Below are 288358 nucleotides of genomic sequence, written 5' to 3'. Positions count from 1 at the left end.
CCTAAAGATAGTAGGTCAATTTTTGTAGCCGCCCTACGCATCGGTTATCATAATTTGGACGGAAATCCGCCGACGAAACGACATCGGGCCGGTGGACCTCAGCTCGCGTAGAGAGAGTCGAGGCTAGGCCTAGCCTGTTTCGGCGGCCTACACTATAAATTATTTATTCCTACCTTGTTGGGTTAGCGAATTATAAAAACAACGACACCTAGGCCTAGACTAGGACACCCAACAAAATATATGCAAAATAAATATATATTCCATATTAAGATTTAACATACATAAATAGGCCTTTTAAAATGATTACGACATGTATAAAGAAAAAGGCCCGACCAGAATTTGGAGGGGAAAAAAGCTGAGCAGTTTAGAGAGAGAGTATTACGTTTCATGTCATGTGACACAAAATCCAGGTACCACGATCTTAATTACTATTTTATCGTCGTCAGACGGTAGCCACCCTCTCGTCGAGCTCGTACTGAGTAAAAAAAACATGCGAGAGATTGCGGTAAGCAGAGAGTATCGCGTTTCATGCCATGTGACCAAAAAAAAACTAGGTCTGTATTAATTACGGTCTTCTGTCGGCAGTCTTTTTGAGCGACCGATTGTTGAACGTCCTGATGCTATATTTAGAATGAATTGTTTACGATCTTTTTTTCTCGGCATCGTTTCTGGATGGGACGTTCGCTATATTATGTTTATTAGTTGGCCTGTTCATTGCGGTTCACCTGTGTTGGATCGTGTCTCTCTCTACGTTATACATCGTGGGAAATTTATATTTATATTCGCTGTTGAGTAGGTAAACACGCACGAAGGAAAATATTACGATTAAAAAATATTATTTATTTTTTATTAATTTACAACATTGTCCTCCGCCAATTAAATTTAACACATTAATTTCATACCTTACTTCAATAAGAACATCGTAGGGTTGTTTATTTAGGTTACGAACTCCCTACGAAGTTCAGAACGTAGCTCATTGAAAGTTGTTTATTGAGGTTACGAAGCCAAACAATGGAACCTACGAAGCCAACAACGTAGCCTACGTTCTATCTACGAAGCTACTTCGTAGGTAAAGTTGCAGTATTTTCTTTCTGTACTGTACATTTCTTATTCCTACATTATATAGTATGTCTTCCAATCTTACATTCCTAATTCTATAGATTCTACTATCCCATCTACGGTAAATATTAGTTAACCAAAGTTCTCAGTAAATGATACTTAGCCTTAGGCCATATAAAAAAAAACAACAGTTGATCGTCCCCGCCCGCATGCTTTTTTCAGGCCGCATCAATTTTTATTTTATTTCGATATTTTGTATATAAAACATTGATTTATGTTGTACCTTTGTCGAAAGCTAGGCCTAGCTCTTTCTTTTTTCGTGATCCACAGCCGTCGGGAGCCATCGATACACATCGTCGACTGCGATAAATTTGAGGTCATATTCTTTGATTATAGGTCAGCGATGATAGAGGTATCACTGCCGTTGAATGTATGAATATTTTGAATTACACTCATCATGGGTATAATATTTTACATAAACGTCTGGATCTAATTAGAATTTTCACAGCCGCTATATGCTCGCTACTCCTTAAAAATGTTGCCGTGAAGCAAAAAACGACTGGATTTGGAGAACACATGTTTTTGGTTCTACCTTCCTTGTTTCTATCGCTATATTCTATACATTTGAGTTACAGTATACACTATTAATATTTATAATTATTGGTTCCTTGGTAGGCCTACTTTTTAGTCCTTTTATCAACTGTTACATAATAATTTGATCTAGGATAGTAGGATACTGCTAGACTAGATAGTAGATAAACAACATGGTTTTTATTTGTGTTTCAATTCGGACTGCAACAAAAATCGCGAAGCCGGCCCTTGGTATGCGAGAACGGTGTAGTGGACGGCCGACGTACTCTCGCAGACATTTTCTCTGATTTTGCAGGCGGCGAATTCGATCAAGGTGGACCGATAGGAGACCAATACCAAACTACGGAGGTGAGTAATTGTTCGGTAAAAATGTTCATATAGAAGTAACAAAACTGTAGGCTAGCATATTGTCGCGAGAGAGTGTAGAGTTTGCCTATCCATATAGAGGGGCGAATCGACCCGGCTGGGTTGAAACTGTCCCATATATATAGGCTAGATGTTTACGGACGTGTTCGGGTACATGACCCACGTCCTGTTTAAAATATGTGTGTATGCATTGATATTCCCTCCCTCTTTGGATGTCATATTATCATATTATTGTCATGTTCAGAATTCTTTCAACACAACTGAATTTACCATATATTTACCCCTACTCTTTTTCATTCTTTATTCTAGTGTGAAGAATGCCTCAAGTGGCGAGTATGTTATGCAGCTCATGTTCTGAAGCGTGACCAAGGGCAGCTCTTGGAACGAGAACTGGACACACTGTCGTAAACGTATTCATGTGGAACTTGTTTTCAAGACATCCTGGGAGAGGACGATTCTATTGTTTTTGTCAATGACAAAATGACATGTGCCCTGCCTATCGAAGCAGCTTATTACATAACATTCACAGACCCCCTGTGCTTTTATTGTGCAACTGAGCACAATTTATCAATTGAGAACATGAATTATCCACTTTGTAGTGAATGCAAGGAATCAGGCAAAACACCCAAAAGGAAAACCACTAGAGCATTTGTGCCACAGTAGGCTAATAATATCCAGAAGTTTGATATAAAGTCAAAGTGTACAAAAAGGACTTTTATTGTGACCCCCTGATAAAATAAAAAAAGGTGTATTTTAATATTTGCTGTTCTGTATACTTATGTTTGTTTAGACATCTTACAGTACTTACCATATTTATTTGAATTGTCAGGAGGGGTGGGAGTGATTTTTATTCATAGCGGCATGTTTATTCAAGAAAATACGGTAGTGAGTCGCCATCTTGGAAAAATAAAAAATAAAAAGAGCCTCTTCCTTCCTTTTTTTAGAAAACCAGGACGATCAACTGTTGTTTTTTTTTACATGGCCTTAGAGTATTATATTATAAACAAAACATCTTTTCATGCATAAAGTTTGTACAGGAAATACATTGTATCCATACAATTCCATATTTTCCATTTTATTCATGACCGTAAATTAACTATATAACAACAATGCATTTTGTTGTTCTTTTATTATCACAACAAAGAAATTTCTTTCTTATTGTGTTATAGTCCAAGTACCATATTCCAGAAATGAAGCCATATGATTCCATAATCTTCATATGTTAGTTCATAAAATCGATACACTCCTTTATTCCATACAAATTTATTTCATTCTCTGGTAGTCTAGTAGATGCTTAAATTCGATACCTTTGATAATGAACATTTCCTTATTCCATGCAAGCTTATTCAATTTGTTGGTAGTTAATTCCTAAACTTTATATACCAATGAATAAATTTTGCTCTAAGCATATTTCATTCAAGCCTATCCCATACCTTAAATGTTCCTATATTCTATGTGCATTTCATATCCTATTCCTAAATGTAATACATTAAATAGTTGCAATAGTACAGTATCTACTGTATAATTCCGTGAATTGATGTCTGTACATTCCATCATATCACACATATTTCCTATACATTCCGGTATTTCAATAGTTTGTATTAATAATAATAGTACAGTAGCTTGTATCCTATTATATGCACTGTGACCTGGTTTTAGATGACTTCTGTATGCATTCCTCTATTCCATACCATACATATTCTATAAATTTCTCATTTTATACATATATTGACCCTTATACACAGTAATACATTCTTTCAATCTATTAGTAATTGATGTTTATGTTGTTCGTCACCGCATACAATGAACTTTTCCTTAGTTTTCATACCTATATTCACAAGTACAGTATAGTAGTACTACTCTAGTAGCTGGTTGTTTACAGTGATGTGTTTACAAGTTAATCTTAAATTTCAATCCCAAACTGATGTTAATGGTATTTATACCTTTATGACGCTGTTTTTGTTTATGTAAAATTTGATATACAATAACATTTTTTTATTGGTTGTCTTTATTAAAATGTTTTGCTTTTTAATTTTCCTTTAGAACTTGGAACACTGCATTTATGCTATCTTTTAATTTGAATAAATACTTAAATAATTAAAAAAAAGTTGTATACAAAATTGCCTTTTAGGGTCTGTTTCTGCTGCATAACGCAATTTAACCGGTTATTTTAAAATAGATTAAAAATAGATAACAATAACAAGACCGCGTTTCTGCTCAATTTGTGCTCCGAAATAACCGGTTAAATCTATGGGTGGTCGTCGAGCAAAACGTCATCATTACCCAAAATGCAATACACTCAGACGGAAGTAGTAAGTTGGCTGTTTGTTTACATCGACGTCGTCAGTACACACGTGTGTATATCGCCGAACATCTCAAACATGTTAAAATAATAAAATGTTGTCTACAGGTCTACAAGTTTTGTTTTTTGTAAAGCCTACTTACTGATCGCTAATAAAATTAATTCTCATGGCGCCTTCAATAACATGGGGAGGGTCGTGCAGCGCCCGATCGCCTAGGATAATTTTTATCTAGCCTAAAATTCATCAACAAAGGCGATGATGATACGGCCCTTACCACGTGAACGACTGTTGTCTTTCGCGAGCGCGGTCCTACAATAAACCAAACGGAAACAAAAACGAGACTTAGAATGTTGCAATACCTACCAAACGAGAGTAGATAATTGTTAATTAATTATGATTCATGAAACCCTAACTTTTATAGCAAAAATCGTCCGAATTTGTGTTAAAAACGACGAGTTTAGCCACAAAAACTTAAATCAAACGAGAGTATCCAAGTCATAGAATATCGCACGCACATAGTGCCTTTAATAGAATAATGAGTATTAAACATTGTTTCGCATAATATTATGTACTAACATAAATAATAACACATTTCTATGCTTAATAAAATCATATTTAATATATTATCAAAGGCTCTCATAACCTTTGTTTTCGGTCGATGTGATGTTTTTCTAAAAAAATTTTATAAAACGATCAAATTAAGATTGTTCATTGTTCTCCTATTAAAGGCACTAAGGGCGTGCCATAAATACGCTCGTTTGGATTAAGTTTTTGTTGCTAAATTCATCGTTTATAACATAAATTCGGATGATTTTTGCTATAAAATTTGGGTTTTCATAATTAATTAACCATTATCTACTATCGTTTGGTAGGTATTTGCAACATAGCGTGCCATAAATACGCTTGTTTGGATTAAGTTTTTGTTGCTAAATTCATCGTTTATAACATAAATTCGGATGATTTTTGCTATAAAATTTGGGTTTTCATAATTAATTAACCATTATCTACTATCGTTTGGTAGGTATTTGCAACATTTTGAGTCCCTTTTGTTTCCGTTTTGGTGTTAATATAGGACCATCCATACCCTTCGCGAGCGTGTACTACTAACGCCTCAAATTGCTTAGCTTGGGTAGTCCCCGGAACTCCACCCCAAATTCCTCTTTTACTTTCGCAAAAATGCTCTTATTTATTATCTGTGATTCTTTTCTATTGCCTGCCATTCTTCCCCGTACTTTCTCTCCCTCCACAACTGAATAACATATCTTGTGATTTCATTCATCCACATACATGTTCACTTCTTCGTTCGACTGTCAAAACCACGAGGAAAACACACACCGTATGCGACGGTATCTGACCCGGGGTCACAACTGTCAATCAAATAACCGTTATTTCGTGTTGCAGCTAAGAATTGCTCAGCGATAACCGGTTAAACGGCGTTCTAACACCGATTTAAATTGGTGTTTTTAACCGGTTATTTTGCGCTGCCTTTTAACCGGTTACCACAAATTTGTCCTGTTTCTGCTGCCAAGAAAATGGAGTTAATTTATTCACACCAATTTTAATTTATTCACACCGATTTTAACCGGTTATTTTTATGCAGCAGAAACAGGCCCTTACAGAAATTTCAGTTTCCAAAATTCCAAAAAGGAATTTGTAACTATCGTATTTCACTCCTTTTTTTATGGATTAAAAAAAATGTTTGAGAATTACTGCAAAACTGGACAAAATGTAGTGCATTTAGTATCCGATTCATTGACCTCCCGTTTCGATGTAAATTTTATTGCCAAAATGATAATAATACTTCCATTTTTGTTTACAATAACGTTTTATTACTCGTACATACATATATCATCACTACTTAATCACATCATCATGAAAGATGCTATATAATAGGTTGGTGAAAGTTTAATTTAAAAGATTTCACATTTTGTTTGAATGTACATTGCATATCCGTACAAGTTTCTGTTTTATTTAAGCTTATTTATTTTTTAAGATGTATTTTTTCTCCAAAAACTTGAAACGCGAGATTTATAAACCAGACTTTGAATGGACCATGTAAAAAATAATAAAGTTATTTGCTTCCATCCATAGAAATCTTAAATAATGATTACTAAAAAGAATTAATAATTGTGATTAAATAAAATTAAGTAGGATTCCTATCAACAAATATATAAATTGTATTCAATTTCTGATGAATTTAAACTGATTTAATTGATGTTTTTGTGATTTCAATTCAGTGATTTATTAACTGTCCATTATTTAAATCTGAGCCCATTTGTATTTTGCAAGAAAGCTTTGGTATTGTTTACACTTTAGCTTATGGATAATAAAGCTATTGTCTTTGGGGAAAACATTTGGGATACATTGTTCATGCTTTGTTCGTGAATGATGAATAGACGCATTAAATATTAGTTTACAGAACATTTTTAACATAATGTGAAGAACACATTTGCAGAGAACGATTTAGTGCAAGTCCGGTCGCTGTACTAAAACCACTCTAGGCTAGCAAACTCCCAGTGCAATTTAACTTCAATTGACTTTACGTACAGTACATGCTTTGATTTGTTACGGAAAAATTACGATATAGAAACTATTAAATAACGCATAATGTATTTAACAAATGTTGCACATTAGCAGAATAAAAAAGAACTGGAAAAAAATCTTAATGTTTCGCTCAAATTATATTGACCGTCTTGTGCTGAAAGAATATTATGGTTATAAATTGCCGTTTTACTTGGTTCAATCTGAGAGATTTACTGCTCTGATAAGTTTCAAATAAATAATTAATTCTCTCGGTATGATGGTTTTATAGTTGCTGAAGACCAGTTGTTTTTAAAGTTTTCATTAATTTGTTTATTATTGTTTCCCTATTAATTATCAATTGCATTCAGGTGTGCTAATGTTTTCTATGGGCCCGTTTCTGCTGCCAACCCAAAATATACCGTATAAATATACCGTATAAATATACCGTATATGAAATTCGTGCACCGTTTCCGCTGCACATACTTCGTGGGTGGGTTGTAAAAAAGTTGGCTTTCATTACCCAAAATGCATTTCGTGAGACGGAAGTATGGATTGACCTAGAGTCTCGTGTAGTGAGGTTACATGACAGCATTGCTTTCTATTTTAAATCTAATGAGCAGAAGTGGCAACGAATTTACACCGCACATACAAGCACAATCTAGAAATGTCACTATAAATAAACTCTGTTATTCAAATTGAGTTTATATTATGCTATATTATCCTATATTGCCGTTTTAATTTCCATTTTCTATTACAGTATTTTACCATGATTTTACATCACGTTGTTGTCGTGTAAGAACATTCGATTTATTGTAATTAAAATCTCGGTATCTCTTCTGTTGCCATGCAGTCTCCCCCCCAACCTTCGCTTCCCCCCACAATTGAATTGCAAAAATAGTGATTTGTTCGGTCCACAGTGACATTTTGATCTGTTGCTTGCTTTTACACGTGTGTTTCAACTTTCAATGCAGCAGAAAAACCAAAACAAACGCGTCGCGCTCTGTTAGTTTTTGACCTCGTGTCACGAGTCGGGTCACATTTACGGTATATTTTGAGTGCAGCAGAAATGGGGTACGAAATATACGGTATATTTTGGAATATACCGTATAATATCCACAAACGATGGGGATATTTATACGGTATATATACCGCATATATATACGGTATATTTTTTATGAGACCCATTTCTGCTGCCAAAAAATATACCGTATATAAAATATACCGTATATATACGGTATATTTTTGGCAGCAGAAACGGGGCCTATGAGTGCTCTCTAAGCCCAGGGCCCCTGAGCAGGGCCTGAAGGTATAAAAAGGCCTTTAAATATGAGACCCGGCATGGCAAAATCAGAGATAAGTTGACATTTATAAAAACTGAGTTATTAGTGTATTCATAATGTACATATATTAAGCTTTAAAATGATGTATAACATGATATATAACTATGCTCTAAACATTTTCTATAAGAGGAGTTCAAGACATGGATACCCAATCAACAGGAAGTGACTTTTCAAGAAATACGCTCTCAAGGTTAATCATACAAAAAATCACTCCTCCTACACATACCACTGTCAAATCTCCATAGCAACAGCTAGGTTCCTAAGGTCAAACAACCACCAAACTTGGCACACTTATAAAATACACATAGACAAGTATTCTGACAAAATTTCAAAACTTTATTTACACAGATTCAATAGATATAACCAATAACAACGCACCTGTTTTTTTAGAATTTATGCATGTTCATTACACTAATGTTTTATCTTATTTTATTAGTCTATAAGAACTCCTGGTTTATTTATTTATTATTTATTTCAATGCAACTAGTATATTGTTAAATTATATGCATTGTACAGTATTTAATGAATACAATTTTTTTTTGATTAATTATTTAACGGACTCTCTGACGGCGTCTAGGTGGCTCTTCGTCTTCACGGACTGGTCTTGGGCACACAATGTCTTGTGTTTCCTCTGTACAAAACTCACGGACTGAATTGTGCAGATACAGCTGTCGTTCGTACGTCAAGCCAGGAGGCACTATAGGCGTAGGCAGCTCAACTGGCGGGAGAACGTCCAGATTCCGAAGGAGCTGGAAAGATTGTTCAGGACTGTCTGAATATTTCTTGTAGAATACCATTCCTGGATTATCACAGCAAAATCTGTATAAAAAAGAGACGATTTTTTTGTAAATAAACAGAGAAAATAGTAATAATGCAACAAGCTGTGAATTAAATGAATCCAAATAATTTTTAAAAGATCACATAAATATAGAGCTGTGGGTTACAGAATGTTAAGTAATAGAATAAAAAACGAACCTCATGTGATGAAGAGACTTGATTTGCGGTAGTGGCTTGAAAAATGGTTCCAGGAACGTCTGCCAATTGTATGCAGGGACATGCATCGTACCATCTTCTGCTCCAACTATCTTGGCTTTGTTGTACCCAGAGTGAGATGATGTTTCCACGACCTTCTTCATGTCATCTAAGCAACTAACCATGCACTTCTTGAAACGTTGCTTCAGTAAACCAAACCCCTGGTCTGGAGCAAACTTAGTATGCCCTGCGATGAGGAAATTTAATCCGATTGACTTGTGCAAGCCATGCATTGTTCGCCATGCCAAGTACCATAAAACATACTTGTTCTTGTTTTGTCCGCTACAATTGTCGCAGTGTAGCAGACAATGTTCCTCTCCCAATCCACCATCCAAGAAAAAATCATGAACATAGGAAATTACAACATTAGATCCTTTGGAAATGGCTACACCTTCATCAATTAAAAAGTTTTGCTGTTGAGGAACTGCCTCGCAGGCTATTCCAAAAATGCCCAATTTGCGGGTGCAAATAAAGTAAGTTGGGCCTGGTTGCAAGGGGTCCGAGGGGTAGCTTACTTGTTGCGCAAAGTCAAACGAATAGTGCATCGTAATCTTTCGCGAACATGGTGCGTTTGGTCCTAGTCTTTCATCTGTAATGACTGCCTTTGCATCCGCAATCATCGATCTCAACAAATCCCTTTCAAGGTGAACCACACGTAGGTGTTCCAATTGCGCTTCTAACTGTGCATTTTTCTGTGCTTCTGTTTGATTTGCTGAGCGGTAGACAGCACTGTTGTTCTTCTGACATACCCAGCATAGATCACTCCGTGGCTTTGTTGTCAGGATGAATGGGCAGAATTGCCTCCAAACCTTGGAGAACGTTGTCCGTTTGATGATTCTGATCTCACTGTGACCTTTAAGAAAAAATGCACCAATTTGTATTATTAATACTATTAATTATTAATCAAGCTGAAATGCAACACAATTTTAGAATAGAAACATTTAAGGCAAACTACAGTAGCTTATTTCTGTTCATTACCTGCTGTAATTCGCCTTTCATTAACATCCATCAGCTGAGCCTTGTGTTTCCGCCACACACCTGACTTGGTTTCACACGACGGCAGGAGCCGCACTCTCGGATCCTGGCACTTAACACCTCTCACTCTGCCTGGTATAACCATTCCGTTGAATACTGCATAGTTACTTATGTACCCCACAACATGGCGGACATCAGTTTCAGAAAGCGCTGTTTTGCTAAATCGTCGACCCCCAGACTTTTTTAGCGGTGGTGTGACGCCTGTAGTCTTGTAATGGGAGATAATTCCCTGAAGTTGACAATTGGATATGCTAAAAAATATAAATGTACAGAGAAATTAAATATCAAAATCATAATTATTTTTATGCTAAGTTCGGTTAATGAATGTTTGATTGTTTAGTTTGCTTTGACAAAAAATTAATTTAAAAAAATACTTACGAATGCATGTATTCAAAAGATTGTCGGCAAACTTTCTGGCCTTCAACCAAATAGGTTATGCGGGATTTTTGTCTTTCGCTTTGTACCGACCTTCTTGACTTCTGTGTCTGTGCCGTATTTTTTATTGTGGCACTTATTTTCCCCATTAGAAACATTTTTCTTTCTACGGCTGAAAGTTCTTGCATTTGTGCCCTGAGGTTTAAGACATACTCTTCTTCGAATTGATTGAGGCATGGGTTCGGGTTAGCTTGGTCTCGATTTCTGGGGCAACGACAGCGTCTAAATGTTTGTATAGCAGTACGTTCGTCTTCATTAGCTGGGCCTGCCCAATCTTCCATCCCTCCCTGGTTCAACAAACCGTTTACGATGTCTAGGCCAGGGTCGACAACAACAGCAGGCATGGGCCCATCTTCCTCCCCCTCACTCATGTCCACATCTTCAATTTCAGATTTTTCTTCCGCTTCAGGAATACCAAAATCAAGCTCCTCCTCAGACTCACTACTGTCCTCCTCACTATCTTCCTCTAGCCTGTTGCTAAAAAATTCGGTAGCCATGTCACCAATTGTCGCTCTGTCGGTAGCATCAAGTCCTAGAAAACGGGCATCATTTAGCGCTTCAACCACTTCTTCAGTAGAAAATGGCATGATAAAACTTTAAACTATACCAGGCCTAGCCTGTTAATAAGCAATTTGTAAAAAAACAGTAGATAAAACAGTGAAAATGTAGTCAAATAACGTATACTATTAAAATTGTTTAAGCGTGCGATAGAGACATCGAGGGAAATGATTGCCATCATGCACATGCGCAGTTGGCATTCTATGACCACATGATTGAATCTGACCAATGACAAACCGTATTAGACCGATCGCGTCCCTTGTATAGTAACAAGAAATCTTTAACAGGACTGTTTAACAGTTCCTCTGATTGGTTGGATGATATTGAAAATAATTATTTTTTGTTCGCAATGAAAAGGTCACATTTTAACCTTTCGATAGATACCGAACACGACGATGTGGGTACTCGGGTTCGTTGACAATGTTATCGTAAAATATGGCGTGTTTGTTGATTTTTTTTCAATGAAAATAACAATTTTGTGTTTGATGAATGATTTTATTTCTACTAAATAATGACTTTACACATGTTTTTAACAATTAAAACTTTGTGAGATATTAGATAGATATTAAAAGATGTGATTTTTAGCAAAACATTTTTTTTGACCATGTGACCTATTTTGTACTGTTAACGTAATTTGCTTGATATTAGGTATCGCGACTTGTCGCCGATTATGCCATGCCGGGTCTCATATGTCAAAAATGGCTGTGGCCTCCACCATTAGAGGGCCATGTAACGTTCCAATACCACGCCTCTGCGTTATGCCACTGGTACGCCTACTGCATACACCTACAACCACCAAAGCCTTAATTGTTTTACAAGCTATAACATTTAAAAATGTAATATGCAATGTTTTGAAAGTTGCCTTCAAAGAATTCATTAGAAAATGTTTGTTATATTGTAGTTTTACAATACAGTGACAGAACATGTCAAATAGATTATAGAGTTCACAAAAAGTATCTACTGATTTTCTTAACCAGGATTTAAATTCATTTATAATATACCTCTACTTTCTATTTGAAAATGAAATCACAAATGGTCGATTAAGAAGACGGATCAGCGTACTATTGGGAGTTTATACACATTTTGCGACTTTATTGAATTTGACTTTGCCAACACTGGACGTTCTCATTAGAAATATGTATCAAAATCGCTTCAACGAAAAATCCCCCTATACAGGAAGTCGTCCAATTTGCCAGTGACCTACAACTGTGTGCCGGTTCATCGCAATTGTTTATGTCATAGATTTACCTTTTCCCCCCTCCCACAAAGAATGTTATCAGAGTGTGGCCGATGAAAAACATGTTCAGAATTTCGTCGGTGTCAATTTAATTTTACAAATGACATTTAGATTTAACAAAATACGATCCTCCGGGACAGAACGGGATGTGCCCCCAACGTCCCTGTCAATTTACTGACCCAAGCCGAATCACAAAATGCTTCTCAACTTACAGGCAGGGGAAGAGATCGTCCCCTTGTTAATAAGACGCATTTCTGACCCCTCCCTGGTGAAATTAGCACTGTTTTTTATATATCAATTTTCTGACATTTTTTTTTTTTTTTTGTAACTTGATGTTATCCGTTTGAAACTTGTGTGATACATTTTGAAACATTACATTATTCAGAATGACAAGTCAGTTTTGTTAAATTTGTACCAAAATGCATTATCATAAAACATAAAGCGACAGTCTGTCCCTTAAAATTTAAAGCAAAACTTTGTTTGTTTTTAATTATAAGTAATTTTGATATAACATAATAAAATTGGAAGGATTTCAAATACAACAAAAATTTATTTCAAAATTTTGCTTATTTTTATCTATAGTGGTATTGTACCTTGTTTTTTTTGCCTAATATTCTAGGTACAAATCCTAATTAAAGCCATGATTATTGAAATCAACAAAACACTACCTAAAGCTCGGTCTACACTTTCAAACTAGATTGACAACAAAATTGTAATGTGTCCAAATATGGTAGTGATATGACATCATGTCTATATATGGGCACATCACATGTTTTTGTCACATAAAGTTTGAGAGTGTAGACAGAGCTTTAGCTTTGTGACAGTAAAAATGTATTTTATCTGAGAAACACATTTTCTTTTCACTCTGTACTTGCCATTAACTTCATACACAAATAATAAAAGATCCTTTATTGGTTTATTTTTCATTGGTAACAACAGAGTTTTCATTTTTCAGGTAAACTCAATTAAAACCAGATAAGACGGTCTGAATAGCAGAATTTTGCACCTTTTAATGCTATTGGTTGGCAAGGTAGTGTAGTGTGCTCCGATACATGCTCTTCATGTAAACAAAACCTCATATTTTTAGTAATTTATCGCAATAGTTCAAAGATGACAGTGAACTGAAAGTGAGAATGTATATTAAATTGAACAAGAAGCTAATTAGAAATAATCTTCTTATAATTAAAAATTTTAAAAATGTAGTTATTTTTTCTTTTTTACCAATTGGTATTTCATCAAATTCATAAAAATTTACCCTGCAATAATTTATAAAGGTTTTCACTGACCTCTTTGCTGACCAATATAAAATAATGATATTGACCATTTAACCTAGTAAACTTTTGAGCTCAATTTAGACCATATTGGAGTATCATAATAAAATATGTATTGGTTATTCTAAAAAGGTATGAACTCAAACAATAAGAGCTCCCTCCAAGATCACTTTTCTATGGTCTTCGATACCAAGCAAGTACTAAGATTGATTCTAATTAAAACTTAATTAAGATTAGCTAAATAGTTTTCTTGTACTGAATGTGGGCTTAAGAAGTTTCTGTAGGTTTGTATTACAGGATTAATTGATCATTAATTATATAATAATATTCAAAGAAGTCAAACAAAATATTATTTTTTATTGAATCTTCTGAATAAATATTCCATGCATGAGTGAATTCAGGCAAGCCACAATGGGCATGTGTTTTTACCTTATAGTTGTGCCCCTTTGTTTCTATAAACTGAATCTGCCCCTCTGGTTGCCCTTAAATAATCTAATTTAGTAAATGCTACACTTCACATTGATTTCCTTAATATTTAACCATTGTTTCCGTATTTAATGATAAATGACAATATTTGTATAATATATTGCTTCCTATACAAACTTGTTGAGTTGTCAAACTGACCATCTACATTACACAGTACTGCACAAAGCAGCACATACTGTACATTGTAAGGATGCCACACTATAAAGCTAGTATGACTCATTGTATATACAAAAGGATTTACAAAATGGGTCACTTGTTATGTCAGAAGGTATTGTTATACAGTAAACAAAGATTATTCTGTTTATTTTAATTTACCATCATGCCAAGCTTCGTGTATAAGGCGTGATATTCTTATATTCGCGGGTTGCAAGCCCACCTTGCACCCCTCATGCTTTTCTAAAATATTTTTAAAACTATATGTAGGATACGATTACTGTATGTGGTTTAAATGTAAAATTACTTTATTAATGTTGTTGGCTCCTCAGACATAGCAAGGGAAAATCCAGGATTTTTAAAACAGAGGAGTGCTAACATAGTAATAGGCTGTAAAAAATAGGTCAAAAAGTATCAGTGCATTTAAAAGTTAAGGATTGAACTTGGATTAGGAACATTTGCCACTCCCCCCCCCCCCCCCCAAAAAAAAATCAAAAAAATTGTCAAACTAGCATAACACTTAAAGTTGACACACATGTTCTTTATTGCTAAATTTTCTTTTCATTTTTGGGGTGATTTTTACATTTATTAATGTGTGCGGAAGTAATTAATTTGTACAATTGAAACATAAATTATTATTACTACTCCATTTGAAGTGTGATTAGCTTAATTAAGTGTTGAGTTATTAATTAGCTTTTCCGGCAATTATTCTACAAAAATTTATTTGTAATCGAAAAGTACATATTTTAAAATAATGGATGTTAAAGATTGACTTTGGTTAATGATTACTCTGTAAAATATAGGGTATTTAAATGAATACAGCAGAACCCCTATTACGGGGATAGCTTTAGTGGTGCTGCTGTTGTGTCATTGCTTAAGCTGATATTGAACTACAATAATCAAGTACCTATGGCGTAATAATAAGAATAAGAAGTCAAAAAGCATACTTATTCTATCATTATTTATTATAAACAAATTCATAAGTGAATATAACAATGGGACAAACAATGTAAAACAGAAGCAAGATAATAACTTTAAACATTAAAGAAATAAATAAAAGTCCACATTAAAAAACTACAATTTAATATAAAAAAAAATAAATATAAAAAAAACTACAATTAGATTTGAAAAAAAATAAAACAACCCAGAATGGAATAAAACAGTAGTTGTTTTTCTATATTTTCGTGAATAAATTTTAAAATTTTAATTTTCCAATAAAGTTTTTTCAAATATTGCTTAGTCATTTGGCGTACCACACATATAAAAGTTAATGAACTTTTATTTTATGACTATTTAATATTAAACAACTATTTTTGTTGTTCTATTAATTATTGATGGTAGACATAATGTTGAAAGAAAGTGAAAAACCATCTTGGCACCGCTTTTAAATTACTTGGCAAGGTATATGAGTAGTAAAACTTTACTCCGTACTGTATACCTAATAATACTGTATAAAACCAGATTATCTTATCACCAATACCGTCAAATCTAAAATTGAGATTCTGCAATAAGTTTTTAGTATCAAATTGGAAAAGAGTGATTTACACGCATACTGAATAGTAAATGTATTCAAGTTAAGACTGTGTTCGCACCAATGGCAATAGAGTGGAAATGGTGTTCAGACACACAGCAAGTTTTGTTATTGGATGTATCATCTTCGTGTCATCAAAAACATTGTGATTGGATACTTGGTGAATTACATCAACATCTTACAACAAATTTGTATATTAAACAGTTTCCACTCATATAGTTCAGCATTGCAAGGCACATTGTATACTTACAATGAATGTACAGATTTCTCAGTTTCTTCAGTGTGAACAGAACCTTAGATTATAAATTCCATTTATCTTTAAAATAGACCAATTACTGTTTATCAGTAAAATGAATTAAATCAGTTTGCAATGCAGTGAATATGTATCCACCCTACATTCTTTATAATTTATTTAAAGTAATTATTCAAGAGACAGCTGTGTAAAATGGAAATGACATCATCTAATGAGACAATTTTGATTGTCCTAAATAATTATGGAAATATCCATTATACCGAAAATAATTTTTAATGCATGTATACTTGCTTGTCTTCGTCGATCTAGTTTGTCTTTACTTCGATTATAAGTTTCTGTTATAAGTTTTCCACACTGATAACAATGTGAAAGTTTGTTAATTATTTTGAGACTTCTTTATACGATAAAACATTTATTCCTTAACAATTGTTAATGTCCATTTCCAGGAAAATTAAAATTGTTATTTAGAATGGCTAGATTAGAAGAAGTTATTTAGTCAAGTACAGTAGGGCACAGTGCTTTAAAAAGGAAGGAAGGGTAATCTTACCAAACCTTTTCAAACCACAGAAAATCCTAAATGCATTTGACAAAAACTGCTACTATGTTTAATACCTTTATTCTGTTTTACATTTTATATCATACACAGCATTCATAGCTCTGAACAATGAAAAGATGGATAAAAACTATACAACACTGGACTAGAGTACCAGATTAAACCAAAATGGAGAAGCCTTTCCCCATTTTATCCTTTAACAACAATATTTTAAAATAAAGACTAAATTACAATAATTAAAAAGTTTCACAATTCTTGGAGTTTATGGTATTCCAATTATTCTAAGTATGTTCAGATGATATATTAATAACAGTTTCATATTCTTTTTATCGATTTTTTATTATTAAAAAGATGGTATTTTTCATTTATGCTTTTAGGCTGATGAATTCTGATGGGATAGATAGAGGTTATCTTCTGTATTGTTGGTCAAGGCTAGATATAACCTATTATTAATAAGTAAATACCAAACAATCATTCATTCCAAGTATATCATATATTTTAGTAGAGCAAACTACCAATTTTGATTATTTCTTTCTTTTCCCAAGCAAAGTACATTAATTACAGTACATATACATTTTACTACTATGTTAGGAAATATGCAGATCAAGTGTCAATATCTAAGTGACATAAACATGTTTGGTATCATAGCATGTTTAGTATCGTCAACATGTTTAGTGGCATCAACATGTTTAGTATCGTTAACATGTTTACTATCGTCAACTTGTTTAGTAGCATCAACATGTTTAGTATCGTCAACATGTTTAGTATTGTCAACATGTTTAATATCGTCAACATGTTTAGTATCGTCAACATGTTTAGTATCGTCAACATGTTTAGTATCGTCAACATGTTAAGTAGCGTCAACATGTTAAGTAGCGTCAACATGTTTAGTAGCGTCAACATGTTTAGTAGCGTCAACATGTTTAGTAGCGTCAACATGTTTAGTAGCGTCAACATGTTTAGTAGCGTCAACATGTTTAGTAGCGTCAACATGTTTAGTAGCGTCAACATGTTTAGTAGCGTCAACATGTTTAGTAGCGTCAACATGTTTAGTAGCGTCAACATGTTTAGTAGCGTCAACATGTTTAGTAGCGTCAACATGTTTAGTAGCGTCAACATGTTTAGTAGCGTCAACATGTTTATTTTTGTCAACATGTTTATTTTTGTCAACATGTTTATTTTTGTCAACATGTTTATTTTTGTCAACATGTTTATTTTTGTCAACATGTTTATTTTTGTCAACATGTTTATTTTTGTCAACATGTTTATTTTTGTCAACATGTTTATTTTTGTCAACATGTTTATTTTTGTCAACATGTTTATTTTTGTCAACATGTTTATTTTTGTCAACATGTTTATTTTTGTCAACATGTTTATTTTTGTCAACATGTTTATTTTTGTCAACATGTTTATTTTTGTCAACATGTTTATTTTTGTCAACATGTTTATTTTTGTCAACATGTTTATTTTTGTCAACATGTTTATTTTTGTCAACATGTTTATTTTTGTCAACATGTTTATTTTTATCAACATGTTTATTTTTATCAACATGCTTACTGTAGTATCATCAACATGCTTATTTTTATCAACATTTTTAGTGTTAACATGTTTAGTATCATCAACATGTTTAATGTCAACATGTTTATTTTCATCTTGTTTAGTGTCAACAGGCTTAGTGACATCAACATGTTCATTGACATACAGAATAAATGCTGACAACAATGTGTTTGTTTATTGACAATTTTTATTGTATTTTAGTGTAGTTTTTAACATTTGCGTGTACTTTCCACTTCACGGCAATCACATTAAGATGTGTAATATTCTAGTCAATTTTAATTGTATTTGTTATTGTAAAGCAAACAGATGTTAAAAACAGCCCCTTCGTGTATTCCCGTGTTACGAAAGACTCCAGTCTTATATTGTCTCATGAATTGACTATTCACAACTACATGCATAACCTCTCCTATGGGAATCCATATGTATTATCTTTATCAGTATTTATTATACATAACAGTACTATGAGGTTCTTAATGATCTGTTATAAAGCAGACCTATTTGTTAGTAAATACTCGACTTGTTAGTACATTATGTACAATAGTTTCACATTTATTTTGAAGAGAAGATTATACAATAAAGCTAAATTAACCTTACCCCAATTAGTATATTAAAAAATGCATAGAATTTTAAAGACATCGAATGAGGAGGTGTTGTAATTATAGTGATACAACGATAAGGTGTGAAAAGTAATATTAAAGTTAAGAAATAAAGTAAAGATTCTGAATGAAAAGGTTGTTCTTGACTGAAAACTTTGACTGAAATAAATATGAATCACATTTGTCTGGCGTTAAAAAAAACTCTTACACTATACACGTCTCCCTCCAATTGTCCAAGACCACTTGGACCACAAGGGGAATTGCTTAACTTCGCCAAACCATCGTTTTTGGTCTCTCCTGATTATATACCACCAGATTTGTTAAAGCTTAGAATTGTATGACGTAATTCAATTAGTAATTTAGGAAAAAAATGACTTTTTGTCTGTAGATTGGTTACATATTTAACTTGATATTTTTAGCAGGATTGATTAGATCAGCTGTCAGCTGTTATGAACCTTTATATAACCTTTGAACTCCACAGGGATCACAGAGAATGGTGCATACAACTCTGCAGTGTTTTAGCTATAACAATGCTGTACAGTTATCATAAGATCACATAGAATTAAAACCGTAAGCCCCAGTACAGTAAAAAGCGGATTTGATCATTTTGCTGTGGTTTTAATCTTTGTGTTTCAATAAAGATTTAACTCCCATTAACACAGAAAAAAAAACTGTAGTTGTCCAAAAGGTCCGAAATCCATTGACAGAGTAGCAGAAATTCGGATGCAATTAAACTTTTTTTTTAAATCGATTTTTATAGAAAGTTTGTTTTTTTCAAAATGTATTAAGAAATAAAAAACACATTTTGGGAATATAGGTTGGGAGACTTTCTATTTTACATAGTTTCTTATAGTTGTAGAATTGTATAATACTGAAACTTATTGACAATAATTTCTTAGTGAATGCCGTAATTATCATGGAAAATGTTGAATTATTGTATCTAAATATTATGGATATTTGATACTTATAATTGACTACAAAAATTATTTACTAATACTATTATTTCCCAATCACAGCAAAAATTCACAGATAGATCACAAAAAGTCCAGTATGAAAAGCCCAGATAGATATTTAATACTTATCAATGAATACAAAAATTAAACTGTAGTCTCAATCACAGAAGAAATTAACTGGTACTAGCTGATCACAAAATGTCCAATATGAAAAGCCCAGAAAACTTAAGTTACCTCTCATGTAACTTATTATTCTGGACAAAGGTCGGTGAAACTGGCTAAGCGAGTTTTACATAGCTGTAAATCTAATGGAAAAATACAATATCTTATTTTTTAAATTTTTTTTTCCATAGACTGAGAGGAGTATGAGTTAGCAAGATGACAGACAGTTGGAACCCAAGCAGTCAGAGTGGGAACCTCTCCGACGAGGACCCCGGCAACGATGCGGAAGGAGTATGGAGTCCGGAGATTGAACAAAGCTTCCAGGAAGCATTAGCAATTTATCCGCCGTGTGGAAGGCGGAAAATTATCCTGTCTGATGAAGGCAAGATGTATGGTACGATATCTTTCACTTTTTACGCAAGTTTTATCTGAATTCCCAGAGTTCAACTCTCCCAATTCCGGACTCTCTGAAAACCAGAAAACTCTCCCAAAACCAGACTTTCTGAAAGATCCCAATTTCCTCTTTACCATTAAAACATTCTAAATACAGTAACAGACTTTCTGGAAAACCAGACATATTTGGCCAGCCCAAAGGTGTCTGGTATTGTAGTTGTACTTGTATAATGCACACATCAACTAATGATTAAATTTTCTCATCGCAACTTATGTACAAAGTAATTTAAAAACTACAAAAAATGTTCAATACATCATACATTGTACATTTCTATCCTAACAAATTTTTCAAAAATTTCTATTATTTCATCACCAAAAATAATTTGCTTTGTTTACACACTCTTTTTTTCGATTGGAGTTAAAGTCAACTTTGCGGTTTAACTTGTTTTGCATTCAAACATACTTGGTCTGATATTATATCAATGTTAACAGAGAGAGATATATGAGAAAGAGAGTTAGAACTCACATTTACATTGGTTGTTTACTCTGATATTGTTTATCACCATCATGGTTAAGATTTGGTAAAACCTGTAAAACTGTGAAATTATTCAAGTGCGAACAATGGTCAAATTTACCTTTGGTAAAGTTTCTTTACTTAATTTTAAACACGTGCTAATGAATGAACTTTGTGTAATATAGATCAGAGTTAATTAGAGGTGATAATGGGATGGTCTTCGGATTAAACCATTATCTACAGTATATTAACTCCTTTTCACGGATTGATCATGTCAATTACTTTAGAGATCAGTCATGTTGTCATTTGTAAGCATTTCAATACTATTATTTTATTGCGCAAAACAATTGGGTGTTTTACCCATTTTATACTATCACTCACACCAGGGAAGTTTAATTAGGTTTAGTGGTGTGGTACACATACACCAGGCTTGATAGAAGCTTAATTCATCGTCTGTGTTAACTCTGATTGAAATAGGCACGTAAAGCAACAACCATTGTGATTTGCTAAATAATGGTGATATTGGATTAAAAAAAACATTGATTCATGCAAAAGTTATGCGATATTTATAGTTGGTTGATTACAATACAGCTCTAAAATAAAAAATGATCTATCAGATCACTATGGCATAAATGGGTTCAACCCGAGTTCATTTCACAGTTTTTGGATCTTTTATATTTTCGGTAGTGTGATGAGGATGGCCTCGGATTTAAACTTGTGTTTCTCTCAAAGTTGATTGTAAAAGGGAAATATATAGTTTTATCTCTGGTTTTGTGTAGGTGGCCAAGGTCAGAGGTCAGTTTACTTCTACTGTAGTAGCAAGGAACAAATGTTGATAAACCTGTTTTTCAACCACAAAAGTTGTGTATACAATAAATGCAGTGTGTAACACCTTAGTGCTGACCTTTCGGTTGGAGTTTACTTATTACTGACTGCCTAGTAGGATATAAGTGTTGTTTTAAGAACAAGGTTACCCAGATACGAAAATATGAAATAGCTGGAAACAATTTAACAGGCAATACAAAAAACAACAAATTATAAATATTGGTGTAACACAAAAGGCCGCTCCCAAGGGGGTTGTATGGTTCACCCCAGGGAGGGTGGTTTTATACGCCCTTTGAGTACGAACGAATCACTCTGAATCATTAAAGAACAGTTACTGTTTTGTATCTTTAAAAAAATCTATAAAAAAATATGGACTTAATTAGTTTTGTAAATATACCAAGAAATCCATGTAAAAGGAAGTTTGCCATAAATGAAGTTTAAACACGAGCAATAAAAATTACTCGAACATCTTATTTCAATTAAACCCGATCTGGTGTCTTTGATCGGCTTAGCTCTAGCAGAGAGCCAATTACAATTCAGTTTCATTTAGTACATATTTTTTCAATCAGATATTTTTGTGTAGTCCTGATTAAAAATGTTCTTAACTGGAAAATATTTAAAAAATCGTTTTAACAATAGATTATGTATCCTGAACTGAATTTATTAAAATATTTTATCACAAAAAAAGTATGCAATTTGAAAATTTCATGTTTAAATTACTGCAAGATATAATAAATATTGTAGTGCTACAGTATTATCAATTTTAGATAATCAAAAATTGCATCCTGTAGTGTTTAATTGGACAGGCAACAGTTTAAATTTTGAATATTAAAAAATGTAAGTTTATTAAACCAAAACTTATATTAAGCTTAATATAATGTTTTTAAAAAATGTTTTTTGTTAAATCTGTTTTATTTTTCTGTTAAATAGTTAATTTCTTCAATGTGGTATACAGTGACTTATTTCTTCTTTGTAAAGTAGACTGTATGAGTCACTTTGTCAACTAGCCAAGATTGATAAATATTGAAATATTTTTTCTACACTGTTATAAATTGTTTTGCGAAAAAATAAATATCGGACCAGTAAATCAAATACTTCAAAATCGTGAATGTTAAATCTGTTATATAAATTACCGTTAGTTGGTCAAACAAAAATCCAACTGCTTTTAAGTCATCCAACAAATAAAAATGTATTATAGCATCTGTAGTATTACATTACTCCTATAATTATTTTTATATATTAATTTTTCGAAATGTCAACCATGTGGCAACCCATATATAATGTTGTTTTATGTGTATTTTTTTTGTGCAACACCTGTTTGCGATCGAACCGTTTTTCTTAGAGGTATTCTTCGGGTAATGTATGTGAAAAGCGGGAATTTTCAATTGATCACGTCAGAGCTGAACCAGCTGCTAAACTTGTTGTGTGCAATTCATAGGTAAGAAAAGTGAATGGTGCTGTATATTGGGTGTTACCTGCTTTTTAGAAAACCAATCTCCTGTATAGTTCTTATAGAGTTGTGTTCAATCAAGCATGATAGGAGATCCATTTGTTTCTTTTGAGTGTTAACACAATGATTGGTTTTAACAACTTCGCCTATTCTTTTGACAAGCTAAACCGGCTTTTGTCAAATCCATTTCGTCAACTCAAACAAAAGTTTTTGAAAAGTGTGGATAACAGAGAGTGGTGGTTATACAGTTTTTATAGTGATTGAGGAAATAAAAATTGAAAGGTTTAGGGGTCAAATTTAAGTATAAATACTATTCTACATCATAAGTGCGATTATTTTTTTGGTAGCTTGCAATGAATTTGTTTCCTTGTTTTAACTATAACAGACTGCTCCTGGTTACAAATTTGTTATTTTATAAATATATATAATTTTTTCTGATTTTCAATGGTTTACAATCGTCAATCGGGTAACTATTTGTAATAAAATAATATTTTCTTATGTAAATTTTATCGTTCTTTCGATTTTTCCTAAAGAAAAATTCTTCAAATTTACATAGATGACAGTAACTTTTTGTGAATTCCTTATCTTATAACATGAAAAAGTCAGGTAGCATCACTTTTTTTTTAAAGGGGCTTATTTCTTAACACCTTTTTGAAAAACAAGTGGGATCAATGTTGTTGCAAAGGTTGAAATTTTATAAGCACTAGAAATATTGAACCCGGAGTTACCCTTTAAGTGTTTAGATAATTTTAGAATTGGAAAAAAGTATAGTACATCATTAAATTATAAGATTTCATTCTGTGAACTTATGTGATATGTACTGTGATGTCTCTTTTGATTGACTATGCAATTGTGCCCAAGGAACTGCTATATTGATTGCTTATTATTGTAGGCCAGAGTTTAGATAGTCTATATAATTATTTTGGATCTCGATCAAGTATAATCCCACCTTATGGTTGTCAGTAAGTTTTATTGTCGCCAATCGCAGGGTTATTTTGTTCAAGGCAATAATTATATTTTTTATGGCTATTAATATAAACTTGTTTCATGATTTGTACAAATATCAAATTGTTTAATTGCGTTAAAAATTGACAAATATGTGCCGCAAACAAGTGATGCTGTTAGCACAGTGTTCAATAAACATCGCAGTCAAGCAAGTTGCAGTAAAATAAATGTCCTAGTCAAGTATAGCAAAAAAAAAGCAGTAAAAAAAAGCATCGTAGTGAAGTAAGCATCTATTCAATTCGCACTTCGATGCCAAATTGCTACAACCAAAACTACACAGCCATCATTAAAAGTAGGCATCGTTGTAACCGACATGATCAAATAAGCTGCACAGCGCTACAACTAAAGAAGTGCCACCATCAGTAAAACATTTCTAAATTCACTGAAACCTAAAAAAGGTTGAAAACACTTATAGTAGGCCTAATCAGTATTGTGTCTGATAGGTTTAACCATTTTCCTCCATGGTTTAACCTAATTTATCAAGTCGCAACTGTTTGTTCAGATTTGTTTACTCAGACAGAGACTGACTGCTGAGTGACTTAACAGTATACCAGTCATGTAAAAGCTTTATGTAAACGCTGATTATGATTGGTCAATGTTAGCTGTATCTAACACCAGGACCTGTCAGGTCAAAGCAGAGAAAACATTTTCTATAAATATGAGCGAAAGGATGAAAAAGATTGACCAATAAATTGCCTCACAACTTATATTATAATATTCGATTAAGCAGTTTTCCAATGACCATTTTTGTTTTTAAAAATTGTATCTATCATTTTATCTCCTACAAAAGAAGTGAAACCATTTATTTCTAATTAAGCATCACCTTTCTCCCCTTATTTTTGAGCTGCCTCTGTTAAAAAAAATAAGTTTAATTTCATTAATAAAATCACAACATTCCCTGAAATTTATCTTATCTATTTAAGGTTAACGCTTAACAAGATTTTTTTTTGCTGGTGGTTCTCCAGAAAAAGTGCCATATAGTTTAAATTTAGAATTTGTTTTTACCATAAAAATTCTTGTCTTGGGAGAGTCAACTGTATTTTCATGTTTATCATGCTATTAGTTATTAAAGTTTCATTTAAAAGGGAAAACAATTAAATTAAAACATAAAAAAATACATAATTTTATTATTGTTATTCTACTTCTGTAATTCACAAATTGATAACTGATATAATGTAGCCGTATTTCCATGTATGCATGCATTCTTTTATAATTTAATCTGAATGGTATTTAATTAGTGTGATCTCTGTTACGATTATCATCATGTTTTCTTTTTTAATGAATTTCCAAATTTTAATCTTAAGGAATTAAATTAATCCGACATTGTAATGTCAAATTTAATCACACAGAATTCTAACCAATGTGGTGTAAATCAGGATTAATTTAAAGTTATTATATAAATATAAGATGACTTTATCTGGTAGTAGGCCTACAGTAGAATCCTTATTAAAGGATACCTTTTGGATCTATAATAGTTGTGTCCTGAATATCGGTAAGCTGTAGTGTTTTATCCCTACTAAAGAGATTGTATCAATTTTATCAAGAATTATGTTTATTCAGATACCATGCTTATGGCAACTAGAAGGAATATTTTTGGTATACCAGAAATAGGTCCACCAAAAAAAAAAAAACATTAAAAAAAACAGAACCAATCTTATAAACCATTTCAAAATAATATCCAAATGATTCTAATCTTGTCGGCAAAAGCCGTTCTGTATACAGATTTTTTTGGAGCAATTTTTAGCTGACATGCAATTGGCGGTCTCCAATTTTACCTCACCCCAGAAGTTTTTTTAATAGCATGATAATTATCTTTTTTGATTTTTTTACTCGGTAGATTTTTACTTTTTACAAGCATTGTAAATTTGATCAAAATAAACACTGCCAAAGATTTTCCCATAAATGAAATGTTATGCTTATATCTGTGATGTTGATATTCATATTTGTAATAATAATAATAAAACCTGTAACTTAATTAAGCAAGTATAGAAGTCAACTACTAAATGGTGTTATTAACTATGTAAATGACCCATCACCTCAATGGGCATGTAACCTAAGCCTCTAACTAGCATCACTGTGGCATCCCCGCTAATGGCTCAGAATCAACTGTTATTGGACCCTCTTTGTCTTTACATAGAGGGCACACTACAGTATTAGTCATGTGTTTTTGGTTTCGGAAGTGAAAACCATTTGGAATTAATATACAATACTATTAATAATAACATTAATTATCAGTCATCTATCAACTGTCAAGCACCTGAAAATATCTGGCGTAGCCAAAATATGGGTGGAGTTGGACTTAACTTTTAATACAAACATGGAAACATTGGTGAAATACTTCAGAGAGTGAATAAATGACTACTTCTTGAAAAGTTTATCATACCATATGGAATGCGCCTTTTATACCAAATGTTTACTAGAAAATTGTTTTACTATAAATGTGCTTTATATAGCTGCCTCTATCATTTATTTAAATTGTTTTAGCTCCATATAATGTTTGACCATGCTTTACACCAAGTCTGCCAAAAATAAATCTTTTTAACTTGGAAATCCCTTGTTTTACCATCTTTTCCCTCAAAACAATTTGTGACAATGTGATTTTTTTTAGAATTTCTAACTTTTAAATACTACTGTATTTTCTAACCAAAAGTGTTATTGTATATATTTGAGTCATTTTTAGAGCCGTGCATAATGATGTTAGCTCTGTGTATATTTGTTCAAGTGTCTTTACAATGAAAACATGTTTTTATTTTAAAAGAATATTAACAATACTCAATTTTGGCTCACTGGTTCTATTGTTGTTTTTTTTTATTCTATTGTATCACAGCAGTGTATATTGAACGATGAATTTGTGGATAGGAGATTCCACAACAATAGTTGAATAACCCTGAAAAGCCCAACTATAGTTTAAAGGTTTATATAAGATTTTTACTTCACAAACAGCACTGTTCTAATGACTTTTGACCTTTAAACAAATCGCTTTTCTACATTATAAGAAGTATAACAATGATCATGTCTGGGTTTGATGGCTATAAATAATGTTTTCATCTTGGCCGGTTCACAGTTGTATTTCTTCGGGCGTCTTTGTAGACCTAAAATAGATACTTAATCTTAAATCTTAATGTGCTCACTTCATCCAAAGTACTCCATGTTTTTTAATGATCTCTTGCACTTTGGTAGGGTTACATAGTTCGAAAAACAATTTTCCTAATAAAATATATTGTTAACGTTTAATGAAATACCAACAAAGTTTAGTTATGTTTTTATTTTCTAAAATTTTCCATGGTTTTTTTTTTATTTAAAATTGTATGATTTTTTTACATAAATTTTACAAAAAAGGAAATTTTGTATAAAAAATCAAATTGAATGGAATATGATAGAATTGATGCATAATAATGTACTAATAATAATTAGTTGTTAAAATAATGTTTGTGGTAAACAATAAACAGAATTTATTTTAGAAATTAAACATTCTGAATTATCAGTCCATATTTGGAATAGAAAAATATCAAAATATAATTATTCACAGAAAAATAACACAAAACGGAAGAAGGTTATTGCTATTGTACAAACAGTTTGTATTTAATAATAGTGATGATGTATGGCTGGAAATATAAACGATATTTTGAAAAATAATAGTGTTTATAAGGAAAGAAAGTTTCCGGTGATATTTGTTAGAAAATTGTAGAAATAGTTTTTCATATTGTCGTATATCACTTATTAATGAATAAAACATTTGTGTATTCACAATATTTATGTCATTACTCTGTTTTATTCTTTTATATTACTTGCGACAATAATAAAATTATATTGTGTCAATTTCATCACATACTGTTAAAGAAATATTTAAAGTATTTGACGAAATGAGCACATTGTTGGTATAGTAGCAACATGTGACTTAAATATGATTCAAGTTATTATCTGCTGCATAGCGCCGAATAAACCGATTATTTTAAAAATGTAATTTTTATATTGACTGCATTTTCTGCTCAATTTTTGCTCCAGAATAACCATTTAAATCAGTGGGTGGTTGTTGACAAAAATTATTTACCCAAAATGCAATTTTGAATGGGTGTTTGTAACTGGTTGTTTTGCACTGCCTTTTAACTGTTTACCACAAAATTGTCCTGTTTCTGCTCCCAAGAAATTTGGAGTTAATTTAATAACACCGTTTTTCACCGATTATTTTTATGCAGCAGAAACAGGACCTATATCATTATATGATCCAAAAACTACTGTACCAAACTATCTAAAAAAATATAAATAAATATATTTATTTGACAGAATTAAGTTGACAGAATTAAGTTGACAGAATTAAGTTGACAGTATGATGACATGATTGTTTCTGCAATTAATTTAATTTTCCTTTTAAATTTCATTTCTGATATATTTTTTTGTGGATTGAAAAAATGCAATTCAATACAATTTATTGGCCTTTCCCCCTTTCCACTTATTCATTCAATAATGATAATTAAACCATAAATAATAGTTTTCTTGCGAGTATTTGACTGATAAAATTTACATAAATCGGGTAACAGAAGAACATATGAAAGCAAGTGCAACAAGTAATTGTCTCGATTCTTATGACCCTAGGACAATAATGTAACGTTAAAATCAGGTCGCAAATGTGACGACGCAAGCAATACACAAATAATTATGTCGATCTTGATGTGTTAGGCCTAAAGGGTTTATTGTATAAAAGAATTTCACATTCGGTCGTTATAGAAGTACTCGTAATCAAACCAAAATAAGATTAAATTATATTTATGAATGATTACTTTGTTTTGTCAACCCTAAAGGTATGGTATTTCTTAAGTTCAGAGTGTTGAAGAATTATTATTAAGCAAGGAGTGTACAGTACAAACACCATCAAAATCTAACATGTTTTCTAACTGGTTAAATGTTGTTTCTCCTTTTGAATTAAATTTTTTTTCTGAAAATTGACATAAACATACAGAGCTTGAACCCAAAGCCTCTGGATTGAGAGTCAAATACTCTACCTACGGTAACCACTGCGACATCGACAGTTGTATGTGATAATATTGAAAATAACATTTTATAAAAATATTTGTGGTATGTTATGGAAGTAAACTGAATGTATTGCGTATCCAAAATATAATATGTGGGGAAAGAAAATCAATTTTAGTATTTAATTAAATAAATAAAAATGATAATTACTGTACATTTTTTTTAATGTTTGCCAGGTTCTATCTAGGTTAGGTTATACATTACTTATTATTGTCATCTTAAGATAATTTATTCATATATTCATTTAATCATTGAATTAAGTAATAAAAGTAATTAATATTGTTTGTAATAGATATTCACAACAATGTAATAAAACTATATGAATAAAATTGATCACTTCTAATTAATTTAACATGTTATTATGATATGAACTTTAAACTAAAATATGTCAAATATGTAAATCAATCTTTTTTTAAGAAATAAAAATACCATATTTATTTGAATAAACACCACGTTTATTTGAGGGAAGCATTTATTTGGGGAAGCCTTTATTTTTTTTGGTTGTAATAATGGTAACATAATAAAAACTGTAAATATGAATAAATATAAAACAATTAATATAAAAAAAGTGATAAGTAGATCATGGCAGTCAATGAATTCTACTACAAATATAAATGTCTTATAATACAAAATTGTGTATATAATGTTTTTGAGGAAATAAAGAAATGCCTCAGCCTTGGCGATAATGTCTTATGTTTAATGGGTGGGGGTGGGAGGAGAAGAATTTATTCAAAGTGTGGTGGTAATTCAAATAAATATGGTATTCTCCCTATTCAAAGATGGTAACATACAACTGCTTGTAAAGTAAACTTTTGTTCAATAAATCTGCCGTTTCCATCCTGAATAAAATGACGAATAGATGTTCTAAAATGTATATACTTTTTTGTCTTAATCTTTACAGGTCGTAATGAACTTATAGCTAGGTATATTAAACTCCGGACAGGGAAATCAAGATCACGAAAACAGGTGAGGATAATAATTGATAGATATTTATAAATACTGATTAATATGTAATAGTACAGTAATAATAATATTGATAATTTTTATTAGCCAAAATGTTATAAATATGGTATTATGTCATCTGCAAGTTTCAATTTTAAAAATGTCTCTCATAATGGGTGTTTAACCCTATATTAATTCCTGCCATTCTGAGGTTAAAACATTAATTTTAAATCAAAATTCATCAATATATCAATTATGAAATATGGTATGCCGTGCCAAGTTTCAATATCCTTAATGGGATGAATGTACTTTTTTAATTAGTAATTGCTAATACTTCAAAATTTGATCGAACACCGCTTTTTTTTTTTTCAAAGTTATTAACGCTTTACATATCTAAATTTAACACACAAAAAAAATTGATTTTAGTATAAGAAAGAAAAATATAAATCAAATGAAACAAAAATCAGGTTTTGATTTGGATTTGTCTTTATTTGAAAAATGAATCTTAAAATTATTTTAAAAAGTTGTAATACATAATATATTTGTTTAATGGAGAAGTTTATGGTTTATCCAAAAAATAAATTAAAAAAAATGTCATAATAATGTAAACAAAATGTTGTACTATAGTAACTGCGTTATAAAAATGTTGACATTGTCCTTAACATATACCCCTTTCACACCAAAAGGGGTAATATATACTAAAGTCCTGTATATTGTATGTACTGTATAATGAAATTGTCACTTCCACTATTGTAAATTATAAATTCAAATTGTACTCTAATCTATATGAATAATACCCTGACCTGAATATATCGCCAAAGTACAACGTAATCTTAAAACCGACGACAAAATTCTAAAACACAGCTTTGTTACCGATATATCCTTTGACCAATATTGTCTATGTATAATGTTCTGCTGCCATTGGACAGCCTCTATCAGATTTCTGAGCCAGTAATGAAACGATTCAATCTCAAACATTGTATCATTAATCAAATATAATTAATAAGATAACAAGAGATGGAATTTTGAAGTCACAATATCTAGGTCTCAAAGAAATTGCGGATGTCGTATAATCTCTAAATAACAATTGTGATCTACATTCTTCTCGACGCGCCTCATGTCATTGTATCGGAAATTGAACCTGCTGTTGATTGTATCCATGTTTATTAAATGACCTTTGACATTTTAAATATTACAATGAATATTATTAAGTCGCCAAGATATATTAATCTGCAGTAATTAGCTTTTTAGTCATAGTGAGATTCCAACATAGTTTTGCAATTTTTAATGAACAAACAATTAACTTAATCTTTGAACTTCGACATTGAAAATATTCAAATGAATTATAAATTTAAATTCTACGCAAATCATTATAAATGCCTTTTACCAGGCTTCCAAAATCTAGAATCGAATACACTAACCAGGTTTTCTTCATATGTAGACACATTTCAACATATTAAATTATAGTGTTTTTATTAACAAAATAATGTACTCGCAACATAATTATTTAGGATATTAAAATTTATATAATTATTCTATAAAAACAACAAATAAATTATTTAAACTGAAATTTTAACAGAATTTATTTTATTACAGAATGCTTTACACAAAAAACAATCACTATCTTTAAACACTTTAACAAAAAGAATTTAATCGTTTTTATTATTTTTTCATCCAACAAATATTGAAGTTGACAATACTATATTTTAGCCAGCTATAAATAGTAAATAGTGTTTGATAAACATATCTACAGAATGAATGACATTCATTTACTTAGGCTATTTGGATATTTAGAAAAAAACAAAACTGTACCATTTTTCTTCCCCTTAAAATCCGGAAGCGTGATGGAGTCGTGATGGAGCTGAACGGTTTTTACCAACAGCTGTCTAGAAAAAAAATGTTTTGCTATTCTATAAGGAAGTGTCTGGAATAATAAATTTTTTTCCTTTAAAAGTACCAACAAAAACAAGTGTATTTTCACTTTTTCATGTTTCTCAGAATTTTAGAATTCAATTGTTTTATTAAAATTTAAAACTTTGTTAACTTTTATTGTATAATAACTAATTTCATACAGTATTAGTAAACTATGATATGAATAACAATTATATTTGTTGTAATGTGTCAAAAGCTTTAAAATGTTTAAGATCACACTTTAAAAATCAATTTTTATTTGTGTTTTTAATCTTAGTTGCATTAAATTGGCTCCAGAACTATGAAAATGGCATTTATTAAAAACTTTAATGCATATTTTACTATAATTTTGACAAGTAACATTAATTAAAAACGATTCAATTGAGCCTATTCATGCGTATGATTGATTGCAGTACAGGTCTCGTTTCAAATTTGCTTTCATAAAACGCGACGGAACGAAGGTTCTCTTATTTCAGCGCCACAATTAGAAATGTTCCTAGGCTGTGATGGAAACGAGATTTCCGTTGATTACGTGCCATTATTTGAAGTCTTAAAATTGATGCATATTTTATTGGAATTTAAGCTTTGATGTATTACAGAAAAGAAGTAATTGCTAAACATCAATTTTAAAGGTTTTGTATTGATTTTAAAGTCCTTTCTGTAAATTGTATATATGAGACGCTCTTTAATTTCCAAAGAGTTGGTCATAAACTTTTATCCAATGAAATCACTTGAATTGTAATGTTGTTGCTCATATTTAAAAATGGAAATAAATTTTACTTAAATTGAAGTGAAATTTTAAAACAAAGAAACCCTTACACAATGTACCAATTTATTAACAATTGTTGTGTACCCCATTATTTTTATTATGATATATAAAAAAATAGATAGGGTTGAGGGCATTCTTAATTGAAACATGTGGTGTATATAATATAAAATATTATGTATGATGACATAAAACATACTTATAAAATATGATTTAACTTATATTTTCTTGAAAGATTTATCTTTCACTTTGATATTAAATTTTATGATCATCTTTTACTATGTTTTATTAGTCTTCTTTTTTCTAAAGTTCTTTGGGATTCTTTGTATTGAGTGGTCTATGGCTAGCTCTGAGAAAACATTGTAAAGTGTTCATTTAAAAGTGGGAGTGTCGTTGTTGGATACGCTATCACACTAGAAACATGTCAATATACAGTAAAAGCCCCTAATTAGAGGACACGTTCGTACCACTTCGCATCGCCTAGCAACAACGAGGAATCAACATCAACTTTTTGTATTGTACTGTATGCGCTCAGTGTACAGCCCAGTACAAGGCGATGTGAACATTATATTATTCTTGATTTATAAGTTAATAGTTACAATACTTTCAACATTTTGTGGAAGAACAGTGAATTTTATTATTTGTTTTCTATAAGAATCGTGTATCAAAACGAGTTAGCAAAAACTCTTGAATCTCCATTTGATACAGTTTACAAATGTGTGCCTGGAGCTAGCCTTTCACTCAACAGCTATCAGTGTTGTATCGTTTTATGTTTTATTATTATTTATTGTTTTATTTATGGTGTCATTACTTTTGATTTTATTTGGTATTAAAGTCTTTGTAATCCACGCAATATTCTGATCCTTGCATCGTTATGCCATCTGTTTATTCTTCTATGTTTTTGCGTGCAAGCGTCACAGCCGATGCGTATATAAGATCGCTTTACACCCACTATGATCCACATTGTCGCAAGAGGCACTTTTGGTGAATTGCCAACTTTCTGCTGTTTGCACTTGCGTGTGAAGTTTGCGTATCTCTAAAATCTCGTTCTTCAAAATCTATTAACTTTTGTTTGTATTAGACGTACGCACAAACTCGGAGCTTACGTTTGTATACGTAAACAGCGGCTACTTAACTTTCGCATATTTTCTTCAGTGTAACCACTTTGCTTTGATTTCGTGTTGAAGGCACTTTGTATTTGTGGCACTGGTTTTTCTCTCACGGCTTCTTCTTGCCTTTTTGCCTATCTCTCCTAGGTTTCTAGCCATATACAAGTGTTAGCCAGGCGCAAGGCCAGGGAGCTACAGGCAATGTGTAAGGTAGGCTATTAGCACGGCTTGCATTTTATTACATTCAACCTACCTGCATGTCTTAGAATGTGTTTTTGATTTTCTGCTTTTTGATCAGGTTTCGAGTCATATGCAAGTACTTGCGAAGCGCAAGTCCAGAGACGTCAAGCGAACGATAAAGGTAACATCATGTTTACATTCATTTATCAAAAAACCAAAGGTTGCGTTAAAATTTTAAAAAATTTTCCAACAAATCTTTTAACTTTTCTAATTTCTCCCGGAAGGTCATGTTATACAAATTTAACTGAAAGTATAAATTGTTCTTTTGTGTCTGTTCTCCTTTGACCTGACTAAAACCTTTGAATCCGCATTTAAAACCACAAATAATTTAAGTCCTATGTGAAGCATTATATTGTTAATCCTAAAATTAACAGCTTTCCATTATTCATGATTTACTTTAAAAAGTAACAAACGTCTAATTGTTCTTATTTTTGTAATGAAAAAATATTAAATTGTACTTTTTAAATTATCACACTATTAATTAACCTTTTTCTCATTTATTATCTATTATTTTTAGAAAATGTTAACTTTTTTTTTGTTTTTATTTGAGAAATAAAAATTATTGATTGATTGATTGATTTAAAATTGTGTAAATTTATAATATTTTTTTCATCTACTGTATATGGAAACTATTTAAATTAGAGAAAACAAATTCAATTTCAATTTGATTTGATTCCCAATATATAATATATGCAAGATAGATATTAGATATTATTTTTTTTATTATTAATTATATGTATTTATGTAGATTGTTTCTAATTAAATTCATATGATACAATAATTACATATAACATTATATTGTATAGAGAGCCTGCATGTAACTAATTTGCACTCAATTGTCTTAGTATTCACAATATTTTTGTTAGTAATCAGATTTCATTACATAACATTACATTATTTCATGTCAATATTTATGTAAGATCATTTTTGTTTGAAAGAAATAAACAGAAATTTTAAAGATTTTAACAATATAATGTTTAGCAACTGATCCAATATTCATGATCTAAGAATTATTTCTTAAAATGTTCAGCCAATGCCAATTTTTTTTATTGCAATTTTTTTTATCAATTTATTTTTTGTGTGTTACATTTACAGTAAAATTTTACTTACAATAGTTGTGTTCACACGTGCTATTGAGTCAAGCGTGCATAGAACAGAGATAATCTGATCAGAGTAACAACCAGCGCAAGGGATGGTCTATGTCCTTCTCCATAAGCTGATATATAACTTTAATTTATCTCCGATATAACTCGGATTGGTTTTTTTTAATGAATTATTGGATGTTTAACCCCTCTGTTTTTTATCGTTTGAACAAACAAGCTAAACCGTGAGATTGACTATTTAACTCCAATAGAGAATGTAGAGTGTAGAACAACTTATATCAAGCCTAATCTTCAATCATATTTATTACTAATTATCAGTTATAAATTCTAATATATCGTATTTTACATTATTTTATACACATAATAATTGATTTATGTAAATTTCTAATCAAATTTTCTTATTTCAGTGATTTATTTGTTTAATTTTCATGAAAATTTTTCAACTGTGGTCATTAACTTGATTATTCATTTATTTATTTAATAGACTAGTTTAGGGTTGACGCAATAAAAAAGATACAAATGAGAACACAAGTTACTATTATTAACTCAAACCTGTATTATTCTTATAACATAACAACCGTGGTTCCCGTAGGGGTCTGGTTAAAAAATAAAAGTTCTTTATACATCATTTAATACTATGTTGTTCATTCTACATAGTGTAGTTCAAATAGGGCTAATATAATTTAATGTTATTAGTAAATTCTTTCTAAAACTCCGTCTACACTATCAAACCAAATATGATATTGATATGACATCATCATGTCCATATATAGGCACATCACATTTTTTTGTCACATAAAGTTTGATAGTGTAGACAGAGCTAAGAGATCAAGCATATAATATGCTTGCAAAAAAAAGATAAGGAAAAGAAGATATGAAATGAGCAATTTAATTTTGTTCTTGGGGTCATATGGTAACCTGTATCTTTAGTTTTTGCCTACCACTTGAAGCAGAAATTGAAAGAAATGGTTTACATATCTAGAGTTGTTGTTTTATATCAAATTGGAAAGTACAAAAAAGGCGTTTTCTTTTTTAAAATGATAGATCCAGTCTGGATATCTGACTGATTTATATCAACTTAGAATCTTGATTACAATTGCCTAGTAACATGGCCAGCATAATGCTATTTTCTGCTTATTCATTTGTTCTATAGTTTTATATTGGATACTGTATAAAGAAGGGCATTTTTCTTTTCCTGGTGTGGATTTTATATCTACCTATTATGAGAACCTTGAATACAATAAAGTATTTGTCATTCTGTTCTTATTAAGTTTTCCTATTTGTACAGTTTTGATGGATAATGGTTAATACCTCTTTCACATTAAACCACTGTGAATGTAGGAATAAATTTGATTGGTTGATAATTCTATAATAAATATTGTAGCTTGACATGTAGGTTGTTTACAGAAATTATATTTATAGACTTAGATTTACCTAACATTCTTGGCAACAAAATCATCTTAAGTTTGTTTTAAATAAACAATTTTACCTAAGTATTTTCACTTAAGCACTTCTAAAATGTCTTGACTCAAGTAAAAAGATTGATAGCCCAGTTGTAAAGGTTAGGAATAATATTCTTAGATTGTAATACAGTGTTTTCTTTTCTGTAGGATCAAGCTGCCAAAGATAAAGCACTTCAAAGTATGGCCGCCATGTCTTCAGCTCAAATTGTCTCCGCAACCGCCATCCATAATAAAGCAGTACCACATGGTTTACCTGGTGTTATTGGACCATCACCTTTACGATCACCATATACAACTGGTCCACCGGTAAGAATATTAAGCTTTTGTTTTGGAAAAGTAGACAAAAAAAAACGGTAATTTAAGAGACCATGACAAGTACAGTAGAACGTGTATTCTGACCATGTTACCGCATCCATCACGCTCTGTTTAATTACCGTCTTGATCGTCTATCTTTCCGAAACAAATTTTCGCAACTATTGGACACAGAAAGTATACATGTTGTACTATCATATTTTCCTAAATTTAAATAAATAATTTTGTTTCCGAGTAGAAATATACATATTCATGTTATTACTTGCGGAATCAGGTGTTTCGTCATAGTGGTTCAAAACATTTTTTTGGTTTTTGGTGAATAACTTCTTCATCATTCATCATCCATTTGACCTAATTCATTCCATTGGTTCAACATTTTTTTTTTATTTTAGTCCTAGCTTTGTTTTTATAATAAAAATCACTTTTTAAATCAAAACAATAATTTTACGAAAAACACTTGTTTGGACAATTGTTGCAAACTTCTACTATTTACATTTTATATATTTAGTTTTTACTGAAATCTTTGGATACCAAGTTCATTCCGATAATAACAAATTTGGTAAAAGGTAAAACAGGTTATCTGTATCAGCTGCATAATACCGAATACTCGTTTACAGTAGAACTTTGGGAGGCCACTTTTCAGGAGACGCCACTTTCCAGGAGAAACCCCTATTGAGGAACTGTCCAACCAAATAAACAAGGGCCAGGGGGACACTTTTGGGTCCTAAAGTTTTCTCCTTAATAGTGGTTTTATTGAGGCCGTGTGGTGCAGTGTGTTGGACTACTGAACGTGGGGTCGAATCCATCACATTCCTTATATCTTTAGAAAAGACACTTTACTTACGTTTGCCTCTCTACACCCAGGTATACAAATTGGTAGCTGGTATATGTTTGACCCAAAAATGGGGTAATAATATGTACAGAGCTTTTCACATGATTAGGTGCTTTATAAATCCAGGATATTATTATTTTTACTGAAATAAACAATAAAAGAATATTCTCCAGCTAAAAGCACTCTCACTCGGTTAGAAGTTCCTATCAATCAAGTCGTAAAAGTACCAGATTTTTACCCTTTTTGACAATTTTCCAAACTATACCCTCGATTAGTAGTTAACCTAATAATACTAAATTATATTTTACTATAATAATTAAAAAGCCATATGGTATATTCAGTTCAATAAATTATTATTGTGTATCAATTTAGTTTATTCTTTATGCTCCTAAAGATCCCAGATGTTTCCCAAATTGACAATTATATGAAAATATTAAATGGTCATTCGCCTATATCTTGTAAAAAAAGATTTAAATATATTTTATCCATAATAATACCAGAATAGCCAAATAATTTGTTTCACAATATTACCCACTTATTTTTTTAGATCAAATACGTATAGAAACATAATCCCACAAAACAAAAACCTTTAATTTCGTATTATTATTATTATTATTAAATATATCAACATCAACTGAACAATTTTCTAATAGTTGTATACAGCTGTGGCAATAATCAAACCTGTCTGGCATTTTTTGTTAAAATTCAAAACTTGGCACAGAGTGTATCAATAATATGATGCAACATTTTTGTTTATTTTTGGATATGTCTTATTTTAAAGGTTGTTTATTATATTGTTTCCCACAGCTTTGGAACCCTGCATTGCCACAGGCAGGACCGTCGCAGGAGTAAGTATTCTGCAAATATTCCAAATAAGATTTTCAAAATTATGGAGATTTTGATTTTCAATTTGGAAACCAGACCAGACCAAGAAAACCATACATAGTAGGCCAGCTTGAGAAAACAGACATATTAGGCCAGCCCAGGGAATCCAGACATAGTATGCCATCCCTGGGATAACATACATACTAGGCCAGCCCGGGGAAAACCAGACATAGTAGGCCAGCCCAAAGAAAACAGAAATAGTAGGCCAGCCCGAGAAAACAGAAATAGTAGGCCAGCCCGAGAAAAAAGACATAGTAGGCCAGCCTGGCGAAACCAGACATATTAAGCTAACCCAGGGAAACCAAACATATTAGACCAGCCCTATGATGTCCAGTATTGAAAAACTATATATTTACATCTAATTATACATTTTTATACATATTGATTTTTTAGTCAAAAGCCTTTCCAGTTATCACAGCCTTACCCCCACACCACAGATTACCCAGCTCCACCACAGACAAATAACGCTCCTCCTGCGTGGGAAGGACGTTCCATAGGTACCAGGAAGTTAAGACTTGTAGAGTTCCAAGCTTTCTTGGACTACCAACGAGATCCTGATAATGTAAGTTGGTTTTTACATACAAGTACTCCTTTGCTACGCCCCTATTAAGGGGACACCTTGTTGGGTCTCATGGTGTTTGTTCTTTATCACACAGTAACATATATCCCTGTATGTCCATGAATTATGGTGTTCCAATAGAGGGTTGTACTGTAATCCATTTCTTTATGTTTCATGTGTATAGCTTAACATGCCATCCATATCTTCATCAATTTTATAATCATCATTATCTGTGTTACCATCATATTCATCATCTTTATCTTCACCACTGTGATCCTCATTCTTTTTGTTACCATTATCATCATCTGCATCTTCACCAATGTCATCCTCATTCTTTTTGTTACCATTATCATCATCTTCACCAATGTGATCCTCATTCTTTTTGTTACCATTATCATCATCATCCTCACCAATGCCATCCTCATTCTTTTTGTTGACATTATCATCATCATCCTCACTGCATTGTCATCCTCATTCTTTTTGTTGCCATTATCATCATCATCCTCACCAATGCCATCCTCATTCTTTTTGTTGACATTATCATCATCATCCTCATCAATGTCATCCTCATTCTTTTTGTTGCCATTATCATCCTCACCAATGCCATCCTCATTCTTTTTGTTGACATTATCATCATCATCCTCATCAATGTCATCCTCATTCTTTTTGTTGCCATTATCATCATCATCCTTACCAATGCCATCCTCATTCTTTTTGTTGACATTATCATCATCATCTTCACCAACGTCATCCTCATTCTTTTTGTTGCCATTATCATCATCATCTTCACCAACATCATCCTCATTCTTTTTGTTGCCATTATCATCAGCGTCATCAATTTTATTATCTTTATCTTCACTACAAAATGTAACAACACTATATGATCAGTTATAATCCCATGCTCAAGTATAATCCCACCCTCTAATTGGATAAAATCTATATATATATATATATTATACCAATAATATTACATAGTAGTTAAATTGATGATCTGTTACACAATTTGTTTTGTTTTAAAAAATTGCTATATATACTACTTTTACATTTTCCCTTTTATTTTTGTTTATAGTATGCAAAACACCTTTTTGTACACCTTGGCTCAAATGTCAGCTATTCCGACCCTATGCTAGAAGTAAGTCAACCTGCTTTTATTTTTTATGTATTTAATAAAAATTGCTTATTTTATGTCCATTTTGGTATCCACTCTTCATTTGTAAGCCCATCATTTATGTTCATTCTGGTATATAAGCCCATTTGGTACAAGTATTAATCCCATCTTATCACATTTTTGTTATCGAGTGCAGATACAGAGAAAGGATTGTAGCTTTATTTAATTTATGCTTATTTCCATTTTAATACCAGGCCCTCCCTATGCGGAATTTCTTTATCTGGACCTGTATATCCCAATTATGAATTTATATTTATCCCAGCATCTACAACATATCCGTTTTTTTTTTATTGCATGGCATGGTGTCAAAGATAACGACATCAGCGATAATCTCATCTATGATTAAAAGATTCTGAATTTTACCAATTTCCTCTTTATGTTCTCAACACTAAATTATTTTTGATAGAGTTACACTTTCTATGACCTATTTTAAACATGTCAAAAATCTGGTAAATATGTCGCAACATTTCCATTTATGTATGTCATATGGCATTAATTGCTGGCCGGGCACTATATGTCTCAACAATAATACGTATCTTCCAAAAATTTGTTTGCGTGAGATCAATTCTTTTACATTTACTTTCAACAACATTTTGTTGAACATTTTTTAAATAAGATAATTAAAACAAACAAAATTGTAATAAGGTCTACCTCCAATTACTAATTTATTAAGTGATTCTAATTTAAGACCAAACATCTAAAATTCTACAAAAATCATAATTAAATGACCAGATCTATACTATAAGTTATTATGACCAATCAAATTTGAGCTACCTAGTTACAGATAAAATGATTCCAAATATTAAATAAGAGACCATAACTAGTGCTACTAAACGCCTAGTTCCCATTTTATATAATTTCAATAGTTGCAAACCTTGTACGCATATCCAGGTGGTTTAGAGTTGCACACCTGGTAATTCATTACCAGGTGAGCTGATGATATAATATGGGTTGGTATAAAACAGGTGTCAGCATAGTCAGCTAAATTTTTTCCCTTCTCATTTCGTTTTTGTCTGCCTTTTTTAACTAAAAGACAATGGGGTAAAATGTCCAACTTCCTGCCTTCATCAGTAAAGATTCTGCTATGTCATTTAATAACATGTGACTCGTGAATACTGGAATCTAATTTGACGTTGGCGGGAAGCAAACAATTCTGGTCCGTAATTATAATAGCCACCATATGAACGAACACAAACATACGATATTGATTTGTTTAAACTGTCAATAAAATGAATGATATTTTTACGCTTTGTTTAGCCCTCTGCTATTTCCCCTCACCTTTCTGTGACTGTTGTAGTCATGGTTGAAATTTTTTCGGTTTTGGCCCGGAGGTATTTAACATTAACATGTCTGACAAATGCAATATTGATAACTTCCATATTTTCTGCTCCGTTTTTAGTCTGTTGATATCCGTCAAATATACGATAAATTTCCCGAGAAAAAAGGAGGGTTAAAGGAACTGTATGATAAAGGCCCACAAGAGGGCTTTTATTTAGTCAAATTTTGGGTAAGTTCAAAATAAGTATTTCATTAAAAAAATGTTCTGCATTTTCTGAATGTTTGGGTGATGTGATTTTATTGGAATTAGTATTAAATTTTAGTTTTATGTAAGCAATAAATAAATTAATAAATGCATTTTAAAGAATTATATTACATAAAAGATTATGACCAAAATATTTTGTAGCGAGTTTAGCTCTGTATCTATGACGATAATAAACAAATCAAAATTTGACCGTGCGTTATGTCCTTCAACGGTCATGTTCTCGTTAATTAAATTTCCAATGTTGTCACTTCCCGTATGAACTGAATTGTATCGCATCGACACAGGAAGTAGTTAAACCTAACCAATCAAAACACCTGGCCATCGTGTCTAGGCTAGAGATTGGAATTCACAGGTGGTGACTAGATGTGTAGTCAAAATATGTGTGAAGCGGTAGGCCTAGCCCCCTATTGAATGTCGATGAAAATTAGTATCATTGACAACAAGGGTTTAGGATTACTTTTGACAAGTTGATCGTGATTGGTTGGATTTACTATTAGCATAAGTGAATACAATGTTACTACTTAAAAATCTCAATGAAGGATTTATTTTGATTAAAACATGTTAAATGACAATAAATAGAATTTAAATTGTGAGATAGATCAGTTTGCAATAAGACAATATAATTATTAGATAGTTAATGTTCTTTTTTCATGATTTTAGAAAATCGAAAAAAATTGTTTAACATACCATCTCTCTGGAGTGTACAGTATTATTGGTGATTCGTGTTTTAATACATTTATAATGCAAAATTATATAACAAATATAACTTTGCAGACTATATATTTGTGAAAATCTTTCTGTTCTCATTTTATTTATGTGTATTGCTTATTTAATTGCTACTATAAAACAAATTTATTAACTTAATTTAGATATATAATAAATATTCAATTGAATTATGTTATTTTGTTTATTGTCGTCCTTAATTAATTTTTGTCTTAATTAGGCGGATCTTAATTCAAATATGACAGAAGATGCCAACGCATTTTATGGAGTTACAAGCCAGTGAGTATAATAAAAGCAATGTTTTGAAAATATTCTTACAAAATTTAAATCATAACTTACATAATATGAATTATTTGAACACAAGAGTTAAAATGATAACACAAGATTCAGATTTTAACACAACAGTCAGAATTAGAAAGCGACTGTCAGAATTTAAATGTCAGTCAGAATTTGAACGCAAGAATCAGAATTTTGAACACAAGAATCAGAATTTGAATGCAAGAATCAGAATTTAAACACAAGATTTATCAACTGATATTTTAGAATTACAAACGCAATAAATAGATGAAAAGATAATTAATTTTAAGGATAGGTTTTAGGTAAAAATGAAATTAAACTCAAGCTAGAATCTGTCTGTTATTGACCCACATCACAAGTTGCATTAAACATAAATATGTTCAACCCATAAAGTGAATGATGATGTGATATGGCTGGCTTTTTAGAAAATGTCCTGGTATCGATAACAAATCATGTTCATGTTTGGTCTTATTCATGTCTAGTCTGGTGTTTTTTATAACCAAAGATAATGCTTTATTTTTCATTTAATTTTTATGTCTTCGTTTTAGATATGAGAGCCTTGAAAACATGACTATACAATGTTCTACTAAGGTGTGCTCATTTGGAAAACAAGTTGTAGAGAAAGTTGAGGTAAGTGTGTTTAAATGGCTATAGTTTTTAGTCAAAAGTGAAACCATTTACAATGCTTAATCGTCGATCAACATTGTAATTGTCATCTGGTGCGCTCAAATGGTGTAATCTTGTTTGCTCATTTTGAAATGTAAAATTGTGGAAATGTTGGGCTTTATAGTCTGAATAGATTATACACATATTTGTTTATTAAACTATTGGTTATATCCTCCTATTGTGTTACGCTATATTCAAGCTTAGATGTAATGGTTACAGTGTTGCAATTCCTAGAAATAAATTGTTTTCAAAAAGTAGTGGAGCTTGTGGCCTTCAAATCCTAAGATCCAGGGTTCAATCCTGACCAAGTGTCAGGGTTGTAACTCATAACACTTTAAACTACACTCCCTAAGTCTCAAATGAGACTTGGCTTATAAGCATGATAAATAATAAAATAGTTGAACCATCCTGATGCGTGCGTATGAAATAAAAACTAAATCAATATCATTAATCTAAATGTTCTTAAATCTTTACTTTTGCAGATTTTAAATTGATTGTTTCTGTCTTAAGTAATATTTTATATTCTAATTTGACTTTTACCTTTTAACACCATAAAAAACCCTGTAGCACCATAAAAAAAACCTGTAGCACCCACCACATTAGATAAAATGTGACGATATCATGAATTTATTTAGTCAATTTAGAATTATCTAGTCAAAGATATGAAAGGACAGTTGTTGGTTGGAATAGAAGACAAGATAATTTGTATGGGCATTAACTTATCCCTCAACACAGGATATAAATAGAACAAATACAACATATGAACTGTCCCATGTGTCCGACTCTATCTTTATTTAACACCATCACATACCCTCTCTACCACACGTTTTACCTCTAGAATATGTCGAATGAATATACCTTGAATACAATGACGTTAAACATACAACATCGTAACGTTGTTCAATCTATTAATACTAACATGTATAAGGGAAATAAAATTTAAAAAGTATAGGGTCTGTTTTATGTCGAGGAACAAGTAAATACTCGTTGACAGACCGGATCGAGCAGGCCTTTAGTGAAATCTGTCGTCCTGTAACCCCCAGTAATTCGTTTAATTCAATCAGATGTATGAATTACCCGAGCAGTCAAATATAATAAAAGTGATGGCTAGTTTAGAATTAGCTTTGAATTTTAGACGGTCATACAGTGTGTAGTATGTTGATTATTAAACAACCTAAAATTTTATTGTTAAATTAGTTGAATAGTGCGGTAGATATTCCTTTATTATTTCTGCCTGAATAGAAGCAGTTTAATTTACTGGCTCGGTGGGGCTGGAGATTCTAATTGGAGTCACTTAAATAATTGAATTGAATATATTTTGTTACCAGGTCAAAGACTTAGAAATAAGGAAAGACTAACTCAATAACTGTTATCATTTGACAGCATTGTACAAAGTTGTAACATTTTTTTTTTTTTTGTGAATTGTCTCTATATATAAACTAAAAAACTAAATAATATTTTTTTGTCATTGAAATTGCAGACTGAATATGCAAGGTTTGAAAACAACCGTTTTGTGTTTAGAATACACCGGTCCCCGATGTGTGAATATATGATAAATTTCATCCACAAATTAAAACACTTGCCAGAAAAATATATGATGAACAGTGTCTTAGAGAATTTCACTATTTTACAGGTGAGTATTTGTTTTTTTAGATTAAAACAAATTTATAGTTTCTATACTACTTTCACTTTTCCCGATATTTAAATGAGGAGTAACAAAGATGTACTTGTGGTGGGCAGACACAACCATCTACAAAGGCTTCCACACAGCGCAGAGGCCTCTGGTTTAGCACTCCTAAGGGCGCTCTAACGATGGGTAGTTGCATTGGACTGCTCATTCTCTGGTGCCCCTGGGTTTTAACCAGTGAGCGCTCATAGCTGTTATTCCACTGCTTCCAAAGCAGTTTAATGGGGGCCATCGAACACTTCGTCGTGACTTCAAATCCTCCTAACAAAATGAGAGTTAGTACACAAGGTCCACGAATCATAAGCAGCCTGTATGTGTGGCAAACCATTATTGGAGACAAAACTCAAGTCCCAAGAAGAATAATTTGCATAATGGGAAGAGAATTTCCCTTGACAGGGGTTTCCAAAAGAAGGTGTTCTACTCTAATAATAATGGAACAAGAGTTATCAAGATTTGTCTCATCGTTTGTATGTACACACGTCTGGTAGTGATAACAAGTTTACAGTACAAATTGTCCCCGATGCATTCAAGCGTAGAATATCTTGCTATGAGAGGAAATACTTAATTTACTATTGAATTGGAATCGATGATAGACAGAGAAAAAAACCTCAAAGCATTTTCACACTAATAACACATTATTCCATTTCCTTTTATTCAGATTTTTTAGACAATTTATTAAATAGTAGTTTATTATTAAATGGTAAAAATAATTTGTAACTTCCATACATTCTGAATGACCAGTGCTATATGCTATAAAATATAACAGGTTTTTTTTGGATTAGCTTCAGCATAATAACAAAAATTCTAAATGTTATACAGTACAAAATCCTGTTTGTTTAAAAAGAAATCTCTAAAATCACTATTAGCTCTAATCGGTCAGAATAGACTGTTACTAAGTGAAGATGATGGAAACACAGTCACACTAACTGATACAGTACTACTACACATGTATTCTGCTATACATACAGTTGATTGTATATGGAATCAGAAATTCATCAGCCTATCCCAATAGGCTTTGGTTAGCTAGATTGTGATTTTTAGTTTAAAATGTCTTGATTCTATGCCAATGCATTCTAGAAACTCCTGTTCGAAGTTGTGTACATACTTCTATTATAAGTACCCATATACATGTAGTAAATGTCGCCGTTGATTCTAAACAATCACTCTGACACAGACCAATGGCTGTTAAGTTCAATTTACGTGATGGGACAAAATAGAATGAATACTTCAACCTAAAAAATACAGGCTTCCATTGTGATTTTTTTTCAAAAATGACCCCAGCCGGCAGAATGCAGGGCGTATGTGCGCCTCTCTTGGGAATGCTGGTAGGGAACTTGCAGACAAGCGGAAACGAACGGTTGATCAGGTGTTGGTTGATGACATTAGTGTCTGTCTCTCATGGGTATTGCCAAGCGCACAGAGTCAATGTTGTCACTAATTAGAGCCTATTGGTTACATATGCTGTGAGTTGGTATTGCCTTGTAGCACCAAGTGTATTCTGTTGTTTGTTGTCGCCCAGACCAGTTGGTCTATTCAGGTGCATTCTGTTGCTCTTAGTCACCAATTAGTCTTGCAAAGACAGAGCTTAAAAGATTTATCTAGGTGTACTGGTCAATGCAATATCTATCTAGATACAGACAGTCAACTATCCCAATACCAGACTCCTGAAAACCAGAAACTCCCCTAGTAGTATAGTAAATTTGTTCTGGTGGTTGAAGAAGTCTTCTCAGATAAGGACTTCTTGGGAGGTTCAGTGTACACATATGCCTTGTGTGCCCTTCAAAGTAAACAGTGCATCATTTGGAGTTTACCTCTGTTCACTATCACACCTCAGCCACTGTCGCTGTGGACAGAAGAATAAGCACTCATAAACAATCATATTAGTAAAATATATACATATTTTTTTTGTAGGTCGTATCAAACGTTGAGACTCAGGAAACCTTACTGTGTATAGCTTACGTATTTGAAGTATCCACTAGTGAACATGGAGCACAACATCACATTTATCGCTTGGTCAAAGATTAAAGAGTTTCCAAGCTTTTGGCTAAGCAACACAAATTTTAGATCCTTTCTACAACTTGTTCTGTGGTGGAATTTTATGAAATATATTTTAACATTTTGAAACAAAAACCGTTTGTTTCAAACATCATGTGGTGCTTCTTTTATATATTGCTGTAATGATGTATATCCTAAACTTGCAACACCAGACTCAAGTTGTAATCGTCATATATCCGTGCAGGTTTTTCACGGAACAGTTTCTGTTAAGACGTCTGGATGATTTTATGAGAAGCCTACAGAAATCAGGAAGACTACTTAACAAAATAAAATTAGCAGCATTTTTTGATTGACCGTTTCAACGTACGATAATGTCCTCATCTGAAATCATGATAAATGACGGAACATAAATGTAATATAGATAGTGTGGTTTTAATTTCTATCTGTGTAGTTTCGTTTGGAAAAAAAAGAATGAAATTTCAGAATCTAACAACCCAAAAGGAAAAGGTCCTGTCATGGAATAATCAAATCTGTACCTTGCTAATTCAGGAAGTTGATGTACAATCCCATACCCTAGAAACGGCTGCGTCATCCCTTTTCAGAGGAGATGGGTATCGTTGGATTGCTTCCCCTGGGTCAGATGACGAGGTCAACCCAATACCAAGGGAATTCACTAAGAATGAGCCCAGATGTTCAAATGCTGGACACATCTGTCCAATCTAACAGATGTCCTGACTGCATCCTAATCTTAATTGAAACATGTTTCTTAATTGTCGTATATCTGTAACAGGTTGGGAATCATGTAATAGAAATTAAATCGTTAGTGATAGACACTGACCCTAAGTGACCAATTAAACAATGTGCTAGTTGTCATGTGATTGTTTTATATCAATATTATTGGTTAGTTTATCTCACAAGCTTGCTTAATGATTTGTGCCTTTGAACCTCTGTTAGATACATTACAAGTGTCTTTTTACAGTAGAAAGTTTTGTTTGTTTTTTTTCTGGTGCCTATATAAAATCCTGATATACAATAGTGCCTTGATAAAGTGATAGACTTTTTAGTGATAATCAAATCTTTTTATTTACTGTTTGGAAAATGTGCATGAATGATATTTCAATGCATTATTTTTCCGTCCTTAAGTTGACGCAAAATACCTTGATTGCAAGTCGGTTATTTCTTAAATGAAATAAAATTGCGGAAGTATAAAAAGTTTGTGGAAAAACCTTGGTTAGTAAAAACCTCAAAAAGCACTATTTAAATTTTGTTCATAATTTACAATTTACAAATTTATAACTTCACCTTTAAATTCAAATTCTGAGTAAGATTGCCTATCCTTTCTACATTTGCCTTGTACTCAATAATTTAAAAACATCAATTTAAACAAAAATTAATTTAAACATGAATTTTTATTCATTTTGAAAAATACAATTTTATTTATTATTATTTATTAGAAATCTTTAATAATTTTGTATTGAATAAAATGTAGATTAAATAATTCTGCTTAAATTTTACATCATTCATCAAACTTGTAGCTTCCGTCTGATTTGTGTGTTTTAGTAACAGTGGTTAAACCGGGAGTTTGTCCCCTATCAGTAAAATAAGCTTTTTGGGGTATTTTATTCCAAAAATATATGAAACCCTATCGTATACGATGATGGGGATATAACGTAATGAATATAGGGTGTGTTTTTGTAATTGTAAAAAGTGTAACATATCACTAACTATGTATTTAGGCTCATACAGAGATAAAGACTTTTTAGATTTTTGTATTGATAATCAATAATAGCGACTTTTCGTTTTCATACCGTGACACATGCTTAATAAGTAAAAAGTTAATTCTGCGTAGAACAATATTTTTACTTAACATGCGTGTGTAGTCATGTGGCGCGTCATGAAAATGAAAAGTAGCTAATAACAATGATAAATAAAATGAGTAGAAATACCTTATTTTTACAACAAAAAGAAACAGATAATAATAAATGTACTAAAGGATGTTAATTAAAAACAAATAGTAACTTATGTTCATGAACAACATGTTCTAATTAGATTTATATTCTTAGTGAAGTTGCAATATGATGGATTTCATAAGTAAGAATGTAGGTAACCAAGGGATAAAATTGTAATATTGGGTTTGTGAAAATGTAGAGGAACAATTGCTAGATTGTGAACGATTCTTTTGGATTTATTACAACGATAAGTTATATAAATTCTGCGAATACAATTTCTTCTACGATATCTATACTTGAAGATCTGCAGGAAAGTGTGGAGTGACTTCCTATAAAGAGTGGCATTACTTCCTTGATGTTCTGAACTTGCTTCCTAGTGTGGAGTTCCTCCCTTGAACTTGAGGAGTTGCTTTTTGAAGATGTGGGGGACTTGCTTTCTCTGCCTCTTGGAAATGTGAACTTTCTTCCTAGAAAATGTGGAATTACTTCCTAGAAAGGATGAAGTTACTGTACTTCCTTAAAAATGAGAATTTGCTTCCTACAAAGTGTGAAGTTATTTCCTACAAAGTGTGAAGATTCTTACAGAAAATGTGAAGTTAACTTCTTAGAAAGTTGGGACTTGCTTCCTAGAAAGTGTGAGGATAATTTCATTGAAAGTTGGGGCTTATTTTCCAGAAAGTACGTAATTGGTTTTTTGAAGGTGAAGAAAGTGCTATGTTCACATCCCTGGAAGTGTGACATAGTTTACTTGGTAGTGTGAACTTCCTTTTTAGAAAGTGTTCTTCATGGTGTGGAGTTACTTGTAGAAAGTGCGATGCTAACTTCCCTAGAAGTGTGGAGTTGTGTGAACTTCCTTTTTAGAAAGTGTTCTTCATTGTGTGGAGTTGCTTCTAGAAAGTATGGCTTTAAGTGTCTGTAAAGTATGGAATTACTTCAAAGAATGTGAGAAGTTCTAACTTCTTTAAACGTTATGTGGAGTTAAGTTTCTTTAAAAGTATGGAAGTTTCTAAGTTGCCAAGAAAGTTTGTAATACTTCTGAGTAAAAGTAAACTTCCAAAAAAAATATATCAAAGTTACTTTGGATATTGTAGTCTAAACTTCCTCAATCTCTTAATCAATGCAGGTATTTGCTCACACAAAATGTGTAGTCTTTTGGTTGTTCCTCTTATTTTACCAAACCCATGTTCATAGTAAGAATTTAAATTGTAAAGGATAGAAGATTTAGACAGTTTTGTACGAACAATAAAGGATAATGGTTGAGTTTCATAGTACCTTCCACTTGTTCATAGGTGCTGTGGTTTTAAACAAAAGATACTTAATATTTATAATACTGAAAAGAAGGGGAAATGAACAAATTACTTGTTGTAATGCAATTTCTTTTTTTAATCTTGAATTAATGTATTCACTATTTATAAATCCTTTTACCATGAGTCATAATGAGTGGGTATATAGCCACCTAAAATGTTTGATACCAGCTCCAGCATGCATCACCTTGCTTGATATAAGCTTGAAGATGTTTGAATTGTTTAGAAATTTACATTATTTCTTGCCTAAATTTCTATATATTGAAAACTGCAGGAACCTAATATTTTGATAAATGATTTTTTTAAACAGAACTCGTTTTGGAATTTCCAATTTTGGTGAGCAAATTCAACAAACTAGTACAATGGCAGTAATAACTAAAAAATAAGATGCTGTTGATTAATTTCATTCAAATTAATTATACAAGCAGTTAAATGAATACATTTACTTTAACATTAAATTTATAATTAATTTGTAAGTTATTTTTTATATTTTGTTTGAAGTACAAGTGATGAGTTGTGAATGATTTTTAAGCCAAATATGGTCTTTCAAGATCTGAACGCAATTCATATCTTTATTTCTTATTAAATTTAAATAAAATACTGGAGAAAAAAAAGATGAATTTAACCATAGGATAAAATTAGTTGCATGTACATAACTCTGCATGCATGCAACATTTTAAATCTTCTTTTGTAAATATGTATCTAGGTTTTTTTTTATATATGCAAGTGCGTTTTATATGGTTAAGCCTACGTTTGATCAATTTTTATGTATTTTTCAAAGCTGTAGAAATATGAAGGGAAAATGAAAGAATGATGCAACAGATGTTGGCTATAAAAAGATGAAATATTTTGGTACTCATTTGTTTTATAAACAATCAAAACACTGCTGCAAAAAATATAATTAAAGCGACTTAAAAGATAAAATATTGTTATTAAAAAAGTACAGTATAATACCTATAACTACGTTTTGCCATATTTGGGTGGCCATGTACAGGGGAGGATTCAGGATTTTTCAAATGAGGAGTTCTGACAAATATAATAATTTTAATCTATTAAAAAGTAGTTTAAAATTTCATATTAGCTGTCAAAATGTGGTAGGGGTAGAACACCACTCTCTGGATCCGCCCCTAAAACAGCATTGGTGACCCCAAAGATGTTCAGTAACTCTAAGGAAATGGTAGAAAGATACTGTAGTATAAGTCTGTTCCTCTATTTTTTTTAAATTTCAAGTCTTCTCCAGTTTTCAGTTTGTCGCTTAAAATGTAACAAATTTGCCAAAGTCTATGTGCATATCATTAATTCAAAAGGAACCATTTTAATAATGAATTTATGAACTGTAAAATGGGTTAAACTAGTAAAAAGTAACCAAAATGTTTACATTTTACTTTATATTGATTTGTTGTGTTTAATATTTATGATTTTTGCATATCATTTTAATTTTTTCAGTGCCATTCATAATAATAGTTAATATTATTTTTACATTACTGCTTTATTGACAATGAAAATGATTACAAACAAAAGATGTTTTCCGTGGCATACCAGGAGATTCCAAGACCATCTCAGATGTTCTGATAGAGTGACATCAAAGTCATTTTGTTAACTTTTTCAAAGAATAATTATTATTTTATATATTTTAGGTATCCAATCCAAAGTTTGTATTCGAACCAGTAAATAATCATATTTTTGTAGTCTTTTGATACAAAATAGTAAAGTCTTCAAAATAACAATTTTTTTTTATTCATAAAATGTTGAAAGATCTGTGTTTTATTTTCATATTTTCTTTTCTTTGAGCTGAAAATTAATGATTTATGATTTATTTTTTAATAGTGTTTGTAAATCGTCTTTAAGTAATTTTATAGTATTTAAGATGATTTCATACCGTTAATTAATTATTCATTGGGAAAGCATGTTATAAATGATAAAACATGGACACAATATGGAAGTTATTTGGCCTCCAGGGGTTTAAAATGTGGGAGTTGTTGGCCCTCAATGGGCGTTACCTTGACCATCATTGCTTGGAATAAATCTGTATAAGAAATGAATTGTTATTATTATTATTTATAAGTATGTTGGGTTCAACAAAATGTACTAAAATTGTTTACAGTTGATTTTATGGGGGTTTTTGAACATTTTTGGCAAAAACATAATGTGGTCTGTGCATCTATACATTTATAAACTTTTTAAAATTGTCGAAAAATTGCAAAATTTCAACCCTTTATTTTTTAACAGAGAAATTGACATGTGCAAATCACATAATCTGTTTTGTGCATGTTACCTCAACATATAAGTCTATATATTTTGGTAATTTTTAAAAAACATCCATACATCTGTAGAGGGAAATTTTCGGAAAAAACGCTGTTGACCCTTCGATTTTTTGACATAACTGCTTACTATGCATTTATAAAATGATGATAACGCAATATATACGTATATATAGCAATATTATTGCATAATTGAATTTTGAAAATTGTATATTTTGGCCATCATTTTTCGAAAAAATCCATGTGCTATAGTACAGTACATATAGAGATACAGTATAGTACATTAACATGCGCAGAACCCATTAGTCGCCTCTGAGCATGTTTATTATGCTATAGTAACCATTTATGTCAAAACTGGTTACTGCAGCACAATTGACATGGGCAGAAGCCATTATTTGTCTCTGAAAGTTTATTATGCAATAATAACCATTTACGTCCAAAAAATAAAAGGGTCGAAAATCAGCAATTTTTTCGAAAATTTCCCTGTACTATATATAGTACAGGGATTTTTCAAAAAATGGCAATTTTCGACCTTTTTATTTTTCGATAAAACTGGTTACTATAGCACAATTGACATGCGCAAAACCCATTAGTCGACTCTGCGCATGTTTATTATGCTATAGTAACCATTTACGTCCAAAAAATAAAAGGGTCGAAAATCGGCAATTTTTCGAAAATTTCCCTGTACTATAGTACAGGCATTTTTCAAAAAATGGCAAATTTTCGACCTTTTTATTTTTCGATAAAACTGGTTACTATAGCACAGTTGACATGCGCTGAACCCATTATTCGACTCTGCGCATGTTTATTATGCTATAGTAACCATTTACGTCCAAAAAATAAAAGGGTCGAAAATGGGCCATTTTTCGAAAATTTCCCTGTACTATAGTACAGGAATTTTTTTTAAAAAAAGGCCAATTTCCGACCTTTTTTTTCTCGATAAAACTGGTTACTATAGCACAATTAACATGCGCAGAACCCATTAGTGGCCTCTGCGCATGTTTATTATGCTATAGTAACCATTGTCAAAAGTAACCATTTATGTCAAAACTGGTTACTATAGCACAATTGACATGCGCAGAACCTATTATTCGTCTCTGCGCATGTTTATTATGCAATAGTAACCATTTATGTCAAAAAATAAAAGGGTCGAAAATCGGCAATTTTTCCAAAATTTTCCTGTACTATAGTACAGGAATTTTGTCAAAAAATTGCCAATTTTCGACCTTTTTATTTTTCGATAAAACTGGTTACTATAGCACAATTAACATGCGCAGAACCCATTAGTCGACTCTGCGCATGCTTATTATGCTATAGTAACCATTGTCAAAAGTAACCATTTATGTCAAATATGGTTATGATAGCACAATTGACATGCGCAGAACCCATTATTCGACACTGCGCATGTTTATTATGCATTAGTAACCATTTATCTCAAAAAATAAAAGGGTCGAAAATAGGCCATTTTTAGAAAATTTCCATATATTATATATATAGTTTCAAAAAATTCCAAAATTTTGACCCTTTTATATTTTGACATAACTGCTTACTATGTGTCTATAAGATTATGCTAACCGATATATACTCGCATATATAGCAATATTATTGCATAATAATTGAATTTTGAAAAATGTATATTTTGGCCATTTTTCGAAAAAAATCCCTGTGCTATAATACAGGGATTTTTTTCCAAAAATTCCCAAATTTTGACCCTTTTATTTTTTTAGATAACTGCAATACTATGCGTCTATAAGATGATGATAATGCAAATAGCAATATTATTGCATAATAATTGAATTTTGAAAAGTGCATATTTTGGCAATTTTTCAAAAAAAAATCCCTGTGCTACAGGTACAGGGATTTTTGTTTTAAATGCCCAAATTTTGACCCTTATATTTTTTGACATAACTGCTTACTATGTGTCTATTGATGATAACGCATATAGCAATATTATTGCATAATAATTAAATTTTGAAAAGTGCATATTTTGGCAATTTTTCGAAAAAAATCCCTGTGCTAATAGTACAGGAATTTTTTTTTTAAATGCCCAAATTTTGACCCTTTTATTTTTTGACATAACTGCTTACTATGTGTCTATTGATGATAACGCAATAATTACGCATATGTGGCAATATTATTGCATAATAATTTAATTTTGAAAAATGTATATTATGGCCATCATTTTTCGAAAAAATCCCTGTGCTATAATACAGGGATTTTTTCAAAAAATGCCAAAATGTTGACCCTTTTATTTTTTGACATAACTGCTTACTATGTGTCTATAAGATGATGATAACGCAATATATACACATATATAGCAATATTATTGCATATTAAATAATAAAATTTAAAAAAATGAATGTTTTAGCCATTTTTCGACAAAATCCTTGTGCTATAGTTCAGGGATTTTTAGAAGTTGATATTTTGGTTACAAATTCCGAGAACAAAATTCTTACTCTACTACTCTACTCTATAGTACAGGCAAACAGCAAACATGTAAAATTAAGCATCTTTATTGCGACATTTAAATGTACTAACATTATTACAGAACTACCTAATACATGAGAAGCAAACAAAGTTTCCCAGTACAGAAAGTGATAAAAAGTGTAGAAAATACATCAGAAAATATTAGGCACTCTCATGTCGTACAGTAGCTGGATGGATTTAAAACTATGCAATTGTATAACTTGTGGAATGCACAATGATGTTGGATATCTTTTAAATATAATTTGATAGAAATTTATAAATTTTATCATGTAAATTTTAGTATAATAACGAAATATTTTCAGTGTATAAACAAATTATTTCTACAACACTATAATAAAATACCAGACATACACGAGCTGTGTTACGTTCAGCGACGTTAAAAATCCCTTAGTATCGCATCCTCTGACAGGTATATTAATGCCATTTAGTACAGTGATACTTAGAGTTTTGGGTTACTGTTAATATTTTGGAGCTAGATGCTATGATATACTGTGTACTGTGTACACAGTTATAACCTGTGTGTACTTTAAAGAAACCCAGTTCATTATTCGAAAAAGAGTAGGGGGTTACCCCGGTGAACTGGTTCACACAATAGCCCCTATATCAGGGGGATTACCACCTATCTGATAGGACAGTGATTAATTCAGTATTGGTAATCCTTGGCCACATTGCCTAAAGACATAAAATAAAATAAAATAAATAAATATGTGGCTGTGGCTGTCAGCAGACATGATACTGCAGGATGTTTAACATCGCCAGACCAGATACAATTATTTCAGAAATTAAGAGATATTTTGCTACAAATCAAACAAATGTTAAAGCTGTTGTTCCCCAAATCAGTCTTCCAGTAAACTAATTGTTTCCTCTTTTTTTTCAGGGAATAACCTTTTTTCATTCAATTTTTTGTCAAACTCTTATATGACATTAAAATGGCATATTCAATCTTTCTTTTTCAGGGGAACAATATATCTTTTAACAATAAAACTTTGATTGGCAGCATGAATCAGAACATCACAATCAAAGTATATAATTATATATGTGGTAAATAATATTCTATAAATAAATTCATACATTTGCATATTCAACTAAGAGGTGGGTGAACATATCACTATTCCATATTGTTTTTTTTAAATATATACTGTAAATGATAAAATTAAATTCAATTTATCTTTACAATTACTTTGGGACCCCTATTAATGGGACACATTCCTATGGGAAAAAAACAAGGCAAAATATATCATTTTTTACACTAGGACCAATTCCTGAGGGGAAACATTGCTGGGTCCTGAAGGTATCCCCTTAATAGAAGTTCTACTGTAAGCCTTACTATGCTCAATAATCAATGCATTTAATTATAGTTCCAAGTTATAAGTAGATGTTATTGCAAAATATATAATTTAAAATATGCATTGTATAGTAAAGTTTTCTAATTTGGAAAATTATGTATAAAAAATAAATAAATAAAGTTTCATATTGCTTCATTTTATAATTTATGTATTTTAGGGTTTATTTCATTTTAATACACACACTATTCTCAATTCAGTCACATTTCAGTAAAAAATGTTGCCTGCATATGATTGGTCCTCAAAGCTGTGAGCTGGGCATTCTTATGTATTTTATTTGAAATAAAGGATGGTTTTAGAGTGTAAAGGTGGCAATTCTCGTTCACAGACAAAACTTATATAAGTGATACTCTATATAATATACTGTATCTATATTCAATTAAAAAGTGTAATAGATATTTTTCTGCTTATTGACCAGACATCATCCTGTTAGTGTTCACTGACCAATCTATGTGCATTCTTGCTAACTAACTGGACCTATGGAATGTAGCTACTCTTTGTTTATATATACTATTTCTTTGGTCAAGCATAAGGTGCATAATGTGTAAATTATATATGTGCTATAACTAATTCCTTAACTAATATTAAACAGCATTGCAAGTACAGTCAAGTCATATCAATACCGGCGAAAATGGGAAACTCTTCCAAATTCTGTTTTACCATTAAAAACATATTTCATTTCATTTCATTATTTCACTTTACAAATATATAAATATAAAGTGGAGGAGCCTAAAAGAAAGCAAAGCTTGTGGTGAATAGACTCCTCAATACCCGAATACCAGATTTTCTAGACATTATTAGGCCAGCCCAAGGTGTCTGGTGTCCAGTATATATTATGGTCCCTTCAGTTATAGAAGAAACTACTATTGTACTATGTAGATTATGAGCAGCAGCATTTTTAGGATGAATCCACTATGTCACAAAGTATAGAAGAAGTTTTTAATTCTGCATGGATTACCTATCTTTTTCACAAATGCAAGAAGTAACAACATAGTGTGAAATTAGCTTTTTTTGTTCCATGTTTTACGGCACTGCTCATGTGTACTTGGACTGCCATTTAACTGGCTATACTAATAACAGTAAATTACGCTAATAATAATTAAGTGTACTGCAAGAATGTAGATCAACGGCAAATTATTCTCTACATCCACAAATATTGTCCTATCAAAAAAATATACTGATTATGAAATCAATTTTTAACTCCATGGTTTGGCTGTGCTGGCCACTTTCTTAAACATCCCTTTAAAACTATGATGCAATGACTCAAAAACATCTTGTCTAAGAAAACCCAGTTATAAAGTTATACATAAGTCGGGATGCTTACATCATGCAAAAGAGGCCATATACGGGTACTCACCGAAATTCCCCACAAATACGGTTTAATCTGTGTCGGTACTTTCTCTTTGCCCGACTGTCAATCAAAGCCGTGAGTGACTGATTGACGGATCTTAACACAAATTACAAAATAAAATCGACATAATAACGTCGGTCAACAAACTCTAAGTCACTAATTAGATTTTTACTTAGCAGTCTGAAGTCATTGTTAAAACGACTAATTCCCATGTTACAATGTCGGCTAGACTTTTTTTCTAAGTAAAATATCCTTCAAAAAATCTTTTTTTTCTGTCAATCTTGGAAAACGATGTAATACCTTTCAATTCAGTGACATACTTATATGTCTATCATTGCTAGAGGGTCTGAGAAAATCAATATAATGGTATAAAGTTTGCGGTACACCATCTATCATTCATATGAGGTAGTTTTTTCGTGATTTATTATGAACATCTCTATAGTTGAAATGTAAGCTTATATGTATTTGTTTTCATAGAAATCTATGAATCTAGAAATCTAATTGTATTACATAATTTCTGTATGTTGGAAGTGTGTCAATTCTTCTGTCCTTCTCAACTACAGGTTGTGGTAAAAATGGCTATGAAAAAATAAAAACAACTTTTTATTAAAATGGTAATTTTCAAATTTGATGGAAGCTGGGTAGAAAAACACTAATTCTGTGCAAAGAGGTACCAGGATTTGGCCGACAGAAAGGCCACATGACCAGATGGGAGGTTCACATATATAAACAACAAAGCAAACAAATAAAAAAAACAGTGTAGCTACAAATGTACCAAGTTGTGAGAGAGTAAGAGTGGGAAGCTTTGCTAATAGTTTGATCTATAGTAAAGTAGAATATAATAAATTGTTGAAGGTGTACTGATGGGTTAAAATATCACAAATAATAAAATGTCAAACTTTTTATATTACCATTATCTACCATCTTCACGGGTCCACAGACTTGCTTTTCTTTCCACCACTGAGAAAAGACGATTTCGCTGCAAAACAAAGTATTTTATTTAATGTATTGTCTTCCAAAACATGAAAATAAAGATGAACAAAATCCAACTTTAAAAGACCATCTTTTAGTTTATTAAGAAGTGATTAACTTTTACCAACAAAAAAAATAGAAATAGATATAAAAATTCAAAATGTAATGGTTCAACCAAAAACCTGTTTTCTTCTAGACATTTTGATTCCGCTTAGATATTAACAAAATTATTCCTTTACAGAGTTACTCTAGAATGGACCCCTTCAAATCTTAAATTACTTTAATCTATAAAGTTATACAGTTACAAAAGGATGGACACCCTGTGTGTAGCGCTCCTTTGAGCTTTACAATTAATTTAATATATTCCCAATGCTGACATTACTATCCATATCTAGAAGTAAACGTTTTATTGAATAAAACCCAACTAATCTAATTTACTTGTTACATTTATTACATCCTCTATTATCAGTGTTCAATTACGATTTTTATGAAGCGTTTAGCAAGATAGTTCCCGCGAGTGAAACAATTACACGGCTATTTGACACAACTGTGATAATCACAGATATATATCACAGGTAATTCATTTTAAAAAACATATCACCATAAAAGAAATTCTATAGAGTGATACATTCTGTCCAAATCAATTAAATTTTTTCACAAAGCAATATTAAATTTTATCAATTGCAGTGACTGATATTAATTGAAAAACTATAAGAGAATTATAAAAGCAATAGCAATAAACCTGAATAGAAAAAACACAGTTATATTACAGTACCTTGAAAATTTAATTAGTTTGATCACGATCGTACTACAGGAATATCATTAATCAATTAATTTAATTTTTTTACTTTTGTGTAGTTTGTAACAAACTTGTATGGAGCATTTTAAAAATCTATTTTTATAATGTACTTACGTCATGATTAAATCAAATCTTATTATTATATTTCATATTTTATATATATAAATCAATAAAAAAAAATCATTTATCATTTTTAAATGTAAGTAACTAAGTTTCGGTCCAGGATAAATTTAGAAGAGGAGTTTTATTCTAAACTAATAATGAGCAATATTTTTATTTATAGGATGGATGGACAAGGTCAAGTTCATGTTGGTATTTGGGAGCCAATGGTTGCTATGGTAACTGTCAATCAAACGAGACACCTTCAAGTACATTAGATATCATTCATTATTTCACAGTACAGTGACTGGTATTCATAGGATAAAGCACTCAAAAAAGATTAGCAGAAAAGATAGAAAGGAAAATAAGAACTGAACTGTTTATTTTTTTTAATTTATGTTTATTTAGTAAAAGGATTTAGAAGGGAAGGATAAAGCTACACCGTAAAGTAACTGTATGTGTTTCAAAGCATGTGTCAATGTATTTAGAAGCATGTGCCAATGTATTTAGAAGTGTAGTGAATTTATTTTAGTTGGTTCCGAGCTTTCTCAGGCGTATATATATAACTCCACGCGACGTACACTGTCACTGAATGATAACTCATACAAAAAGTATATTTAACTCAACTAGAACTTTTATTCCTTGTAATTCGATTAATACATCTTTCTACCACTACCAGTCAAGCCTTAATATTTTCTTTATCATCTTTCCGTTTATCTACTCTGATCTTATTCTCTCTTCTCCTTTATCTACTCTGATCTCTTTCTCTCTTCTCCTCTAATATCTATTACATTCTACTTTTATACTGGATATGCAAATTTTAGGCTTCAGAGGAGGATAACATTTTCCCTCCAAAAATTATACGATTTTGATTGGCTAATAATAAGGCGGACCTGGTCTAAAGCATCCTTCTCTAAACACAGAGAATCACAACATAATAATATGACATTCCCCTTTTTGGGAAAAAGATTGTGTCAATCTTTCCAAAAATTTAACATTTAAAACCATTTTACTTTAAACTATCTACAACACCTCTATAATATTATTTATGCACGGCTTAATCCATCTGCATTTCCATTTAATGATCCTTTCTTGTAAATAACTTTAAATTTATATCCTTGTAAAAACAGAGCCCATCTCATAAGTCTAACATTGGCACCCTTCATTGAGTCCATCCATCTCAATGCCTGGTGGTCAGTATGAACTTGAAATTCACAACCATACAGATAATACTTAAGTTTATTGATAGCCCAAACAATAGAGAGGCACTCTTTTTCTGGCACAGAATATCTCTGCTCATGTACAGATAACTTTCTACTTAAGTACACAATGGGATAATCATTACCCTCACCATCTATTTGGCTCAGCACTGCACCTATGCCATAATTTGAGGCATCGGTTTGCAATATAAACATCTTATCAAAATTTGGGGCTTTTAATACATTATCATCAGTAAGTCGTTTCTTTAAAGCTACAAAGGCATTTTCACATTGTTCATTCCACTTAACTGTATTACTTTTACTCTTTAAAGTTAAATCAATCAATGGCTTAGCAATATCGGCATAGTTCTGTACAAATTTTCTGTAATAGCCCGTTAATCCGAGAAATGATCGGACTTGTTTCTTAGACAAAGGTCTGGGGAACTTTTCCACAGCCTCAACCTTATCAATCATGGGTCTAATTTCTCCATTACCAATCTTATGCCCCAGAAATTCTACCTGTGCATAGGCAATTTTACATTTCAAAGGCTTTGCTGTCAATCCAGCACTACTTAATCTTTCTAATACATCATTCAAATGAAAAATATGATCTTTCCAAGTTTGACTATAAATACATATGTCATCTATATATGCCTTAGCATATCCCTCAGTACCTTGTAATACCTTATCCATTAATCTTTGGAAAGTACTAGAGCTATTTTGCATACCAAATGGAAGTACATTGTAACAATACTGTCCAAATTGTGTAATAAATGCTGATTTGTCTTTGGTCTTAGGATCCAGAGGCACCTGGTAAAATCCTTTAGTTAGATCTAACGTAGTTATGTATATTGCGGATGATACCTCATCCAACATTTCGTCTATGCGAGGCATAACATAAGGGTCAAATTGTGTAGTCTTATTTAGTGATCTAAAATCTGTCACCATTCTAATTTGATTCTGGCCTTTCTTCAGGGCAATAATAGGTGCAGCATAGGCACTAACTGTAGGTTCTATTATACCCATAGCCAACATACTATCTAATTCCTCTTTCAATTTACCCTTTAATGCTTGGGCGTTCTATATGCCCTATGCCTTATAGGCATTTCACCATTAGTCTTAATTTCATGTGTCACTAAGTGAGTTCTACCTGGTACATCCGAGAATACATTCTGTTGGTACTTTAACAATTCTGTTAATTGTTTAGTTTGTGTATCATTTAAATTACTACTAACGTTAACATCTCTCCATGTTTGTGATTGATGATAAGACAATCCTATGTCTATTTCACTATCTAACTCATTGTCATGGACTGTTTCATTTAAGTCTACTTCTTCTATCGACTGAACATTTGTTACTACATAATAACCATCTTTACTTATTTCTACTTTATCATACCATCTCTTTAACATATTAACATGTAGAATTTGTTTTTCTTTTCTTCTACCTCCTATGTATATTTCATAATTTACATCATTGACCTTTTTTGTAACAGTGAAGGGGCCTTGCCATTTACTGTCTAACTTACTATTTCCTACTGGAAGGAATATCAACACTTTGTCCCCTTCTACAAATTCTCTATCAATAGCATTCTTGTTATAATTGTGGGACATAATTTCTTGTTGTTCAAGTTTGTTTACATTAGCATCTTTCATTAATTCCTCCATTTTTTCTCTTATGTCTAACATGTATTTGATAACATCAGTAGATGTTTCTTCATCTTCTACCCAATTACTTTTGAGTAAACTCAAGGGTCCCCTCACCTCTCTACCATAAAGCAATTTAAAAGGTGAATGGCCCGTCGCTTTACTAGGAACTTCTCTGTATGCAAACAGAAAGGGGGGTATGTAGTTATCCCAATTTTTTCTTTGCTTAACTGTAAGTGTCCTTATCATATTTTTCAATGTACCGTGGAATCTTTCAACAAGCCCATTGCTTTGGGGGTGGTACACTGTAGTCTTTAATTGATTAATCCCCAACATACTACATATAGATTGCATAATTGAAGACATGAAATTAGTTCCTTGATCATGTACAATCTCTTCGGGTAATCCTACTCTAGTAAAGACTTCTATTAGAGCCCTGGCTACTGTTTCAGCTCTAACATTGGGTAACGGGATAGCATCCGGATATCTCGTAGCATAGTCAATTATAGTAAGCATATATTTGTTATTACGGCTTGTTCTAGATAAGGGTCCAACAATGTCTATCGCTATACGTTTAAATGGTGTACTTATAATCGGTAATGGTATCAAAGTATGTTTCCTTTTACTTTTACCCTTATCTACCTTTTGGCATTCCTTACAGACTTTACAATAGACTACAACATCTTTAAATATACCTGGCCAATAGAATTGGTTCAGGATCCTACTTTTAGTTTTCTCAACACCCATGTGACCTGCAAATGGCACATTATGACCTAAGTGTAATACACCCTGTCTACACTGAGTGGGTAATACAATCTGTTCCACTTGGTTATTCTTATCTTTAATACTACTCCAATTTCTCATCAATATACCTTGTCTCATAAAGAAACACACCCTATGCTGACCTATTTCTTCTATAGGGACTACCCTGTCAAACACTCCTTTGAGTGAGTCATCCTTAGTTTGCAATTTGATCAGTTCTTGTTTAGTTAGGTTCAGCTTGTGCTGTTGTTCATAAGTTTTATGTTTGACTGTTTTATCTTTAGCTTTATCCTCATTTTCGTCAAACAAATTATTCATTTCTGTTCTATTCATATCATCTAAACACTTAGTTTTATTTACTTTGTTGTCATTTACTACTGTTTTCAACAATTGTAGATTAGTTTCTTTAGGCGGCTCTTCTATCGGCTTAAAGTTACTATCTTTCCCTAACAATTTCATTTCGTCTTGTATTCTAACATCATTTTCTATTCTGGCTTGCTCCCTAGTTAGGACGAACATTTCTTTAGCCATTGTTTCCCCACAATTCTGGTCCAAATCATGACCCAATAACATGTCCCTCTGTAATCCTTCGATTACGGCTACAGTCACTTTTCCTGTCACTATCTTACTTTCTATAGCTACCTCAGCTAAGGGGACGGTAATATCGCCTCCTATACCTCTTAACGTAACCCATTTTCCTGGCAAGTAACATTTGTTAGGCACTAGACTTTCCTTAACAGCTGACTGGGTACATCCCGAGTCTCTCAGCATAGTTATATCCTGTCCTTCTAATTTTCCTAGTATTGTACATTTTTCCATTTTATTTTCTACACTATCCATAACTACTTGGGGTCTATCTGATTTTATTCCTTCACATCTTAAGCCATCTTTCACATTCGGGCCCTTCTTAGTGTCACTAGTCTTTCCTTTTGCTACCATCTTAGGACAATCCCCTATTTTATGTCCCTTCTCCTTACAATTAAAGCATAGGCCATTAATCCATTCATTTGAAGGTTCTCTCTGTTGGAAATTTCTACCATAGTTATGGAATTTGCCTCCCCTTCCGCGATACCTATTGTATCCTTGCTGCCTAGCTCCAGGGTTATTCTGAGTCGTACTATTCTTAGGTTTACTATTTTCTTGGCCCTTATAATACGTAGGCTTATTTTCAGAATTTACGGCATTCCAATAGCCACGGCCACCTCTATTAGCTATATAATCATCGGCTATCATAGCCATATCATTGCTCTTATTTACTTGTTTATCTCTAAGAAAAAGCCTCAGATCTTCAGGCATTTTATCAAGTGCCTGTTCCATTATAATCATTTCAATAATGCCTGCAGCATCATCTTCTTTTACATTAGCACATTTCATCCAACATTTTAAATAATGGGAGAGCTCATTCAGCCATTCCCTGATGGACATATCTTTAACTCTGTTCGAATTTCTAAATTTAAATCTGTAGGTCTCTGCGGACACATCATACTTTTCTAAGATTGCCTTCTTTAAGGTATCATAATCTACACATTCTTTTACGGTTAAGGATGCATATGCATGCTGTCCTAGCTTTACCAGACAGTTCAGGTGCTAACCTAGCGGACCACGTATTCTTATCCCAACCTGTGGCTTCTGCCAAGTGTTCAAATGTTCTAAAATATATATCAATATCATCTGATTCCTTCAAAGTAGGAACCTTTACCTTCATTTCATCTACTATATTCCTAGCATTACTGTAGCTAGACCTATTTTCTAATTCCATCATTTTCACTCTTTCTTGTGATTCAATTTTTCTTTGCTCTATATCTGCTTTTAATTGGGCTTGTTGGTATTGTAATTCTAACTTTTTGTTTTCGGCCTCGAACTTCATTCGAAAATATTCGAGCATCATATCTTTAGGCATACCGCCGGGTATTTCGGGCAAATCAATATCCCTAGCCATGTTATCATATATTTCATTGACTTGGTCAACCATATCTTCCCTAGTATCTTTTTCTGACATAGTCTTATCTATATTTTTACCCGATCTTAAAGTTGTCATGCTATCATGCTAATAACAATTTTACTAATGAAATATGTAAACTTATTTATACAAAATATGTTATAAAAGTATTTGTATTACCTTGATTCCATTCAGATATGTAAAAATATGAAATCCACATAAATTTTTAAATGCAATACAATATAAGACATTAATTTACTTCAAAATCAAAGTCACAAACAACGTTCCAAGTTCGCTCCGTACAAAAATTTACTTTCGAAATAAAAATAGTTTACAAAGTCAGCTTTGCAAATCTTCTCAAAATTTACAGGGCTTCCTTCTGTTACTTCAGTCTTCTTCTTTCAGATCTCGGTGAATATATACAGTATCTCCGATGAATATCCAGCAGTCTTGAGCTCAACAGACGTACTTCTTCTTCGTTGTAATATCCAAACAACGCACGGTATAAAAACTGTCAGGAATCCAGATCTTCGTAACCATTTAACTTTTTGGTTACTGATTTAACAGGCCCGTAGAGTAGGCACTGTCACTTCTTCTTCTTCTTCTTCTTCTTCTAGATACTTAAATCATGTATCTTTAAACAAAAATTTTCACCGCTGCCATCATGTAGTGAATTTATTTTAGTTGGTTCCGAGCTTTCTCAGGCGTATATATATAACTCCACGCGACGTACACTGAATGATAACTCATACAAAAAGTATATTTAACTCAACATGTGCTTTTATTCCTTGTAATTCGATTAATACATCTTTCTACCACTACCAGTCAAGCCTTAATATTTTCTTTATCATCTTTCCGTTTATCTACTCTGATCTTATTCTCTCTTCTCCTCTAATATCTATTACATTCTACTTTTATACTGGATATGCAAATTTTAGGCTTCAGAGGAGGATAACATTTTCCCTCCAAAAATTATACGATTTTGATTGCCTAATAATAAGGCGGACCTGGTCTAAAGCATCCTTCTCTAAACACAGAGAATCACAACATAATAATATGACAAGAAGCATGTGCCAATGTGTTTAGAAGCATGTGCCAATGTATTTAGAAGCATGTGCCAATGTGTTGAGAAGCATGTGCCAATGTGTTTAGAACCATGTTCTAATGTCTTTAAAAGCATGTTCTAATGTGTTTAGAACATTGTACCATTGTGTTTAGAAGCATGTGCCAATATGTTTAGAAACATGTTCTAATGTGTTTGGAAGCATGTGCCAATGTGTTTAGAAGCATGTGCCGATAGAAGCATAGTGCCAATGTGTTTAGAAGCATGTGCCAATGTGTTTAGAAGCATGTGTCAATGTGTTTAGAAGCATGTGTCAATGTGTTGAGAAGCATGTGCCAATGTGTTTAGAAGCATGTGCCAATGTGTTGAGAAGCATGTGCCAATGTAGTTAGAAGCATGTGCCAATGTGTTGAGAAGCATGTGCCAATGTGTTTAGAACCATGTTCTAATGTCTTTAAAAGCATGTTCTAATGTGTTTAGAACATTGTACCATTGTGTTTAGAACCATGTTCTAATGTCTTTAAAAGCATGTTCTAATGTGTTTAGAACATTGTACCATTGTGTTTAGAAGCATGTGCCAATATGTTTAGAAACATGTTCTAATGTGTTTGGAAGCATGTGCCAATGTGTTTAGAAGCATGTGCCGATAGAAGCATAGTGTCAATGTGTTTAGAAGCATGTGTCAATGTGTTGAGAAGCATGTGCCAATGTGTTTAGAAGCATGTGCCAATGTGTTGAGAAGCATGTGCCAATGTAGTTAGAAGCATGTGTCAATGTGTTTAGTCGAACCAGCATCGACAGTATTGATAGAAACATGTGTCCATGTGTTTAGGCACAAATCTTAGAAATAGAAATTAATGACTACAAACTATTAATAATAGCAAATTAATAGTCATGTGCAATCAATCACAATATCCATTACGTCTACTAGTTCTAAATTGTCAATAATCCAGCCCTAATTTTCAAAAAGCATTTTAAAACTGTTTTAATTTATAATTGAATAATGTTAACTATCGCTGTCAGTGTCAATGGTGGAAATGATTTGTGCTAGACAAATTTCATAAAGAAAACAAAAGCCCTTCTTTTCAACTCAAATTTAAACTGATGGATTTTTAAAAGATGGCCCAGATTTAAATTAATTAGTTTCCTTCCTAATAAAAATATTGATTGTTAATTATAATTTCAAATTGAACAGAGAATACTGCATTTCTTAATTTCCCTAAACTAGTTCAACAGCTTAAAATAAATTAAGTTAATTTGTAAGGATTATGATGCCAATGAACCTGCTATAAAAAAAACAACTTAGTTGAATCATTTTTATCGCTTTTCCCTGATGCATAAAATGAGGATGAAAATATGGTATAATAATTATTTCTAAATTATTTTAGACATATTATGTTATTATAAGGAGCTAAAGCTGTTTAACTGTTAGGTAGGGGTTGCTGGGATACCAGTGTATCTTGAAAAAGAGTTCCATTAAATTTTAAACACATCATCAATGATGTCTAATGGTACGGTCAGTGCCTACAATTAACAACAACAGAATATTATATCACTACCATATTTGGGCACATCACATTTTTTGTCAAACTAGTTTGATAGTGTAGACAGAGCTTTAAAATTAACTACAGTAAAACACCCTTTGGGAAACCTCTATAGGGACATCTCTATTACAGGGACACTTCCCTGTGAAACAAACTATAATTAAAGTGTTTTAAGACAGCCAACACATATTCAAGGGAAGGGGTAACATTGTTGACTAAGGGGACACTTTCCGTCAAATGAAATAGACAACATTGTTTCAACACTATGACCAACCTCTATTAAGGGGACGCCGTTGGGTCTTGAAATTTCAACTGTACAGCTTTTCAGTTGCTGTATTTCAAGCCAAATTTTATTAATTTTTATTAATTTTATTTTATTGACATAAAATCAAACACAGAAATAGTTTATTTTGATGTTTATGCACTAAAACATGACTTTATAAAATTGTAAGCACGCCCTAATCAATCATTTTTTATCTATGTTTATTAGGCAATTTGCCACGTTCCTGTGAACATGAAAATGCTTACAATTCAACGTCCTACAACGAGGTAAACACACTCACATCTAGCTTATCTGTGTTCTCAATAATATTATAGCGAGACAACATCCAGGGAATAGCCAGCGGGCGCCCCAAGAGACACGAGGTGAGGTGGTTTTTTTTGGGGGGGGGGGGGAGATTTGGGAATCGAATAAATACAGATTTAATTTGAAATGTGTATACTGTATTACTTTTCTTTTTTACAAAACTTAAGTTCTGTTACAGAGAGAATCAACTATGGCAATTACAACAAGCAATTTTAAACCGTACCCATGAACTACAGTAACTATTAAATAACACCGCAGGATTACAGTTTTCTGGTCCCTTGAAATTCTAGAATCAGTAAAATATTTTTCTACAAAATTGGATACATGGATTGGAGTTTGCAACACGTATCAGCTATAACAATAGATACAGAACAAAAAAATAATACCCTTGATTTGCATCAGGAATAAATTGAATTATTAGTAGAGAACAATGAATTGTTGAAGTAACAAAACTAATACAAAAATTAAAAGATGGAACGGCTAAAAATGAGTGAAAATGAAAAGAACATGCTTTTTTCAAAATTAACACTTCTAATAATTCAAAAAGTAACTAAAAACATTGGTGTTTTTTTTCTGAAAAAGAAACACTACAGTAATTCGGAGATTTGTTCGACGCAGCAGGATTAGAAATAATTGAGGAAACAAGGCGAAAATCATACACGCTACGTCAATACGGAAAGTAGGAACATTAACACGATTGCTTTGTATTAAGCGCCAAACAAGGTTTCCATTCCTCGGGGGGAAAGCATGTATACTATCTATAATGCCACAGCGCACGACAATTCTCAGCATGGCTTAAGTAATGTTTACTTTGTAAAGCATGTTGGGACGTGGTTTGATATGTTGTCGGGACGCAACACGTCAATTCGTATCCTCCTACTTAAAGGGTATTGGATGATTTTGATCATAAAATATAGGTCGCTTTTTTTGCGTTTTGATTTGCGAAAAGAGTTTTGGAAGTTTAATATCGGCAGACTTTACGAGGGATTATGTGGATAGGATATCTTCCTTATCGACTCGTCAAATCTGACATGTGACATGTACAATCAAATTGAAACTAGATTCGCTCCAATGCTAATATTTGAATGTTAATGGACATATCCAGAAACAACTACAGTACTACATAATAATAATTCATGAACAAACATACATGATCATAGATTAAATTGTGCTGGGTGGAGGTAGGCTGGGCAAAAACCCCGACACTAGGTTAGAATTGATCCTTAGACCTTGGGATTGGAAAGCAAGTACATTAACCATAAAGCTACAACTCTACTTTCTTTAAAAATAAAAAAATTGGTATAAAACAGAAATTGTTTAGAGACAGGAAATGAGTCATGTGATAATTGTATCTGAATCACCTGACAGCTATGCTTACCTGGTGGCTGTGTTAACCTAGAGGTAAGGTAAATGATTGGTTCCACTAAACTGTTGCGATCAGTTGCAGATACTTCGAATGAACGCACTAAAGGAGAAAATAACACATAATCTTGGTTAATAGTAAGACATCAATGAAAACTATACAATTTTGAAGTGTTTTGTTTATGAGTTCAGATATTGTCATAGAAGCACATAAACTTTCCTGTACAACGACCTATAACATTAAATTAGATAAAAAAATCAAATGAGATCATTTAAATTAGCAAAAACATATGATATTCATAAGAAATATAATTTGACACATCAAAAAATTATAACTTTTAAAAACATAATTTTGTATATAAATGATAATTAAATTTGATAGTCAATGAGTTGAATTATAATAATTAATATTAAAACATATGATACCAATGATTAATATAATTTAAAACATCAGAAAATGTAAACTTTGAAATAGATTTAAAATGTTTATATTGCTTTAAAAAAATAATATGATTAAATTTGATGGTCGGGTTTGGTTCAATGTCTGTCTGAATGCATCATTCATTTTTACATATGTTTCACACCCATGTGAGTTGGCAGATACGATAATTATGTTCAGAAGAAATTTGACAGCATTTAAAAAGAAAAATGACATTGCAAAAATGAGTAAAAAAATAGCACATTTTAAATAGGAGTTTGGATACTGATGATAATGAGAACAAATATTGATGTTAAAATATTTATAATTATAAGATTTTCATAGCAAAAATGACCACGCCTATTGTACACTTTGTTAGGACCCGCCCGAAGGTGTCTCCCCTTTATTAGGGTTCTACTGTATTTTAAATATATTTATTTATACTTTTATTCTACATTGTCAATTTCAATTTTTTTTTCTCTAGATTTTGGTTGTATTGTTAATGAAATGGAGTGGAGCTTGGTGGTTAATGTGCATACCTTCCAATCCCAAGATCCGGGGTTCAATCCTAACTTAGTATATCATTTAGTGATTGAAATCAATGATAAATTAAATACATGATCCTTATTATATATCACTTTTATCTGAACACCACACCATTTGTAACATTCATAGCCAATGGCTAAAATGCAGTTACATTTACAAATACACAAAAACATTAAATGGACATTAAAATTTCATTTACAATTCACACTAAGATATAACTATAAAAAAAATTGTCATAAAAATCTATAGAAAGTTGCTTTAAAAATATAATAAAATACACAAATAAAAAAAAATCTTTACTTCGTTCTGATTTATGGGCCATGTTAAAAGTTCAATATCTCTAATAATGTTAGGATTATGTTATTAAAAGCTCTTGAAATTGGATAAACATATAATTGAAAAGATGTGTCATCCCAATTCCCACGAGACTGTAAAAAAATTCTAGGCTTAGATAGTTGATGAGTGTACACATTAAGAAGTTCAATCTACCCTTGGCATACCACAGTATTCTGGGTGCAGATGAGTACCACAGACGGAGTATGTATACCTCAGGGCTAGGCTAGGAATCTGGAGTTAATAAAAACGCAAATTCACAACATTTTTAACTAGACAGAAGGGGTTAGAACATGGTGATGGAACGCAGAAACGATGATTTGACATAAATGTTAAGGTGACGCATGAAGCTTTGGACAGAAGGGTACGGCCAAATGGCATAACATTTCTATACCATCTGAAACACCCATGTGAGCACAGATCATGGCTTGTCAAATGCTGTCATGCCTCAAACAAATGTATATATATCAACGTAGAGAAATATTAACACAGTATAAAACATTATCCACAAGCTAAACATTACCCTATGGTAAATTGTAAATTATCACAATTATTTTTATGGAACTTTCATTAAACAAAAGTAAGAAAGTGTTTAGATTTGATTAAAGGGGGACTTTCACACTGTTCCGGTCCGGATCCAGCTCAAGTCTTTGTGGCATATCGACTAAAAAGTTTGGCGCATAGCCGCATGGAGCATCCTGGAGAAAAAACATTGAGATGCGATTGTATTGGTCGGACCCAGACCGAAAGAACTTTAAGTGGTGAAAATGTAGTCTGCAGGAATAAATTTGATTGGTTGGAAGTCAATTTGTTTTAATTTTTGTATCGCTGACGGCCGCTCTGGAACCGCCTTTATATAGTTTGTATTGTTTATTATAAAATATAAACATTTGCAACAACGTAATAACACCATTATGAAAAAGTCCTGTAGCATCACTTTTTTAAAAAAGAGGCTTTATTTACGACGCTTATTCTGCTTTACTGCTGACATATAGTGGCGTTATTATCAATGTTGTTGCAAAGGCTTGTATTTTCTAACAAACAATAGAAATGATAACAACAGGCTGAGAACATTGTTTGTCATGTACAGTAGCAAGAAAAAAACTCTTGAAAATGGAACACATCACTCGATCCCGCAGAATAAGTAATTTAAAGTAACAAAACTACTGTCAATTACGTTTATACCTATATCATGATGTAGCAAATTTTAAAGTTTTGCTAAAAGCAGATCAATTTTTATTTCAAATGACAGACGATTTTAAAAGTACCTAATTCCGTATCCCTAAAATACAGAACATTTTTCAAGATCTCTGTGCAAATTGAATTTTATTTCTTGGCAAAACGACATTTCAAATCGTGTCATGGCTTGTAAGAAATACTTAAGGTGCGGATTAACCATGAGAAAATATGGGCTGACAACTACACACATGGGAAAGGGGTATTTGCAAACAAGGGGGGGTTTTCTAGGCGATTTTATCAATGTGGTACGTATCTGTCACCAATGCATCGGGTGATTGACAACTAAACGACAGTATCAATATACACAACAGTGAGATGTCTGACAGCGGTAATTCTGTTGAAAGAAGCTTAACATTGTCGTGTAGTACATAATTTAGAAGGTTAATGGTTCCTTGTTAATACCACCAAAAAATTGAAGTCAACCTGTCTATCATCCAGCTAACACAATTTGTGGTCAGGCTAATTTAGGTCATGTTTTCGGTCACTGGTGTTGACTTTGTCCCAGTTCATAAACCTCAAGAGGGGGCTTAGCAAAATAATTGTAATATAGAGAACTATATACAGGGGTGGATTCATGATTTAAAAAGGGCTAACATATTATTTTAATCTGTCTGTCAAAAATAGATATTTTAGCTTTGATAAGAGAGAAGCAGAGTAAAAAAAGACAACAAATGGTCTTCTCTGAATAGGAGTTGGCTGTAGTGTGAAATATATTGCTCTTTGTGTAAACTTTATAGGAAGGGTTTTACTGTAGAGTATTCAAAAGTATGTAATGGGTGAAATCGTGATCCAAGGTTTGAAATTTACCTTTTTGTTTCTTTTCCCATGTATTGACAGATTCAGCGCTCACTTGTCGTTCTTCCACTAAATCTGCTTTATTGCCAAGAGCTATCATGCATACCTAAAGAAAAATAATACACTATATAATATAGCAATACTTCCAAGAAAGTGTCCCCTTAATAGAGGTTTCCCTAAAAACTGGTTGGTCGTACTGCTATAACACACATTGCCCATTCCTTGTTTGTTTCACAAGTGTCCCCTTAATAGAGGTTTCCCTAAAAACTGGTTGGTCGTACTGCTATAACACACATTGCCCATTCCTTGTTTGTTTCACAAGTGTCCCCTTAATAGAGGTTTCCCTAAAAACTGGTTGGTCGTACTGCTAAACACACATTGCCCATTCCTTGTTTGTTTCACAAGTGTCCCCTTAATAGAGGTTTCCCTAAAAACTGGTTGGTCGTACTGCTATAACACACATTGCCCATTCCTTGTTTGTTTCACAAGTGTCCCCTTAATAGAGGTTTCCCTAAAAACTGGTTGGTCGTACTGCTAAACACACATTGCCCATTCCTTGTTTGTTTCACAAGTGTCCCCTTAATAGAGGTTTCCCTAAAAACTGGTTGGTCGTACTGCTATAACACACATTGCCCATTCCTTGTTTGTTTCACAAGTGTCCCCTTAATAGAGGTTTCCCTAAAAACTGGTTGGTCGTACTGCTATAACACACATTGCCCATTCCTTGTTTGTTTCACAAGTGTCCCCTTAATAGAGGTTTCCCTAAAAACTGGTTGGTCGTACTGCTATAACACACATTGCCCATTCCTTGTTTGTTTCACAAGTGTCCCCTTAATAGAGGTTTCCCTAAAAACTGGTTGGTCGTACTGCTATAACACACATTGCCCATTCCTTGTTTGTTTCACAAGTGTCCCCTTAATAGAGGTTTCCCTAAAAACTGGTTGGTCGTACTGCTATAACACACATTGCCCATTCCTTGTTTGTTTCACAAGTGTCCCCTTAATAGAGGTTTCCCTAAAAACTGGTTGGTCGTACTGCTATAACACACATTGCCCATTCCTTGTTTGTTTCACAAGTGTCCCCTTAATAGAGGTTTCCCTAAAAACTGGTTGGTCGTACTGCTATAACACACATTGCCCATTCCTTGTTTGTTTCACAAGTGTCCCCTTAATAGAGGTTTCCCTAAAAACTGGTTGGTCGTACTGCTAAACACACATTGCCCATTCCTTGTTTGTTTCACAAGTGTCCCCTTAATAGAGGTTTCCCTAAAAACTGGTTGGTCGTACTGCTATAACACACATTGCCCATTCCTTGTTTGTTTCACAAGTGTCCCCTTAATAGAGGTTTCCCTAAAAACTGGTTGGTCGTACTGCTATAACACACATTGCCCATTCCTTGTTTGTTTCACAAGTGTCCCCTTAATAGAGGTTTCCCTAAAAACTGGTTGGTCGTACTGCTATAACACACATTGCCCATTCCTTGTTTGTTTCACAAGTGTCCCCTTAATAGAGGTTTCCCTAAAAACTGGTTGGTCGTACTGCTAAACACACATTGCCCATTCCTTGTTTGTTTCACAAGTGTCCCCTTAATAGAGGTTTCCCTAAAAACTGGTTGGTCGTACTGCTATAACACACATTGCCCATTCCTTGTTTGTTTCACAAGTGTCCCCTTAATAGAGGTTTCCCTAAAAACTGGTTGGTCGTACTGCTAAACACACATTGCCCATTCCTTGTTTGTTTCACAAGTGTCCCCTTAATAGAGGTTTCCCTAAAAACTGGTTGGTCGTACTGCTAAACACACATTGCCCATTCCTTGTTTGTTTCACAAGTGTCCCCTTAATAGAGGTTTCCCTAAAAACTGGTTGGTCGTACTGCTAAACACACATTGCCCATTCCTTGTTTGTTTCACAAGTGTCCCCTTAATAGAGGTTTCCCTAAAAACTGGTTGGTCGTACTGCTAAACACACATTGCCCATTCCTTGTTTGTTTCACAAGTGTCCCCTTAATAGAGGTTTCCCTAAAAACTGGTTGGTCGTACTGCTAAACACACATTGCCCATTCCTTGTTTGTTTCACAAGTGTCCCCTTAATAGAGGTTTCCCTAAAAACTGGTTGGTCGTACTGCTAAACACACATTGCCCATTCCTTGTTTGTTTCACAAGTGTCCCCTTAATAGAGGTTTCCCTAAAAACTGGTTGGTCGTACTGCTAAACACACATTGCCCATTCCTTGTTTGTTTCACAAGTGTCCCCTTAATAGAGGTTTCCCTAAAAACTGGTTGGTCGTACTGCTAAACACACATTGCCCATTCCTTGTTTGTTTCACAAGTGTCCCCTTAATAGAGGTTTCCCTAAAAACTGGTTGGTCGTACTGCTAAACACACATTGCCCATTCCTTGTTTGTTTCACAAGTGTCCCCTTAATAGAGGTTTCCCTAAAAACTGGTTGGTCGTACTGCTAAACACACATTGCCCATTCCTTGTTTGTTTCACAAGTGTCCCCTTAATAGAGGTTTCCCTAAAAACTGGTTGGTCGTACTGCTATAACACACATTGCCCATTCCTTGTTTGTTTCACAAGTGTCCCCTTAATAGAGGTTTCCCTAAAAACTGGTTGGTCGTACTGCTATAACACACATTGCCCATTCCTTGTTTGTTTCACAAGTGTCCCCTTAATAGAGGTTTCCCTAAAAACTGGTTGGTCGTACTGCTATAACACACATTGCCCATTCCTTGTTTGTTTCACAAGTGTCCCCTTAATAGAGGTTTCCCTAAAAACTGGTTGGTCGTACTGCTATAACACACATTGCCCATTCCTTGTTTGTTTCACAAGTGTCCCCTTAATAGAGGTTTCCCTAAAAACTGGTTGGTCGTACTGCTAAACACACATTGCCCATTCCTTGTTTGTTTCACAAGTGTCCCCTTAATAGAGGTTTCCCTAAAAACTGGTTGGTCGTACTGCTAAACACACATTGCCCATTCCTTGTTTGTTTCACAAGTGTCCCCTTAATAGAGGTTTCCCTAAAAACTGGTTGGTCGTACTGCTATAACACACATTGCCCATTCCTTGTTTGTTTCACAAGTGTCCCCTTAATAGAGGTTTCCCTAAAAACTGGTTGGTCGTACTGCTAAACACACATTGCCCATTCCTTGTTTGTTTCACAAGTGTCCCCTTAATAGAGGTTTCCCTAAAAACTGGTTGGTCGTACTGCTAAACACACATTGCCCATTCCTTGTTTGTTTCACAAGTGTCCCCTTAATAGAGGTTTCCCTAAAAACTGGTTGGTCGTACTGCTAAACACACATTGCCCATTCCTTGTTTGTTTCACAAGTGTCCCCTTAATAGAGGTTTCCCTAAAAACTGGTTGGTCGTACTGCTAAACACACATTGCCCATTCCTTGTTTGTTTCACAAGTGTCCCCTTAATAGAGGTTTCCCTAAAAACTGGTTGGTCGTACTGCTAAACACACATTGCCCATTCCTTGTTTGTTTCACAAGTGTCCCCTTAATAGAGGTTTCCCTAAAAACTGGTTGGTCGTACTGCTAAACACACATTGCCCATTCCTTGTTTGTTTCACAAGTGTCCCCTTAATAGAGGTTTCCCTAAAAACTGGTTGGTCGTACTGCTATAACACACATTGCCCATTCCTTGTTTGTTTCACAAGTGTCCCCTTAATAGAGGTTTCCCTAAAAACTGGTTGGTCGTACTGCTAAACACACATTGCCCATTCCTTGTTTGTTTCACAAGTGTCCCCTTAATAGAGGTTTCCCTAAAAACTGGTTGGTCGTACTGCTAAACACACATTGCCCATTCCTTGTTTGTTTCACAAGTGTCCCCTTAATAGAGGTTTCCCTAAAAACTGGTTGGTCGTACTGCTATAACACACATTGCCCATTCCTTGTTTGTTTCACAAGTGTCCCCTTAATAGAGGTTTCCCTAAAAACTGGTTGGTCGTACTGCTAAACACACATTGCCCATTCCTTGTTTGTTTCACAAGTGTCCCCTTAATAGAGGTTTCCCTAAAAACTGGTTGGTCGTACTGCTAAACACACATTGCCCATTCCTTGTTTGTTTCACAAGTGTCCCCTTAATAGAGGTTTCCCTAAAAACTGGTTGGTCGTACTGCTAAACACACATTGCCCATTCCTTGTTTGTTTCACAAGTGTCCCCTTAATAGAGGTTTCCCTAAAAACTGGTTGGTCGTACTGCTAAACACACATTGCCCATTCCTTGTTTGTTTCACAAGTGTCCCCTTAATAGAGGTTTCCCTAAAAACTGGTTGGTCGTACTGCTAAACACACATTGCCCATTCCTTGTTTGTTTCACAAGTGTCCCCTTAATAGAGGTTTCCCTAAAAACTGGTTGGTCGTACTGCTATAACACACATTGCCCATTCCTTGTTTGTTTCACAAGTGTCCCCTTAATAGAGGTTTCCCTAAAAACTGGTTGGTCGTACTGCTATAACACACATTGCCCATTCCTTGTTTGTTTCACAAGTGTCCCCTTAATAGAGGTTTCCCTAAAAACTGGTTGGTCGTACTGCTATAACACACATTGCCCATTCCTTGTTTGTTTCACAAGTGTCCCCTTAATAGAGGTTTCCCTAAAAACTGGTTGGTCGTACTGCTAAACACACATTGCCCATTCCTTGTTTGTTTCACAAGTGTCCCCTTAATAGAGGTTTCCCTAAAAACTGGTTGGTCGTACTGCTAAACACACATTGCCCATTCCTTGTTTGTTTCACAAGTGTCCCCTTAATAGAGGTTTCCCTAAAAACTGGTTGGTCGTACTGCTAAACACACATTGCCCATTCCTTGTTTGTTTCACAAGTGTCCCCTTAATAGAGGTTTCCCTAAAAACTGGTTGGTCGTACTGCTATAACACACATTGCCCATTCCTTGTTTGTTTCACAAGTGTCCCCTTAATAGAGGTTTCCCTAAAAACTGGTTGGTCGTACTGCTAAACACACATTGCCCATTCCTTGTTTGTTTCACAAGTGTCCCCTTAATAGAGGTTTCCCTAAAAACTGGTTGGTCGTACTGCTAAACACACATTGCCCATTCCTTGTTTGTTTCACAAGTGTCCCCTTAATAGAGGTTTCTCTAAAAACTGGTTGGTCGTACTGCTAAACACACATTGCCCATTCCTTGTTTGTTTCACAAGTGTCCCCTTAATAGAGGTTTCCCTAAAAACTGGTTGGTCGTACTGCAAACACACATTGCCCATTCCTTGTTTGTTTCACAAGTGTCCCCTTAATAGAGGTTTCCCTAAAAACTGGTTGGTCGTACTGCTAAACACACATTGCCCATTCCTTGTTTGTTTCACAAGTGTCCCCTTAATAGAGGTTTCCCTAAAAACTGGTTGGTCGTACTGCTAAACACACATTGCCCATTCCTTGTTTGTTTCACAAGTGTCCCCTTAATAGAGGTTTCCCTAAAAACTGGTTGGTCGTACTGCTAAACACACATTGCCCATTCCTTGTTTGTTTCACAAGTGTCCCCTTAATAGAGGTTTCCCTAAAAACTGGTTGGTCGTACTGCTAAACACACATTGCCCATTCCTTGTTTGTTTCACAAGTGTCCCCTTAATAGAGGTTTCCCTAAAAACTGGTTGGTCGTACTGCTATAACACGCATTGCTTCTCCCTTGTTTCACAAGAAATTGTCCCATTAATAGGAATACTGAAAGTATCTATTTATTTTTTTTTATTTCATCGTTTTTGTTTTTATTTTTTATTTTATGTAGTAAATTGTATTAGTTTAAATGTATGTGTATTGTTTCTGGGGTCTTTCTCGAGACAAGAAACTTGTTTTCTTCTAGAGAAGACCCCAAATGATGGCTTATTACTATGTTTTCATTTATGTACACACCTATAATTATATTATACTGTATAATGCCATTGTTGAATAAATAAATGTTTTTTGAACTTTGAATCCTCTGAAGAAATGGTTGGTCGCAGTGCTAACCTACTGTACCTCATTCCATTCAGCAAATAGAACACAAATTTAATTTTAAGAAAAACGTTAAATCACATTTCTGTTTAACAAAATAACTATAAGTCAATCATAGTCTTTAAATTTAACTTGTTTCATTATATTATTGTTTTTGTTATATTTACGTGTTTAATGCAATACTTTGTAATGTTTATATTTTCACGCTGCTGCTCTAGCCCGCTACGTCACACGAGATGACTCATTCATTAGATGAAATCAAGCAGCTTTATAGTACTACACTTTGACATTTTTGTTAAAATGGAAACTCCACTATAATTTATTGGTACCACCTGTTGAATCCAAAAACGGCTGAGAAAAGAGTCTAACGACAAATCCCAAAGCATTCTGGTATTTATGAGTCCCATGATATAATTCACTGTCAGATAATCATTGAATTATTATCAAAACAGCCCATTGAAGTTTTTGTTTGTAATAGGATACTTGAAGTATCTAGGCGTGATGAAGTGACCCCCAGACTTGACCTTAGCAATAACAATAAGCGAGCAGCGTTTTTTGTAAGAAATATTCTTGTTTATTTTAGATTGTAAAAGGATCCCAATGGAAATAAGCTAATAAGCTTTTTGGGCTATCCTGGAAAATCTTTTATAAATGTATTATTTGTTTATATGTCCGAAATTTATGTTATCACTTTGTATATGTTTTTTTATGATGGTTTCCCTAATAAATTCAAATCAAATCAAAACATACATTGTTTCTTCCTCGTTTATTTCACAAGTGTCTCCTTAATAGAGGTGTTCATGAATAAGGGTGTTCTACAATATTTATATAAATTTATTTACGCAATATATTTCATAAACATATCATATTTATATTGTTTATAAAATCGATTAGTTTTTAAGCGTCATATTGGTTCATAAAACACTTTCTAATTGTCTGTAACTACACACTTATTTCAAAGATATCAGATACCTATTAATTACCAACCTTATCTTTAAAATCTCTTTCTTTTTTTATGCTCTTTCTAAGTTGCTCCATTTGATGAAAAGAATCAAGATTTGCAAGACTAAATACGAGAATAAACCCCTAGAAAATAAAGAACAAATCATGTAATTGAAGAAATATGATGAAAGATGACCTGGTTTATTCAACCCAGCTTCGCTTCGTTGAATAGACCTGTTTGCCTTCAAACTCATAATACTTTCTATGTTCCACTCATAAACATTCATTAATATTAAATCTTACATCAGCCATTAGTATGTACTGCCTTGGTAATTCTTGATATGTTGATACATCCTAAAGAATAAAAAAAATTAATATGGAGTTTGCTAGATCATGTCAGCTGAACTTTTTCAAAATTCATCATTTTAATGATGTGAGTGGATTTTTGTTTGTTTTTTGTTGTCTTTTATTCTTTGGATTCTTGTGTAATTTAAAACATTTTAAAATCACATGAATTCAAAGAATAAAAAAATAAACCAGCTCACCAAACCCTTAGTGTCATAGAATTGCACTTTCTCCTTTGCCCCTCTGTCTGTGTCAATTATTGCAACATGGATATCTTCAATTGTTTTAAATGGTGGTGTCTGTGTACAAAAATAAAACAATATCTTTTAATTTTAGTCAATTTATAAAAATACTTTGAAAGCGTAGCTCTTTATTTCAGTTGTAGATTAATTAAATATACTGTATTAAAAAAAGGTTAGTGAAAATACGTAATAGCAGTTATGAATGTTAACCAACTTAAAAGCTGTTTAGAAGTTTTGGAAGAATCTGAAGAATCAGTAACTATAGATAGAATGTACCAGAGGGACACAGAATCATAGCTTAGATGTCCAAAAAAAAAGGAAAATCAAGATAAACAATAATATTAATAATTTATTTTTCACATACCTCTACTTTGCCATGCAACGCCTGTTGAAGGATGGACGTCTTTCCAACAGAAGTTCCTCCACACACAACAATCTTGCATATTTTCCCCATACTGTAACTGTTACTTTAGTCCTTAATAGCACCCACAAAACATTCTTTCTTATTATAGGCCTAGACCTACCTTATAAATATAGAATAGAAACAATCATTATTCATTAAATTGATTTTAATTTATTTAGTCTTATACTCTAGGCCTAGTTAAATAGTCCATTGTTTGTCTTATTTATTTTCCTTTTTTTAATGTGTATAATATATTCGATATTCATAGATTTTACCTAACTGTAGCCCTGTTTATTGAACCAGGCCTATCATGACATCAGTGTGTTTTAAACAGGAAGTGGAGCGGTTCTAGGTGCTGCCTCCGCTTCGAATTTGTTATCTTTTCTGTGGCCTACCTAGACAAAAGTATGTATTTCTTAATTATTTAGCCTGTAGTATACATACCAAATCAACTTTATCTAAATGAAAACTGATGCTAACACATACAGCACATTATTGGAATAAATTATTAAAGAAACACCGGTTTTTAATGTGAATGAAAACTGAATTGTTTTTTGTTTACGTTCAGTAGATTTGTTTTTCCGGTTTGTCCCCCGAGAATTTATTGCAAGTAGAACTAAAAGTAGTTACGGTCTGGCACGATCAGCTTTTAATAAATTAGGAAGTACTAGATAAGTTTCTATGTTTTGATTGTGTGTTGTGTTGCAAAAAAAGATAGAAAATCAAACCGCGTTGTAAGTTTTGTATTTAATAACAGTAATATAGTTGTTTATTAAATATGAATTTATTTATACATTTGTCCTAACATATACATCACAATATTCCGTCACATTCTCTAAAGGTCCTTTATTAGGCTTTTTAGGCCGGACGTCTAAAACTCCAGCTAGGCCTATATGACGATGTATTGTTCGCCAGAGAATGTGCATAACGACCCGTAAACGTGATGGAACCTTTAGGCCTAGCTACACCAGGAAACTATTTGACTCAAACAACATCTTGCTTTGAATGTTACTTCTTGTTATTTTTGTATTAATTATTTGCTTTCCAATAAAATGTTTGATTAATAATGTTAAATATTATCTAAACTATGCTAAAAATACTCCACCTGATCTGATGGGTAATTTGCATATTAATTTGCATATTTATTATTATACACTTTAGCTTGGCCTACTGTACAGATAATTATTTCTGTTGAATGTATTTAACTTGCTTCTCCACAATAAAAAAGAGAATATAAATACAACTTGCTTCATGTTGAATTTCAGAAAAATGTCTTTCTTTAGACAAACATCAAGAAAACTTCTTAAAATGGTTTGGAACGATTGTTCTCAATGCCATAGAATGTGCACATTATCAGAAGCAGCACAGTCAATAAAAATAAGGAACATCCATGAAGGAGAATCTGGCATACTGGCCAACAGCTTAGTTCTTGAGGGTTGTAGAGCAAAAACTACAGATTTAAAGATGTTTCATAAATTGGATCCATCAGGTTACTATATGTCACTGACAGATTCTGGAGAAGTTATTGGCACAATAGGAGGGATCCGATATAGTGATTCCTTCGGTTATATAGGATTTCGTCATGTGGATGAGGAAAAGAAGGAACAAGGATACGAACAAGGATTGTTAAATGTTGCGTTAAAACATTTGAAAGACCGATGGCTTGGCATAGAAGTTAAATCAGATGAAGTAGAAACATTTCAGAAATTAGGGTTTATCACAGCATGGCATAATGGCTGCTTTAAAACGGAAAAGACACCATTTTTCCCGGAGCTGGGTCAAAATCCTTCTATACATTCTATTCCCGAAGGACCTTTGGGAAGAGTTGTGGAATATGACACAGAGATCTTTGGTGTAGACAGACGGCGATTCATCATGAGCTGGACTAAAACTGAAAAGAAAGGAACTAGCTTACTAGTGACAGAAAGTAAGCATACTAACATCTCCCTTTGAATTTCCCATCCTAAAAACCCTTCATACACATACAATAGCAAGCACAAACCCGCCAATTACAGGATGGATAAACTGTCTTTTTTCAAAATAACTAAGCCGATTTAAAAAAATTTAATTTTAAATGACAAGAACAAGCTTGATAACTAAATATACAGTATTGACCTAAGCAAAAAATGTATACATGCATTTTAAATTTTTTAAATTTACAAATTCTATTTTAAAAATGTTACTTTATTCTTTAATAATTTATTTAATTTAATTTCAGATGATAAAATTATGGGGTACGGTGTAGTACGGCCTCTACAAGAAACAAAATGTCATCGTATTGGACCTTTGTATGCTCTCAACACAGCAGTAGCGCAGGTTTTAATTTTGGCTCTGATATCTGTGATACCAGATGAGGCGCTTTATATAACTGCGCCTCTTACGAACCCTTCGTTTATACGATTACTTACGAATGACCTTCGTCTCAAACAGATTAACGAAACTGTAAGGATGTACACAAAGAAAGATCACGAAATACCAACGCATAAAATGTTTGCGATTGTTGATACAAACGTGGGATGATGAACATTGATTATTGATGCGAAAAAATTGAAATAAAACAACAATTTTATAAATCATGACAAGTGAGTAAAACATGAAAGTGCTCTGTGAAGGTTGAGTGGAAGAATTTTTTTTAAAGAATTTTGTTAATTTTTTTAGAAGAGGAACATAAATACGACACTAATAAATATATATGAAGACAAATTATGCATATCATCTTTTTTATTAAGAACATTACAAGATAATATGAAAGTTAAACACAAAGTTGCAATTGACAAAACAATATTGAAATTAAGAAATGTTTAAATCTGTATACTATTGGTTACATTACAGTTTGATTTTTAAAAAATCACAAAACTTTGGAAAACATTAAATGAAAGTGAATAAAACACAAATTAAAAATCTGGTGGATTAAAATAGAACATTGATTTTTAAATATTTATGGTGAAATGTATATTTTAAAAATAAAAGTTCATAAAACCTTGAATAACAATTACAATATATGTCCTAAAAACATGCTTAAATGTGTTTAAGCAGTTACCAAAAACTACTTCATAGTATTAAATATTAAAAAGTTAAATATTTATTGCACTTTATATCTAAAAATTCTACACCAAAAAGAATATCTTTTATTTTTCTCAAATAATAATATAATCTACTGTATTAAATTATATCAAAATCTTACTGGTTTTATTATTGATACCAATATGGTTCTTAAATAAACCTGTTAAGGTTGTCCAATTGTTGGCAGAAAATGAATTAGAATCAGAAAAAAAAAACAAGCATCTAGACATGGCATTAAAGCCCTTTAAGGATTTACCACTACAGAAAAAAAAAGGCGCAGTGTAATTTGCTTACACCATCAAACTTTATGTGACAAAATAATGTGAGGGCCCATATATGGACATGACAAAATCTTATCACTACCATATTTGGGCACATCACAGTTTTTTTGTCAAACTAGTTTGATAGTGTAGATTTAGCTTCGTATAATTTTAATACTTAATAATACTTTCAATCAGAAATGAAGTAACACGAGGGAAAGGGAATGGACACAAGGCAACAATGTCTATACAACCTACAGTTATATAGTCCACAGTGCAATAGACTTGGCTAATTGCACTAGCACTATCACACACAAGATGGAAGCACTCAAGCTAGACATGGTCTATTACTACTATTCAGCAAACTACCTCAATATATTCCACAGTACAAAACTAAAAATATGAAGTGAAATATTAACATAGGAGGAATGATGAATATTCTTTGGAAAGACTTGAGTACTGTACTGTAATGAAACATAATTGGCCCTGTTCGAACATTTAGAATTTACACATCGTTCTCCTGCATGTCAAAAACACAAACAAAAAAATTATCTGTTTTATATTTTTACAATTTATGATACCTATTCCATAAGTTGTCAACTGTACCATCATTTAAAAATTACTGCTAAAATTCTTTCCTAATAGTATTGCAAACATTTACAACAAATGTATTGGTATTATTGGTTGCTACAATGCTTTTAAAATGGAGGGTTTAGTGGCTTATTTAAACTTTTTTTTAAATGCTACACCTCAATTGTTAATTTATAATTTTAGTATTTTAGAAAATTAAAATGTTCAAATTGAATATAATTTAAATTGTGTTTCTAATTGACAGTGTAAATATATTTCACACATATTTTATTTCATTTATAGTGATGTACCACAAATTCACTCATCAACATGGCAAAAAAAGCTTAGCACTACGCTTATTAATATCATTTACAGTACGGCGGTAAAAATTTTTTTGTACAATAACATAAACTTACCCTGCTTATAAAATTACTGGAAGAGCATAACATGGCAATTAAAGTCTAAAATACATTTTAGACCAATATTTTAAAAACATTAATATGGTTAATTGATCAAGTGCCCTATATTATGCAGTGCTACAAATACAATAGTTTGAATACTAAATAAAATTTCAAAAAGTAAAGTCAATGAATGGTTAATACAATAAGGTTAATACAGTACTAGTTAATAAAAAGGTTTGTGCCACTTATGACATTAATACATGCCTGGTTAATTAGTTGTGCACCAAACATTACACATACTGGGTTCAAATCCTAATTAAACATAGAAAATCATAATACATGTACTGTATGGTTAATTGGTAGAGCACCAAACATTGTATACAAATATCGGGTTCAAATCCCAAATTAAGCAGATCATAAAACAGCACATCAACTACATTTGGATATTTTCATTTTTGTATATTATTTCGAAGTTTAAATTTAATTTAAATATTCTATTATATATATATATAAAAACAATGCTATGCGTCAAATACAGCCTCATCTTCCGACTCGCTCATACCGGTCCCTAGCAGATGGAAATCGATCGGTTGCATTCGACTCCGCGGCTTGTAGTAGACCGTACCGTTACAGGACATTATTATCGTTAGCACGCACATAGTAAACGCTAGGCAGATGAACATCAAGAAGACGACCGCAAAGATCAACCAACCTATGATGTGAATGATGTAGATGGTAGCAATCGCTTGATATAATTGTCATAAAATTATAATATCATGCAAGATTTTATACTGTTACTGTTCTTGTAGCTGTCTTCTTCTGAAGACACATGGCCGACGGATACTTATGTATCAGTTGATTTCATTGCTGATGTACTCAAGATCTACATTTATGCTATACATTTTATTTTAAATTTATATACCATTGAGAATAAGAACTATGTTATTTATTAAAATATTTATATTGTATAGATAATTACGCTGCCTGTAACCCAGGGTGGGACCCTGACGGGTACTCTCCCCTTTGGAGAACCCTAGTTTTAAAACATCTTTGCAGACTACATGCTCAAATCGTCTTACCTGTGTTCCATTCAACGGGCATAGTTAAATGGACATGTTGATTGCATTCCTTTTGAAAGTCATTTGGGGTGACTGACTTGGCATATTCTAAGAATTGGTTAATAGGACACTGTTCTGCACATTTGTCTCCATCAGGTCCTATCCTGAGTTTGTACGGTGGTTTCGATGTATCATTTCTATATAATAATTCTACAGTTAACAAACTGCAAAAAAAAAAAAAGATTTTATATAAGCTTTACATTCTCACAAAAAAACATGAAATCTCCAATGAGATCCAGCCACTGATACTACTGATATCTAATCTCTACCTCTTTCCGATTTTTATCATTTTGACTTTGCTGTAGCAAATGTGATATCACAGGACTTTATCATAAATAAAATACTACGAAATGAGGTTTAAATCTATGAGTACCCAAAAAAATAAAATTATTATATATATAATCTACCAAAACAAAACTTACTTTTTGCCTACATCTTCATAAAGTTCTACTATAACACAAGAGGCTGGTGGAGGTAGAATGTTATTAAACATACTTATACTGGAAAGAAACCCAGCTACATTGGTATCATGCTAAAAAAAAACAATGATAATCAATCAATATATAATCTATTTAACAACACAAATTGAAAGTCAGTATACAAAGAGTGGTTGTCATCTAAACATATCTTCATTAAAATGGGTTTTCAGATCAAAGCAGTTTGCTATTTTACAGGCTTATTATAAGCTTGCACAATGCAAGCATGTAAAGCTCAATGAAAGCAAGTTGACCAATGACAAGCAACATTTCTAATTATCTATAGCTTGTGATTGTTCAATTAGTAAAACCAAGCTTTAGTTAGTCTCTCAAAGAAAGGCAATCCAACAACATGATGCTGAGCTCAAGAGATCAAAGGGTTTATCTGTGGCTGCGACACGATCAGTTCCACGGCCCTTAACAGACACTGCGTGTCACGGAGAATATGTACATAGTACAGTACTGTTGGTATTTGTTGCAGCCAGACATAAGATCAAAGGAGTGTTACAAATTTCTATCTTGCCATTGTGTCATACATTTAGATTACCTTGGTCAAAGTAAGGGTGCTACTCTGTATGATTACTTTAGAATGACTGACGTTTTGTACAATACATCACAGGTTATATCTCTATGAAACATGAAGTAGCCATGAGGGCAAGGGGTGTGATGGGAGAAGGTGTAAGCATATTCACACCCCATCCACTATTAATTTTATTTCAATACATTAAATTAAAACAAATATGTACACTATTAAATCATGGGTATAAGATGCTTGAACCGGATATCTGAACTGGACGCCTCAAACAACCGCAACCAGAAAGTAACTAGATTTAGACAAACCTATCACTCAAACTGTTTAGACATGGAGAAATGAGTAAAAAATAACATTTTAAATACTTACTGCAGAATACATAAAGAATTTAGGAGATGGCTGCCCCATTCCAACAGCACTAAAATTAGCAGCTATTGCAGCCACTAGGGTACCTTAGTGAATAAAAGAAAGAAGTTATTTCATTTAGCACACCAATTAAAGATTTAATCATTTCCACTTTATGTCAGGTTCATGATCCATAGACCACAACATATTGTTGAAAAAAGACTATCTACACTATCAATCTTTATGTGACAAAAAAATGTGATGTGTCCATATATGGACCTGATGATGTCATATCACTACTGTACCATATTTGGGTGCATCACACTTTTTTTTGTCAGTTTGATAGTGTAGACAGAGCTTTAGATTGCCTAAATTCTACACTGGTGAATAGGTCCCTAATCATATGTGGTAAAAATATTAACCAGTTATTTTTTCAAGACCTATGAAACTAGATTTACCTGATAGGAGCTTCTTCACCTCAGAGCTCAAATTTTGATGCCCAGCTTCATACTGGTAATTTTTAAGAAGTATCGTCCACTGATAATAAGTACCATCCCAGCCATCAACCTTCTTTAGTGCCCAATCTGGTAATGTTAAATGTGCTGCTTTCTATAAATAGTTAAATCAACAATAAGAGATTAACACTATTTCCAGGAGACCAGTGCTAGCATTTATCAAATCTGTTTGCTTAAAGGCCAGGTGCAGGCAAAACATTTCTATTGATCATACATTCCAATAATTATCGATCTATAGTTTCCCTCTATGTTTCATAATTTTTGGGATTTTATTTGTGTTACACAAGCTTGTTGAAAATAAGCACTTTCTTATCAATGGGGGGATACTTCAAATTACAGAGTAAAATCTATATTCTTTTGTACACAAATTTTACAAAGCTATGAAAAATAAACGGTGCAGTCAAAAATGTTATCAGATGACTAAATATAGGTAATATAACTTGAATTTAACATTTCTGGTATTTTTATTCAACTTCAGATTTTAATTTTCATGCTATAGCAAAAATTATCCACCGTATATCCACCATATTTTTCCATCTTCTAGGGAAGACATGTTATTACATTAGATTAACTACCTAACTACTGAAAAAAGTCTTCCTGGTTATTATGGAAGAATTTTGCCAAATTTTGTATTTGACCATATTAAGGGAAGTTCATGTTTTTTCGTCTTGATTTCTGTTGCAAATATTTGATTTATGTACAACTAACCAAATATTATATTTAAAATTCATGCCTGTACCTGAGTTTTAAGTAAATTAAGGTTTTATTCCATCAAACCAGTTCTTTTAATCTTATAGTAGAATTAATTCGTCCTTTAAGATTTAAGAAAAAAAAAATTTACTTAAGTAATTGTGAAAACTGACCTAAGCAAAAACCATGTCTTATACCTGCGTCAATATGGTAAATGTTACAAACCTCAAAATATAACGCATCTGCAACTTGCCCAAGTGAATGTATTTGTCCTTTAACACCACTATGTTGAGAAATATAATCAATTATTTTCTGTAAAAAGAAAAAATGCACCTTATTGCTTGTATATTTTAAAAAATTGATATGATCTAATCTAATTCAAGAGTAAAAAGACCTGTTTATACTACTGTTGGATGATAATGAACGATGATATATACATAAATAATTTAATTTTTTTTCACACAAAAAATAAAGTTTTCATTCTAGAAAACTACAGTCAACTCTCTATACCGGATTCTCTCAAAACCGAAAACTCTCCCAAAACCAAGACTTTTTTAGGTCAAAAAAGTTCACAAATTCTTTTTACTATTAAAACACAGTCGCATAAGAGCCACCTTTGGCAGCCTTTTATGGGTGGGGGATGTGGAAAAGACAATACAAAACGAGAACGTACCCCATCCTTTATTAGAACATAAGAGAAACCAAATTTCCATATCTTATTATAATTTGAGTATACGAATCAATTTTTACTTGGGGTACCCGAGTCTAGGACTTACTCATTTTCTCCTCCTCCATCTGGACACTATTGAGTAAAAAGTGCGATTTTTAAAGTACTATTCCTCCATTATTAGTTGTAGTATTGAGCTGGGATTTGGCATGAATATACTACAGGGACATGTCCTCAAAGCTATAGAGCCGGATTTTTAATTTTTTGTTAATTAATTTGTTTAATTAAGAAGCCACAATGTGTGACACACACCACAGCGTTATGTAGTTATATGGTTATATGCGGCTTCTTGGCGTAGGGGTTATCACGTTTGCTTAACACGCAGAAGGTACCTGGTTCGAGCCCGGACGAAACCTTTTTTTTTTAACTTTATGGTGAAAAGTACTGTATACGCAATATGATAATTATACACAGTATATCTTATTTTTATTATTTTTTTAAATACTTATTTTGTGTAATCGGTAATTATCACTTTTACACATGTTTATTTTTCTTTGTGCTTATTACCATATTTATTTGTAATTTAAATGGATTAAAAAACTTTCTGTAACCCACATTTTTAGTGTAAGTGGGTTTCGTAGTGTAGTGATTGTCAAGTCTGCTTAACACGCAGAAGGTCCCGGTTAGAGCCCTGGCGAAACCTATTTTTCTTTAACTTTAACTGTATACGTCTGTATACAGCTTCTTTCTCTGTACCCCGAGTATTGCACATTCGTGCTTTTTTGTTAATTAATTTGTTTAATTAGGAAGCCACAATGTGTGACACACACCACAGCGCTATGTAGTTATATGCGGCTTGTTGGCGTAGTGGTTATCACGTTTACTTAAAAACACGCAGAAGGTACCTGGTTCGAGCCCGGGCGAAACCTTTTTTTTTTAACTTTATGGTGAAAAGTAGTGTATAAGATAAGATAAGATAAGATAACTTTTATTGATCCTCAAAAAGGAAATTCATTGCTCATCATAATAACAAAGAACACACAATAAAAACAAATATAGCATAAAACCATTCTTATAAAAACATCTAAAAAATTACAAGATAAAATTATCTTCTTGACTTCCTGTTGTACTAGATGATACCGGAGGGAATAAAGGATTTAGCAAATCGATTTGTTTTCACACTGAGGAGCCTCAATCTACCACTTGGATTAAGTTGGTCTATGATTACTTTGTGGAGAGGATGAGAGGCATCCGACTCAATGCGTTCGAAATCTTTCTGGAGGTGTTCTAGGTGCACATCGGTAAAGGAAGGCAGTTCCAGACCAATCATTTTACCAGCCCGACGGATGAAAGTTTCAAGGCGTCCTTTACGCAATATGATAATTATACACAGTATATCTTATTTTTATTATTTTTTTAAATATTTATTTTGTGTAATCGGTAAATACTGCTCCCTTTCGTTGTAGTATTGAGCTCGGATTTAGCATGAATATACTACAGGGACATGTCCTCAAAGCTATAGAGCCGGATTTTTTAATTTCATACCGGATGCAGCCATATCACGTCTCGAAGATGGTACCGTATAGCCGTATTTGGTAGCGCGGTTATTGATGTGTATGTTACGTTACATCCGGTCTTTACGTCATTACAGCTTCTTTCGCTGTACCCCGAGTATTGCACATTCGTGCTTGTTTCCATCATATTCTGTATACATTAAAAAAACTATAAGGAGTGTCTCTTTTTACACAAGAATGATTTTTGTAAAATGTATTTTATCTAAAAATTGAAATTGCTTTAAAAACAAAATACATTTTTTTTACATGGAACTGCTTGTAAAAACAACAGTGATATATTTTAGGGCATCATCCATTTACGAGTTTTACAATATCAAACATTTTTTCTTTTACTCAAATTATAATGAGATTTGGAATATCAGGCTTTCTGGAAAACTAGACATACAGTACTGTATTATGCCATTATTTATTTGTTACCTTGTATTTTTTATTAAACTGATCAAACAGAGGCTTGGTTTTTTCTTCAATCAAAATATTTCGTTTCAGGCAAGGTATACGTGATTTTAACACCTGTGAAAATAGAATGTTGCCTCATGAAATGAGCAAGAAAGGGCAACATGTTTTAACAATATCTTTCACTGTCTAACTATATTGTTATTTCGTTTATTTCTGGGAGCCTAGGCATAAAGTTTAAAACTTATTTAGGCTTCCTTCTAAACATTCAATATTTTACTTTATGTTGTTTTTAAGCCTGTTCAATATAATGTCAGGAGAATGTTTAATAAACAAAACAATACTGTAGGGCCAACCCCTACTCAGAGGACACTTCTATTGAGGGCACACTTATACTGGGTCCAGATTGATGGTACAGTATCTCCTTAATAGGGTTTTAGGTTCTACAAAATTATACACCTACAGGGTCTTCATCTCTAGGCCATGTGAAGATACCAATCGGTTGCCATAATAGGTTTTTGTCCCAAATTTGACGACCACTCGGAGGAAACATTCCAGCCAGGTTACTTTGTGCCGACATAACAGTACGATGAGTGTATGTGCTGTGTATTACGATATCCTTCGCAACGTATGATGGCTGCAAGAATTTGACATCTTCTATGTACCGCTTCCGTAACCACTGCCCAAGCTCATACTGCTGATTCATTCCTTGCTAAGATTATGAATTAATTTTAATTATAGTATTAATATTTTACAACTATACTAGATATATAAATATGAAAAACAATATGATGAGGGGCAAAATTCTGCATAAATAAAATTTATAATTACATAGTGGAAATGGATACACCAGTTACTAAGCATGTTTTGAATGTAAAATTCTGCATATATTCCAGACAATACCAATTGATAATGGACAAAAAATTCAAGTATTAATTTAAATAGTTTTTCACAATTTTTAGATAGAAAGAATGATTATCTAAAGTTCTGTCTACACTATCAAACTTTTAGGTGAAAAAAATGTAATGTGCCCATATATGGACATGATGATGTCTTATCACTACCATATTTGGGCAAATAATTATAATATTTGGGCAAATCACACTTTCTTTGACAAACTACAGTAGTTTGACAGAGCTTTATGTTCTGAAGTAATAAATCGGAATGTATTGTACAGTAAGTTTAAACAGATTGCCTCCACTTATCATCATAGCAAATAAAAATCCTTGAGGTAGGATATGAACATTGTTATGTAAGCATGTTACTATGCCCAGCTACTGTGCCACTACTACCATGGACACTGCGAATCTTTACTGTACCTGTGTTAGCATTCCAAATCCTTGTGGCCAAACTGTTTCATTGTACGGATCTTTAGGATAACTGTTCATTGGAGACCTATTTCCATGGCGATATAACTTTAAAAAACAAATAAAAATTATTTTTAAAACTAGCGGCATGCAGGCTGGAATACAGAAAGTAGCTTCAAATGTGAAAAGAAATATGTACTTAATGATGAATGTGTGTAAGCTTAAACTGTTGCTGTCATCATGATGATGCCTGGGCCCTGGGTTGTCACACATTATTCATTGATGTGGTGTACCATCAAGGTTTTTTGACGCACCCCTGCATCAATAATCATTTATAATGTAAAGACGCACCTATCGGGGGTCGTATACACAGTGGCTCATATAGTACAAGAGCATAATTAAGGAGCTGGGGGTTGTGGATTCTATTCCATTTCCATGACTTTTTAACATTTCTTTTGTTATATTTTTACTCAAAATTATCTTGACTAGGAGTAGGACTAGGCCCTAGGTACTGTAGAGTTAGACCGGCTTTATTAACTCACCATTGTTTTGCCACAATTAAACCACATGGCCATGCATTATACATGGTGAAAATGCTAAAATTGTTATTCAAATGAATTACTTTATATGAAAGTGGCTAGCTTAGCTAGGGAGTAAAGGGTCTAGTCCTATATTTTTCTAGGCTTCCTACTACGTACTAGCCTAGCTAGGCCTAAACTATATTAAAATTCTTCATTTTTGACATTCCATTTTTAAGCAATAATTAGGCTAGGCCTACATTTAAATATACTAAGAAATAGGCCTAAATAATAGAACATACTAATTGGTCAACTAAAACTGAATAATAAATAAAATTGTTAAGCCTAGGCCTATACCCGTCAAACCTGAGGCTGAAGTCAGCTATGCCGTCAGATTGCAGGCTCATCCGATCGTGTTCCAGTACCCTTTTTATTTTTTATTTGGCTAGGGGCCTAGGCCCCAGAGATATAAGAGAGCCGACATATTTATAAAATTAGACACAATACTTACAACATGCACCTGTCTTAAATTTCTTTCTGCAGAACTAATACATATTTCATGCAAGAAAAACATAATTAACAAAACATTTTTTAATGATTTGATTTTTGAATAACCAAACGATTCCATTTTGCCGTCGTGTTTTTGTTGTTTAGTCTTTTTAAAAAAACGCCCTCTATAGATAAAAAAAGTTGGTTTGAATGCCATATTATGCGCTCATGCATGCAACAACCAAAATATGGTGGTGAATCTTGGAATAAAGAAATATTTCTTACAAAAAACGCCGCTCGCTTGTTGACGTAACAGTTTTAAAGATATATTGTTCCTCTGAAAAAATTAATTATTTCAAATTTGTTTTTGATTGTGTCATTTCATTGTCACATTTTTGTATTCATATTTGCTTTCCAACCAATAAAATATTAAATGTAAAATTAGCCTAGGCCAAGACTAGGCTAAATTATCTCCATGCGCAATTTGCATACTAATTTGCATATTATTATACAGTAGTTAGCTATACAAATGGCCTACTGTCAAATAATTATTTCTGTTGGATTTTGAATGTTTGTATTAAACTAGCTACACTACAATGAAAAAAGAGAATATAAATACAACTTATATACTTTCTATTCTGAATTTCAGAAAAATGTCGACTTTCTTCAAACAAACCTCGAGAAAACTTCTGAAAACGATTATTCTCAATGTTCATAGAATGTGCACGTTATCAGAATCGTGCATACTAGCAAACAGCTTAGCTCTTGAGGGTTGTAGAGCTAAAACTACAGATTTAAAGATGTTTCATAAATTGTTATACTATACGTCACTGACAGAAGTTATTGGCACAATAGGAGAGATCCGATATAGTGATTCCTTTGGATATAGGATTTTGTCATGTGGATGAGAAAAAAAAAGGAACAAGGATTAGAACATCTGATCAAAAAATTGATAATGCATTTTCACAAACAGATTAAATTGCAAAATTATTCTATTTTAAAAATGTTACTTTATTCTTTAATAATTTTTTTTATTTCAGATGATAAAATTATGGGGTACTGTGTAGTACGCCCTCTACAAGAAACCAAATGTCATCGTATTGGACCTTTGTATGCTCTCAACACAGCAGAAACGCAGGTTTTAATTTTGGCTCTGATATCCGTAATACCAGATGAGGTGCTTTATATAACTGCGCCTCTTACGAACCCTTCGTTTATACGATTACTTACGAATGACCTTCGTCTCAAACAGATTAACGAAACTGTAAGGATGTACACAAAGAAAGATCACGAAATATCAACGCATAAAATGTTTGCTATTGTTGATACAAATGTGGGATGATGATGGAGACATTAGGGTTTATCACAGCATGGCATAATGGCTGCTTTAAAACAAAAAAGACACCATTTTTCCCGGAGCTGGGTCAAAATCCTTCCATACATTCTATTCCCAAAGGACCTTTGGGAAGAGTTGTGGAATATGTCACAGAGATCTTTGGTGTAGACAGACGGCTAATCATCATGAGCTGGACTAAAACTGAAAAGAAAGGAACTAGCTTACTAGTGACAGAACGTAAGCATTACTAAAGCTCTGTCTACACTATCAAACTAGTTTGACAAAAAAAGTGTGATGTACCCAAATATGGTAGTGATATGATATCATATCTATATATGGGCACATTACATTTTCTGTCACATCAAGTTGATAGTGTAGACAGAGCTTAAACATCTTGCTTTGAATTTCCCATCCTAAAAACCCCATGTTGCCTCAGACTTTTCATTTTTTTCATTTTAGATTTCAAATATACTACTGCACAATATCTCTTGAATTCCAATAACAGCGCCAACTTGCTTAGCAAATAAATTATCTGTCAATGATTTAGCTTAAGTCAATTTTCAAAATAAACCAAGCAAATTTGTTTTATTAAATGAGAAAAATGCCATTCTTTAAGATATAAAAACTGGTTTGATCACTATTTTTCATTTAAGCAAAAAATTGATAAATGCATTTTCACTTACCAGTTTTTCACTTAAGCAAAAAATTGATAATGCATTTTCACAAACAGATTAAATTGCAAAATTATTCTATTTTAAAAATGTTACTTTATTCTTTAATAATTTTTTTTATTTCAGATGATAAAATTATGGGGTACTGTGTAGTACGCCCTCTACAAGAAACCAAATGTCATCGTATTGGACCTTTGTATGCTCTCAACACAGCAGAAACGCAGGTTTTAATTTTGGCTCTGATATCCGTAATACCAGATGAGGTGCTTTATATAACTGCGCCTCTTACGAACCCTTCGTTTATACGATTACTTACGAATGACCTTCGTCTCAAACAGATTAACGAAACTGTAAGGATGTACACAAAGAAAGATCACGAAATATCAACGCATAAAATGTTTGCTATTGTTGATACAAATGTGGGATGATGAACATTGATTGTGAACATCCTCAAAATTGACATGAAATAACAATTGCAAAAATCATATGAGCATGCAGAAGAAGTACATCATAAAAATGAAAGAGCCCTATGAATGTTGAGTAGAAGAAATTGACTCTGAAAACTCCTTATAAAAAAAAATTATTTTAGAAGATTATTTTTAAGTATGGCACTAATAAATATATGAAGACAGATTATGCATATTGTATCATTTTTATTAAGAATATTACAAACTTACTTAAACTTAAAAACAAAGTTGAAATTTTTATTTTTTTTTTAATATTTAAATTAAGTCTGTATATATATATATATCTGTATATTATAATTACATAATACATTATTACAGTTTGATTTTTAAAAAATCACAAAACTTAAAATGAAAGTGATTAAAACACAAATTTTAAAAAATAGAACATTGATTTTTTAATATTTTTGGTGAAATGTATTTTTACAGTTACAGTAGTTTGAGTTTAAAAAGTTCATAAAACCCTTGAATAACATTTACAATATATGTCCTAAAAACATGCTTAAGTGTGTTTGAGCAGTTGCCAAAAACTACAGTACTTCTTAGTACTAATATTAAAAAGTTAAACATTTATTGCACTTTAAATCTAAAAAGTTAAAATAACTATAGTAAGGCAAACTGCCTTGAAATGAGACATGTTTCGAGAAACTATTCTCATCATCAGAAACATGTCACATTTTCCTTTGCAGTTTGCCTATTCATTAAATGCCATATGTAAGTTCGGTGGAATCATTCATGATTTATCTAACTTTATATCTAAACACATTTTTTTGTCCAACTAGTTTGATAGTGTAGACAGAGCTTACATATTATTTTAATGCTATATAATTCCAATCAGAAATGAAGTAACCCAAGGGCAAGGAAACGGGCACAAGGCGGCAAGAATGTCTGTACAACCTACAGATATATACTGTAGTCCATAGTGCACACTAGCACAATCACACACAAGATTGAAGCACCCAAGCTAGACATAGTCAAACACTATTCAGCAAATTACCTCAATATATTCCACAGCACAAAACTAAACGTAGTGTAAAAATATGAAGTGAAATATTAACATAGGAGGAATGATGAATATTCTTTGGAAAGACTCGAGTACTGTAATGAAATCATATTCGAACATATAGAATTCTTGCGCGTCAAGAAACACGAATATCTGTTTAATAATTAATATATTTCTACAATTTATGATATCTATTCCATAACTTTTAAACTGTACCATCATTTAAAAATTACTAACTAACAGTATTGCAAAATTTTTACAGTTATATTAAATTACAATCTTTATTTATAGGTACTGTATTATGAATACTGTACTACAAAGATTTTTAAAATGGAGGGTTTAGTGATTTTTTTTTCAACTGCAACACTTTATTTGTTTACCTCAATTGTTAATCTATAATTTTAGTATTTTGGAAAATTAAAATGTTCATATTTCATTTATTTAGAGAGACGTACCACAAATTCACCCACCAATATGGCAAAAAAGCTTAGCACTATGCTTATTTTATAATTTACAGTACGGTGGTAACAATTTTTTTTTTTTTTTGGCATAATAACATAAACTTACCCTGCTTATAAAATTACTGGAAGAGCATAAATTGGCAATTAAATTTGATAAAATCTTGAAAGACAAAGTCTAAAATACATTTTAGACCAACCAGGTAAATATTTTAAAAACATTAAAACAATGATAAAATATGGTTAATTGATCGAGTGCCCTACAGTACACAGTGCAACAAATACTTAGTTCGAATACTAAATACAATTTCAAAAAGTAAAATCAATGAATGGTTAATACAATAAGGTTACCACAGTACTACTGGTTAATAAACATGCCAATTATCACTTATAATCAGGACAATTATAATTATTGATTACTTAAAACATTGTTTTTTGTATACAAATATTGGGTTCAAATCCCAAATGAAACAGATCATAAATCAGCACCTCAAATACAGATATTTTAATTTTTGTATATTATTTTTAGTTTAAATTTAATTTAAAGATGTATTGTCCCTCAAAAACATGAAAAATGAAGATTAATTAAATCAGACTTTAAATATCTTATTTTGTAGTTTTAATAAAGTTAATCACTTCCGTAGAAAAAACAACGAAAAAAAAAAAATATTTTCACTTATAAAATGACAACATAAATGGTTAAATTCAACCAAAAACCAAAATTTGACCATGTTTTGCTTTAAATTACAGTTTTTTCAAGTAAAAACATTTTTTTTAAAATCTAAATATTGGTCAAAGTGGATTTAACTATTACATTAAAATGGCATATTCAACACAAATTTTGTTAAAAATTATTTTTTCAGGGGGACAATACATCTTCAAATATTCTATATATATGTAAGGATGTGGACGACAACACAAAAGGAAAAACACGCCTTTTCTCACTTTTACCACGGTCCGGTGGTGTATTTGGTTTTAATTTGTTTTTAGCATAACAATAGAGATCAGTATGGTCCTGAAAACCACAAGATAAATACAATGAGAAACAAAAGTAAATAATATTCTAAAATACAAGCCAATTCTTAGTAACGACCTCAACTTAACAGGCGACTCTAATAAAAAGGATTCTCTCTGAGGACTGCGACTATTACGTCAAACGGCACGTCTACCTAAACAGCCTCTGTATACTTTGTTAGAGTATACAAATACCTAATTAATTACCTACACAATTGCATCATAAGTGCCTGAATATTACTATTATATTACTAGAATAAATGCATGTTGGAATTTACTCACACTATTTGAATACTAAACTTAGTCTATTCATTGAATCAAGGAGTTATAATCTTAGGTTTGTGTAAAATATATAAACAATAACAAATCCATGGGCGCAGCCATTTTGTATGATAAATAGAGGGCGCACTACATGACGATCTATCACGAGCATGGTAGCCTCGTGTATACAAATTAATCAAGTGTGAACTGTAGGATGAACTATTTTATACAAACTGTTAACTAGAAACTATCTTCTATAAACTAAACATTACTAAATCTATCTAAACATATTTTGTTAATACAAAGAAGGTTTATCACAAAAGTATATATTATAACATTATATGGCATAAAATCCTAGTTCAAAGATTGTAACACAATACTATTCAATAGGCTTCCTAACTGCACATTCCATGAGTCAAGGTTAACCCAAAACAAATGTCTAGGCCTATGAATGCAATCATCTTAAAATACAACATCAATGTTTCTTAAACATAACAGAATCTTATAAATGTATAACAAAGTAATATATGTAAAAAGTAGAGCAATTACCTTTTAATCAGATCTTTAATTAAATAAGAGACAAAACTATCTGCTTCCTTGACCGGTTCATGAAATACAAAAGAAAGCAAATCATTTGAAAAAGACTGTTACAATTATAGGGGGCAGCAACACCTATAGGGGGCAGTATTTAATTATCACATGATTAGATTAATCCCCACATATATATAAAAACAATGCTATGCGTCAAATACAGCCTCATCTTCTGACTCACTCAAACCGGTCCCTAACAGATGGAAATTTATCAGTTGCCTTGAACTCTGTGGCTTGTAGTAGACCGTACCTTTACAGGCCATTATTATCGTTGGCACGCACATAGTAAACGTAAGGTAAAAATAAAAAAAATAGCTTGTTTCCGGTCGAGCGCCCAGGTGGATTAAAAAAATTAAAAAATTCTACCCGCAGAAATGTTTTTGGGGATTTCCCCCATTCATCAGATAGCGTAGTAGTACTAGTAGGACTGTCTATGTCTTTTTGTATTTCATTTATTACGTGTATTTACAGTACGATCTATGTAAATAAGAAGGCACAATGTTTAACGTTTACCGTTCTGTGTTGAATGTTTCGTTTTAGTTTAAAACAATGCGATAAAAAAAAACAGGCCTTACCTAACAACTATTCATACACACAGTTTTTTTAACCACGGTAAAAATTAAGCCAATAACATAAAATTTATTTATTTATTTTCCAAGGTTCGATTTCTGAAGCTTTTTTTGTTATTATAATCCATATTTATACAAATTTAAAACATGTTTCTTCAGGAGGAAGACATGGCCATGGTGACGGCCGACCTCTTTCTGCCTAGCCTCCTGCACACAAGTATTGTGGTGGACTATACCATTTCCTTGAGTTCGGTAAAAACACGTTCGTTAATTTAGTGTACGACGTTTTTCGATGATCTGAGGGCTGGATTATTGAGGTGGGTGCTATAAAATTCTTACACTTTCAATGATCTTCGGGTTGAAGTGTGTGTTTAACTTTGGTACTAAAAGCGTAAACCCCTCTTTTTAAACGTATAATGGACTACACCATGCAGGAACGCACATGGTATTTTTTTTCAGAGGGTGCGTGTACGTCAAAAGGAATTGATTTCCAACGATCCTTCGTACGACTTTGTGTGGAATTACTTATCAGAGGGTGCGTGTACGTCAAATGGAATTGTTTTCCCAATGAATTGAATTGCGTGTTTGATGGAATCGGCAGCCGACGGGGAGAATTGGAGTGCGTTTGATTTTCAACGAGGGCGGCTAGCTCTCGATTATTGGGGGAGGGGGGGTGCGACATTAATACATTTTAATTAACTCCGATCGAGGAACGTATTTAGCTTGATTATTAAAAGTGTACACCCACGTATTTTATTTATCTATACCATGATTTACCATGCATGGCGGCCGGGACGATATTGCTTTGGTTACAATTATTATGTTTAATGTTTTGTCTAGGCCTAGGAGGGTATGCCCTAGGCCTAGGGCTTATTTAATATTAATTTTTCTAGCCTAGTAATTTAATAATCTGTTGAAATAGGTCTATCTTAGGCTCTATAGGTAGCCTAGGCCTAGACTAGGATAGGCTATTTTTCTTTATTTATCTGGACAGACGGGCGCTTTTGTGCCGTTTGTGTGGTTGTGTCAGGTCTATAAAACATTAGGCCTAGTTAGCCGTGCCTATGTACGTCTTCAGTGCGCAAACAAATAAAATAATAATAACAACAAAAATTATCCGGCCTCCCGACTGGAACTTTTTTGGGCCAAAAATCGACAGGAAACAAACTTTTTTTTTAGGATGGCCTAACAGGCAGATGAACATCAAGAAGACAACGGCAAAGATCAACCAACCTATGATGATGATAGCAATCACTTGATATCATTTACATTATTATACAAATAACAAACAAGTCAGTGTGCGTTAGTGGAGATGCGGCGCACTCAAGGGTATTCACAATAGTGCAACATGCACAAGGCAATTTTTGCACTCCAGTGTATGATAGTGAAAAAATAAAGAGCGCACAATTGACTTATTTCAGTGCGTCTGATTGGCTACATCCTTGAACGCAAATAATAATACTGTAACAGAATGTAAGATTATAAAAATTTGCAGACTACGTGTTCTTACCTGTGTTCCATTCAACAGGCATAGTTAAATGAACGTGTTGATTGCATTCCTTTTGAAAGTCATCTGGGGTGACTGACTTGGCATATTCTAAGAATTGGTCAATAGGACACTGTTCTGCACATTTGTCTCCATCAGGTCCTATTCTGAGTTTGTAAGGTGGTTTCGATGTATCATTTTTATATAATAATTCTACAGTTAACAAACTGCAAAAAAAAAAAACACCTTACGATTCTCATAAAAAAAAAATTAGTTATTTGTTAGTATAGTAGATAACTAGGTATACAGATTTGACTCGCTAGTTAACTGTTAATAGATAATTTGGTATGAACTTGGTCTACAGTAACTGCTGTAGTTAACTTTTTAGTATAAGTGGGTATAAATATTGGTCACTGTTAACTAGTTAACAGTTATTAGATCCTACGTATAAAGATTGGTCTATAGTAACTACTGTAGCTACTGTTTAGTGGATAATTGTGTATAAGGATTGGTCTACAGTAATAGTTAACCGTTGGTAGATCCTATGTATAAAGATTGGTTTATAGTAACTACTTTAGTTAACTGTTTAGTGGATAATTGTGTAAGGATTGGTCTACAGTAATTAGTTAACTATTAGATAACTGGGTATACAGTGTATTCAGTTGCACTGATGAATAGTGTTGCACGAAGAATTTGTTTGGCTGTTTTGCTTTATTAGTTTGGATTAAGCTTTGTGCTTATTTTATTTTGTATCTCCATTGAGATCCAGCCACTTCTTATAATACCCACAGCATTGTCATTTTTGTCAGTAATTTGAAAAAAAAAACTTACTTTTTATCTAAATCTTTATAAAGTTCTACTATAACACAAGAGGCTGGTGGAGGTAGAATGTTATTAAACATACTTATACTGGACAGAAACCCAGCTACATTGGTATCATGCTAAAAAAACAATGATTCAATATATAATCTATTTAACAACACAAATTGAAAGTCAGTATACAAAGAGTGGTTGTCATCTAACATATCCTCATTAAAATTGGTTTTCAGATCAAAGCAGTTTGCTTACATGCTTGTTTCCTACTAGGATGTAAAGCTCAATGCCAGCAAGTTGACCAATGACAAGCAACATTTCTAATTATCTATTGCTTGTGATTGATCAATTATTGAACCAAGCTCTAGCTATCTCTGAAAGCAAGGCAATCTAACAACAGGATGCTGAGCTCTGCGACACGATCAGTACCACGGCCCTTAACAGACACTGCGCGCAGCATGGAATATGTACATATACATGTACATATTTTTAGAAAACCTTTTTTTTTTATCGATCGGCTACTGTAGACGTTCGCTAATGCATTTAGAAGTGAGATGTGAATAGTTCACCGGTGGCGTGGCAGCACATCGTGTTGCTTATTATAGGTGCTTAGTTCATCGTATGAACTTCCTAATGATAATTTCAGTCGGCTATGTAAAAGAAAGCGACTAAAAAACATTCCAGGCCCCTGTTTATTATTAATATTAAATTATTTATTGAGGTTACGAACTTTTAAACATTTTAGAATGATGTTTGAGATCGGCACCCCTGGAATACAATTCAGCTACAAACTCTCTTAATTAAAAGGTAAACTGAAACGGGAATTGTTTGGGCCTGTTTGTGATGACTCATCGTTAAACGACGTTCACGAAGCGATTCGCAACGACGTTAAACGATTCGTAAAAATCAGTCAAGCATGTTAGTGGGCGGAACTATTACAAGCTATGCATATTGTCCATTTTCCAAATGGTCTGACGATTTTAGAATTTTCACGCTAACGCTAAAACAAAAGAAAATGCGATTAACGCGCTTTGTCAGTTTGAAAACATTTGGACATGACGCCTAAGTGTAAGTGCCAAATCCAAGCTAGGTATACTGTGCTTGTGTTCACTGAAGGGTGTCAAGTGAACAGGTGATCAACCATATGGGTTATGCTAATGAGGGCATAGCTTGCTTGGGCTGTGGCTGGCAGTTGGATAGTTAGGCTTGTTGGGTAAGGACCTAGCAAGCACAAAAGGCTTATTTAGAAGCCTAAGCTGGCCTAGCTATAGAAGTGGTAGATGTACCAAGGCTTACTTAGAAGCCTAAAGCTGTAGTACAGTAGTAATTGATATAGTGTATAGCTATAGCTGTACATGTTATCCAGGCATATCTTTGGTAAGCAATTGAGTCTTATCTTATTATTATTATTATTATAGTTGTAATTATTTTAAACAAAGAATTATTTATATTGTAGTGTTTTATCTATGACTTATTTAGATACTTATGTAAGGCCTATTATTATTATTATTGTATAGAATTATTTATTATACCGTATATATTATTTTGTAATAATTAGTTATTTGTTATAGTAAATCGGATCAAGTTGGAGAACAATTAAATTCCGCATTTGCAAGAAACTTGTTTGTGCAGTTATAGTAAGCATATTCACACCCCATCACTATTAATTTTATTTCAATACATTAAATTAAAACAAAACACATTATTTCCAATGGGCATATAATATGGAGCATATGGAAACTAATAAAATCAAAGGAATAAGATGCCCGAACCGGACACCCGAAAGTAACTGGATTTAGACAATTACTACTCAATATGGGCAAATGAGTAAAAAATATCATTTTAAATACTTACTGCAGAATACATAAAGAATTTAGGAGATGGCTGCCCTATTCCAACAGCACTAAAATGAGCAGCTATTGCAGCCACTAGGGTACCTTAGTGAATAAAAGAAAGAAGTTATTTCATTTAGCACACCAATAAGATTCAATCATTTCCACTTTATGTCAGGTTCAGGATCCATAGACCACAACATATTGTTGATTAAAGACTTAAGCTCTGTCTACACTATCAAACTAGTTTGACAAAAAAAATGTGATGTGCCCATATAGGGACATGATGTCATATCACTACCATATTTGGGCATATGAATACTATATTTGGGCATATCACACTTTTTTTTGTCAAACTAGCTTTGATAGTGTAGACAGAGCTTTAAAAAAGGGTAATGATATAAAAAAAAATCACCCTACAGTTACCATTAGAAATTTAGAAACTATCTACAGTAGTACCGATGAAAAATGTATTTTAAATACGCTTTCTTGTGTAGAGCAGAACAAAATTGTGGTTAGTGGCATTTCTGATTATTGTGAAATTGGATTAGGAAATAATATATACCATATATGGTAGTGCTATGCTTAAATATGGTAGTGATATGATATCATCATGTCCATATATGGGCACATCACATTTTTTTGTCCCATTGAGTTTGATAGTGTACACAAGCTTTAACACTTAGGCAATCTGAAAACATGATGCTGAGCTCCGGAGATCAAAGGGTTTATGTGTGGCTGCGACACGATAAGTTCCACGCCTCTTAACAGAAACTGCGCCACAGAGAATATGTACATAGTTAGTTTTGTCACAGCTAGACTTAAGATCAAAGGACTGTTACGAGTTCCCATCTTGCAAGGCGAGCTCAGTGTCCTGTTGTTAGATTGCCTTTATTCTACAGTGGTGAATAGGTTCCCTGATCATATATGTGGTAAAAATAACAGTTATTTTTTCAAGATGAAACTAGATTTACCTGATAGTAGCTTCTTCACCTCAGAGCTAAGATTTTGATACACAGCTTCCCACTGGTAATTTTTAAGAAGTATTGTCCACTGATAATAAGTACCATCCCAGCCATCAACCTTCTTTAGTGCCCAATCTGGTAATATCAAATTTGCTGCTTTCTATAAATAGTTAAAACGACAATAAGAGATTAACACTATTCTTATGAATAGTGCTGGCATTTATCAAATCTTTTTGCTTAAGTCAATATCTAATAAGTGCTTAAGTGAAAAAATAAGGTTTTGTTTTATCAAACCAGTTCTTTTAATCTTATAGTAGAATGAATTCGTCCTTTAAGATTTAAGAACAAAAATATTTGCTTAGGTAATTGTGAAAAAACGAATTGTTACAAACCTCAAAATATAACGCATCTGCAACTAGCCCAAGTGAATGTATTTGTTCTTTAACACCACTATGTTGAGAAATATAATCAATTATTTTCTGTAAAAAGAAGAAAAAATGTACATTGTTGTTTGTATATTTAAAAAAATGTATATGATTAAATCTAATCCGAGAGTATAACGGCACTGTTTATACTAGGATGATAACAAATGACCTGTTATATACATAAATAATTTTATAATTTTTAGTACAAAAAACAAAAGTAATTAGAAAGTTTTTATCCCAGAACACTACTGTAACTCTCCCAATACCGGATTCTCTGAAAAGTCGCTTAAAACCAAGACTTTTTTTGAAGGACCAACAATTTTGTTTACACTCGGAAAAAGGCCGCTGAAACTCAAATTATAATAAAAATCCGCTTTTTATGTGGGTGGAGTACGTGGAAAGGAGTGTCTCTCAACAATATACAAAAGAAATTAATACCATGTGAAATAGCGTGGGCTTGTTCACTTGTTTTTTTGAGTGATTTTTGTAAAATATATATTTTATCGAAAAATTGAAACAGCAGCAGTGATATTTTTTTCCCATTTACTCACTGACAAGTTTTCAATAACAAGTATTTTTTTCTCCTACTCAAATTATAATAAGATTTGGGATATCAGGCTTCCTGTATTTTTATGCCATTATTTATTTGTTACCTTGTGTTTTTTATTAAACTGATCATACAGAGGCTTGGTTTTTTCTTCAATCATAATATCTCGTTTCGGGCAAGGTATACGTGATTTTAAAACCTGTGAAAACAAAATTGTTCCTAAGCTTTTAATTCAGTTAATTACTGTAAACAAAGAAGGCAAATTCTATATTTAAAAAACAAAAAGAAAGATAACTGTAGAACTTTATACACTAGTTTTAAAGTTTAATCCTACAAGCTTTTGTGTTTTGATAAATATTTTTATTTGGGACATCACTATTCAGGGAAAACCAGAGGACATATTCTCATGAAATGAACAATGGGCAATATGTCTAACTACATTGTTATTTCATTTATTTCTGGGAGCCTAGGCATAAAGTTTCTTTAAACTTATTTAGGCTTCCTTCTAAACATTAAATATTTTACTTGATGTTCAATAATAATGTGTGGAGAATGTTTAATAAACAAAACAATATGGCCAACCCCTACTCAGTGGACACTTTTATTGAGCGGGGGCACTTAAATACTGGGTCCTGATTGATGGTATCTCCATCTATCTATATCCTTTATAGGGTTTTAGGTTCTACAAAATTATACACCTACAGGGTCTTCATCTCTAGGCCATGTGAAGATACCAATCGGTTGCCATAATAGGTTTTTGTCCCAAATTTGACGACCACTCGGAGGAAACATTCCAGCCAGGTTACTTTGTGCCGACATAACAGTACGATGAGTGTCTGTGCTGTGTATAACGATATCCTTCGCAACGTATGATGGCTGCAAGAATTTGACGTCTTCTATGTACCGCTTCCGTAACCACTGCCCAAGCTCGTAATGCTGATTCATTCCTTGCTAAGATTATGAATTAATTTTAATTATGTATTAAGCCTGTTTTCCTGTTGACGCTATCGTTAACAATAATCGGCGATCATCTACGTAAACATTGAAATGTTAACGATTTACAAGAAAAGGTACTCGCTATTCATTATTTTAACTTGATCGTTTTCAAACACTCGTCGTTGAACTTTTAACGTTTAACGATGATAGCGTCGACGTTACACTAACGTCGACTGGAAAACAAGCTTACATCTGTTACAAATAGCTGTATAAATATATATATAAATATAAAAAAACAATGAATGATGAAGTTACAATATGTTGAGGGGCAACATTCTGCATAATTAAAATGTATAATTAGCTACATAGTGGGAATGGATACCAGTTACTACAGTTAGAATGTTTTGAATATAAAATTCTGCATATGTTCCAGAAAATACCAATTGATAATGGACTACAATTTCCAGTAAGTTTATATTTCTTCACAATTTTTAGATAGAAACAAAAAGATTATCTTATGTTCTGAAGTAATTAATCAAAATGTATTATACAGTAAGTTTATAACAGAGTTTAAACAAAAAAATCTTCAAATAAAAAAAAATGGCCTCCACTTATCATGACAACATATAAAAAATCCTTGAGGCAGGATATGAACAAAAAAACATTGTAAAGTAAGCATGTTACTGTGCCCAGCTACTGTGCCCAGCTACTGTGCCACTACTACCATGGAGACTACGAATCTTTACTGTACCTGTGTTAGCATTCCAAATCCTTGTGGCCAAACTGTTTCATTGTATGGATCTTTAGGATAACTGTTAGCTGGAGACCTATTTCCATGGCGATATAACTTAAAAAAACAAATGAAAATTAGCGGCATGCAGGCTGGAAACTAGAAGAATACAGAAAGTAGCTTCAAATGTGAAACTGTTCCGTCACCATGATGATGCCTGGTTTTGTCACACATTGTTCATTGATGTGGCGTACCATTTTCTTTTGTTATATTTTTATTTACTCAAAATCATCTTGACAACTAGGCTAGGTACTGTAGGGTCAGACCAGCTTTTTTTATTCGCCGTGGTTAGGATTCCGGCACCGGAACTCAACTGCCCACCGTTAGGGAATCCGACACGCTATTGCGCATGCCCAGAGCTCTGGGAAGTGAATAATTAATAATTAAAATACGACTACGCCAAGCGTTAAAATAATTATTATGATATTAATAAGAATCAGTATCTATCTAAGAATTGTAATGCTGTAATTAGTCTGACCCCGACTTCCCGAACAGTTTTTTCACACATCCACGCCGCGGTGTGGCTGCCGTGTCAACAAATCAACTTGTGATTGCATGTTATGTACACTTTTACAGTATAATGCGTTATATGAAATCTTTTATTTTGTACTTGAAAAATCATAAACTAGTCATGTAATTATATAATTCATAATTATATGAAGTTTATAAATATGAATTACAAAATAAATAGGCCCACTGGTCACGTCTAAGTGGATCCCGTATTACTATTAGTAGGCATCTAGGCCAAAGATTATAGTTCGCTGTGTGGCGCAGCTATGAAATGACCCATCGCTAGCTGTTGATAAGTATAGAGTCGCCAATTACCTCGCTCTGGACATGCGCAATAGCGTGTCGGATTCCCTAACGCTAGGCAGTTGAGTTCCGGTGTCGGAATCCTAACCACGGCGTTTTTTATTCACCATTTGTTTTGCCACAATTAAACCACATGGCCATGCATTATACATGGTGAAAATGCCAACATTTTTATTCAAATTAATTACTTTATATATTACAGCGGCTAGAGGACCTTAGCCTATACATGGAGGTATAATATATATTTTTATACCTCCATGGCCTAGGGGCTTACGGTCGAAACGGCCGCCAACTAAAGCGGCCGCTAGTTCAATAACGGTAATCTGTATGGAACGCCGTGTGCGCTTTGGTTGTCGTTGTTTTGTAATCTTTGATTGTCATTGTTTCGAAAGGTTTTATTTACCTCGGACGTAAATAACAATCTACATTATTATGTAATTTATTCTCTTTTTTTTACAGATTGAATGTGATACGCGTACGTTCTTTTAAACGAAAGGGCGAATCGATGATTACTTATTTTCTGTTCTAAATGATATACATATGTTTAATAAAGTCTATAAAATACATTGCGGTGTTTATGTTGTATATTAATATAATATAATAATAAGCCAATTATTAAGAATTATATATAAATAAACCAATCAATAAAGTATATCAAAATATATAAATATATTAATAATTAAAAATATTTGTTATTGTATATTAATTAATTAGTAAAGTAACTATAGTAGTGTTCGCGATCATAATTTAATTACAATTAACATGATGACAGCAATTTATTTAATATCCTACACTATTTTATTACTTCAGATATTTAAATATTGATCAATTGAAAATGAGTTTTAAATACTAAAATAAGATGAAAGTGTCTGTTTGATACGGTAATTAATTACGCGAATTTCTGCTAATAACTCGACTGACGGTCAGCAATAGTGCTGCTGCACATTAGGTGCGCGTCCCATGTTGCTTTATTGAAAACACAAACAATATATTACAATGGAATAACACTTAAATGTATAACACACCCTATTATGCACTTGTCAATTGTGTGACCCACTATACGACCCCCGGGAGAGGTGCGTCATTTGTCCGATGTGCGTCATACTTTTGAATACCATGACGCACCCGTGCATCAAAAAGGTGACTTACCTTTAGGTGACCATGACGCACCCATTTTGACGCACTGTGACCATGTTGTTTATGATATGGTGGGTGGTAAAGTGACGGACATTGACACACCTTGTTCATTGATGTGACGTACCATCTAGGTTTTTTGACGCACCCCTGCGTCAGTAATTATTTGTAAATGACGCACCCATGACGCACCTCTCCCGGGGGTCGTATAGTGAGTCATACAATTGACAAGTGCATTACTAATAATAAAAACCAAGATTCGATAGTACAGTATATAAATGAGATATAAATATTCGGAAATACCGTACGTAAATTATTAATGCAATACTGTATAAAGATTCGATAGTATGTAAACGAGATATAAAGATTCGGCAATACCGTACGTAAATTATTAATGCAATACTGTATAAAATTCAATAGTATTTAAATGAGATATAAATATTCGGCAATACCGTACGTAAATTATTATTGCAATACTGTATAAAATTCGATAGTATGTAAATGAGATATAAAGATTCGGCAATACCGTACGTAAATTATTATTATTATTGCAAATACTGTATAAGGATTCAATAGTATATAAACGAGATATAAAGATTCGGCAATACCTATACCGTATACGTAAATTATTATTGCAATACTGTATAAGGATTCAGAAATATAAATATAAAGATTTGATAGTAGTACATGAGTTGGCTTATATTTATTTAGCTGTAACTCAACTCACCATAGGCCATGGCGTTGACAACGACAATCAAAGATTAAAGCGCACATGGCGTTCCATACAAATGACGATATTAAACTGGCGGCCGCTTTGGTTGGCGGCCGCTTCGACCATACTCCGGCCTAGGTACAGGTATATTTCTATACAATAATACAGTATTAAAATTCTTCACTTGACACTCCATTTTTAAGCAATAATTAGGCTACATTTAAATATACTAAGAAATAAATACTAATTGGTCAACTAACACTGAATAATAATTAAAATTGTTAGGCCTAGGCCTATACCCGTCAACCCTTAAGTCAGCAATGCCGACAGATTGCAGGCTCATCCGATCGTGTTCCGGTGCCCTTTTTATTTTTTATTTAGCTAGGCTAGCCTAGAAGCTAGGTTTAGGAAGAAAGCAGAGCCTGCATATTTATACAATTAGACACAATACTTACAACATGCACCTGTCTTAAATTTTTTTCTGCAAAACTAATAGATATTTCATGTAAGAAAAACATAATTAACAATACATTTTTTAATGATTTCATTTTTGAAGAACCAAACGATTCCATTTTATTTTTTGCCGTCGTGTTTTTGTTTAGTCTTTAAAAAAAAAACGCCCTCTATAGACAAAAAAAGTTGTTTGAATGCGATCCGGATATTCACCCCGCCCGGCCCCCTGGATATTCACCCCCTGGATATTCACCCCCTGGAAATTCACCCCCTGGAAAACTACCCCCCGGACAACCACCACCTGGACCACTACCCCCTTAGGACAACTACCCCTTTAGGACAACTACCCCCCGGACAACTACCCCCTTAGGACAACTACCCCCTGGACAACTACCCCCTGGACAACTACCCCCGGACAATTACCCCCTATGAACAATTACCCCCCGACAATTACCCCCGGACAATTACCTGACTCTGCAACAGCGTATAATAGGAATTAATAACTATATTTTAATTCGTTACTTTGACGAATTACTATTCATTATTGTAAACAAAAGTAAAAGATTGAACATAAATATAGCCTGGTATAAACTGAAGATTGTCACACATGATCATAGGATAGTCGAACGTATTATATAGTACTCCCTGTATTTACTATAAAGTTTACTGGGTTCGCTAATAATAATAATAATTTTTGCGTCAGGACAATGCTTCGATAACCACTGGTCTTAAAAGAATTAATTTTTGTCTCAAATTTGTCATTTGTATTTTTGTACACTTGAAGAATAATATCACTTTTCATATTTGACCTCAATGTTCACTCACCGAATAAACGGCGATCTTTAAATAAATTCCCCTCAAATAAACGATGACCATGTCACTCCCATGACACATCATATGGAATAATCGGCGTCTATTTCCATTAGATTATACCCCCTCCCATTGAATAAACAACTTTCTTCCAATAAATGTCCACCTAAAAACCACCTAAACAATAAACAGCCCAGGCCGTTTTTTCAATAAAAAATCTAGCACATCTAGGGTCTAGCGTGCTGTTAAACAGAATAACCGGTTAAAAACGGGTGTTTCGAAACAAGAGACCCGAGACCAGAGACCCAATACGAAAAGGGAGACCTAAATATACGAAAAGGGAGACCCACGTACGAAAAGGGCGACCCCACTATACGAAAAGGGAGACCTAAATATACGAAAAGGGAGACCAAATATACGAAATGGGAGACCTAAATATACGAAAAGGGAGACCCAATATACAAAAAGAGAGACCACACTATACGAAAAGGGAGATCCTAATATACGAAAAGGGAGACCCAAATATAGGTCTCCCGTTAAAAACAGATGATTTCATTTTTACATAAACCGGTCCTATATATTTGTCTACTTTTGGATTGGGAGAGGGGGGGGGGGGTGGTAGGGGGTAATTGACCAGGGTAGTTGTCCTAAGGGGGTAGTTGTCCGGGGGTTGTTGTCCTAAGGGGTAGTTGTCCGGGGAGTAGTTGTCCTAAGGGGGTAGTTGTCCTAAGGGGGTAGTTGTCCGGGTGGTAAACATCCGGGGGGGGGGGGGTAACTGTCTAGGGGGTAGGTGTCCTAGAACCGTTTGAATGCCATGATGATGTGCGCTGCATACAACCAAAATGTGGTTGGTGAATAAAAATTAAAATAATAATAAAAACACATGGACAACTATAAAATTTATTAATATTTATTTTAAAACATATGACCTATATCTATGCACCTATGTCTAACATGATGAGGCATATATAAACCATTTAAAGCCATGTCATATACAGTACTTTTAAAAAAATTATGAAACCATTTTTACCCCTTTTACACTTGGCCTACACATCAGACATTGCAAAAACATAATACTGTACATCATTACAATTATAATTTAATACTCAACTCAATTTTTTCTCCTATTTGTTTGTCCTCTACTGCTGCACCAAATTTCAAAGCACAAACAAGTTGTTCAAAATTGTATTTTCACAATTTTTTCCCGGCCCCCTGAAATTTGTTGCATTGGGCAAACCTACCTTATTTTTTTTAGAAAATTTGGCAATATAAATATACATTTATTAGATCTGCATAAAATGTTTTTAAACAAGATATTATAACGCATAATTGAATATTACTTCTTCAGGGAAGAGTGATAATTCCCTTCTTCCACTACTCTAGTTACACACACACACACACACACACACACACAATAACAGCCTACTATGTTTACACTTAATGTTTGGAAATGTGTTCTTTTAGAAATAAGAACTTTAAAAACTAATACTGTTCATAAACAATGGAAAAAAGTAAGCACCATCTTTTTAATACAATAAAACTTTACTCAAAAAGGACAATTTGGAAGCTAATTTCTGGACGGAGTGGGTATGTGTAGAAATGTTCGTAGTTTCAACGATAACATAAACAATTTTAGGATCATAGATATAGGCCTACTACAGTAGAACCCTTAGTAAGACACATTTTAAACAACAACAACATGCCTATCTAATAGGCGTTTATTGAACATGGGTTGGCCTTTATACCCTTCAATTGTTTCACAGGAATGTAAAAGGACTGTCCCAAAAGATGGATAGTACTATTCTGGGAATATAACTTAAAACCTTCCAATTTTCAATTTAGCAGACTAATTATGGCAGTTTAATTATTATTAATTGTTGTTGGCAAGGTTGACATTGGAGTGTTGTCACACAATTCATCAAGTTTAGCCTAATGTCTGGCAATGTTTGGCGATCACCCAAATTTGTAATATATATATATATATATATATAACCATTTTCAATGAATTTATTTGTTTATTCGAAAATCAAAATAATAAACAATAGCAACCTCATTAAATTGGTAACATTGGCAGAAATCTTTCTGTGAAATAATGATTTAAAATCTCATTTGCGATATTTCAGTAAGCTGTGATATTCAGCCTATTTCTTTGGTACAATAAATAGTTATTATAAATATGTACTATATATATATATATATATATATATAAATCAATGATGTTGCGTAGCACTGTGTAAATTATATATAAATCATACTGTAAATTATAGAAACAGTGCTCATATTCGGAACATGATCTCATAATCGGGGTACGAATCACATTTGATCTTTCGCAAATTCATGAATATCTGGTTCCATTGTAAACGAAACATGTTTTTCTGATGGTATCCTGGTTCTGGATGGAGGTACCAGAATGGATCTGGTAAAGGTTGTAGTTCCTTCTTCATCATCACTACCTTGTGGAGAATCTTCAACATCTCTTTCCCTACTATTCCCAAATATATAGTTTCTACTTGCACCAGTGTTTAGTTCCTAGTGTTTAGAGAAATGTTTAAAACCATGCAATTAATTAAAATGTTATTAATTAGGTTGTTACGGTATTACATCAACCTAAACATTTATATTTTGTACAAATTTATCCGGACATCCAGCTCAGTGGTCAAATCGTTGGGAAGAACTTTATGTTTGTATTTTGCGGTCAAAAAAATGTGTTAATAGTTAGTAAAACAAAACGCAACTGAATATAGTTAGTTTCTTCAAGATTACTTGATATTGTGTTTTATAAGAACCTGAACCACTATAACGATATCAGAAGTAGCAAAGCTCATGAAGTCATTAATATTGATTCATAGTCATTCAGGCTAGAAAGTGCTAGGCTAGGTTACTGTTATGATGAATGATTTGGGTGCCATCAATCACGAAACTGCTAGTTTTGTAGCAGTAGGCATGATTGCGTCACAAGAGATCAACAAATTTTTCAGTCGCCTGATACTTCTGAACTGTAGAATGTATTATGTAAATAAGAGATGGGAAGAAAGCTGATAGAGAGAGCAAAAAGCAGAGATTTTTTGGAATGTTGCCCCTCTTATTTTAATCATATTTACTGTTAATTTTTATATTCTATGAAAGAGAAGAAGAGAAATAAATGTTACTTTGATTGATTGATATTGCAAGGAGAGACGGGATACGGTACTACAGCACAATATTGAATAATGAACTATGAATGACTTATAATGCTCATAAATAAGGTAAGATGGCCAACTTGTGACCAGAAGAGAAAAATGGCTGAAATGCTAACAAGGTACAGGTAATTCAGTAGAATGAAAATTGGATTTGTATCTCTTCTGTTTTCATAATGGTCACAATTATCCTGTAAAAGTATCATATGGTAGATGAGTTGTATAAAATTCAATTCCATAAAGAATGTTACAGAATATGTTACAAAGAATAAATTCTAGTGCTCCTTCACTTTTTCTAACATGACATTTTTTGGTAATATCTCTGATTTCATGACCGTCAACTTCCTCCATTCTACCTTTCCCCATTTCCTCTCTTTCGCCTAAAAGGTCCTTTCTGTCCTCCTGGACGATATTAAAATTGCACTGAATTTTAAATAATTGTAATTTCAATTTTGTTGTATTTATATTGTTTTTAAAAAAATGGCATCATTTAGCTTTTTCCTCTTACGGACTCATTGGGCTATACAAATTTTCAAATTCATAATTTTCTTGTTTTTCATCTGTACAAACTACATAATCATTATTGTCATTACTTTCAGGAAATGATCCTTCCATACTGAATGGACTATACAAATTGTCTATGGTATGTGCACTTGGCTCAGCACTATATGCACTTGGCTCGGTGCCATGTGTACTTGGCTCAGTGCCACATGCACTTGGCTTGGTGCCATATGTACTTGGCTCGGTGCCATGTGTACTTAGCTCAGTGCCATGTGTAGTTCTATTGGCTTGGGTGCTTCCAGCTGCAGAGTCTGCAGTAATTTGTGGTGCATTACTGTCTTGTCCATGGTGGAGACTATTACTCTCCAGCGAAAATACTGAAGAACTGTTTGAACTATAAGCCAATGAACACGCAAGAGAAGAATTGCCCTGTGTTCCTGTCTTATTTCTACTTTTTGATGCCAAATTTCTCTGCACAGTAGTTTTCATTTCTGTCTTGGATTTAGAGCCTTCTCTAAGTGTAGATCTTACATCATTTCTGTCCTTAAGATAACCTACTGCAGTTTTTCTTACCTCATCGTTACCTAATTGCAATGTACTTGACTTTGATTGGCCATCAGAGTTTGAAGAAGTCTGTCCGGACTTTGGTAGCTCACTCCTGGCTGTGTGTGCTATTCTTCTTCCTTTTAGCAGTGGCTGTAACTTTGGTGTGGAAGCTCTAACAGCAGAGGCAGTAGAATTCTGTTGACCTTGGTCACCATGCATCTTACATGTAGATGTATGTAGTTCTCCACTTCTGTGTCTTTTTCGTTTTTCCACTGGTTTAATTGTTATGGAATCACTTCTGTGTCTCCTACGTTTAAATGTTGTAATATTATTGCTCTTGTGTCTTTTATGGCCTAGATGTACCTGTTGCCTATTAACAGAAGAATCAAAACTTGTGTGAGCTGTAATTCCTCTGTGTTCTTTCATTTTATTAGAATCTCTTTCTTCGCCTTTACTTTTATTTCCGAGATCTTCTTCACGACTCCTTTTTCTTTTTAACTGTTTATGTCCATTGCTGGAGTTTTTAGGTTGGTTGCTTTTAGTTTTTCTGGCATCCCATTGCTCATAAGGTAACCCGTCCATGTGCCTAATGAGAGGCCCGCCTGGATATTTGGCCATAATGGCTTGTTTGGTCCTCTCAAGATGTTGGCTACTGGTAGATGGCTCAGAATCTTCATTTAATTGAGGACTGTTACTTTGTGATCTGATTTCTCCATCTTCCAATTCTCCAAGACGATCAGACAAAGTAACTGATTTATTGTTTGATCTATTTTGTCCAGAATGATTGGCCTTTATTCTATGCCGTCCTCTTGTTCCTTGGTCACTGTCATGTGACCGGTGGTCACTGTCATGTGAATGGTGGTAACTGTCATGTGACTGGTCAGAACTTGCAGATCCTCGTTTACTTGTTCTATTTTCTTTTTCACAATAGTTAGCTGCTTGTCTGTAATCACGATCACGCACTTTGAAAATAAGCTTTCGATCATTTGCATCGTTTATTAATGCACACCAATCTGGGTTTGTCTGAATAAAATACAAATTAAAAATAAGTAAGTAACTAAGAATTATTTCCAGAAGATACTGTATGTTGATGAATAAATATGTCTAGAATACCTTAAGAGTTTCCAGATGACCTACAACGTAGAGAGCCAACTTTGCTCTTGTAAGAGCTACATTCATTCTGTTACGATTCGCAACAAATCTGTGAAATTATAGAATCTAATATTAATATTTATGTGACAAGCTTAAACAAGGAAAGCACAAGCAAGTAGTACACGATCATTAACACTCAAATAAATATATAAAATGCATAAAAAGTGGAACAAAATCATTTAAAGTATGAATGAATTTAATCATAATTATTATAATGCATAGTTGTCAAAATGTTTATGCCCTAAAGGATTTCAATAATTAGTAATCATGTCAATTTTAGTTGCATTGTATTTTTAGCAAACAGAGGTTGACACAAAAAATAAAATCTAACTTAGCAAAAAATAAATATGGTAAATGGTATGGTAAATATTTAGACTATGAACACTATTCATCGGACACTCCGGACCTGAAAATGTTCCTTTAATAGGGGTTCTACTGTAATGCATACCCAATATTGTTTCCTCGCCCTTTTGCACGTACACATGACAGAATAATGATATCTTTCTCTTGTCCTTGGAATCCATCCACAGTGGATATCATGATCTTCTCTTTAATACCTTGATTAGTACCGATATTTAGCCTGAATGTAAATAAATATTTATAGTCTTCAGTTAAGATGTGTACTAGTATGCTTTATACAAAAACCCATAGCAGCCAAAGTGCAGATGGTCACATACTCTTTCGAATAGGGTGTTCACTATAGTGCATTTTTTATTTTTTTATACGCGTCCAACAGACCTATTTTATAATTTATTGTGCTTATGAACCAAGTCTCATTTGAGGCTTAGAGAGCGGAGTTGAAAGAGTCGTGAGTTACAACACTGGCACTAGGTCAGGATTGAACCCTAGACCATGTGATTGGAAGGAAAGTTAACCACCAAGCTCCACTATACACAACAAAATTAATGTCTCGTCTTATAAAGCTTGGATCTCACTTAAATGCAATGCAACAAATTGACCAATCACAATCGATAGTTCAGATGGTTCATCGTGTTGTGAGTAGGTCAAATTACTTATGTTGCGCATACATCCTAGTGGAGATCAAACTTAAAGCTCTGTCTAAACTATCAAACTAGTTTGACAAAAAAAAGTGTGATGTGCCTATATATGGTAGTGATATGCTTAAATATGGTAGTGATATGACCTCATCACATTTATTTGTCACATATCACTTTGTCAAGTTTGAAAGTGTAGACAGAAATAGACAGATAAAAACTCTTGTCTATGGGCCTGTAGCAAAACTCATGACACATGACAAAAATAAAAATCAAAAGTGATCTAATGCATCTGCATATCAAGAAGAACCTAATTAAAATCTCACTTTTAGCCGTTTTTCATCATCTACATTTATCACTAGTAGTTGTGGCATTCTTGGCGCTAAAATGAAGTTAGAATTTAGGTTAAATTACCTTTCAACACAATCCATAAGTAACTCTTTCTGTTTTCTATATGGTGTTACAATACCTATCCTGATCTTCTCCAGATGGACCACAGATAAGATTAATTCCTTTACCATATCACATTCAGCTCTGTTACTAATATCCCTACAAAAATAAAATAAATTCAGATTCTATTTCATGCACTATATACAATCATCATATTAAAATGTATTTATTCTTAACTGGAAACTGAGGAAATATGGATTAGGCACTCCACGGACTCACGGCAGTCAGCAGTGCAGTGCCTACCAATTTTGCACTCTAAGTGTGTTTGTAAATCTAGTTTACAGGTAGGAATTATTCGATATAACATTTTGTAATAAATATACATAATGTAAATTGAACAAAAATTATATTTTTGTATTTTAATGGCATCTTAATTTTGTGTTTCATAATAAATTGTTTTCAAATAATAAAGCAATTAATATTTACTTTTCATTGCATTCCTCTCGTCCATTGATGACATCAAACACCAAGTAAGGTTTGAATGGGAAAGGCTTTTCTTGATCAGATCTGAATAACAGAAATTTAATAGTGAGCGCTCGTAGATGTGAGTGGACCAATCACAAGCGACAGTTTGGATGACACATCCCATCGTGATTGGTTAAATTATTTATGGTCGGCTAACTTACATTTTTGCGTTGCGTCCAAGTGGGAAACAAAGTTAGCAGTGGGTGTATGACAGAAAACAACATTTAACACAGAGTGAGTATTCAGAATAAAAAAAACAATGTACCTATGAGTTTCTAGTCTGTTATTGTAAAAATGCTGTGACGGAAACCTGCATATCTCAGGGTGCATTCGATACTGGGTGTTCAACATGTACACATGGTTTGCTTCCGTCCCTTGGCTTCTATAATACATGTATATACGTTCAAATAGGGAGCGATGAAAACCCAATTGTGTCGCTTTCTGTCAACAAAATAAAGTTGGTAGCTGTGAATGCTGTTTGTCCAGGTTCAGTGCAAATGCATGCTGATTTGATTATTTAAGGGTTGATAGCCCTGTTGTTTAAACACTCACTGCTTTAACATGTTGGGAACAAAAATAATGCTCTCTAGCATACCATGTGCCTGCTAATATACTGTAGCTCACTCTATCTATAATAATTAATATGATGATTCTCATATAGGCCTATCTTAAAACTAATAATTGTTGAAATTACATTGAAAGTTTTATTGGGTCTACAATTAATAAGTAACAAAAGTCTAAAGGCCCATTTACACTAGGACGATAATGATAAATAGATAAACATACATTTTTCTTGCATGAAATAAAATAAATTGGAAAAGTTTTAGATAATCATTTATGCCGTCATTGATAATAATAATATTTTTTTAAATCCAATCAAATGACGTCAGGATCAATAAAAACAATAACATCGTTTTATGCTCTTACCGATCATGACGTCATAATCCTATAGTTCTAGGAGGAAAACATTTTAAATTTCCTTTGTTTTATGTATGAAACATGCATATTTATCGTCGATCGTTATCGTCCTAGTGTAAATGGGCCTTTAAGCAACATCTTTTTTCATCTTAATTTGGTAGGATAGGATAAACAGATGCCTTTTTCTCTTGACCTCTTGTGATTACTGTTCCAGCGAGCTCTCATATGGGAGCTTCAAAGTACTGGAGAACAGAGCGGTATAGTCTGGGTTTCTTCCTTTTTTGGTTATCTAAAGCTCTGTATGCACTACTAATGTGATGTGGCCATATACAGTATGGACATGATGATGTCATATCAATACCTAATTTGGGCATATCACTACCATATTTGGGCACATCACACTTTTTTTGTCAAATTAGTTTGATAGTGTAGACAGAGCTAAACAGATATTTACCTTTGATACCACCGTAGCTGGAAGCTGCAGTGGATCACCAACAAGTACCAGCTTACTACTTTTAAACCTCAGTGGTATTAGTGTATCCGGCTCTGTGCACTGACAAGCCTGGTAAATGAATGTGGAAGAATAAGAAAAGAGAGTTAACCATCCAAGGCCATAGCCATAAGGAGTCTTCTTTCCACAAAAGGGGAAAAATCGTTAGCTAGGATAGACCATTACCTCCACTACTGGTCTCTAGATTAAAAAGGGCACTTAAAATGATCTAATTTGTCAGAGATGCAGTTTTGCTAAACACTTGCGTCTGTATATAAAAATATCACATAATGTAAGAGTTGACTAACACTGAATCAAATGAAAGCGTGTGAAAATGGTAGAACTGGACTAACCTCGTCGACAATCACACATTTGAAATGTCCTTTCTGCTTTGCAAGGAAATGTAGATCCAAACATCCACTGCCATTCAATGTACAGAACACAACATCAGCATTTTTTAATACTGTATTACGCAGTTTTTCTTTATCTTGATAATGTATAGTTGATTTTCTCTTTAGAACTTTGATGCATTTTTCTAATTCTTCTCTCTTCGATTTCGCCTTCTTGCACTATTAAAAACATTTCATAACAAGGGTTACACACTGCAAAAATGATTTTTCTTGGCAAAAGTAAGAAAAACTAGATTTGAACTCGCCACTTTGACGAGTTAGTTATCCGCACAACAAACACCATATGCAACATTTGTTACAAATTCGCACATTCCTACAAAAGATAATTGATTGAGCAAGAAAATATTAAAATATAGGAAACCAAACAAAAAAAATTGCTAGGTGTATAATACAAGAATAACTGTTTCAATAAACCATTGCATTTCAAAGAGTGTTAATATTGTATATATAAACCCACACAAATTGGACCTGTTAACCGAAACTTTATTTGATAGGATGACAGAAATCGTATGCAAGCTGAGTGAGAATTACCACCAATTTTTTAATTAGAAATACAAATACTTGATTCACACAAAGAAACAATTTTAGAAAATGTAACATTATAACAAATTGTTATCATGGTAAGAATTGTGTGACAGTGTTTCCGTATCTGATTAAAAATATCTTGTTGAAGCTTATAGGAATGGCACTGATTATAAAATCATTATCTTAGCATCTAATGAGGTTTACACAGCCTTTACATTACACCAGACTAGCCTGTGAAAGCGTAAGATCTCAGGAGATTTTAGGGTGTCTAGAAAACTCAGATCTCAGATATATCTGAATTTTCTAGATCTAAAAAACTCAGATATCTGGGTTTTCTAGATCTAGAAAACACAGATATCTGGGATTTCTAGATTCAGAGTTCTGAGTTTTCTAGACAGATTTTAGTTTTGTTTATGTGAATTAGGTATTAGCAATGTATCAGTAAACGTTTTTTTGACAAAATATGTTCAGTATTGCAAGAATTATACAACAAATAAAAATAAATAATTGAATCAAGCAAAGTCATAGCTGGAAAAAAAGCTAAATTGTACAGAAAAAAAACCCACATAAAGCTTACCACAAAATTAATATAAATTGTTAAGTATTCTGAAAAAAAAAAAAGAATTTTTGGGATATTTGAATTGCTGTTGGATGCATATGAAATAAAAAAATAAATAATGCATTTGTATTTAATTAGAAGTTCAACCATGCATGTCAATATTCGGGCTAAAACTAATTACAATTGGTTGTGTTTACACATAGGACATGATTCGTAGCTGAAAGCGGAACAAGTATGTGCAAGCTGGTGGTTTAGTCAATTTCGGAAAAGAAGAACTACATTTATGGTGGTCAGTTGAGTTTTTTGGCTATGGTCAGTTAAGGGTGATGGTCAGTGTAAAAATTTCTGTTTACCGTAATTCAGAATGACAGAATGAAGCATATTGTCCCAACAAGGACACAACGCAAAAACATACGCACAACGCTAGCGATTCCACCAATCACACGCGATGGATTATTAAAAACTGTCGTTTGTCATTGGTCAACTCACTTACATTGCATTTTACGTCCTGCAGTTGCGTCCTAGTGTGAACCCAGCCTTAAGGCAGATTCACACAGACAAGTAGTAACAGTAAGTAGAAAACCGTGTAGCTTGTCTCAGGTAGAATTTGTATCTATCCTGAGAGAATACCGGCTGTCCTCTCCTGTTTTGTGTAAATGGTCATAAGGAAAAACATGGACTCTATATTTTTATTAAATGATCAAATTACAGATATCCCACTTACTTCATCTGAGTTTGCTGTTTCTGAACTTAATCTTAACTTGGCACACTTCTCTTGAACCGCCTTAAGCTCCTGTTCATACTTGGCAATTTCTTTTCTATTCTTTTCTACATCATAAGCTGGATATAAAAATACAATTTATAGCCTCAACATTTCTTTATTTGACCGATTTTTCTTTTATATTTCGTTGATAACAATGAAGAAAAAAGTATATTTGATTTTTTTAAAACAATAAAAAAGAAGATCCAGTGAAAACACACACAATGAGGTATATCCTCACTAATTGCTGACAAGATTTATTAAAATTAAATTAGATTTACTAAAAAACTTTTATTATTAATGTTGTCATATTTATATAGTGCTTTTAACAATTGTTATTGTCTCGTACTGTAAACTTTTTTATTCTGCAAAGCCATGAATTATTATATTTTTTTAAAATTGACAAGTCTGTTATGGTGCAAGTTTTACCTTTCATTTTGGTCACTTGTTTTTCCAATATTGTGGTTAACTGAAACTTTATACACCTTCTATCAACATTTGTTCCAATACGAACAATATTGTATTTACCACAGTTAAATTTTTGATCATCTAAAAAAGAAAATTAAATGAAGCACTTTTGACCAGTTATGGAATGTTAAAGTTCATCCAGTAAAATGAACAGTAACAGATACACAAAGACGATCAATGCGATTGACACGAGAGGGGCAGACTAAAGGACACATGGAGAATAACAGTAGTTTAGGAATTGAATCTTATTAATTAGACCAGCCTAGGGAGGCTTGCTCAGTACAGAGGGACCAGTGGCTGTATACAAATCATACAGTGAGATATTTCCTTTACTAAGTATTTCACTTAACTCAATAAAAATTTATTTTCATTTAATTGTATTCACTTAGATAGAAGATTTTTTTAATTTTAAAGGTAAATGTTGCCGCTCTTAGCCCAAGTGTAATTGGTGAATAAAGCCACAGGCATTCACCATGCACTGCAGAGGATTAATGTTAAGGCAAAATCTTTATTCTTATATATCATTACTAGAAAAAACATTTTAATTTTTAATTTAATTAATTAATTTAAAAAGTTAATGGAGACTTACATGAATTTCGTTCATATAAACACATCTCGACCACCTTCGAAACCAACCGATCAACAGCTGTGTTTGATGGAGCACAAACTAAGATCTTTGGCCGGTTATCGGTGGTAGGTCTCTGCCCAGGAAGTAGTGACCCATTTTCTTCTTCTCGATTTTTCTAGTATATTGAAAAAATGAAAACACAGGGCCACAGGTCAGTCATTTTGAATTGAATAAAAAGTACCGTTTTACATTAGAGAATATATTTGAGCAAATTTAACATTCCAGGGTTTTAAAACATAATGGTATATATATGTGATATTAACTCATATAAGATATTAAAATAGCCAGGGTGCGATATTTTTTTCCGTACATAAGTTGGGGACCCCTCATGAAACGTCACAAAATAAACCTGAATATTTATTAGTCATATCCATAAAGTGCGACGTAAGAATTGAGGTAACTATTCTTTTTTTTTCTTCTTTTCTATTTATTTATTTATTTTTTATTTATTTTAAATATTTTTTTTTCCCTTGTCTGTGCGTCTTTTTTTTTATTGCTTGTTTCTCTTAATTCCCATTGTTATACACATACCCATTTTATTTGCATAGGCATACCTAGCACAAGATACCCACATCTTCTCGAGATTATGATCTTCCTTCATAGCCTATTTTTTTATTTTTATTCTCTTTTCTTTTGTCCATCCAACAATCATCATAATCTTAATTATTTTACATTATCATTTCTGTATACTATTTTGTATTGTAATGCATGGAGGAAAATAAATGTCTTTTGAAATGAAAATGAAATGAAACTACAATTTGCTATTGGAAACTGTTTCTATCGATCCGTCTGTGTAGTCAAGTGAATTAGACTGTGGACTTTACATGTCAATGTATGTGGTTCGAATCCCATTAGCAAGTTCTTTTACTTTATAGTGAGAGAGAGATTATTTAGAGGGTTAGGTTTAGTTATATTTAGGAAGTAGTTGGCTATCTTTCCAATAAGGGGTCCCAAACTTATGAACCTTCACAAATAGAGATTGTAAAACAAAAAAATGAATGCAAAGGAAAAAATGACTTGCCTTTAAAATTCTTTCAATGATGTTAACAATTGTCCGTGTTTTTCCAGTGCCTGGCGGACCATGCAGTAAATTGATATGAGGGATTCCATACGCACTCTCAACACAGGTAAAAATGTTATCTGCAGCTTTTGTTTGAGAATCGTTAAGCTTCTAAATAATAACAAAAACAAAATTATAATTACTAGTGATTGAGAGATTGTGGATTCAAGTCTAGAATATGACAGAAATAGGACGTTAGTGGTAAGCAACTTTGCCTAAATTTGGGAAATATTTGGTAGGAAGCTATAAAAAAAAATATATTTTTCATTTAAACAATGTCAAATATAACTTTATTATAAGTTATGTTTGTTTTTGTTTACATTTTATATTAAGATATTGTTTCTGGACCGCACCATTTTTTGTAAGTGCCACAAATTCAAATCGAATGTTCAACAAATATAAACAGTCATTCAAAAATATTATTAAATGTCTTTACACTGTTATTGAAAACTAAAGTGTACAAACCGTTGTGATTGGACAAAGGCTAGGGATTGTCTGTATTTTACGCCGTTTTCTGGGGTACAAAATATCTCGCGCCAGTACAAGTTTCGGTAGATCTTCAATAATAGAAAAGACTCGCAGATTTGAAACCAAACTTGCAACAACCTACAAGCACAAAAATAAATCCATTAAAATATGTGATGTGTCTCTTACAACTCTTGATTTCACTGTAACATCACTTAATAAAATCAGATTTGCTTGCAGTTTTATAAAGACAAACAGTAAAATTTAACCAATTTAACCTGTCCAGTTGATTTTTCACTTCAACCTTACCCTTTTTCATGTAAATAATTTCTTTCTCAATCCAATTCTTGATCAAAGTAAATATTAAACTATTATATGACAATAAAATTAAACATTTGTCCAGAAGGACAATATATTTTTAAACATACCTGCATTTTCATATCAACATCATAAGAAATATATTGTGAAATGTCTGTCTCTATTTGCAACTTGTAAATCAATTTAACTGTTAAAAAGAAAAAAATTAAATTAAAATTTCTTATAAATAGAAACATATATTGAAAAAACAAACAAATTACTTTTCACACACGTCCACTCATCATATCTGGGCCGTCTGGGAGACCAGTCTTTGACGGAAGAGGTCACCCGGTATAAATAATAAATAAAACATCATGAACTGCTGTAAACACAACTGGATACTGAAGTAACCCCATACTCTTCATGCAATGGGTTCTTTTAAGTGCACACACGCCATAAGTGTTCTGATGTTGTTATTCAAGAAGACTTCTTCCACCACCATAACTATTGAGATCCTTCAATCTGCATAGATTTCATGGCTATAGGATATAGCACTACTATATTAGAAAACATTTTCCTTGAAGTGATGAAATTATTTCTCTTTCCAAAAACACTATTACAGAATATTCCCTTCATTTATTTTATTCGCACCTGTTTTTTTATCTTTTAACACATTTTCAATTTTCCGATCACGTATGATACCAAATACAAAGTAGTTGTTGTCCTTTCTAGGTTTATTCGGTGACAAGATAACTAAATCACTGACCGCTGGGTATGTCTCCTGTTCTCCTGACATTGCTAAAAAAGAAAAATCAAAACTGACCACAAGGAACAACATTCTATTCTAATTGGAAAAGTTGGAAGGTTTGAATTCTTTCTAAATAATAAATAAAATCTTACCCTGGCATTTTATAAAGCAACCAGGACACCCTATGCATCGACAACGTAATTTGTTTTTTTTGTTTTGAGGGTATTCCTGAACTACCTGAAATCAGAAACAGTACATTAAACACACAAGAACCAGCTCTTTCTATGTGATCATAGTCTGAAAGAACCAACTCTTTCTGTGCGACCATAGCCTGAAAGAACCAGCTCTTTCTATGTGATCATAGTCTGAAAGAACCAGCTCTTTCTGTGCGACCATAGCCTGAAAGAACCAGCTCTTTCTATGTGATCATAGTCTGAAAGAACCAGCTCTTTCTGTGCGACCATAGCCTGAAAGAATTAGCTCTTTCTGTGTGACCATAACCTGAAAGAACCAGCTCTTTCTATGTGACCATAGCATGAAAGAACCAGCTCTTTCTGTAGAAACCATAGTCTGAAATAACCAGCTCTTTCTGTAAAAACCGTAGTCTGAAATAACCAGCTCTTTCTGTAAAAACCATAGCCTGAAAGAACCAGCTCTTTCTAAGTGACCATAAGTCTCAACGAACCATCTCTTTCTGTAAAAACCATAGTCTGAAATAACTAGCTCTTTCTGTGAAACCGTAGCCGGAAAGATAAGCTCTTTCTGTGCGACCATAGCCTGAAAGAACCATCTCTTTCTGTGAAACTGTGGACTGAAAGATAAGCTCTTTCTGTGCGACTATACCCTGAAAGAACCAGCTCTTTTTGTGAAACCGTGGCCTGAAAGATAAGCTTTTTCTGTGCGACCATAGACTGGAAGAACCAGCACTTTGTCTCTTTCTCTATGCAACTTCACAAACAATTGTTACTCAACAAAACTTACTTCACTCCAAGTTTCTAGGAGAAGCAGTGGCACAAACCCTCTGTAGTATTCATCAATGGAACTAAACAGATTAGGATTTTCTCTCAATGGAACATTCAACCCCAAGGGCCTGAGAATTTCTTCTTGTCTCACTATATAAGAATATCAAAAGTATAATTCAGTAGACATTTAAATAGTCCCCTAATACTTTATAAAACTCAGTTATATAAAGTACCTAGAATGCTTGTTGGAATTTTCACTGAGAATTTTTTACCAACAAACCATAATATAAAATATACAGATATGAACTGGTCAGAGACTTCTAAAGCAAACAAGATTACTATAACTACAAGAGTCAGCAGTTCCATGATATTAACTAAAATAAATATATAATAAACAATATATTTAGACATGTATATACAACAAAAAAACAATTATTGTATATAAAATAAATTAAATTAAATATTCAAAACAAAAAAAGAATTAAAGATAAATAGCAGGAAGAGAGTCAATAGATGATAAAGATAGGGAAGAGATTCAGTAACAGCTAATTGATGTAATGAGGAAGGTAATTGAAACAAAAGTTTTTGGAAGTGGTTTATAGGAGAATTATAAAGTGTCAGCATTCAAGAAAAGAGATTATTAAAAGTGAGTATGTCTAGGATTTGTTCTGTGCTATACAAATTTTGACGAATGAAACTGGAGAATACCTTTCAACTAAGAAATAATAATAATAATAAAAAAAAACAAACAATTACCTTCATGTTGTTCTAACCACTCAGGTTTCCAGTGCAAGATGACATTAACAAGACCTTCACACTTAACATTATAAGTGGGTTTAAGATTGATTTCAACACTCTGCCATCTATGGACATTATGTTCTCCACTTTCTGAGGATCTCTGGTGCTGGGCAACTGTAGAGACAGCTGTTCTTTGATAATGACCCGCAGTGGCTACCTGTTCTGATCTAACTTGATGTTGGCCAACTGTAGAGACAGCTGTTCTTTGATAATGACCAGCAGTGGCTACCTGTTCTGATCTAACTTGATGTTGGGCAACTGTAGAGACAGCTGTACTTTGACGACCAACAGTGGCTGCCTGTTCTGATCTAACTTGGTGTTGAGCAAATGTAGAGACAGCTGTTCTTTGATAATGACCAGCAGTGGCTACCTGTTTTGATCTAACTTGATGTTGGGCAACTGTAGAGACAGCTGTACCTTGACAACCAACAGTGGCTGCCTGTTCTGATCTAACTTGGTGTTGGGCAACTGTAGATACAGCTGTTCTTTGATAATGACCAGCAGTGGCTACCTGTTTTGATCTAACTTGATGTTGGGCAACTGTAGAGACAGCTGTACCTTGACAACCAACAGTGGCTACCTGTTTTGATCTAACTTGATGTTGGGCAACTGTAGAGACAGCTGTACTTTGACAACCAACAGTGGCTGCCTGTTCTGATCTAACTTGGTGTTGGGCAACTGTAGATACAGCTGTTCTTTGATAATGACCAGCAGTGGCTACCTGTTTTGATCTAACTTGATGTTGGGCAACTGTAGAGACAGCTGTACCTTGACAACCAACAGTGGCTACCTGTTTTGATCTAACTTGATGTTGGGCAACTGTAGAGACAGCTGTACTTTGACAACCAACAGTGGCTACCTGTTTTGATCTAACTTGATGTTGGGCAACTGTAGAGACAGCTGTACTTTGACAACCAACAGTGGCTGCCTGTTCTGATCTAACTTGGTGTTGGGCAACTGTAGAGACAGCTGTACTTTGACGACCAACAGTGGCTACCTGTTCTGATCTAACTTGATGTTGGGCAACTGTAGAGACAGCTGTACCTTGACAACCAACAGTGGCTACCTGTTTTGATCTAACTTGATGTTGGGCAACTGTAGAGACAGCTGTACTTTGACGACCAACAGTGGCTACCTGTTCTGATCTAACTTGATGTTGGGCAACTGTAGATACAGCTGTCTGTTGAAGACCAGCAGTGACTCCCTGTTCTGATCTAACTTGTTTATGGGCAACTGTAGAGGCAGCTGTACTTTGAAGACCAGCAGTGACTGCCTGTTCTGATCTAACTTGTTTATGAATTTTCAAATTGACAGCTCCTGTAGATGTAACTTTGGATGTACTGGCAACCTCTTTTATTGCATTAACATACGTTTGATGGTGGTGATTTACAGGTGTTTTTTTACTTTGTTCACTTTCCAGTCTTTGTGGCATAAGGTCACTTCTGTTACCAGTCTCTGGTACAGATTTTAATACAGAATTAGTGTCAGTATCTGAATCTGATATTAAAGAAACTACTTCTATCTTCCAACTTTTTTTAGCCACTGCAACTTTTTCAGTACTTATTGGTAAATCTAGCCCTGCCTCGATGTCACTGGTACTTAAAGTATCACTTGATAATGTTATTTCTTCTAAGTTTGAACTTTCTTCTATATTTCTTACTTTAAACTTATGATCAGCAGTTTCTTGTACTGAGCTTACTTGGCAACTCTTAGAATTAGAATAAACTATTTCTTCAGATGAGCTGCTTGTTGACGGTTCTGCTGCTGTTTCACCAATACATCTGCTTTTTCTTTTTTCTTTCATAGATTTTATTTTCTCATTTAAAATGACCGCTTTTTTTTGGGAATTATATTTAACATCACGAATCCTTTCATCTGTGTATTTATAAACACTTTTATCATTTGGAGAAAAATCAGAAATTTCTGCATTAGAACTGCTGGAAGTTGATAGGCCGTCAGTTGGAAATTCCAAATGTCTTCTTTCATTTCTGTTCGAATCTGAATTACTTCCTTCATGTCTCTTTTGTTTCTTACTTGTTAGAACCGCCTTTATTTTTTTACGAACAGGAGAACCTTTTAAACGCTGAATTACAGAATTTAACACATTTGATAGTGAAGGTTTAGTATTTTCATTTTTCATACTTGGTGAAACATGTTTAGCGTTGTTCATTTTATCAGATTCATCACTACTATGTGTAGGAGATGTTTCACTAGTGCTATCTTGCAAAACAAAATGCTTATAAGTATGTTGTGGATGTTCAGAATAAGATTTTCTTGGTCACTGTAATGTTCTGGATATGCTTGAGTGTCTTGTAGAAGAGTGTCTTGGTCACTGTGATGTTCTGGATATGCTTGAGTGTCTTGTGGAAGAGTTTCTTGGTCACTGTAATGTTCTGGATATGCTTGAGTGTCTTGTAGAAGAGTGTCTTGGTCACTGTGATGTTCAGGATATGCTTGAGTGTCTTGTAGAAGAGTTTCTTGGTCACTGTGATGTTCTGGATATGCTTGAGTGTCTTGTGGAAGAGTTTCTTGGTCACTGTGATGTTCTGAATATGCTTGAGTGTCTTGTGGAAGAGTGTCTTGGTCACTGTGATGTTCAGGATATGCTTGAGTGTCTTGTGGAAGAGTGTCTTGGTCACTGTGATGTTCAGGATATGCTTGAGTGTCTTGTAGAAGAGTTTCTTGGTCACTGTGATGTTCTGAATATGCTTGAGTGTCTTGTGGAAGAGTTTCTTGGTCACTGTAATGTTCAGGATATGCTTGAGTGTCTTGTGCAAGAGTTTCTTGGTCACTGTAATCTTCAGGATATACTTGAGTGTCTTGTGGAAGAGTTTCTTGGTCACTGTAATGTTCAGGATATACTTGAGTGTCTTGTGCAAGAGTTTCTTGGTCACTGTAATCTTCAGGATATACTTGAGTGTCTTGTGGAAGAGTTTCTTGGTCACTGTAATGTTCAGGATATGCTTGAATGTCTTGTGGTGAAAGAGTGTCTTGGTCACTGTGATGTTCAGGATATACTTGAGTGTCTTGTGGAAAAATGTCTTGGTAACTGTGATGTTCAGGATATGCTTGAAGGTCTTGCGGAAAAATGTCTTGGTCACTAACATCAGTAGAAAACTGTTCAGAGTATAACAAGGTTTTTTCTTGTTTAACTACTTTGTGTTTGTTATAATTTTCTCTTCCATGCTCCGGGCGACTGTTGTCATTAGGAATATAACTAGTTTGTTCAGAATATGACTCTATATCTGTAAAATAATTGAACGTGGTGTTGTAAAGGTTTCAACTTCATTCCTTTTAATAATTCTTACTACCAGTTTGGTAGAAAAACTGTAAAAAGACATATAACTTTTTGTTTTACATCCAAGTAGAGCGTCTCAGTTTCAAATACTACTTGGAAATATGAACACCTCTATCCCAGTCTACTATAGTATAGTTATTAGTACAGTATATCCCAGATGATTTAATAGTGTGGTTTGATGATGTCAATTATTTTAGTATGGCCAAGATTCAAGAATACAAATAGTATTATTGTTTATTCATATACAACAACATGTTAAAAAATGTTTTTTTTTTACACTGGGTAAGAAAACTTGCTGTGGAAACTTAAAGACACTAGACCTACATTTTTTTGCTTTATGTAAACATAAATACTATATGAACCTATTGCAATAATAATAATAATCTTTAAACGGTAGAAAATTAAGGGAACTCTAGTAATTATAGCGGCCCGCTATTAATCCCAACATGCATTGCGCGCAGATTGATCTTCATTGTGATGCACTCAATTCGATCGATTGTGTGAAAGATAACCAAATAAAAGAACCATAACTTTTTAGCGAAAATACCAGGTCTTTCCCAATTATTATTAACAGATTTTGCCAAAAAATGAAAGACAATTGAATTAGTAACAAGAAAATGTCAGGCTAGGCCTAAAGATAGTGTACGATGTTCGTACATTACCGCTATTTAGCAGTTAGCCTTACAAAAATGATTCTATATAAACTAGGCCTAAGACCGTCCACTAGAGGACATTCGACGCGAGCCACTTAGGTAATGCATTGTTTCTCTCTTTTTATCATAATTTACCATAAAACGTACATTTAAGAAAAGGAATGACCTGGTTTAATATTTTTAAAGTAAGATATATGCCCTACTTTTACAAACGTCAACAATTGTAGGTCTAGTATCTTTAATTAAAGATGTATTGTCCCCCAAAAACATGAAAATGAAGATTAATTTAATCAGACTTTGAATATGCTATTGTTATTTTGTAGTTTTAATAAAGTTAATAACTTCCATAGACAAAAAAACGGGGAAAAAAAATGTTTTCAATCAATGAGAAAATAAATGGTTAAATTCAACCAAAAATCCATTGTGGCAGCCACTTTGACCATTTTTTGCTTTAAATTACATTTTTCAGGTAAATACATTTTTTTTTTCAATCAAATTTTTGGTCAAAGGGGATAAATATTATGTTACAGTACATTAAAATGGAATATTAAAAAAAAATGTTTTAAGAATAATTTTTTCAGGGGGACAATACATCTTTAATTAATGTTCAACGGTGCAAAATAAAATGCTTTAACAAAAATGTGATTCCCTTTTACACAAGTCTTAAGAGAGAACTTAGGGCTGCTGTCTGTGCAAAACACTACTGTCACTGCTGTATTGACATCATGCACACTTTTAACAATGCTATTGTTAATTCCTACAGCTGTGTTTGTCTTACCTTCAAACTTTAATTTCTTAAGACTGACAACCAATTTCCTACTACATCCAAACTTAAACACATCTATTTCTCCTACTTCATCAGCTAAATAAATTTGTAATTAAAAACACCATTAGACAATCTTTCTTTCACAAAAGGTTTATCCTAAAAATACATATGTGCAAAGTTTTAAATTAAAATTTACCCTTCCTGACCCTTATGTGATTTTGACCCCAATTTGTGAAAACACATAAATGGGAGGTGTTACCAGTCATGGAGGAAATCAGAGTTGTCAACTAGTAGCATTTTAAATTGTTGCCAGAAAGGAAAAACAAAACATGGTCAGCAGATACTGCTTACTGGGCATAACAGAAATATTGATTTAAAAAATGGTTGACATTTAATTTAATGGCAAATATATTGTAAATGTGCAAAAAGTGATAATGCATTTTATCAGCAGGTTAACTTTTAATTGGATGATTTAATACTTTACTTACAGTATAGGCAGAGAATCTGCTAGCAGACTTAATTTCTAAAAACTTCTGAAGGATATATGTGCTGCTCAGAGATGGGTTGGGGAACTCACCTTCTTTGAAGAATTCTACACAGCCTAGAAACACCCACACCCAAGAAACATTTAGATAAGAATGTTTTTTCCCACCACTAACCCTTTGACACCGACCTTCTATACTGTAATTGTCTAGCATTATCTCTGGTTATCATCAATAGTATAAAACTAATTATATAGCACAATTATTACTGACCTGAAATTTGATCTTCATCATCAGAACTTATCCAGATATACTCATCATTTCCTTTGGTTTTGACCATTTTCTCAAACCCTTCTTCGACCATTTCATCAACCTCTTTCTTGACCATTTCTTCAACCCCTTTTGCGACCACTTCCTCAACCTCTTTTTCAACTGTTTCCCCAACCTCTCTTTTGTCGTTTTCTTCTGCTACTAGTTGATCCATGTCTTCTTTATTAAAAACATGGTGTTGACTAGAATTGGAATCAGAATCATCTGGAGGCTCTATTTTGATTTCAAATGGTATGAATGGATAATCACACTCTTCATAGTCTTCCACAGTCATTTCTCCAATTGGAATAGAGCTTAGCTTTTCAACAGCTTTTTCTAACAGTGTTTTTAGAACATCTGAATTAATAACCTCAAAAACTATTTTTCTCGACAAAACCTTATCCAATTCAATAACCAAGGCCTTTGATTCCTTCACATATACATGTTCCACACTTAATTGGAGCATCTTTTTGAAAAATGTTACTGGTGTGTCCTGCCAATTTTCAGAGATCTGATCAGTTATTTCTTGGGGATACTTCGTTAGAAAGCGGGTGATAACTCCAAAACTTTCAGAAAAATGAATGAATGCTATACCATGGAAATGGACGCTCTTCAGACATTCCAATACCTCAACCAAACACTCTATCATGTGTTTTAAGAACAGATTTGGTTTTCGGTTTGATACACTCAGAAAGATATTCCTGAACAACTCATCATTTATCATTGTAACCAATTTGTCAAGCACTGTGATGATAAATTGATTGCTCAATTCTATTGAATCCAACAATGATGATACAAAAGCTTTCACCCAAGTATATGGGGTGTATTTATCACATTCTTTTTTTGAAAATTGGTCTTTTCTTTGATTTTCGCTTCTTTCCTGATTATTGCTGAAAAAAAATGGGCAAAAAAATATAGTTTTTTAAAATGTTACCAGATACAATTAGCACATTGGGCTATAATAAATATAGAAAAATAACATCAACACATAAAATAAAATAGATGCAATTTTGTCATAGTCAGTAGCTCTCAGCTTTTTAAAAATTGCATTGTGGACTTCTTTCTTTCTTCAGAAGAAGAAGAAACAGAAAACAGTTCAGTAAAAATTCAACTGAAGGGCATTGACTGAAAAACCAGTTTAATTATCTTATTAATAAAATCAAATAATCATAGACCTACTGATTGGTTAATCAATATTTTTGAACAAAAGTGTTTGTTCAAAATACAGATTTTTCATAATAAATGTTGGCAAACAAAATGTACATATATATTTCAACCACAAGCTTTTTAAACAAACAATTTTTTTTATTTCTATTTTCACTGAATACTTTGCTATTAGTTTTAGATAAAAAGGTAGAATGTTAATCTTACTCTTTCAGATGGTTTATGGCTTCTTGAATGCAACCATGGTCAAAAATACATTCAAAAACATCTTGAATGGAAGCAGACAAATACTGCCAAACACGAAATCCTAATTTATCCAGAAGTTGGTGGAAACCTTCGAGTTTTGGCCAAAATGTCTCATCGTTAGAGGATTCTGTAAAAATAAACAATGAAATTTTGTCCGAAAATTATATTAATTATTTAATAGATTTATACTGGGTGACTTCTTCATTTCAAGACTGTTTCTACAAGTGTACAGTATACAACTCACAATGGGTATGTTTCTGCTGCATAACTAAAACCAGCTGCATTTCTGCTAAATTTGTGCTCCCAAATAACCATTACATTAGTGGTTTATCATTGACAAAAACGGTAATATTACCAAAAATCCTATTTCTGCTGCCAAGAAATTGGGGGTAATTTATTCACAAGAAATGCTTACCAATTCAGGGTTTCCCTGGGTATAGTTCCACCCACCAAAGTCGGAAAAATGTTGAGTTCTAGTGAGTGGGATCATACCAGAGCATTTACGATATTAATTTTTTATTTTTAGTTGCATGCAACGCGACTCTACAGCTCACTATGTCGGTCGGTCGGTAAACACTAACTTGAGCACGCGACTGCAGCCATGTATATGGCCTTGTTTTAAATAGAATTTTTCACTTTTTTTTCTCTTTTAAAATTCATGAATTGCATCAACACAGTACTTACCAAGAGAAGAGTAAATAATGCGGGTCATTTCTTCATGCACTCTGCTGCCAAGGTCATTTAAGCTGTCATTGCCAAGCACTTGTAGCAGACAACATAAGCCTACATTTTTAAAATAATTTCTTTACAGTGATCTGATTTTTACAAGTACCGGTAATTCTTATTTATGTAATAACAAAATGTTGTCTACAGTTAATTATTTCAATTTCAATCACAACCTGTAATATAAGACTAGTTAAGTTAGACTAACTAGTTTAGGTAACTAAACAAGACTAGTTAAGTTAGACTAACTAGTTTAGGTAACTAAACAAGACTAGTTCATTTAAGTAACTAACAAGAGCATCAATGATGCACAACCCACTCGTGTTTAAATTTGTTTACGTAATTGAACATATTTTGAATAATAAAATAATAAGACAAAAAATGCATTGAATTACAGAAAAACCACATTGCATGATAATATTCGGTATATACTTTCTAAGCGTCATATGGAGAAGATGTACATATCTACATTGTATACCTTGCCAGAAAAAAAAGTCCATTGTTCAATCCTGACCTTAGTGCAAGGTTGTAACTCTTTCAACTCCACTCACTAAGCCTCAAACTTAGTTTATAAGCATGGTAAATTGTAAAATCGTTTATCCACCCTGTAATTGGCGAGTTACTCGCTGTTGGATGCGTATGAAATTTTTTAAAAAATATAAACAATTTATGACTACATGTCTACATACATACCTTTCCAGTAACACAATTGTTGCCTAGGAAACAAATGTTCGGATAAAAACTGAAGAGCGCTTGGAGGGTCATCCGAGACACGGTTTTCCAAAACAGGATTTTCAAACAAATCAAAACTTATGACGGACAAAATTAAATTGATAACAACTGCCAATTCATCAGAAGTCTCCATTTCCATATTTTTATAAAATGATAGTGAATCCTTTGCATATTTTGCAACCTTAAAAGAGACATTTTAGTGTCAAAAATCTAATCTAATCTAAATACTGTAATGCACAGTTCTACAGTACATTTTTCAAGTACTATATATTACTTGCTTTGTTTTTTTTGTATTATAGAAGTTTGATTGATAAAAGCTTATCAAAATTATTATTATTATTATTAATATTATTAGCACACCCTCTGTCCTTCTGTGCATTTTGCCAAGTATTTCATTCAGAGTACTTAACTCCTTACAATATATAACTCATCTCGTTGGAACACCCACCCTACCCAACAATCTAATCAAATTGAAAGAATACAAAAGAGAGCCCATGGTCTGGCCCAGGTTGATAATGTTGGGTTACCTGCTTTGAGTATTGTAAAGAAAACCTTATCCTAGCATTTGGTAAAGGTGTTTGGCTTCTACTAGATTACAGCCATATAAATCTGACCCAGTACTAAATCTCACAGAAGTGGTACAATAGTTTTGAGAGGTATAGGTGTATACTTATCTAGATGTAATTTGTAGGTTAACTTCTTGCAACTAGTTTTTTTTTTAAATCATATATATTTGTATAGTATGTTGATTTCTTGTGTTTTTTTTTTATTGTAATCCATCCTTTTCAGCTTTTGCTGCTGGTGTAACAGATGTTTTTGAACCATAATAAATAATTAAATAGTCTGGTGACGTCCCTATTAATGGGACATTTTATACTTTATAGTGAAAGAAACGAAGGTCAATACATGCAACACTGCTGCAAACCCTCTTATGTTCTTGCAATGCATATTAGTGGAAGGGAAAAAAAGCTTAAGTGGAAACTTGGGTCACGAAGGTGTCCCCTTAATAGAGGATCTATTAATTTATTATCTTAGTCTTACCAAATGACAGGGATGAATTAAAAGCAAGAACAATCCACAGTAAGGTTGATCTTGAGGCATAACAGGCAGCTGTTCAACTTTCTGAAGAACTGTCATTAGGCGACAAAACTTCCTATCTGTAACATACAATAAAAAACATACATTATTAAATTGCATTACATTCATACTCAATAACATAAAACTTGTTGTACATCCCTATAAAATAAGTTCTGCCTTTGGTTTACTGTATCAAATATGATATAATATTATATTATTATAAGATTATATATTCGTTCATAAAATGGAAATTTCCTTTGGTTATTATACAATAAAATACATTAAAATATAAAAAAATAAAAAATAGATAAAAAGCATGAGTGTTGAAAACTGTATAAACAATTATATTAAAAACCTTAAAATATTTATAAAATACTACTGCGTTAAAACATACACATTTTCATCTTTAAAAAAAATTAGCTTCTGAGAGGAGAGACATATAGACGGATTAAATGTCTGAAACGTTTGCCGTCACTCGGATTTAAAATTTGAATCAATCGAGACACTTTAAGCATTAACTTACCAACTTCTATATCTTGAAGATAAAATGGAAACATAAGGATTTCTTGTACCGGGATTGGTAGAGGGAAATCATATTGGGATTGTGATCGACACCACTCGAAGTTCATCTTTTCATTACTGTTAACCTGGTTATCATCACTGTTAACCTGGTTATCATTACTGTTAACCTGGTTATCATCACTGTTAGTCTGGTTATCATTACTGTTAACTTGGTTGTCATTTAGACTTTGCTCATGTCTTGTTATTAGTCCATCAAAGGAGTTTAACAGTCGCTCTACCTCAATTGCAAAAAGAGCCTATAACAAAGCAAAAATTTACTCAAAAATGTTTCCTTATAATCCTCAATAAAGGTGTGTCTAATAAACAATTGGAAAGCAGTCAATCTTTCAACCAATGAAAATATTCTACCATTCAAATCATAAATTATTCATTATTTGTGTACTATACTATAGTATAAAATTTTATATTTAAAAATATGTTCACTTCTTTGACATGGCACAGCCATTAGTGAAGAAGCACATAGTTGAAAAGTAAAACATTCAGTCCACAGCACCTTGACCATAATTGTTTGAATGGTATTATACGAATGGACGTTCATTATCCCACAGAGGAATAATTGTAAGGTTAATTAATATGGTCATACATCGTCTTATTTTATTTTTTAATTATTGTACTGTATATACATACTTTTTGACAGCACAAAAATTAGTATGTGATCGGTCATCCCTAGCCTTTAGAGTTGGACCATGTAAAGGTTAAATGTCAAGAAAAAATAGTACCTGTTCTCCATCAGGTATACGAGCTACAAATTCATATCTTCCTTTGTGGTAACTCTTAACACATTCTATGCAGTGCTTTAAACTATTATTTGCTTTGTTCAGCCAGTCAGGTATTCTAATATATTCTTCGAAAATATCTTCTGAATTTAAATGGCACCAAAAACAGTCTTCAGAATCTGAAGAATCCATGACATCTGGTGAGATCTGTTTACAGTGACAAAGACAAAATGTTTATCAAAAAATCAAATCAAAGTCACACTTTGTTTTAAAAAAAGAATTGCCCCACTGGTTGCTAAAGTGGAAGGGTTACCCTCTTTAAAAATAAATAAAACACATAGAGCAGTCAAATCTATCAAACCAACATAAGCATCTAGAGTTTATTGGATACTGAAATTTGGCTGTGAGCCCACATTTCGAGGATGTAGTATAAAAATCTTGAACTCCTATCATAGCCTTTAAAGATATATTGTCCCCCTAAAAAAATATTTTTTAAATTTTTTGTTGAATATGTTATTTTAATGTCACATAATAGTTATTCACTCTCACAAAAAATTGGGTCTGAAAAAAATTTATTTACCTGAGAAAAATTTAATTTAAAGCAAAAAATGGTCAAATTGTCTGGAAGACAATGAGTTTTTGGGTAATTTAACTGTTTATTTTGTCTTTTTATAGGTGAAATAATTTTTTCCCCCCGTTTTTTTTTCTTATGGAAGTGAACAACTTCATTAAAACTGCAAAATGGCCTATTCAAAGTCCGATTTTAAAAATCTTTATTTTTCATTATTTTGGGGGACAATACATCTTTAATGTATTACTGGAAAAGAGTTCTAGAAGAGTGATCAATGCACCATCAATTGACTGGATTTTGATGTCAAAGCCAATTTTTTTAACACTAGATAGATAGAAGATCAGGGTAGACAAACAAATTCAATTTTAACCAATACAATGGACCTAAAGCATCAATGAACTCTATTGAGATACCTACTGTCTACACAATCAAACTACAGTAGTTTGACAAAAAATTGTAATATGCTTAAATATGGTCATGATATTGCCAAATATGGTAGTGATATGACATCATTATGTCCATATATGGGCACATCACATTTTTTGTCACATAAAATGTCACAGATAGAGCTTTAGATTGTTCTCTTCTAGTCAATAATTCTAGGAATAATAGATCAATTTTGTGCAATTTAAGAAAGAATTAAAGAAATATTTATATACATTGTTTTCTTGTATGTAAGTAAAGAGTCAAGAAGGATATCAATCTATGATACTGCTGTACTATACTATACTGTTGAATATACCATTTTAATGTCATATAATAATCATTCATAAAAAATTGGATAAAAACAATTTTTTTACCTGAATAAACTTTAATTTAACGCCAAAAAAAATAGTCAAATTGACTGGAAGTCAATGGGTTTTTGGTTGAATTTAACCATATATTTTGTCTTTTTATAAGTGAAAAGATTTTTGTTTTCCTACTACGGAAGTGATTAACTTGATTAAAACTGTGAAATTACCTATTTAATTAATTTTTCATGTTTTTTGGAGACAATACATTTTAAATAGTAACAAAGGAATGTATTCAACGTCAAGTTAACCCGGGACGCAAAATTGTAGGAGGTGTAATGAGCAGACCTTTACTAGAGGGTGTCTCTAGACTTTCATGCGTGAGGGGGGTGATATTTCGATTCATCTAGCCTATGCACTTAATATATATGTTATGCGCGATTTGAACGATTTGCGCAATTTGAAATTGCGCAAAAAAAATCCTTGCGCAATTTGAATTGAAACATGTGTTTCAAATTGCGCAAGCAACGTATTAAATTGCGCAAGTAATCTGCAAATTGCGCAAGGTTTTTCGACAGATTGTGAAATCATGCACACCCATATTTTTATAGTAATTTCTAAGAATGATTCAAAATTAAAGATAAATATCGCATTTCCTTATTTTAGTAGTGCAAATATTGTTATAAGTTAGCATACCGTCGAAGAACCGACGAAGGAAAACGAAGCGGTGGTGTTCCACCAGGCGGGCGCGGCGCGGGCGGCCGGCAATACTACTCTAGCCTAGCTAGGGTCTGGACTACTGATACTGACTAGGTTACATGGCCTAGCTTAAACTAATATTAAAAACTTAAAAAGTGAGTATTAAACATTATCTTCATTGAAATGGTCTTATTTATATAATAAAATACTAAATTTTAAACTCCTCTGCCTAGGCCTAGCCTAGCCATGTATGGGAAAATTTACAGTTCGTTTTCAAATTGCGCAAAGGTGTCATATTGCGCAAGAACTATCTTGCGCAATTTACAAATTGTGCAGCGCAATTTAAAATTGCGCAAAGATTTTCTTGCGCAATTTGAAATTGCGCAAGTTGATTGCGCAATTTGAAATTGCGCAAAAAAATCCTTGCGCAATTTAAAATTGCGCAAGAATTCTTTGCGCAATTTAAAATTGCGCAAGGATTTTTTTGCGCAATTTCAAATTGCGCAAATCGTTCAAATCGCGCATAACATATATAACAGTAGTATAACATTTTACACGGGTTGATATTTTGCAGTGTTAATACATGTACCGTGTCATTCCCGGTTTAATGAATCAGGTGTGAAAAGGAAATTAATCTGGATACGACACAGGCTTGTTATAAGCTCTGCGGTGTAAAAGGGGTACTAGGTAGGCTAGGCCTAGAGAATCCCCACGGTCACTACCAAAGATACTATAATAGCGCCACCACTGCGTGGCGCTCTATATACGATCTTTGGTCACGTACAAACTCAACTGCAGACCTAGGCCTAGGCACACCACCGGTCACTCTTTTGTTTGCATCATCATGTGTTATGTTCGATGGATCCAAACATGTTTGTTAGGCCTGTACTGTATACTTTACCTTATTCTTTAATCATCTTTGTTTAAAAAAACGCCCTGGGCTATTTCTAGAAAGGCTAATATAATGTATTTGTCTTTTTGAAATCGGTGTTGTGATTTGAAAACTTGGAAAATCCCCAGCAGAAAGAGAGAGGAGCATGCAACATGATACTTCAGGTATATAAACTATACCAAACTGGCGAGTAAATCATGTTTTACTTTTTAAACCTCGCAACGTCTGGTTGAAAAGGCTACTTGGACCAATATTTTCTATTAGCCTAGGGGTTATTGCGATTTGGACGTTTCTGATTGGTTGTAGCCATGGACTATATTGATTAACACTGTTCTGATTGGTTGTAGCTTTGAATACATCTTCTCGGAACTCGTCCTTAATACAATAGCAATTTAGCACAGTGTTTTACTATATAACCAGATAAATAATAGGAAACATTTAATAATTTGATAAATGACATTGAAATAGCAATTTAGGTAAATGTCTTTTGAAATGAAATTAAATAAATTATAACCAATTTGGTTAGAGTAAAACACAATGATAAAGAATAGGAAACATTTAATAATATGATAAATTACATTTACATAGCAATTTAGCACTGTGTTTTACTATAACCAATTTGGTTAGAGTAAAACACAATGATAAAGAATAAGAAACATTTAATAATATGATAAATGACATTTACATAGCAATTTATCACTGTGTTTTACTATAACCAATTTGGTTAGAGTAAAGCACAATGATAAAGAATAGGAAACATTTAATAACATGATAAATGACATTCACATAGCAATTTAGTACTGTGTTTTACTATAACCAATTTGATTATGGTAAAACACAATGATATAGAATAGGAAACATTTAATAACATGATAAATGACATTTACATAGCAATTTAGCACTGTGTTTTACTATAACCAATTTGGTTAGAGTAAAACACAACGATAAAGAATAGGAAACATTTAATAACATGATAAATTACATTTACATAGCAATTTATCACTGTGTTTTACTATAACCAATTTGGTTAGAGTAAAACACAATGATAAAGAATAGGAAACATTTAATAATATGATAAATTACATTTACATAGTAATTTATCACTGTGTTTTACTATAACCAATTTGGTTAGAGTAAAACACAACGATAAAGAATAGGAAACATTTAATAACATGATAAATGACATTTACATAGTAATTTAGCACTGTGTTTTACTATAACCAATTTGGTTAGAGTAAAACACAACGATAAAGAATAGGAAACATTTAATAACATGATAAATGTCATTACATAGCAATTTATCACTGTGTTTTACTACAACCAATTTGGTTAGAGTAAAACACAATGATAAAGAATAGGAAACATTTAATAATATGATAAATTGCTAGCACTGTGTTTTACTATACCAATTTAGTTTTGGATAAAGAATATGAATTTAAAGAATGGATATAATATGATATGATACAATATGATTTTCTATGATTAGTAAGACATTTTGGAATACTGCGTGCGTAGTGCATTTTAAAACCGTAAACGCATAAATTTGCGTAAAACACACTTCCAGAGATTTAATAATTTTAACAGTACTACAACATCCATAATATAAAGTAGTATAGATTTGTACAAAAAGAGCAGAACAATTAAATTAACTGTCATTGCATCTACTGAACTGTCTCATTACATCTACTGAAAAATTCATCGCGATGAATTTATTAATACACCAATCAGATCACACGCAATAAGTATGGAATGCCAGTTTAGGCGATGATAAAATCGCGTCGATGATGCAATGAAAATTGCGTCGATGTGATGAAAATTGCGTCGATGAATATAGTATTGATGTAATGAAAATTTAAGTCGATGTGATGAACATTGCGTCGATGAAAATTGCGTCGATGAAAACTGCATCAATGAAAACTGCATCGATGAAAAAAAAAAAATATTTTCATCGATGCAGTTTTCATCGATGAAAATTGCGATCTCCCTGCCGGTTTGATTTGAATATGATGTCATGGATGCTGGACATCTGAATTTTATGTACTGTACTGGTGGATTAACGGAAGCAATTAGCTAGAAGATATAATGTTTCCGAAAGGACAATAATGGATCCATTGCTAAAATGTGTTGACAATAAATCACTAAAATGTTAATCAGTGCATATATTTCAACATTGTTTTAGTGCGCGCTCACTGTGCGCTTGTCTATAACGCGCGCTAGCGCAAGCGGTAAACATGTTTATCATATCAAAATATTCAGAAACCGTCAATTTTTAGCAACATAATAACATTATTAACATCATTATTAACATCATCATTTACTTTACTAGTAGTAATTTTCATCATTGATTGAATTAAAACCATTTGGAATTTTCATAATCAATTAAATTCGTCACATCAATTTTCATCGATGCAGTTTTCATCGACGCAATTTTCATCGATGCAGTTTTCATCAACGCAATTTTCATCGACGCAATTTTCGTCGATGCAATTTTCATCGACGCAATTTACATTGCATCGACGCAATCTACATTGCATCGACGCAATCTACATTGCGTCATGCAATTTTCATCGACGCAATTTCATCATCGACGCAATTTTTATCATCGCCAAAAACTTGTGTAAAACGGCGTTCCATAATTAGTGTGGTGAGTGACGATATGTTCAATCATGGACCTATAAATTACTAATTTATAGGTCCATGATTCAATATATGTAGCTTCAATTCAAACATAATGTAACAGAAAATTCGAAGCGTAAAAAACGTTCGTTTACACAACACTTTTTGTTATACTTTATTATTGATTATTATATTATACAGGAATACTATTTATTTCCTCATTTCTACCAAAAATAAACAATATTTTGGATACAAAACTTTGTGCATGTGAATTACATTACCAACATATTAAAATGAGGATAAAAAAACATCGCGTAAAATACTCGTATTCAAAAGCTTCTGAAATTTGTAGATATATGTCATGAAAAAGAAATTTGACATTCCCAATAATTTTTTTTGGCAAAAATGTAATATATGAAACATACAATTTACATAGTTTATCACTGTTTTTTATTAGAACATCTGACAGGATTGCTTTAAGTTGAATGTAGTAACATGTATTTAAGTATTCTAACTTAAGTCTGGTACTGATATATTATTTGGTGTTTGCAGTCAAATATCTCTCATCTGTAATAAGGTGGGTATATATAGCACCTTTGGTTTATATATATATATAGAACATTTTTATTAGAACCAATATGGTTACACAGTTAAACATAGTGATAAAGAATAGATACTTGTTAGGTTACTACCCTACCCTCTAGTTTGAAGCGACATTATAAATTCATCGCAAAAAAAAACGTATCGTATTCAGAAACGTTTGACATTTTGTATAGATATGTTCAAAAAGACAAAACAAATTATAAATTTCAAGACAAATCGATGATTTCAATAATTTGCATTTCTAAAAATTCACACTTATGAAAGACCATACATTTTCAACATATTCGTTTTACTTCATTGATGATTCTCACAAAAGTATACAATAAAACCATTAGAATATCATCATTTTTTCTGTGTACCGAGTTTAGAAACTTTTTGAATACCAGACGTATTTTTTTGTGATGCTTTTTCATTTGAATTGTAGTATAAAATGTCATTGAAACGAGATAAAAATCATACAAGACATGTTATAATAGGTTGCTCTTATATATACATAACAAAATTAGTCCTTTTTTTTGGGTAAGAATCGCCAATGAAGTAGAAAATTAATAATCATTAATAGTAGGCCTAAAATATAATATTAAATATTACAAAGAATATCAAACATTTTATGTTATGAAAAATAAAATTTACATATAAGTTTATCATTGTGTTTTACTATAACCATTTTGGTTAAAAGTTAAACACAGTGAGTGATAAAGAATAGAACTGTTTTAGTTTATTTAACCCTAACCCTAGTTTGAAGCGATCACATATTTAATATTTATCGCTAAAAATACGTATCGTCTTGAAAAACGTTTGATATTTGGTAGATATGTTCAATATAGGTTCTTACATCTATAATGCAAAAGAAATATCCTAATAGTTTTATTTTGATTTCTGGGAATCATCAATGAAGTAAAAATGTGTTGGAAATGTATGGTCTTTCATAAGTGTAAATGTTTAGAAATGCAAATTATTAAAATCACGAATTTGTCTTGAAACTTTTATTTTTTGTTTGTTTTATAGACGTAAGAACCTATTGAACATAATAATTTACCAAATTTCAAATGTTTCTGATTACGATACGTATTTAATTTTTCGCGATGAATTAAGTATGTGATCGCTTCAAACTAGGGTTAGAGTTATATAACCTAAAACAGTGTCTATTCTTTATCACTGTGTTTAACTGTGTAACCAAATAATTGGTTCTGTAAAACAAGATGATAAACTATGTAACTTGTATTTATTATATTACATTATATGTTGTATCCTATAATGTAATATGAAAAATAAAATGTACATAGTTTATCATTGTGTTGTACTAAAACCAATTTGGTTAAAAGTTAAACACAGTGTTAAAGAATGGAACTGTTAGGTTAACCCTAACCCTAGTTTGAAGCAATCACATACTTAATTCATCGATAAAAATACGTATGGTCTTAAAAAACGTTTGAAATTTGATAGATATGTTCAATATAGGTTCTTACATCTATAATGTAAAAGAAATATCATAATTTGTTTTATTTTGATTTCTGGGAATCATCAATGACGTAAAAATGTGTTGGAAAATGTATGGTATTTCATAAGTGTACATTTTTAGAAATGCAAATTATTAAAATCACGAATTTTTCGTGAAATTTATATTTTTTGTTTGTTTTATAGACGTAAGAACTTATTAAACATATCTAACAAATTTCAAAAGTTTCTGAATACGTTACGTACTTTTTCGCGATGAATTTATTATGTCGCTTCAAACTAGGGTTAGGGTTATATAACCTAAAACAGTATCTATTCTTTATCACTGTGTTTAACTGTGTCACCAAATTGGTTCTGTAAAACAAGATGATAAACTATGTAACTTGTATTTATTATATTATTACATTATATGTATCCTATTCTTTATCATAACGTTTAGATAATAAGATATGTTTAATATAATATTTTGCTATGTAAATAACATCATATAATAAATGTTTCATTATCATTGTGTTTTACTGTAACCAAATTGGCTATAGTAAAACACAATACTAAATTTGTATGTAAATGTATCATATTATTATATGTTTCCTATTCTTTATTTGTGTTTTACTGTATCCAACACAGTGCTAAATATCATTTATCATAGTTTAAATGTTTTACTCTAACCAAATTGGTTATAGTAAAACACAGTGATAAATTACTATGTAAATGTCATTTTGTCATATTATTAAATGTTTCCTATTCTTTATCATTGTGTTTTACTCTAACCAAATTGGTTATAGTAAAACATTGTGCTAAATTGCTATGTAAATGTAATTTATCATATTATTAAATGTTTCCTATTCTTTATCATTGTGTTTTACTTTAACCAAATTGGTTATAGTAAAACACAGTGCTAAATTGCTATGTGAATGTCATTTATCATATTATTAAATGTTCCTATTCTATATCATTGTGTTTTACTCTAATCAAATTGGTTATAGTAAAACATTGTGCTAAATTGCTATGTAAATGTCATATATCATATTATTAAATGTTTCCTATTCTATGTCATTGTGTTTTACTCTAATCAAATTGGTTATAGTAAAACACAGTGCTAAATTGCTATGTAAATGTCATTTATCATGTTATTAAATGTTTCCTATTCTTTATCATTGTGTTTTACTCTAACCAAATTGGTTATAGTAAAACACAGTGATAAATTGCTATGTGAATGTCATTTATCATGTTATTAAATGTTTCCTATTCTTTATCATTGTGTTTTACTTTAACCAAATTGGTTATAGTAAAACACAGTGATAAATTGCTATGTGAATGTCATTTATCATATTATTAAATGTTTCCTATTCTTTATCATTGTGTTTTACTCTAACCAAATTGGTTATAGTAAAACACAGTGCTAAATTGCTATGTAAATGTCATTTATCATGTTATTAAATGTTTCCTATTCTTTATCATTGTGTTTTACTTTAACCAAATTGGTTATAGTAAAACACAGTGATAAATTGCTATGTGAATGTCATTTATCATATTATTAAATGTTTCCTATTCTTTATCATTGTGTTTTACTCTAACCAAATTGATTATAGTAAAACACAGTGCTAAATTGCTATGTAATGTCATTTATCATGTTATTAAATGTTTCCTATTCTTTATCATTATGTTTTACTTTAACCAAATTGGTTATAGTAAAACACAGTGATAAATTGCTATGTGAATGTCATTTATCATATTATCAAATGTTTCCTATTCTTTATCATTGTGTTTTACTCTAACCAAATTGGTTATAGTAAAACACAGTGCTAAATTGCTATGTAATGTCATTTATCATGTTATTAAATGTTTCCTATTCTTTATCATTGTGTTTTACTTTAACCAAATTGGTTATAGTAAAACACAGTGATAAATTGCTATGTGAATGTCATTTATCATATTATTAAATGTTTCCTATTCTTTATCATTGTGTTTTACTCTAACCAAATTGGTTATAGTAAAACACAGTGCTAAATTGCTATGTAAATGTCATTTATCAAATTATTAAATGTTTCCTATTCTTTTTCATTGTGTTTTACTTTCCAAATTGGTTATAGTAAAACACAGTGCTAAATTGCTATGTAATTTATCAAATTACTAAACGTTTCGTATTCTATATAATTGTATTTTACTCTAACCAAATTGGTTATAGTAAAACACAGTGATACATTGATATGTAATGTCATTTATCATATTATTAAATGTTTCCTATTCTATATCATTGTGTTTTACTATAACCAAATTGGTTATAGTAAAACACAGTGCTAAATTGCTATGTAAATGTCATTTATCATGTTATTAAATGTTTCCTATTCTTTATCATTGTGTTTTACTCTAACCAAATTGGTTATAGTAAAACACAGTGATAAATTGCTATGTGAATGTCATTTATCATATTATTAAATGTTTCCTATTCTTTATCATTGTGTTTTACTCTAACCAAATTGGTTATAGTAAAACACAGTGCTAAATTGCTATGTAAATGTCATTTATCATGTTATTAAATGTTTCCTATTCTTTATCATTGTGTTTTACTTTAACCAAATTGGTTATAGTAAAACACAGTGATAAATTGCTATGTGAATGTCATTTATCATATTATTAAATGTTTCCTATTCTTTATCATTGTGTTTTACTCTAACCAAATTGGTTATAGTAAAACACAGTGCTAAATTGCTATGTAATGTCATTTATCATGTTATTAAATGTTTCCTATTCTTTATCATTGTGTTTTACTTTAACCAAATTGGTTATAGTAAAACACAGTGATAAATTGCTATGTGAATGTCATTTATCATATTATTAAATGTTTCCTATTCTTTATCATTGTGTTTTACTCTAACCAAATTGGTTATAGTAAAACACAGTGCTAAATTGCTATGTAAATGTCATTTATCATGTTATTAAATGTTTCCTATTCTTTTTCATTGTGTTTTACTTTCCAAATTGGTTATAGTAAAACACAGTGCTAAATTGCTATGTAATTTATCAAATTACTAAACGTTTCGTATTCTATATAATTGTATTTTACTCTAACCAAATTGGTTATAGTAAAACACAGTGATACATTGATATGTAATGTCATTTATCATATTATTAAATGTTTCCTATTCTATATCATTGTGTTTTACTATAACCAAATTGGTTATAGTAAAACACAGTGCTAAATTGCTATGTAAATGTCATTTATCATGTTATTAAATGTTTCCTATTCTTTATCATTGTGTTTTACTCTAACCAAATTGGTTATAGTAAAACACAGTGATAAATTGCTATGTGAATGTCATTTATCATATTATTAAATGTTTCCTATTCTTTATCATTGTGTTTTACTCTAACCAAATTGGTTATAGTAAAACACAGTGCTAAATTGCTATGTAAATGTCATTTATCATGTTATTAAATGTTTCCTATTCTTTATCATTGTGTTTTACTTTAACCAAATTGGTTATAGTAAAACACAGTGATAAATTGCTATGTGAATGTCATTTATCATATTATTAAATGTTTCCTATTCTTTATCATTGTGTTTTACTCTAACCAAATTGGTTATAGTAAAACACAGTGCTAAATTGCTATGTAATGTCATTTATCATGTTATTAAATGTTTCCTATTCTTTATCATTGTGTTTTACTTTAACCAAATTGGTTATAGTAAAACACAGTGATAAATTGCTATGTGAATGTCATTTATCATATTATTAAATGTTTCCTATTCTTTATCATTGTGTTTTACTCTAACCAAATTGGTTATAGTAAAACACAGTGCTAAATTGCTATGTAAATGTCATTTATCATGTTATTAAATGTTTCCTATTCTTTATCATTGTGTTTTACTTTAACCAAATTGGTTATAGTAAAACACAGTGATAAATTGCTATGTGAATGTCATTTATCATATTATTAAATGTTTCCTATTCTTTATCATTGTGTTTTACTCTAACCAAATTGGTTATAGTAAAACACAGTGCTAAATTGCTATGTAATGTCATTTATCATGTTATTAAATGTTTCCTATTCTTTATCATTATGTTTTACTTTAACCAAATTGGTTATAGTAAAACACAGTGATAAATTGCTATGTTAATGTCATTTATCATATTATTAAATGTTTCCTATTCTTTATCATTGTGTTTTACTCTAACCAAATTGGTTATAGTAAAACACAGTGCTAAATTGCTATGTAATGTCATTTATCATGTTATTAAATGTTTCCTATTCTTTATCATTGTGTTTTACTTTAACCAAATTGGTTATAGTAAAACACAGTGCTAAATTGCTATGTAAATGTCATTTATCAAATTATTAAATGTTTCCTATTCTTTTTCATTGTGTTTTACTTTCCAAATTGGTTATAGTAAAACACAGTGCTAAATTGCTATGTAATTTATCAAATTACTAAACGTTTCGTATTCTATATAATTGTGTTTTACTCTAACCAAATTGGTTATAGTAAAACACAGTGATACATTGATATGTAATGTCATTTATCATATTATTAAATGTTTCCTATTCTATATCATTGTGTTTTACTATAACCAAATTGGTTATAGTAAAACACAGTGCTAAATTGCTATGTAAATGTCATTTATCATATTATTAAATGTTTCCTATTCTTTATCATTGTGTTTACCAAATTGGTTATAGTAAAAGACAGTATATTTTAACTCAGCAACATGTATAACATCGCCGCAAAATTGTTTATACGTTTATTTTGATTGGCTAAATAAAGTACGGTCTAATGAATATTGATATCAGAAGATTCCCTAGCTTAGTAAAAAAGTTTTATTACCAAAAATATGCTGATTACGTCACTACCGGAAGTTGTAGTCTAGCATGATTCAGACGCAATTGATTATGTACGTTTTTTAAACATATAAAAAGCTGTAAATTACCACAAAAAGACGATAGGAATGAATTCAAAGAAATGCCCTACGTGTTCAAAATCATTGTTTTAATATAGTCTGTATGTATAACTAACAATTGACCTTGTGGAAGAGCGTATAAATTTAATTTAAAGTAAAACATGATTTACTCGCCAATTTGGTATTGGATATATAGCTCGATACTTTAATTAATTAATTGTATACGCCGCCCTCTACATATTGATATTTTGGCAGCAAGATATTGTCAAGATGGCTGCCCCCATGAGATGGTTGTCTTGTGGAGGAAGGCTTACGCGGTCGTTGCGGAAACCAGGTTGGCTCTCTCTTTCTTATTAGAGATTCATGAAATGTGTTATTGCATATATAAATTACCTTTTATTCTAATTTCCTTCTTAAGCCTTATGGGTGCTACTGTACTTTTGCACCTACACGTGACAATTGAAAATTGCCGGCACCGGGCAGCTCGAGTGAGCGTTTTTAAATGTGGTTATTTTAGCCTAGCTAGGTGCGAAAGTACAGTTGAGTAGCACCCACACTTCTTCTTCTTCTTTGGAATACTGCTTAACGATCCTTAAGGTTGTGTTTTCTATAAACACGGTCTGAGAAGTCGGTCAAAACCAAGGAAGGCCCAATCTGTGAAAAAGTTCCCTTATGTCATCTTTTTACTCGGGGTACCCGAGTCTAGGACTTGCTCATTTTCTCCTCTTCCTCCATCTGGACACTATTGAGTAAAAAGTGCGATTTTTAAAGTACTAATCCTCCCTTATTCGTTGTAGTATTGAGCTGGGATTTGGCATGAACATACTACAGGGACATAGAGCCGGATTTTTAATTTTTTGTTAATTAATTTGTTTAATTAAGAAGCCACAATGTGTGACACACACCACAGCGTTATGTAGTTATATGGTTATATGCGGATTCTTGGCGTAGTGGTTATCACGTTTGCTTAACACGCAGAAGGTACCTGGTTCGAGCCCGGACGAAACCTATTTTTTAAACTTTATGGTGAAAAGTACTGTATACGCAATATGATAATTATACACAGTATATCTTATTTTTATTATTTTTTTAAAGCCCCATTCCCTACGTTTTTTAGATCTCATTTAAGATCAAAAACTATATTTAATGTAAAAATAATACTATATGGTCCTATTGCGATAACTTTTTTCGTCTTTAAACGGTTAAAAATGTGAAAAATAAGTCGATTCTAATCATTATAGCGGCCCGCTATAAATCCCAAAATGCATTGCGCGCGGATTGATATTTTTGTTTTTCACCTGTAATTCGCCCACTTTTCGATCGATCGTGAGACCAAAACAAATGGAAGACTCCTAACTTTTCAGCGAAAATACCGGGTTTTCCCCAATTTGTATCAACGGAGTCTGGCAAAAATAGAAAGACAATTAATGCAGCAACTATACAACGTCAGGCTAGGTATATAGCTCGCTTACGATGTTCGTACGTTACCGATGTTTACCAGCTAGGCCTACAAAACTAAGCCTAGCTAGGCTAGGCCTAAGACCGTCCACGAGAGGTCGATCGCCGCGAGCTACTTAGGTAGTGCATTGTTTCTCACTTTTTATCATAATTTACCATAAAACGTACATTTAAGACAAGGAATGACATGGTTTAATGTTTTTAAAGTGATATATATGTATTATTTTCCAAAAAACGTCCAAAATTGCAGGGAAGGGGTCTTTAAATACTTATTTTGTGTAATCGGTAATTATCACTTTTACACATGTTTATTTTTCTTTGTGCTTATTACCATATTTATTTGTAATTTAAATGGATTAAAAAACTTTCTGTAACCCACATTTTTAGTGTAAGTGGTTTTCGTAGTGTAGTGGTTGTCAAGTCTGCTTAACACGCAGAAGGTCCCGGTTCGAGCCCTGGCGAAACCTATTTTTCTTTAACTTTCTAACTATATACGTCTGTATACAGCTTCTTTCGCTGTACCCCGAGTATTGCACATTCGTGCTTGTTTATTTTTAATTTAGGAATTAGCATAGTATTACTAAATTTTATAAAAACTTGTTTCCATTTATTATATTCTGTTTTACATAGGCTTTCAAATTGAAGTAAATAATAGTTTTAATTTAGTCGGGTAAGTTCTCCATTTTTACCTTTACATTTTGTTTTCTTGCCACTACCTAGATTAATGCATGGCGGTATATGATATATAGGCCTAGCTAGGCCTATATATATTATACCTCGATGATTAATAATAATGCATCGTTTTTTAGTCGAAATGCCAATATGTACCTTTTGAGTCTAAAAGTCATTCTAATGCCTTCTCGAAAACATATTTATTTATGAGCACAGAATGACACTAAGCAGCAGCATGGTAATTCTCCACAACAGTCAGCATGCCAAGGAGTGTCCCTACTTCCTTTTCTTGGAAAAAAGACAAATCAAGTAAATACAATATGTATAACTATAAATTTAATAATTGTTAATAAAATCTTTTTTTATTAGAACTCAAGCACATCGCATGGTATTGCCACAGTTACATAGATTCCAACCATCGTCAACGCTACCAACATCTTTAAACACTGATTTTTCTCTATCTAATGGTAATGATCTTTAAAATGTTGTTTTAATAAATGTGATGTGGTGGTAGTAGTATGGCTTACTTTGTTTCCTCTTTCCACTTCCACCAAAGCAGTATCCAACTCATTGATCATGAATACAATAGATGGGTTACCCTGAACTGGTTCAAAGTGGATTTCTTCAGGTAAAGTTGACGGGAGAGGAAATGGTCTTCTCCTCGAATCATTGAAGATCTTTATGATAACAAAAAAATAATAGAAAACATATATAATGTTTACAAAGTACACTGTTAAATCTTAAGCTCTGTCTACACTATCAAACTTATGTGACCAAAAAATATGCACATATATGGACATGATGATGTCATATCACTACTGTTTTATGTATTGTTTTTATGATTGAAGACTTCATACGAAAATGATTATTAACAACATTCTTTATTCAGATATCAACACATGTTCTCTACAATATATCCACCATGTTGCCTCTGCCCCGGATAGAGGGCGATATCACTCTTTATACATGCAACATACCATATTTGGGCATCAAACTTTTTTTTCAAACTACAGTCGACCTTCTCATTTACGTACCCCTTGGTCTGAGAGGCGTTCGTAAATGAAAAAGTTCGTAAATGAGAAGGTTCGGAAAAAAGCGCCCTCTATTAAATCAGTGGTAAAAACATGTCCAAACAAAATGCCCTATGTAAAACTTACTGTGTATAGTACACTATAAAGAACAAACAGTATTAAAAATATTAATACAGTATAAAACAATTAAATTTAACATGTAAATTAACACCTTAAATGCCAAAAAGATTGATATTTCTGCTTTTTGTTATGTTACACACATTCTCTGTACCAAAATTCAATCGTTTACTTTCCTGTTTATTATGCATATTTTGACACAAACTGTAATTTACGAACTTGTTCCTAAAGTAATAATATAAAATCCGTTCTGGACCGCAAATATTTACATTTTTAAGCTACTATGTATGTGTGGTGTTTGTAAAATGGAATTCCCAGAAAAATGGCTACGCGACGACTGACATTAAAGTTTTAAAATGTTAATAAATAAGAGTCAAGTGTTTTTTTATATCGTAAACACATGCACAAACCAAACTAAATTGATAGTATGGTCATCGTAGCTAGCCTTTTTTGCAGTTCGCGATCAACTTTTGTTTTTTTCAAAAACACGTGCAGGGTGCTCTCCATGCACTCCAGCAGTGGGGATGATGATCTCTAGCTTAAGCCTAGACTAAACGGCCTAGGCCTAGCTAAACGGCCTAGCTAACGGCCTAAGAATAGACAACTTTTAAACTATAAATAAATCGTGGATCGTTTTTAATAAGCTTTGCTTTATTTATGAAATAATTGTTTTGGGGTAGTTTAATAAATTAAGAAGATAATAAATTAGTAGGTACGTAAAAGTTTTATTATATTACTGATGACGTCATCGTTCGAACGGCGTTCGTAAAATAGAAGGTTCGTAATTGAGAAGTGTGTAAATGAGAAGGTCGACTGTAGTTTCATAGTGTAGACAGAACTTACTTTAGCATAAATTGGAGCAGTTTGCGTTCAATTAAGTGTATTTCTTCCAGCATCAAACTTAACAGTAGAATTAACTCTTAAGCTCTGAAAAAAGGTGTGATGTAGCCATAAATATGGTAGTGATATGATGTCATCATGTCCATATATGGTTTGTATTGCTTTGTTACATAAAGTTTGATAGTGTAAACTGAGCTTTAGACAATTATAGGATAATGTCAATGAACCCAGTGGTCTAAACGTTACTGCAGGGCCAGTTAATAAGGTGGCATGAAAATGAAAAAGTATAACATGAAAATTAAAAAAAAAAATTTTTTTATTACAGATTATTCAGTATTGCAAAACGTAAACAGTGAGATAAATTCCAACAATGGCCGTCTGTTTGCAATTTTATATATATCTGGTAAACAATTTAAAGTAACAACAAATGACCTAATCCAAACTCTTTCGCACATTGATGCCGATGTCGGCGATAGGATACGGCTTGAAAAGGTAATTGTTAAGCAGTAACTTATAAACAGAAATGTGTCGCCTGGAATTAAGCAAAGGGCATTTTGTGTCTATACTGTAGTATCCCTGACTCAGTGAGTTGTACTGTAACGCGAAATTTGGTCCGGTCGGATCGATTTTGGCGTTGAAACAGCCCCTAAAACAGGTCCGGCTAGACCAAAACTGATCCGGCCTTCAAAATCGCTTATTTATCTTTTAAAAAGTCTAAATGGTTGAAGTTAAACTATGCTTAGAGTAAATCAAAAAGGAATTATCGAAACGGAGAGATTAAAAATGTGCAAGAATAAATCGGCGTTCGGTTCTTAGGCATAATATAAAATTACTAGGGGGCTCTATTAGTTTTAAACGAACTGAACAATAGAATATCCCAAAAGCCGATTAGAGTTTCTTTAATTAGTGTTTCGATAATTTCTTTTCGTTTGTACAGTAATATTTAGTATTTTACTTTAAGCATAGTTTACTTTAACCATTTGAACTCTTTGCAGGCTTCTTAACACATTTTAAAGAATAAATAAGCGATTTTAAATGCCGGACCAGTTTTGGCCTAGCAGGACCTGTTTTAGTGGCTGTTTCAACGCCAAAATCGATCCGACCGGACCAGTTTTGGCGCTTGATTACGACCAAAATCGATCCAATTTTGACGTGACAGTACAACTTCCTACCCTCACAAAGACTTAGCCTATTCTTAACTAGCAAACGTGTGTTTGCAAGCTCCCAGATTGCCACTGTTTGGAGGTTGGAGGTGACTTAAGCAACTGGTCCTCAGATGGACAGGATATTGTACACTATCCTAATAGCTTTAGACTTTTGTTTGTGGAGAGCATCTTGTGTACACATTTTCACTTGAACTTAGTAATGATATATCATTGCCTACCATTTTTATTTTACAGGTCCTAATGGTAGGAGGTGAAAACTTCACAATTACAGGAAAGCCTCTCATTAAGTATGTTCATCCACAAATTTTCACTAACAATCTTTTCTTTAAAATCATATTTTATTATGCCAATGGATTTCATGGCTGCAATGAGTCTATTGCAATGATAGTTTCTCATGACAATGGACTTCATGGCTGCAATGAGTCTATTGCACTGATAGTTTCTCATGACAATGGATTTCATGGCTGCAATGTGTATATTCCAATGATATTATATTATGTCAATGGATTTCATGGTTGCAATGAATCTATTGCAATGATAATTTATCATGACAATTGATTTCATGGCTGCCATGAGACTATTGCAAAAATAGTGTATCAATTGATTTCATGGCTGCCATGAGTCTATTGCAAAAATAGTGTATCAATTGATTTCATGGCTGCCATGAGTCTATTGCAAAAATAGTGTATCAATTGATTTCATGGCTGCCATGAGTCTATTGCAAAAATAGTGTATCAATTGATTTCATGGCTGCCATGAGTCTATTGCAAAAATAGTGTATCAATTGATTTCATGGCTGCCAAGAGTCTATTGCAAAAATAGTGTATCAATTGATTTCATGGCTGCCATGAGTCTATTGCAAAAATAGTGTATCAATTGATTTCATGGCTGCCATGAGTCTATTGCAAAAATAGTGTATCAATTGATTTCATGGCTGCCATGAGTCTATTGCAAAAATAGTGTATCAATTGATTTCATGGCTGCCATGAGTCTATTGCAAAAATAGTGTATATTCCAATGATATTATATTATGTCAATGCATTTCATGGTTGCAGTAAACCTATTAGATTCTCAGCAAACAACCATTGTATTTGTCATTCTACATGAGGGAATTCTGAGTTTGATTTTGTGTTGGCTCCGCATACAAAATTGAGAAAGTACTTACCTAAAATAAATATAAATAATAACTTTTTATTAGGTTAGATGTTGTGAAAGTAGAAGCCACAGTGATTGAGAAAACTAAGGGTCCAACTATTGTAATATTCCGTTTCCATAGGAGGAAGAGGCACAAAAAATACAAAGGTTTGTTACATCATATTTTTTTCATATATAGATGTTTGAATTGTTGTGTTAAGCTACTTTCACATTGCGCCCAGGAGTATTGAGCATGCTTTTACATTGAGCACAAATTTGGTTATCCGTTGTCAAGCGAGATCATTCATGCTCACTGCTGATTGGATGAGACAAAAATCATACAATTTCAGAAAACAAATAGCTTCTTGATCTATCGCTACTGTATGGATTCAAATCGTACCAATTTTGTGTCAACAATCCTATGCTTTACCACTGAACCCATTTTCCATTTTTTTTATTTGACAGCTACATAGTTAAGTTAAGCAAAGCATAATGAATCAAAATATAAAAAATCGTAATAAAAGTTTAAATTCAGCAAAACTGTCCTTTTGACAGTTAAAATTAAATTAACTACTATTTACAAAATATTATTATGTATGCACTTCCCCGTTAAAAAGGGATCCACCTCTGCTTGCTATAGAGTGTTTCATAATTTGTTTAATTTTTTTTTTCAGAAAAGAAACCCAACCACACAGTGTTAAGAATTAACAGTATTGAAGTTGCACCGGTATCGTAGACATCGCCTCACCACTCAATAAAATTTGTTAAATAATATGTTTCAAATCACTGTTTTACAAACAAAACGTTGAAATGTTCATAGCTTGTTTATAGGGATTTTTTTTAGAACCGCAGTATCAGATCGCATATAAAATTTTTTTTTACCAAATCTTCATAATCATCAGACCTGCATCCATATAAGGCAAATGAATATGTTGGATGTTCTGAATTTCATTAATTAAAAACACATTTGAATTATTTTACACTGTACAATATAAACAGAATTTATTGTCAATTACCTGTATTATCAATAAAATCATGATATAAAAGTATGCTGGATCTGTTGTTTTTATTTAGCTATAAAGTAGAACCCTTTTAGATCTAATTTAAGGTCACTACATTTAAGGTCACTACATTTAATGTAAAGATAAATACTATGTGGTTTCTTTGCCAACCACTGTTAAGAAGAAACTTTGTTTGGTACTGAAGGTGTCATCAATATGAATTCTACTGTATTCTGTCTTCTTTATTTAGCCATGTTGCCAATAGTTATTTATATCACACCCTGTCTTATTGAATCTTTGGAAGTTTCCTGGACTTCTGACATCTTACAGGATTTGAACCAGGGACACTGGGAGTGGCAAGCATCTTTTACAATTTGATGCATTATGTACCATAAATGATCTCGCAAACAATAATTTTTTTGCAGGTTATAATAAAAACCCACCTCATTCAGATACATCAGAATTTGAATCATCACTGTCCGAGTACCCTCCTAGGAGGTCAAGTCCAAGGCCACAAGATTTGACCTTTAATTCCTTTTTTTTTACCATACCCTCTTTGATATGTGCCATGACCGGTAAACTTGAAATACCGCTTGTCTCTTCTGTTGACTGTTGACCAATAGTAAGATCACTTTCAACGTCACCAGACGACGAAGGGTCAACAGTATTTTGTTTACTGTTAGCTGATGAAGCATCAACAGTATTTTGTTTACCGGTAACTGATGAAGGCTGAACAGTATTTTGGTTACTGTTAACTGATGAAGGCTCAACAGTCCTACTACTGCCCTCTACAGCTTTTGTTTCCACTACTTTTTCTTCATCATTAATCAAACTTGTTTCAGAAAGATTTCTTTTGGTTTTGATTATGGGTGTGACAGAATCTTTGTGTTTTGGTGCCTTCTTGGTCTTGACTAGAGATGATAATGAAGACTTTAACTGGCCTACACTCCGGTCCCAGACTTTCTGCTTCTTTTGACTCGATACAGCCTCTACATCCTGTAAAGAAAAATTGACCATATCACTACCATATTTGGGCACATTCCACTTTTTTGTCAAACTAGTTTGATAGTGTAGACAGAGCTTAAGTTCAAAATGCGCTTTTCTTATCGTGATTCTGGCATAACCAGATAGATGTGTGTAGTTCTCTTAACTCTCTAAATTTAAGTTTGTAAGAACAATTACCTCATGAATAAAATCTGTTGGTCTTTTGCCTTTAGTTAATTTAGTCTGAAACAATGGTTTCTCTTCGTCTTCTTCACTTCCACTATCATCTAGACGTTTCATTATTATTTCTGATGATTTTCCAAAGATTTTCCTGAAATTATAATTAAATAGGCATTGAAAGTAGAGACTTCCAAAAAGTCTGATAACTAGAAAATAAAGTCTGAACTGGTTGCAAATATGTTTAATGAGTCTAAAAGTCATCCTACATATGTGGAGATTGACTTTTTGACTCAACAGCTACGTATTCACCTGTCGCTGCATGATAACAAAAAGTTGCTATTATGAAACAGGCTAGTTTTAAAATAATGGAAAACGAATTATGTATTAACTTCAAACTGTACGACAAATGTACAAACCTAATCTCAGCTTCGTCCTCTTCCTCCTGTCGTTTCCTCATTTCTTCCTCCTTTTCCTTTATGATTCCGATGTGATCAACATCCGCTTGTCTCGTGTTCAGTTCTCGCAGTTCTTCTATATTTTCCATAATGTCCATCTCTTGTTTGGAGTCTTTGGTTCGGTTCTCTAGCACCTTCATTGGATTGTTTGCTTCTTCATCTTCCCGTTGTTTCTTTATTCTCTTTTCCTCTTCATCCAATAATTTCACAGCCTCAAAATTCCTGGTTGCCCCTGCTTCTACGACATAGTCCTGACTTTCAGGGTCTGTCTGAAAGAATTTAAAACTTTGAATAGGTTATAGATTCAATAGAATTAAACATTTCTTAATAGGTAAGAATATAAGTAATAATCCCAGGCTACAACATTTGGCAAACATTAGATGGCAATACTCAAATTGCTTGCCTTTGATTTTCATTGTCTGCCTCAACCACATTTTTACATTATAATATAAATGTACTAAATTGTACTTACTCTGAATGAGATTTCAGCTACACATTTAGGACATTTGATGTAGAATCTGTACATTCTAAGTCCTAGATAGTTCATATCCAAAACATCTTCTTTCCTTGCATTGAACTTCTTTCCTTGGTAGATATATTCACCACATGTTTTACATCTGTGTCAAAATGACAATTCAGATAATTATATACCATGAGCTGCTTTTTTTTTTAAGACTCTCTTCGCGATGACTTTTCTTCAAGATTCTTTTTGCAAACTAAATAATGTGATTTTTTTCCAAGAAAGCAGACAAGAAGAAGATACAAGATGCAATAAAAGTACCATTTGGAAAACAATAAATTGTAGAATAAATATGTTGAGGGTTATTGACACTGTATGATACACAATCATACATTTCTATTCCTTTGACATTTAAATTCGGTTTATCTCAAAAAGAAACCAATACTATCTTGAAACGAAGCCCTGTGGATTTCAAGATTATTAATAATAATGATAATGTTTATGGAATATTAATGTAAAAATAAAAAAATAGCCTTTACACACCTCATGTGACATGGAGCCATGAGACGGACAACAAACTTCTTGTTTTTTTCAGCTTTAACTTTTGGTATTTTTGACGGATCAAAATCAGGCGGATAGTATTTCTAAAATAAAAAAATCATCATTAATAATTGAATGGTCATGATATGTTTTAGATGATAATTTTTACAATCAGTTTTTTTCTGAAATACCTTCTTTAAAAAAGAATGAATATACTTACATTTAACACTTTTCTTTCAGACATGTTTTTGTTTCGTTGTTATTGATGGCTTTTTGTTGAAAATCTTATTCTCTACCTGTACTGTAGTGTAAAAAAAAGCTTTATTTGGTTAAATTTAATATCAACAATAATTGATTGAATAAAAGCTAACTAAAATTACATTATTAAAATATTAGATCTTTAGAAGCATTTTATGATGGATATTTTAATACTGTATTTAAAAAATAATTAACATCAAGGCTAGCACTCTCATCTCAATGATTTCAATTTCTTGTTTGTTGGGCTATGGTGTGGAGTTGAGGGCCAGGTCAACCCAGTGCCCACCCAGCAGCAGCAGGCGCGGCCCGGCCTACTACGGATTAGGCCAAGTTGAGCCGCCGACAAGTTGAGCCGCCGCCAGAAAAACTTTATTTTCTATGGAACGCCAAATGCTAACTTTCGCCGGTGCTCGGTCAATTTATGTTAGGGATAACGATGTACATTCAAACGTTTATATATCATGGTTTTTAGTATATACAGTATATTATTAAATATTATAATTAAAGAAATAATTATGAAAATCTGGCTTGTAGATTCCAAAATACAGTGATGTTTTTAGCCAAAAATGATGTAAACATGTTGCCCCTCATTCAGTCGGCAGTTGTTTGTATGAACTAGGCTAGGCCTACTCCATTTTTCGGTAAAATAATTACATAAAATCACGTTTTTTAGTAAAATATTTTGTGTATTAACATTTTAAAATTCAATAAAATATGATATTAAAAGATTAGTAAATAAAAAACAATATGTATTTAACCTCATTCGAACAAATGTTAATACTCTAAGTATTAGTAATTAGTCCTGAGAGACAACGTGACTTTACGTGGTAGGCCTCCTACACGCGAGAAAAATTATGAGTGCACTGAATTCTTTCCTCGAAAGATTAAAAACAATTAAATTATTAAATATTAGTTATTAATTACTACTTTCCTTTGCTTGCTGTGTTAATTGTAATAGGCCTATATGTAATTATATATTATTTATTTTCATGACACAATAAACCAAGACCATGAACTTGTACTCTGGACACCATCCTAATCACTACGCGAAATGTCGTAAAAGACGCATGCACTGGGCGTTTCATAGAAATCACCGGCGGCTCAACTTGTCGGCGGCCCAACCGGTCATATCCCCTTATCCCCCTACTACTACTAGAGCTACCTAGACTACTACTACTAGGCCTATCCTAGCTAGGAGTAGTTAAGGAAGGTCTAGCCTAGGCCTAGCTAGCCTGTCTTTAGGCTAGATCCCCTTTTATAGCCTACATTAATTTACCATTTTAATTTTTTTTAATTCTATTTAAGTGAGTAGGCAAGACTAAACTTAGAAATTTCAGATTATATATTTAGTGTCTAATACAAATTAAATCATTTATAAAATAAAGTTTGTGGTGGATTTTCTCACCGTAATAAAATCGTACTTCTTCTTGTTTGTGTGTGTGTGTGTACGTACGTACGTGTCGTGTTGTGTGAAGAAAAAAAATAGCGACACTGCCCTCTTCCACGGTTGAGGAAATTATTCGGCGCAGAGAGAGTAAACATGGCGACGATGGACAAGGAGGTAGAAATTGAAGAAACGACCGAAGAGATCACCATTGAAATGGAAGAAAATGAAGAAGAACCAATGGAAGAAGAACAAGAAGAAGAAGACGAAAGAACCCCCGAAGAGTAGGTTTCAAAAATTATTTTAAAATTCAGAATATGTGTGGTTTTTTTTATGTAACAAAAGACGTACCTTCTGGAAGATTCCAAATTTCGTTGTCAAAATATCGAGGCTATATAGAAAGTAGACGGGACTCATTGAATGAGTAAGCCTAATGAATCGTAAAAAAATGCCTAAAATACTCAAAAATAGAAAATATAAGAAACACATTAAGTGACTCACATTGGATGATAACCGATCAATAACCAAGGATAATACATTTATATAGGGCTATGTGTGTTATTCGGTATTATTAATATTCATTGTAAATTTTGTTGACTTTAATTCAACCGGTGTTTGCCTAGGTTGTGTTGTGAATGTGTGTGTAGTTGTATTAATTATAATCTATTCATGTACTGATAGTACCCTCATTCAGTGTTTTTATTTAAAATCAAATAGGATTAATGGTCAGAACGTGGACCTGTAAAAATAGATTTATGGTCAGAGTAATTTCCGCATGCCGAGTAAACCCTACTTTGTATTCCACAGGTTAATAACAAAAAAATAAAATAAAATACTTGACAAACTTAATTTATTTCATTCTGATTTTTTTTTATAGAAAAGCTGAAGATATGAAGAAAGAGGGAAACTCATTTTATGTTCAGAAAGAATATTTAAAGGCAATAGACCTTTACACAGAAGCTATCAGTAAGGTGTTCAATTACTAAAAAAAAAAATCCACTCACCACAATCAATTCTTCAGTCCAAGAAAAACAAAACTTGTCAATTCATATTCATATCCCTAATTTATCTACAATTTCTTACCAAATTTAATATTCAATAATGAATTCTCTTTACCAATACGTAATAGCAGTCATTGCATATTTACATTTTAGATTTGTGTCCGAAATGTGCCAGTTACTATGGAAACAGAGCTGCTTGTTATATTATGCTGGATAAATTTAAAGACGGGTTGGAAGACGCAAGGACTGCAGTTAGATTGGATCCTAGTTTTTTAAAGGTGCTTAATATTACATTGTCTTACAAATTATGAAGTCAATCCAGGAATTTCCCATAGTTCAAGGAAGTTGAGTGATTAATATTGATTTTTTCCATATTACGTCGTATTAATGAGTTCAACTATCAATAATAAAAATAAGTTTTTAATATTGTAAGGGTACATTTGCATTAAAAACAGCGAAAAATCTCTGGTCGATTTCAATAGTCCATGATTTTAAAGTACAGTATTAGAGGAGGAGTATTGCTTATCATTGCAAATGTAACTCTACATTTTACTTTTATGGGATTTAAAGGGGCTTTTCTAAATGTGATAAGTTTGTATTCCTTAAATTAGGGTCATTTGCGAGAAGCCAAGTGTCACCTAGCATTGGGCGAGGTTGATGGCTCAATACGATCGCTAGAGGAGGTCATGAGGTTAGATTCAAATAACAAACAAGCAAAAAATGAGGTAAGCATGGATTTTTAACAAAAAACCATTCCACAGCAACAATTTGGCCATTTATCAAACATAGTCCTCCTAAAGAGAATACATTTTTTAATGAATGATATTGTTTAAAGGGTTGCCTTGTGTATAAACACCAGTAAAGTACTGTGATGCAAAGTACTGTGATGTAAAGTACTGTGATGCGGTACACCGTGCGATTCCAAAATGAAGTAAAGTCGAGAATTGTTTTAAACTACAATATCATGTTGGAAGCACACGGCATAAAGCAAATCGAACTTTACTAAGATAACACCAATTGGAACAAACAATTAACAGTAAATATTCTATTATATTAAGGGTACAAGAAAATATCAGTTTAGTGTTTATGTTATTTATTTTATTTTTATTTTCAGCTTGTGACGGCTAGAGCTTGTTTTAAGTTTATATCAGAAGGCAAGAAGGCATATGAAAAAGAAGACTTTAGAAAGGTATTTAATATTATAAGTAAAGCTTTATTTTAGGATTATTATTTAAGCTAGGTTCCCACTAAGACACTATGCAAGGAATTTGACCAATCATGATGCCATAAATCATCATCCATTGCGTTGCAATTGGTGAAATTACTTGCGTTGTGCTTACGTCCTTGTGTTGTGTCCTAGTGGAAACCAAGCTTTAGTTAACAATTCTTTGGTTTGTTACAAAATTTGACTAATAGTCCAGGAGTATTAGACTTTGAGGTAGAAATAAATATGCTAAAGCTGAATTTTTCAGGATAGGTCCCTAATGTTGTCTGAACCAACATACTAAAAGTCCCCGGGTTTCCCCGTTGTGCTTCAACCCGATTGGGCCATTTTTCAAAATGGCGGCCATTTTAAAATTATTTACCATATGCTGACAACCAGTAGGTGTAAGTAAACAATCTTGGTGTCAAAACACTCAGAAAACCCATATTTATATTCACTGTAATAAAAAAGTTTAACAAAAAATGGTCAGAAATGCCTGTTTTGACCTTTGACCCTAAATTTGGATTATCTCAATATCTCATCAACGACTGGCCGTAGAGACTTCAAAGTTGTCCCAAATTATTCAGAATGCCCAACTTTCTATTCACTTTAATGAAAGAAAAATACCAAATTCCTTTAGAAAACTTCTATTTTGACCTTTGAACTATTGACCTAGACATATTTTAATTTTATAGACATTTTGGTGATCGATAGGAGTACACAAGCGAAATTGTTTTTTTTTTAAATGACCGGAAATGCATGTTTTGAACTTTGACCCTAAATTTGGATTATCTCAATATCTCATCAACGACTGGCCGTAGAGACTTCAAAGTTGTCCCAAATTATGCGGAATGCCTAACTTTCTATTCACTTTAATGAAAGAAAAATACCAAATTCCTTTAGAAACCTTCTATTTTGACCTTTGAACCCTTGATCTGGTCATATTTTATACCAAAATTGTATAGAAATCTTGGTGATCGATAGGAATACATAAGGGAATTTGGTGTCAAATATTCCAAAACACCCATGTTTCTGTTTACTCTTATAGAAATTAATGTACTAAATGCGATTGAAAGTGTTTTGACCTTTGACCTTAATCATTACATTTTAATGAGAATTAGTCTTATTTCGTGCCTAGCTTACCTGTATAAACCGACAATAGCCCGTGCTCCAGAGGGAGGGCTTAGATGCAAAAAGTTAAATTTAAGTTGACATAAAGATAGACAGAATCTAACAATTCATCAGTATGGCCATTGCCATGAGAGGTAAAATTCATTCCAAATTGCTCAGATGCTAAACAGACAAACCAAGCCCCAATTTTAAACTATATATATATGATACATTTTACTGTCTGTTTGGGCTTTAGCCTGTTTTCACTTCTTTTATTCATTAGTAACCAAACAAATTTTATTATTGATTTATTCTTGAAATATTAAGGTTAGAAATTAGTCCTCCAAAAAATGCCACGCCTTCTCTATGGCTAATGTCCATGTTTAAACTTTGGAGCTACACCAATTCTGAAATGTTTCCTCTTCGGCAGTGCCATTTAATATATAGCAGAGACCACTACTGGTTGATTTGACACACACTTATTGGTAAAATTGTTTTTTTTTTCAATTGAGCTGCACTATTACATTTCTTTGTGTATATAGGTCTGGAGTACATAATTTATCTTATAACATTTTTTAAATTGTCTAAAACTGCACACTGTACATACTGTAGTCACCCACCCAACCATTTATCAGTTATTATTAGTCTAAGTCTCATTTTAGGCTCTAGTCATACCTCCGATTCTTATCTGATATGATGCAATTTAATTTTAAAAGAATTATTGTATTTATCTTTAAGATGTGAACATTTTCTAAAAATCGAAAATACTTCAGGACTATATGATGGTTAATAAAATAAGGGCATGAAAATCTGTTGAAGACCATAACAACTTTACAGTGACAATTTCTTTATAATCCATCTTGATAGAATTGTAAGAGTTTCATATTGTATTTTATTTTTTAGGTGATTTGTCAAATGACACATTGTGACCCTTTGATACCTGAAATTATGGCCTCATATCTATATTGATGAATATTATTATTCGTCCATTGGACATTTTTTCTAGGCTGTTTAAGATAAATTTGACATCTCATGGCATGATGAATGGTATGATATGTCCATCATGCTATTTGGGACTTAAATTATTAAATTATAATGTAGTGATTAAAGTCAAAGGTAAAAAAAGCATGGGTGTTTTGGAATATTTTGACAACAAATTATTCGCTTATGTATTCCTATCGATCACCAAGATTTCTATATAATTATGATATAAAATATTGTATTGGCCAGATCAATAGTTCAAATGGCAAAATAGGTGGTTTCTAAAGGCTTTTAGTATTTTTCTTTAACTACAGTGAATAGAGAGTTGGGCACACTGCTTAATTTAGGAAATTTGAAGTCTCTACGGCCAGTAGTTGATGCGGTATTGAGATAACCCAAATTTAGGGTCAAAGTTATAAATTTTGAAACCAATTTCGTATCCTATCGATCACCAAGATGTCTATAAAAATAAATATGCCTACGTCAATAGTTCAAAGGTCAAATTAGAAGGTTTCTAAAGGTTTTTGGTATTTTTCTTTCATTAAAGTAAATAGAAAGTTGGGCATTCCGAATAATTTGGGACAACTTTGAAGTCTCTACGACCAGTCGTTGATGAGATATTGAGATAATCCAAATTTAGGGTCAAAGTTCAAAACATGCATTTCCGGTCATTTTTTAAAAAACTTTTCCATTATAATGAATATAAATATGGGTCTTCTGAGTATTTTGACACCAATTTCGCTTATGTACTCCTATCGATCACCAAGATGTCTATAAAATCAAAATATGCTTAGGTCAATAGTTCAAAGGTCAGAATAGAAGGTTTCTAAAGGAATTTAGTATTTTTCTTTCATTAGAGTGAATAGAAAGTTGGGCATTCTGAATAATTTGGGACAATTTTGAACTCTCTACGGCCAGTCGTTGATGAGATATTGAGATAATCCAAATTTATGGTCAAAGGTCAAAACAGGCATTTCTGGTCATTTTTTTAAAAACTTCTCCATTACAGTGAATATAAATATTGGTCTTCTGAGTATTTTGACACCAAAATTGTTTACTTACACCTACTGGTTGTCAAAATATGGTAAATAATGTTAAGATGGCCGCCATTTTGAAAAATGGCCCAATCAGGTTGAAGCACAACGGGGAAACCTGGGGAATTTTAGTATGTTGTTCCAGACAACATTGGGGACCTATCCTAAAAAATTCAGCTTTAGCATATTTATTTCTACCTTTGGCCCTTTTTTTGTCTAATACTCCTGGACTATAAGCGTATTAAGTTGTGGTTATTAAATAAATATTAGAAATTTTAGGTGGGGAGAATGAGCTGGGATGTCACCACTTTAAGACTTGTTTTTCCACTAATTCATTTAGAGCGACAGTAGTAGTATGAAGGGGCCTTACGCGTTGTTCATTTTGTGCCTAGAAAAATGTCCCAAAGGAGAATTTCTACTTTAAATCTGAAGGGATTTCTAAAGCAATGTACATGAGCTAGTAACATATTGAACACTGATTAACATTTGTTCAATTTAGTTTATTTTCTTAGACCTAGGCTCGATCAATATGTGGCTTAATAAAATGTACCGTACATTAATATTTGTCTATTTTTCTGCCAGGTTTTGTTTTGTATGGAACGTGCAATAAGTCTGGCTCCAGCATGTTCTAGGTTCAAAGTTCAAAGGGCGGAGTCTCTAGTGTTATTAAAACGTTACGGGGAAGCACAGGTTGCCTTGAAGTGAGTTAAACATTTTTCAAGTTTAAAAAATTAGTTTCAACAGCCTACTGCTTACAATTAGTTTTTACATTTTGGAAATACGCCGAATGTTTCACAATTTTTTAAGTAGTTATATCAGCCTCTGCTTTTACGGATTTTTTCGAGTGCTTTTCCAACTTTCGTAAACCTTAATTGACACCGAAGTGTTTAATTTTTAAACTAGTGTTTTTTTAGAATTCAAATGAGAACTCCAAAATCAAACTAAATAAAAAAAGAGTCCTATTTTTTCCTTTATTTTAGTGAGTTATTACAACGAGATGGGATGAATGCCGATGCCATCTATGTTAGGGGTTTGTGTTTTTATTACGAAGATATAATAGACAAAGCAATACAACACTTCCAACAAACGTTACGACTCGCGCCAGATCACACCAAGTCCAGGTTAGCATTTAAGGTACGTTAAACATATTTTAAACATTTATATACTGTAGTGTATTTAATTTTTTTATTTTTACTTTTTTTTAAAATTAATTTGGGATACAGTATTATGTTCGGCTTACAAAATTCTATAAATCGAAAATTTAGTTTATAAAACTTTTTTTCTTCAGAAATGTAAATCGTTAAAGGTAAAGAAGGAGGAAGGGAACACTGCTTTCAAGTCGGGGAAAAACCAGTTGGCCTATGACCTTTACACGGAAGCACTACAGATCGACCCCCTCAATGTTTTCACGAATGCTAAAATATATTTGAATAGAGCAATTGTTGGAACAAGGGTTAGTTCATACTTGTGTTTTACTAATTTTATGGTTTTTTTTATTACAAAATTTTATTTAAAAGGAAGCACAATATAATTATTTTATACCCCTTTCACACCAAAAGCAAAACTCCGGAGACACCCCGGAGTTGACGCCCCGCTGAAAGGTAAAATCAAGCAACTCCGGAGTTTAAAACTGCGGGGTTGAACAGCTGAACATTCTCCGGAGAATGAACTGCGGGGACACCCCGGTGTTTTGGTGTGAAAGGTACCAACATCAAACTCCGGAGTGTTTCGGGTCAAAAGGTTATCCTCGCGCAATCAATTATTTATTTAGTTTTATTTTAAAACACTATAAATATTTGTAAAAAATATATAGCGGGTCTAGAAAATAATAAGTAGTATAAATAAAACATTATATTACTTCTGAGACTTTTGAAAGTAATTATTAAATTTAAAATATTATTAATTAAAATGATTCTAATGATCGTCGCTATGTAAACAAACAAAATAGAGGGCGACATTTACAATTTTATTTTATAAACCCCGGTGTTGCTAGGTTGGTGTGAAAGGGGTATCTCCGGAGTTTCTCGACGTTTTGAATGGTCATAAACCCCGGGGTGTCTCCGGAGACACTCCGGAGTTTTGGTGTGAAAGGGGTATTAGTTTCTTTTAGTAGTAATTTGCTAAGTAATGTTTATGACATAATTAGTAGTGTAAGACAAGTTTATCACTAAATGGCCTCTACATACCTTGCAAAGAATCATGGTCTAATCTGTGATCAATAGTTATATCTTTTTGCTATAGAAACTTCAAATCATTTTCTTGTTATAGAAACGCTGTATTGATAATCTACATGCTATAAAAAATGTTGATATATAAACTTGTTCATCTTCTTGCTATAGATACTGTAATCTTCTTGCTATAGAAACTTTGATAATCTTAATGCTATTGACACTTTGATTGTTTTGCTATAGACATTTTGATAATCTTCTTGCTATAGACACTTTGATCATCTTCATGCTATCTTCTATTCTTTTCTTGCTATAGACACTTGTCTAGATAGCTTGATCCTCATTTGTTATTCTTCATTTATTATTCCTGAAATCAACCACTTTAAAATTGTGAATTTATTGCAATACTAATACTAATAATAATAATAATAATGATTTAAAAATAGAAATATATACTGTCAAGCAAACTAGTTTATATTTTAAAAGTTTTATGTGTCAATCATTTTCAGCTTGGGAAAACGGAACAAGCCATAGAAGACTGTTCAAAAGCTATAGAACTAGATCCAAAATATACAAAAGCATATTTGAAACGTGCAAAATGGTAAGTACTAGTAATACATACGCTGATTTTATTTTGATAATTTAAAACCTACAACACTACCGTACTGACGCGGGTATAAGCCCATACTCGGGTATAAGCCCACCCCCGACTTTTGACTAATTTTCATGAAAAATGAGGCACTCGGGTATAAGCCCACCCATTAATTCGAAGATCTACAATGCGTGTCGTAATACATTATTTTGTATTTGGCGACGTCCATACACCGAATACACCTACCTTTGATCATAACCAAGCTAGGCTAATATACGCTAGGCCATATGAGGCCTAGCGGTCCTGTTTTGTTTACACTCCATCGCGGTCGAAGATCGCTTCACACACGACGCTACAAGTCGGCAAAACGGGAAAACCACTATTTGGTATCGGCTGCCATAAACAAGCTTATTAAATTTCTTTGGTACATTTCTATTTAACAAACATTGTATACTTGCTTTTCTGCTTGATAAATTCTTGTTAAATTGATGTTTAAAATAAGATATTCTACGATAAATTACACGAACTATAAACTTAATTTTCCGACACTCTACACCTCGTGTATATTTAGAGGCAACGTCGTACACGTGAGGGCACTCGCTCGCATGGTGGAATACACAGTGTACATGTGCTGTTTTTGACGATCTGCATTTTTGGATCCTCGGGTATAAGCCCACCCCCCAAACTTGACGTGATTTCATGTTCGAGAGGGGTGGGCTTATACCCGCATCAGTACGGTAATTATATATTACTTTATTCAAATAAATTGTACTTGTAAGGTCAATATAATTTTTTTTTTAGCTTCATGGAAACAGAATTATTTGAAGAAGCTGTACGTGATTATGAAAAGGTGTATGAAATGCAGAAAACAAAAGGTGAGAATATTGATCGATAAGTAACGTTCATATTAGGACCATACTATGTTGTATTACAAACTCATAATGGCGAGAGGTTACGAGGTCAATCGGGTGTATGTGTTTCTTTCTTTCTATATTTGCTAGCAGAATTACTCAAAAAGTTATTGCCCAATTTTCATAAGATTTTAAAGGATGGTTTCCTAGCTGTATGGGAACACGTCATTAAGTCTTCATATGCCTTGGCAGAGGTTTGCGCTCCCTGAGTGCCCTTCTATTCAATTCAATTTTTTTATTGCTGCAAATTCCATCAAGGGCTAATATCCGCTTAAACATACTACATCATACAAACATATACATATTTACATTTAAAATTTAAACATATAAAAATTATAGTCATTACTACTGTTTCTAGTTTATAATAGAACCCTCAGGCCTCGAATTTGGGGATTTTAGGGGCAAGGCCATTTGGCCTCCGGTTTTCATTGATTTTAGGGGCACCAAGGCCAAATGGGAGGGCACCAAGGCCATTTGTTTTAAATCAAAGGGGCACCAAGGCCAAAATTAAAAAATATTTTAATAACTAGGCCAAAATTTAAAAATAGCTTGTTTCCGGTTGAGGGTGGAATTTTTTTCCAAAAAAAAAATTCTACCCGCAAAATGTTTTGGGATTTCCCCCTATTCATCAGATCGCGGAGTAGTAGGAGTAGGACTGTCTACAATACATCTTTTTGTATTTCATATAAATATTACGTGTATTTACGATCTATATAAATAATAAATAGGTACGATGTTCAGCGTTTATAGTTTACCGTCCTGTGTTGAATGTTTCGTTTAGTTTCAAATAATGCGATAAAAAGGCATGTGAAGCCAACCAAGTAAGGCCCGGAACAGGTATAAAAACCCTTCCAACAGCAAGCTACTCAGCCTTACTTAGCTAGCAGCCGACGGAGAAAACATGATACAAAAACAATTTGTTTGTAGGCCTTACCTACAACTATTCATACACAGAGTGTTAACCACGGTAAAAATCAAGCCAATTACATTATGTAGTAGAATATAAATTATAGTTATTTTCCGAGTCTCGATTTCTGAAGCTTTTTTGTTACAATAGTATAACCCATATTTATAAGAATTCAAAACACGGACGGACACCAACCCCTTTCTCTCTCTGTTTAGCCTTCGGCACGTGTATTCTGGACTATACCATTTCCTTGAATTCGGTAAAAACGCGTTTGGTAATTTAGTGTACGACGTTGTTAAACAAGATTTTTCGATGATCTGTCTGCTGGATTATTGAGGTGGGTGCGATAAAATATAAATATGATATACTTCCAACGATCTTCGGGTTGAGGTGCAGGTTTAACTTTGGTGCTAAAGGTAATCACCCCTAATTTTACACGTATAATGGACTACACCATGCAGGAACGCACATGGTATTTTCTTCTCAGAGGGTGCGTGTACGTCAAAAGGAATTGTTTTTCCAACGATCCACCACCACCACCGATCCTTCGCGCGTACGTGGTACTCTCACCACACGACGTTTTTTGTGTGTGAAATTTCTTATCAGAGGGTGCGTGTGCGTCAAATAGAATTGTTTTCCCAATGCATTGAATTGCGTGTGTTTCGACCGGATCGGCGAGCGGCGGGAGGATAGGCTAGGCTAGCTAGGAGTGCGTGTAATATTTTTTTCATCGAAGGCGACTAGCTCGATTATTACTTTCAGTAACCTCCGATCGAGGAACGTTTTTAGCTTGATTATTAAAAGTTTACACCCCTGTATTTTAATGTACTATCTATACCATGATTTACCACGCACGGCGGCCGGGATGATATTGTTTTGGTTACCCTATTGCAATGTTCGAGGTTTTGTTTACTGTTTGTTGTGTATTAATAAATGCGTTTAGGGAAATCCCCTTGCAACGAAGACAGGCGATAGTTTTGCGTCTCGTCCGAGTCGTGTAAACAAATCTTCTTGACATTATTTTCTATCTAATTCAGTGGTTTTTATTGTGGTAAAACTCGGGAAGGGCACTCGCGGCCAACGCAAAAAAAAGGGCAGGCCAGTAGTGGGCATTGAGGCCAACTGGGAGGGCACCGACGGCACTGGCCGCGGTAAAATTCGAGGCCTGAACCCTCCTTTGGGACACACTTATTAAAGGGATGCTTTTCTATAAAATAAACAAAGGGAAATATAGAGTCAACTCCTATTTAGGGAACACCACTATTAAGGGGACACTGAAATAAAAAATGACCAATATAGAGTCAACTCCTATTTAGGGAACACCACTATTAAGGGGACACTGAAATAAAAAATGACCAATATAGAGTCAACTCTTATTTAGGGAACACCACTATTAAGGGGACACTGAAATAAAAAATGACCAATATAGAGTCAACCGCTATTTTGGGTGCATCCATATAAAGGTGTCCCCTTAATAGGGGTTCTACTGTGGTACTATTTTATAAGCTTCTATAAAAGTCTAAAACCATTTTAACTATTTGCTGTATAATAAAATGTACCACGATGTTCTAACCATCTTTTTAAGCATATGCTTACAAATTACCATTATCAGGCCAGCCTTTAAACATTACTTAATTTTTTAGAACACCGGATGTTGCTTCAAGACGCAAAATTAGAACTTAAAAAAAGTAAACGCAAGGATTATTACAAGATTCTGTCGGTTAGTAAAAATGCAAATGAGGACGAAATCAAGAAAGCATACAGGAAACATGCTCTACTCCACCACCCAGGTCAGTTAAACATTTTTATTTACAAAATTAATGTTATATAATATTTATTATGTTGAAGAAGCCTATCTCTTACACATATTATATATATTTTAAGGTGAAAGATGCTAATTAATTTACAAGAAGTTTACTTTAGTAGAGATACAGTAGGTATTAAACAAATATTGAAAGTATATAAGTATTCAAAGTGTGTTCTGAAAACCATGTTTTGGTTTTTTTTTTAAAGATCGTCATGCTAGCAAATCAGTAGAGGAACGAAAAGAGGAGGAGGTAAAGTTTAAGGAAGTCGGTGAAGCGTATAATATATTATCAGACGCTAAGAAAAAATATCGCTATGATTCAGGCCAAGATTTGGAAGATATGTCCAATGGGTTTGCAGGTACGTTAATGAAAAATATTCAAAAGTTTAATCTACACAATTGGATTTTTACATTTAATTTGGCAGTGTGAGCTTATTCCCGAGTACCAAAATGTGCTGGTTTTACATGAAAATTATTACAGAGTTGTGGGCGGGCTTATAACCGAATCAGTACATGGTATAATAATACCCCTGCTAATTTTGGCTTGTCAACAGCAGTAAGTTCAGTGGTCTAGTGGTATGACCTGTGTTTAAATAGTCATGGGTTCGTATCTTATGGATGAAATTTGAATTTGTTTTTGCAGGCATTAGGTTGGACAATGAACAAAGCTAATTAGTAGTAATATTAAAACAAATCAAATCAGTTACTAAATTAAATTTTATCCTATTTCTTACAGATTTTGATGCCAATAATCTTTTCCAAGCGTTTTTCAGTGGTGGAGGCGGTCATAGCCATCATCATCATGGCCATTCCTTTCCTCACGGATTCTCATTCCAGTTTGGTTAACAGCTTCCATGGGCAAAGCACTCAGGGATTTTATCCGGTACCTGTCTGACCACTTGAGTTGGTGCTCACAGGTGTAAATAAGAGAGAAGGTCATTTTTGACAGAAGGTGCGATTGGAATGGAATATAAATGCAAGGACCACAAGTTTAAAGTTAAATCTAAAAGTATCATTATTTCACAATGTTATGTTATAAGGAATAATCATTTCGTTTGGAGATGTAATGTAAATGCTGCAAGAGATACTGGATATGTGATTTTATCATTACATGCGTGATATACAAACACGTGTCTACTACGGCCTGAATACAGTACCCTGTTTGAAAGAACTTCCTGCCACAGTAAATGCCTTCACCCTCACAGGGCAGATGGACATACAATTGTAATTCCTATGCCTAGAATATAATATTCAACATAGTAAGTGGTAAAAATGTATTACCACTTTGAAAACCAGATACTGTGCGGTGACCAAAGGTGTCTGGGTTGTGCAAAGAAGTTAAGTAAGATAAAAAAAAAAAACTTACGTTTTTAATGGTTGGGAAAAGAAGATGATTGAGGTTTGAAAAAAGTTTTAAGTTATTAATAAGACACTATGTTTGCTTTAAAAGTAGTAAAATAGAAAAAAAAGGGTGGGGTGGGTTGGTGGGAATCGGGTGGGGAAGATTCTTTAATGTCCGCTAATCCTATCCAACAAGCCACTGCCTTTAGGAAGGGTGACTAAAATTACATTTGTTTATATTTTGGGGAGTCTTAAATAATGGCGTGCATGGGTGTCCAATTATTAACACTTAATTAACAATGCAAGCCCGTAGCCAGGAAATTTAAACTATAAACTCCCCTTGTCCTGAAGTGCCCTAGAGATCATATTAATGATTTTTGCACCTTTTGTGGAAAAAAGAACCTGGCTATGGGCTTCCAACATACCCTGCTTAATTATGTTTTTATATCCTTAATAATGTAAAACTAACTACTAAAACTATTCAAATATGTTTTTATTTAATTATTTTGCCAAATAACACAGTTGACACCTACACAAATATGCATATTCCTTTTTTTTTATTAGTACAAATAAAATATGCAGCTGAAGCTAGCTAAAGTGACATCAACAATATTTGTTTTTCTAATTTGTTGGGCCTGACCACAACATTTATGGATGTTAAAATATACTTGATTTTGGACTGTAGAGTCTACGGTTTATATTGACTTGATATGATACGAGGATTTCTAGGGAACACTAATAAGGACTGGGGCTGCTTATATTAACAGTCGTCAGTTTTAGCTTTCAAAAGTGGGGAGCGTGTCCCGCTAGACCCCTTGCGACTGCTGTAGTGGTAAACCAAGGCCTAGTTGACTAAACAGATCAAACATTTTAACTCAAAGCATATCTAAATTACTCTGAAATCTAAATTAAGGGGTTGGTTAATATACTTGTTTATACTGTATTGTACCATACAGTTATTTATGCTTTTACACAAAACAAATTCTGTGTGAATCCGCATTAAATCTACAAAACTGTTACACTAACAATTGGTGCCAATTTGTAAAAAAAAAAAATGAACTTGATATTTTTATAGAAACAGAAAAAATTTACTATTGAGGTTGTAAACTGAACATTTCCCTTGACAAAATGTACTTGCTAAAATGTTGTCATTTGTGTCAATTATTTGATAACTTGACACCTTCAGGACCCAATGAAGTGTCCTAAAGGAGTGGTTGTACTGTACTGTATATTATTTGATTATGTGGAAAGTTCTGATAAAGAAAGATGTAGAATGAAGACTAACATGAAAACTTACACAATCTACATGTTATTCTCTGTGTCCGAATTGACTCCTAAGGTATGGTGTAGGTCTAAAACCGAAAGATGGGCTTACAATACAGTTACCATATTATCATTTGTGCGATGGTTTTATTTCTCTATTTTAAATAGTTGTTTTCTATTTACAATGTACAGGTTTGGAAAATTTCTTTTTTATTTATCAATTTGTATTTAGTAAACACTGTTATTTCAAGTTCAGAAAGAAATTTTCCAAATTTAATTATATAATAAAATTGGAAATATTATAATAATCATACATTATAAATCGTAAATAATTGGTTAATATTAGATTTTAGATATTTGTAATTGAATTATAAATTATATAAAATAAAGTGTAGTAAGATGAATCTTCCCAGGTAAATTGAACAGGGCTAGGTTAGCCTTTATATGGGTGTTGTAGGGATTTCTGGAAGATGTCAATGCAATCTGTAGGACTTATTGAGCTGGGGTTTCTAACAAACGTACTGTAATAGCATGCATGCAATAGAACAAAATTGTTTATTTGAATTGGTTTTCCTATGTATTCTAATATTCTTTTTATCCAATTTGACCTGAATCTTAAGCTCTGTCTACACTATCAAACTTTATGATGTGCCCATATATGGACGTGATGTCATATCAATACCATATTTGGGCACATCAGAAACTACTTTGATAGTGTAGACAGAGCTTTATGGCGTAGTTTGCTCCCCCTAATCTAATAGAACAAAATTGTTTATTTGACTTTGCTTTTTCTTTGTATTCTAATATTCTTTTCATCCAATTTGATTTTAATGTTATGGGGTAGTTTTCACCCCCTAATTCCCCCCTCCCCCTATTAGTGCCTATGAATTTGTTCACCTTTAGAATCATTTGATTTTTTCAAGATGTTGTATACCGTTGTCTTTAATTTGTGTTTTGTCAATAAAATGTTGTCAATGTTAACTCATATAGATAACTGTATAATATCTATATTGTTTATTGAAACTTGTACTGTATATGGATGATAGTGTAAGGTGGGTGAAAAGGGTAGATCATTTGGAAGGAATTATAATTTCACTAAATTTGTTAGCCCTCTCCACTACCATATTCAAAACTGAAAATGGTTCTATTTGTAATTTCACCTCTTTTACCCAACTGCCTTCGCTGTGAATACATTTAAACCCATCGCAAAATTTGTTGATTTCTTTTTTGTGGCACATAAATAATGTTATTTTATTATAAATACTTAACCACTAGTCAATGTTTCTCAGTAAAATGTAAATTTGGATGTTTTCATGTGGTTGAATAAATCGATCTAATCTGTACTTTGTTTTCCGTGTAATTAACTATGATTAAGATTGTGACCAGGAGGATTAAGATCATTGTTACTTCTACCTAGAAAGTTCTACCTGTAATGGATGTTCATTTATAGCAAAATAATCCTATAGGACTACTTGTTTTTTGTATTTTCACATCATCTTAACAGTTTAAATACATGACCCAATTACCAGGATGCTTTCTTATATCAAGTCTAATATATAGCATAGGTAGTGGTAATGTATTGGCCAGAAGAAACCTTAACAACCCTGGGACTATGATGCTTACCATGGGATTGGTAAGCAAGTATTTCAACCACAAAGCTACAAACATTAATATGTTTGAACAGCATATTCGTGCATAGCAGGGTGAGAAGCATCTCCCCATGCTTGGAAACATTGCCAGCCAGTCAGTTTGAAGGCTTACCTCAATTCCGACAAAATAATAATATAGTCATGCATTAATTGTATCCCTTTATTAGGAACATAGTAATCTCACCCCCTAGGATATTATACATTTGTACACAGAACATACATCCATACCTAATAATAACTGCTAGAGTAGCTGCTGCCTGATGATGACAATACAAAATCATATGTAGAAATTGAATTCATGCTGTACTCACCACAGTTCAGGTATCTGCTGTGTAAAATAACCTAAAATGAAGTCCCTATCATCTGATATTCCTAGATAGTTCCATGTGTCTTTCAAATTCACTTCTTCTATACCAACTACTAAAGCAGTAGGCTACTATAGGTAGGCCATCAAATGTGTATTCAACTGATTTACATACAGCATTTACAATCCCTGGAAACTAAATTTACATAATATGTAAAACAGGTGTCTTTTTTTGGCATCGTGCCAGAAAATGCAACCTATTATCAAATGTATGGACATTTATCTACATACACAAAATGACATTTATATTTTATATAATTCTGTTATTAAAAACAATGGGTTTGTTTCTTTGTCATATTACTGATATAATACAAGTTACGAGAAATGGTGAAATGGTAAAGACACGGACTTTGAGGTTAAGAGGTCACGAGTTCAAATCCTGCAATTCTATAATACTACTTACCAACAGAACATTACATTTGGTAGGTATCATGTTGAACTTATGTTGCATAACTTTACCACTCATAAAATAAATTTCATCAATTTTATTTTTGTTTGCTTTATTCTTTTCAATAACAATATTGATTGCTTTATTAACCAACACTGACTCTTGCAATGTAAAAAATTATTTTAAAAAATGAATAAACAAAACAAGTGACAAATACATGAATGCCTGTCTCTACGTGCAGCACTATTTTCTAACCATGCATTCATTATTTCTACATAAAGAGAGACAGCAGGGTATATTTTGGTCTACGATCATTTTCAATTTTTCCCATTACATCAAACTGAACTTGTATCACCATTGTGCACAATGGCGGAATTTTGGGTCATGAAATAGGACTCAATTTTGCAAAACAAAAATTATAGTCATATCATGTATATTTGCTCATCTCATTTGTGTGTGTGTGTGTTTGTTTTCATGAAAAATTAAATATGGTTCAAATACTCCTACAATTTGGTTGTAGTTTCCATATATGCACACACTTGTTTACCATAAAATTTGGTTTCAAATTTAGGGATTGGATTATATTACATCCAGGTGGGCTTATACATGGGTTTATTAGAAATATTTGCTTTGAGAATTTGATTGCCTTATTTGAACAAGTCCTGGGTTCTGGTCAATTCCTAAATAGCTAAAGCTCTGTCTACACTATCAAACTATTTTGACAAAAAAAGTGTGATGTGCCCAAATATGGTAGTGATATGACATTATCGTGTCCATATATGGGCACATCACATACTTTTGTCACATAAAGTTGATAGTGTAGACAGAGCTTTAGCACCAGAAAATGGAACGTAATTAAGGTACATAATGATCTAAGCAGTGTGGATGGAAGCACGATTAATTACACAAAGTTACACCGCCTTCTTTATAATTACAAAGTGATTACATTTTCATAACAATATAAAAAATGTAAATAAAACAATATTATACTTGATTAATAATACTACCTGGTTAAAAAAAAAAGTTTTCATCAATTCTCACATTTTTTAACTACCAACCTTTCATTTGGTTAAATGAGGAATTCATTTTAGCACGTTGCATTGTGGGAAATGTGCAAAAAAGCTTTCAGACATTTCCAATTTTGTTTGTAGATAAGCGACGCAGAAATCATGATTTATTCATTATTTGTATCCGGTGACCATGAGCATAATGTTATATATTAAACCTAACCATCATAATAAAACCTATCTTTCACTATGGAGAAAAAAAGCGTTGCTTGGAACTCTGTAAATCACATACAAAGCATAGAGTACAAACCATTTGCCTATGTACACAGACAACTAGATGGAAAGCATTTTCATTAGCCAATTTTAGGTTAATTCTTACGTACGATCGAATGCATTCAATAATATAGAGGAATATAATGAATAATCATGTTTTTTTTTGTATCGCTTACCTACAAAAATTATATTGGTTTCTAGCCAATTTACACAAAGAAAAATGACCTCAAACTTTTGCTGTAAAATGACCAAAATCTTTCTAAGTAAAGGTATCTCTTGTTACGGTGTACAAAAAACTGAAAAATCTACCAATCAACATTAAAAGTACATACTTTAAGCAATGAAATAGCATCATCATGATTAAATATTTTGACATAAATTATGTTATTACTAGGAAAATGGTAGTTGGTGTATAATACAAGATAAGTGTTTACTGCTCTTTATAGTGAAATAAATTTTAAAATCTACTGAACTTGACATAATATGACAAAAAAAGAAATTTAACAATGTAATTGATTCACTTCCAGTAACTGAGAGTTAATCATTAGCCTATAATAAATTCAGAATATTATTTCTAACAAATATTACACACATTTTTTAAAGAAATAATATTGATTACTGTTTTCTTGTTTTGCGGAGGCTTTACATTACCATAAATAAAACAAATTAAAATCTGTACGTCTATTCTATACACAAGATTGAAATTTAGATTGAAATTTAGATTGAAATCATTTTAACATTATTGTTAAATGAATTCTGCTTCCCAGGTTCTTTTTTTTTCTTTCAGGTTCTTTTTTTTTCTTTTGAGAGGTATAAAGGATAGCAAAGATAAAAAGCAGTTATATGTATATATTATGTTATAAAACCACTATTTAATGTATCAAACATCTCAGTGTTTTAAAATACCTATTAAAATTAGCTTTAAATTTACTACCGTAAATGAGAGATTGTTCCATTAGTTTATTATAAAGTTATTGATCATATTTACTTCATTTTAATTACAATATTATCCACTTTTTTTTCAGATTTAAAATGAATTATTACCAAAAAATATTAAAGCAAGATTACAGATAAAGAAATATGTTTTGTCTTGAGGGTTTTAAAATCAGTCTCAAATATATTGAACATGCACTTTTCCCCTTTAATATAAACAACCAATTTCTGTATGAAAAACAATTTAATTAAACATCCTCATTTGAAAATAATAACATTCTGGTTACCATCAAACTTGGATAATCCTAATAGATATTTTGGTATTTTTTTCTAGTCATTCAAAAACATATAAAAACAATTTTGCTTCTGGAGTCCAGTTTTAGTATTATAAGGAATTACCACACAGAAAGACATAAATCGTATTATATTGTGTTAACATCTACTGTAGATTATTAAGTATTTATAAAGTAAGAAGCAAGTGTTTATTTACATATGAAATTAGCACATTGATTAAACTTAACGACCAAGTAAACCTATGTTACCATAGAACTGTGCAATATCGCAATACAATCTTCTTTCGTTTTTTGCAATGTAGGTGATGAAGATACGCACGATAAAACCAATAATTATCTGTTCCATATGAGTTGATGATAGCAATTACTTCATATTGCTACGCATAACACGAACATTGTAAAAATTGTGAGTTGACTCCATGGCGTTGCGTACAACATCAAAATGAACGACAAACCTCAACCAATAATTATCTGTTTATATGGCTGGGTTAATTGCGATTTAACTTCATGGCATTGTCAAAACATAACCGCCTGTTCCATGTGAGTTGACGTACCTCGATAAATAACACCACGTAATAAAACAACTTGCGTAAATCCATGCGTTTTTAATCTTAACATTGTTTCTTATATCCCACTTTCCTCGCAACTTCACTTTTATAAGCTTGGCAAGTAAGATTTATTTTTAAAAGTTAAAATGTCTTTTTTAATCAATATATTTGAGAGTTTTATCTCCGCAATAAAATGTCATTGTGCAAACCGCTTTGTCCAGCTTTTGGCAATTCTGTCGTGTTCTTGACGGTTTGTAAGATATTGAGTTGCTATACTGCCTACAAGTGGATCATCTGAAAAAAAAAAATCTCATTAAATTGAATTTGTTTAAGCTGATCGATTTTTTTCTACCTCATAAAATTATAGAAAGATATTAATCTAATAAGATAATCTTCAATAACTCAATTTAATGAAACTAATTTAATTTTTATGAAAATATCTGAAAATAATTAACTCACTGCAGTAAATAATTTAACTTAATTCACTTAAAGTGAGATATTTTACTGAATAAGTATTTCCTATAATATAGGATTTCCTATAAGTGCTATTATTTGAATGTGAATTAAAGGAATAAGGAAGTACTGTTTCCCTTAGCCGAAGTGTTATTGTTGAATATGGCCACTCTGTTTCATTTGGGCAGAATACCCAGTCATAATAAGATGAGGAAATCTATGAGTGTGATACAGTACAATCAATGGTGGATCCACGATTTTGAAATAAGAAGGCCTACTGTAAAATTGTAAAATTAGTTGCTGCTGAAATCAATCTAATGTATGTAGATTTGATAAAAAGTCCCATACTTTTTTTGAAGCCAATAAAAATTCTCTTAACACAAGAATAAAAGCATGTTAAAAAAATGAATTGGGAAGAGTGATTATAAATAAGTAATTGCCGATTGAATGTATGGTACTAATGTACACATCATAAGTTTATACATTAATTATCTATTAATTTAATAACAAATACTGAAAATAATTAGAGGTATAATCCATTATAGATACAATTCAGTATGAAAATTGAATGTAAAAATTAGATTTTAATTGTGCTACTACACAGGACTCTACAATGCAATATGACATTATATGAGAATTAACAGCCTAAAAACTAGCTAGCTTTAGGGAATTGCACACTTTGGAAATGAGTCACTTTGCTACAAGCCTTTGTTTAATAGACAAACAGCAATAAATCATTGATCTGCTGCAGTAAAAACTGAGGCTACAGAATACAAAGCATCCTTTATTATAATTTCAGTTTTTATCATTTTAGAACTCACGATAACTAGACATAATGACAAGATTTGTAATAATTCTTTATTAACTACCATCATGTATAATGGATGTTGTGTAGCTCAATAATAATAGTATGATTATTTCAAAATTTGAGTGATTGAATGTTTCATTCAACGAGGCATAGTCATATTGAATAAAAACATGTGAAATATTTGTACTCAATAAAATACAATAGTACACGATCTGTAGAGGAAATTTAAAGACCTAATATCCTTTATGATATCAAAATACTTGATATATTAAAAATATGAATTCTTGGATACGCCTCTAAATCCCCAAAAGGAGATTACATTCAGGCGTCCCATAAAATGGATTCAGATTAAGGATAAAAGGTGTTTGAAGAAAGGAATAAGGTTGGTAACAATGAAATTACAGATATTAATTAATATCTTCACTTTAATAACAGGTTGAGGTCTGTTCAAGATTGAGGCCCTTAAAGATCCCCCACCTCTCTTATCTGAATATTCCACAACCTACATTATATGCCTTGCATACTATCATTTTTTACATGGAAACAATGTCGAGGTATGTAAACATACATTAATAATATATAATGTAAACATATTTCATTCTAATCACATTATACTTTATCATGTAATGTCAACACATGACATTTGAGTCTATAAAGCTTTGGCATTTTTTGTAAACGAAAAATTACTTTAGTTGATATTTTGGAGCGATGCTTATTTGCCAGCAACGATAATTTTACAACATTTATTTGAGTGTCGTTTGCATTTCCACAGGGAAAAAAAACAGGACGTAATCAGAGCATACAATTATACGTGTATGGGGCTTGTGAAGATTAGCATAGTGTGAACACAAGTTAATTATTTGTGATACTAATTTACAATACATGCATAAACATAATGCAAATGGAGGCTTACCTGGATTACAATCGCTGAGTAACGAACATATTGATAAAAGCACTTTTGAAATTGTCAAGGCAGGACTCCAGTTGTCTTTCAAGATGTCCAGGCAAATAGCACCGCTGCTGTTTATATTACAATGATAAATTCGGGTACGGAAAGTAACCTGAAAGATACAATGAAAATATGTTTTAAACAGTGGACACAAAACAAGAAACAAGTCTACAGCTCAGTCTTCACTTCAAAGTTTAGTTTGACAAGAGACTGTGGTGTGCATTAAAACACGATCATACAGTATCACTACCATATTTGGGCACATCACACTTTTAGTTTGATAGTGTAGACAAAGCTTTAAACACTAGCGATGCACAAAAAATAATTCAATGTATACAAAAATATTTTATTTTACTTATAAGTTATATATATTATTGTCTCCCTAAAAAAAAATGTAATTTTTTTTAAAATGCCATTTTAATGTCACATGAATACAGAAAACATTTATTACTAATTATTTGTCAATACTATTTATGAATAATGATGTCCTAATAATAAATAATCACCTAGTGTAAAATTAACATTTTTAACAGAATACTGTAAATGGATTTCTTATTAGCATATATTGACACATAATAGATGTTTTAACCATTTTGATTTTGTTTTAGCAATTTTCATTTTCCTTCACAAAACAATCGTGGGACCATTCTACAGTTAACACCTGATAGGCTTTCTTTATCAGTGCTTCTATGAATATGTTCTGTTGAGCGCAGAAACGTTTTGATTTTATGATCAATCAGGAAATTACCTCGTACTGTAAGCGTACAGTATTGACACATATTATAGATGTTTCAAACATATTGATTATGTTTTACCAATTTTTATGTTCCCTTTACAAAACAATCTTGTTCTTAATAATATACAGTAGTTTAAATCCATGGTCAAGTTATTATTGATTGTGCCATGTTAGAATCAATTGACTAACTGTGACAGTAATGTACAGTAAGGATCACATTGCAATCCTATTGTGACAAGAGGAGAGCAAAGTTGTCCTAATTAATGGCCTAGTGCCAATCAAAAGGTGATGTTCTGGTATTCAATTGAGTCTGTAAGCAACAGAAACCATTACTGTTATTTGGTTGGATAAATAATGAACACTAAGCAATTCACACGGTGTGTAAACGATACCTTATTCTACGTACAATTTCAACACGTTAGAAATACTGCTATGCACAATGGGTAATCTATAACCTACTATAAAGCTCTGTCAACACATCAAACTTTATGTAATAACAAAACAAATGTGGACATGATGATGTCATATCACTACCATATTTGGGCATATAACACTTTGTTTTTGTCAAACTAGTTTGATAGTGTGAATAGAGCTTAAGAGAGAGTTTGTATGTTTGTCTATATACAGTACAAATATATCTATAATCATTGGGTTTCAAAATTAACGAAATTGTATTTTTAATATTTCATACCAGCCCTGAGAGTTGTTTAAAGTGAGTGGGGAATCCTGAGGTATTTACGCTTGTAGGAAATCATATGTATTTATGACAATGCAAATTACCTTTGGTGGTTTGAAAGGATATTCTGGTGAGAAATGAATTTCAAGAAAAAACACGCCACTGTCGTAGACAGAACCTGGAGGTCCTAGAATTGTAGACACCCATTCATATATATTATCTCCTTTTGGTCCGGCACTGAAAGAACAATAAAAATCGATACATATTTCAAGAAATGTTTTTTAAATATATAAAATACTACAATAAAAGTGTAGTATCCAAATACATTACTTAAGCTTTGTCTACACTATCAAACTAGTTTGACAAAAAAAAGTGTGATGTGCCCAAATATGGTAGTGATATGCCCAAATACGGTAGTGATATATCATCATGTCTATATATGGGCACATCACTTTTTTTTGTCACATAAAGTTTGATAGTGTAGACAGAGCTTTAGTAATAATAATAATAGTCGCATATCTCTGTTGTGTTGTATAATTCTTTGTTGTAATGAATCCCCTACTACAAAAACACCCTTGTCGAACATAAGTGTTAATGTACAATACAAATGATATGGCTTAGTACACATTGCTTAACTGTGGATAAAATTGGTTATCTGATTACATTTATTATTGTTTAAATATTATATTATCTCTATGAACAAGATAAAGCCATATAAGATTAAATTACTGATATCAACCACTTATTCTTCTCCTATAATAAGCTGTCCCTAATGATTTGATTTGAATTTACGGTATTAGGAAAATCAAAAAACACATACAAAAGTAATAACATAAATTACTGACATTACAAATAAATACATATACTGTATAAAAGATTTTCAAGGATAGCCAAAATACCTTATTTCCAGTGGGATCCTTATAATAGCTAAAATAAATAATCTAAAAATTGTTACATTAAACACATAAATATAACAAAAAAATAATATATTTATGTAAACAAGTAAATTAAAAAAGATTGTGATTCACTAGTTATTTGGTTGAAAAGTACCAAAATGAGATTTAACATTTCTCTTAAAATATCTGTTGTGTTGTGATTTGACCTTTTGATCTACCTATTTATTTAGTATTTTAACTTTGGGCTATAGTGGATTTCATATATTTTCATTGTATTGTTTTAACCAAGACAAGCAAAGTGAATTTCTTTAATCGACTTCTTGAATCATTAAGTGCCTGGGAACAGAAATTGTAAAATGGTTCCTGCGTCAACTTTTTTCTTTACCCACAGTTTGATTGTTCCCCTCCTCATTAATTTGCCTTTGGATATGAATTTAAAAACCTATATATTTTCCACAAATAAATAGAAAGAGAAAAAAATGTATTATTCATCAAAGTAGCTGTACTAATACTACAAATTTACGATCGTGATATTCATAGAGAATAATTCACCAACACTTCACTAGTCACTGATGAAATTGAATAGTTGGGCAAAACACTCTAAATGTCAGTATGTGTCGTGATATTTAAAAGGAATCCAAATTAAATCTACTACTGGACAATATATAACCAATGACGGTTTGCAACATCAGGATGTTTCCATTTATGAATATGTCTATTATATTTGATAGCAAAATACTGAAAATGTCAATATATTAATCTTAGAAAACCAATAATGAAAATGCAATACGGATGTTTTCATTTTAATAAACTTAAATATATTTTTATTTCATACTGTAAATGCATTAATCTATTAGACAACCAATAATGAAAATGCAATAAGGATGTTTTCATTTTAATAAACTTAAATATATCTTTATTTCATTGTTTAACAAAATACTGTGAATGCATTAATCTATTAGACAACCAAGAATGAAAATGCAATAAGGATGTTTTCATTTTAATAAACTTAAATATATTTTTATTTCATTGTTTAACAAAATACGGTAAATGCTAATATTAAATCTATTAGACAACCAATAATGAAAATGCAATAAGGATGTTTTCATTTTAATAAACTTAAATATCTTTTTATTTCATTGTTTAACAAAATACTGTAAATGCTAATATTAATCTATTACTAATTAGACAACCAAGAATGATTTAATATCAAAGCATAATTACAAGCTGTTTGTTGTTTAGCAAAACACTGTAAATGTCAATATAATCTAGACAACCAATAATGAATTTTCAATACCAGGATGTTTCTGTTTTAATAAGCATGAATACATTTCAAAATTTATACAAACACTGTATGTAAATCTAATGATTGTAATCTATAAACAACTATTAGGATGTTTCCATCTTTTAAAATAAGCGTAGGAATAGGATTTTTTATTTCATAATCTTCTGAACAGAAGAAGAAGATCATCAAAATATTTATCCAAATATCATCAAAACTTATTCTGTCTATAGCATAATAAAAATATGCAAAGAAAGAAGTTTTACACCTTCAGTTACTATGTTACAGGCTACAATAAATAACAAAATAATATCAGTATTATTTATTGCAATGTACTGAATAATAATATCCACAAACTATTTACAGAAATATATTTGATATCAAATGTGCACATTATATTTTTTATAACCCCCTATTTTGCTGCCAAACTAACAGTATATTTTGGTATTACTGTATAAACAGGAACATGTGGTATTGTTGGTAATCACACTTATAACAGTGCCACTTCAACATTTACAGCACAATGCCTAAGCTGTGATTGATTGATTCAGCTATTACAACAATTGTGATTCAACCCTCTGCAGGAGTTATTATGTAAGTTACAAATTATATGTACAGCTCGATTATCTAATGCAATAATTAAAATAGTAATTAAAAAGAGCAATTAAAAAAAGTCTCATCTATCTTGATGATAACCACTGAAAATGATGGTTGCAACTGATCAGGACCCTCTCAATAGATGACATCAGGCTTGTCTGCAATTTATGAGAAGAGAGAGGGGACAAACTTACCGAGCTTCTATATTTCTTCTTCTTAACTAGGATGCATCGTTGTTTTGAATGTGTAAATAGACCTCGTGTACGATACAAAGACAACAACATAATTCTGAATATCTTTGTGCATGTAATAGTAATCTCTGTAATTTGTCTCACAGTATGTTACTCGATTAGCGGTGATGACATTAACACTGTCTATGCATGTCCATCAATAATTATGTCAAAATATTATTATTCAATAGGCACACATAGCAGACTGTACTGTAGTATTGAAGTATAAGTAGTTACAATTTATTGAAGAAATCTCAAAATGTGCAAGTTCGTTTTAACATTATTACAGTACCGTATTATAAAACTAGTGTATGTATAAATATGTGATAAATTTTATGTGATTTTAACTACTATACGAAAAACATGGAGACATGAAATTGTATAGGCCTGCTGAATGCTTACAAAAAACACATATTCCACCAAGCTTGTGCTAGCAGGCTTGGTTATGTGAGAGGCAGCACTTGGACTTGGAGAGAAGCATGTGTTCAAGATATTATTCGTTGGCCGATACTGTAGATGTACACTTGTTCTTCTTTCATAAAAATAAATGTCCCATTTTAACACAACACACAGCAATTAATACTAATATACTAATATTAATTCATTTATTATTACTTCACAGTAATTAACTTGCATTTTAAATTTTATGAAAACTAGTATTCAAATTCCGTGTCAGTACACAATAATCTGAACATTGGGATTTCCCCTCCTAGCTATATCGCTTCGTAGTCTACGTGTAACCTACGAAGTTGCCACGCGTACGAAACGTAGTGTACGCATCCAAGGGTTGCAGTATTAATTATCTGTACTGTATATTCAGTCCAAGGACACACATTAAAGTGCAAATAAGTGTTCTCTTCAAATATTTTAAGTGGCAGATTCAGCCTTCTTAAATACAGTAGATGATTTCATATTTAGCATCTTGTCGGCCTAACAATAAGATTATTAAATATTATCTATAAACGCTATTGACAAATTATTGTACTGTACATTTTACACAGCAAAGTACGGACGTGTGTTGGATTAGCTCTGTTAAGCCCTAAGGGGAAACCTTTGGGACCACACAAAGTGTCCCTTTCGAGTGTCCCCTTATATTAACAGGGATGTCCAAAAAGAGGGGTTTTACTGTATTTTAATGTTCATATTTAAAAAAAATTATCAATTTAACAGTATTATGCGAAAGTATTTGAATGAAGTTAGATAGAAACAGGTAAACGACATTCTAAACACCTCATATAAGCATGGACTGTCCAGGTATGCAATAATATTAAAAGAGCCAAGGTCAGCATAGGGGATGTGTACATTTAATTGAACAGCCATGTCTCAATAGGAATCAGACTGTACAGCATGTAAAATTCAGTTTCTTGATATTGCTTGTTTACATCAGGTCTTCACTGTACTACATCCTATTTCCTATACAAGTCATTTGATCGTAAAAACCAATCAAATACGACTCTCACATATAACGACCTGTTAGTCTATTCTGTGTATTCAGATATTGTATTATTAGATGAGTTTTTAAATAATATTCAACAACAGAACAATTACAATACACTAATACAAGGACTGAATATACTAGCTAAACTGACTAAAATTGAAACCCCCTTTGTTGAGGGAACATTTTCCTATAAAACGAATAAAGGTGAATATCTGTCAACACTATGGTCAACCTCTATTTAGGGGACAATTTAAATGTGTCCCCATAACAGGCATTTTGAATTAGTTTTGGTAAAATTTCTAAAGATAATAAAGAAATATCCAATTGAAAAAATCTATCAATTAGGATTTGTAACGACAAACAGTATACACTGTATGTGCCATTCGTTATTATCAGCTTCCAGTTTAAAATGCTAATATTTACTTCATTTGTTGTATACGGTAATAAGTGTTATATAATCTCATCCTAATATTATCAGATGCTCAATTATAATCCCAACCCTAATTTTGATGCAAAATTATTTTTGCTTTTTATTAAATTGTAATACCATACTTGCTTATCAAATCTTCCACTATTTTTATTTAGCCACTTAATAAGTATAATTGAATTAAATTAATGTTTTACGCAGATCCTACAAATTAAAGTCTTAATTTAAGAATATATCATACTGTACAGTGTACTGAAAGCTTTCATATCTTTAAATAAAGGAAATATACTCAGAGAGTAGATACATCAACGTCGTCAATTAAAAACACAATCTAAGACACACCAATGTGGTAAATAAACAGTTAAAAACACACACATACACATCAACTTTGTAAATAAACAGTTGGATGACATTTGGGAATAAAGAACATGTTTACAATGTACACTGATTCTATTACTTACAGTAGGTCAAAGGTTAACATGAATTTAATATTCTAGAATATTTTCCATGAGAATAGACACAAATCAGATATTCATAATCAAGAATCAAATGTTGTTCTTACCGTATATTAGTGTGAATGCACAGTAAGTTATAGCAGGGAATATGCTTGTTATATTCTGTGTGAATCAGGCATTAAGTCAATTTATGTCAAATACTATTTCCACGTTATACTATATAGGAAATCAAAGGAAGTTACCTATTTCCCAATTGGCTTGGGAATAGTTTAGTAGGTGTTCCCATTTACAGTAGGATACAAGATATTCCAAGATATGTTTTTGGTTGCCAGTCTTTGTCTGAACAATTTACAATTACATTGTTTGGCTGCCAGAATGGGAATACTGGCAGTGTTATATATACAGGGAAACCATGTACAGTAAGGCGTATCTCAAAATAGCGTCTTTTTTCTGGAAAGGGATTATATTAAAAGGTTAGGTTTAAAGTCAGGATAGTTTTATACCGGGATGGAATAGTAGCAAGCTATTTTGTGATTATAATGGTCATGAGGAAATATAAACAGGGATATTGTAACCTTTAATTGGATCTGAAAATCATTTTATTATAATTTTGGCAATATTAGCGCTCCATACATGGCTGTTGAAATGAACATGATAACTATTTGTCCTTGGTGGTGCACCATAAATCTTGTCACAGTATGAGTGCCACTTACCTGGATAAACGCCTTCACGCAGAACTCGAGAAATGATGATGGGACAATGCAAATCTGATACGGGTGCACGGATGGAGAGTGCTATTGTTGGTTTATCCAGGTAATCTAGCATGGAATAGGCTAAACCGACACTGCACTACAACCCTAATTTTGACTCGTATGTTAGCTAATTCTGTAGCATGTAATTTTCAAATAAAAACAAATTTAAATCGAATACAATGCAATGATGCATGTTACTATAAGAATGTTAAAGATCTTAAATTTAAAAGCATTCATCTTATAAATCATTATCATATTGTACTGCACTTAATTCTGAAATACGATAAACCATTCCAATTATTGCATTAAATAATCATTATGGAAATAATATAAATTTGTATCATATGTGCTGGAAAACAGTTTTTTAAAGTAAAAATTAAGATTAATTTTTTAGGAGTCAAATGGCACAATATCAGCTGCTGTATAGGAACAAATGAGGTGGAATAGCATGTAACAACTAATATTTTCTTAAATATATAGAGCCCCTATTAAGGAGACACCTTAGGGATCCCCCAAAAAAAGTGTCCCTTTAAAGTTGAATTAATCCTGGCTGGCTGTAGTGTTAAAACATGTATTGCCTGTTTTTTTGTTTCACAAGAAAGTGTCCCTTGATGAGTAATGAAGGAAGAGTGCATAATTGTAACTTAATTACAAAATAAAAATAAATAGTGGACTTTGGTTAAATATCATAGGAGTTGATTTTGAGTAGCAAACACATTTTTATTTTAAAATGTTAATGAGTGAATTGAGTGTAGACTACAGTTTAGGTCAATCCTTGAACTTGTTATGAACTACTACATAATTATTACCAGGTACCACATAAGTAATAATATCAAACCTTGTACTATATTATTATTCAGAAAAAATATTAATATATTAGTTATTTTATGTACTTCAAAGTGAACAGAAAGTATGTGCATTTAAAAGTGCTGAAGACGATAATGAATAGGATAAATCTATTGTATAGTAATGTCAATATTTTTATACAGTAAACCAACATATTAAAAACTGTATACACAATGATTTTGTACTAATTTTAGCATTTATGTAAATTGTTAATTGTAAGTGTTTATGATGGAATAAAAGCAAATTTGTTCTATTTGGGCCGATGCCAGTTACTTGCTCCTGACAAATAAATACTGTAAAACCTAAAAAAGAAGCCCATGGGCTTCAGGTCAATTTATGTGTTGTCGGTCATCGCCTGGGCTGCTCCCCAACTGTGTCAAGGTAGGGAGCGAGGGCACACGCTCCAATCATATTTCCGCATGTGCGCAATGAACTAACATGATGTACATTGGTCGTGGCAAATCGAAAGATCTGTATCAAGACTTGAAACTAAAATTACAGTACTTATAGTAGTAACGCTAAGCGAAAAACCGCGTAGCTCGTCCCATGTAGAAGCTGTATCTATCCTGTGAATGGAAACCACCTGTCCGCTCTCTGTTGTGTGTGAATGGTCAGAAGGAACAACATAGATTCTACATTTTTATTAATGTTACCGCTCGTCTGTGTAATTTTGCCTTTACTGAAAATTGTCTTCTAACATTTAGTACTCATTGACTTGTTGTTGACATTAGTAAACTTTATTATAAACTGAATTGGAAAGTTCATTTTTTTATGGAACAGTTGCAAACTGCAATTTAAACGTGATAATCTTCATTTATTTCACACTCAATTGTACTTGGCTTGCAAGGATTAAATATTTTGACAGTTGTATGAACGTAATCATCACTCCAGCTTTAATGGTCAGATTGGTCCGAAAGAAAACTGACCTTCAGTGATACCGTTTCAATTATTATTGAATACCAGCAATAATAATAATTTTAACGAAAAGAGTAATAAATAATACATTTCAAAATAAATGAAAATAAAACAGCTCACTTAAAAATATAAAATAAAAATCTGCTGTTTATGTTAACATTTTTTAAACTTCTCAAATATTGTATATTGGAATTAATAAAATGTATAAAGAATTATTATAATAAAAAAGTGTTTTTCATAAAAATTTAAAACAAAATTCCATACCTGCAATTTGGTGGTGGGTCTAGGGTTATTTCGGCAAGCTCTTTCTGGATTCTGAAAAATATAAAAAATAAATTGTACAAATAAACGACAATAAAGCATAACAACCGATTCACACTATTGTACGTGTATCTCTTACTCAATAGACTCATCACAGCCACATAATACATATTTATTATTAATATAGAGATATAAAATAAAGAAATATTCATAGGTATTTGAAATATGGTATCTATAGCATTCAGTAAAACCTCTATCAACTATCAAATTGCACTTGAATTGTTTATTGCCGAATCTGTTTTTTTGTTTCTGTGTGTGTTATCGCTGCGTCGGTCCTGTTTTTGTTTTGATACTGTCAGTGTCATAAAATATAAAATAACGAAAAAAAAAAACCTTTATCAAGGGGACACCTTCGGGAACCCAACAAATTATATCCTTAATAGTAATAATAGGGGTGTCCCCTGAATAGGGATTGTAGAACTAAAACATAATTTTCTTCTTTCACTTCATGGGAAAGTTTTCACTGAATACAGTAGGTACTGTATGCCTAAAGGAGTGGTTGTACTGATACATATAATTTTACGAATATTCAATCAATTTGGGATCTTTAAAAATGTTTTTTAAGATTGCTTTTTTTTGTGTAGACCCTTAAAAAGCAGTATCCTTCTACTCATAGAAACAGGACTTAAGGGTCAATTCAATCCATCAAGCAGTATCAAAAGCCCTTAATATCACAACCATGTTGTCTACATTGTTAGCAACGGGGGTCAAAGTTTCACTAGTTAATTAATTGAGCTGTTGGATATGTGCGATGAACTGTAATGTTCAACTACTAAGTGATTACCTGTACCCCAAATTAAAATTATAATGATCAGATTTCTGTATTGTAATGCAAAATAACAGGTTTTTTTTATTTAAAAAATTGATTTAAAAAGATTAGCCATATCTGCGAAATGTATGATATAATGATGTAAATATCTCAGAATTACAGAATTCACAGATTCTTCTTTTTATTGTCAATTTTTTTTATTTGAATTGTAATGCTGTTGGTTTTTGCATGGATGGGAAGTAGTTTCTAACTCCATGGTGTTAAATGATCATTGAATGATTAAATGATTAACAATATCGTATCATATCACTCTTTTCCATTTTATTATACTGTATACAAATTATTTTTACGATGGTGTTCAGGTCCTTGAAAAGGAACAAGCACCATATTATTCATGTTTGATAACCTTAATTTCTAATTCTTAATTTGTTGGTGACTTTAGTTAGTGTTGCCTTTATACAAAATGTGTTCAATTAACACCCACAAAAACCGTATTTTAAAAACAAAAATGCTACTGAGCTGTGCTAATCAGTTTAATTAACTTAAAATGAATGAAAAGCAAGGACAAACAAGATTAAATTAACCACTTGCATATCATTGTTCAGATCTGATTGTGTACACAACCTATTGTGTATCACAAAACACAATCATAGCTAGCTTTTTAGGAGTTAATGCTGATATAGAAGACATTCTGTTCATTGTACTTGCACCCTCTGCTGCAGATAAATTTACTGCTAGGAATACAAATGATACATTTTAACAAAAAAACTGAAATGAAAAAATGAAATGTGGATATTTCTCTGTATCCCTGTACTATATAAAAATATACTTTTTAATATTTATCTAGTGAATTATCAGAATATTAAATAACAAATAGTCTGAACTACAATTAAGCACTTAATGAATAGAAAACCTTGGACAGCCTTTTTTCTATTTACTATATTAATATGGTATTCAAGAAATGCATAAATCATATTAAAAATGTATTATACAACTAGAATTTGAAAATGTTAAGAACAGGGAAGAATTCTTCAAAATGATAACACTTTTTTTTTTCTGGTTTACTTTATTGTTTTGATTACATTTTTTAATTTTAAACCACAGCATTGATTTTTGTTCAGCAAGTTGCCTTTGGATTTAAAAATAATAAAAAATAATAACAACTTTGTTAAAAATTCAGTAGACCCCAGTTTTTATAAAATGATATTTTTAATGACAAAATGAATAGTTGTTTTTGTAAAAAATCCTGAAATGTTTATATCTGGTAACATTTTTATACTGTTGCGTTCTAAAGGCGTTTACCATAGTGGCTTCAAACTAGCATCTGATTGGCAAACATGATGTAGCCATATTCTTTACTATTTGGTCTTAATGGTGGACCGCCTTTTAAGCAGTGATTTTGTTGCAGTTGACACTCTAGTTGTAATATAATAACTCTATGGAAATGAATACAGTAATCTCATTCTCTATGCAATTTGGTTACAAGTCGCTTGAATTCTCATGTCATTCTAAGCAACAAACATGAGAATATGACCTTAATTTGACCTTTGAGTAATTTTAATTGCATAATTACTTAGCTTTGAAAGATATTAATTTTTTTAAGCACGATAATATTAATTATGTTTTAATAACTATACTATACTTTTATACCATAATACTATAATCTCATTTATCATTTTATCATACAATAAAGTACTCAAGGGATTTTAAACCTAATAGAGTTTTCTTTTTTTTTGTCTTACAACCATTTTCATTTTGATGATATAATCATGTTTGTTTGCTTGAATAATGTGGATCACTTAATTTCACCAATTTCATATGTATCTATATACCGTAATTGTTTCACAAAATAAAATGTAATGCTTATCATCATAACTTATGTAAATTCTTTCATTTATTTTGGTTAAATCTCAAATATATAGACTTCTCGGTCTCATACAGTTTGAAAAATGTTATTATGTTATAAAAACTAATATATAATCATAATGTATTACATGAGTACGATTCCTACATTCATGAATAGTATTGTAAATAACTTGGTTTCCACACATCATAGGTATTTTGCTAATGGCTGTAAGTAAATGTATTTATCATTTTACTTCATGTCAATGCGTACCACACTAGTATTCTGTTAATAAATGTCTATAGTTTCTATATATATATTTTTTTACACCATATTTAATGAGGATGATCCATCAAGCAATTGCTGATCATTAGGGACCCTCAGAGGTTCACAAGACAAACATATACACAAGATGCTCTACATAAACAAAGTCTTTGGGAGGGGTGTTGTAATTTTGTCCTTAGAAAAAATCCTGACATGTGACGAGACTTGAACCCACGACCATTAGAGTGGTAGCCAAGCATCATAACCACCAAGATACAATAGAATCCCTATTACACCTTTGGGACCTAACAAAGCATCCTCTTTTTAATATGGGTGTCCCATGGACTGGCTAGTGTTAAAAACCATATACTTCTTTTATTTGTTAACAGGAAAGTTTTTCCCTTCGATAGAAGTGTCCTTTTATTACATAAAAGCATGCCCCTTGAATGGGGGATGTCTAAAGAGGGGTTCTACTGCATACAGAACTGTAAACTCTATTTAAACTCTTCTTGTTCATGTACAGTAACTATATAGTTACAGTACTTATGCCCATATATTATATGCAATGAAACACTAAACAATGGTTCTATAATTTAAAATGTTTTAACAAAGTTTGATTCTAGAACAAGTCTAACATTACTTCTATTTGATTTTTATGTTGCGAATAGGTATTCTGTTATCTTTCCTGGGTCGTCACGCGAAACAACATGTGATTCATACTGGTAATTTGCTATTAGACTGAAAAGTAATTTTACCAAAAATTGACACTAATTCTCACTTTTATAGCAGGGCCGTAGCCACTAGTACGGTTGGCAACATTTCAACTTGACCACTTTCCCAGTGGCTTGAACAGATATTGTTCACTTCACAAAACCGCACCAATTTATTTCTTGTGGCTACACATCATTGTATTGTTCAAGTTGTGCTAATAACAATAGTGGAAGGAGGCTTTCACACTTTTCAATTAGCCAGCATATGTAGACATAAATCATTTCTATATTTTTTGCTGGTAGTACAGTAGGTACAGTAGTAGGAGAAGTACATTATGCCCCTATAGGGTAGCTTCTATTGATAAGAGCATGGACCTATAAATTATAGGTCCATGATTAGAGCATGGTGAAATAACAGTTAAATTATTTTACCATGATCAGAGACACAAGAAACTAAAAGCACTAAAATAAATGGTGGTATTTACATTCATCCATTACTTCCAAGTCAATTAACACCTTTTCTTAATGAGCAAACATTTCATTCTTTAAAGCCATTTTAATTAGCATTTGATAAATTAAGAAGAATATGCCATCTAATTAAATGAATGGTGATTGAGGCTTTGTGAAGACAAAGGCTACTGCAGCAAAGCTTATAACGTCCTCCATGATTATAATAAGCTGTAAAGAAAAAGAAGTACTGTGTAGTTGGTTTATGATTTTGTTCAGGAGAGTTTTTTTCGGGGGAATTTATTCGGGTTAGGGGTTTAGTTTTTTGTATGTAATATGGTAAACATGTATAATCAAATAAATACCTCTTGGATGTGAAGAAATACAACACAAACCAAGAAGTCGGATAAAATACAGTAAAAATTGATTATGTCAATCAATGAATTCTACTACAAATAAAAATGTTTTTTATTACAATATTGTGTATATATGCATGTGTCGGGGCGTTTATTCGGGGGAGGCGTTTATTCAAACAGAATGAAAAACGAAGAATTTTCCAATTCTTACAAATTATTCTTTTCAGTCACTATATGGGAAATTGATACGACAACATGTACTATTTTCTATTTCTTGCTTACAGTACATAAAAAACATCTGGCCTATTGTACTAAAATAACCCTATTTGTTAATGGAATAATCCCACATGTTTCCGTGTTGTACAGTACTGTATAAATTGCTATTCGAGTGAGATAGAAGTGATGATATTTCATTTTAATTTCATTTATGTTGTCTCTATGCGATACATATAAATACAATACAAAACATGGACATGAATAAAAAAAACTAATGTAGGCCTACGTAACTGATAGTTGTATACAAGCTACAACATGTCTTCCAATCACTGTAGTATAGAAATACAAGATCTCAAAAAAAGACATTGTATAGTTTGATGACAACTAAAATGTCCTAAAATTATCCCTACTGTATGTCTTGAAACTCTGCCAAAAATGTTTCATACATTCTATCAGTATTTTTTTTTCCTAAGAGTATTATCGGAAGTTGTGGTATGCATTACTATACAAAACGCAGGGGAGTATTGGTATACAGTAGCTATCAAATCTTAGTGTGGGCGAGGATCAGATCTTCTATGTGGAAGGGTGGGATGCTAGTTGACAACTAACTAACTAGCTAGGCCAGCAGTATGTGGAAGGTCTAAAAATAAGTGGTAAATAAAGAAATGTCAGCAACATTAACAGTACAGTTCTAAGCGTACTGTAGTAAAAGAGTACAGGCATAACTCAATCTGGTTCTAAGCGTACTGCAGTAAAAGAGTATAGGCATAACTCAATCTGGTTCTAAGCATACTGCAGTAAAAGAGTACAGGCATAACTCAATCTGGTTCTAAACGTACTGCAGTAAAAGAGTACAGGCATAACTCAATCTGGTTCTAAGCATACTGCAGTAAAAGAGTACAGGCATAACTCAATCTGGTTCTAAGCATACTGCAGTAAAAGAGTACAGGCATAACTCAATCTGGTTCTAAGCGTACTGCAGTAAAAGAGTACAGGCATAACTCAATCTGGTTCTAAGCATACTGCAGTAAAAGAGTACAGGCATAACTCAATCTGGTTCTAAGCATACTGCAGTAAAAGAGTACAGGCATAACTCAATCTGGTTCTAAGCATACTGCAGTAAAAGAGTACAGGCATAACTCAATCTGGTTCTAAGCGTACTGCAGTAAAAGAGTACAGGCATAACTCAATCTGGTTGATGGCATGTGATATCCTCATCTTATTGTATATTTTTGTTTGGTGCCAAAAAAGAAAATTATCTTCTTGGAGGTACAGTACTTAACGTACTGTACAGAAGTTTGCAAGCCGATCTTTCTTTATTTATAATTGTATTTTGCTTAATACTTTGGATACAACTGGAATGTCCTTCATTTGTGTATAGTGGGTGATTTTTATCCTTTTCAATATGAACTACTTTAATTACAACAAAAGACTAATTATTTATCCTAGAGTAACTATTCAAGATATGTAGAGTGTATTAGCTTGCTTCCAACACTTCAATTCCGGCCGTGACCTACTGTAGGGACTAGATCAAATAATCCTGAGCACTTGCCCAAGAAGTACTGTACAGTAGGGTGGTAGGCGCTCACTGGCTAAACCCCAGCGCTTAACGGGCCCCAGAGCTTAAGTTTCAGTCCGAAGATTGAAAAGGTTGCAGAGCCATGAGCCTGGAATGTAAACAGTTATATGATATGGTGTTGGTTTAATACATTTATTTTAGCACCAAGTTATAGATAGATAATTAGTTTGTTCTCTGTCGACTAAGCAAGTAAATTTGGAAATACTGTTCTGTAGGTACAGTATAGAGAAGACGGTAATGTACAATGAGTATCCACAGGACACAGGTTTATTGAATCGGGTACTATGTTGAAATTAAAATTGGGTAGAAAGAAAGACTTTGAATGTGGGTGCTAGTACCCACCGTAAATACATTTCATGAGCTTTTACCAGGAACACTGGAGCTGACCCAAGATTGCTTCCATAAGTTTTCACAGCCTAATCTTACATATTGGCAATGTTTCTGTAACCATAACAAACAATTAAATCAGTTAATTTTTTAATCAGATAAATTCATAACAAAATTATGTGCGCATGACCAAACTAAGCTTAAAATGATCGCATTTATCGGATAATTATCATCGAATTTTAATGAGGTCATTGGATTATCGGTTAATTTTTCTCAAGCGGAAACCCCGTTTCCACTGGAACTTTATCGGTTAATATTTTAATACAGTTAGTAAGTACTGAAAGGAATGGGACATTAAAACAATTCTGGTTTTGGAAGCGGTTTGATTTCTGAGAGTTGACAACACTGTTAGTAGACAAACTTATATTATATATATTTAATGAGACAATTCTGACAAGGTCAGGAGGGGGTTACATTATGTCAAACAATCACTTCTCCCTCTAGCATCTCATGATAATGACAGAAAGCAGTTACCAAATTTATTTATTATGTTTCACCTACACTACTGTGTTGTTTATATACAGTACAGTAGTTAAAGTGAGATACTGGTTTTGTCTGTAAAATTAAATTCATTAAAAACAGGTATAGAACAAGAAATCTGTCACTCACTATATTGAAAACAACAAATAAAGGAAGTATCATTCTGGGAATAAAGTACTAATTGTTTACATATTTAGGGAATACTTTGTTTTATAATTTGCATACAAAAGAAACAATTTTGTATTAAACAAATAAAGCTAATTTTAAGTGTTACCTCCTGTATATACACAGTACCATAAATGTAGTATAATTGTTTTAAAACGAGTTGAAAGAAAGACATTTTTTAGTACCCATGTGGTAATAAAATAAAGGCCAAATAACACCTTTCACTCAAAGTTTGCACCCAGCTTCCTGCGTGAACTCTATGTCACCCCTTGTTCTTATAGAAGATGATAACCACAACAACATACTAATTACCAACATACAGAATTAAATAAAAACCAACTAAAGTACATTTTACTCAATTGAATTACAAATTAATGTTGATAATACAATAATAATTAACTTTAAAATTAAAATCAATTATGCTATTGGCTCATTTAATTATATTAAATTGGTCAGGCACAGGTACTGTAAACAACAGTATTTTGTTAAATGTTGATAAGGCTAATTCATTCATTCATTCTTTTATTTCGGAAACTCTGGTCCATAGAAAGTAAATTACATATATATGAAATAAATAAAGTAAACAAAATTACTACTACTCATCTCAGGATGGCATTCCATCTGGAGAGCATCTTCAACTTAACTAAGACATTGCTATAATAAGGCAGCCTAAAAATCATTTGTTTCGCTATTATTACCAGGGAATTGTTATCTAATAACAACTCCCTGCTATTACCAACTCTTTCTTCCAAAATACAGCATCAACATGAACAATCAATTTAATTTTTTAATTTTAGGTCCTTTTACGACCTCATTTTCAGCCTCAAAATGTTAATACAGTTAGTTATGCAATTAGTAGTGTATTTCGGAAAATCATACAAAAAATACCACTGTTGGCTACTGTACTGTAGATCGATCTTGTGTTGTCTAATCAGCCAATTTGTGTATAATATTTCACTGGTGAATCGGACACAAAGAAAGATAACATTGAGGCAAGTACAGTACAAGATCAGAACTCCTTATAGGAGAGTCTTGATGATTTACAGTACAAAAACCATATTTAAAAGCTCATACTGTTAAACCTTGAAAATAAGCCCATGGGCTTCTTTCTTTTTTAGGACTTTTTCTGGTGGGCTTCAAGGTTTTACGGCATCTTTCCCGATGTACTGTACAATAAGCACATCTAATGGTCAACTCAGACAGTGTTGTATAAGACAAGATCCGGTGATTCGTCTCGTCGGGAGAAAATTAAACATGTTTAATGTTCTCCTGACAACCTAAAAACTACGGCCGATGCTATCCGAAGACGACACATCTCGTCAAGTTTTAACTTAACAAGATTAACAAATCCTGACAAGATAAGAGACACGCCGTTTGGCAATGAACGATAAGGGGATATGGATGGGGCCCTCCCTGAAAGGCCCTTTAACCTTTCAAATGGAGAAGGGGCTATACCAAATCGGCCTACAAAATTTGGAATAGCAACACAAAGCTTTCAATTATAATAAGAAATTGATATTCAGTGGATAGATATACACTAATTAGTTTAAAAATCAATACAGTACATGTAATCAATATAATAATCTATGAAATTGCAGCCATCAGTGTTCTTCAACCCCCCTCCCCTCCAGATTATATCCCTGGGTTAAAACAGATCAACATATTATATAGTATTTGATAATACCATAATGTGTCGAGTTACTTTAATTTAATCTTTTATAATTTAATATGTAAAATAAATTTACCATTTAGAACTTTAGTTATGAATAATTACAATCAATCATTACCAGATATAATTACATTACGATACTTAATAATCATAGTTTTATGTGACAGTAATTTCTTAATCCTTATTTGATCATAATGATAATAGCATTACATTTTAAAACAAAACTAAGAATTGCTGAAAATTAATATTAACAATTCAGTTGTCAATTAGAACAATACTTTAAATATTAAAAACTATAGCTATTTATTAATTATACCAATACTGTCGAGTATTAAAACAAAATCCCTTGATTGATTTGCTTGATCGACAACAATAAAATATATTTCCTTTAAAAAAAATCTTACAATTGTTGTTTAGTATTAATTGAATTTACATTTGATATTATATTCTTTACTTGATTTAAACAGTAATCAATTGGGATGAATATGAAAGTAATTAGTGATGTACTCACAACACACACACTCCCTACAGTAGTGTACAGTACTGTGAACAAAGCCTACAGAATAGGAAACATGGCTGCCAGTTTCAATTGAAAATAAAAACTCTAATATCTCTGCCATTTTTTAACCAAATCTAACAAATTTGGTATCAAAACATAGGATATCATATATTGATTAATATCTGACTATGTGGATGTTTATAAGTAGGAGTGTTATTTAGAGACACGATGTTTTAGCTTATATGCAAATGAGCTAGTGTCAGTCTACGATAGCGTATAAATGGACTTAGCAGTGAGCTATACACATTCTATTTAAGTGCATTATACTCCGATATCTGATCGATAGACAAACAGCCCATCAATGGAAATCAACGGGTATTCTTTTCACAAAGACTAAAATAACTGTTAATATTGATATAATTATGTGATAAAATACCTTCTTGCGCTGTTGCTCAGCATTTTTTGACTCCATTTTCCCGAGGACGGAGTCGTTTTTGCAGGAGCAGGCGGCAGAGAAACAGTTTGTTCTCGTTCAGAAGAGGAGTTTGTAGGACCAATTCTTCTGCTGTTTGCACCACTATTTCCCCCACTACCTGTTGCCTGCGCACCATTAGGTGTTCTGTTATTAGTATTCCGTTCGTTTGGCATTATTTCTGTGAAAAAAAGGAGAAATATGTCAACCTGACGATGTCTCAACTCAGACGACCTCACGATCTGGGCAAGTGGGGAGCGAGCAACCACTTAGTAAGAAAAAATGACATGTAAAAAATGCACATTAAAACAACTTGCACATTAAAGGATTTAATTGAAGGGCTAATTCTTTTAATATTATTCTTATTCAATCCAATGATAAACTTTTCTATATAAAAAAAGTGTTTTTATTGAAGTAATTCTTGCAGGGTCTGACTAGACGTCTGACCGCACTGCACTGCTGAGAAATCAACAACACATCCAAGTCCCAATCGAATCACTTTCGTAAAATGTTTTTATTACAAAAGAAACACAAAACATACGACCATGGTTCTCAGCCATCCTATTCTTTGATACTTATAGATCAACATACCTTTTGAAATAAGTAATATTATTACCAAGAAAATGTGCAGGACGCTAAATTAACAATAATTTCTTGCCATACAAACGTAACACAGCTTGGGTGAATACGACCACCGGAGACTCGCGCACCGTGTAATCAAAGCAAGCCTAAGTAAATTGGCTGTTCCGACGACCTCACCCCTCTGTTTTCATAAAGCACGACAATTTGAACATCCGTAACGTAAATAATGTCGGATGCTTTTAAATACATTTTTAATCATATAATACTATACATTTACTTTTGAATGTTGTATTGACAATTTGTAATTCTGGACACGTTGACAATTGTTTACCAGCCACCATATTACAAATTAAAGAGATATATCTTTTTTTTATTCGTTTTTTGATGACGAAAAACGATGTCACACAATTTGATTTTTTTAACTGCATTGTAAAAAAGTTATGAGCATTCTATGTTTTAAAAATATATAAGTAAGGGGCATACAAACTTTTTTTACGGCGCGGGTGACAGCAGTATCCAATAGGCGTATCCGGTCAAAATTAAGGGGAGGAGGGACATGGGATAGATCCGCTACCCAAAGGGGGAATTCCCTATGGGAGCTTGTTCTCGTGTCGGAAGGGAATCCCCACACCCACGTGCCGAAAGGAAAAGGACTTTCTGGTGAATTAGGAAAACGTTTGTATAGATACTTATATAAAAACAGATGTACCTATGTTCGTCTTGCTTATGATTTATCAAAACCACGTGGTATTAAGGCATTTTGTTCTGAGACTAGACTACTGGAGAGGATCACTCCTAAAGCAATCGTAAAGGGGTGTCTGAAGGGCAGAAATAAGAAACAAAAACTGATCTAAGATGCCCACTTAAGGAGTGACTGCAGTAAAACCGGATAAGATAAATAGTGACAAGATCCCAGCCATGCCAATTCCTCCCCTCTCCTGAAAAATGGTGACGGACATCCTACCTAATGGGAAGATCAACCGTACCGGACCACCGAGGATCTATTGACCCACCCGAGTGTGTGATTGAAAGAGATCCCCAAAAAGATGTAATGTGATGTAAAATAGGCTCATTATTTAAGGCCGATTTGTTACTTATAGTGGATAAACGTAACCTACCATTCTATTTCAGGATCTAAAATCATAAAACAATCTTACTCATAATCATGTGCAGTGTTCTTCAGTCCACATTCGAAACTGAGAAAAAAACAAAAGACCAAAAAAAAAAAAAAAAAAAAAAAGTCGCAGGAGTTGGCTGTAGCAGTTTTATAATTTGATATAAGAATGGAGAAATCTTATTTCTCCATGATATAAGGGAGAGGAAAAAGTTAACTCAATTTTGGAAATTATAGTATCATCCCTTTCCGGTTATGTTGAAATGTATGAAATACGTATGAAATAAATAGAGTATTATTGTTATACACAGTACTGTATTTTGTAATTAAATCAATAAACACCATTAAGTAGGTGGCGTTTTCATACAGGTAAAAAGCTAATAAACCATCATAAACCAGTCTATTGTTAAAGTCATTGGTTAGTGATGCATTTAGACGTGACGGCTGCTCATCATCTCGAAACCTCTGATACACAAATATTACGTCATGCTTATTTTGGGAAAGTCCCACTTACCAATATTATTCCGCCATTATCGCTATCAATTTCGGACGAAATATGTACAGAAAATGCTATATTCATATTTGTACGATTTTACATAATGATAGTATTAAAATAGGATAATATAAAGTTAGTTTATATGAAAATATTTAGTCGAAACATTGGATCTATTTTAATACGGTTTGTTATGACGTTTACATAAACAGAGTGACGTGGTTTTTCTCCCAAGGTAAATATTATCGGCCATGATGAATTTGCAGGCTAACTGATAATAAAGAGTTGGATTAATATGTCGTAGTTTGTCTATTTGTGCAAAATAATTGGTTCTATTTGTTTCTATTTTATTAATGTGCATCTAAAGCGGATTTTCAGATACAAGAATGTCTCAGAATTTTGCTGCTGAAGTGCTTTTTGGAGGGGATAGTAACATCATATCATTGCCCTATTCAACAAAATGGATCGATTTTAAAGCAATGGTAAGTCTACCTCTCTAGCTCTGAAGTAGAGGGGAAGGATGCGTTTGTCCGGCGGATATTATTGCGTCTGGTTAGCTATTTATTGTCACGAATGAAAATAATATTAATTAGTCAATATTAAACTGGTAACAGGCATTTCTCAAACAGATGAATTAATTTGCCTAGCTACCTAGTGTGAGTAGTGAGGACAATATTCTGTGATATTATTTTCACAGACTCATGACATATGTTATTAAATTTATAAATTTGATAATATTTTAATGATTAACTTTACAATAATTGTTAATTTACTTACAGCTGGAATGTGGGTTTGAAGTAAATAACATTACAGTGAAATACATTGACAATGAAAATGATAAGGTACGGTTTATTTAGATTTTATTTCTATTTATTAAAACACTATTTTGATAAATATAACAAATATTTAAATTAAAAAACTTATTCTTTTGCAATAATGTCAAGGGAATTTTAAAAACAGCTGGGACATTTTTCACTGTATTTGTTTTCAAGTTACTGTCTATACTTGTCTAGACTCTAATTATGAAAATTAATAAAATCGGATCATACATTTTCTCATGCTAAATGCTCATCTGGTCGGCAAATAGCAATATTTATTTTGTGATTGGCAACCCGCCGTCAAGATTTTTGTTAACAATTAAGGGCTGATAATTTTGAATAAGAAGAGCCAAATATTAAATTTTTAACTGGCCCTTTAAATTTTTCAAAAGAATTTCGAAAGACCTTACAATTTACTTTTATTTAGAATTTATTAGTAATAAAAGACATAATTTAGTTTCAGACAATAAAGTGCCTGAATGTGATTTGCTATGTTCACAAATGATCTCTTATTTGTCACACATATCATTATAATAATACAAATTACTGTAAAGTACCTTTCATATAGTACATTAAAAAATGCTTTGTTTGAATAGAAATCTGTTTCCCAATAGAAAATTTTGTTTTATTCTTTGTGGACATGATAGAAAAATGAATTGCTTTATTAATTAGGTAAATTTGGAAACATTTTTGGCAGTGTAGAATGTGCCTATACTATAATATAATATGCCACATTGCTAGCTACAAATTCATAAAATGGTGAGCAAGTAAATGCAAAACTCACTGTTTCTTAATAGAGCAGTTATTGCTAATTAATGAAAATGTCCCTTTAAATAAGTGAATATTATACTGCATGATTTATGCATTAGATTTATGCATTTAAAACTAATTAAATATGCATTTTTTTCCCCAGGTCACTATTAACTGTGAAGGTAAGATACTATGTTTTAATATGTTAAACATTTAATAATTATGAGTTTAGCGAATATTTTAATTAGATTTAAAATCAAAACTGCGATAGTAGTCTCTTCTAAAGATAGATTAAATAGTAATTACTTAAACCATTAGAAAAGTTACATGAATTTAAAATATCACATCTAAATAAACAACTAGAACAAAATGGAGACACTTCCAGACAAGGAAGAATTTGATAAACCTGATTATTGTCAGGAAGAATCAGATGAGTTTCATTTATTGCAAAACAAGTTATTAAGACTTATTTGAGATCACATCCAGGGTCCACTTTGTTATTATACCCTGGATGGCTGGCTTGCATTTAAACCTTTAGTATACTGTTACTTATATAACATAAAACACTTGCTTTTGAGATGTTCTTATTGCTACAGTAAGTAGTTGATGATACTGTAATACACTATCCACTAGATGTTTTTTAATTTGCATTTTTATGAATGTAGGCCTTGCATTTAAAGTTTAGCTTTTTAAAACAGTTAAGAAACGTTGAATTTTGACCCATGTGATATTGTGGGACAAAATTTAAGAGAAAATTCATAATTCTATACATCCTACACACATTTTTAATTTAGTCACATTTTAGATTTCCAACAGATTGATAATTAATAATTGGCAGGTTATAAATACAAATATTGTTAATTTATTAATGATAGGTATAACTTCTAGGAAACGATCAATAAATAATATTAAAGTATAATATACAAGGATGTGAATCTTTATTTCAGATGAGTTTCAGGAGGCTCTTAAAGTCTCCAGAAAATGTGAAGACGTCATTCGTATAATGATAATTGATAAAGAAGTAGAAGAAGATAAGCTAATAGTAGACCATTGTGATAGAAGTCCAGATATGAACGGTGTAAAGCCTGTTCCTGTGAAAATTGAAAGGAAAGAAGTTCCATCAAGACGTCGTCTAGCTCCACGTGGCCGACCAAGTAAACCATCACCAGACCACTACGCAAACTTGGCAACAAATGCTGGTATGTTCTGGACGAGCCAACCCATGCCACACACAGGCACTACTACCCTTACAACCCAGTCTAAGGTGTCTGATATGCCTTGTAAGAAAACCCCTACACCCAAGCCTAAGCTAACTTCAGATTATTACGCCAAACTAGCATCAAATGTTGGCCAGTTCATGGCGAGACCTACGAAGCTTGAGGCGATTAAGCCATGTGATAAGGAGTTTGAAGAGCTGATGCCAGAGCCTGTGGTGGCACCTATTCCTAAGCCCAGAAAGGACACTGCATTTGCACTGGTACATGATGAGGTAGCTCCTCAGTGGTTCAGCAAGGAAAAGTCCAAGGTAAGATTAAAGTGTCTATTTTGACTTATCAGATTTCAATTTACATATATTTATAATTAATTTGGAAGTAAATCTTAAAATTAATCATTATTATGTGAAATATGAGTTTATAAATGTTACGGTATTAATAAATGTAGTGGTAACATACAAACATAATTTTATTTTTTAATTTATTTATGCAAATTAGATGTAGAATAGTACTGTCAAAAAAACTATAGTATTTTTGGTGGCCATTTGCCACAAAGTATTGGAATATAAAAATGCTGGAAAGTATTGTTGCTTCTAAAAATGTATGAAAGGTATAATAAATGAATAAAAAACACTGCAACCATATGAAAAATATTAATACTTCTCTTCTACTTTATGAAGATTTAATATACATGGCTTCTTCCAAATTGATAATTTATGCAAATAGGGCGCAACAAATGAACAAGTATTTAAAATTATCACATTTTAAATACCCAGTAACCATTATTAGTTGAAATCTAGCATATATCCAACCATGAATACCATGAAAATGTGACGAAAATTTTAATTAGATTTCCATTAGTTCCCTTAAATTCAAGCAATTTCACATCCTCATCAGAGGTTGTGCAATAACTATGTTACACCCTGACTCATGTGCATGTTAGAATGAACAGTAATATATGCCCTTCCTGTGGTTAACATTATAAGTGAATGTTTCTATTACAGATAACATACATAGGTTAACATCCAGCAATTGGTCATGTATGATAGTTACTTTCCATCATGTTAAATTATCTTTAAAATTTAATTCAAAATCAGAAACAATTTATTTTAATTTTTCTAAATTGGAGTAGTTTATATTAGATTATTTTATAAAGTATTCTATTATCTAATCTAGGCTAAATTTAAAAACAAAACTTTTGAATAAGTATAGGTTCCACCGTAGAATTTCGCCAAATGCTATACCTAAGGATTTAAGGGAAATATCTCACGTGTGTGATTGGTGAATACTCATATAAGGTAGTTAAAGGATAGTGTTGAGGTTTGAGCCTACCTGAAAGAACCTTTAAGCACTCTCAAACATATTAAAGTACATCTTTTATCAGTCAGGAAATGTTATGTTATTTCAACTCCCTGATTTAACTATGTCAGCATTCATTGTATATTTTGATCTTTTACAGATTACATCAGATGTTGTCAAGGGTGTACTAGATGGGCTGCAAGGTGCTGTTGACACCAGTCCGGGTTCAACTCCTGTAACGCCAACATCCAACCAAGGTTAGTACCAATTTTAAAAAAACAAATTTGAAATTGTAAGTGTGTTTCTCTTTGCCTACGGTAAGCTTGGTGAATACAGTGACAGATCAGTGACTTGAACATACATGGAGCCGGCCCTTATAGTAGAGCAGTTAACGCCATAAAAATAGCCAAGTTGTGCACTTTATTACCAAAGCATGAAACTTTCCACAAAGATTCTTTGATGTATATAGATTCAAAATATCGGGGGGTGCCAAGTGTCCAACGTCCGGTATGGCGGCCATCTTGATTTCAAAATGGCCACCATAAAAACAAAAAGTGTTCATATCTTGGCAACTATAAACAGTAGAGACTTGATTCTGGTGTTAAATTGTTCACAAACCACATATTTCTATTTGCTCTAATGAAAAGTTTCGTCCAAAAATTACGTTTCTTCCAGTTTGACCTTTGACCTCTTATTTGTATATCTCATTAACTACTGATCATTTTCAATCGATTTTGGTGTCATTTTGTTCAGAATAAAGACATTTATATTTATAGTAATGAAACATTTTCACATAAAATGACTGGAAATACAATTTATAACCTTTGACATATATAATTATGTGAACATACTGTATGTGGTTAAATTGGTATAAATGCACCTAATTTTTTTACCGAAATAAATGACACGGAATTATGATTCTGAATGTTTTACTTTTGATGTGATAGGATAGGCATAAAGTATGACAGATCACTGAGCTCATCTATGCCGACATGTTTGCTAAACTGTGATGTGTCAATCGTTTTTTCGTTGCATCTAAAAAAATGTACTCCATTTCATCTGAATCCTTTTCCTCGATTTTCTCTAGTCATTGATTTTTTAGCAAAATCCGAACTAAATCAATTCGTAAAAGACATCTCAATATAATTATTCAAGTAATCCTCAAATTAGTGACATGGACCTACAATATACTGTTCTGTACAAGACCTGTTTAGGCATCCACCTGTGGACTTTCACTTTAAAGGTCTTGGTTTCCTAATCATACAAGAAACAATGTCTAATTTAATCAATCAAAGTAGTGGGTCCAGACAAAGAAGGGGGTGTAAGACCATCCACAGACAAAGAAGGGGGTGTAAGACCATCCACAGACAAAGAAGGGGTTGTAAGACCATCCACATACAAAGAAGAAGGTATAAGACCATCCACAGACAAAAAAGGGGGTGTAAGACCATCCACAGACAAAGAAGGGGGTGTAAGACCATCCACACACAAAGAAGGAGGTATAAGACCATCCACAGACAAAGAAAGGGGTCTAAGGCCATCTAAAGACAAAGAAGGGGATGTAGGACCGTCCACAGACAAAGAAGGGGGTATAAGACCATCCACTGACAAAAAAAGGGGTATAGGACCATCCACAGACAAAGAAGGGGGCGTAGGACCGTCCACAGACAAAGAAGGGGGTGTAAGACCATCCACCACTGACAAAGAAAGGGGTATAGGACCACTTACAGACAAAGAAGGGGTATAAGACCATCCACAGACAAATTAAAGGAGTGCAAGACCAGCCATACACAAAGAAAGGGGTGTATAAGACCATCCACATACAAAAAAGGGGTGTAATACCATCAACGGACAAAGAAAGGGGTGTAATACCATCAACAGACAAAGAAGGGGGTATAAGATCACCCACAGGCACAGAAGCGGGTATAAGACCGTCCACAGAAAGAGAAAGGGGTGTAAGACCATCCACAGACAAAGAAGGGGGTGTAGAACCGTCCACTGACAAAGAAAGGGGTATAGGACCACTTACAGACAAAGAAGGGGTATAAGACCATTCACAGACAAAAAAGGAGGTGTAGGACCATCGGACCATCCACAGACAAAGAAGGGGATGTAAGACCACCCACAGACAAAGAAGGGGTGTAAGTAAGACCATCCACATACAAAGAAGGGAGTGTAAGACCATCTACAGACAAAGACAGGGGTGTAAGACCATCCACAGACAAAGAAGGGGTGTAGAACCATTCACAGACAAAGAAAGGGGTGTAATACCATCAACAGACAAAGAAAGGGTTGTAATACCATCAACAGACACAGAAGGGGTATAAGACCATCCACAGACAAAGAAAGGGGTATAAGACCGTCCACAGACAAAGAAAGGTGTGTAAGACCATCCACAGACAAAGAAAGGTGCATAAGACTATCCACAGACAAAGAAGGGGGTGTAGGACCATCCACAGAAAAAGAAGGGGTGTAGGACCATCCACAGACAAAGAAGGGAGTGTAGGACCATCCACAGACAAAGAAATGGGTGTAAGACCATCCATACATAAAGAAAGGGGTGTAATAATACCATCAACAGACACAGAAGCGGGTAAAGACCATCCACAGACAAAGAATGGGGTATAAGATCATCTACAGACAAAGAAGGAGGGTTAGGACCATATTAACCGAGGAAGCATACAAAAATAAGATGCAATCAAAATAGGCCTACCACTTGGAAAACAATAAATTGTAGAATAACTATGGCTTAATTGTTGAAATAGAAAGGGTTCTTTGTAAGGTCATTAATAATATATTGATATAAACACGATCATCATACTATATTCATTTGACAATCAAATACAGACTGTCTCGAAAAGAAGCTCATACTATCACCTTTTCGAGGTTTTACGGTATTCAATAACATGTATGTTATTTCCTCTGTCAAACTATTAAAACTTTTAGCGAATCAGAAGGTGCCAACATCATTGAACTAATGGTACCACCAAGCACAATGTTTACCAATTTTATGTACTATATACAATTTAAGTCCATTAATCATTTAATATAATTACGCCTATCAGGTTAAAGTTCAAAATTAGGTGCACTTTAGACCAACAAAAACCACCTACAGTATATTCACATAATTAAAAATCAATAAATTAATGTCAAAGGTCATAAATTGTATTTCCGGTCATTTTATGTGAAAATGTTCCATTACTACAAATATAAATGTATTTATTCTGAACAAAGTGACACCAAAATCAATTGAAAATGACCAGTAGTTACAGAGATATACAAATACGAGGTCAAAGGTCAAACTGTAAGAAACGTCATTTCCGGTCATTTTTGGACGAAACTTTTCATTAGAGCAAATAGAAATATATAGTTTGTGAAGAATTTGAGACCAGAATTAAGTCTCTAATGTGTATAGTTTCCCAGATATGAACATTTTTTGTTTTTATGGTGGCCATTTTGAAATCAAGATGGCCGCCATACCGGACGTTGGACACTTGGCACCCCCCGATATTTTGAATCTATATACATCAAAGAAACTTTGTGCCAAGTTTCATGCTTTGGTAATAAAATGCACAGCTCATGTCATTAACTGCTCTACTATTATACAATTTTGTTTCAATGTGGCACTGATAGTGTTTAGGTAGTGTTATTAAGATTATACTGGTTGTAAAGTGGTACATTCATGCATTGTTTATGGTTTGTATATTCAAGGCTGTCAGTTTTCCCAGATAGGTCTTATGACTGAACTAGAAACTAAGATTAATTGGCTCATCCTGAATCTGTGGCGAGTTTTAATTTTCATGATTTCTTTCCTGTTTTGTTTCACCTTGAATAGATTTGATATAAAATCTATTCCTGTTTGGTTCCACCACTATGTACACTTAAATAAAAGCCTTGGCTTGGATTTAATTGTTTTACATCCAATACATTATCCTCAATTCATATAAAAATTATTTTTTAATTGCAGTAATATGCATTCATAGAGGTATTATCTGTGATGGATGTAATAATCAAATCGTTGGTATTCGCTACAAATGTGGGTGAGTACAGTAAGCATTGTAGTAAGATAACATTCGAAAAACCTATACAGCAGCTGCTATGAAAAAGGTCACTATTAACTTAGGTACAATGCGAATAATTTGACCTCAGATATGCATGGATGGGTCGTTGCTTATTTGTCAAATTATTGCATCTACATCCTTATGTTGCATCCAGGAGCGAACCAAGTTTTAAGATAAGTAATATTTACAAGTATTTTTTTTTCTGCAGTAATTGTGAAGACTTTGATCTTTGTGAAACGTGCGAGTTGATTGATTCCATACATAACCCTGATCATGTGTTTGTGAAAATCAGACGGCCGGTGTCAGGAGTCGGACTGCGTTATGACGGGAAACGAGCACCACTCATCAAGCATTCCATATATGGAGAGTCTTACGAGGAAAGGTACGGAATATACAGACAAAACTAGAAAATGTACTAAAAGTATTCTGGAAACCATTCTGAGTCAGCCTGATTGTTTTCAGTTCAGGACCAATATCAACAATATTCCACTCTTTTTCATCAATTGTTTTGTATATAACTTTGTTCTAAAGGATTTGTTTTACAGTATTTGTTTCTATTTTATCAGGCTAAGGAAAAGAGAACAGAGAGCTGCCCGAAAAGCAGAAAAAGCTAAAAAACTAAAGATGAAAAAGATGAAGCGACAAGCGGAGATCTGTGTTGGCCTTTCACCCACAAAACGTGAGAAAATTGAACAGTTCTCTGAGAAGAAAGTTCGGATCATAGTGGACAGTGCAACTACAGAGTTGGATGAGGGAAAATCCCATATGAGGTAAGTTTGCCAATTCTTTCTTGGATTAAATTTTGAAGCCGGGACTTCTGACTTATTGCTCAGCCAGAGAGCTTCATTGACTCTTTATAAGTCCCTGATGTTTTTGTTGAAAAATAAATGTAATAAAAGTCAAAACATTTTTCGTCTTAAGGAAACATAATAAAACTATTGGCAATCCTTCTAAATAGCAATAAAATACAATACAAAATTATTTTCTTTTAATTTTGTGAAATTTTTTTTTTATAGTAAAATGGATGCTGTGTTTGTTGCTCATGCTAACATACCAGATGGCAGCCATCTACAACCAGGCACTAAGTTCATTAAGAACTGGACTATTAAGAACACAGGTGATGTGAACTGGGATACCCTTACACAGGTATGTAGTTTAGTGATTGGTAGTAATGTAGCACCACTTCGGGACACCTCTATTCTGGTAGAAACCAATATTTAGGGGACACTTCTCATGACATGATAGGAAATATGGCCAACCCTTATTCAGGGGAAACGCCTCTAATATTATTACGGGGACACTTTGTTGGATCGTAAAGATATCACCTTAACATAGGTTCTACTGTACTAGCAATGTATCCATCTATGATTGGTCAATTTATGCATTATATAGTTACTGTTTGATTGGTATGATGTTGGCCACTGGTTGTTTGTAAAAATAAACCTTAGAATTTCATTCTATTTCAACAGTTGCAATATCAGTGGGGTAACATTCCTCTAATCTCAACTCCACTCGTCAATGTCCCGTCCTTGAAAACCAATGAAGAAGGGTGTGTCAGTGTCGAGTTTCTAGCGCCAATTTCACCAGGCGATTACGAGAGCCACTGGCGTTTGACTCACCGTGGCCGTAGCCAGCAATTTGGACAGCGTGTCTGGTGTCGTATAGTAGTGGATCCTCAAGAGATTTTGGAGGTCAAGGAAGAGGTTGTTGAACCAGTGATAGTAAAACAGGATGTGCAACGCAATCTGGTACGTTACTGTTATTGTTGCATAGAATTTTTTTTTTTTTTCAGTTTCTACTGCAACACCACTTAATGCTTAATATGTCCATTACATACCATAGGTTAAGATATGACTGTGTATTATAGGTAGAGACTAATATTTGGTGATGGTTTTTATTGCCAAAATCGCACACTAGGAAATTGAGGCACATACTAAGATCAGACGAACATCTTAGTATAAAATGCAACTATAATTCAGTTATTCAAATGATAGCTGATGAATGTCCATAAGGCCCAATACATTCTTAATTCTTCTTTTATTCCACATAGACTATTGACGAGTCTATTAGGGATACGGATACTGACCTGGCAGCAACAGCGGTTGCACGTCTTCAGATCAGCCCACAAGAGACAACACAGGTGGTATCGTCTGAACTCCTAACTGCCCAAGACATCCTCTCATTTGAAATGTTGAAAATTACAGACAGAAATGAGAGTGGTGGCAGACCAGCATCGACTGCTACTCCTAACAATACTCCAATTGGTGAGTTCTTGTATGTGCATCAAAATATGGAGGAAATATTTCCTCCATGATTGAAATAATGTCTAATTAATAGTCAATGAGTTAAGATTGTTACCAAATTCTCCCTAAAAAAAGGCCCAGGAGCTTTACTATACCTATAAAAGCCTCTTTGAGATTCCCTCACAAGAATCCTAAAATCTACCTACAATCTATTGCATGCCTAACCTACCTGGATAAACCAACATGGTCCGTTTAACCTCTGAGAAGAGTAATAACTCAAGAAGTAACACAAACTTTGAAAACCACTTATATTTTAATTTGTGAGTTTTTATGTAAATTATTTTGAATATTCTGATAATTTGATGAAAGAACATCTTGTGTTGTTGTTTCAGGTTTGACTCCTTGCATATCACCTGTCCCACAAGCGAATGAGCAACAGTTTACTCTGCCAGATACGTGCGTGTTTGACCTTGAGGGTGAGACTGAAACCAAATCTGACCCAAACATTGTCGAAGAAGAGGCAGCTAAGGCAGATGATAGCACACCTGGTAAGTCTATTATATTGGGGAGATTTCAATTTTCTATAGGACCACCATGCCAACAAAAATCTGGATTTACTCCAGAAAGAAAGAGTAAACCAGAATGGTACTATACTAAAGCTTTGATTGTCAAGACTGAAAGCTCTGAATAAGATAAACACAAGCACTGGTATTGTAGCCAGGATCTGGGTTAGTCATCTAATCAAAAACATCTTTGTAAGGAACTTTTTAACATTATGCTCTCAATAACTTTTTTCAATTTTTTTTTATCTTACTAGCTACTGATGAACTGGAAATAATCAGCTCTGAAAAAGGCGAGACTGGCAATATTGATAATCACAGTAAGTAATAAAGAAAATTGATTATATCTTTGAATATGATAAGTATGGAAGGCACAAAGTGAAAAAAAAATTCAGAATGATAGAAGAAACCAAGCTGGAAAGAGTCTCTCAATAACAGTTTTAACTGACATTAACATGACTAGTATATTAATTCTATATTTTGTTGTATTTCAGATGATTGTGATGTTTTAAGCACTTGCTCAGAGGATTTACTAGAGGATTTTATTGTTGTACCTCTGCCAGATTGTTTCAACACCGATATTCCAATCACATCATCTATGACTATCAGAAGGGACTCTGTTACCTCTCAGGCAAGTGCATGATTTAGTGTTAGCCCAAAATGTCAGTCTTTCCCTAAAGTCTGGTTTTACAATGTATTTGCATTTTTGGGACCTTACAATAAGAAAACTCTGTTTTTTGAAAAATATAGCTGTAACAATGCATGTGTTAATATCTAAAACCTAAACAAAATGCATTTCAAAATTGTTACAAACTATTTACTTACTTCAGTAAATATTTATTTTGACTACTTAGGCTGGATCTTCAATGGTTAGATCTCAAAGCGCATCAGCATGCACCACCGACAGCACAGAGGTCATAGAGCTACCCGTAAAAGATGTTGATGAGATCCTCTGCACATCACAAGACATTTATACAGTTCCATTGACTCCTATTGTTACTCCTGCTACGCTAATAATCAATGATGCACAACTGCACCAGAGAAAGAGTAATATTATTATTGAGGATATAATTGTAAGATATCATTCATTCTATACTATATTTTTCTGAACAATTTTGGCACCAACTGCATCCCATAGATGATATTAGGTATGAAAGGCATAACATAGAAAAAATGGATTGTCAGATTGACAGTAACAACCGAACAGGGAAAAAGGGTACACAGGTATAGTATGGAAAGCATGCATATTTGTGTATGCCATAGTTTGAAAGCCTTTAATTGTTTTAGATACAATAGAGTATGATTTCTCTTGTAATATTTTATGATGGATTGATGCTTTTTTTAGGTGCCTGAAGAAGTGAAAAATGTTGAGGGTGCTATTACTGAAATCTTACAAGAAGAAGAAGAAACTTTCCATGATACGGCCGAGACGACTGAAAACATGCAAGGATCGAGCGATGATGATAGCGAAACAACTGATAATAACGATGACGAGGAAGATGACAATAATGAAGAGGAGGATGAAAACAATGATGATGAAAACAACGAGGAGAATCCCCAAGATGAGGGAATATCAACAGTTAACGAAGCAAGACGAGATGTGTATGATGAACATGACCCAATGGACTTACTTGGGTATGTTTATTTTAAAATGACTACATATATACTACATAACAAATCTGCAATCATAAATTACAAGTGACCGGCAAAAATGAATGGAGAGTACATACAATTCCAAAATTACCAACAACATGGAAACAATATATATACGAATATGAATCACATATAAATATTAAATGAAACAGATTCATTCATGGACTAATATTGTATTTTTCCTTTTCTTTTGTAGTGTTGCTACAGTGCGTGCCGCTTCGATTGCTAGTATCATCGCCAAACAGGTCTATGATGGGGCTGCTAGCTCCGTTCAAGCTTTGTTTGGAACACAACAGGCTTGTGTAAGTATATAGTTTTCCACCATGTTTCAAGACAACCAGTTTTAATTTTTACTCAATTGGTATGTAACCACAAATAACACAAGACACAATTTTATTTGAAAAGCTGAAACCAGAGCAGGTTTAAGACTCATTGGCCAGAACTTCAATTTGCACTTTATAATCTTGGCTTATTATATCTTAAATGGTTACATTTCTGTTACAGGACGAGAAACCAGCTCGCAACTTCACTCGTGACCAAGTGCACTACACGTCCGCCATGGATCAACTTCTGGAAATGGGATTCGGAAACCGAGAACAAAACAGCCGATTGTTGACAAAGTTTGAAGACAATATCCATTTGACGGTACAAGCTCTTCTTGCTGATGAAGACCAAGACTGGTCAGGCACAAGACATTAGACGATGACAAGAAAAAATAATTTATATATATTTTGATAGATTTGATTTTCTGTTTACTTAATGCATATCGTGAATATTATGATATATATATTGTATAATATAAGTGAGAGAGATGATTGTTGTGTCGTTATTTACATTTACTGATAGTCTATGAGGTGAAAGAGGTCACAGTGTACCCCTCACTATTTCATGATATAATTATTGTGTTAGTGGATAGTCACATTAATACTAACAAGACAACATATTCAATATGTATTAAGATCATGCTACTTACTCAGAAATGTGTTTATTCATTACTTGGAACATTATCATTAATTAATATTTTAGATTAATTAACTAGCTGTTTGTATGAATTCCCTCAATTGTACTACTAGATTTCCATGTTCATAAGTATATATTTTTCCTGTATATTATATACATTTTTTTGGTTCTTTTAAACAATTTGTTTACAAAATTATTTTAGGTAGAATTATTTGTTTAATGGGAGTATCCAAAAACGAAAATTAATTTTGATTGGTAACAAAAACATTTGACTTTTTTTTAAAGTAATTAGAATATTTGTTTCCTCTATTTTGGTTTAAAAGTTTTGAATTAAGATGATAAGAAAAATTACAAATTCAGTGTTTCTGACTATTAGGAAACTGTGAACATTAATAGGATAATAATTAACACATTGTAAAAAATATCTTATGCACATATACACAGCTTATTATTGATAAATATGATATTATATAACACATTCTATAATATAGAATAGTCAGTCCTTGAAGTATTTACACAGTATTAGTAGTACATATGAAATTATGCTATTATTACTCTCTCGTTTCATTTTGTATAAGCAACTTGTTCTATATAGGCATTACGTCCTACTACAACACCACGTTGGCAGCTTAAGCCATAGTTTGGCTCCATGACTACATGACATGGTACTATGGTTCATAGGAGAACTGTAAAGCTCTGTCTACACTATCAAACTTTGTGATAAAAAAAATGTGATGTGCCCATATGTGGACACTATGACATCATATCACTACCATATTTGGGCTCATCATACTTTTCAAATTAGTTTTATAGTCTAGACAGATCTTTAATAAATACTTTTCATATATGTTCCAATAGGTACTGTATGAGATAGGACCCTACCTTCAAATTAATATAAAGCAGTTGAATATGTAATAATTACAGCCATTTGTAAAAAATATTTTAAAGGAATTGGTATGTTAGCATGTGTTAAGAATTAAGATATGTATTTGCAGTAGTGAATGATTTATGAGGTACTTGCTTGTTGCTGATTGGTTTATTTTGAATGATGTCATAACTGAACGTGGATGGTTTTACTTTGCTGTAAAACATAGATTTTAAAAAACATTTTGCAATGAAACAATGTAAATACGCCAAAAATAGATGTAATTTATATACGAGCATAATTTATCTTTGAGCACCAGTCTTAAATAGTTCAGTGTTCATTTGTGTGAGAAAAAGATGTATGGTGATGTAACAACTTTTGCTGATGTTATATAGTAAGAAAACATTGTCACTTCAAGAAATGCAGTTTTAAATTTTAAAACTGTAAACGTGTGTTAAAAGTTAATTATTTTGCACAATATAGATAAATATGTAGCCAAAAATGTTGATGTAGATTCACTCCAATTACCTGGCTCTACTTGGATTCCTTAGATTTGGTGTCATTTGATTGGCTAGTGCCCTTTCGTGGTAAAGAAGTATACAAACTAGATAAACTCAATTTGGGCTAAACTGGAACTTTAACGATGGTTGAAATTCAAAAAAATTCAAAAAATGTACAATATCTGGTGTGATTGGATCAGTGCATGCATAATTTCAGAAAAATGATTAAATAATTTGTCTAGGAAAACATATTAATTTCTCAATATTAGGCCGCCTTGCGTTTTAGGCCATCTTTGAAAACTAGCGTTACAAATGGTTGGAATGACTTAAAAAATGCTTAATGAAAGGCTAAAGAATGCGTAATTATGCAGAGGTTTGATTTTGAGATTGGTTAAATTAGTGGATAGTGATTGTAATATCCAAATCCCCATTTCAGCTATTTAGAATAATTTTGAGAATATTTAAATTTAATTTTTGATATATGTTGGATGAAAATTAGTGCATGCGTGATAAAATTAAAACTGAGTGTAAACTTATCAGTTGTTCGTTTATAAAATTATGGAAATTTTATAGCATTTTGCGTTTTGAAAGTATGTTAGCTTTAACATTGTTTGCATGCTGAGGGGGTGATAGATCTTAAAATTTATATTTTTGTGTTATCCTTTGCTATCCATTGCTATGTGACATTATGTGTGATGATGCATTTTAGTGATAAAAAATCAACAGAAATATTTAAAGGTAATTCAAAACAAAATCAGTGTGTCAAAACGTTTGTGGTATAAAGCATTGTGCTAGGTGGTAGAATATTCAATGTTAATTAAGGTTTGAGCAAAAACTTAAGTTCAAGTTTGGTTGTGGGTTTAGGGTGATCATGAATAAGTTGATTTGAGCAGGAATATACTAAGTGTATGAATGATAATAGATTATATTATTTAATTGACAACAGTCAATGCATGATAGCGTGAAAAAGGATTATGGACTTTTCAAAATAAAAAAAAATATAAAATATATATTTGTGTCAAAAATGTCTTTATATTTTGAGTTTAGTTGTTTTCATAATTCTCAATAAGCGTTGTTCTGTCAAGATGGAGAGGCAAGTATGGTTGAGCCAGTTTGTTGGTCAGGTTTCAAACATATTTTGACATGAACCACCCACAGTACTAAAATTAATAATAAATTGAAATGATTACATATTAATATTGATTATGATAGACTAAATTATTTACTAAAAGGCTATGGGTAAGGTGATTTTTAAGAGTTAGGATACAAAATATACTTTAGGCCTACTAGAGGAGGACCAGGGTGTGGAACTTGTTCCTGGTGGTTAGCAAGAGCAGGCAGATAAACTTAGCCTCGGCCACCATGGCATGAAAAGCATACAAAACATGTTTTTTAAAGTAATAAATTGAATCACTAAATTATAATTGTGTCTAACGAATATTAATTAAAAAGCTAAATTGATCTTACCTTTTCTGTAGTGTCATAACATGGTCATAAATAAAATTAATTCAAATCTTTTTCCGTGAGAATTTAAATGGAAAGGCCAGCAGACGATAATTTTGTTGGAGGAAAGTTTCTTCTTAAATGACGTCACAATGTGACGAACAATGCGATTGGTCAAAACTCATTTTTCAGAGCAACTTCGATGTTACGTACGTGTTGTGTACGTACTTTTTCTATAATAACGGTTTTCATTTTTTGACATTCGTAGTCTACAATAATTGATAATATGCTTAAAAGGTATAACATTCAGATAAAACGAGAAAAGCCGCACATTTTGTGTGTACTAAAACTACTACTACACGTGTTCGGTAATATTCGGATCGGTTCGATAGCTCGGATAAAGATATTCCTTTTGAATGAAGGTTCAAAGGTTATCGTGTTCCAGCGAAGTCTAGTAGTAAACAATAAAAGCATACAAAATGTTTTTAGTACACCTATTAAAATAGCTGCACACGTCATCATTATCGATATTTATTCTAAACTAATACAAACCATGGCGAGTTATTATATTTATCTTCAGTGTTGTACATGCTTTTTGTTTATATCTTTTCTCTCAGCCATGAATACTGAAAATGAAGTTAGGATAGAGATTCTGTACCGCCCGTCTGATTGTGAAGTGAGGAGTGAGTCTGGGGACCTTTTAGTGTTACATTACATAGGTATCAACCAAGAAAATGGAAAGCAGTTTGATTCGTCGTAAGTAACCATTTACAATTCATTTTTTTTGTGGCTATAAATTATGAAGAACATATTATTTCTATAATGGTTTTATGTTAAAAGGCTCGAAAGTGGTCACCCTAAGCAAGTGCGATTAGGACAACACCTTGCAATGTTAGGATGGGAACAAGGCCTAGAAGATATGTGTGTTGGAGAGAAAAGAGAGGTAACCATTCCACCTGGTCCACTACAGAAGGGAGGTATTTCAGGTAGGTTTACATAACATTACATTAATTTGTTCATGCAAGTAGACCATAGTCGTATTGATATATTATTGTTATATTAATATCATTACAGTTTAAAAAATGTCTGATGGAATAAAAAAACAGAATTTTGTCAGTTTTCTTTAAACTTATAGCTTTTTTTTCAATATTTTCAGGATCATCAATGGTTCCATTTGACGATACAACTGTAATTTACCATTTTGAGCTTCTGGAAATTCGAGATGAAGCTCCAAGACTAAGAAAATTTTATGTTATGGATAGTAATAATGATGGCCATATAACCATGAAAGAGGTGATATATTACTTGGAATGATTTTTATAATGCAGTGTGTGGTGGTGTGTGTGTTAGTTTGTGTATGAGGGTGAATTCCTGAAAAAATTGGGCTGACATGATATTATATACGCCCATACAGATCATTGACCTTAAGCAATGTTTTGCCCGTTCCTGTGTACCAAACATTGCTTATGTGTACAATTTTTTTATTCCTGTTTCTGGTCCATTGTTTGTTTTCCCTTGGCTTATAGGCTGCCTCTCACAAGCTTTGCTTTTTTTTTTTATTTAACTCTATTTAATCAAATTATTGTTCTGCATTATTCTTGATATTCACATATTTTGATTAATTGAATATAAAACTCAATAGGCCTACAATATTCAAAAAGAGAAGGGGATCCTCTCCCTCCTGGTGTACTAATCATGATCCTGGGCCCTCTTAAGAGGTCACCTAGTATAAAAAAAAAATACAGCAATGAATTGAAGGAATTCGTTCGACATTAGTTGCGGGTTTTAACAATGATCCTCTGTGTGGACTTCGCATGTACATAAATGTAATCGACTCCTCAGCTAGAATTCGGTCTTACAGGACTTTTACTTGATTATACATATATGTTGACTATACAGCAGGAGAACCAAACAACCCCTTTATAAGAACCATCTTTAGCTTATTTATGTGCAATTTGTTTTTCTTTTGCAGATGATTTACTACTACATCCAGAAGGGTACCAATGATTTAACCACAAAGGATGCAGTTCGAGCGGTATTTTCACATCAAGATATCAACGGTGATGGAATAATATCAAAATTGGAGTTTATAGGGAAGGCACATGATGAACTATAGTGTCTGTAATAGTTATATTAATAATATAATTATGTTATATTTTATGAATTTACACATTCCAAACTTAATACCTTGATAATAAAACTGGTATTTAATGATGAACTATAGTGCATTTGGTAGTTAATATCATTATGTTGTATTTAATGCATTTTTATACACACTCCAAATTGAATACCTTGATGGAAAAAATGGTTAAGGGTTTTTTTTATAGTTTCCAGTTCAAAATTATATAATAATTTAATCATACATTTTTGGTTTTGTATGCATCTTCAAACATGAATTATATCTATTTTATTATTTAAAATGTTATCGCATTTTTGTTTAGCGAATTTCAGTGCCAAATGTAGGAAATAAGGAATTGTAATAAATACAATATAGGAAATATCTATTAAAAGATAGTTTTATAAAGTGAAACTTACTTATAGGCATTATTCCATCCATGTTTTATGCTTTGTATTAAAAAATAAATTTAAATATTTTTGGAAGAATAGAGATGAGAATCTATCTACAATCTAATCACTTAGATTTGGTCTTATAAACTGGTATGTCTGTTTTGAACCTTTCCATTTGATCTCGGGAAGCATAGTGTGTTGATTCAAAGCAACTCATTGTAACATTAACAGAGAAACAGGCTTTAAAAATTGTAGTGGAGTTGTGGCTTGGTGGTGATTGTTAAATTTTAGAAGTAATAAAGAAAATAACCCCTTTTATTTGCAAACCGTTTTTTTTTAACATTTCACTTCAGTCTGGAAAATTTCCGAATGCACTGAAAATTGCTAAAATTATACCCATATGTAAAAAAGATGATCCACACCAATTTTTTAATTACAGACCCATAGCTCTGTTTCCTTGTTTTTCAAAAATCTTTGACAAAATAATTTATAACAGGCTATTGTCCTTTTTTACCAAATATATTATTATACATGACATTGACAATCAATACGGTTTCCGTAAAGCTCCCATTATGGCGTTAGAGGCTCACTAAACTTAATTAACAGCAATTACATCTATTAATTCAATTAATTCCCATATTTTGCCCATTACTTGTGGCATACCAAGGGTCAATTTTAGGTCCATGGCTTAATATATGTAAACGATCTCCCTAACACTTCAAAGTTATTAACTTAATTTTGTTTTTTCACATGAAAATGTACACACCCTTATATCATCAATTAATATAGAATTACAGAATATTTCTGCATGGTTTAAAGTTAACAAATTATCACCTAATTTATCCAAAACTAACCTAATTTACTTTAATCATGATAAGAAATCTAAAGATCTACCATCAGATATCGTCCGATTTTTTGGGGCTATAGTTGAATCCCAATTAAATTTGGGCGTTCATATTGCCAATATTTATAAAACGGTATCAAGAAATGTTGGAATGTTATCTAAACTCAAACACATACTTCCATTTGATATTTTATTCTCACTCTACAACACTCTTGTATTATATTATTCTCGATATCAACAAACTTCAAACAGCCATGTTAATGTTTTGTTTCAGTAATAACCAGCTTCCTTCACAATTTAATACTTTCTTTTCATATTTTTGTCAATTGCATTCTTCGACTTCTAAAAATATCATTTATGAAAGGTTTTCTATTTTACTTCGTAGGACATCTTTTATTATGGACCATATTTATGGAATATTTTGCCTTTTAACCTCAAATTGTCAAATACTTCAGCTTCTTTAAAAAAAATATAAACAATTATTAATTCATAGTTATGCACATTAGTTTTTTGTCTTTTTCCTGCACTAAGAACAACTTTTTTAAAATGCCTCTATTTTGTATTATTTTTCTACTTATTTCAGTCATTACCATATTTATATTTATATATTTGTTTTATTTGGAGGTTCAGACCTAACGCCAATTTGGCTTATTGCAATCTCCACACACATTTTATTATTACTTATAAAAAATGTATTTACTGTGTATTTTTGTGTGAAATAAATCTGAAACTGAAACTAAACTGATAACTTACTAAATACCAGGTGTCATGAAATACATCCCTTACTAGTCATTTTGCAACGACCACATCTGCACGTATTAGGAAAGCTTCAACAAGGCATTTTTTTAAAACATATTATAATTACAATTTCAGCTTTACAAAATTTCCTAAAACCATTATGGATTTTTCTATTTTAGATTTAAGAAGTGAATAATCAAATAAATGTTTTCGTTTTACAGTGCGGTCTATTTAAATTAATAATTCACTGTAATAAAAGCTATATTAAAACAATTAATTTTAATATTTTGGAGGAGGTGAGAATCTGTCTACAATTGAATCACTTAGAATTGGTCTTATAAACTTGAATCTGTTTTAAATTTAAACAGTTGTTTGTAGGCTTCCAAATGGGTTACGGTATGTATACATTAAGCAACTTTGTAATGATATTGAGCCATTATTAGAACAATGATTCAATTTTGAAAATTTGCCTAAATACATGATCATATATATATACATCGATAGACTGTAATTACTTAACATGGTGTAACAATCATTACTTTTAGTATGTTGATTTTAAGTTCTTGTGTATTTTAGGTAACAAAAAAACTATTGCTATATTAAATGTCTACATAAAAAAAATCACTTGTTACAATTGCTCTTGCAGGATGGCTAGCAACAATGTAAATGTGTCTATAGATGAGAAAGAACTAGAATGTTCTATCTGTAATGACAGATTAGAAAATCCAAAATCACTTAGCTGCCATCATAGTTTTTGTCTGAAGTGTTTGTGGAATTGGGTTCATACCAACAATGGCAAGCTGACATGCCCTATTTGTCGCAAGTCAAATCCCATTCAAGTAGGAGGGCTGCAAAATCTTGCACCAAACCCATTTCTTAACAACCTCTTGGAAACTGTCATACAACATGAACAGAAAGATGAGGTTAAAGGCACTACCTCTCTGTGCCTTTCTCATGCTAAACCATTGAAAATGTATTGCACAAAATGTAAAGTACCAATATGCATAGAATGCACTGAAATGGAACACGTTGCTGGGGATGGAAAACATGAACTAATTAACATTGTTACAGCATTTAATACGTTTAAAGAAACCTCAGACGACTTAAAGAAAGCTGCCAATGAATCCATAAAAAATATAGAAAACGAACTCGAAATAGTGACAAAGAATGGTAAAGAACTGAAAGAAAGTAAAGAGGCAAGTCTCAAAGATATCCAGAAAAAAGCGGATGAAATGAAGGAAAAAGTTGAAACATCTTATAAAAATGAAAAGAAAGTTAATGACGAACAAATTCAAAATCTAACAAAAATCAATTCTGAATTGACTAAACATATGAGTTCCTTAAATCAGTTATTAATGAGTGAGCCTGCAACTGCTATGAAATCAAGTGAGATTGTATTAAATAAAATGATGGATGAAATTAACAAATCTGAAGAAATCAAGCAAGTCAGTACTACTAGACAAATTAACTTTATCAGAAACCAACATCCAACTGATTTATTACAAGAAAATGACATTGAAAAAGTTATATTGAAACCAGTTAATATTAAGGAAGAGGATATGCCTAGCACAGTAGCAAAATGTGATGACATTGGTAATGTATTCAAACCACTTACTATCAAAGTAGAGGTTACCCCTAGAGGAGTGGTAAAGTGTGATGATGATGATTTGCTGGTTTCATTGCTCACAAATGAAATTTACAAATACAAAGTATCAGGAGGATGTATAAGAAAGATTACACTACCAGAAGGTGTGAAAGTTTACAGCATGTCCAGAATGAAGAATGACAACATAGCATTCAGTAATGAAGGTAATAAATGCATTCAAGTATGTAATATGAATGGTCATGTGATCAAATCCATTGGTAAAGGTGTATTGAAAAACCCATGTGGTATCCACATAGATGAGGCAACTAATGTTATATATGTAGCAGATTGGCACATTGAATGTTTTTTCATGTTTGACATAATTAATGGTAAGCTGTTGAAGAAGATAGGAATGCAAAAGAAAGGAATTTTCAATGGATACTCTGATGTTACACTTACAAAACTGGTAAAGTACTTGTAGCAGATGCTGGACAGAGTCAAGTATTATTGTATGATATTAACCAGTCAATGAAAGTAATTATCAATGGAGGAGCTGAGGATGGTAAGGTGATGATGCCATGTGGAGTTGTAGTTGATGAGGATGGTAACATCACCGTCTTAAGTTACCACAAACTACAACTTTTCAGTAGTGATGGACAATTCATCAAAAGAATTGATAAACAAGAAGATAGAATTAATTATCCAAATCAGTTATGTATCATTTCATATAACCCACGTACGGTTGCTGTAGCAAATTACGATGACAGCACAATCAAAATGTTTAAATATTAAAATTAAACAAGCAAAACTCTTCCCCTGTATACAAATTATAATTATATGTATAAAATATTTCCTACATTGAAATGTTCAAATTATTAAATTAAATTATCAGTTAATTTATAAATTTAAAAATAATCTGTAAAAAAATTGTAAAGTAATGAATATTTTAAATAATACAAATAAAATAATCATTAATTTCTCGAAAAAATTCATTGCATTTCATTGTTTACAATGTTATAAAAATGTTTGTGTATGATGAAAATAATAATAGTTTTTAATAGATTAGTTCACACATTTTATATATTTTCACTGTCTGAAAACAAATACAATAAAATTGTAACAAAAAGACACACCCAACTCATTTGTCTTCTTTATTTAAAAAGCAGGCATTATAGGCTACCTTCACCAGTTGTCTTGACAACGGCATCCATTGTAACCAGTGATCAAATAAGGCCGATCCTTTCAGAGACCACTCATTGAAAAGCATGTGTTTTCCAAGAGTATGTTAAGGTCAGAAAAGGTGTGTCCATCCTTGTAATTAATACAGTAAGAATCCGGACTATACGAATATGCGATGCATCATTCTTCTTTTCTGTCCACACAAAATTTCATTTGGCAAAAATTTGATATTTTGAAAAGAAAGGATGCCATAAAAGTAGTGTTCATTAACCAAATAAAATCATGTATTTTCTACTACGTTACTGTAGTTGGAAATTCACGGTTTTACACACCCGGTTGATTGTATGCCAAACCTTGGTGGGTGAAAAACAGTATTTACTACCTGTACTAGAAATAAAGATTCACTGACCCAAATGGTAGATGTAACACAGGTTGGGAACCTATTTGGTTTACTAATAACGTTCATCAAGTACTTGTCTGTAGTTGTTTAAAATCTGGTTCAGGCTTCAGCTTTCACTGATGGTGGTGTAGAAGACAACGCTACGCTGGAATCGCCCGCACAGTTTTCGTCAGTGCACTTCCATAAGCCATATGTTTTTCCGACAGTGTTTTGCCAGAGACGGAGAGTTCCGTCTTCAGATCCACTGGCGTACAACTCTCCATCAGGGCTGTAGCGTACACAATGAACAGGACCAAAATGACCTTTGTAGCTTTCTAGATAAAACAAAATTATGCAAATGAATCCGGTATTATTTACAGCTAATTACACACCAAAAACTAAATCAAAGATAATAAACTGTTTGTTGGAAATGGTCCTTAATTGGAGGAGGTAGGTTTATGTTTGCTCTCACCTAGCTCAGCACCGGTATCATAATCCAGTTTGTATAATTTGAAGTCCTCTCCACCAGCGACTACGCATGATTTGTCTGGATGCAAAGAAGCAGAGTATAGTTGAGTTGGGATTGTCAATTCTTTTATTTTTGTAAAGCTATCAATGAAAACAAAAACAACAATTAAACAAAAATCTGTATGTGTTCCGTCACTACAATGCGGACTATATATAAATATAACCATATCTTATATAATATTTGTATAGAGTTGAGAAGATATTGTATATTTAAAAAAAATTGTTGAGGTCTAAAACTGCATGATAGATGGAAAGTCATACACAGGTTCTATTGTTTTTTTTATGTTATCTTGTCTTGTATGTATTTTCTTGTTTTTTTCATTTTTACTGAGTCATACTTAATGATAATTGTACTAGGCCCAACCACTCACGTTTCAGTCATTACGGATTGGACCCCATTGGAAATAAGTTTACTTTTTTGTCGACTTAATGGGTTATCCAGGTATTCTCTTTTATACATTGTATATTTTAACTTTTATGTATGAATATCGAATAAAATCAATCAATCAATCAATTTTTATTAATCAGCATAATTATTACTATTTATATTTGGGTGATTAATTAATGAGAATATAATACATGGCTGCAGTGGGTCTATTTCAAAAGTAAAACAGAGTAACAGTAAGTAACTACACATTGGTAACTTAACCTTAAATAGGGAGCATCAATGACCTAACTAAGTGAGGTTGATTAATGTGTCGTCGGTCATCGTCTGAACCTAGAAACCATCAAAACTGTGTCAAAATGGGGAGTTAAGAAACACATCCCAATATCCCTGCATGCATGAATTAACATGCAAAGTTTGATTGTCAGTTGTCGCAAATCGAAATCTTTCTAATGTCTTACTTGTCTGTGTTGAAGAAACTAATTGTGTTCTTGTGAGTGACTACAAGAACTGAGTCATCCTGAGACAGCTCCAGGCTGATGGATGAATTCTCAAAATCTAACTTGGTAATTAATGATTTATTGCTAGCATCCCACACTCTGTGAATAGAAACAGACAGACAGTGGTAATACCTCTCTGGTAGAGGCAATTACTTATAATGTAACATTATGCTTTTACTGCTGAAGCAGTCACAATGCCAAGAAATTTATAATGAGCTACCGTAAAACCTCAAAAAGAAGCTCCATACACCCACCACTCCCTCACTCTTTTTTTGGTCTGCAAAAGTAATTTCAAAAAGAAGCCCATTTTTAAAAGAAGCCCATCTTGAAAAGAAGCCCACCCAAGAGTACTAAAATATAAGCCAAAGGTATTTGAATGAGACACTCATTCAGGTGGATGTAGCATCAAAGCTAAACTGCAAAATGATGCAGGGACACAGGGAGTAACCAGAAATAAATAATAAAATATCATTTTAAAACCTGTTTGAATACCTAACTGTCTTGTCTTCTCCTGCACTGATTATCCTCTTATTGTCTGCACACCACAGAGCATGTCGGATACTACCTTCATGTCCTTTCAACACCTCTGGGTCTGCTTCCGGTTGATTTAAGTCAAAGATTCGCAATATTTTTTCATTACTCCCAGTCAGTAAGAATTTAGTATCCTGAGAATTAAAACAAGTAATTATGAAAAATCTACTAGCAAATTGCTTGTTTGCAAGTAAATTTGCCTCTTTTATACAACTGTATTTAACAAAATTAGTTTAAGTTTAGAAGATTTCAATGAATTCTTAGATCGTTGATTTTACGAACTGGGTTATTTTTAAGTAGTTTGTGAAAATGTTTTTTTTTTTTTATTTTCGTTTTTTTTAAATCTCTTTTAAAATGTCATGTCATATTGTAACTATACAATACTTTGATGTTTTTCTAATCATTCCTAAACTGTATTTACTACTAAAACATATTCACCCTTGAAAAATCAACTGCCTTGACTATATGTTTGTGAGAAAAATTGTAAAGTTCTGAACCACCAACAGAATCCCACACCTTCCTGCAAACATAGAATATATTATAATTATTATTATATGAAAACTGACTAAAATAGTTATTGTACATATTACATATCCTTATCAACTATTATGAACTAATAATGAACAACTTGATTTAGTCGTAATATAAAATCATATAGGAAGTACAACTACAAATCTACTGTAGTGAACAATGCCTTTACAGTACAGTTCAGTACATATTGTATATTTCATTTATTTATTTGTCAAAAAAAAAATAAAACAATAAAAACAGGTCAAGCATCAATTGTCCCTACTGCAGTATGTGGTCGAAAATGTCTTTGATAACATTTTCAAATTAATTTTGGCAAAAATTAACTACCTTGTTTTTGGATATCACCAACAGGGAGATGTAAAATATTATTTTAATTTACATCTTCCTGGAATCACTGATTAAATGCTTTGTGGTGAGGGTTGGGTCACTGAGATTTATCCTTGCTTTTTAGCTCTCCTAATTATTCACTAATATTAATATTTGACTTAAATCCTGGTTGAACATACGCTGAAAAGTCTCCAGCCCCAGTGGCAGCTCTGGTTGCCTCAGCATTTAAGGTTGCACTCCAAACAGCTCCTTTGTGCCCTTCAAATGTTCCAATCCAGTCCCCTGTGTCACCCTGACGTAACATCGGCTTGCCATCTGTAAGTAATTTTAAAATTGAATTATGATTATTATTATGCAATGAAATCGAATATAGGCGTAGCCCAGGATAGAGGTTACTAATAAATCATATATATTAATAATATAATAATAGTTATCCTACTTTTTACTAGGCTGTATGTCATCGACATCCGGCCCATAAGCCTAGCCCCCCCCCCCCCCCCCCCCACCTTACTAATTCAGGATTCCTAGGCTAGGCCTAGATTTATGTGCTAGGCTTAGTTAGCTAGGCCTACTAGCCTAGGCCTATACAGTCAACTCTCCCAATACCGGACACCTTTGGGCCGGCCAAATAAGTCTGGTTTTCCGGAAAGTCTGGTTTTCGGAATGTGTTTTTAATGGTAAAAATAAATTTGGGACCTTTTGGTCCTCAAAAAAAGTCTGGTATTGGGAGAGTTTCTGGTTTTCAGAGAGTCCGGTATTGGGAGAGTTGACTGTATATGAATTATTATAAATTGTATTAATTATAAAGTATAACATTGTGAGCAAAAATGTCTAGGCCTAGGCGTAATTAGATATCGTATAAATAAAAGTACAGTATAACAAATGTCTAGGCCTAGACCAGGCCCATTCCCTCATACTTCACAAAACCAGTCAACCACAAATCAATTTCTTCCGCCAGGAGGCCCTTTCTCTTCTTTCTTTATTTCCATAAAAACTACTGGCCTAGCTAGACTACAGTACACCACACAAGTTCAAGAGTTTAAAAATATATAATTACACAACAACTTTACCTTTAGAGGCACTGATGAGAAAGTAACCATCTGGAGTGATCTTGCTGAAAGCAAGATGGACAACAGGTCGTGTGTGACCACTGCAACTCAAGGGAACTTGCTTTATGGTCGCTGCCATCTTGCTTCGCGATGATGATAGTGTTTTTTTTCTGAAGCCAGAGGTATTTAAAAGTAACCAATTTGGCATATTGATTTGTGTGCAAAGTGTATTCCAATAAATATTTTCTTTAACTTAGGGGGTTTAAGTTCCAGTTAAAGCAAAGATACCACGAAAAACATGCATGTTGAGTAAAGGGGCATTCACACCTGTTCCGTTTGGCGGAACGGAAGACGGCGCCGTTTTGTTAGAAAATCGAAAAGCGTTAAAACAATAGCAGCGTTTACACCAAATCCGTTCCGTGAAAAATGAACGGCCGGTGAAAAACAACGGAACGGACAGATCGCTCTTGATTTGATCGAGATGGAACGGAACGGAATACGGTCTACATTTGACCAATCATAGCCCGTGTTTATATGTCGAAGGTCATGAAGAGCTGAGCTGCTGGCTGGCTGCTGCTCGGGACACAATCATCGTGTGTGGGGGAAATCACTTGCGCGGGGAAATGGAGGGAAGTGATTTTTTGTATTACATTTTGAATTTACGGAGTTGAACCCTTATTATGCTGTGTGTTATTATTAAGATCAAATTAATTATCACAGTTTAAAGATAAGTATCAATTCATTGTTTATTTTCTATCGAATAAGCATAAAACAGTGAATTCATTTCTATCGTCTGTTTAGGCCATAAAATTGACGTGATTACTCCCGCCCAGTAGAGTGTCTCCATGGAGGCGTACATTGAGTCCTATTCCGCGGGGTGCTGGTCAACCCGTACCCAAACCAACCCGTACCCATGCCAACTCGTACCCAACTTGGCTAACTCGTACCCAAATAATTGGTCAACTCGTACCCACTTTGGCTAACCCGTACCCAAACCAACCCGTACCCATGCCAACTCGTACCTAAATATTTGGCTTACTCGTACCCAAGTATTTGGCTTACTCGTACCCATTATTTGGCTTACTCGTACCCATTATTTGGCTTACCCGTACCCATTTTTGGCTTACTCGTACCCATTATTTGGCCTACTCGTACCCAATTTGAATAATTACTTGTAATGATTTGATCGGCGCAAAACGGATGCTTTTGCCGTATGAATATTTTTATATTTAAATTGTTTTTTGTGCTAATAAAAAAATTAATGACCATTGATTTGATTGTAGACTTCGTTTAATTAGGCATATATTTGTTAACATTTATTTAAATGTAGTATTATAGTTTTATAAACGTATGTTTGATGTGTCTTTTTTATTTACGTAAGAGAAAATTAATTAATAAAAAAATATTTTAACTGTTGTATAGTTAGTATTACAAGTCAATTAAGCCCAGGTAAAGTACCAACAACGTATAATTTTATACTTATCAATTTTTATTCTTTTATTTTATTCTAATTATCTTTCCTGATTACATTCGATCAAGTAATTATTATTTCTATTGTATTTGTATGTTCAAAATTGGTTGAATTAACAACGCCCTGTTTTAAGCAAAAAGCCTGCAGGGCTATGGGGTCGAATTACTCGTAGATTTCGTGTTACGTGTTTTTGCTGACCGGGATTAACCTTTTATTACAAAAAACACGCATTTATAGGGCCGGCGTCTAAGAGACGACTCAGTAATGACGTATGATCGTTTTCCATATATTTTATTTATTAATAATTCAGTGAAATGATCATATACACGTACTGTCGTACTGTAAGGCAATTATTAAACATGTTGGCAGATTTTCTTCTATAACAGCTACGTACGTGTTTTTGCTGAATGGGGATTCCTCTTTAATATTTAAAAAAAACGCATTTGTACGTACGGGTCCATTTTTAGTGTGTCCAAAAATAGACAACGCAATGTGGCGTATGATCGTTTTCTATTTATTTTTTTTCTGAAATAATTCAGTAAAATTATCTGTTTGTTTACGGTAATTAAGCATTTTTGGTAAATGTTTCCTCAATAACTTACAGCTACGTGTTTTTGCTGACGAGGGATTCCCTTTTAAAAAAAAATACGCATTCTATAATGTGTCAAATAAGACAAATGAATGAACTACGATCGTTTTTCCATGGCAACGGATGTCGTTATTTACTAAAATAATATAAACGTTCTGAAGGCCCCTACACGTGTCTGAGTTACGTATCTGTCAGCGATAAGATGATTTTTTTAAGTTTGTAGTATTTATTTCGGTTTTTAGTCATTATTAATAATACAGTAATAATCATTATAAAATGAAAACGTAATAACAGCAAATGTCGTCGTTTGTAATTAAATGTTAAATTATTGGGAGGTTACCTTTTATTATTACTCTCACATCCGTCATTGTAGGTACTAGATAAACTGCAATAATCTAATCTACTACTAAGATGCTCATAGCAGCAATGAGGCTGGTATCCACTTAAATAGTTTCGTGATTTTAAAATACGAGTGACTACTTAAAAATGTATTTAAATATTTTCGAAATGTTAAAACAGTTTAATAATTTCCAAAACTTGCAAAACAAAACAACAAAAAACATTCGTTTTAAAACGATTTTCAAAAAGCACATTACTTCATTATCTGTAAAATAAAATGAAAATACAAATTATGTATAAAAGATATTCATGTTTACTTTTAATAATTCAAGTTTTCATCATCACAGACTAGTGGGTATTTCAATTTCCGTGTACTACTATTTGTAGAAAATAATAGATGAATAACTCATAAATGAAAAAAAAATAGAATGCAGCACAGCCGACCACTGACATCCCATATAAAACAGCGCCCTCAAGTATTAACTTGACCAAATACGACGTACGCAAATACGATGAAAGCTGTGCTTTTTTCGTACGAGTCTGTACATATTATTATACTTTTTAGGTCAATAGTTTTTGCCATTATAATTAATATCGAACATAATATGATTGGTATCTAAAAATTTAATAAAACTGGGTTTAAATGTAATATAAATATACTTTAAATAGCATTAAACTTGGGTACGGGCTAGCCAATGATGGGTACGGGTCAGCCAATGATGGGTACGGGTCAGCCAAAATTTTGGGTACGAGTAAGCCAAAATTTGGGTACGAGTTGGTGGGTACGAGTTGGCATGGGTACGGGTTGACCTGTATTCTTCGTGCCCTCTCGCCGTAGGACGAGACGCGGTAGGCTTAGCATAGCAACCCTTTCCATACTAGCCTAGAGGCCTATAACACCAATACTATAGCCTAAGATCGTCATCGTAGTCTAGCTCTAGTCTGCATCATAGGTTTGTAGTAATTATTAATAATTAGGCCCTCTACTTACTACTAGGCTAGGCCTAGTTAGTACTAGTAGTAGGCCTATTCTATTATTATTAATACTGTTTGTAGGGCGCCTAGCCCTAGGCCTCTAGGCTAGTAGTAGTAAGTAGGCTAAACGTAACTTACTATACTAGCCTAGATGTACCTAAACTAAGACTAGCCTATTTAGACTTGGCCTACTACTACTCTACGCCTGTTGTAGTATAACTATATAATCTAATCTTATAAATAGTAATAATCTATACCTGCCTAGGCCTACTAGGCCTAGTAGTAGTAGCCTATATAGCCTAGATAGGTCTACCATATAGTAATACAAATAAGGGCTATGCACAGGCCTACCTAACTACTAACTAAGGGTTATAATATTATTATTACAGTAGCCTAGCTAAGCGTAGACTAGGAGTACTAGCCCGCCTAGCCTAACTAGGCCTATAGCTATTTTTTTTTTACAGTAGGCCTAGGCCCTACTACTTCTATCTGCCTAGCTAGGCCTAGATCAATTCCAGTTTCAGGAAAGAACATATCGCAACAAGGCTAGGCCTAGCCTAGAGTTAATAAATTAGTATGTTAGTCTAGGGTACCTTGGGCCTATTAATCTATTATAATAATAATCTATATAAATTAGAGGCTGAAATAATTACAGTATGTGGAAATTAAAATAGATATTCATGAATAACTAATTGATATTTTCTTTTTTTTTTTCTGCTTGTCTTGTGTGTGACAGAATCACATCATGAATTCTGACTATGACAATCAAATTGAAAGGCTCTTGTTGCTAGTGGAGAAAAATTCAGTCTTGTACGACAAGAAAAATTCAGACTATAAGAATGATAAGAAAAAGATTGATATTTGGCAGGCTATTGGAAAGCAAGTTGGACTTGAATGTGAGTATTTTATTTAATACCTACATAACAACAAATTGAAACAGTTTCTACTGTTTTAAACTGTGTTAATGCATTCATACCTAACCTAAATCTAACTTAATATTCACAGATCCAATGGTAAAGACCAAATTTGAGAGTATACGGGATTCATTCAAAAAATGGAAAGATTCCCACATCGTGAAAAGCGGACAGGAATTCAAAGCGAAGAAAAAATACAAGTGGGCAGATCACCTAGGATTTCTGCAAGTCCATATATCACACCGGGAGTAAGTTCAGATTTTAATGTGTGTGTTTTTTTTAGTTACGTGGGGTTATAAATGTTGTTGCTATTATTTTTACTGTAATTAATCTTAACCAACTTTACTTACAGAAGTTTTAGTAACATTACTAAACATACAGATATTCCAGTGTCAACTGACTTTGAAGGCCCAATAGCTGAAGCTCCAGTAGCTGAAGCTCCAGTAGCTGAAGCTCCAGTAGCTGAAGCTCCAGTAGCTGAAGCTCCAGTAGCTGAAGCTCCAGTAGCTAAAGCTCCAGTAGCTAAAGCTCCAGTAGCTAAAGCTCCAGTAGCTAAAGCTCCAGTAGCTAAAGCTCCAGTAGCTAAAGCTCCAGTAGCTAAAGCTTCTGCAGATGCCAAAGCTACATTAAAATCGAGTTGCAATAAAAGAAAAAAAGAGGAAGAAATCGCAGAACATTTAGTGGAATATTTCCAATCAAAGAAGGCCAGAGATGAGCAAAAAGAAGCCGATGACCTTACTTTGTTTTTTAGATCACACCTGGCAACGGTTAGAAGGTTTCCAAAATTAAAGCAAATCAAGGTCAAGAGAAAAATGAATGAACTAATTTTAGAAATTGAGGAAGAAATTGCAATTAATGAAGAATAAGTATACCATGGTGAATTCCTGTCCGCTTTTCAGGATTTGCGAATCTTTCCATTTCTTAAATGAATCTCTAATACTTTCAAATTTGGTCTTTACCATTGGATCTGTGAATATTAAGTTAGATTAATTTAAATTAATATTTTGCTATGTATAAGTATTAAGATGTATTGTCCCCATGAAAAAAAATTCTTACCATTTTTGTTGTTGCCATTTAAATGTTTATTATTTGTTATCCACTTTACAGTATCTACAAAACTGGATCGAAAAAAAGAAATGATTTACCAGAAAAAACTGTAATTTAAAGCAAACAATAGTCAAATTGGCTGGGTTTTGGGTTGAATTTATCCATTTATATTGTCAATTTATAGTGAACATATTTATTTTTCTATGGAAGAGATTTACTCTATTAAAACTACAAAATATCCTTTTTTAAAGTCTGATTTAATTAATCATCATTTTTCATGTTTTTGGGAGACAATACATCTGTAATACATACATATGTATTTATTGCAAGAGAAGAAACATTAAAATTAACAAAAACAATGTAATAAGTAATTTAAAAACAATTTAACAAATGGGGCATTCAATGCAAGATGTAGATTAGTAATATATTGTTTGACAGTTTGATTGGAAAAATCAAATGTTGACATAAAGCTTGCAGTACACCATATGTATTTGGTTCTGAAAAGAACTGTTGAGTTTCTTGACGTTTCGATCAATATATTTTGATCCTCATGACGATCAAAGTATATTGATCGAAACGTATATATATATATGATATACGTGATGTACCACAAACTTTATGTCTGAAACTGACAAAATTATAATATGCAGTTGATGTAATTAATACAAATTTAAAAATTTGTTATGTGAATATAATATTTCACAAAAGATTATTATATTTATAGAGTTGATATTGAATGACCTGAATGTCTAATTAAATGTGAATTGTATTTAATAGCTATAATTATATTAAACTACAGTACTTAACCAATCTTTAATTTGTTTATTTTGAAAATTATTTTGACGTTGAATGCATTGATTAGCAACATTACTAGATGCAGGCGTGCCCAAAGCAAGCTTGTCTCTGCCACGGCACTTGACCATTTTTAAATAGAGGCGTGTCCAAAACACACTTTTCGCTGCCAAACAACTTCGCCATTTGGTGAATTGAAGTAGTCTTTGAAAGCATCACGAATTCCCATCGCGTCTACCCCTGCATGATTGCCTATTTGGCGTAGTGGCTGGATTCCTTCGTATTGACTAAGGTCAACGTCTTCGGTAGGAGGAAGTCGTCCACTCCTGTCGGAAGTTTTTTTTATGTAGTTATGGAGTACGCAAGTTGCCTTAATGATCTTGTCCACGTTCTTTGGATGCATGTTGATTACACGAAAATAAATTCGGTATTTCGCGGCCAGCTGTCCAAATACGTTTTCAGAGATTCTTCTGCCCCTCGACAGTCTGTAGTTAAAAATTCGCTTTTCGTCGGTCAGTTCCTTTCCAGGATATGGCCTCATAATGTTAGTTTTCAATGGGAAGGCTTCATCACCTAAGATGACATGTGGCATTGGCCCAAGCTCTGGGGAACCGGGTAAATTGACATCTTCTGGTACTTCCAAGGTTTTGTTTGTAATAGCTCGGTTTAGGTCGGATCTAGCGAAAATTCCGCCATCGCTGTTTGACCCGTAGTTCCCGACATCAATGAAAGAAAAACAGTAGTCAGCATCGACCAGTGCTAGTAGCACAACTGAGTGTGTCGACTTATAGTTATAAAACAATGACCCCGATCTATCTGGAGCTACAATCTGTACATGTTTGCCGTCTATTGCTCCAATGCAATTTGGGAAATTCCATTTCGAATTAAACTCTTCCGCGATTTGCTTCCAATCGCTACGTGATGGAATAGCCATGTAGGTGTTTTTTAAATTATCCCAAATCGCCTGGCAGACTTCTGAAATAATTTTACATATAGTCGACTTCCCAACACGATATGCAAAATACATCGTCGGATATGAATCACCCGTAGCAAGATACCTAAAACAAGACATAAAAACAAGTTTCAAAATTACTCCAATGTCTTTGTAAACGGCAGTTAGGCTATTTAGTATTACTAATTTGGCCTATAAAATATTATTTCAAAAAGCCTTTATTTACGATGTAAAAATCTCTTCGTAAGACGTTCTACTAAGTTCATGCGTATTCATGAACTTTGGTGGAGTTAAATACAAAAACTGTATTATATTAAATTATTTAATAATAATTATGTTGGTGAAAATGATAGGCCCTAATGCCCGTAATTGCCTATAATCATATACAAGACCTACTACTATACAATGGCCTATTTAAGTTTGGTGACAACTAAGTAGACGAATATAATTTTAATTAATAAACCTCGGAGCATTACCGTACCTTAAACAGATGGATAAACGTTCTTCCGCGGAGATACTCTCTCTGAATCTTGTGTCCCGTTTTGTAATATCATCTTTAATTAAACTGACAAGATGACCGTATTGGTGAGGCGTCATTCTAAAATAATTGAAGAATTCGTCTTCATTGGTCGCCAGATTACGTTTTACTAACGTTTCAAATTGACCAAATGTCTTTCTTTCTGAACAGACCTCCTTCACCCATTTTCTTTTCCTTCTTTTGGCTAAAATTATAGCGGAAAGAATAATTTCGTCCTCACTATCATCCGATGACCATCCAGAAACGGCTGCCATTTTAACGTTTGCCCGTTGTCACGGAATACGTCACAAAACGGAACAGGTGTGAATGTTTAAAACGGAACGGTGAACGGGCGCGTCACGTTGGAAGAAACGGCGCCGTCTTCCGTTCCGCGAAACGGAGCAGGTGTGAATGCCCCTTAAAGAGAGAAGGGAGTAGCAAAATGCGTTAGAGCCATTCTTAAGAGAAACTAGACTGGGCAAAAATGCAACATCAACAACTGAAAATATTCTTCTAATCTTCGACTAAACATTGTTTTTACACCCTTTACACAACACCCATACTGTAGACTTATTAGGGGCCCAGGCCTAACTAGCTAGGCCTTTTTCACGAAACGGAAGACATTTTTGATCGATGACGTAAAATGCTGTGCAGGGAAGCGTAACCAACAGAAATAACATAGCGCGGCAAGCATATTTTCAGAGGACAGGTTAGTAGCCTACTGTAGGGACCATTATAAGTAATTTTTTTTTTTTCAACTGTCGTATGGACACAATTTTTAGTTTAGGCTAGTAGTAGTAGTAAAGTAAAATATACCAAGTACATAATCAAAATAAGAATATGAGCTGGATAACCCATCAAATCGATAATTAAAAATTATAATTATCATGTGAAACTATAATTTCTAAATCAATGGAGTCCAAACTGTTGATACTGAAAAGTGAGTGGTGGTGATGTTATGCGCGATTTGAACGATTTGCGCAATTTGAAATTGCGCAAAAAAATCCTTGCGCAATTTGAAATTGCGCAAAGAATTCTTGCGCAATTTAAAATTGCGCAAGGATTTTTTTGCGCAATTTCAAATTGCGCAATCAACTTGCGCAATTTCAAATTGCGCAAGAAATCTTTGCGCAATTTTAAATTGCGCTGCACAATTTGTAAATTGCGCAAGATAGTTCTTGCGCAATATGACACCTTTGCGCAATTTGAAAACGAACTGTAAATTTTCCCATACATGGCTAGGCTAGGCCTAGGCAGAGGAGTTTAAAATTTAGTATTTTATTATATAGGGTAAATAAGACCATTTCAATGAAGATAATGTTAATACTCACTTTTTAAGTTTTTAATATTAGTTTAAGCTAGGCCATGTAACCTAGTCAGTATCAGTAGTCCAGACCCTAGCTAGGCTAGAGTAGTATAGTCGGCCGCCCGCGCCGCGCCCGCCTGGTGGAACACCACCGCTTAGTTTTCCTTCGTCGGTTCTTCGACGGTATGCTAACTTATAACAATATTTGCACTACTAAAATAAGGAAATGCGATATTTATCTTTAATTTTGAATCATTCTTAGAAATTACTATAAAAATATGGGTGTGCATGATTTCACAATCTGTCGAAAAACCTTGCGCAATTTGCAGATTACTTGCGCAATTTAATACGTTGCTTGCGCAATTTGAAACACATGTTTCAATTCAAATTGCGCAAGGATTTTGTTTGCGCAATTTCAAATTGCGCAAATCGTTCAAATCGCGCATAACAGTGACACTGGTGCGGTTATCTAATTTAATAATTTAGAAGGATACAGTCAGTCAGTACCGTACCAATCAAAGGGAAAACCTTTTGAGATATCTAGATTCAACTTGGATGATATGGTACCGTATTCATCCCTGCCATAATACAGCATTTATAATAATTAATACTTCAAATGGTCACAGTGCATTTTGGCCGCCAATAATTTCGGCCGTCGGTTAAGGAACGACCAAATTCATAAAACTCCAAAAAGGACAAAATATGGCATGATCGTTTCGGCCGCCAGGGATGGCGCGCCAAATTGAAATAGCCAGAAATAACTGTACAGTGAAAAAAATTACTTTACCAAGTCTATGGAACGCCACAGAGAAATATGGTCATTTAAACCAGAGATCAGTTGTGCAATGGGCTAAATACTTAGATTTAAAGTTATATTACGGTATTTTACCATCTGAATATTTTGGTCAAAATGAATATTGATTAAATGTTTATTTATATTTTTATTTTACAGGTCCTGAAGATGCGTGCGTGTGCTTTGTAAAAATGTGTTTATTCATGAATATAATAAATGTAAAACATACGAATAAGTGTCACCTCCTTCTTATTAAAAAATATCATTAATATTCACTGTAGTGATGGCAAAGTGCACGCCATAAATTATGCCATAAATATTGCTGCTGTTTCTGGAATTGAAGACCGCCGATTCGGCTTAAAAATACAGTGTTTAGTAAAATGTTAACATTTTAACACACATGGGGTGTCATACATATTCAAGAATAATTACAATTATGGCGGCCGAAATGAACAATACATTGTCCTTTTTGGCGTTTCATGAATTTGGCAATTCCATAACCGGCGGCCGAAATGACTGGCGGCCGAAATGATCAGACACCCTTCAAATTAATACATTTTTATCATTCTTGTAATTGCAGAAATTCAAGTAGAGTGATCAAGGAAGAAAATTCTCAGTCAGCCAGTTAAACAGAATTATAGTATTGCATGTGTGTGTTTGTTACAAAGTGTGATTTGTGGAATTTTATCTCTTTATCATATGTGTAAGTATAGAGACTAAAATAATGTCTCTACCTAGAGTAGTTATGGTGACACGTTAATCCTGTGTGAAAGCATAGTCAATGGAATTATTGACTATATATGATATATATATATAAATATGGTGAAAGTTACCTTAATCCTTTGAAAATAAGGTCAAATACGGCACTTACGGTCATTTGTTGGGACAAAATATTCCACAAAAACAATTTTGAGAAAAAAAATTAATTCTCAACAACTAGCGGTTGGCGTTCAATTTGTAGGTCCTATACCCTATATTTTAACCATTAATGTGCATGTTTCAGATAATTTGCATGTTCCAAAGGTATGTCCGAGGTATGGTTTGTGGAATTTCATCCCCTCAGTCACATGTAAAAGTATATAGAATAAAATGAAGTTTCTACCTATATTGATTATGGAGATATGTAAATCCTGTGAAAATCCCTTTAAAATAAGGTCAGAGGTCAAATACAGTATTTCTGGTCATTTTTGGACAAAAAGTTCCTTAAGAATGAATATAAACATAGGCCTATTCTGAACAATTTAGAAAAAAAATCTATATAACTAGCGGTTGGAGTTCTATGGGTACCCTATGTTTTTACCCTTAATTTGCATATTTCAGCTAATTTCTACAGAATATGCATATATAAAGACAACACTCATTATTAATTTATTATTTTGAGGTACTAGGGAGGTTTCGCAATCTTACGAATACGATAACGAAAACAGATATGTCACACATTTGTAAAACTTTAAGCTGATCCCCATTTCATATTCGTAAAGCGTATTCGTGTTGACAAATATCACCAGTCATATTCATAAAACTACAAAACGAGTATAGTTTTTGATCTATTTTGCAATTGAATAGTGAATGATTCATGATTATATAATATTATAGATTTATTGAAATTTACTAATGCCAGGTCAATTTTGATAAATAGCAGTTTTTAAAGTCCTCACTCGCTTTCATGTTATGCCTAGGCAGCCAAGCAACATGTACCTGCGCTTCGTTCAAATTTACCGCAGTCATATTTTAGACGGCGCCCTAAATATTTCGTTGCCATGCGAAACATTTTTACTGGCTAACGAATACGTGTGCGTGACGTATCCGTTTTCGTTATCGTATTCGTAAGGTTGCGAAACCTCTAATAACATTTCCATTTTTCCTAAGGTTGACAGGAAACATAGTATGAAGAAAAAGAAATTTACAATAATCATTGCATTTGCCATTATTACTCTATACTTTGTTATCTTCCTGGATAATAATGTAAAATTTAAAGAATTCCTGCCATCTATCAATCAACAACCACAGGATGAAAGTGTTATACGCAAACAATACACTATTGATCAAAGTGTTCAAAATGGATCTATCTGCAAACATGGTTGTGGTGAATTTTTAATTGATGAATCTAAATACACGACTTCTTATCCACAAGACGGATCGTGTTATTTCAAAGATAGTTTAAGAAAGTCTTGGCTACCAGATCTACATTCAGCTTTTGTTGATACAACTGGAGAATATGTGGTTTTTATTGGATTACAGTTTTCAACAAACAAGTGGAGTTCTCGAACGTTTATCTGTGAATTTCCAGATGGTGAAAGAACTTTTAACAATCCTATTTTAGAGGATAAATTAAGCTTTGGATGGCTTCCACAATATATAATTGTAATAACATGTGAATTACCAAAGAAATATAAAACAAGACTCAATTTTCAGATGAATTTTCGAATTTTACCAAGTGCACAAACTAATATAATTAATGTAGAAAGTGGTAGTGAGAACACCGTCGCCTATGACAATTTGACGGTTTGTCAAACAGGTTTGAAGCAAAGACACTTTTTATCAATGTGTACAATGGTTAAGAATGTAGATAAATGTATCCCTTCGTGGTTACAATACCACAAGTATATGGGAGTAGAGCATGTTTACATATATGACAATGCTGTCAACGAAAGTAACAGTAGTTCTCTGATCACATCATTGAGGGAGTTCATAAATTCAGGATTTGTGACTGTAGTTCCATGGAGGCATACCAAATCACCTTCAAAGACGTATCTGGAAATACAGATTGCTCATGAAAACGACTGTTTGTGGCGTCATCGACATGATTCCCTATGGATGATTAAAACTGACGTTGATGAATATATCCAACCAATGGATCCGAAAAGACCTAAAATCACTGACTATCTAAGAGATCCGAAACTGTATACATTAGGAGGAATAAGGATTCAAAATTGGTTTTTCGGTCGACCTCTAAAATCAACTACCCGCAATGGTACTATAATAGAGAGGAATCTTTGGAGATCAAAATTGCCAACCATTCCAAATACAGGTCATATTTTAAGACCAATTAATGTTCACTATTTCAAAATACACGCTATTAAGTTAGGAAGTGGGCATAAAACATTAGATCCTGTGAGTGAGCTGAGAATGGTGCATTACCGTGGAGATAATCCAAGGCATCGCAGCTTTAAACTGCCACCATTCAATGTTAAAGATACTACTATGGTAGAGATATGGAAAGCAGTGCTAAAAGATAAAGAAGGTTTGAATACAACTACCATTCCTATGCTTTTAGACTACGAAATATAAAGCTCTGTCTATAAACTAGTTTAAATATGGTAGTAATATTCTAAATATGGTATTGATATGACATCATCTTGTCCATATATTGGCACATTACATTTTTTTGTCACAAAAAGTTTGATAGTGTAGAAAGAGCTATTATGAGTTTTTGATTTATAGAAGGACCGAAGGCCTATGAATATTACATTATGTATGAGTATTATTACATGTGTGTACAGTTGTAATTAATGTAAATAGGCCTACAATACATCTGTTTGTTTTCCTTATTCTTTTTTTCAAATCAAATGTATATTTTATGGCGATCCTGTATTGTTGTTTTTCTTTATACCAGGGAGTTGTTATTAGAAATAACAACTCCCTGTTTATACACTGTTGGATCTTGAATAAATAAATAAATAAATAAAACATGTTATTGAATACAATACAAAGGAAAACAAAATTAATAATACTACTGTACTATGCTGTGTTGAAATTTTCAAAGAGAGCGAAAGTTACTGAGTAACTCGAACTTTTTATTAAATTAAACTTTTGTTTTGTTCCTGTTTGAACAATTACAATCTTGAAAATAGATCGATACAATACAGTACAATGTGAATGCTGTTTGCGTAATACTGTATTTAGATGGTAATATTTTGTGAAATGTCATGTGATCTATTACTGTACTGTAATCAAATCAATATGTGTATCTTGATACACACAGAGGGCGGTATAGGTACTGTCGGAACTATGATTATTATAAAACATCTGAATACGTTGTCCGTCCATAATACATTTCCATAAACTACACTTGCATGTTTCTTGTTAAGTTTCATAAAAAAAACTTGTGGAATTCTCACAATTAAACATGAGCTTCAATCAATGAACGCAAATCATGCTTTAAATATTGTTAAACACAACAGGACAAGTAAATTTTCATCCTTGTATTTATTACTATGTGAAATGTTTAATTTATTGATTAATGACATCAACATAATTCGATGCCATAATTAATTTTTGTGTTGTTGTTTAATCTGTACACAGTTAGTTCTTTCAATTATTTTCCAATAAATAAAGATGATTACGGTATTTATTGTAGTAAGCAAAATTAAATTATATTTACAATAAACAATTTTAAGTCTGCTCTAAAAAAATATTTAATTCCAATAAAAAAACGTTTTGTATAGTATTGTAGGCTATATTTTTGTATTTATGTATATATATTTTTTAAAACATAGTTCGTCCGTTTTTCTTTTTCCATATATGTTTTTTTTTATAATGTTTATATGAGTGCCCCTTGATTGTCAGCATATGCTGTTTAGGGTCACCCTCACTAAATAAGGTTTATAAAATATTGTTGAAATAAAAATAAATAAATAAAATAAATAATAATAAAAAATATTTACGTATGATATGATGATACTTGTTATACTTATCACCATGAAGTCGGACGCTGTTCGATATTTCCAACGATATTTTATAATGGAGTTAAAATGATTGGTAGTTAATCTGTTTATTGTTGTTAGGCTATCATTTGGGAACTTTGGGTAGCTAGGCCAATCATTGTGCGAATTGGGTGTCTAGTTTTCTAGATCCGTTGATGGGTGTCTAGAACACTAAGACCTAAGATATTATAGTTTTTTAGATCTAGAAATATCTTGGGTCTTAGTTTTCTAGATCCGTTGATGGGTGTCTAGAAAACTAAGACCTAAGATATCTTAATGCAATGTATTTTAGAGACTTTTTGAATGGTTAGAATTAGATTATTCTATTACCACTAAAGGGGGTTTATTTCTAAGATGTGGTTTTCGGTAAACAATTTTAGATTTTCTAGTGGTACATACAGGTCACATAATATATATACAAACAATTACAGTATAAAGAAATGGCAAGTATTTCATCCAGTTGATTTTACAACCACACCAGACCAGTATAATTTATCATTAAATATTTTCAGTGATTTATTTAATAATTGTCTTGCTTCTTGTACTTATCTAGCATTACATCCATGTATTAAACAAATAAATTGAAATTATGTTGCTTCATAGAGATATATAATATCTCTATGGTTGCTTAAATACAATAAACATTTTTTTTAAAGGGTTATTACTATCCTCCATTTCTTTAGGTTTCTACAGTAAGATATCTTAGGTCTTTAGTTTTCTATTCAATTTATTACGGTAATAAAAAGGATTTCGATCCAAGTCGGCCCTAAACCGTCTCGGCCAAAGTCAACTCGGCCTCAAGTCAACTCGGCCTCAAGTCAACTCGGCCTCAAGTCAACTCGGCCTCAAGTCAACTCGGCCTCAAGTCAACTCGGCCTCAAGTCAACTCGGCCTCAAGTCAACTCGGCCTCAAGTCAACTCGGCCTCAAGTCAACTCGGCCTCACGTCAACTCGGCCTCACGTCAACTCGGCCAAAAAATAATCGGTCAACTCGGCCCTGTTAAAGTATGGAACGCAAAAAGTGCAAATGAAGGGGATTGATAAAATAATATTTCTTCACAATTTTTTAACTATAAATAATTCTGACTTTTAATGAATATTAATATTTAGACAATATATTTAGCAAAAAAAATAGGAATGATTTCACCAACTTTCCTTTATTTACGTTTAATAAAATTCGATGTCTACAACTGCTACGTGTTTTTACTGACCGGGGGTTTCCCCTTTTTTTTCTATGGCCAAATGGTGGAACGTAGGCCCCCGTCTTCGATTTACTAAAATGCGGTACCTGCACGTGTTTTTGTAACACGCGGGTACTTATATTCATATCGGCAATGAGTTCATTTTTTTATATGATATTATTTAATTATATTATCCCGCTGCTGCTCTAGCCCGCTACGTCACACGAGATCATTGAATTATTATCAAAACAGTCCATGAAATTGACCCCCAGACTTGACCTTAGCAATAAATTATCACTTCTGTAACAAAATTCACATTATAAAAAGAGAAAAGAAACGTTTAATTATTATAACTCAAAAACCACATTGTCTGACAGACAATTGAAGTATTTTTTGCCTTTAATTACATTTTTTTCAGGTAAAATAACTTATATGTGACAATAAAATGACACATTCAAAAACAAATTTGAATTAAAAAATATTTTTTAGAGGGACAATATATCTTTAAAACAGTTACGTCAATAAGCGAGCAGCGTTTTTTGTAAGAAATATTTCTTTATTATATATATATTTTTTTTATTCATTTTTTTTAAAGCGTGGATAGTAAGAATCATAATAATATTAAGCACTTTTTGCGTTCCATACTTTATTGTGGCCGAGTTGACCGATTAGTTTTTGGCCGAGTTGACGTGAGGCCGAGTTGACTTGAGGCCGAGTTGACTTGGGGCCGAGTTGACTTGGGGCCGACTTGATGTGGGGCCGACTGCGGGCGACTTGACTTTGGCCGAGACGGTTATAAAAAGACTCCTAACTTAGTACTGTATAAAGGTTAAACTACCACACAATGCTCACTATAAGACGCCGTCGTGCGGCCGTAGGATTACCCGGCCGTAGTCTTGTATGCTACAGAGGGGTTCCAGAGGAAAGAATTCTAAAAATAACATGCTACCGAACCGAAACGGTAGAATAATATTTCTCTGTACGGCGTTTGACTTTGTTTTCGTTTCAGTCTCTAGGCCTAGTAATATTATAGGCGCGGCTAGTTAGCTCGTAATATAAGTTTAATATGTATATAAAGTAATAAATATATATCTTTCTATCAGGCATAACCATGTGGTGGGCGCCAGGCCCTCTATCTAGGACTAGGCCTAGCCTTTATTGTTGGTCGCCCAGCTTGATGATGTACCGGACCTCTACTAGCCTAGCTCTACTCTGTACGGGTTCCTCTGTACGCAGGCTTTCATAAACCTAGTGAATTTGTGCATAGATTATTATGGAGCTAATTTATAGCTCTATGGTAGTACTGTAGTAGTAGATGGTTGTTAAAATGGCCAGAAAGATTCATTAACTCAGTGTTGAGTAGATTGATATTTTGATTGAGTAGGCTAGTACTGTAGTAGTAGTAGTAGCAAGTACATAATAAAAAAAAGAATTCCACCTGGATAACCCATCAAATCGAAAATTTAAAATATGTAAACTAATTTCCAAACTGTTGATACTGAAAAGTGAGTGGTGTTGACACTACTGGTGCTGTTATCTAATTTAATAATTTAGAAGGATACAGTCAGTGTACCGTACCAATCAAAGGGAAAACCTTTTGAGATATCTGGATTCAACTGTGATATGATACGGTACTGTATTCATCCCTGCCATAATACAGCATTTATAATAATTAATACTTTACATTAATGTTAATTAATACATTGGTATTTTTGTAATTGCAGGAATTCAAGTTCAAGTCCAGGAAGAAAATTCTCAGTCAAGCCAGTTAAACAGAATTATATAGGTTCCATGGAAAAGGCAGTAATGAAATTAAAAATGAGATTAGGTTGTGTGGAAGAAAAGGAAGAAATTACAGCCGAAATACATTTGAAAGCTACAAATGGAGAGGAAATACCACTAGAATTACCATGTGATCACACACTTAATACAAAAGTTCATTTAAAAAAACATGTTAAGATTCATAAGCCACAAGAAGGTAAAAATAAATTAACTGGCAAGTTAAAAATGAATACCGAAGAAAAACCACATAAATGTGAACATTGTGAAAAAAAGTTTAAGGACACAAGCCAACTTAAAATACATTTAAGAACACATACAGGTGAAACACCGTATACATGTAAACTATGTAACAAACAATTTAAAACTAGTAGCCATTTAAATAGACACATGCAAGTACATTCAGACGCACAGAAAGAAAAACGACACGAGTGTGAAGACTGTGGTAAAATGTTTGGCGAAAAGAGTCATCTGAACGTGCATCTTAGGATTCATACGGGTGAAAAACCATACAGTTGTCAGGAATGTGACAAACGATTTAACGGGAAAAGTGCGTTGACTAAGCACCTAAGAATACATTCCAACGAGAGGCCTTACGTGTGCGATCAATGCGGGAAGAAATTTATCGATGGTTCAAAGTTGAAGAGACATTCGGTTGTGCATTCTGATGAGAAGAATTACCAGTGTAATTTTGAGATTGACGGCAACATTTGTGGGAAAAGATTTAAACATTCGGAACTGTTGCAAAAACATGCTAAAACACATACCGTAAGAGACAAAAATCAGAAACTATATGTATGTGAACATTGTGGAAAGAAGTTTACAGATAGTAGCCAATTGAAAGTACATGTTAGGGTACATACCGGAGAAAAACCATACCACTGTACGTATTGTGAGAAAGACTTTAAAGCTAAAAGTCAATTGAGAAAACATGTGCAGACACACACTGGGAACAAGCCATGTGAATGTCTAGTTTGTGGGAAAAGATTTATTGAAAATGCAATGTTGAAACAACACGTGTTGGTGCACACAGGAGAGAAACCACACGAGTGTGAACATTGTGGGGAACGGTTCACACAAAGGAGTAACTTAAAAGTTCACTTTAGAAAACATACTGGAGAAATGCCCTTTAAATGTGAACAATGTGGACATAGCTTTAGAAGTAAAAGCAGTTTAAACACACACTCAAAAATTCATTTATTAAATTAATAAATCTTTCTTTCTTAAGACTTGTCTACACTATCAAACTTTATGTGACAAAAATATGTGATTTGCCCAAATATGGACATGATGATGTCATATCACTACCGTATTTAAATATATCACTACCATATATAGGCACATCTCACATTTCATCATTTTGACTAAATGAGCAAAATTATAATACAGTATGTTATGAAAAATAAATATTACTCTAAAATTATCGAGGAAAAGAGTTTTTTAATGCATATTGTATGGTAGGCAGATGACTTGCGATATTACACACAGTTGCATTCATTGCCCACGCATTATACCTGTATCTAAACGGTGGATACGACAAGGTCTTTGTATTCTGAAGCATATGCTATAGACATATTGTTTGATTGAGTGAGGTGTTTATTTAAAAGTATAAAAGAAATTCCTCGGGATTGATATTCATTATTTAATATTTATTCATCGAAGTTATACATTGTCAAACGTAACGCATGAGTGTTTCAACCGTTACACTGTTTTTATACCTTTGGGCAATTTGTTAGCTTGTCGGGGCTCACTTTAGATGAAATACACTATAGGCCTACGTACTCCACCATAATCAACAATTGGAAATGTTCTGTAATCCTCTTGAAACGTTTTCCGTAATTTCGACATTTCCACGATTTGTTTCCATCTTTTTTTTGGGCAGGCGGGATGGTTTGTTATGGTGCCCTTCAAAATCTTTTATTTGGTTTATCCAGTTTTCTTTAATAGTGAATGGATTAAAACCAAGGCAATCAGAAACACACCAAAAACAATTTAGAATAAAAAAAAAGTGATACAGAAAATATTAAACAATCGACACTATAATTCCATCTAATTAATAATAAACAAAACATCGGCTATACGTCTTAAATCTCAGGATGATTTTGTTAAATATGGGTGAACAAAATATTATGTCACTTGCGTATAATCTGGGTTTTCGTATTCCTTGTAAGGCCAGGCCGACAAGGAATACGAAAACCCAGATTAATTATTACGCAAGTGACTATAGCATGTACGTCTAGGCCTACTGGTGGTTGCTTTTGTCCATGTTTCCGTGTTTATAATTGAATTTTGTAAAAAAAAATATAAAAAGAGGATCGTTATTACATAATATAAACAAGGTTTTAAAATAATAATGATTGAAGATGGCATTTTGCAATTAAAAATTGGATAGGAAGATCGAAACAATTCACACAAGTTCATTTTTTAGACATTTTTCTAAAAAAATGCTTCTATTTTTCATTAGTAATTTTATTTTTTTCTTTCAAACGCATGAACAAAATGTATAGCTGTGCCAAATTACCACTCATCACAATCACCAAAAAATAGATGATTATCCTTCCGCCATTACGTACATACTTTCATTGTTGTGTAACCGTATTGATTGGCTAAATCTATATTATTTCGATTACACAGCAGTTTTTAGTCAGTAACCACTACAGGTTAGAATTCATTTGCGATTTGGAACCGTTGATGTTAAACCAAGGTACTGTGTATACGCCACGAAACCACCAAAACAGGGAAGAGTGAGTTTTTTATCTCACTCTTCCCTGGTGACAAGCACCGTAAGAGAACTAATACTTATTACTCTACAACTTCTTCAAGAATTTAAGGTAGGCTTACCTGAAATTACTTTGAAATTACGTTTTCTGAAAATGTGGGTGTGGCTATAATTCCTTTCCCGCCAAAAAATGTAATCTAATTCAAATAGGCCTACGACTAGAAAGGAATTTCTAAACCATTTCAACCAATAGCCTACTGTGAATATGTAAACTGTAAAAATGAAGATTATGTTTGAGAGTTAAAATGCTACTCCCAACGGGCTCAGTTTAACCAAGACGCCTAGGAGTAAAAGTGTCTCAAACTCGAAATCTTCTGGTTCTTGAATCACCATTTCCTCGACAATTGGTACTGCAGTGTTATTGAATTTTATTCTCTACTGATGCCATCAACAAGGGCAAATATCGGCTGCCTCAACAGACGAAACCATAAAATACATAATAGAAAAAATAATTTAAAAAATTACAAATTTTATATCATCCGGGATGCCACAGGAAAAGGGTTAATATTGACCTTGACAAGACAGAGGGATGGGGGAAAGGTAGAGGCGAGGAAGCGATGAGATATTTATTGTTTTTCATGGTACGGCAGAACACCAGCAGTTCTCGATTGTACGCTACAACAGAAATAAAAATGATACTCATCCACAGATGTGATCTCTGAAGACATTTTTTTAACGAAGAAGACCAAGTACACGTGTAGAATTAAACGGGCTTGGCTGAGCCACTAAACCAAGACTATGAAATTAAAACGTTTTCAATTCAACATGCATATGTTTTTATAATATTATTCACAATTGTCATGCAAATTTTAATCTGAATTAACTACAGTGTGACGAAAACTGGTTGATTGTTGATTTGGATTATTCATCATTAAACAGTAGGCCTACTGTGTGTATCGTTCTACCATGCAGTAATAATGTTACTGTTGAATCTACGTTCTGCATAGGAAACCATATTTTTTTATGATTGATTATAGTCCTTCTACTTGTATATAGTCAATATCCTGAATCATTCTATAGATGCTCATACTGTAGGCCTATACAGGTATAGACGTACATAGATAAAGGATCCATAGCTGAGCAAGCCGTAAGCCAAATCCTAAACATGGTCAGTTTCATACTTGCTAATATTCCAGTTCTAATCTATTGTATGAGCACACACGTTTGCCTTATTAGTTGCATGAGAAGTTTGATACGCATGATTTAAGATACCATTTATCATATCAGAAAAGAGATTTTTTAAAACGGTTAATGGTATTCTATACATACATTTTTTATTCAATTTCCAGGTAACATACAAAAATCATAAACAAGGTACGGCATCATTCAACAAAACAGAACAAAAGTACTATCAGCACCTGCGGGTAACCAAAAGTGGATCAGTTCAAAAGAACTGCACTGTCGAGTGGCTTTCCCAAAAAGAACTGCACTGTCGAGTGGGAAGAACTGCACTGTCGAGTGGAAATTTTGTCCTCCTGTACGGTGTTACAGTAACAATTAGTATTAGCCTAGATGTGCTAAATAATAATTAAAAACAATTTCATTTCCGAGCAAAGGATTTAATATTGACATAAAGGCCATAATCATTTAAAGATGTCCCCCCAAAACCTGAGAAATGAAGATTGATTAAGTCAGACTGAATAGGTTATTTTGTTATAGTTTTAATAAAGTTATTCACTTCCGTAGAAAAAATACCCCAAAAATAGTGTTTTCACTTAATTTTCACAAAATAATTCCACCAAAAACCCATTGGCTGGCATTGAATATTGTTTTGCTTTAAATTACAGTTTTGTCAGGTAAATACATTTTTCGATCCACTTACTATTACGTGACATTAAAATGTCATGTCCAACAAAATTTAGTGAATTATTACCTCATACATCTTTAATAAAAGATTGATGTATGATATAGACGGTGGATGGTAATTTAAACAACTACCGTAAAAATGATTTACACACAATTGTTTTGCAGATAGGCACATAATTTGGGAAAATGGCAGATCGTGAACGTAAGTTTGATGATTTTGTTGACACTTCTTTTAGCCGACTTTACAAATAATAACAAGGCTATAACCGTCCACATTATAAAATTCGTCCACTGATATGTATAACACATAATTTTGTAATTCATAATTATTCTAAATAATATAACATTTATTTTCTTAATTTTATTTAGATGAAAAATCGTCTCAAAGCACGACAAAAAGAAGACATGGTAATTTAATTTTTTAAATAATTAAAGATTAAATGTTGAAATTGTTTTAAAATATGCTAATAATAAAATATTGTAAAATATATATTGCATCATTTATGTTGAATTTCTTATGATACATTTTAATGTACCATTATATCAATTTAACAACAATTTAATCTAATTATATTTATTCATACCGTATAAACATGTTATTTATAGATGAGAGTGAAGACGAAGATGAACCTAGCCCCAAAAAAGTAGTTCAAAGTAAGCCCAAAGGTAAACAATTAAATGAACTTTTACCGTCATTTTTAATTTAATCGTCGAGGATCCAATTCAAGAATATAGACCAAGTTACATCTGTAGTTTGATATATAAAAAAAAAAATTTAATTATGTTTAAAGCTGAAAATCATGATCACACCTTCTGCTATAAAGATAAACCTGTAAATAGTGAGAAATATCTCACTGTGCTACTAAATACTAGCCCAAAAATAACATAATGTATCGGTCGAGTTAATAAATAACACTGTATTTGTTTGTTTCATAAGGAACAACAGAGGAAACGTACCAAATGATAAAGGTAGTTTTTTCATCCTGGTATGACGAGCGCCGCGAGGATGGACTATTCAGTATGCTTAAATGTGTGTACAGTGATTTATTGAACAACGCTACATTTTCCAACGTCAAAAGTACAATAGACATGTTGCAGTCATTGGATGATACTGGAAATCTGAGTCCACAGAATCTTACACTTTTGAACGATGCGATTATTATCACCAATCAATTTGGACTAAGAAACCTGATTAGGGAGGAGGTGGAATCATTCCCAGATGTAAAACTAGTTTCATCAATACTATCTCCTCACAGACAAAAAACCATCTCATTCTTCTCTTCCTTGTCTGATGACGACTTGAAGACAATTAACGGAATGTACAATAATCCAAACAAATCATATTCAGATCGATGGGATATGCTCTTTGATCTTGACAGACGCATAGATGAACCACTAAACAAAGATAATTGGGCCAAATTTGTTGAAAATTTAAACAAAACAAAAAAAACAGGTATGATTTCTTAATTTGAATATTGGAAAATGTAGGCCTAATTTAACAAATAAATAAAATATTGCTTAACTTAATCGATAGTGATCATTGATCTGTACAATGATCGGATATAGTAACAACGTTTTAGGAATTAAGAAACAATTAAATTACTGTAGGCCTATACTGTAGGCACCAGTACTAGAATTCGTTTAAACAATACTTTTGATTCGAACGGTGATATCTGTTTTGTTAATGTATTGTAGTTGAGTTGTTATATGGTTCCGATATATTTAAAAGTAAATCAAACCTTAGAAAATTAAACTTTTCATGGGAAAAATTCCAGTCATTTACATAAAGGTCCAGGAAAAGGCCTTACCTGTTAAGAGATACTATTTTCTAGACTAAATAATGTTAAAAAATTATAGTTAATTCAGTTAATATGTGTGAATTATTACTGATTTGTACAATTTGTTTAGCCTGGTACTCTAGCTAAATATTGGTTCGTAAAAATGTGCGTATCCTGTTTGATTATAATATTAGTCTATTTGAAAGATAATCTCTGTTAAATGTAAACAATTAAAGGAACTTTTACCGTCATTTTTAATTTAATCGTCGAGGATCCTATTAAAGAATATAGACCATGTTACATCTCTGTAGTTTTATATATAAAACGATATTTATTTAAAGCTGAAAATCATGATCACACATATTCTGCTATAAAAATAAACCTGTAAATAGTGAGAAATATCTCACTGTGCTACTAAATACTAGCCCAAAAATACCATAATGTATCGGTCGAGTTTAATCAATAACACTGTATTTGTTTGTTTCATAAGGAACAGCAGAGGAAACGTACCAAATGATAAAGGTAGTTTTTTCATCCTGGTATGACGAGCGCCGCGAGGATGGACTATTCAGTATGCTTAAATGTGTGTACAGTGATTTATTAAACAACGCTACATTTTCCAACGTCAAAAGTACAATAGACATGTTGCAGTCATTGGATGATACTGGAAATCTGAGTCCACAGAATCTTACACTTTTTAACGATGCGATTATTATCACCAATCAATTTGGACTAAGAGACCTGATTAGGAAGGAGATGGAATCATTCCCAGATGTAAAACTAGTTTCATCAATACTATCTCCTCACAGACAAAAAACCATCTCATTCTTCTCTTCCTTGTCTGATGACGACTTGAAGACAATTAACGGAATGTACAATAATCCAAACAAATCATATTCAGATCGATGGGATATGCTCTTTGATCTTGACAGACGCATAGATGAACCACTAAACAAAGATAATTGGGCCAAATTTGTTGAAAATTTAAAAAAAACAAAAAAAACAGGTATGATTTCTTATTTTGAATATTGGAAAATGTAGGCCTAATTTAACAAATAAATAAAATATTGCTTTTGATCTTGAAAAATGCAGAGGTAAAATCAATGAACAGAAATGGAACGAATTTGCAGAAAAGTTAAAGAAAATTAAAAGTAGGCATTCTTATTCTTTAAATATTATTACTTACTATTATGATTCAAACGAAAATTCAGTCTGAAACCGACGACTGAAAAGGAGTTTATAATATAACACTTATTGACCAAATGTCATTTATTTTTCAATTCAAATATTCTTTATTCATCATCAATCATGAAAATATACAACAATATATGAGAACATAAAATAAAGATGAAAAGGAAACACATAAAAACTCAAAAGAGCTTGATTAATTGTGTCCCCCTACGTCCCGAACTAGCCTAAAAACTAAACATAAATAATAGAAAAAGCTAAATCCTGCAACAAGTATTATTTTAAAATTATTTGTAAAATGATAATAAATGTTCTTTACTACTTTAAATGATTAACAACAATATATTAGTATTAAAGTAGAGTGGACTCGATTTATTAAAAAAAAATCATTTATTATAGGCCTATATAATAAAATATAGATTTAAAAAAAGCTTATCAAAATTAAAGGTGTGAAAATTATTAATAATTATTTATCCTCATGCCTGTTTTTTTATATTTAGTCACTTCGAAAGATAATCTATGTTTATAATATTTATTTAAACTTCAGGTGCGATAATGATACCTTCTCAAGATTATCATCATCATGGTACGTATACTGTTTATTAATACATTATTATATAAAATATTATGCAGCTTTTTGTTGAGTTTTTGTCTAATAATAGACAGATTCAATGGTTAATTTGTATATCTTGTATAAACTACTTCTCATTGTATATGATTTTTAAAAACAATGCTTATTAAGACCAAAATGCAGACAGAATTGGGACGGAAACAACTTTATATTTAATGCTACAAACAATAGATTTTCAATCATTTTTTTAGAATTTTCTATTCTAAAAGCCCTTCTGATTCTTGTTAATTTAGGCTGATTCTTGTTAATTTAGGATCAATAGTACTGTTAATATTGCTAATAGCTTTCACGCAATACATTTACGTCTTTGTTTTATAATTATTATGCAGTTAAAGTTGTTAAAGTCAATGAGTTTATGGCTGTAATAAATTACTATTCCCTAACATATAGAGTAACATAGTATTTACATGAACATTCTAGAATAAGACGTTTTGATTTAAGAAACCATGTATAATTAATAAGAACAATCAAGAACATTCCAGAAGTGCTATTAATAGGGACTGTAATCAATAGAATAAGAAGAAGTATAAGGAATGATCTAGAAGGTTATGAACATATTGTATATAAGGGGAAGTATGACAATTGTAAAGGGGGAGAAGGATTTTTGATTGAAGCATTTAATTTGAAGAAGGTTGTTGGATTAGAGGTTGGATATTATATTGTAAAGTTATTGTGAAGCTGTTGTTTAAAGTGCTTACTGGATTGTTAAAAGTTGAAGTTGATTGAAATTAAAGCTTTGTTTTTGAGTTATTTTACAACTTTGTGGATTTTTGTGTGTATACTTTTTATGTCACAAGGGAGTTCCTAAGTATTTTCAACCGCTCGGAAACATACGTGAGAGGAGTTCGTGACATAATTTGGTGGCAGCGGTTATTTCGATCTACTGTTCGACTTAACTGTGTATTTATCTACAGTAGGCCTACTGTTGTGATATTTTGTGGTAGCAGTTTGATCTACTGTATTTTGCCATAGATTGGTGGCTGTTTTAGGATCAACTGACGTACTTTATTGATATTTTGTGATACTTTATTGATATTTTGTGATACTTTATTGATATTTTGTGAAAGCGGTACTTACGATACTGAGATATTTTACGGAAGCCGTGGTGCTACGTTTTGTTTAATCGTAAGTACACAAACATTGTTTTAAGAACAGTACATTATTTATTTGGAACAGTAGACTTGTGAACGTCTCGGTAACTACGATTAACTAGTAACAAGACCCTCATCCAGATTTAAAATATGGCTGATAAACAATCAATAACAAGATCCGGTAGAGAATACAGCGGCGGCGATGAAACTGATTCGGATGTAGAATCAGTTCAATCAGTACAACCTGAACAACAGGCAGAAGAGTCTGGACCAACCAGTGGGCTGACTCATCTTCAAAAGATGTTTTGCTGTTGATGCAGCAGCAAATGCAGCAGTAAAATGCAACAACAGAATCTTATGATGCAGCAGATGATGGAACAACAAGAACGTTTACGCAAAGAAGATATGGAAAGACAAGAACGTTTACGTAGGGAAGATATGGAGAAACAGCAAGCATTAGTAATGGCGTTAATGGATAAGCAAAAGGACAGTGAGGAGAAACGATTAAAAGACATAATGAGATTGAAGGAAGTTCAGATTGCAAAGCTTTCTGATAGTGATGATATTGAAAATTATCTCACTACGTTTGAACGAATTGCTAAAACCTATGAGTGGCGAAAAGAACACTGGGTAGTAAAACTAATACCTCATTTGACAGGCAAAGCAAGAGCAGCCTATGCATCACTACCAGTGACAGAAAGTAACCAGTACGACATAGTGAAGAAAGCAATATTACAAAGGTATGACATAACTGAAGAGACATATAGGCAAAGGTTTAGGTCAATTAAAAAGAAAAGTGAAGAAAGTTATAGAGAAATGTATGTTAGGTTAAAAGATTTATTTACTAAGTGGGCTAGGCCTGCTGATAAAAGCAAAGATAATTTAGCTGAAATTGTTATTTTAGAGCAATTAATAGATATTATGCCCACAGGGGTACAAATTTGGGTTAAAGAACATAAACCAGATTCTGGATTAAATGCTGCAGAATTAGCAGATAATTATTTTCAAGCTAGAAAAGGTATCGATTTTGAGAAAAAGTTTCAAAATAGAAAACACGAACATAGAAACAACCAGGAGAAAACAGTGAAAGGCACTCCTGAAGTTGACAGTAAGGGTAATAATAATCCCCCTGATAACTTTCAGAAATCACAATCTGACGCTAGACAACCTCTCGTTTGTAGACGGTGCAAAAAAGTAGGCCATATTGAACGATTTTGTCGCAGTAAGGATGGCTTTTTGTCGACAAAGACAGATACTGTTTCAAAACCATGTACACCTTACACTTGTAGAGGCCTAGTTGAAGGATGTGATTGTGAAATTTTGATAGACTCTGGATGTGATATGACACTTGTTCATTCTGATTTAGTAGCGGCTAAGAAAATTAATTGCGCGGAGCAAGCTAAAATTACATGCAGGTGCGTCCATGACCATGTCCAAGCCTATCCAACTGCATTCGTCAATATTAAGGTTAATAACGAAGACCATAATTTGTTGGTTGGCGTTTGCAGCGATTTACCAAGAGATGTAATTCTTGGTAGAGACTTTCCTAAATTTGGAGATTTATTAGGGAAGGGGGATAAGAATCATGATAGGCATAGTTTTGTTGCCACTAGAGATCATGCTAGAAAAGAAAAACTAAGAGAGGAAAACGAATTAAATTCGGAAAAAGCTTCTGGGGTTATTTCACGTCAGTTAGATGATGTGGTTAATTTTCAAGAAGAATTTGGACATTCAGATGGCCAACTACTCAGTGACAACCCTCCCAAGGAAAAAGTTCATAAAACCAGAAGTGAGAAACGAAAAGTTAGGAAAGAGTTTGCAAAAACAAAGGAAGCTCAATCTAGCCAAGATAGTGAATTAGACATTTTAGATATTGGCAGAGATAAAATTAAGGATTATCAGGTTAAGGATAGAACTTTAATTTCACTTCGAGAACAGATGTTAGTACAGAAAGATGATGACACTATAAAGATAGTCTGTAAGGATGGAATTTTATTTAGGCAAGTTTTCACTAAACACCAGACAGAACCAATAGAGCAATTAGTAGTTCCATACACTTGCCGTAATAGTGTATTGAAAGTCTCACATGATATTCCTTTGGCAGGTCATTTAGGTAGGAAAAAGACATTAGATGGGATAAAGCAAAGATTCTTTTGGCCTGGTATTAGAAAGGATGTGACTGAATATTGCAACACTTGTGAGATTTGTCAGAAAACTTCAAAGTATAGAACTAAATTTAAGGACTTTATGATTCCTATGTCAGTAATTAGTGAACCATTCGGACAAATTTACATGAATGTTGTTTGTTCATTATTAGTAATTATTAATAATTATGTTCCATGTTATTATGGCGTATTTAAGTTTTATAGACTAGGAGTGGGTTAAATTTTGCCACGTCCGTGTATACTAGCCCCTCAAAACTCCAAGAAAGAGTTTTGAGCTCAGAAAGAGGGGGGAGTGTAATAAATTACCATTCCCTAACATATAGAGTAACATAGTATTTACATGAACATTCTAGAATAAGATGTTTTGATTTAAGAAACCATGTATAATTAATAAGAACAATCAAGAACATTCCAGAAGTGCTATTAATAGGGACTGTAATCAATAGAATAAGAAGAAGTATAAGGAATGATCTAGAAGGTTATGAACATATTGTATATAAGGGGAAGTATGACAATTGTAAAGGGGGAGAAGGATTTTTGATTGAAGCATTTAATTTGAAGAAGGTTGTTGGATTAGAGGTTGGATATTATATTGTAAAGTTATTGTGAAGCTGTTGTTTAAAGTGCTTACTGGATTGTTAAAAGTTGAAGTTGATTGAAATTAAAGCTTTGTTTTTGAGTTATTTTACAACTTTGTGGATTTTTGTGTGTATACTTTTTATGTCACAAGAGAGTTCCTAAGTATTTTCAACCGCTCGGAAACATACGTGAGAGGAGTTCGTGACAATGGCCTATTTACGTTAGGTATAGTACCCCAATTAGTAACACGTAATTTAGAAGAGTAAGTTGTTTTGTACTCGTAGGTAAGTTACAGAACAGCGTAAGATAACTTATCGAAACATAATAATCATGGTTTACAAAAATATACTAATGATTTCTAAATATAATAACAATGTTTGTTTATTTTATAGAAATTATAGGAGATTATCTGCTTGCTAAACAGCGTAAATTGTGCAGAAAAGCCAGAAGGTTTACACCACACATAATGAGTAATGAATTCAAAGTCGATATTTCGGAAATGTTTACGGACTTGGAGCTACTCAAGAAAAACAAAAAGAAGACAGACAGCCAGCCAACGACATTACCCGATGTGTTGAATATTATCAAATCCAAACATGCTTGTAAAGTTCTTATCGAGGGCGAGGCTGGTATAGGAAAAACGACGTTATTGCGGCACATAGCATACAAGTGGTCTACTGAAACAAATGAAGAATCTAAAGGTGAAATTGAATTTGAAGCATTTAAAGGTAAAATTGTATATCTTTTGAATATAAGAGATTTAGAACCAGGTGATACCATCTTAAGTCTAATTGAAAAACAACAGAACATGGACAGATTTAAATGTAAAACAGGCCTTTCAAACGATTTCGGATTAATTAAGCAATACATTGTAAAAAATGAAAATAAAATTGTGTTGTTGTTGGACGGATTAGATGAATTGAGATTTGAGAATAAGGGCTTAACTCATCTTTTCACAGAGGAAGATTTCGAGGAGAGTATTGTAATAATTACATCACGACCAATTAATGTAACTGAATTTAAAAACAGTTGTGATGTGCATGTGAGAGTAAACGGATTTAGTGAACTCAGCATAAGAAACTATATTGATAAGTATTTTCAGTATTTTGAAGAACCTGGGTTGGGAAATTCTCTTAGGAAGGAATTGGAAATTGACAAGAAAGATTATTTCCGTCAAAAACACCCTCAGGTATGTTTATTGTGTAACAATCCAATGTTACTTTCGTCAATTTGTACTATATGGAATGATAAGGAAAAGCTTCCTTCTAATAGGTGTGACCTTTTTAAAGATTTTTTTCGCTGTTTTTTTAATCAGTTCAGAAAAAATAACGAAGTAAAACAAACAATTTCAAAATTTGAAGATTCTCCAAATGAGTATATAAATGCTATGATCGTGTTAGGAAAATATATGTATAATTCCTTAAAATCAAATAAACTTTCAATATACAAAAACAATCTGACAGTAAGCCAAGATATAATTGATCTCGTCCTGGGTCTTGGATTTGTTTACAAAGAATCATCTAGTTTAAAGAGTAACACAGAGAAGAATGAGGTGTACATGCCTCTGCACAAGTTGATAGCAGAGTCATTGGTCGGATTTTATCTATATAAACAGTGTGAAGGTGTGACTAATGAATACCCAGAGGATGTAAGAAGATTACTTACAGAATTTGAACCTGAAGAAGAATGGAAAGTTATAAGAGAATGTGAGTATTTAGAGGTTGCAAATACCTTTGCAGTTGAGTTTCTTGGAGGTGATGCTGGTAAATTTTTAAAGCATTGGATAACAAATGAGCTATCAACATATCGCCCTTTAGCAAGTATTTACTTGGAACATGTTGAAGAGCAACATTATGTTAGAGTGAACAAATCCCTAAATGAGTACATGAACAAAAATTTAACAGAAACAAAACAAGAACAAATTGTTGTCATATGTAACTCTTTAAAAGTGTTTGTTGATGCAGCTGATAATACAAGTTTTATACAGCTTATAAGGGATATTCATAGGACAACCGAAAATGATTTTTACATATTTTGTAATACATTGCATTTTCCTAATAAAGGAGAAATTCTCGCACATATTTTATATTTTTGTACTCAAGAATTTGAATTAGATAATTGTAATCTATCAGGTGATGTAATGAATAAAATGATTGAAGAGGTTGGTAAAATGGGTGGTGATTTAGGAATAGGGCGTCTTAGTATCATGGAGAATAATCTCAGCAACATTGAAGGTACCTTACTGGGTTGTTTATTAAACATGTCTCCTAGCCTATATTCATTTAATATAAAACACTGCAACTTATCAGGTACAATAATACATGATATGATTAAAGAGTGTAAAGAAAGTAGCTGCTTACAACTATTACAGGAGTTCATTCTCGATGGTAATAATCTCATCAACATTAATGGTAAAATACTTAGTAAGTTACCAAATCCCTCTATGGAGGAATGCAACCTATCAGGTGTAATAATAAACGATATGATGACTGAAAATTGTGATAAAGTAAGTAATGCCATTTACAATTTTAATAGCAATAATCTCAGCGACATTAATGGTACTTTACTGGGTTCTTTGATGAGTCAGTTGTTTATACTTAGCATGAATGATTGTAAGCTGTCAGGTGAAGTAATAAATGAAATGATCAGAGCAACAAAAAATGAGTCAATATTAAAAGATCTTGATATTGGGAATAATGATATCAGTGGCATTGATGGTACTTTACTTGGTACTTTATTGAGTAATTCTCCTAAGTTGTGTAAACTTGACATGGAAGGTTGCAATCTATCAGGTGACATAATGAATGAAATGATGAGAAATTACACAAGAGATTTGTTAGAATTAGAAGTACTTGTTATTAGGAATAATGATTTCAGTGGCATTGAAGGCTCTTTACTTGGTACTTTCTTGAGTAAGTCTCCTAAGCTGAGTGAACTTGACATGGACTCTTGTAATCTATCAGGTGACGTAATGAATGAAATGATTACGGTGTATGCAACAAATGTGCTAGAATTAAAAGTGCTTAATATAGACAATAATGATATCAGTGGCATTGATGGCACTTTACTTGGTACTTTCTTGAGTAAGTCTCATAAGCTGTTAAGACTTAGCATGCATAATTGCAATCTATCAGGTAACATAATGAATGTAATGATCAGGGTGTATTCAACAAATAGGTTAAAATTACAAGAGCTTGATATTGAGCATAATAACATCCGTGATATTGATAAATTGGCACTTTCATGGGTACTGTCCTGAGTAGCCCCAGCTTCTTAAACTTTATATTATGAATAATTGCAAATTATCAGGTTACCCTTATGAAGATGACTGATCCATCTGATTAACATATAGTTTTAGTTTTCCTTTTCCTTTCTTTTCCCCGCTTACTATTTTATATAGTAAATAGTTTTATGATCAAACAAATCTGAAGAAAAATATAAAACAGGATATTGGTTGTTTTAACGGTCTGAATTACTATACGTGAATACAGTTTTAGATTTTAAAAAATGAAGAAACATATATCATACCTACGGTAGTTAATTCAGGCCATATACACTGGGGCGGATGCAATGTTGGTGGTAGGGTGTGAGAGAAGGAAAACATAGAATATAAATTAACCTTTAATTGCGCTGACTATACATTAAATCTTACCAGTAGGGCTAATATGTTCATTTCATGGCTTTTAAAATTAACGCTGGTCCATGACAGACCAATGTCACATAACGCATCATGTAAAGTAGAACGTGAAAGATAGTACAATGATTCAATAACAACAACCCTATTTAGGGAATAATGGGAAATATATTTCTACATTGAGGACTGCTGTTTTAGTTTTAGATTCTTTGATTTAACGTAATATGTTTAATATGGTATGCATTTGCTTTTACATATAATTTTTTTTTATTTCCAAATCTGAAAGCTATAGACAATTCTGCTATTAAAAGGTGTAGGCCTAATTTGTTATTGCTAATTAATTAACTAGTATGCTAGCATTGGTGACTCTTCGTGAAAACAAAATACATTTTACGTTCGTGAGTATTCTGCAGTCACATCATATTATTTGTATTGTATTGATTATTGATTACGTTTAGTTAGTGTCACAGTGGTGTCACCGACGAATCATTGAGGACTAATGATTTTAATAGTTTGTTTTATGAACCTAAACTGTTTAATATTGTATACTTTTACATCTACACAAGATTTTCCAAATAAAATGATACAGAAAATACAAATACATGTCTACGGTTTTATTTATTGACTTATAAACGAATCATGACATCGACCACGCACTGTATATGCAAAATAGTTCTGAAAAGCTGTTGAGTTTCTCGACGTTTCAAATAATATAGCCTACTTTGATCGTTCTCAACAAACCTTTAAACAATATAATTTCATCGATGCAATGCAAAACGACGACGATGATGATGATCATGATGATGATATTCATTCATTCATTCAATCTTTTATTGGGAATCTCTGGTCCATAGAAAGTAAAATTACATATAAATAAATTAAAAATAAACAAGACTGTACTAATTACTACTACTCATCTCAGGATGGCATTCCACCTGGAGAGCATCTTTGACTTATAATTATAAGACATTGCCTATAATCTTTGAGACTAAAACATTTTCACTTGAATTGAGTCTACACATAAGGCCATAGGTCTAGGCCTATATCGATTTTCTTAACAATTCATAAAAAGATAGAATTTTACATTCCGTAAACATGAGGCTGGCACTACAATTTCGAGGCCTTTGCAACAACATTCTTAACCCATTATTGTAGCATACCTGGAGAGATCGCAAGGTACCCTGATTATAGTTGACCCATAATATGAGGAGAGGATAATAAATAGGACATTTTGTGATGAGCACAGTGTTCCACGCAGTGTTGATTGAACAATTTGATACCCAATATGACATGGCGATGAAGACAAAAGTACGAACGTGGTGAGGATGATGATATTATGAGCAGCATGGTGAAACGCATATAACGACCAAACCCACACACTGTCGCTGCTGTCATTGACCGTCAGGTAGGGCCTAATGTAATATAGGACTCGAAGGAAAACTATACGGAGATTTTATTTTTACTGAAACAAATGACGAAACAAAAATGATAATACATAACATCTAAATTTTCAATCAAAACCATGTTTCACGTGAAGGCAATTAGACTTGGTAAGCAAGTAGGCTTTATTTCTAGGGTTGAGAAGTACAAGATTGAACGGAGGAGGCACAGCGGGTACATTTTAACTTTAATTACAATAGAACCACTAATAATAATTAAGCAAATATGGAGAATAATTTTATTTCCCCAAAAGGTCAATAAAATAAGATAAACATGAATGATTAAGAACGATAAAATTAAAGTACATACTATTGGTTCAAATAGTTGCGAGAGAAACACCATACAAACTTAAACATTGTGAAAAGAAATTTCAAACAAATGCCCACGTACGTACATATGCTAGCAATTCTGGCATAGGTCGTACCACTGTAACTAAATCAAATCATAGCGACTTAAAAATTTCATACAGTAGAGACACCTTTTGAAGGTAAACACTGTATAGATAAATTTAAAAGTAATAATAATTTTAGAGGACTGCTACTTTAAGAATAAATTCACATTCATAATTGATGTATAGTTTCTTCATTTTTTTGGTTCTGGATTCTGCCAAATGAATGTATCTAAAAAGTTAACACATGTGTAAAGCTATACCAGTGTGAACATTGTGTTGTGTGTTGATATTAAAAATAATAAAGAAATAAAACGATATTTAATGATGTATAGCGGAGAAATGGGTTTAAATTCAAAAATAGGAATGAGTTGAAAGTATAACTACTCTTAAACCTTTTCTGTCATTTAGACATTATGCTTCCTCCTCCCATTTGTTGTGTTAATGTCTACATTTGTTTCCGGCCTTTTACACTTTAAAAAAAATATTTGGTTCATCCAGTTATCTTGTTTGTTTGATTTGGCTATCTTCGAGCATTATGTGTCCATACATTTTATTCTTTTTCGTTTAATTCTTTGACTTCATTCTTTTTTGTTACCTCGTATATTTTAACGTTACTCACTCTATCTGTTAATTTAATATTTATCATCTTACAACATTTTCATGTGATATAATATCTATGCTATCTTGTAATCTTTTGTTAAGTATCCAAAGCAAAGTATAAATTTGAGTTCACACGTGAAAATATATACTGGAGAGCGCCTAAGCCCGGCGCACACTAGAGCTTTCGGCTGAGCCAACTGGCACGAGTAACACTTGCCTCACAGTGTGCGCCGGGGATTTCGTGAGGAATCGGCCACGCGTGCCGCTGAGGAAAATATCTATCGTGTTTAATATTTTTTGGCACGCGTGCCATTTTCCTCAAGTGTGCGCCGAACGTGAGCTTCCTGCTCACTAAAAAATTCCACTGCGCATGACATTTTCTGATTTATTATGATATTTCAGCGCGTGCCGTATAGCATAGTAAGTAATTATCCAATCAGAAAATCGCGTACTGGAGGCGTTTAGTGTGCGTCCGATAGAACGCGATCACAGTTTGCGGCAAATTTTTTAGTGAGCCAAGTGTTACTCGTGCCAGTTGGCTCAGCCGAAAGCTCTAGTGTGCGCCGGGCTTTATCGTTACAATCAATGTGGAGAAACAGTCAATTGAGAATACACACACAGGAGAGAAGCCATGTATTCCCGTATAAAGACTGTGGACATTTAAAGAAGTTTGTTATATATTGTTTGAAGGTTTGCATGGCGAAATCAAATGTTGATATAAAGTTTGCGGTACACCACGTGTATTAGTTCTGAAAAGAACTGTTGAGTTTCTCGGCGTTTCGATCAATATACTTTGATCGTCCTAAAAGAGGTTTGTAGAAGATGCTGTACCGTATTAGAGCAGCATGTGATGGTACATACCGATAATGGTTGTACATTTGTGGTAAATTTACATAAAAGAGTAATTTGAAAGTACATGTGAGAAACATCATGCAGGCCTGGTAAAGCCTGAATATGAATATTGTGGAAAGAAATTAAAAAATGCTAGTTTAAAAACACTTTTTTGCGTAGGCCTATAGGACATCTGGCCTCTAAAGAAGGGTTTGCCATAAGTGCAGGGTAATTTACGTCAGACGTATGCACGACATACATTTCCAAATTTTTGCGTCGTTTCGCGTACGACTCATGTTAGGCCTACACAATTTCGGATCGTCTCCCTATTTTTGCCGACGGTGTATTGTTTCAGTATTTACAGAAGAGAGAGGAATACAGGTACTCCTTATTTTATGTGTTTGTGTAAACATTCATTGCCTTTCCAATAGGCATATTATTGAACGGTACAGATTTCCAAATAACCGGCATTATATCCAATTGACCAGAAAATTTTGTAAAGGCCAACTCTTGAAACGTCTTGATCGTGTCGGTGCTGTCTGAGTTGAATCCCGACGAGTCGTCTTGAGATAGCGTCCCGGATAGCGTTGGTCGTAGGTTTTAGGTCGTCGGGAGAGAACATTAAACATGTTTAACTTTCCCCGTAGACGACTCGTCAGGCGTCGTACGACGTTGTTTGAGTTGGCCTTAGTGATTGGCCTATTCATTGTAAAAAACGAACAAATTGGATTTTTTTAGGGCATATGACTACATAATTATTTCACAATCTAATTTTAAAAGACAAAATAAATGAAAAAAAAAAGTCACCTTTTGTTTTTATCTGATAAGAATCCAAATATTTGTAACCTGAAATAAAATGTAAATATATTATAATTAATTTAAAACGTAGTGTATACTTATTTGTTAATCCTAATTAAGCTAATAATTACATTTTGTGATAAACAATAATTAATGTATAACAAATTTGACTATTTCAATTCAAATCAACTTTATTTGTTCACATGGTGGCTGAAGTTCCCAATTGTATATAAAAACTCCATAAATAAAACAATCACATGATAAAATATTAGAAAAAAGGGATAGGCCTATTGACATTACAATGTGACATAATAATTTAAAAAATGCATCATTTTGAATAGGTCATAATTACTTCACTTATAAAATAGCAGAATAAATGGTTAAATTCAACCAAAAATCCATTGGATGGCAGCCAATTTGACCCTTACGGTTTTGGAGTATTGTTGTTTTGATTTAACTTACAGTTTTTCATGTAAATAAATTTTGTTTGGATCCAATTTTTGTTAAAAGTGGGTACCTATTATGTGACATTAAAACTGCATATTCAACAAAATTGTAAACATTATTTACATCTTCACACTCGAATGTCACGTCATTAATGGGTCATTCTTCAGTAAGTGTCTAATTTGAGGTTTATAAAAAAATCGATTTTAAAACTTGCATTTTTAGATTTTAAAAGTGTATTCAGATAAATGAACATGTATTACTGGCGCAATATTTATTATATATTTCGTATTTTATTCGTATTTTATAAATACATGGTTCTATGTTCCTGTCAAATCCGTCACATTTATGAAATATACGAAGATAGAAAAATATACGTTCAAAAAAATTTACTATTATAATTCCAAAAAATAATAATTTTCAGAAAATAGTATGTTCTGTTGAATTAATATTACTAACCATTGACATAGTAGAAGAATATATCTTATATTTCAATTATACCACATAATTGCGTTCATTACTGAAATATTTTAGGATTTAAAAGGATAAAATATCCATGTGACGTTGATGAAACCGTGACGGATATGACGAACCTCAAAAATCATGTGACGGAAATGACTTTAAGATATGATTTGAATATGTTTATTGACCAGAGTCACATAAATATACAATGTAATAACATAATAAAGATATACAAAACAAAATGCACAACAAAAAAGGCCCTGGCAATAACAAAAAGTCATATCCATCACTGGCCCTCATCTCCGTCACAACGAAACATTGAGAAATGTGACGGATATGACATTGAATAAAGGTACGCAACTGTAACTCTAAAACCTCGTTTTATTAGTCTTTTTCATCTTTTATTGAAAATAATGTGCGGCTAGTTTTATTTCAATATCTTCGCAGGTTTACAACGCACAATCAATGTTTTACCCCGCCGTTCATTAACCTGTAGACGGCACATTTAAATTATGTGACGGATATGACACAAAACTGCGGGACAAGCTTTTTCAAAACAAAAACTTTAAAGTTTGAGATTTATTGTATGTAGAGATGTATTTTGAAGAATAAAATCGCATGAAATCATGATTAACTAATATTTTCAATAACAAAAGTCCTGTTATCAAATATATATGGCGATCATTAAATTGAAGATGTACGATCGGGACATGAGGTTTTAGGGGGTTGCCTGAAACATTTTTATAAAAATTAACAATATCAATGTTATTATCTTTGGTTTATATTTACGATGTTGATTATTATATAAGTCAAGAATTTTTAATTTTAAAGATGAATTTTCAGTTTCTATCCCACCAAAGTATCGGGACACGATTTTAGACATTTAGGCCTACTGAAGAATGACCCTAATATTTCCATTACATTTAAAAAAAAGTCAAATGTTAAAGGAGCAGAATTTGGTCTATATACTGATTAGCCTGGCAACCACTGATTAGTTACGCGTGTTTCACGAAAATGGCGGAAACAACTGCGAGTGTGACTTCTGAAATTCAGGAACCAAACGAAGCTTCTATCGTAAGTTTTTAATTATTTCTAGGCCTATGGTGATTATAGTTTTTTAAATAGTATATGAGTATTATGTGTATACCAAAAAAGAAGAAGCTGTTAGAAACCATAACTGAATCATCGGCTATCATATCGCCAGGCTAGGCCTAGCTAGGCGTTCGCCTGCTGCAGGCTACAGTGTACGCAGGATAATTCGGCCCTGATATGATTCGCCTTGGGACGTTTCGCCCCATGAGATGTTTCGGTCCATTCAATCGTGTTTTAAAAGTCCAATTGATTATGGTTTTCTTGTTTATTATTTTTAATCGTTGGAGGTTTGCTTATTAATTATTAATCTCAGCTGACTGATGAGCTGTCCAAAAAAAGAGTAGTTTGCAGGGCCTAAACTTCTAACTAGCCTAAACTAGGCCTAGGGGTCATTCCATGTCAAATCACCCAAAAAAAACCAAAATTTACACCTCACCATCTCAGATTTTGATCAAATTTGAAATATATGGTAATCACTATGAAAAATTCCAAAATTTCAAATTTTATTCAAATCGGACAAACCGTTAAAAAGTTACGGGCAATTTAAAATGGCCGAAAATCGTTAAAAAGAGCAAAATATCGCGAGACCGTCGATTTTAAAACGTGAATATTTTCAAAACTACTAGTCCGATTTTAATGAAACAAGTAACAAATTAATGGCCATTTAAGGAGGATTCCAAATCTGCAATCAGAATTAACTCTTATAAATTTCCCTTAAAATGTTCTATTGACCTATAATTTGACCTTTGCCATGACCCTGTGGAACAAAAATTATAATGTTAAAATATTAATTTTTATATTTTCACACTTCTTGCCTGTAAAATGTTAGATAAAGCTAAGATGTCTTTTGTACCAGTTCTATTTTATAGGCTTTCAAAATTGCACATCAAACAAATTCTATGTGAAAAACAGTGTTTAACATGTTTAATCAGTTATATTTTACATTGCCTCTATAAATGTTTTATTGAAAGATATCATTCCTGTTGAAAGTAGTCAATATTGCATCTTCTTCTTGTTTTGATATACTGTAAATTCCTACTTGATGATGATGTTAGTGATGGTGCATCAATAAGACATAGGTCACTTGATTCTTCAATCCATCAGCTTTATCTGGCCAATGGACATTTTTTGAAGGACCAGGAGGATGCATAAATGATTTAAAGTACTGTTTAGTCACCAAATTCAGCTGACATGACATCCAGCACCATCCCAATCCACCACACACCATCATACAAACACGCCACAAAATGATTTTGAGAAATTGCATATTGTGGAACTTCTCGTGCAAATGTAGTAGATGTTGATGGGCAGCTTGTTACGTTTACTTTCCTTGGTTCATCTTGTTGTGCACTTGTATACCATAAGAGAACCATCTTGTTGCGGTACAAATCTGTGCAGTTGAAGGGTGCCTTTGATGGTTTTGGCTTCAGAAAATCGAGATTTCAGTCGAGCTACAGATTCTTTAATTTCTTTGGATGAAATTTCAATTTATTCCACATTTATTTAGTCATCAATTACAACATAATTGCAATACAACTGATAACAAGGATCCTGCATAAAAAAGCTGTAGCTTTGTTTTTTTGTAGGACCCTTTTACATAGAACAATATAAGTAAATAGAAAGGTAAAATAGTCATTTCCCATAAATGAAAAAAAATGATACCAGGAATGTTTTCAACACAGAAATTAAACATGTCTATTGATGTTAGTAGTTGATTATGATATGGACGTTTTAGACTCTTTTTGGTTACCAGTCGTTGTAATGTCCCCCCAATTCCATCGCATTCACTTTTCCCATGTGATGTGGCGAAAAAGTTCCACTCGGCATTGAAATCAAAATCATGTTTGTGATTGCATAGATTGATAAAATTGGACTTATTTTTATATTGACCTGCGCATCCATCGGTAAAGTAGTGAACCTTCTTTATTTCGTAAAATTTACCCTTCAAATGATTTAAAACAACTTTTTGGAAAATCCACACTGTTGTTGTTGAGTGTATTGCAATTAGATAAATTTCCATCCACCTCACATCTGTATATGCTACAAATGGATGCAGTGTTGCCTGTTTGTTTTTCCAGTGAAAGCTTTTTATTTCATCTTGGATGACAAAAGCGTAATTTTCAGCAAAATCATCTTTGAGTTACTATCTCCTGCAAAGGATAAATGACCCCTGAGCTTCAGCAACAGTAACTGGTGCCTTGTTAGCTTCATTTGGTCAGCTAGCTCATCACCGCATTCTTCAATACTTTTTCACTGTTATTAATGTTGTGCGGTCTGTTGTTACCCATTGCTTGTTGTACAGTATTCTACTTCATCAATATCCTCCTGGTATATCAATTAACACATAGATTGATACAAAACACAAACCCAGACAACATGATATAACTATATCTTCTAAATGAGGTAAAAGACATCTTAGAATTTTACATATGTTATAAATACCACTTTATAGTTTTAAAAAAAAGTAATGACATTAAAAAAATATACGTTCCACAAGGTCAAACCGGGGGTCATTTTATATATCAAAAGGTCAAATATATTTTAAGACATTCTACTACAATTCTGATAACAAATTTGGAATATTTGGGGCATTTCCTTTCCCATACTGTTTATTTTTTTTTAATTGGACTTGTAGTTCTTGTTTTATGGTCTTTTGAAAATTGGCGGCCGCACCCATTTTTACGTTTTTTTGCGTTTTTTCCACAATTTGTCCAGCCCGTAACTTTTAATCCGTTTTTCTGAATTACGTAAAATTTTATATTTAAGCTTTTTTTAGGCTAATAACCACCTGTACCAATTTTCATTAAAATCCGAGACAGTAGGGTGTTTACCATTGGGTGATCTGACATGGAATGACCCCTAGAGGCCTAACTACAGTAGGCTTGGTTGGCCTATAATATCGATTTGCACACATTGAGGAAACTCATTTTTTAATTTTGATTGAAAAATGTAAATTATAATGCACTTGACTATTGTATGACCCACTAGGCTATACGACTCCCGAGGTAGGTGCGTCATGGGTGTGTCATTTACAAATAATTATTTACTTCAAAAAACCTACAGTAGATGGTACACCACATCAATGAACGATGGTGTAGTGTCAATGTCCACCACTTTACCAGCCACCATATCATTCTTTCTTTTCTTACTTTTATTCAATTTTTCACACTTTAAAAATAGTACAAGTAAAGTGAAACAATGATAACAGTATCATAGTAATAAACAGTAAGGTAATCAATCTAATTAAAAAAGAATATATAGAGATACTTGTACTTAAAAAAACAAACAAAGAAGTGTGAAAGGAGGTCAAATAAGTATGATACTTTAAGCTTGACCCCCTAACTAATAACATAATAAACATATTCACAGTGCATCAAAATTGGCGCGTCATGGTCACCTAAAGCCTGTTTTCCTGTCGACGCTACAAGTCGCGATCGTTGACAATCGCAAGAGTTGAATCCATTTCAACTCTAGCGATATCGCAACGCTAAAACGTAAGAACTGACCAATCATCATGGCGATACAGCACATGACGTCACATAATTGATGGCAAATTCTGCTTACTACATTTATTTTTGTTGCATCGCGGCGCGGTCAAAGCTAGGCCTAGCCTTACCAAAGTTACTATAAAATGCGCGTTACTACGACGTCGAGAAGGAAGACAGGAGTTTCAACTCTAACGTTCAACGCTAGAAATCAAATGTTCGCGCTATCGTTAACATTTCAACTTGATCGTTTTCAAACGATCGTCGTTGAACTTTTAACGATTAACGATGATAGCGTCGACTAACGTCGACAGGAAAACAGGCTTAATAAAGGCAAGTCATATTTGTTATGCACATGTGCGTCATGTTGTTCATAATGTACAGTATGATGCACATTGGACAATGACGCACCTCTCCCGGGGGTCGTAGAGTGGGTCATACATACACTTGAAAGTGTACATTAAAACATAGGGCTATAAAACTTTTATTATATTTAGTTAAAACATATTTAGACTTAGTTATTAACTACTGTACTAGGCTAGGTCTAGGTTATATCACAAAAATGAATAAATAAAATTGACAATTAAATACAGTAGAATACCGACAGATTCTGATTAGTCATTCCATGCAATCTGGACTGGACCAAACAAAACTGTCACTTGTCATTCAAAACGCTCCTTTCTCTGATTCTAACTGCAACTAGGGTGGGGCGCTACTGTATAGCAGTTGTCATTTCCTGGCTCTAAGGCTAAGCTAGATTAATTTACTATAGGTAGGTACATAGTAGTTTCATAGCTCTACTGATTGATACTGATGCAAATAATGTTTAGTTTTAAATATAGAATTCACGGTGAGGCACAAATGAACAAGGTTTTAATTTTATGATTGTTTTGCTTACTAATAATTAGATGGAAACAGACATTGGAAGTGATGTCGATGGAAACAAGATACAAGAAGCAGGAGAGGCAAATTTAACTTGCAAGACAGAAATTGAAAGTGTGGACAAAATTGAAGAAACATCTGATGTAAAGGTCACCCAAAATGTAGAGGTTGTAAAAAAGGAAGAAGAGGTAGTTATTGTTGCCACAGATAATTGTAAAGAAGAGGTAGTTAATGCTACCACAGATGATTGTAAAGAAGAGGTAGTTAGTGCTGCCACAGATGATTGTAAAGAAGAGGTAGTCAGTGCTGCCACAGATGATTGTAAAGAAGAGGTAGTTAGTGCTGCCACAGATGATTGTAAAGAAGAGGTAGTTAGTGCTGCCACAGATGATTGTAAAGAGGAGGTAGTAAATGCTATTGCAGATAAATATCAAGGAGATGATGATGAACAACCATCAGATGTTGATTTGCAGTCAACTGCTGAAGGGATGACCTCTGATATAAAGAATGAAAGTGAAATTGAAGAAGGAAGTGATGTAGATCCTGTTACTAATCAACAAACAATAGATAATGAAGATGATCCTCAGATTAATGATGAAATAAAGCCTGTTGATAATAAAGAAGAAACTGGTGCTACTTTAGACAAATCTGAAGAGGTCGAAGGTGAACAATCGGAAAATGAAAATAATGATGATGAAGTTTCTGATAATGAGGATGGGGCACCAGTTAGAAGGAGAAGGGGAGTCTCTAGTGATGGAGAGGAAGTGTTAGAGGAAGAAGATGAAGTACAATCAGAAGGAAAAATCACAGAGGAAGAGGAGAAAGATGTAATTGTTGAAGATGAGGAACTTGAAGAAGGTGAAATAATTGATGATGATAACGAGGAAGAAGGATGGAAAGAGGGAGAGGAGGTAATGTATTAAATTTTATATTTTTTCTTAATAACAGTAATATCTTATGGTGTATCTTATGAAGACAGTAACCAACCAGTGGTTCTGGTGGTACAAGAGCAAGAGCTAACCAAGTCACTATTTAAAGTTTCATTGTTTTTTTTAAGGAAACTAATGAAGAAAAAGAAGACACAGAGAACCCCCAATTTGTTCCTAAGCAAGGTCTGTTTTTTATGCATGATGATCGAACCGATTCAACTGAAGACACTAAAGCGTAAGTGACTAGTACTTTACTGAAGTTGTTTTTAATGCTTTTCCTTGAAAACTTTTAAGGGGAGTCTTCAAAAACTGAACTCTTTGGAGTCCAAGCTTGCATACTTTAACCAATTGAACAATGTATCAGGTCAAGAGTTATTTTGTACTTTTTGTTTATTACTTTATGGCCAAATCCTGCCTTTTTTTCTGGGTAATTATGGTGTTACTACTTAAGCCTTATAAGCAACATTGGTTTTTAAAAAAATTGTATGGTTTGTTTAGTATCCTGTAGGTGTTAATACTATATTTTGTCTGAATGCATTAAGGAGTGCACTTTTTTAGACATGTATGCTGTTGTATCTTCATGTATAGAAGTTTACCATGTGGGCTGTAAATGACACACCTTAGGGGTCATTTTAGGTGTGTGTTAGGCACAGTCCCATCCCTCAAAAGACAAGGCCTGGAAAATGTATAGAGTCAAATTATTACAAGTAGAAAAGTCTGTAATACAGTATGCATCATTCATAATTAATTATATTGTTTTTTACTATTGGCAGACCTGCTAAAAAGAAGCTTTGGGATGACAAAGGCAAGTGGGGGCATGATAGATTCAATCTAGATGAACAAGGACCAAAGCCATATAGAGATGTTATGCATGTTTATGGATATGATATCAGAGAACGAAACTCACCTCCGACCTTTAATGATTACAACAGTGGGTAAGTATATATTAGGGGTTCTCAATTGTTTCCTACTGTGGCCTAGTTGTAATTTACACATAAACCAGTGCCAGTGTGTGATGATCAATAAAAAGAAAGCAGTCAAAACAAATACATGAATATATAGGCCTAATTTGTAAAGTGAGGATCAAGAAGAACAGGTTTACATGCTATTAACCAACCAAACTTCTATGTATGCTTAAACCTGTCTGTGTTGAGGCATATGAATCCTAGACTGGTTACTGGACAGACCAACATGGCGCCTAGCATCTCTACCTAGCTTAGGGCTATTTACAAGGTACTTACTAATTAAGGAAACTTTTAAAGGGACCTGTGAGATCCCTTAAAAGTTAAGGGGAATATTTTCTTGATTTAAGGGAATACGGCCACAGATATCTTTTGACAGCTAAAATGAAAGTATGAACAAATTTTTGATCTATACTTGACAGATTATTAATAATATAATGCTAGTGCTGCCCTGTTTAAAAAATCCTGGATCCCCCTGAATTCTGTATCATATGTTCTAAATAAAACAACATCTTTAATGTTGTTACTTACAGTAGAGGTAATCGTGGCCGCGGAAGGGGAGGACAGCGCTCAAAACCGTTAGTATCCGACTACATTGAAAATAAAAGAAACAATGATTATCAGGCAGAAGAAAAGCGAGAGTCCCCACCACAAAGAAGAGGTTTTGGCCGAGGTCTGCAAAGAGGGCGACGTAAAACATATCCAAAACAATCCGAAGAAAGAATGGTGGATGAAGTATATGACAAGAATGTTGAAACACAAAATTATCAAAGTGGGCATACAAGAAATAACTATAGAAATACTTATAATGACTGTAAACAATATACGAATCAAGATCGTTATGACGAGAGAAACAGATCTCAAGAGGATGGTGCACAACAGAACAGGGAAAGAAATAGAAACTGGGATAAAAGAGATGGAGAGGATTATAAAGGAAGGAACAGGCAGGAATATAGGAATGATAAACGGGATACACGTTACAGACAGGATAGAGACAGTTTTGAAAATAAACAAAGGGACAGATATGATAATAGGAATGTACAAAATAGATTAGGTGGTGATAACAGTTTTGATAAGAGGCAAGAAGAAAGTACAGGAAATAGGGATATGAGATACAGTAATAGGGGGCGGTATAATGAAAGTAGGGGTAGGGGTCGAGGTAAGGGCCCGGTTGTGAATAGGCCTTATGAAAACAGGCAGTATCAAGAAACTGACACCTCAAAAGTGTCAGTTGTTGAAGAAGAATGGCCCTCTTTATCAACAGATGCTAGTAAGAATACAGATAGTGACGTGCCAATGCAATGGGGTGCCAAAGATACAAGGAAAGAAAATACTGAATTGTCTAGTTCACCGGCAAAAACTGAATCTATACAAACCCAACCAACGCCTACTACATCATCAACAAGCGTAGAAGATAATCTTGCGACTGAGACTGCTACATCTCGAGAGGCAAAGTCTTTCTCGCAAAGACGCCATCAACGTAGCACGATAAAAGAAATACCAAAGATTTCTGTTGTGGTGCCGGTCCCTAAAGATAGTGCAAACGATGCTGGTACTGCAGTAAATAGTCAAGCTCCAAAATTACTGCAGAACTTTCAGATACGCCTTGAAGGAGGTCAGAGGAAAATTGTTAAAGAGGAAACTAAAGAACAGCATGTTAAAACTGAAGGTAAATTGGGGGATGGGGGTGTTTTGTTTTTAGGGTTTGCATGTTGCATCCCTTCCTAAAATATCATGCAACCTAATTTTCACACTTAAGCTCTATCAAACTTTATGTGGTGTGCCCATATATGGACAAAATGATGTAATAGCACTTTAAGCATATCACTACCATATTTGGACACATCACACTTTCTTGTCAAACTAGTTTGTAACAGAGCTTTACAGCAATTGAATGACTGTATCTAATTCATGATAGTTTTACAAGGAACTATGCTACTTTGTGGAAATGTTTGGTAAGCAATGTTCTCATACTGTAGATAAATAATATATATAATTGACAAGTGTCAGTTGATAAAATAACATTTTAATTTTTCAGATAAGGGCATGCATGCTCCAGCAGCTGAAAGAAGGGTTAGTAAAGATAACCAAAGAACTTATAACACAAGAATCTCCTGTTCTTCAATTTGCATTCAAAACACAGTATCGGAAGTACAGGGTTAAAAGGTCAAACTGGGCGACGCCATTTCACAGCATGGAGCAGCGCCCCCTCCAAACTAGGAAGTCAATTACTCTACCCCCCTAGAGTATTAGCAGATCCCCTCTATGATTTTGACTTTCTAATTTGATGCGGGTGCCCTACTCCATGGCTCACAATGGCGCCACCCATAGCTCTATTCTATCCCACAATGCCTTTCGAAATTGTTACGCGCTTCGGACGAACAGGAGATTCTTGTGTTATAAGTTCTTTGAGATAACTGATATCAAAATATATACAGTATTACTGTTTTATTACATTTCTAATGTTACAATATGTGTTTTTGTTATGCAACATTACTAAGAACCAAAAAACGAAATGTAAATTAATTGTTTGTTTTGACGTTAATACCGTAGTAAATGAATGCCCAAATAGGAAACATTGATGATATCAAATTTGATGTAAATCTTGTGCCATATTTAAGAAACTTGTGTCCTATTAAACATAATTTACTTTCGAATACACCATTGAATGTTAAAATGTTTTCATTATTTAGGGAGGAAACAGGCCTCATCGATTTTCATCGCAGCGACCACCAGCAGATGCAAGAGCTGGTAGACAGTCGGAATCACCACCGCAACATTATTATGAACCAGGTACAAAGTCCACAAAACTTTTAATGAATCAATTAGTTTTTACAGCAACTTGTCTGTTATTTAATATAATCCTGATCTAAAATAATGCAACTTTTTTACAAGGAAGTTTGTTTTTTCTTCAAAAGAGGCAAAAATGTTCATGAGCTATGGCTAGTTAGACCTATATAATTAGCCATCCTTTGTTTGAGGGTTAATTTTTGTGAGAAATTTGCCCTTGGATCCACCCAAAATGTTTGGTAGAGTTTAATATATTAGAACTAGGGAGTCAACTAAAGCGAAAATTAATGAACTACAAACAGGTCAGGGGTCACATCAAAAGGGCTGCAGTGTTTTCTAAAAATTACTATATTAGATAATAATTACAAACTTAAATCAATGTTTTTTAAAAATAAAGTACAGTTTTTTTATAAAATCATTTAAATTAATAATAACTTTGTTGTTAAAATGTCATAGATATGTGGTTTTTAAAGCTGTGTTGGCTCTGTAACAATTTATGAATATTGGCAAATTATAAATGTACTAAAATTGTAATTTATTCCAGGCTATCAGGGTCAAGTTTACAGAAGCGATGGAACACCGCCACCAAACGTACCAGATTCGTCACATACACCTCCACATGGAGTAATGCGACAGAGCCAAAATATATCAGGTTCACCGTCGCCTAGACTACCAAATCAAATTACACAGCCTCCACCTTCAATTTCTGACACATCACAAGCTCAGCTTTCTGATGCGGCAGCCATGTTACCAAATAGTTTACCAGTCCAAGGTAAGTAATTCCAAGGAGCTCTCTTAATACATTCCTTAAGATTTTTTTTCCTACTTTTTGGTAAAATACAACATAATAAATCAATTCCATTTAGAATTTCCGAAAATTGAACATACAGAATATAACAAATAGATGGAGGAGTTACAAATGCATATAGGGTATTGCACCTTAAAAAATTACTGGGAAAAGAGACCAGCCACAAAAACAAATATGCAAGGGGCAAGAAGAATAAACAAATAATGTTATGAATTATTAGGTGATCATTTAGAATAAAATGATCACCTATTGTTATTGTATAAAATCTTTATTATTATTTTTCTTTTTATTGTTTCTGTACACTATTTTGTGTAACAATTATCTCAAAAAGTTTAATGTCAATGATTACCAAAATTTCAGAATATCTTTCAAATAATATAACTTAATCCTAATAAGCTTTCCAGCGTCATCACTCGTCCGTGACGTCATTTTTACGCCATTTTGCGAAATCACATTATCAATCATATCTCCATAATTCATTATCACATATTAATGAAATTCACTTCACGTAAACTTCAGGTTAAGGGTAAAAATATTAGCAAATAAAAACGCACGCGCACGTAGGGTCATGCGCGTGAAATCGCGCGTTAAAAATTAAAAATGCTCAAAATTAAGTTTTGATCAATTTAGAGCATGAATTAGGCCATTTGCGTGTTTCAAAAAATTACTGCGCAAAAAAAAAAATTTGCGCGCGCGATACTTAAAAAGCATAAAAAATGTGAATTTTTTTTACAAATCTCATTCTACTCACCATCTTTAGTACATTCACCAAATTTGAGTCAGTTCCGACTTAAAATAACGCTATACGAGCACGTTAAAAATGACAAAATGCGCACATTAATTGTACAAAAGTGCTAAAAATTGTAAAAAGTAGGGCCTTTTTAAAATGAATATAACTCTTCAGAATGGAAGATGACCCCTAATTTTTTTAACTTAATATGGAAGCCAATAAGTTGTAGATATAAATGTATACACATTAGACGTACAAAATGGTATGACGTCATCAAATGGCCACTTCCATTAAAAAAATAGTAATTTTTATCTTTCTGTGTGGGTTATCACATTCAATAGAGCGCATCTCCGTTATTTGAACCCAATTTTCGCACAAATTTTAGTATGTGCTTGCTCAATTAATTATCTTTCTTATGAGTTGTCAACATTTTTATTTTGATGACGTCATCACGCGTAAAAACTTGAATAAACTAGGTCGTGTAATTTCAGCTACACCATATATTTGAATATCTTATAGCTCTTCAGAATTAAAGGTGACCTTGAAGATTATAACTTATTATGAAAGCTGATGAAATGTAGATATGAATTCATATAAAAATTAAGCCTATCGGATGTTGTGATGTTATCATGTGGCCAGTTGAAGTTAAAACGTAGTTTTTAAATTTCTTTAGTCGAAGTTATACAAATTTCAAAGAGCACGCATTGCGCTTATACGTGTCAAATTCTCTTCCAATCCTTATATTTATTTGCTCAATTCATTATCTTTCGAAATAGTCATCTTCGAATTTATTTTGATAATTCCATTATACCAAAAAATTAGAACATGATGTGGGTCCCATAATTTTACCTATGCTACACTGTATATAGATATACAGTATATACTGTACATATTGTATGACACATAATAGGCACAACTCAGCGCTATAAGTGTATATGCATCATGTCATAGGATGGCGTACATCAACTTTTTACGATGGTATGTTAACGTACGTGCATGTTTAAAAAATGTTAATTTCATTAAATTGATAAAAATGATCACCTATAATTCGTCAAAGTGACGAATTAAATTCTAGTTATAATTATTAGATTTATATTACTTTCCAGGATCATTTATTATTTAATCTTAAATTTTTATCTAACAATCTTTAAGTTTACTAGAAAAATGTATCATGTCATTTGTGAAACCTTAAAACAACAGTAAACTTGCACGCTTCAAAACTATATTTCATTATTTAATTGAATCTTAGAACAAGTTTCTTTTAAATTATAAATTATTTTATTTTGACTTGATTCAGGTTTACAGCCTGGTCATCCGCGGAATACAGGAATGTTACACCCAGCAGTATCAATGGGAGCTCATCCGCCACAAGGAGCCTTCCCTCCAACTACCTTTGTGAACGTGCATTATAATCCAGGGCACCCTGTGCCACAGCCTGTACACACAAGGCCAGCTCAAGGGCTTCCTGTTCAGCCTAGCCCAGTGCAAGGTCATCCGCTGCCGCAGCATGGCCATCCTCCAAGACCAGGTCTAGCAGGACCTGCTCACCCTAGGCCAGCGCAAGGACTAACAGGACCTTCTCATCCTAGACCAGCGCAAGGACTAACAGGACCTGGTCATGGTCATCCTAGGCCAGCTCAAGGTATAGCAGGACCAATGAGTGCTCCATATCAGATCGCTCCACCTGTACCTGTACAACATTTCCCAGTAACTGTAAGTATATGTTAACTGAATGATCTAAACTGTATGATGACTGAACTAATCGTGGAGCTGTAGCTTAGTGATTAACATGCCTGCTTTCAAATCCTAAGGTCATGGGTTCAATGTTAAACTAGTGTCAAGTGACTCATGACCCCTTCTACTATAATTCCTAAGCCTCAAATTAGACTTGCTCTATAAGCACACAATAGTATATCATTAGTTGTAACTATCTGTTGGATGTGTATGAAGATAAAATGAAAAAAGTAAAACAATTCTAATAGTCTTGATATAAGTCTTATACCAAGCCTGTAGCCAACCACAGTAGACGAACCCACCTTCCTGAAATGGCCCTTTTCACAGTAGAGATCAGCAGTGGAAGTATGGTAAATACTAGCCTAGCTCATGTCGATTTGTGCTTCTTTTGAAGAAAAAACGAACCTCCCTGTAAAAAAATCTGATTGTATACTAGGTTTAGACAAAAATCCTGGTACTGAAACAGAGCTAGGATTTGAAACTAGGACTCTTAAATTTGTAAGCAGGTTTGCTACAGTGATATTGAGCTTTATAGTAGTAGCCATTGATTTGATTTGTGTAATAATTTCAGAGTGTACCTCAGGCAGCAGTTGCAGCCACGCAAAACATGCCCTCAATGGGCCCACAAATACAACAAGAAGTTATGATAGACAACCACGGACTAACATACAAAGGCGCCACCTACTATTCACCTGAAATCCAGTTTGGTATGCAAAGGGTACCTCCAAGACGACAACCTCAGCCGGTTAGGATAGAAGCTCCTCCTAATAACATTATAGTAAGTTAACAATTATTTATTTCATCCAGTTGAAACTTTTATTTTGGAAATGGTTAAGCTCTGTCTACACTATCAAACTTTATGTGACAAAAAATGTGATGTGCTCATATTACAAGTGTTGACAATACACAGACATAACACACAAATGCTACTTTCGACCAGTTACCTACTTTGAATTTAACTAATTAGTATTATACTGTATGTTATACAAATTATCTGTCTCTTTTTTATAGCTTGACCACTACCACGAGAATCTTCAATGAAGACCTTGCAGTTTGTTGTTTTTTTAAAATATGTTCATAGTTGATATTTACTTAAAAAGTATTATTTAAAAATTAACCAGATTCTCAGTATCTCCACATTACAATAATGTGTCCAGTATCTAGGCAAATTATCATGTCTATCACATAGTACTTGTATCAAGGAAGGTTAGGTGAAGGGTTATGTTCGGATCTATAATCATAGGATCTGTATCACAGGATTTGCGTATTGTATGCTATTGAACAAATAGATACAATACTGAGAATCGGCTTTAAAAATTTGAATAGGAAAGTAATTGCCAAATCTTATTAGCTGAATTATGTTGGCATATTTGGATATTTTTATGTTAATGTGTAAATTAGAATGTTTTTATTCTTGAAAAACTTCTTTTTTTTAAATAATTGTAATACTTTTGTATTCATTTTTTTTGCACTTGGTATGTACATATTTGTTTGTCTACAATTTTGTGTATGAAAATATTATATAATACATTACACTATATTACATTTTACAGTTAACTCTAACCTTTATTTTCGTATTGTTCAAAATTTACCAATACTGGTCTGGCAGTATCAAATTTGTGCTTAAGTCAAGATGAGTAAGAAGTTCTGTAAAACCAGTCCTCTTATCTTATGAAAAGACTTAAGACAAAATTCATAAACATTTTTTAAAAATACTTAAAACCGACTTAAAGCTTGGTGCCATCTTGTGATTGGTCAACTCAATTGGAATTTGTGATCTAAGACTTTCATTTCATTTATTTCGTCTCACATAATTATAACAAAAAAATAACAACTTAAAAGACAAAATTCATAAAATACTTAGTTATTTTAAAAACCGACTTAAAGTTTGGTGCAATCTTGTGGTTGGTCAACACTATTACATTGCATCCAAGGGGGAACCAATCTTTAGCAATGTCATTCATTTTTTTTGTGAGCATGTTGGTTAATGTAAAACTATTTTTTAGAAACTGTAGTGTGTCCATTCACAGTGCAGTTCATTACTATTATTTTATGATATACTGTAACTCATTTGAATTGCTATAATAATTATAGATTACTATTTCCGTTTAAATTAAAAACAACCAAAAAAAAAAATTGTATTTACTGAGTTACAAAAATAATAACTCTTTATGGTATTAAAATTGCAAGACATTTTTTGTCTAGATTTTAGCTATTAACTTTGTATTGTAATTTTATATGAAATTCATTTGTTAATGCAATTTTTCAGATTTAAGTGCATCTTTTGTTGAAACTGGTAAAGCACGCTAACTTTGTTCTTCTAGCAAATATATAATTGGTTTATTCCAGCCTTGAAAATT

General features: G+C 32.7%; 26 protein-coding genes and 1 pseudogene across 42 annotated transcripts in view; 15 read left to right on the top strand and 12 right to left on the bottom strand.

The window, feature by feature from the left end:
• Positions 1-52705, top strand: part of LOC140040147 (transcriptional enhancer factor TEF-1-like) — a 57408-nt gene extending 4703 nt beyond the window's left edge. The window contains exons 2-13 of one of the 2 annotated variants that reach the window (XM_072085847.1): positions 20186-20388; positions 30111-30175; positions 34236-34298; positions 36891-37049; positions 38695-38735; positions 39166-39334; positions 40401-40463; positions 41899-42006; positions 42986-43044; positions 43611-43692; positions 45209-45361; positions 47327-52705. In XM_072085847.1, the coding sequence (XP_071941948.1) occupies positions 20211-20388; positions 30111-30175; positions 34236-34298; positions 36891-37049; positions 38695-38735; positions 39166-39334; positions 40401-40463; positions 41899-42006; positions 42986-43044; positions 43611-43692; positions 45209-45361; positions 47327-47440 (1254 nt within the window). In that variant the 5' untranslated portion in view covers positions 20186-20210 and the 3' untranslated portion in view covers positions 47441-52705. Of the gene's footprint in view, positions 1-20185; positions 20389-30110; positions 30176-34084; positions 34148-34235; positions 34299-36890; positions 37050-38694; positions 38736-39165; positions 39335-40400; positions 40464-41898; positions 42007-42985; positions 43045-43610; positions 43693-45208; positions 45362-47326 lie in introns of both variants that reach the window. The other variant, XM_072085848.1, reaches the window with a different exon arrangement.
• On the top strand, positions 1727-2683 carry LOC140039534 (uncharacterized; annotated as a pseudogene).
• On the bottom strand, positions 8734-11271 carry LOC140039205 (uncharacterized). Its single transcript, XM_072084803.1, has 4 exons — positions 10628-11271; positions 10193-10500; positions 9158-10067; positions 8734-9001 (listed from the first exon to the last, which is right to left on the bottom strand). Exons 1-4 carry the CDS (start codon positions 11269-11271, stop codon positions 8734-8736), a joined length of 2130 nt encoding a protein of 709 aa, XP_071940904.1.
• Positions 52706-55421: 2716 nt separating the features above from the next.
• Positions 55422-81864, bottom strand: LOC140040148 (NF-kappa-B inhibitor-interacting Ras-like protein 1). 5 transcript variants are annotated; one of them, XM_072085852.1, is made up of 10 exons: positions 81848-81864; positions 81561-81680; positions 81247-81402; positions 80841-80939; positions 80599-80649; positions 80341-80439; positions 73420-73513; positions 70093-70179; positions 59017-59084; positions 55422-58684 (listed from the first exon to the last, which is right to left on the bottom strand). In XM_072085852.1, exons 3-9 carry the CDS (start codon positions 81334-81336, stop codon positions 59032-59034), a joined length of 573 nt encoding a protein of 190 aa, XP_071941953.1. In that variant the 5' UTR covers positions 81337-81402; positions 81561-81680; positions 81848-81864; the 3' UTR covers positions 55422-58684; positions 59017-59031. The 5 variants fall into 5 exon arrangements, with proteins under 5 accessions (XP_071941953.1, XP_071941951.1, XP_071941952.1 ...); XM_072085850.1 differs by lacking the exon at positions 81561-81680 and having other exon boundaries at positions 81730-81863; XM_072085851.1 differs by lacking the exon at positions 81561-81680 and having other exon boundaries at positions 81247-81406; positions 81730-81857.
• A 112-nt stretch (positions 81865-81976) lies between these two features.
• Positions 81977-84262, top strand: LOC140040146 (holothin acyltransferase-like). Its single transcript, XM_072085846.1, has 3 exons — positions 81977-82019; positions 82551-83212; positions 83504-84262. Exons 2-3 carry the CDS (start codon positions 82555-82557, stop codon positions 83803-83805), a joined length of 960 nt encoding a protein of 319 aa, XP_071941947.1. The 5' UTR covers positions 81977-82019; positions 82551-82554; the 3' UTR covers positions 83806-84262.
• A 128-nt stretch (positions 84263-84390) lies between these two features.
• Positions 84391-94354, bottom strand: LOC140040145 (prostatic acid phosphatase-like). The gene is made up of 10 exons (XM_072085845.1): positions 94226-94354; positions 93209-93304; positions 92353-92601; positions 91914-92006; positions 89481-89567; positions 88509-88659; positions 88075-88157; positions 87120-87229; positions 86659-86861; positions 84391-86291 (listed from the first exon to the last, which is right to left on the bottom strand). Exons 1-10 carry the CDS (start codon positions 94340-94342, stop codon positions 86101-86103), a joined length of 1380 nt encoding a protein of 459 aa, XP_071941946.1. The 5' UTR covers positions 94343-94354; the 3' UTR covers positions 84391-86100.
• Positions 94355-95271: 917 nt separating this feature from the next.
• LOC140039533 (holothin acyltransferase-like) lies at positions 95272-96751 on the top strand. The gene is made up of 2 exons (XM_072085144.1): positions 95272-95776; positions 96337-96751. The coding sequence occupies exons 1-2, from the start codon at positions 95542-95544 to the stop codon at positions 96636-96638; spliced, it is 537 nt and encodes a 178-aa protein (XP_071941245.1). The 5' UTR covers positions 95272-95541; the 3' UTR covers positions 96639-96751.
• A 1930-nt stretch (positions 96752-98681) lies between these two features.
• Positions 98682-111613, bottom strand: LOC140040144 (lysosomal acid phosphatase-like). Of its 3 annotated transcripts, none has more exons than XR_011842692.1 (11): positions 111479-111613; positions 108326-108421; positions 107341-107589; positions 106745-106837; positions 106059-106145; positions 105676-105826; positions 104724-104806; positions 102888-102997; positions 102081-102283; positions 99960-101803; positions 98682-99150 (listed from the first exon to the last, which is right to left on the bottom strand). XR_011842692.1 is itself a non-coding variant. In XM_072085844.1 (11 exons), exons 1-10 carry the CDS (start codon positions 111593-111595, stop codon positions 99996-99998), a joined length of 1200 nt encoding a protein of 399 aa, XP_071941945.1. In that variant the 5' UTR covers positions 111596-111613; the 3' UTR covers positions 98682-99150; positions 99960-99995. The 3 variants fall into 3 exon arrangements, 2 of the variants coding, with proteins under 2 accessions (XP_071941945.1, XP_071941944.1); XM_072085844.1 differs by having other exon boundaries at positions 99960-100006; XM_072085843.1 differs by lacking the exon at positions 98682-99150 and having other exon boundaries at positions 99164-101803.
• Positions 111614-114535: 2922 nt separating this feature from the next.
• LOC140039531 (probable helicase senataxin) lies at positions 114536-124405 on the bottom strand. 3 transcript variants are annotated; one of them, XM_072085143.1, is made up of 12 exons: positions 124291-124405; positions 123663-123782; positions 123198-123313; positions 121333-121548; positions 120944-121051; positions 119837-120012; positions 119533-119613; positions 119071-119205; positions 118110-118241; positions 117623-117710; positions 116537-117532; positions 114536-114815 (listed from the first exon to the last, which is right to left on the bottom strand). In XM_072085143.1, exons 1-12 carry the CDS (start codon positions 124313-124315, stop codon positions 114600-114602), a joined length of 2409 nt encoding a protein of 802 aa, XP_071941244.1. In that variant the 5' UTR covers positions 124316-124405; the 3' UTR covers positions 114536-114599. The 3 variants fall into 3 exon arrangements, with proteins under 3 accessions (XP_071941244.1, XP_071941242.1, XP_071941243.1); XM_072085141.1 differs by having other exon boundaries at positions 114677-117532; XM_072085142.1 differs by lacking the exons at positions 123198-123313; positions 123663-123782; positions 124291-124405 and adding an exon at positions 122492-122632 and having other exon boundaries at positions 114677-117532.
• An 828-nt stretch (positions 124406-125233) lies between these two features.
• On the bottom strand, positions 125234-130829 carry LOC140039204 (uncharacterized). Its single transcript, XM_072084801.1, has 7 exons — positions 128618-130829; positions 127881-128011; positions 127052-127136; positions 126803-126949; positions 126283-126359; positions 125855-125995; positions 125234-125500 (listed from the first exon to the last, which is right to left on the bottom strand). Exons 1-7 carry the CDS (start codon positions 130827-130829, stop codon positions 125234-125236), a joined length of 3060 nt encoding a protein of 1019 aa, XP_071940902.1.
• On the bottom strand, positions 130826-136431 carry LOC140039203 (uncharacterized). The gene is made up of 5 exons (XM_072084800.1): positions 136262-136431; positions 135539-135704; positions 134132-135057; positions 133389-133472; positions 130826-131904 (listed from the first exon to the last, which is right to left on the bottom strand). The coding sequence occupies exons 1-5, from the start codon at positions 136287-136289 to the stop codon at positions 130826-130828; spliced, it is 2283 nt and encodes a 760-aa protein (XP_071940901.1). The 5' UTR covers positions 136290-136431.
• A 542-nt stretch (positions 136432-136973) lies between these two features.
• LOC140039202 (probable helicase senataxin) lies at positions 136974-142455 on the bottom strand. Its single transcript, XM_072084799.1, has 5 exons — positions 142310-142455; positions 139411-139614; positions 138633-138927; positions 138074-138189; positions 136974-137213 (listed from the first exon to the last, which is right to left on the bottom strand). Exons 2-5 carry the CDS (start codon positions 139597-139599, stop codon positions 136974-136976), a joined length of 840 nt encoding a protein of 279 aa, XP_071940900.1. The 5' UTR covers positions 139600-139614; positions 142310-142455.
• A 9628-nt stretch (positions 142456-152083) lies between these two features.
• Positions 152084-159107, top strand: LOC140040143 (large ribosomal subunit protein bL21-like). Its single transcript, XM_072085842.1, has 7 exons — positions 152084-152212; positions 153967-154006; positions 154378-154475; positions 156322-156488; positions 157397-157449; positions 158361-158464; positions 158971-159107. The coding sequence occupies exons 1-7, from the start codon at positions 152149-152151 to the stop codon at positions 159030-159032; spliced, it is 588 nt and encodes a 195-aa protein (XP_071941943.1). The 5' UTR covers positions 152084-152148; the 3' UTR covers positions 159033-159107.
• A 196-nt stretch (positions 159108-159303) lies between these two features.
• On the bottom strand, positions 159304-163647 carry LOC140040142 (splicing factor YJU2-like). Of its 2 annotated transcripts, none has more exons than XM_072085839.1 (7): positions 163580-163647; positions 162137-162217; positions 161920-162020; positions 161389-161533; positions 160878-161185; positions 160480-160612; positions 159304-160293 (listed from the first exon to the last, which is right to left on the bottom strand). In XM_072085839.1, the coding sequence occupies exons 2-7, from the start codon at positions 162158-162160 to the stop codon at positions 159742-159744; spliced, it is 1263 nt and encodes a 420-aa protein (XP_071941940.1). In that variant the 5' UTR covers positions 162161-162217; positions 163580-163647; the 3' UTR covers positions 159304-159741. The 2 variants fall into 2 exon arrangements, with proteins under 2 accessions (XP_071941940.1, XP_071941941.1); XM_072085840.1 differs by lacking the exon at positions 163580-163647 and adding an exon at positions 163102-163203.
• A 51-nt stretch (positions 163648-163698) lies between these two features.
• Positions 163699-179205, top strand: LOC140040141 (dnaJ homolog subfamily C member 7-like). The gene is made up of 13 exons (XM_072085838.1): positions 163699-163842; positions 164436-164524; positions 164713-164837; positions 165171-165284; positions 165674-165748; positions 169471-169589; positions 169869-170022; positions 170177-170341; positions 171566-171657; positions 172450-172523; positions 175110-175256; positions 175480-175632; positions 176010-179205. The coding sequence occupies exons 1-13, from the start codon at positions 163715-163717 to the stop codon at positions 176117-176119; spliced, it is 1545 nt and encodes a 514-aa protein (XP_071941939.1). The 5' UTR covers positions 163699-163714; the 3' UTR covers positions 176120-179205.
• Positions 179206-180360: 1155 nt separating this feature from the next.
• Positions 180361-205675, bottom strand: LOC140040140 (ubiquitin-conjugating enzyme E2 E1-like). The gene is made up of 6 exons (XM_072085837.1): positions 205561-205675; positions 204934-205150; positions 195057-195107; positions 187059-187191; positions 185507-185654; positions 180361-183626 (listed from the first exon to the last, which is right to left on the bottom strand). The coding sequence occupies exons 2-6, from the start codon at positions 205143-205145 to the stop codon at positions 183529-183531; spliced, it is 642 nt and encodes a 213-aa protein (XP_071941938.1). The 5' UTR covers positions 205146-205150; positions 205561-205675; the 3' UTR covers positions 180361-183528.
• Positions 205676-207393: 1718 nt separating this feature from the next.
• On the top strand, positions 207394-218869 carry LOC140040138 (next to BRCA1 gene 1 protein-like). Its single transcript, XM_072085835.1, has 14 exons — positions 207394-207640; positions 207938-208000; positions 208890-208908; positions 209674-210251; positions 211400-211496; positions 215207-215279; positions 215509-215682; positions 215867-216070; positions 216317-216446; positions 216770-217048; positions 217351-217564; positions 217936-218091; positions 218361-218423; positions 218598-218869. The coding sequence occupies exons 1-14, from the start codon at positions 207545-207547 to the stop codon at positions 218744-218746; spliced, it is 2295 nt and encodes a 764-aa protein (XP_071941936.1). The 5' UTR covers positions 207394-207544; the 3' UTR covers positions 218747-218869.
• A 65-nt stretch (positions 218870-218934) lies between these two features.
• LOC140040139 (uncharacterized) lies at positions 218935-223091 on the top strand. The gene is made up of 4 exons (XM_072085836.1): positions 218935-219176; positions 219449-219738; positions 219953-220058; positions 220261-223091. The coding sequence occupies exons 1-4, from the start codon at positions 218970-218972 to the stop codon at positions 220453-220455; spliced, it is 798 nt and encodes a 265-aa protein (XP_071941937.1). The 5' UTR covers positions 218935-218969; the 3' UTR covers positions 220456-223091.
• An 897-nt stretch (positions 223092-223988) lies between these two features.
• On the top strand, positions 223989-227274 carry LOC140040137 (uncharacterized). The gene is made up of 4 exons (XM_072085834.1): positions 223989-224280; positions 224365-224510; positions 224681-224817; positions 225497-227274. Exons 1-4 carry the CDS (start codon positions 224078-224080, stop codon positions 225638-225640), a joined length of 630 nt encoding a protein of 209 aa, XP_071941935.1. The 5' UTR covers positions 223989-224077; the 3' UTR covers positions 225641-227274.
• A 987-nt stretch (positions 227275-228261) lies between these two features.
• On the top strand, positions 228262-229680 carry LOC140039201 (uncharacterized). Its single transcript, XM_072084797.1, has one exon. It carries the CDS (start codon positions 228262-228264, stop codon positions 229678-229680), a length of 1419 nt encoding a protein of 472 aa, XP_071940898.1.
• Positions 229681-230337: 657 nt separating this feature from the next.
• Positions 230338-234769, bottom strand: LOC140040136 (serine-threonine kinase receptor-associated protein-like). The gene is made up of 7 exons (XM_072085832.1): positions 234630-234769; positions 233739-233874; positions 233140-233221; positions 232663-232835; positions 232132-232269; positions 231230-231366; positions 230338-231092 (listed from the first exon to the last, which is right to left on the bottom strand). Exons 1-7 carry the CDS (start codon positions 234745-234747, stop codon positions 230878-230880), a joined length of 999 nt encoding a protein of 332 aa, XP_071941933.1. The 5' UTR covers positions 234748-234769; the 3' UTR covers positions 230338-230877.
• A 2483-nt stretch (positions 234770-237252) lies between these two features.
• On the top strand, positions 237253-248386 carry LOC140040131 (uncharacterized). Of its 3 annotated transcripts, XM_072085826.1 has the most exons (4): positions 237253-237960; positions 238719-238878; positions 238988-239144; positions 239249-240739. In XM_072085826.1, exons 2-4 carry the CDS (start codon positions 238728-238730, stop codon positions 239760-239762), a joined length of 822 nt encoding a protein of 273 aa, XP_071941927.1. In that variant the 5' UTR covers positions 237253-237960; positions 238719-238727; the 3' UTR covers positions 239763-240739. The 3 variants fall into 3 exon arrangements, with proteins under 3 accessions (XP_071941927.1, XP_071941926.1, XP_071941925.1); XM_072085825.1 differs by lacking the exon at positions 237253-237960 and having other exon boundaries at positions 237978-238878; XM_072085824.1 differs by lacking the exons at positions 237253-237960; positions 238719-238878; positions 239249-240739 and adding exons at positions 244884-245006; positions 246173-248386 and having other exon boundaries at positions 239022-239144.
• LOC140039200 (uncharacterized) lies at positions 240869-242479 on the bottom strand. Its single transcript, XM_072084796.1, has 2 exons — positions 242169-242479; positions 240869-241793 (listed from the first exon to the last, which is right to left on the bottom strand). The coding sequence occupies exons 1-2, from the start codon at positions 242477-242479 to the stop codon at positions 240869-240871; spliced, it is 1236 nt and encodes a 411-aa protein (XP_071940897.1).
• A 2539-nt stretch (positions 248387-250925) lies between the features above and the next one.
• LOC140040132 (uncharacterized) lies at positions 250926-253196 on the top strand. Of its 3 annotated transcripts, none has more exons than XM_072085829.1 (2): positions 250926-251151; positions 251915-253196. In XM_072085829.1, the coding sequence occupies exon 2, from the start codon at positions 251982-251984 to the stop codon at positions 253176-253178; it is 1197 nt and encodes a 398-aa protein (XP_071941930.1). In that variant the 5' UTR covers positions 250926-251151; positions 251915-251981; the 3' UTR covers positions 253179-253196. The 3 variants fall into 3 exon arrangements, with proteins under 3 accessions (XP_071941930.1, XP_071941928.1, XP_071941929.1); XM_072085827.1 differs by having other exon boundaries at positions 251099-251169; XM_072085828.1 differs by lacking the exon at positions 250926-251151 and adding an exon at positions 251189-251418.
• Positions 253197-254634: 1438 nt separating this feature from the next.
• On the top strand, positions 254635-267509 carry LOC140040129 (uncharacterized). Of its 3 annotated transcripts, none has more exons than XM_072085821.1 (9): positions 254635-254800; positions 256038-256225; positions 256720-256756; positions 256924-256962; positions 257161-257220; positions 257492-258007; positions 258823-259338; positions 260068-260106; positions 264379-267509. In XM_072085821.1, the coding sequence occupies exons 3-9, from the start codon at positions 256741-256743 to the stop codon at positions 267243-267245; spliced, it is 4053 nt and encodes a 1350-aa protein (XP_071941922.1). In that variant the 5' UTR covers positions 254635-254800; positions 256038-256225; positions 256720-256740; the 3' UTR covers positions 267246-267509. The 3 variants fall into 3 exon arrangements, with proteins under 3 accessions (XP_071941922.1, XP_071941920.1, XP_071941923.1); XM_072085822.1 differs by lacking the exon at positions 254635-254800 and adding an exon at positions 254889-255856; XM_072085819.1 differs by lacking the exon at positions 256038-256225.
• LOC140040130 (uncharacterized) lies at positions 261243-264240 on the top strand. Its single transcript, XM_072085823.1, has one exon. The coding sequence runs from the start codon at positions 261582-261584 to the stop codon at positions 263625-263627; it is 2046 nt and encodes a 681-aa protein (XP_071941924.1). The 5' UTR covers positions 261243-261581; the 3' UTR covers positions 263628-264240.
• A 5999-nt stretch (positions 267510-273508) lies between the features above and the next one.
• LOC140040134 (uncharacterized) lies at positions 273509-287785 on the top strand. The gene is made up of 11 exons (XM_072085830.1): positions 273509-273660; positions 278072-278956; positions 279103-279209; positions 279748-279909; positions 280470-281605; positions 281975-282009; positions 282630-282729; positions 283271-283498; positions 285562-285977; positions 286570-286776; positions 287010-287785. The coding sequence occupies exons 1-11, from the start codon at positions 273601-273603 to the stop codon at positions 287037-287039; spliced, it is 3366 nt and encodes a 1121-aa protein (XP_071941931.1). The 5' UTR covers positions 273509-273600; the 3' UTR covers positions 287040-287785.
• Positions 287786-288358: the final 573 nt, after the last annotated feature.

The sequence above is a fragment of the Antedon mediterranea genome, chromosome 2 (assembly GCF_964355755.1).
Source record: "Antedon mediterranea chromosome 2, ecAntMedi1.1, whole genome shotgun sequence".
Taxonomy (NCBI): Eukaryota; Metazoa; Echinodermata; class Crinoidea; order Comatulida; family Antedonidae; genus Antedon; species Antedon mediterranea.
This window is presented reverse-complemented; position numbering and strand designations above follow the sequence as displayed.

Bases quoted from the DNA above. Each gene is read 5' to 3' on its own strand.
- LOC140039205 (XM_072084803.1), bottom strand. From the start codon at position 11,271: ATGCCATTTTCTACTGAAGAAGTGGTTGAAGCGCTAAATGATGCCCGT. The intron at 10,501-10,627 runs GTAAGTATTTTT...TATATTTTTTAG, and splicing joins TCTTTTGAATACATGCATTC to CATATCCAATTGTCAACTTC. The intron at 10,068-10,192 runs GTAATGAACAGA...TTTTTCTTAAAG, and splicing joins TGAAAGGCGAATTACAGCAG to GTCACAGTGAGATCAGAATC.
- LOC140040148 (XM_072085852.1), bottom strand. From the start codon at position 81,336: ATGGGGAAAATATGCAAGATTGTTGTGTGTGGAGGAACTTCTGTTGGA. The intron at 80,940-81,246 runs GTATGTGAAAAA...TTTTGTACACAG, and splicing joins CGTTGCATGGCAAAGTAGAG to ACACCACCATTTAAAACAAT. The intron at 80,440-80,598 runs GTAAGATTTAAT...TTTATTTTCTAG, and splicing joins AGTACATACTAATGGCTGAT to GGGTTTATTCTCGTATTTAG.
- LOC140040146 (XM_072085846.1), top strand. From the start codon at position 82,555: ATGTCTTTCTTTAGACAAACATCAAGAAAACTTCTTAAAATGGTTTGG. The intron at 83,213-83,503 runs GTAAGCATACTA...ATTTAATTTCAG, and splicing joins TAGCTTACTAGTGACAGAAA to ATGATAAAATTATGGGGTAC.
- LOC140040145 (XM_072085845.1), bottom strand. From the start codon at position 94,342: ATGGAATCGTTTGGTTATTCAAAAATCAAATCATTAAAAAATGTTTTG. The intron at 88,660-89,480 runs GTTTGTAACATT...AACTATTTATAG, and splicing joins CAGATGCGTTATATTTTGAG to AAAGCAGCACATTTAACATT. The intron at 88,158-88,508 runs GTAAATCTAGTT...TTATTCACTAAG, and splicing joins GGTGAAGAAGCTCCTATCAG to GTACCCTAGTGGCTGCAATA.
- LOC140039533 (XM_072085144.1), top strand. From the start codon at position 95,542: ATGATGATGGAGACATTAGGGTTTATCACAGCATGGCATAATGGCTGC. The intron at 95,777-96,336 runs GTAAGCATTACT...TTTTTATTTCAG, and splicing joins TAGCTTACTAGTGACAGAAC to ATGATAAAATTATGGGGTAC.
- LOC140040144 (XM_072085843.1), bottom strand. From the start codon at position 111,595: ATGGAATCGTTTGGTTCTTCAAAAATGAAATCATTAAAAAATGTATTG. The intron at 106,838-107,340 runs GTAGGTGTATAA...TTGTTTTCACAG, and splicing joins GGCCTAGAGATGAAGACCCT to GTTTTAAAATCACGTATACC. The intron at 106,146-106,744 runs GTAACAAATAAA...TTCTTTTTACAG, and splicing joins AGTTTAATAAAAAACACAAG to AAAATAATTGATTATATTTC.
- LOC140039531 (XM_072085141.1), bottom strand. From the start codon at position 124,315: ATGTGTTTATATGAACGAAATTCAT. The intron at 120,013-120,943 runs GTAAATATCTGT...TTTTGTTGACAG, and splicing joins CAGCTACGGTGGTATCAAAG to AAAGCGACACAATTGGGTTT. The intron at 118,242-119,070 runs GTAATTTAACCT...ATTTACATTCAG, and splicing joins CTTATGGATTGTGTTGAAAG to GCTAAATATCGGTACTAATC.
- LOC140039204 (XM_072084801.1), bottom strand. From the start codon at position 130,829: ATGAACAACGCTAAACATGTTTCACCAAGTATGAAAAATGAAAATACT. The intron at 126,950-127,051 runs GTAAGATTTTAT...TTTCTTTTTTAG, and splicing joins TTGCTTTATAAAATGCCAGG to CAATGTCAGGAGAACAGGAG. The intron at 125,996-126,282 runs GTATGTTTAAAA...TTGTGCTTGTAG, and splicing joins ATGTTGATATGAAAATGCAG to GTTGTTGCAAGTTTGGTTTC.
- LOC140039203 (XM_072084800.1), bottom strand. From the start codon at position 136,289: ATGACCCGCATTATTTACTCTTCTCTTG. The intron at 135,705-136,261 runs GTAAGTACTGTG...TTATTTTTACAG, and splicing joins CATTATTTACTCTTCTCTTG to AATCCTCTAACGATGAGACA. The intron at 133,473-134,131 runs GTCAGTAATAAT...AAATTTATTTAG, and splicing joins TGATGAAGATCAAATTTCAG to CTGATGAAGTAGGAGAAATA.
- LOC140039202 (XM_072084799.1), bottom strand. From the start codon at position 139,599: ATGGATTCTTCAGATTCTGAAGACTGTTTTTGGTGCCATTTAAATTCA. The intron at 138,928-139,410 runs GTACTATTTTTT...GCTTTGTTATAG, and splicing joins GTATACCTGATGGAGAACAG to GCTCTTTTTGCAATTGAGGT. The intron at 137,214-138,073 runs GTAAGACTAAGA...GTCTCTTTTAAG, and splicing joins TAATTCATCCCTGTCATTTG to GTTGCAAAATATGCAAAGGA.
- LOC140040143 (XM_072085842.1), top strand. From the start codon at position 152,149: ATGGCTGCCCCCATGAGATGGTTGTCTTGTGGAGGAAGGCTTACGCGG. The intron at 154,007-154,377 runs GTAAGTTCTCCA...TTTTTTTATTAG, and splicing joins AATAGTTTTAATTTAGTCGG to AACTCAAGCACATCGCATGG. The intron at 156,489-157,396 runs GTAATTGTTAAG...TTTATTTTACAG, and splicing joins ATAGGATACGGCTTGAAAAG to GTCCTAATGGTAGGAGGTGA.
- LOC140040142 (XM_072085839.1), bottom strand. From the start codon at position 162,160: ATGTCTGAAAGAAAAGTGTTAAAT. The intron at 162,021-162,136 runs GTAAGTATATTC...TTTTTATTTTAG, and splicing joins CTGAAAGAAAAGTGTTAAAT to AAATACTATCCGCCTGATTT. The intron at 161,534-161,919 runs GTGTGTAAAGGC...ATTTTGACACAG, and splicing joins ATGGCTCCATGTCACATGAG to ATGTAAAACATGTGGTGAAT.
- LOC140040141 (XM_072085838.1), top strand. From the start codon at position 163,715: ATGGCGACGATGGACAAGGAGGTAGAAATTGAAGAAACGACCGAAGAG. The intron at 170,023-170,176 runs GTACGTTAAACA...TTTTTTCTTCAG, and splicing joins AGTCCAGGTTAGCATTTAAG to AAATGTAAATCGTTAAAGGT. The intron at 175,633-176,009 runs GTACGTTAATGA...TATTTCTTACAG, and splicing joins TATGTCCAATGGGTTTGCAG to ATTTTGATGCCAATAATCTT.
- LOC140040140 (XM_072085837.1), bottom strand. From the start codon at position 205,145: ATGCCAAACGAACGGAATACTAATAACAGAACACCTAATGGTGCGCAG. The intron at 187,192-195,056 runs GTATGGAATTTT...TTGTTCTTTCAG, and splicing joins GACCCACCACCAAATTGCAG to TGCCGGACCAAAAGGAGATA. The intron at 185,655-187,058 runs GTAATTTGCATT...TGTATCTTTCAG, and splicing joins ATCCTTTCAAACCACCAAAG to GTTACTTTCCGTACCCGAAT.
- LOC140040138 (XM_072085835.1), top strand. From the start codon at position 207,545: ATGTCTCAGAATTTTGCTGCTGAAGTGCTTTTTGGAGGGGATAGTAAC. The intron at 207,641-207,937 runs GTAAGTCTACCT...ATTTACTTACAG, and splicing joins GGATCGATTTTAAAGCAATG to CTGGAATGTGGGTTTGAAGT. The intron at 216,071-216,316 runs GTAAGTTTGCCA...TTTTTTTTATAG, and splicing joins GAGGGAAAATCCCATATGAG to TAAAATGGATGCTGTGTTTG.
- LOC140040139 (XM_072085836.1), top strand. From the start codon at position 218,970: ATGGTTAGATCTCAAAGCGCATCAGCATGCACCACCGACAGCACAGAG. The intron at 219,739-219,952 runs GTATGTTTATTT...TTTCTTTTGTAG, and splicing joins GACCCAATGGACTTACTTGG to TGTTGCTACAGTGCGTGCCG. The intron at 220,059-220,260 runs GTAAGTATATAG...TTTCTGTTACAG, and splicing joins TTGGAACACAACAGGCTTGT to GACGAGAAACCAGCTCGCAA.
- LOC140040137 (XM_072085834.1), top strand. From the start codon at position 224,078: ATGGCGAGTTATTATATTTATCTTCAGTGTTGTACATGCTTTTTGTTT. The intron at 224,281-224,364 runs GTAAGTAACCAT...TTATGTTAAAAG, and splicing joins GGAAAGCAGTTTGATTCGTC to GCTCGAAAGTGGTCACCCTA. The intron at 224,818-225,496 runs GTGATATATTAC...TTTCTTTTGCAG, and splicing joins GCCATATAACCATGAAAGAG to ATGATTTACTACTACATCCA.
- LOC140039201 (XM_072084797.1), top strand. From the start codon at position 228,262: ATGGCTAGCAACAATGTAAATGTGTCTATAGATGAGAAAGAACTAGAA.
- LOC140040136 (XM_072085832.1), bottom strand. From the start codon at position 234,747: ATGGCAGCGACCATAAAGCAAGTTCCCTTGAGTTGCAGTGGTCACACA. The intron at 233,222-233,738 runs GTATGTTCAACC...CTATGTTTGCAG, and splicing joins GGGGCTGGAGACTTTTCAGC to GAAGGTGTGGGATTCTGTTG. The intron at 232,270-232,662 runs GTATTCAAACAG...TTCTATTCACAG, and splicing joins GGAGAAGACAAGACAGTTAG to AGTGTGGGATGCTAGCAATA.
- LOC140039200 (XM_072084796.1), bottom strand. From the start codon at position 242,479: ATGGCAGCCGTTTCTGGATGGTCATCGGATGATAGTGAGGACGAAATT. The intron at 241,794-242,168 runs GTACGGTAATGC...GTCTTGTTTTAG, and splicing joins CGTTTATCCATCTGTTTAAG to GTATCTTGCTACGGGTGATT.
- LOC140040131 (XM_072085824.1), top strand. From the start codon at position 246,191: ATGAAGAAAAAGAAATTTACAATAATCATTGCATTTGCCATTATTACT.
- LOC140040132 (XM_072085829.1), top strand. From the start codon at position 251,982: ATGGAAAAGGCAGTAATGAAATTAAAAATGAGATTAGGTTGTGTGGAA.
- LOC140040129 (XM_072085819.1), top strand. The intron at 256,963-257,160 runs GTAATTTAATTT...TGTTATTTATAG, and splicing joins CACGACAAAAAGAAGACATG to ATGAGAGTGAAGACGAAGAT. The intron at 260,107-264,378 runs GTACGTATACTG...TTTATTTTATAG, and splicing joins TCAAGATTATCATCATCATG to AAATTATAGGAGATTATCTG.
- LOC140040130 (XM_072085823.1), top strand. From the start codon at position 261,582: ATGCAACAACAGAATCTTATGATGCAGCAGATGATGGAACAACAAGAA.
- LOC140040134 (XM_072085830.1), top strand. From the start codon at position 273,601: ATGGCGGAAACAACTGCGAGTGTGACTTCTGAAATTCAGGAACCAAAC. The intron at 281,606-281,974 runs GTAAATTGGGGG...TTAATTTTTCAG, and splicing joins ACAGCATGTTAAAACTGAAG to ATAAGGGCATGCATGCTCCA. The intron at 282,010-282,629 runs GTTAGTAAAGAT...TTCATTATTTAG, and splicing joins CTCCAGCAGCTGAAAGAAGG to GGAGGAAACAGGCCTCATCG.